Source organism: Malaclemys terrapin, chromosome 1, assembly GCF_027887155.1.
Source record: "Malaclemys terrapin pileata isolate rMalTer1 chromosome 1, rMalTer1.hap1, whole genome shotgun sequence".
Taxonomy (NCBI): domain Eukaryota; kingdom Metazoa; phylum Chordata; order Testudines; family Emydidae; genus Malaclemys; species Malaclemys terrapin.
The window spans coordinates 236,665,735-236,952,784 of NC_071505.1; the positions used below are offsets into that span (position 1 = coordinate 236,665,735).

The window sequence follows — 287,050 nt, forward strand, 5'->3', positions numbered from 1 at the left end:
ACCATGTTGGTGGTGTAACAATGGTGATTTTGAATAATTCCTTTTTTTACAGGGAACAATAAAAACCTAGAAATGTACAGGTAAGGGTGTTAATAGATCATGTTTCCTAGATGCCCCTTTGTCACTTAGTAAAAGTAGCATAACTACACATACAAGAAACATTTTCACAGTCTGAGCAACCCAGCCAACCTTTGTGGTCCCTGAATCAGCGCTGCCGGTGGCACTCAAGGGGTTAATTTCTTTGATCCTTCCATTATGCTGAAGAATATTGAGTTAGACTGATGAAAAGGTATGACTTATAACAAATAATAATGCTTCTCACTTACACAGTGTTTTGCATGTTCAAAGTGCAAATACCGTGATTAATCCTGAGGTGTCCCTTAGTGCTGCAGAATATCGTGAGCCTTTCACCTTTAACTGTGTATTCCTCGGCTTTTCTTCTTCGTCCTCTAGCCTTTGGGATTTGCTCTAGACTATGCTGGACTGTTTCCATATCTAGCTCTGTGCCTAACACGCGCATGGAGCGTGTATTGTTACTAGGGGTGGGGGGTGGGTGTAATGTGTGTCTCCAGCCATCGCCTGGGCACTAAGGCAGGGCAGGGACTTTAGCAGCGCTGAGTGAGGCCGGAGTTAGTTATCTATTGTTCTCTGCCACACCCCTGTTGAATATATTGAGCTCGGCGCTTAGACACACACACGGCGGCTGGGAGAGGAGCGAGGATTTTTTTTCCCAGAAGTGCTTTGGGGTGTTGTGTGTTTCCGCTGGTTTTTCCTGCCGGAGAAGGAAAGGGGGAGCTGTTTTCTCTCTGCCCACAATCTATTTTGTATCCCTTTTCTCCTCCTCCCTGGGTTATCTTTGTCTCACTCCCTCAACTCAGCCCAGCAGCGCTGCAGGTCGGGAGCCCCCCTGCCAGTGCCTTGTGCCCCGGGTGCAGGAGCCCAGCAGCCCCCGGAGAGGAAGAGGAGGGACCCGCGGATCTCTCTCTCATTGTTAGCGCGCTGGGTGGCTGCGAGCCCCCTATGCCGGAGCGGGGCTGCTGGAGTTTGGCTCGCGCTGGGTGTGTAATGCCCGTGCCCGGGCGTGCAGGGGAGAGACCGGCTGGGAGCTGCCGCCGCCGCTGCTGCCACCTCAACATGGTGTAAATCCGCTTCCGACACCGACTCGCAGCACCCGCCGAAGAGAGGCTGGGAGAGCGGGGAGGAAAAACCCACCCAACCCCACTCCTCGCCGGGAAACAAACCAGCGCCCACAGCTGCCTCTTCCCCCCTGGCCAGCCGGCCGCCCCATGCAGCAGAGGTGCACCCCGGCTGAAGCGGGCAGGAGGCGGTAGAGCAGCTCTTGCAATTCCCAGGTTTTGATTATTAAATCCCCCCCCCCCCCCAAAAAAAAGGAAAAAAAAAAAAAGAAAAAAGACGGGAAGATGGCGAACGATTCTCCTGCAAAAAGTCTGGTGGACATCGACCTTTCCTCCCTGCGGGTGAGTGTGTTGGGCTGCCCCCCACCGCCCCCCTCTTCCGCACACAAAGGGGGCAGCGCTCCCCTCGCCTGGCTCCTGGAAGGGCTTTTGTTACTGCGAGCACAGAGAGCGCTGGGCTGGGCTGGGGGTGGGAAGGAGCTGCTGGGTTTGCAATCGGCTTTGGGGGCAGCTGCCGCCCAGGAGGAGCACTTTGTTGGCCAGTCTGGCTGCTCCCTTGCCCCCCTCCCGGAGTGGGAGCTACTTGGGGGTGGTTGAGGTGGGGGGGAGAGTTCAGCCCTGGGCTGCTTTCCTTTGTTTGCATGTATTGGCATGTGCATGGAAAAACAGGGCGCAACAGCTGCACAGCCAACATCCTCTCTAGCTCCAGACCCCGTTTTACAAGACTCTCTGCCATTAGCGAGTGCTTTCAAAATGTAACCCTACTTCTCTCCCCCTCCGCCCCTTTTTTTTCTTTGTAGGACCCAGCTGGGATTTTTGAGCTGGTGGAAGTAGTTGGTAATGGTACATATGGGCAAGTCTATAAGGTTTGTGTCAGAATTTCTCTCCTTTATCTTTTTGCACAGCACCTACTTCCCTGCTTTGTTTACTGCACATCTGATGGCAGGCCACCTTATTCTGCATACAAAAGTTAAGCACAATTTAAAAAAAAAATCTCTTCTTGTTGTTTGTGACCAACTGGCATCTACCTTTCCAGATGACACTACTGGTGTTTAGAAAAGGGGCATAAATTACTTTCTCAGAGTTACCTATCCTGACAGGGTCTAAGATCTTCCTGATTTATTTTATAAGATAAAGAACAAAACAAAAGATCACTCCAAGGTACTGTGGTTACGGGGGTCCATATAAGTAGATGTGTGTGCTAATTGAAAAATCAAATATGTTTTAATGGTAGGTAGTGCTTTTGTGTTTACTTTAAACAAAGCATCGACCTTACTTAAAATTGTGACCAATGTTCTTTGCTGAAAACCTTTCAAAATGCTTAAGATGCAAATTCTAGGCTAAGTGGTGCTGCATCATATGCTACTCTGTTATGCACAATATACAGGGTATGAGTGATAGGGGGCAACCATAGCTGGACAGATTATTTGTCTGAAGATGGTAAAATCAGAATTCCTAGAATAACCTGTTTGACAAGTGTATGATTTAAAAAAAAAAAAAAAGCAAAGGAGGATAGTGAGAAATAAGAGACTGCCCATGTGGGTGTGAAAACAGTGTACTTTTATACAGTGTTCAGTAAGTGGAACAAGCAAATCTGAGATTGCATGACTTTGCAAGGAGTAGCAGTTACCAGTATGATTAATAGTGAGCAACCATGCAGTTATTAAAGAGGTTAAGGTTTGAAGAAGTCAATAATTATTATGTACAGATGTAAGGGAATGGGGGGGTGAGGGAGTAATTGGCTATAACAGAACATGGTTTTCTTTTATTAGGAAGAGAAGTTACCACTATCAAACTACCATTACATGTCTCTAAATAAGCCATTTTGGTATGTCTTCGGCAAACATTTAGGTTTGTTTTAAGAGGGTGAACTTCATCCCTCTTGGATGATGGAGAAATAGCATGCCTCTCCTCGCTATACAAGTCAAATTTTAAAAGTAAAAATGAAGTAATTTGACTGTTTCTGTTTGCAAAAGGTGGAAAACCATATAGCTCAACAGGTCTGAGTAAGATAGGAAGATTGATTAGAGCCTGACCTTTGACACCTCCCTCAGGCTAACCCATTTAATAATTACTTTTCTGTAATCTTTGTGCCTACAAAGTTTGCATCATCTGAGCCCTCCTTAAAAGAAAAAGGGTGTGTGTATGACTTTAAACTCCCCTATTAATTATTGCAGTTGGTACATTGTTAGCTGACTTACCTGATAATACTTTTGAATTAATTAGTGCATTCCTTGTTGGGTTAACTCTCTGACAATAGGAGATGTACATTTCATTTTGGTTAAGTACTTAGAGCAACCTATTTTAAAAACTAAGCTGAACAAATTTGAAACGATAGAAAATCATGCTACGTTTAAGTGGCAATCACTTTACTCTGACTGATAACACACAAGCTAACAGACATTTGTCTATCTGAGCTCTGGTTTCAATATGCATAGTAGCTTTTTTTTTTTTTTTTTCTGTATTAGAAAGTGATAGAATATCTCTCCCTTCCCCCAGTAAATATTTTGAGAAAAGCTGATTGGGTACTGCAGTTCAGAAGTTATTTAAGTGCTGATTTGTTATAGAAAGAAACCCCTCTGACATCAGCTTGGTAAGTGGTGTACCTGTATGTACTAACGTAACCACACCACACTTGCCCAAAGCACGAACATGTCATAAGGTTTTTTTTTATAACCATGGGTGTGATTCTGAGTTTCTTGCCCAGTTGAGTTTTGGGTGTGAAGGGAAACGCAACATTGGGCCGTAAAGCAATATTTAATTTTCCTCCAACTCTACTTTTGTGGGTTTTTTTGCGGGGGGGCGCAGAATCCCGTGTCATCCAAAGATGAGAACTTGATTTTTTTTTTTACAAATAAATTTGACTTCTTGGGGAAATAAGTGATTAACTGAACCGTGTGTGCCCCTGTTTCCCTCAGCCCCATCCTTGTGATGTGGTGATCAAGTATTCTTATCGTTTTTACTTTTTAACTGCAAATGTTTGTAACATATGCCTTAGATGCAGAAAATTTTATTTCTTTTTGACAAACAATGGTTAGAAGTTTTCAAACATGGCTAGTTTGATGTATTTCCTTGTTTGTGTGTTGGCATCACTGAGATGCCACCCAGACTATAGGGATATGGTTGTCTGGCTTCTATACGGCAGTGCATTTTGTTGTCTCTTTGTCTGGCTTCTATACATCAATGTTTATATTGATGGTCATTTGTCTTTCCGGGGATCTTCATTCACCTGTTGAATATAGTGAATATTCGTCTCTTCCCTTCCCAACCCCAGCAGAGCTCTTTGAAAATGTTTCCCTGCATGTAAGAAAAAAAGGACACCTAAAATTAGGCTCCTAAATCACTATGTAGGTGCCTAAATAAAGCTCTAGACCTGCAGTGAGCAGCATGTGGTCAGAGCCTTCACCCACGTGGAGCCACATGGATTTTGCTGGAGCTTTGTGTAGTCACAAGGGCCTGCCAGCATAGAACTCCTTGTGGGATTGGGGCCTAAGTGGCATGATTTTAAGGAATGCTGAGCACCCAGCTGCTCCCATTGGAATCAGTAGCTTCCCCTTTTTTCTTCTTTCCTCCATAGCTTTGCTTATGCCTCTACAGTTCCCTGGGGAGACTTGCTTTGCACTTTAAGAAGAGCATGTGATGCAATGGTGAATCAGGAAAAAAACTGCATGACATTCCCTGGGCTGTATGTGACTGAGATGGAAATTCTTTGGTTATTGTATGTTCAGTAGAGGGTGGATAATTAATTTATTGGTATTTGTCCCAGAGTCTAAAAGATTGTAGCTAACAGTCTCTCAGCAGATGACTTTTCTTTCCTCATGATATGAACTTCAATCCAGCTTGTTTGTTCCTGTGTAGATTGGCTCAGAAATATGAAAAGAATAACAACAAATCCCTGAATTATGCTCTTCTGAGTTGTATTTGTTCTGGTTTAGGAAGAAAAGGGTTAAAGTTTGTGAGATACAGTGAGTGAAGTTAACCTCTGAATCACTATGGATGTAGAGAACTGTTAAAAAGAATAAAAGTTTTAGAGAGCAAAGAATTCTTATTATAATTTTGAGAGGAGTTTCTCTTCAACAGGTTGATATCAACTGATCTTGAGATAAATGGCATGTACAGACTTGCCCACAAGCATATATTTCCTTCTTGCAGAAAAAGGAGTTTCAGTGGTTTGATGGATTGTTGAAAAAATTTACCCTGTGTTTTGCCTTGTTTATATTGTGTAGCCTTCAATTCCTTTTGTAAACAAAGAATAGACAAAAGTAGTTTTTAGAATTATTTAATTTGTTACCCAGGTGTATACCGCCTATTTAACTACTATAGTGCACTCCCGGGGAATTATCTGAATGGCATGGAATTTAGCAGGAAAATGGTGTTATCATGGTTGGTTTGGGGCTATCTTTTGGAACAATGAAGTCTTCATATAGGGTGACCTCGGGTCCTTGACTCAGTCAAACTTTATCAGAGCACTTAAGTGTAACTGGAATTTACAGTCATTGATTGGGCAACATGTGTTTAGAATTTTTGGGATCATTTGCAAATATTGCTGGAGCAGTTTTGCACTTCTATAGTTTTTCCACGCCACAATCTATGTAATGTAATGTAAACCTTACATTAAAGGGTAACTTTGTTCACCCAAAATGAAAATGTTCATCAAGTTTCATTTTAGATAATATTTAAATCTCGTAGCAAATCATTTTTTCTTCATTTGATAAAATGTACAAAAAGGGGGCTATGTAAATTATAGATATTCAATAACCCTTTAAGAAATTTATTGATTTCAGATCTTCTTAAATTCATTATAGATGCATATTCTGTAAAGTAACTTTAATTTGAGATTACGGTATAGTACCATATGGTGATTTTTCTCTTGTACTTTTTAAAAAGATAACTAAGATATCAACATTTTAAAGCTTTTGTTCATGTGGTGTTGCATCTTTTCTTCTTGTGTTATATTTTGAGACCTCATATATCTGTAATGATTGGGGGGGGAAAAGTGTCCATAGTAGGTTTGAGGCATAAAAGGAAAGTGCCAGGAAGCTCAAAATTAGGGATGAAACTTCTAATTACCCTTAACTCATGCTAGTGTTGCTTTCTAAGAATCTTGTGAGAGTTAATTCATAGTGAAGGCTTCTTTTGTTGATTTCTGACACAGCCTTCCAAAACTGAATGTAAATGATTCATATTGTCTAACTTCTGGCTCCTAAAAGGACATGATGTAAGATATGATCATTTAAATGGTGATTTGAAAATAAATTTAAATATAAGAGAGAGATTTTCCCTTCATTAAGGGTACTCTATTTTATCTTAATGCAGTTTATTTTAAAAGGTGGCTTCATTTTTTTTCTGTGCTTGGTATTCCTAACTAATAGCCAATTGATTATTTTTTTTGTTCTCCCCCTAGTAAACAGACAACATTGTGAATTCTAATGATGTTGTTAAATGTGAATACAATTCCAGTCTTATGGCTGTAAAGACAAACTGTATTCAGTATCAATGAGGTCACTTGGTTTCGGGAACTGGCCCAGACCAGCTTATTTAAGGATGAGCTGTCCTCCTTTTAGCTCCTATTTTCTGGGGGAATTCAATTGTGTAGTGGTGGTTTTCTCGAGAGGAAGGAGGGATGCCAAAATCATAGTTCTGACGCAGAAAACTGGTATTCTTGTTCCTAGAGGTAAACGTATTCTCAGTTCATTTTCAAAAGAAAGCTCACTGAACTTTTTGATCATCCTGCTCCCCCCCCCCCCAAATTATTTTAATTAAATATACAAAGGCGAGGCAGGTGGCCAGTGGGGATTACTGATATTTATTTTTATTAAAAAAATGCAACCTGCTAATTGTGGGTAACCACATGGTCCTCTTACTGTTACTCTCCTCCTCCCTCCCCCATTCATCTGTCTGTCTGTCAAACCTGCTTTTTTGTATCTTTTCTTATGTCAGATTGCAAGTGCTTAGGGCAGGGACTGTACTGTCTCTTACCATAGTTTGTACAGTGTCAAGCGCAATGGGGCCCTGATCCTGTGTGAGGCCTGTAGGTGCTACTGTAATGGAAGGAATGAAATACAGTATTAATAGCTTGGTCTAAATCCCCTTAAGTCAGTGGAAAGATTCTGACTGAGGTCAGGAGAAGTTTGATTAAGCCTTTTCTCTGACCGTTCGGCTTGTTTTTTGTACTATATCTATTTTTATTACGTAAACAGCTGTTGCTGGGAGACCTCTCCTCAGCACCCAACTCACTCGGTTGTGCTTGTTTTCTTAACTCTGGGGAGGATTGTGCCCTCAGACTTGTATAGGGAGGAGATCCTTTGTTCATGCAGAAGGGGTGCTCACTCTTCTTCACAGCATTGTTCTCCCTTTTTCACAGGGTCCAGAGAAGTCCCTCCACCAGTCTGGGGGCCTGAGTGGGAGGAGGCTGTATTATTCTTTGTGGAGCCTTCTCCCTAGGGAGGATTGCTGCCAGGGAGCAGAGGGGTGCCATCAGTGCAGAAACAGGGGATACTTCAGGACAGTGGGCTGCCCTCTGCAGCTGTGGTGAGGAAAGTCCTGCTCCCCAATGGGGTAATGTAGGGGAATCTCCAGAAGGAGGTCCTCATGTAGATGTCCTTTTCCTGGACCCCTCTTGTGTATCCTGCATTAGAAGAAGTGACCAGCATTTTATACCATCTTGCTTTTGTTGGTTTAGTGTAAATCTTGAACTCAAAGTGTGGTTGACTTTTCTCTCTTGCAGTCTAGTATTTTTTCCCCCTACGAATGAAGTTTAAGTGAAGTTTGTAGTTTGAATAGCAATTCTAGGTGCTCAACTCTGGCCTGGTCTACACTTAAAAATTAGATAGACCTAGCTACGTAGCTCAGAGCTGTGAAAAATTTTGTGTCCTGAGCACTGTAGTTAGGTTGACCTCACTCCTAGTGTAGATTCTTCTGGTGACCTAGCTGCATTCTTCCTTTGATCTAGCTACTGCGCCATCTCTTGGAGAGATGACGTAATTAGATCGACAGTAACTCCAGAGATGGAGTAACTAAACCGTTGATGTAGGACACGTCTATGCTATTATGCTACAGCGGCACAGTTGCAGTGACTGTAGACGTGGCCTCTATTCTAAGATCTGCCATCCTAGAAAGTAATTAGGGGTTTTCTTCTTTACATTTCTGCCTCTAAACCCCAGCTCTAACAAGATCATTTCTCACTTCCACTTTTGCTCTGAAAGATGTTGACATCCAAGAGTGTGATATTCACTTGCACGATATGGGTTGATGTGGTCAGAAATCCCAGTAGACCATTACCTACAGCGTTAGTTTTGGTCCCAATTCAATTCACATTGGAGTCAATGGAAAGTGGACTGGGAGGCAACTCCTAACTCTACTTAAGATTTTTATTGTGTGTTTTTTTTTTTTTTTTTTTTTTAAATCAAATATTGTCACTTAGAGCAAGGTATTCCCCCTAGTTCAAAAAACAGTTACTCCAGTTTTAAAAGGGACACCATCACTTCAAATGTAATCTGCTCAAAAAAAGAATTAAAAGTAGATTTAGATTCTACACAGGAGCCCTTCTATGAACCATGAGGTTTTACCGTCATTTCTTAATATTTTCTACAAATATTTTTCTCTCCTTTGTTGCTGTGGGAAAGACCTCCCCAAATTGGGAAACTGTGATACAGAACACTACGTATTCAATGCTGCTCAATGAACAACCTATTATTTTTAAGTTGATGATGCCTCTCTAACAAGGGTCAAACAAAATCAGGCCTGACAAATCAACTGTCGTGCAGCAAGTAGGAATTTTTCCTTGCAAAGTTGCATTGGCTTCTGCCGAATCTGAATGTTCATTGTTAACTTGCAACATTAAAAACAATTAACTCTCTGAATGTGAAGTGGGTATTAACTGATAACTTGATGTCATAAGTCTCTTCCCTTCCCTTCCACTGAAAGTGACAGGCCTGGTGTGTGTGTGTGTGGTTGTTTTTTTGTTTAACTGCACTAACCGCTCCTGTTGCCTTTGCAGGAATTTGAGGGTACTCAGCACGTCTAAAAATCAGATCACTTTTATCTTGGTGTCTAAATGTGGATTGGAAATTATTGGCTAATATCTTTTAACTCCTTGTACCAATGCACAACATGGAGCTGTTGGATCTAATTGTGTGCTCAGCTACTTCGCGGTGAGACAGAGGGGACATATCTCCTCCCCGATATGGAAAAGAATGCCATCAGTTTAAAGAATCCTGTTGTAACAGCCATGTGTTTTGCTAACATCTCGGGTGTGCCAAAGCTGCTAAATCACAATTGGTGCAATTTGGGATTGTTTTGCATTTTGATTTGGACATTAAAAGTTGAATTTTTAGAGTATGTTTCACTTTCTCCTTAATATTTGGGGGAGTACAAACGTCTAGAACACCAGTGGTTTAAAAGTTTGTTTAAATCCAGACTAAAATCATGAGTTCAAAATATTTGTGTCTTAACTTTTCTTAATCCTTAAATTATGGGTTCCAACTAACTGACAGTGTTGCTTTAAAAAAAAAAGTTTCCCAGGCACATTAGCCAATTAAGAAGTGTTAGTAGAGTACACCTTATTCTAACCTGAAGATCTGCAAAATACATAAGCTTTTAAAAAGCTGTTCAGGGCCAGAAAAAAAAAGTATCCCAAAGTGTATTTTTTCTGCATTCTTTGAACATAAAAATTGACTGAAAGTTTAACAAATTTATACGCTGCCTGCCAAGAACATCAGTTCAGGCCTCTCGAGAGAAATTTGGGGCTCTGGTACACTGTTTGCTGGAGTCCCACCCCCTCCCATTTCACCCAAGTTACAAATGTTTTGTGGGCTCCCTTAAACTCAGGCCCTCGTACAATTGTCCTCCTCTTTCCCCCTCTCTTGTCAGCTCTGCATCAGCCCATCAAGGCATCAGTAGGGAATATTTGGGGCTGAATGTCCTGAAAATAGGAGTCTATATGCATAATGGAAATGCTGATAGACCTATAACTGTAGCATCACTGATATATACTGCTGTAATATTGTAAAGTACCCCTCTAGAGAGTTGATGCCGTGGTGTCTGAATAAAAAAAAAGGGGGGGTGTATCTACAGAGTGGAAGCCTTAATTGCATTTTTTTTAGTGCTTCTCCAGAAAATGGATAGTGCTGTGTATTATTAGTTTCTTCGCAGTGGGCTGATGTATTGAAAATGGGTTGTAGAGTGAGCTCTGCACACAGACATGCTCACTCATTATTTTGCAACTTTTTCTTAACTGGGTTTACGTTACATTTTTGAAAGTGCACTTAGAAAAACACTAAACCATGCACTTAATTCCTTTCTCCTGCCTTCATTATGTCCTTTATCAAGGAGTAGAAGATGTACTAGGAATGAACACACATCTTCATAATTTAAAAGTGAGGAAGTCTGTACTTGCAAATAGAATAACTATTAGTGAAATGGAAGGTCCCCTGATCCAAGTGTCCTATAAAGGTGACCTATTTTGTGTGAATTTGCTTTTCTTTAGCCGGTATCATCTCTTCACTACTCAGTTGTCATACCTATATTAAGACTTGGTATTTAAATATAGATGGTTTTATTTTTGTAGAACTTCTCAGGAATCTGGCTGAGATGAGCTCTTGGTTTAAAAACAGGCATGTTGTTTACCTCCACTCTTATGTCCACAGCGATAAGCTTTTTGAATCTTTTTCTCCTTGAGAAATTGTGCTTGTACAGAGGCCATATTTATTTATTTATTTATTTACTTTTTTTAGAACAGAGCTATAGGAATACCTAAATTCAACATGACCAAAATAGATGGGTTGAGAATAAATACCTGACATCAAATCTGTTTATCTCATCAAAGATAAGTTTCTCTGCTTGCTTGGTACCCTTCTACCCCTTCTCCCTCCCCCCCTCCCCCCAAAAACTGGCTTTTGATTGTCAGCTCTGTTAGTGCATACTTTCCTTTAGCCCAAAGTCAAACTGTGCAGCTTCCCGCAGCTCCCATTGGCCGGGAACATTGAACTGCGGCCACTGGGAGCTGTGTGTGGCCATGCCAATGTAAACAAGCTGTCTGGTGGCCCCCCAGTGGATTACCCTGACGGGCCGCAGGTTGCCCACCACTGATCTAAAGCCAGTGCTGAATCTAACTGCCCAGATGCAACTGTATTTCTCTCTTCTTCTCCACAGTAATTGACTAAACCATTTTTTAGATAGAGTGGTTTAAAAAAGATCTTGGATAGTTTCTCTTGCCTCTTACTTACCATGGATTAATAGCTTATTGAGACTTCTAAAATTTGGTATACCTGTGCAGTTCAGGCCAGTATTGCTTAAGGGAATTTTATTGTGTGAGATATTGGTGGCTTAAAAAAAAAAAAAAGTTTAAGAATGCATTAAATTAATTGTGCATGTTAAACCAAAAATGCAAGTATTTCTGGATTTTTTTTTTTTTTTTTTGTTGCTGCTATGTGCTTAACTTACCAATTGTACCTAGATATTATGGAGGATTCAGTTAATGGTCCTGTATCACAAGATGTAGACACAAAGGAGTGTGTCAAGAGCTGTAGGGAAGCCTCTACTGTAAAAATCCTTGCTTTATTTAAGCAATGGCATTTAAAAAAGTGTCATATTTTATATATCATATGCACACAGAAATTCAGAGAAACGTTTGTGCATTTGCACAAATACAGTATGTAGGTTCTTTAAATTACACCAAGCAGAGCTGGCATGTTTCCATTATTCTTGTTTAAATTGCCACCTTCCCATGTGTTTCTGGTGTAGTCTTGTGGGGGAGGAAAGAATGGCAGTCTATTAATAGCTACTGTACAGCTTCCCCCCGTCATCTATTACAGATCCCTTGAATGCTTTGAATAACAAATTAATGAAAACCTTATATAATACAAGTGATGGAAAAGGCACATATGCTTTCTCCCACCCCCCAAAAAGAGTAAAAATCTTCTTAATCTTTAGAGACTGCCGAGACTGAAATGTACAACTTCCTAAGCATTGTGTGTGCATTCTATGGGTTAAACTCTAGCGTGATGACAAGTGAATATGGAGGAAAATATTTCCAGTCATTTAAAATAAATTGGGGTTGCTAAATTGCTCGAATGTTTAAAAAGGGGGGTGGGAAAGAATGTCTTGATCTTTTTGAGTATATTATGTGGTAGGGAATAAAACTTTTAATATTAACCTAATTGGATTTATATTTAGGTTCAAAGAGCTCTTGTGAATGAGATAATTGTTTTATGTCACTGGCTTGATGGTTTTCAAATCAAGTGGCTTAAGGCAGAAAGTCAGTAAATCAGTATCTGTGAGTAAAGCTACCTTTGCTTAGATTTCCTGTGAGGTAATGGAAGAGTGCCCTGTTTTCATAATAGAAACAATAGTATGTTAGTTATTGACAAAACTTCTTTCTGGTTAAAGTTATCAAGTTGTGGAGGTGCCGTCTATCTAATGGAATGTAATGGCAGCTCCTGTGCAAGCCGGAGTAGCGCACTGACTCTTCCTAGACGACAGGAATTTCAGTTACAGATCAAGGTGCCTGTTCCTCCCTGCTCCAAGGAAGGTATTCTGATTGTTGTCTTAGGGCTTGGCTACACTTGCGAGTTAGAACGCATTAAAGGAGCCCCGGGTGCACTAGCTCACTACCCGTCCACACTGGCAAAACACGTAGAGCGCTCTGACTCCACGGCTAGAGTGCTGCTGGTACTCCACCTCGGCGAGTAGAACAACGTCTGCTGTTGTTTGAACTTACAAGACAGCATGCTGACATGCTCTCAGCCCCACAAAAACCCACTCTCTCTCCCCCCACATACATACAACACGCTCCACCCCCCCCATTTGAAAAGCACGTTGCAGCCACTTGCATGCTGGGATAGCTACCACAATGCACTGCTCTCTGTGGCCGTTGCAAGAGCTGCTAATGTAGCCACACCAGTGTGCTGGCAGCTGGCAGTGTGGACAGACAACAGCGCTTTCCCTACTGCGCTCTACGAAGGCTTAACTCAAAGCGCTCTACATCTGCAAGCGTAGCCATGCCCTTGGAGTGCCTCCTCTGCTGTTGTGTTTCTCAAAATACTTATTTTATAGCTATAAGGGGAAACTTATGCAGGGAGTAGCATTTTATGGTTCCCATCTGTGGCTTTTTAAATTTTTTTGAATTGCAGAAGGGAGGGTCAGAAGGAAGCAGAAGGTTGCAAATGCTCTCAGTGTTTGTTACTTTGTTTTGCTAGGGCAAGGTGTATTCATTTGGACACATTGTATAGAATTGTGTTAGAAGCACCTGTGTGGGAAGCTCCTTGACTTGTTGGAGAATGCAGTCGTACACTAGCACAATTAAGTGGGTTATAGTCTTACTGTTTGACTTGGGTAAGAGAAGACCAGTTCAATGAAAGAGGTTGTAACTGCACAGATACTTAAAGTGCAGTTCTAGTCAGAAAACTGACTTTAAAAATGGCACCACCTCTCTCAAAATGGATCTGGAGGTGACAGATCTACTGAGTCTGGTCTATTAGCCGTAGTGACTAAAATGATATTTTACTACTTTTTTTTCCCTCTCCCGTTAAGTCTGCAGAGTCAACACAGCTGAGAGAGTATGAGCTGGATTCTATTCCTCTTTGTTTGTCATCATCAAAAGTGTTCACTAAATTCAAATGTATTACACCTGTGCAAACCTTTTGAAGCCATTGGGTTGTACAGATGTTAATGATGAAGGCATGATTTGGCCCACAGAGCCTTTATAACTTGTGATTATGCACAAGAAGTGATTTAAAAAAAAACAAAACCCTCAGAAACAACAATAATAAAACTCAGGCTGAGCTGGCAGCGCTGGCAATTAGGGGGAAAAAACAAATCTTTTTACCTGTAAACTGAGCACATTTGAACTGGAATCCGAGATGCAAGAATCATGGAGCCCTCTAGAAAGCCATTTTCCTCCTAGAACCACCCTAAAACTTGCCATTTGATCAAGGTTAGCTGAAGAAATGGCTTTAAATTTCCTTCAAAGAACTTTTTTATTCAGGTTCCATTAACTGCATTCCAGTTACCAAATGTATTATGTTAACAGCTAATCGTGGAAATTACTAGACTGGTTTTGGTAAATATTTTACCTAGTCAAAGCTTTTTATAGCTGGTCAGCCAAAGAAGACTGTTTTTTGGTTTTCCTTCTTCTACAGACTAAGCACTGTGTAGCCAGCAACAGTACAAACTTCTTCCCATAGAGCCTTGTTTAGAATCTGACCTTGAGACACCATTCTTTCTGTGTAAATGAGAGAGGATTCTGTGTGAATGGCTGTTCAGTCATGGGTTTCTTTAGAAGCGTGCTTGATATATGTACTTTAGTGTGTTGAATTCTTTTATGAATGACTCTGGGCTGCTATGAAGGATGTTGGAGAGAGCACACTAAATTTACTAGTGACTTGCATCTGAATCAGAACAGAGCACCCTATCATTTAAACCAGTGGTTTTCAACCTGGCATCTGTGGTCCATGTGTAAGGGGTTTGCGAAAGACTTAGACTGAAAACTGACTGAACAGAATTCAACTCTCTTCAGAGACGATAGATTTCCAAAGGAGTCCGCACTTCCATTTGAAATTTTGTAGGGGTTGACAAATGAAAATAAGTTGAGAACCACTGAGTTAAACCACCTCACTTCAGTAGGAATTTTGCAATATGTCAACAAGAGTCCTGTGGGGAGAGTATGAAATGAACTACTCCTTTAGCAAATATCTAGTTTCATGGTCTGAATGTTTTTGAATGAAGTTGCCTCTCTTGCTTTGTTGAGCGATGGAAATTATATCTTTAACAGATTTATGCAGACTATGTGAATGTATAATTTATACATGTAAATCTAATTTAATGCAAAAATAAATCCAACAGCATAATAGTGAAATAGAACGAATCCTTCGTATTACAGCACGTGAGTATGTGTTCATTTTATTAATGTATTTTTTTCCCCTCCCCCTGGAAACATATGGGCAGATCCTCGACTGGCGTTACTCTTTGTAGTTCTGTTGAAGTTAAAGGAATTATTATGAATTACATCAGATGAAGATCTGGCTCCTGTGTGAACTATGGAGAAGGAGTTAGCGCATTTTCGTTGAAGGCCGGGCTTTCACATAAAACTTCATATAAAATATATATTTCTCATACCACCATTTAACATATAATGTCTCCCAGGTCTTTGCCTCTCTCCAATATTTCTGTTTTTTACTTTCTTTCATCTTCTCTCTAAGGAAAATGTCATATCTAATTGTCCCTTTCTTCAGATGTCTCCCCCACATCCCCTTTTCTCTCTCTCATCTGTGCACTATTTGCTACATTTTTCTTCTCTTCCCTGGATTAAACGTCTCCTCGTTCCCTCTTTCTCTCAATCTTACTTCTTCTCCTTACAGTACCTTCTCAGGGCTTGGCTATGTCTGTGCAGTTTTTGTACCAATTTAACTGTGTATGTTTGAAAACAGATATGGTTACATTGGTGCAACCCCAAGTATAGATGCAATTCTACCTGTATAAAGGTTCTTATTTCTGTACATTAATTTCTCTCCCCTTCTTGTTTTTACATCCTCTTCAGATCTTTCCCAGGGTCCATTTTTGGGGGGTAGAGGAGGTGGTAACAGTTCTTCTCCTGCATTACCTTTTCTGGGGGGGGGGGGGGGAGGGGTTGACCTTTCTTCTGCCCCCTTTCCTCACTGGAGTGAGGGGGGATGTGGCAGATGGATATTCTTCTGCTTCTAGCGAAAACCCAGGACTATTTTTCTTTTGGGGAGTGAAAGAATCTTCTCCATCTCTTGAAGCTGCGGTGATTTAAGAACATACGAATGGCCATACAGGGTCAGGGCAATGGTCCATCTAGCCCAGTATCCTGTCTTCTGACAATGGCCAGTGCCAAAATGCTTCAGAGGGAATGAACAGAATCGGGTGATTTATCAAGTGATCCATCCCCTGTCATTCAGTACCAGCTTCTGGCAATCAGAGGCTTAGGGACACCCAGAGCATGAGATGGCGTCCCTGACCATCTTGACTAGTAGCCATCGATGGACCTATCCTCCATGAACTTATCTGAATCTTTTTTGATCCCAGTTATACTTTCGGTCTTCCCAGCATCTTCCGGCAATAAGTTCCACAGGTTGACTGTGCGTTGTATGAAGAAATACTTCCTTACATTTGTTTTAAACCTGCTGCCTGTTAATGTTATAGGGTGACCCCTGGTTCTTGTGTTATGTGAAGGGGTAAATAACACTTCCTTATTCACCTTGTCCACCCCAGTCATGATTTTATTAGACCTCTCTCTATATAGAAGCATATTGCCATACGGCAATGGTCCCCAAACTTTTCAGTGTCACGCCCCCTCTTACTCCTGTCTGTGCCCCCCCTTGGAGCTGGGGCCAGGAGTGGGGCCATGGCTTCTGGGGGGTGGAGATGCGGACGGGGTAAGAGGCTGAGGCTGGGGACACAGCTGGGGGGCAGGGCTGGGGCAGGGAGGGGGACCGGGCTGGGAACAGAGCTGCAGCCAGGGGCCAAGGCTGTGGCGGGACCAGGAGCTGGGGCCACAGCTGTGGGCGGGGCTGGAGTAGGGCTGGGGTGGAGTAGGGCTGGGTGGCACTCCCTGTTCACTTTCCCATGGGGGGCCACCTGAACATTACTCCGGGCGTGCCCCCACAGTGTGGGGACCTCTGCCATATGGAGTGATTGCTGTGTAGGGGCAGTATGCAGAGGGAGTTCATAAAGAATCTGTCTCCCAAAGCCTGTCTTAGACTTGGACTTCAGATTTGAGGTTTTCATAGATTCTAGGACTGGAAGGGACCTCGAGAGGTCATCGAGTCCAGTCCCCTGCCCGCATGGCAGGACCAAATACTGTCTAGACCATCCCTGATAGACATTTATCTAACCTACTCTTAAATATCTCCAGAGATGGAGATTCCACAACCTCCCTAGGCAATTTGTTCCAGTGTTTAACAATAGCATAGGGTAACTAACCTTGTTTTAGAAACCTCATCCAGACAGGGCCTTAGGCACTATGCCTTAAAGTGCTAACCTCACATCTTAAACCCTGGACTAGACAAACCCCCTGAGGCTGTGACACTCATCAGAGGTGGGGAGAGTTCTCCTTTGCTGGAACCCAAATACAAAACTACCAACAGTAGTAAAATGTGGAAATCTCTTCTCTCACTAACTCCTGTGTGACTAAGGGTTTTTCATGTGACATTATTTACTCTTTTTTAATTTTTTTTGCATAGTTTTTAACTTCTTTCCTTCTCTTCAACCCCTCCCCCCAGTAACTTAGTGTTCAAAATAATATATAAATTTAATAAAACAAAACAAACTCCCTTCAATCTTGAAATAAAGTGTTGGGGCTAGTGTCTGCTTGTTTTTGAAGCTGGGGGACTGACTTATTCAGTGACTTCATTCTTTCATAAGATAAACTAATCCTCTGACTTGTGGTGAGAAAGGTAGGAACATAGTCGCAACATAGTATTTTGTGAAAAGTTAGATGTGGATGCATGACAGAGACCTTGCTCTTTGGTCCAAGTTTCTCCTTGGTGTAAGTAGGTGCAACTCCCATTGACTTCAGGACTTAATATGTTACACCTCTACCCCAGATATAACACTAATTCGGATATAACGTGGTAAAGCAGCGCTCTGGGGGGCGGATCAGCGCGTCAGCATGTCTGGCTCCGACATGCTGCTCTGAGTGGTGTGTTAAGGGTGGGAGGCGGGTGGGCAAGCAGGGTGAGGAGGTGAATGGGGTGGTGAGCAGCAGGCAGGAGGTGGGTGAGGAGGCAGGTGGGTGGGTGGGAAGACAGTGAGCAGGAGAGCGGCAGTCGGGTGAACATGGGGAGGTGGTGCAACAGACAGACGGTGAGGAGACTAGCGGGGAGGCGGGCAGACGGGCGGGTAGGTGGGGTGAGGAGGCGAGCGGTAGCTGGGCAGGTAGGAGTTCTGGGCGGACGGTGACGAGACTAGCGGGGAGGCTGATTTGTCCCGGGCCCCGCACTCCTCTAGGGACAACTCCGACACGCTGCTCTGAGTGGTGTGTTAAGGGGGCCGAGACCAAGGGGTTGGAAAGGGGCAGAGGGTCTCAGGGCGGTCAGGGGACAAGGAGCCTTCCTTACCCGATAGAACGCGGTCCTCAGGAGCCAAAAAAAATCTTATCGCGTTATAGGCGAAACCACGTTATATCAGGGTAGAGGTGTACTCTGAATTTTAAGTCTGGGTGCAGCCTAGCTGTGTGAAGGGATAGCTTGCTCCATTCTGCACTGTTTGCAACCACTGTATAAATACAGCTTTCCTTTGAATTAACAAGTAGACTGACCACTTTATCCAAGGCTACTTGACGCCAGTGTTGGCACATTCAGAGCGGGTGGGAGGGAAAGTCTTAAACAACTTGTGGATAAATGCTTGGGAAAGGTTTATCTTCTTGGCTTTTTGAAAGCTTTGTTCCCAAGTCTGTAAACAGGGCCTTGCTGTTATCTTCAACTTGCCCCTTCAAGTCTTAAGATCTGCTTCTGCAAATCAGTTGGCTGTTTCAGGCTCATGCTACTTCTCTGCATGGTCTTGAAAATGCGTGCCTGGAGGGAAGTTTCGTTACAAATATTAGGAATAAATTTTAGAAAAACATTCATTTTCTAATCTTTACACTTTTCAAAACATTCTCAGTCATGACTACTCTAGCAGTGAGTTTCAGAAAAAGCATTGGGACATTTCACTATTGATTCTGGTGCAAATGTTTGTTTAGAATCTCTTTTTAAGCAGTTAAAAGCTGTAACGAAAAAGAGTCCTATTCAGTTCCATCACATGAAGGCAGACAGCTAAATATTGACAAATTTTATAAGTGCTTGTACAGAAATTCAAGATGTCTAAATACTAGGATGGATGAGCTTGAGTGCCTGGTATTAAATGAGGATGTTGATATAACAGGCATCATAGATACTTGTTGGAACAATGATAATCTATGGGACACGGTAATACCAGGGTATAAAATATATAGGAATGACAGAGTAGGTCGTGCTGGTTGGGGAGTGGCACTATAAGTGAGAGAAAGCATAGAGTCAAATATATGGTAAAAATCTGAAATGAATCAAACAATACCATAGAATCTCTATGGACAGAAATTCATGTTTGAATAGGAAGAGTATAGCAGTGGGAATCTACTACCAATCACCTGACCAAGATGTTGATTGTGAAATCACTGGGCAATTAGAGAGGCTACAGAAACAGAAAACCCAATAATAATGGGGGATTTCAACTATCCCCATATTGACTGGTACATGTCACCTTAGGATGGGATGCAGAGATAACATTTCTAGATACCATTAATGACTGCTTCTTGGAGCAGCTGGTCCTGGAACCCACAAGGGGAGAGGCAATTCTTGATTTAGTCCTAAGTGGGGCACAGGATCTGGTCCAAGAGGTGAATACAGCTGAACTTTCAGTAATAGCAATCATAATGTACAGACGCTCCCCGACTTACGAAAGCATTCCGTTCTGGAACGCCTTGCGTAACTCAAATTTTGCGTAAGTCGGAAACGTATACCCAACCATTACGCAAAAACAAACAAAAAAAACCCCAACTCCTATTTCTAGCTTACAGAACTTTTTCCGTAAGTGCGGATTTGCGTATGTCGGGTTTGTGTAACCTGGGGGGCATCTGTAATTAAATTTAACATCCATGTGGGGGGTAGGAGAGATGAAGGGGGGTGGAATACCACAGAAACCCATCACGGTAGGATTTAACTTTTAAAAAGGGGAGCTACAGAAAAATGAGGAGGCTCGTTGAATGGAAACTAAAAGGAACACTCACAAGAGTGAAATTCTTGCAAGCTGCACGGAGACTTTTTAAAAATACCACAATAAAGGCTCAAACTATATGTATACTCCTGCTACCTCCCAAATGCCAGCATGACTAAAAAACAGAGTAAGAGAAGTGGTTAGAGACAAAAAGGTATTTAAAAATTGAAAGTCAAATCCTACCGAGGAAAATAGAAAGGAACATAACGTCTGGCAAGTCAAGTGTAAAAAGTATAATTAGGCAGGCCAAAAAAGAATTTGAAGAGCAACTAGCAAAAGAGACAAAAACTACCAGCAACTTTGTTTTAAGTACATCAGAAGCAGGAAGCATGCAAAATAGTCAGTGAGGCCACTGAACAATCAAGCTGCTAAAGGAGCACTCAGGGAAGACAAGGCCATTTGAAGAAGCTAAATTAATTATTTGCATTCTTCTTCACTGCAGAGGATGTGAGGGAGATTCCCACATCTGAGCCACACTTTTTAGGTGCCACATCTGAGAACTGTCCCAGATTGAGATGTCAGTAGAGGAGGTTTTGGAACAAGTTGATAAACAATAATAGGTAAACGGGACCAGAGGAACTCAAGGATCTGAAGGAACTCAAATATGAAATTGCAGAACTACTAACCGTGGTATGTAACCTATTGCTTCTGAGCCTCTGTACCAGATGACTGGTAGCTAATGTAACTCCAATTTTCAAAAAAGGCTCCAGAGGTGATCCTGACAATTACAGGCCAGTAAGTCTAACTTCAGTATCAGGCAAATTGATAATTCTATTCTTTACTATAGTTTCAACCAGACATATAGATGAACATGATATGTTGGGGAAGAGGCAGCTTGTTTTTTTGTAAAGGGAAATCATGCCTCACCAGTCTATTAGTATTCTTTGGGGCCTGTCAACAAATGTGTGGACAAGGGTGATCCAGTGGCTATAGTGAACTTGGACTTTCAGAAAGCCTTTGACAAGGTGCCTCACCAAAGGCTCTTAAGGAAAGTAAGGGTCATGGGGGATAAGAGGGAAGGTCCTTTCATGGATCAGTAACTACTTATAAGATAGGAAACAAAGGGTAGGAATAAATGGTCAGTTTTCACAGTGTAGTAAGGTAGATAGCAGGATCCCCCAAAGATCTGTACTGTGAACAGTGCTGTTCAATGTATTCATAAATGATCTGGAAAAAGAGTAAACAGTGAGATGGTAAAGTTTGCAGAGAATACAAAATTACTTAATAAAGTAAAGTCCAAAGCAGACTGTTAAGAGTTGCAAAGGGGTCTCACAAATCTCTGTGACTGGTAAAGAAAATTGCAGATGAAATTCACTATTGTTAAATGCAAAGTAATATACATCAGAAAACACAATTCCTGCTATACATACAAAATCTTGGTGTCTAAATTAGTTGTTGCCACTCAAGAAAGAGATCTTGGCGTCGTCATGTATAGTTCCTGAAAACATCTGTTCCATGTACAGTGGCAATCAAAAAAGCTACCAATGCTAGAAACCATAAGGAAAGGGATAGAAAATAAGACAGAAAATGTCATCATGCCACTATATAAATCCATGGCATGCCAACAGCTTGAATGCTTCATGCAGTTCTGGTCACCCCATCTCAGAAAAAATATATTAGAATTAGGGAAAAAAATATAGAAAAGTGCAGCAATAATTAGGGGTATGGAACAGCTTCCAGATCAGGAGGGATTTAGAAATACTGGGACTGTTCAGCTTGGAAAAGAGATGAGTAAGGGGGGATATGATAGATGTCTATAAAATCATGAATGATGTGGAGAAAGGGAACAGTGTAGTGTTATTTACCTCTTCACATAACACAAGAACCAGGGGTCATCCAATTTAATAGGCAGCAGATTTAAAACAATCAAAAGGAAGTACTTCTTCACACAATGCATAGTCAACTTGTGGAACTTGCTGCCAAGGGTGAAGGCAGAAAGTATAAGTAGGTTGAAAAAAGAATTAGTTAAGTTCATGGAGCAAAGGTCCATCAACGGCTATCAGCGAAGATGGGCAGGGACGCAAGCCTGTGCTCTTGTTATCCCTACACCTCTGAATGACAGGGGTTGGATCATGCAATAATTGCCTTGTTACTACACCACCAGAATTATTCCTTCTGTTGGCACATGCTGTTCCCACAGTAGGGGGCTACTCCAGCATAAGTTCTGTAGTGTGGACCTGGCATAATAGAACCACAAAAATGATCCATCCTCACATTGTCCCTCCATAGTATTTCCACAGACCACAACTTTTAAAGAAGTTATATTGTAAGAATGGTTATTTAGCATACGTGAAGTCACTACTCATTTGTGTGTGCATAAAGGAGAGGAGGGTGGGGGGAGAAGTCTTATACTCACCCATGCATACATCCATAGCTTACTGTAATGGGCATTTATAACGTGGTGCACTGGGCTCTGGAAATGAAGTTGCTAATATCACCTGGCTTAGAACAGCCATGTGGAGGGAATGGTTGCCAGTTACACCATCAGAAAAAAAGCAAATGCCACAGCTATTTTACAGGCAAAATTTACTTTTTTTTTTTTAAAAAGTCAAAGCTGTAAATATTGGAAACAATCCTCTCTAGCATATATTTGACAGTCATCCCCACTCTGCCATGCCCAAATTCAAAATAAATGTCATCTAACGTATAATTTCTCCAGTCCTGATAGCAAACATTCCTTTCTCCCACAATATAGTTAAGAACACTAGACTGGCCATACTAGGTCAGACATGGTCCATCAGGCCCAGTATCCTGTCTGCTGACAATGGCTGATGCCAGATGCTTCAGAGAGAATATACAGAACACCACCTCCCCAAAAGATGTTAACTCTGCTGCCAGGAGCACTTTTCTGTTTGCATAGTTGCCATCTACACTGAGGGTTCTGTCAACAGAGCTGTGCTGTTAGTTGTGGGGGAAGGGAGGGAGCACCCTCTTGACCTACATAGATATGCCAGTGTAAGTGTAGACCAAACCTGGCTTTTTCCAAGGTTCTGGCTTTACTACAATTTTAGGCCCCAGTCCTGTGAACAAGCTGATCTGTGTGGGTGGGACCCATGTGACTGTAGATAAGCTTGCAAGATCAGGGACTTAGGGAGTAGGTGTAGTAGTTCATCAAATTCATTATAATTAAAACAATATCATTTGGTGAAGGAAACCTAAAATGTTATGGCACTGTCCTTTGAATCTGCCACTTAGTCATTGTTTTCTTTGTTGATTAGAAGTCCTCCACGCAAATGCAAGGGTCTTGCACTCCTTGGGAAGAATTTTAAAATGCATCTTGAGGTTACATGCCCTTATGTTTTGACTCATACCTTATTATCTTATATCTGATGTTTCTTCACTCAGCAGGAAGCGGGTGGGTGTTTAAGGTACAGGAAATCATATGCAGCCACATTTACCAGCTTGCATTCTTTACCTACCCAGGTGAAGCACAGTTAGTCATCTACCCAAATTTTCTCTTAATAGCCCCAGGCAAGTACTTTGGCTCACGTAATGGTGCACTGGAAAACAAGCACTGGGGATAGCATCAGGGTGGATTTGATTTAAATCACTAGTCAGCAAGACTCGATTTAATCATGGATTTTTACATAAAAGTGCATTCTTGTTGGTTGTTACAACCTTAATACATATTAAGGAGGGATAGCTCAGTGGTTTGAGCATTGGCCTGCTAAACCCAGGGTTGTGAGTTCAATCCTTGAGGCGGCCATTTAGGGAACTGGGGTAAAAAATTGTCTGGGGGTTGGTCCTGCTTTGAGCAGCCTGTTGGACTAGATGATCTCCTGAGGTCCCTTCCAACCCTGATATTCTATGATTCTTCACAACTCAGAGATAGATGTCGGTTTCATTTTTAGAAGGTACACACTATACATTATTAGTGATTTATTTTGAACACTTTTCAGATTAGTTTGACAGCTATATCAGAAAATGAATGACTGTTTATTTCATTTATCAAAGATAATTGAAGCAGATATTTATGAAGTCATTGGGAGGTGAACTATCTCCAATTCAACAGGTTAATCATTAATATTTGGAGGATTTTCTTGTCATCCTGTATTAGGAGGAGAACATCACCAGACAGACATTTAAATTGTTTTATTTAACTAAAACAACAACGTTATGTATTCTGGATTTTTTTCAACAGCAAACATATAATATTTTAACAAAACAAAACATATGCATTTTTGAATTTAGTTAAACATTCAAGTTTTTTTAAAATCAGGTTTGTTTTTGTTCAAATTGTTTAACTAAAATAGTTAAATGAAATTTTTTTAAAGAAAAACAAAAATTAAATGGACTGCGTCAGCCAGGTCAACACGAGAAACTTAACATATTGGCTTCTGCAGTTAACTTAGTCGTCTTCACCTTCATTTTCCTGTTTGTTCATAATCTGGAAAAGAACAACAAGCTTTCCTGCTTTTTCAGGTCCCAAACAATTTCTCAAATTGGAATGCATTAGTCCAAAGGAAGAAAATATTCTTTCTACACCTGTAGAAGAAGCTACTGCTGTTAAAAGTGAGATTATCACTTCAAGAGTCTCTGAATCCAAGTGCTTAAGTGACTTCCACCAGTTCACTGGTGTGACTTTCTTTAAAACATCATCAGCAAACCTATTTCTTGAATGGTTCACCCTTAGCTGTGAAATTTATTATCGTTGGCATTATGGAGGGATGATTGCTGGATGCAATTTTATCGAAAAGATCAAAAAAGTCCGTTTTTTTTTTTTTTTTTTTTTTTTTTTAATCATTGATTTTTATCCACCCTGGATAGAATAGAGCAGCAGGGCAACCAGTGATGGTACCTTTATGTACATTTAATCTCCAACCATACATGTAGAAATTATTCCTATATTTTTATTCTACCAAGTCTTGCTAATTGTCCCTCTAAATGGCAGATAAAATAAAATGACCCAAACACTCAAATTTGGGTGCCTACAGTTTTGGCTGAGATATTCACTTTGCTTGGTTTTCATTGAAGATGCAGGTTTTTTTTTTTTTTTTTTTTTAAAGAGATCTCTCCCTTCCTTCCTTCCTTCCTTCCTTCCTCATCTGAAGGAGGTGATGGGGGATTGAGCCAAGACTGTTCTTTAGGTATTAGGAGGTTTAGGTATCAGAGGAGTTTTTGTGAGAATGCCATCTGGTTCATTTGTGGAAGATCCACATTGATTCCATAAGCAAATGGTTTAGAAAGGCGTGTGTGTGCACACGTGCGCCCACGAGCTAAAAGAAGGATGAAATGATAATGTTTAGGTTTGGGAGTTAAGAAAAGCAACCAGCTATATATATCGGTCTGTGTGTTTCCTAGCAGCAGAAAATACTTAGCTGAAAGTCTAGGTAAATGGGCAGATCTGAAAGGCAGTCCTTCTGAAAGGATTTGATACTGACCTGTTTAATGCAATAAGTAGACAAAAGTTTCTAATCATTGTTAATTGCTTCTGTATGGCAAACTCAATAATAAAATGGGTTCTTAAATAGCTGGGAATCGCTTCCTTCTCTCCATTGACTTGGGCATGACTGTAGCAGTGATGGCTGAAATATTTATAACTATCTGGAAATGGTTAAATTCCTGGGAAGCGTTTAAATTACAGCACATGTCCAACTTTACCCTTTTGAGTGTTTGGATTGCTAGTGCAAATCCAAGGGAGACATTCATTTTGCCCTCGGACATAGATCCATGTTTGTCCTGCTCTGCTGAAGTCAACCCTTTCTGTGCCACAGTCTCAGTGCTGGGATTGTTTAAAAGAGCAGGGTGATTATTTTATAGAGTGAAAACGTGCCACACAAAGGCAGTGTGCTGTCCAAGGACTGTTCTTAGGCACCAAAGGGATTAAAGGACATAACATAGAAAGGTATCCTCTTATGTCTGTGATAAGAGGCACTGAACATGCAGAGGGAGAGGAGGTTAGCACCCCTCCTGCCCATCCTCAAAAGTAGTGTTCAAAAAGGACAATAATTTAGCTAACGTACATCCACAGATCAGTTCTCTTTAAACAAAAATCACAGAGTAAAGAAATGCATCCTGGGAACAGATTAAGCCACATGCTTGGAAGAAGGAAATGTCTCTTAAGCTCAGTTGTGATAGTGGCTTGTGTAAGGGTTTTTTGTATTAAATATTTGATAAATCTGTAGTAGACTAGAATTCTGGTTTTGGTTTTAATTATTTAAGATTTTAAGCCTGAAGAGCATTGACATTCCATCCCCCCTTCCCCCCACGACATTGTAACTTAATCCTTTCTTGTAAGTGGCAAGTTGTGCTTTCTAGAAAATTATATTCAAAGAAATTACTTCCAATTAAAATAACGTGTGATGCAATGATCCTATTTCCTAGCAGTCTGAGAATGATTACTTGGTTATAATCATAGTCTTATAATTGGAGATGTACAGAACAATCCCTGCAGAATTAGTGATACATTTCTAACTCTAGGAGGCCTGATGGCAGGAGCAAAGCCGTTTATGACATTTGGTGCATCAGAAGTGTTTGATTTGCCTTATTACTATGGATGTATTCTATGTAAAAATACCCACTTTCTTCTTCTTGCCCCACAGTATTCCGTTCTAGCGTTACTGGCAGCATCTGTGTGTCGGGGGGGGGGGGGAGGGGGGAAGAGTGACATTTCTCCCTCCCTCCCCCTTTTCTTCTCCTACATCTCTGTTTTCCTTGAGATCCGATAGCCTTTTTATTATTTGACACTGATAAAACTTGCCTGTAGTGAGGAAGAGGCTGTTGTCAACCCTAGATTTCAAACATATAGGGAGAGATGCGTGAAATGCATACAACTGTATTTCAGTCTTATAAATGTACTCATGCTGCTCACACTAGTTGGCTTGCTTGTTTGCATTGCTTCTGGTGGGCATCCGTGAGACTCCTCGCCATTAACTGAATAAAGGTTGGAGCTTTCACTTGATTGCTATTTAGTTGCAGTTAATAGGCTTTTTGCCTTTCAGGGATTGTTTATGGAAGGACAAGTTTGCATAGAGTCTTGGACAAAGACCACTTGTATTGAGCAGGTATACCTACTTTTGTCCTTTCTTCTCATTGTAATTTCCTGACCAGCATTCCGCTGTTTTGAAAACATTGACTGGTGGGAGGTTGAAGGAGAAAATATAAACAATTCCTGGTAGCTGTTCAGCACAGCCTAGTACTACTTTGTTGCTAGTTTTCACATCGTTTGCAGTGATCCAGCAGATCCAAGCCTGTGGGGAAAAAATAATTATTTTTTACATTTTCTGGCAGTATAGTTGTCCTTGATGAAGGTGTTTGTGTGTCTGTGTGTGAGGGGGCTGGGCTGGGGGAAGTGGGTGTAAGTTAAAGATAAAATTGCTGATCCTATGTGAACAGCTGTAATACTGACACTTAAATATCTGGTTTTATAGTCTTAACAGAGTTGAGTGTTGGGTTTCTCCCAGTGGATTTATGCTCATCTCTAACCTGAGGGGTTTTCACACATGCCACCACCTGGCCAGACACAAGTGACAATGGAGTTGCAGAACTGGAACATTTGGCTAAGTGAGTGAGCGCCTCCTGTCAGTTCCCTGCTTGCTCTTTGGTAACAAAGGTGGCCAACATGGTTCTGAACTCTGTGTCCTCCAGAATAGTCCCTACCATAGTTTATCCTCAGTCTCACTAGGTCTTTCTTACAAGGGTTGTGTGTGTGAAATGACTCAGACACTGGATGAAGGTAAGAGCAAAAAACTAAACAAATACCTCACTGTGACAAACAGTATAATTTGGCTTGCTTTGTCTTTTGTGCCAAGCCTCCAATCCATCATCTGCCAGTCTCAAGGTCTCAGCAAGGGCTCCCCACTGTTTATTTGCCAAGAGCTCAGTTGCTCATTAACCAGCCCTGCTAAAAAGAGTGCTTATTGTTAGACACTTACCTGTCTTGCCAGTCGGTGGCTAAATGTCTTCCCTGCCCCTCCATCTCCTTAGCACTCTCTGACGATGCCTTGTGTTATGTTTCACGCTTTTTGAAGACTTTAATTGAGAAGGTAGGGCTCAGCCTAAACAACAATTTGGTCATTTCACACTGACATGTTGCCTCTGACAGATCTTGATTTCTCTGAGAATATCAGGAAGGGTCTTCCCAGTCACCCTAAGTGTTCTGGTGTAAAATATGTGCTTGCTGTGAGCCAAAACATTGGCTAAACTATTACTGGATTGCTGTGGCTCGCCCCACTCTTACTTACTTTGAGGCCAGGTCTACAGTAGGAGTGCTTTGTAGGTAAACACTGTTATTACCCTCCCCCCTCCCCCCCATCCGGGGAAATAAGCTATACTAGAAGAAATGCATCTTTGCTGATATAACTGTCTACAGTAGGGGCTCTTGTTTGCATAGCTATATTGGTCACAAATCAAACCCCTGACCAACATACCTATAATGGCAAAAGCTTGTAGCGTAGACTTGGGGTATGTCTATAGTTGTGTTGCTGTACTGGAGACACTACAGCCATGGAAAGGGGGACAGGGTTTTTCTGTCCCTGTAGGGGCTGATCTGTACTACAAAGTTAGGCCAGTTTAGCTAAGTAGCTCAAGGCTGTGAAAAATTTCATGGTGTGTGCAATGTAATTAAGTCGAGCTAAGCCCCAGTGTAGACACTGCTAGGTTGACAGAAGATTCCTCTTCCATTGCTGTAGTAAGTGTTTACACTATAGTGCTGCAGTGCCACTGTAGCTTTTCTGGTGTAGACATGCCCTAGAAAATCTACCTCTCCGAGAGACGGTAGCTAGGTCGATGGAAGAATTCTTCGGTCGATTTATCTGTGTCTACACCATAGTTGAGCTTGGCTCAACTGCATTGCAGAAGATGTGAAATTTTTCACAGCCCTCGGTAGTTAAGCCAATCTGACTTTGTATTGTAGACCCACCCTTGGCCTGAGGTGGTTCAAGCTCATACAGACGAGGTACCATCCTCCATCACCTGGGCTCCTCTACTGTTGATTAACACCTGGGCAATGCCTGATGCCAGTTCATCTCAGTTACACAAGTTACCTGCTGCCAAAAAAAGATCTGGGTCATTGCTCCTAAAATAGATTCAGTGCTGAGCAGATTGCTCAAGCAAGCTTTCCTTTCCTCATAGAGGTTAATGTCTACTCCACTGGGATCCCTAGACAAGTGCATCAGCCTCCTGAAGAGGCCTTGTGTGTTTTGCTACTCTTGCTGAACACTGCCTTAAAGGTATAAAATCTGTTTGCTTATACTTGTGCCTGAAAGGGAGATTGGCTGCTGCAATATATCTGGGGTAAGGAGGGAGCAGAGGGGGAATGAACTTTTTTTTTAAAAGTTGCTGATGGTCACTTACATTTGCTACTCATTCAGGTATTTGTGCCCAGAAACAATGGGGGTGCATTTGACACGTTATAAATACACAAACAAGTGTTTTACTGGTTTCAGAGTAGCAGCCGTGTTAGTCTGTATCTGCAAAAAGAAGAACAGGAGTACTTGTGGAACCTTAGAGACTAACAAATTTATTAGCTGCACAATAGTTTAGTATCTCCCTTGGAGTGTTTTACTGCCACAGAGCTGTGATAGTTTCTCTGCATACGCAGGATATCTGTCCCCTTAGTGTGGATGGCGCATAATATGGTTATAATAGTGACTGTCTAGTTCTGATAATGGTTGTCAAGAAACCATTATAACCCCCAGGATGCCTTGACCACACTGGAGGAAAGCATTCTAGTTGGAATCTTTCATTTAAATCCGTTTTTAAAAAATGGTTTATGGTGACAGGGCTCTGTGAACTCTGTGATCCCAGACTCATGGGACTGCACACACAATTTGCTATTGTGTCCAATTGCTACAGGATTCCATAGCGGAATCTGCCTTTTGGCTGTAGCTGGGTGTCTGACATTGTGGCCATTTTGCCCTTTGGGGAACTTCCACCCCAAAGGAGAGTGCATTAAGCTAGCAGCAGGGTGGGAGAATGTACCGGCTAAAGGAGGAGCCCCAGAAAGCAGGAGGACAGCTATCTGGGCTTGTCAGGAACCCCTTTGTCTATCTCTGAAGGTGTGTGCTGTTTTTTGGGGCATGTGGGGAACATGGTATCCAGGGGCTGAGTTGATGAGTCACTGGTGCCAGGCAGAGCTCTGGGCTGCAAAGTGTGCAGATTGAGGCAATCTGGAGCCGTAAGGTACACCCCAACACAAAGCCCTTTGTGGCCCATCCCTGCACAATAATTTAGTATCTCCCTTGGATTGCCAGTAGTAGGGGGGCCTTTCCCTTCTCAAAGAGGCAGTGGCATGGGGCTTCCCCCACTACTTACACCCCAATAGTTGGGGTATATCTGCTTGGATGGCAAGCAGGCTGGACTGCATTCTTCTCCTCCTACCACACACAGTCCTGTACTACCTGATCCAGGGATGATCTTTCTGCTCAATCATTATTGGATCTCACTGAGAGGTTCCCCATTATGGTACATACAGCTGTAGCACAGCACAAGAATGTGGTCCTTCCTTTCAAGAGGGGAACAGATCCTGTACTAGAGCTTACTGCTGTCTCAAGGCCTAAACTTTAGAAACTCTTTCTTCTATAAACCAGGGAGAAGAAGGTATTAATTCTTCAGAGGCAGGGCCCCAGCAACCTGTGGCAAGGGATATCGGTTCTCTGTGTGAACACGTGAAAATCACATGACATGCTTCAGGATTGCTAAGGTTCCTTTGAGAGGGTGGGGTGGTTAAAAAGGGAGGCCCCCATATTCCTGCAATTTAGGAGCACCTTGCTGCTGACTTCTCACTCTGCCTTAATTCCTGAATCTACCTTCTTGTCCCATCTGTACACTCCCTCTCCCAAAATAAATCAGTGTTGAGTGTTCCACTTTTATTTTGAACATTGACAATGTTTAATATTGCACATTGTACCTTTATGATCGCATATATGTAAAAGTCACTCATAGAACATTTATAAAGTGCCAAAAGAAATCCAGTGGAAAGCTAGCTTCTAAGCTGAGACTCTTTTTTGTAAACTTTTTTTTTTGGAACTGATTTTTATTTTCCTTTCAAAGCTGTAAACCCCTAGGGAAGCTTATGAAAGATTATTGATAAATACCTGACAATAGCTGTTTTATTCAACAATAGTATCAGACAAATTTAGTGTATATATCATTTGAGGCTTTGTTTATAAGTCATATCAGTTTTTCCATACTTAATGTAGACTGTCTAATATTGCATTGAATACATTTGACATTTCTGTGAGATTTTTGTTTTCTTGGGGGTTTTTTTTGGGTCAGGATGTAAAAATCTCCCCTCGGTGTTTTGTCTCTTATCCTGTAGCTGCTGCAGCCTGACAAGGAGCCTGCCTGAAGATAGGAGGCGGCCCTGGTTGAGCAGGGGCTGGTGCAGGTTAATGAACCAGTGCCTCCTCTCACCCCCCAGTAACTGGACTTTTGGTGTCTGATCAATACATCTGATTGGACATTGCCAGGTCTCCTTGGTTGAAACTTGGGTACCTGCAACCCTAAAGTTTAAAAAAATGGATTGTCTGGGTAAAACCCAGGTGGGTGGCAACCCATCATCTCACCATCTAATAAAAGAAAACCCCTTATATAGGGTAATGACACCAGTTACAGGAAAGTAGGAGGAATAGAACAATTATTCACATCATGTAATGCATAGCTCTATCCCTCTCCCATTCTTATCACCTCCTTTTAGCTGGAACCATGGGACACAATTCTGCAATGTGGTGGGTCAGCTCCAGAGTTGTCAGCACAAACTCCAAGTACATGAGTATGGCTCAGAAGCCGAGTGCTCAGCATCTTGCAGAATCGTGGCCCATGGAGTATTTGCTTCAGTCACTCTAATATGTTTGCTTTCTTCACTTTCTTAATTTTAGAGGTGTAATGAAGGAAGGAGTGAAAGACTCTGAACTGGATTGTGTTACCAGTGTGTATGGCTGTGCGCGTTGCTCTGGTGTATGGATCCATTTCCCAACATGCTCCTACCTTCATGCACCACTGTACATGTTCTAAAACTTGCTTGCGCATCTCCCTGTGATGGTCTAACGCTGTCTCTGGTTTCTCCTTGGGTACATGAATGTACCTGAGTGGAGAAGCACCATGCTGTGAGCCTTCCCACCGCTGCCATTGGGTAGGAAGTAAAGAAAGGTGGTGCTATGTTCTATGCCCTTTTGCTGCTACTCGTGATAGATAGGAAGTGAACAGTTACCCCATCTGTGGTTGTTCCCCCCACACTGTCGCCCACTGGTAATGTGAGTGTGGGAGGAGAAGGACCATGCTAAATGTTTCAGTAGCACCTGCTAAAACTGATAAGCAGGTGATAAACAGCCGGCACCTGGTTTCTTTTCCCCCTTTCCTGCTCGAAGTGGGTTAGGAGGTCACACTCCATGACAGTATGATGATGTTGCACCCATTAGGTTTATGGTAGTAGTTACTGAATGAGGGATCTTTTGTGGCACCTATCTTGCTAGAGGGAAGTAGCCAGCCTTGTCATGGAGAAGTGGGGAATGTGTGCACTGAGTGCTGATAGCATCTCCTCAGGTCATATGTCAAGGGTCTTCTATGTTGGCATGTTGCATTTGAAAATGTAATGGAAGAAAAACTATTTATCTTCTGGATATTCAGCTGCTGATGGAATGGGGGTTTTATCCGTCTCTTTCTTCCTTGCGTACATCAGTGGTGAGGGCTTTTATTACCCTTTTATTTATTTATTTTGAAGAAGGAAGCTGTCTTGGCAGGGAAGCAAGCTGAAGAATAAAGGAAGAAATTCAAGCAGAAGGGGAAAAGGATTTTTGTTTCCTGTTAGCAGTGAAAGCATGTACCTTCTCGGGACAGACTTTTGAATCTATTATTTTTCCCATTTATCTGATGTGCCTAACAGTGTTTAGGTGTACTTACAGTAAACATAATAAAAACCTCAGCTAAATGGATGCTAAACCAAATAATTCCCTACCCTGCACCCGCCAGACATCCATAAAAACAAACTCCCTCCGTCAAGCAATCCCTTGAGAAAAAGCTTGCGTAGATAGGTTTTGCAGCGTGCCCCTAAAGGTTAAGAAATGAGGGTTCTGCTGGACCATAAGGAGGCAGAGGGAATGCAAATGGCCTGCCACCAGAGTACGAATCTAGTGACCCAGCTAAACAGCTAGATTAGAATGTTAGAAGAGTGCTCACTAATGTGTGAGGAACCCAACCATAAATGGCTTTATAGTTTAAAATCAATACCTTGTATTGCACCCAGAAAGGAACTGGAAGCTAGTGCAGGCTATGGAAGCACAAGCGTAAGAGGTTCTTCATACAGGGATCACACTGGTGTGTGGGCAGCTGTATTCATAGCTGAGGTCTTTACGGTTTTCACATGGCAATAATAATCCAGTCTGGAGGTGACTGTGAAGACCTGGACAGTATGGTCCGCATCTGAAAGAAAAGATAGCAAATTGCCAGATGCGATTGGACTAAAGTGCACTGCTGCTGCTGCTCCCTGGACACATAGAAACAGATGAGGGTTCAAGACCCCTGACAAGGTGGCAAATTTGAAAAACCCCATTAGCCCCTGAGGTTTGGGAGCTGTGGCTGCTATATATTGAATATTGGGAGCTGTTTGTGGCTGTAAATTCAATTCCAAATATGTGACTGGTATTTACATTGCCGTCTAGGGTCGCTCTCAGAAGCTGTAAGCCTCATACATGCTATTCAAAACAGGCTTTTTGCTGATGCCGTGGCCACGGAGGAAAGTTGCTTTTCTCCAGCGCCACCAGGGAGTGTGGAAAGGTTCTGTTTTCACCACTCACCAGGTTGGATGGGCGGGAGGGGGCAGCCAATGGCTCAATTTCCAGCAGTGCTTAAAAGCTACTAAAGCACTGAAATTTTGACTTGACTTTTGCTGCATCGCTAAGCAGCATGGTTGACGCACAGTCAACTTGTGGAACTCCTTGCCTGAGGAGGTTGTGAAGGCTAGGACTATAACAGAGTTTAAAAGAGAACTGGATAAATTCATGGTGGTTAAGTCCATTAATGGCTATTAGCCAGGATGGGTAAGGAATGGTGTCCCTAGCCTCTGTTTGTCAGAGGGTGGAGATGGATGACAGGAGAGAGATCACTTGATCATTGCCTGTTAGGTTCACTCCCTCTGGGGCACCTGGCATTGGCCACTGTCGGTAGACCGGATACTGGGCTAGATGGACCTTTGGTCTGACCCGGTACGGCCTTTCTTATGTTCTTATGACGAAGCACCTAAGATACCACAGTGATGAACATGTTAGAAATGCTGGGACAGAAAAAGGCTTTGTCTGGTGGGGGGTATCTGACCTTCCCTAACGTGAAGATGGGCTGCAGCCAAAGAAACTACTGAAAAGGATTCCTAGTTGTTGGCTTGTTGCATTTTAATGTCTCAAAAATGGAAAATTACTTTTTGGAGCCACTTAAGAAGTGGGACCTGAGCCTGGTTGATGCTTAAAATTTAGATCAACCTAGATGAAAAATTCACATCCTTGAGTGACATTGTTAAGCTGACCTAGCCCCCCGTTCTAGATGTGGTTAGGTTGATGGAATAATTCTTCCGTCGACTTAATCCACCTCTCAGAGGCAGTAACTAAGTACAGCGATTGAGGGGAAAAAACCCTTCTGTTGCTTTAAGTGTCGTCTACTCTATGGTGCTCTGTGCAAATCCTTCCCCCCTCCCCCAAACAAACAACCCCCCTTTAGGAACTTTTTGGAAAAAGGTCTATTTTGGGGGGCTTACACCTCCAGAACTCTGACTCCAGTGACCCCAAGAGGCATAGCAAATTTTAAGAAAATCCAGTTAAGTATATGTATTTCAGAGCCCTTAAAAGTGCCATCCTTTAACCAGGAAGGAGAGGGACAGTGGAGAGAGAGCTGCAGAATTCAGGCTTTGAAAGGTGTGAAGAGGCCTATGTCCTCAGCTAAATGAGAACGCCCTGTGGAGATGAATACAACCTGACTTTAATAGCTCTGAGAGGTGTGAATTGCTCCATTCTTTTCAGTGGTGTTCCCATCCCCCTCTGGAGAGCTTTAGAGCCCCTGATGGGCATGAAGTACGCCTGTTCACAGCTCCACACCCAAAGAGGCAGGACTTGCCCAGATCCTGGTTCACATGGGGAATAGGGATGGGGACTCAGATGAATGGGGTTTAGGAAAAGGGCCGGTCCAATTCCTGTAGATGGGCACAGGTCCACCCAGATCCTGGCACAAACACGGGGCAGCAAGAGCAACTCAGACAACCCCAGGGGGAACAAGGCTCCTCTGAGGGGCCAGAATGGGGTGCTCAGCAAGAGCCCCTCAGATGTGAACACGCACATGGGAGGGAATAAGATGGGTCTGATTGGTGCTGTTCCTGTTCTCCTCCAGTCCTGCTGCCAATCACCTCCACATCCACCTTCCCAGTGTCATACGCTTCCTTCACCTGAACCCTCACCCTCTCTTCTTTTCTCATAACCTCCTCTTGCTGCAGCCCTGAACTCTATTCCTCTGCCCCCCTAAAGCCCTCCCATCATTCTCCCATCTAATACCCCTCCCCAAAAGACTGATTACATTCCCTCCAAAATAAAACTGCCACCCAGGACTCAAATTGTAGTAACCTCCAACACTCAGTCCAAAAAGCCTTCGGTCTTAGGTGGGGGGGCTTGCAGCTTGTAATGAATTTATCCTTAGTTAAGTTAATTGAAGTGTGAGTTTAGAGCCATCAGTCTGAAGAAAATTTGTGATTCATCCAGTCATTAGTACCTTCCACTTTAGCAGTACAAGGCAGCAGGAGGAAACTGTTCCCCCCACCCCTTAACTTGGGAACCCCCTCAGTCAAGCCCAAATTTGGAATGCTACCCACATTCACATGAGGCACACCAAATTTCAAAGTGATCCGAGTAACTGTACAGATCTCAGAGCGCTTACAAGAGTTGATCTTTAAAGCATATGAAATGGCAGGAAGGGAAACCCTCTAGCTGTTTTTCTGTATTGGTGCACGTGTGCTGTAAAAATGTACCTTTGCTTAAATACTATTCTCCGTTTGGGTCCCCCAAAGATTTAGTGAGCGCCATGCACTGCTTTGGGTGAAACGCAACCGCTTGAGACCATTTTGACACACATCAAATCAATACTTTGACCTCTAGCTCTTTGCAAAAAAAAATCCATCTAGAAACTTTTTGAAAAAAATGTTTGTTTTTTCCCCCAGAGCTTATCTTAGAAATCCCTAGCTCAAAGGACGCCAATTTGGGATCACTAACCCTACCTTGCATCCCCTGGGGCACACCAAATCGCAATGGCATCTGACTAAGCATGTTGATTTTAGGGGCCTTAGAAAGGTCGATCTTTAAACAGAAGTTGTGATGCAACGTTGGCTATAGTCGTGCTGCTGTACCACTATAATGCAGGGTTTTTCTCCCATGACCAACTAGGAAAAAGCAGAAGGAACTGGAGAGAACCTAGAGGTATTGACAGAAGAGCACCCTGGTTTTTGGCAAGATAGGAATTGTGCCGTGTGACTTGCACTGCAAGGTGTGGGGAAAGGCTACTGTTCAAATCTATCACTCCAGTCCAACACCACTTCCAACTATCTGAGCTTACAATGATTTCAATATTTTAGTAACTACTGTCTGTTTTGGGGTTTGGGGTGCAATCGCCACTTGCCCTGCAACCCTGGGTGCTGAACAGTGCTTTGCTGCTGTAGCTCTCTGCTTGGGATGCTCACAACCAGGCTACAAGCATGCAGGTCACATGTCTGTGTGCTGGAGAGCCGAGTTCATTAGCTCTGACCCCAGCAGCCTGTCTCTAGCCCCACCACTACATTCTGGCTTTCACCAGCCTTGATTACAACCAGCAACGTGTTCTGTGGAATGTCCAGCCCTCTCCTGGACAGTTCAGAGAAATCCTGTGGTTGGTTTGTTCTTCTAAGGACACAGAAGCACATCACCACTTATTAACTTAACTGCGATAAATAAATACACTTTTCTCTACAAAAACAGCACTGAGTTGGTTTATAGTAAATAACACATTTATTAATTATTTGACATAGATGATACCAAGTAAAAGGAGTAAGGATAGAAATGGTTACAAGCAAATAAAAATTAAAACATGCATCTAAAACTTAATCTAGCAAGGTATAGGCTTTGTTCAATGTGGTTTCTCTCACCATTTTTCCTTTTTCCCAGCTGTGGCTGACTTTCTCTGTCAGGCCCTTCCAAAGATGGCGTCTGTCTTTGCTTATATCTTCCAAAGTTCAGTGACTTTGTTTCAAGATGCAGGATGACCTCATGCTTTCTTCCCTTCATCCCCCTGTATGTAAATGGGGCTCCCATTGTTTTGATTCCACCATACTTAATTTACATAGGAAACCGATAAATAGCTGCCTTCCCGCCTGTCTGGGTGGGCACCTGTTTCTCTCTGTTTGGCCACAGATTTTAAAACTTAATATAATTAACTATCTATATTTCCTCAGACAGTGGTAATACATACATTTCACAATGATGTTAATCACTGGTGTGTCATTAATTTCCAGAAAAGACTCACCCTTTACACTCTTCTAATACAGTAATATTGTATCAAATCAGCTGATTCAATAGCTTATCACTTGAGGTTCAGCTCCCATCTTTATAGACCAGTAAACCTTTGAAATGGAGTCTTCTGAGGGTTACCCCTCAAAGTAAAGTTTATTCAAGCTATGAGGAAGGCGACATGGAGTCTGGTGGTGAAGGAAGCTCCATGCTCTTTCTTCCCCCATTTGTTGGCTTAATAGTTTGTTACCCAATATGTAAAAATAAACCTTCATTGTCTTTGTGTGAAGATAGGGCTTGCCAGAGAATCAAATACACATTCCTTTGTAAGGCAAACCTTTTTACCAACTCCCCCTGAAATGCCTGGTTTAAGCACACGTTAGTCATAATTCCAGTATATATCCGTTACTCTTAATACACACTGCCTACATACACCACGCAAGAATATTAATGATCAGTGAGGTATTAGTTTACAAATGATACCTCACAAGCATAGGTGCTGGAACTAGGGGTGGTGGGGGTGCTGCTGCATCCCCTGGCTTGAACTGATTTCGATTATATACAAGGTTTACAGTTTGATTCAATGGCTCTCAGCACCCCCACTATACAAATTGTTCCAGCACCCCTCCTCACAAGTCTTTACATTTCAAAAGTTTTAACATGTTCAGGGGATTTCAAGCTTGGTGCTCAGCCTGATGTCTGCTACCTTTGTTTTACCTAGTAAATCATGAGTCTAGAGTTGAGGAGATGTTTGTATGATTGGATGTCACTTTTAATGACTGCAGACAGTTTTAATGAGTTTTAGATTGCCAGAAGCAGCAATCCACCTGCAGCTAACTGTGAAAGCTGGATGTTGAAAACACTTTCCTTCTGGTGTTTTTGCACTCAATCCTGAGCTCTTAAGTGAATGCATTAACTCTTATATACAGGCCTTTTTTTCTTGAAATGGCTCCATAGGACTGATAGGGATATCCTGGATCCTCAAGTCCAGCCCCTTGCTATCGCAGGCAACTACTCATGGTGGTAATGTTAAACATGCACATAAGTGTGTGTTGGATTTTAATCTAAAATTCTATCTAATATTGACAGCACAATCAGTGTCATTGTTTGTAGCATAGCTATTAGTTTTGCTGCCTCATCTGAAGTATACTTTCTTAATTTAAGAATTTTTTTCTTCAAAGAAACATATTTTTTATACCAATATGTAAATCTGCTCCAAAATAATTTTCCTGGAAAATCTGTTTGCAGAGAGGTGAGGCTAAGTCCCCAAATATGTTAAGTTGATATAGCATGATTAAAAGCGGATTAAAGTGTGCTTTAAAAAAAAAAAAAAAAAAAAAAAAGGTTTTGCCCTTCAGTCTGTTTTGTGATGACTTGTGCTTTGTGTTCATCCCTCTCTATGCTGGAGGATCTTGGCAAAATCTTAATAGAAGATCTGAATAGCAGTCATGTGAAGTGCTGATCTCAGCTGCAGCTCTGCCTTCCTGCAAAAGGGGGAAACTTAAAAAAGAAAAGTGTGGGTATGGGTAGGAAGAAGATCCAGAATTGCTGCGCTGAATCAAAGCCACATGCAAGGAGCATTTGAATCAGAGCATTGTACGTCACTTTTGAGCGAAGAGCTGTTGCAGCTGTATTTTTCACTTGGTTCCCCTCCCCCCCCCCCCGTTTAATTTGTTATGAATTTTTCAGTGTACCAGAGCCACTATGTATGCTGCACATCAGAATGGTATAAATCATGCATGTTAACATATTAGAGTTGTAGGGCCAACTGTTCTGGTAGGCTGCTAGCGTCTTTAAGTTCTAAACTGAAACTGTATTCTTAAACCCACAGAATTGTGAGTCTCCCCCCATTTCTTGGCTCAGCACATCAGTCAACATTTGTGTGCTTCATTTTAGTATCGAAAAGGAGAGGTCTCTGTATAGTGCAGCTTTTGGTGATTGTGACAAAATAAACTAATGAACAGTAGTCCCCTAAAGTGTATTGGTGAACACGGATTATACTACAGAAATAACCATCTCTAAACACATTCATGAAACGTGGTTGTGGCATAACGGTGCTACAACATGTTTTCTTTCCTGTGTCAACAGAAATAAGCACACTAATAAGCTCTCTCTTAGGGCTTGTCTATACTTACGCGCTGGTTCGGCGGTAGGCAATCGAACTTCTGGGTTCGATTTATTGCGTCTTGTCTGGACGCGATAAATCAAACCCAGAAGTGCTCCCCGTCGACTCCGGCAATCCTGCTCGGCGCGAGAAGTACGCAGAGTCGACGGGGGAGCCTGCCTGCCGTGTCTGGACCGCGGTAAGTTCGAACTAAGGTACGTCGACTTCAGCTACGTGAATAACTTGCAATAAGTTGCGTACCTTAGTTCGAATTGGGGGATTAGTGTAGACCAGGCCTTAGACTCCACTAGGGTTAAAACATGGGTTACCTACCATAATTATAACACTATCTATCCACACAGGCATGTTATATTGGAACTGAGCCCCATAATGTCACACAATTGTGCCTTAATAATAGGTAAATTTATAGATAGGTATTCCTTGAAGTGAGCCAATATAGAGGTTCAATACTTACAGAGAAACTGGGCAATTTTGCAATTTCTTTAACACAGAGCTTGCACTAAGTGTTGTAAGGAAGGTGAAACAATAACAAATATTAAAGTTCATATTCATTCAGAGAATTTTCATGCCTTTTTAAAAGCAGAGAACCAGTGGTTCTTGCCTGTTTTTCTTCGAAGTTCAGTGGGACCTGGTGCCAAATCCTGCTTGTCTTCGACTATTTCATAGACCTCAGTGAGGCTCCTTGTCTGAGGAAGATGAGAATGATTATTTGGCCCTCCCTCTGAAACTTTCATAGCCAACTGTCAGGTAAGTAACTGATTCTAAAGAAAATTGTGCTTGATGGACATTGCCTTTAGACACTGAGTGCAAGAATGCTGTACAATACCAACATGCAACTGTTATCTTAACATCAGAAATTCTACGTATGATTATTTTAATAGATTGCGTGGTTATTTCTCAGCAACATTCTGTGCCTTCTGCTCTGATTGGCTACTGCATTTAACAATCCACATGCATGTCCACAACAGGCACAGCTATCTCTTGATTCCTGCTTTCTTGCCCCATCTTTTAGGCCCACACATTTCAGTTATTCTCTCTTCCTCCTCCTCCTTCCTTGCAATCCTCTGCTGTCTTCAAACATTTAAAAAAAAAAACCCTATAGGTATACTGTTCATAACATGATTTAGTTGCCAAACATGTTTCTTTACCTGTACTACTAATACATAAATAAGTCTATGCGGATGTAATATGTATGTATATATGATCAAAAGGCTGATGTACTTTTCTACTTCTCTTTTATTTTTGCTTAGACTGCAAAAATAAATGCATTACTTTTATTACGCTAGCTCTAAAAAATGTGCTGGGTGCTTCACATAAATGTAAGAAGACATGTCCTGCCATGAAGAACTTTCAGCCTAAGTAGAATACATAAAACAGGGGGAGGAGGACTGGAATACAATAAATATTTAAATATAATCGTTAAATGAAGTGCATTTCACTTCTGTTAATAGTTTCACTTCAAGGGTCTGCAGTGTTCAGTAGCAAACTCTGCAAATAACATTTACCCTGGAACTCTTTGAAGAAATTCATGGAAAAGTTTCTGTTGGCTTTAGAGTTTGTCAACACTTGCTTTGACCCAGTCTATGCTCTAAATTATGCTTGGTTTAGAACAGGAGTCTCGCCCTCATTTGGTCCTTGTGGTCATTTGAGGTTTAGTTCATTGGCCCGAGGGCCGCATCACTGACCCCCCCCTTCCCCTCGCTGCCCCCAGAGAGTGCATGAGGGGTAGGGCAGGGAGTTGAGGTGCAGCAGGGGGTTGGGATGCAGGCAGGGGGCTCAGGGTGCAGAAGGGGTGTGGGATGCAGCAGCGGGTTGGGGTGCAGGCAGGGGGCTCAGGGCAGGGAGTTAGGGTGCAGAAGGGGTGTGGGATGCAGCAGGGGGCTCAGGGCAGGGGGTTGGGGGGTGGGGTACAGGAGGGCATCGGGCTCCGGGGTGGCAGCGGTGCACGCTGGGGCAGGCTGCCGGCCCCGGCCCGCTTCGCTCCGGGAAGTAGCTGGAACCATGTCCCTGCAGCCCCTGGGGGAGGGGGGACGCAGGGTTCCACACACTTCTTGCTGCTCCTCCAGATATCTCCCCCGAAACTCCCATTGGCCGTGGTTCCCCGTTCCCGGCCAATGGGAGCTGCGGGGGGTGTGTGTGTGTGTGTGTGTGTGTGTGCTTGGAAGCCAGGGCAACACATGGATGGAGCCCTCTGCTCCCCCGGCCACAGGGATGTGATGCCCGCCGGCACGGGGCTCGAGGGGGGCAATCCTATGGGTGTAGTTTGCCCACCCCTGGCCTGGAGGTAGGCCGGGTAGGGGGCTGGGGCCGGCGCGGGCCGCATGTTTGAGACCCCTGGTTTAGCAGTTTCCTTTGCTCCCTTCCTCACAGCTTCCCACTGCCTTAGGGCTGAGGCTTGTGGGCAGGGTGTCCAAGGCCAGGTCTATGCTACCGATTTCTGCCGGGGTAGCTGTGCCAAGCAGAGGTGTGAAGAGGTGTGTGATGATCTCTGCCTGACATAGTTGTGCTGGCAAAAGTCCCAAATGTCGATGCAGTTACACTGGCAAAACTACATGTTTTCTGGTGTAGTTTGTTTTGCTCAAGGGTGGGAAGGATGCTGGAATAAGCTGTACCAGCAGAAGCAGAGTTTTGCCTGTATAGCTGCATCCACACTAAGAATGATTTGCCAGTATAGTATATTGGTATTGCTATGCCAGCAAAGGCTTGTAGTGCAGACGTGGCCCAACGGTCCACTTTCCTGCCTCTCATCTGCCTTCTCAGTACTAAGTTTTAACATTAATCGGGAAGGGAAAATATTTGCTTTTAAGGGCAAGGTTTGAGGGAGAAGAAGGAGCCGTTTATAAATTAAAATGACTCATTTATAGAGGTGGCCAGGCAGCAGGGCACTGAGAGAACAAGGTTTCCAAACTTTTGAAAGCTGAGCCACCCTCCCAATCCCACTTAGGAAGATGAAACTCCCTTCAATCCTGCTATGGTAGCAGGGCAGCATAGGGGAGACTCATCTAAGCCCCTCAGTCCAACTAGTCCTTTGCACCAATTTCTGCCAGCTGGGCACACCACATACTTTTGGGAAAGACCGGCTTAGAGGAAGGGCCAGTGGGGGGAAGTTACTATATGGATGACGGTGAAGTTACAGCTGCATGCTGGACAGATAGACACATAGGCTTCATCCTCAGAATGTCTGCCCAGCCCAGCCCAATATATGGTTATTGCCTTGTTAACCAGGAACGCCTGCAGCTACCTGATCTCTTGTGAGAGTCTTGGTGCCTCTCTCCCCCCATTGCTGTGAGTTCTTGAAAGCTTTCAGTTGTACACATACATATGTGAAAAGTGGGAAAAGGAACATAAATGATGTTGACCATATTGGACCCAAGCAGAACTCTACAATCTGTTTGTTTTTAATTGTTTTTCAAAACATTATTAACAGAAAATCTCTGTCACTGTCTCTTCCCTGCCCCCCTCCCCTTACTCTATCCATGAGGTAGCATATGTGCCAGCGAATGCAATACCAAGTGCCCATTTCTTTCTCTCAATGGGAGAGTAAATTAGTATGTCAAACTTGCCTCAGTAACTGGTGTATAATTTAGCTTTATCCTGGGGCTGTAGTAAGTTTTACAGCCTTTCTTTACAACATTTCCCTGAGTTTGTATTTTTCTTTCATGTTCAACTGGGAACACTCTTTTTTTGTTTGTTTACTGTCTGCCTTTGAGAAGTAAGCATCCCTTAGGTGTGCAGCTGAGAACCAGTCACGTGTGTGTGGCTGAAGGCTGGAGGAGGAATCATAGACAAGCATATGCAGGAAAATACATATTCCAATTCCTTGTACTGTGGTGATGAGTAATCTTTAGGTTAAAGCAGAACAGCATGGTTTAAAATGTAGGACTTTAATATCTATTGCTTCCTCCCACCAAACTGAACTGCAGGGCGGGTTTCTTTCTGTTTGATTTTCACATGCTGTAAGAGTGTTGGAGCAATCTGGGAAATTGTCTTAATATATTTTCTCCTCTAATCCTGATTCTTGGGACCAAGTTGTAATGGTGCATAGAATTTCAGGGAATGGAATACACGAATGGAGAAAAGTAAAGTACTTTCAGGACCAGTATCCCTGTCAAAGGCTGTGTGTGAGAGTGAGAGGGGACCATGATTTGGGCAATCCAAATAATTTGGCATTATCTTTCTTTAGTGTTCGTAGTTAAGTATCTACTGCAATTCTTCATAAGCATAGAATTCAGGCTTTTTCTTCAGCGTTACCCCAGTCTCCTCTGCTGTCCACACATATACACACACAAGGCTCTCACTTGTGCTGGCTGGCCTGTTCTGAGGTAAAGGCTACAGCTCACGTAACCTGCCCACTTTGCAGTGTGGCAGCTAAGCCACTCAAGTGCTGGGAGTCCTGCAGTGCCTTCCCACTATTCCCCTGTGTGCTCAGCAGTTCTCCCACTATTCACTGGGGAAGAATCCTTGAGCCCCTCTGCATACTGCAGTGCTAAGAACCATACGATATGGCCCCAGATGTCTAGTGCCTCACTCAAGTAGTACAGTGCCAGTGTGGGTGCAGTGGAGTGGACACTACACTTGACAGTGGCTTTGCAGTATAGTTGCTCACGCCCGAGCTAGGACAGCCTGGGTGCTTTTATGTGGGTGCAAATCATCTGAGTTCACTCTGATGTGAAGATCCATCTATAGACTGGTGTGGGGAGAAACCAGAGCTAACAACTAACTGTGATGAACCATGTAGTTGAAATAATCAAACCTTAGCTTTATCATTTTGATGTGGCTTTCGTTTTCATCTTTGTGACGTTTGGAGGTGTCCCCTTTTTGTAAAATGCAAGTGCATTGTTTACATTCTCAAAGATTCATCCTATGTGTTCCTCTAAAATAAAGGTTTCTGATCTATATTTAGTTAGCTTTGTGCACCTTCAGCCTGATTTTTGCCTTGTTTAGCTTTGACCAGGCTCTGGTTTCTTCTTTTACGTAAATACAGTAACAGCGGAGAGGAACAACATTTTGACAGCACAATAATAAAAGTAATCAAAGTGTAAAACTTTCAGTTAAGTATTACTGCTCTGATATTTCTGACACTGCATATCTGTAACTTACTCCCAGGGTATCGAATATTCTGGAACCAAATTCTAGAACCAAATGCTGTAATACATCTCTATTAATTTGTGCCTGACGTGATTTAACTTTTGTACATGTTGATTATTCTCTAAACTACATAAATTTGGATTTAGTTAACTTTGCAACCTCCTCTTCTGACTTACTAATTGCTCTTTTGTATGACGTCTCAGAGAATAATGTCAAGTACAGTGTTTGATAGTAATACTTGGAGAAAAGCCAGCACTGCTCCTCTCTGTAGGTGGGGTGACTACCCTTCAGAAACATGATGATTAACTCAGTTCAAACCAAATGAAAAAATCCCTGAAACGCACCCTTTTTCCTTTCCACGTCATCCTCTGTTTGCCTGAGGCGATGATCCTGCACTTTGTCTCAGACAGGTGACTCAGATGGAGGAGATGGAAACAAAAAGTCTGAGTTTCTGGTTACTCTGCAGTATCATCCTTATTGCCTTTTAACTGCATCTCTCACATTTAGTAACACAGACAGCTATAAAGAGTGTCTGTGTAAAATTTTTTACTAATTTTTTTTTACCAGGCAGTCCCCAAAACTCTAATTCTCCACTGTATTATAGTGGACCAGTAGGAATGCACATAGTTGTGATGTTTCTGCTTTCCAGCATGCACCAATGTGGATCTAAATGAACATCATAAAGTTCTCAAAAGTGCATTGCAAAAGAACCTAGAGGCTTGCAGAAAGGCAGTATGGTGAAAATTTTGTCCTTTAAGCTATGAAAGACAAAGGTCGCCTTGGCTGGTTTAAATGGGCTTTTAGGCCAAACTTCAGTTGCAGGCTTGGAGCCTGGAGATTCATTAATGTCCGACCCATCAGGTGCAATATAAGGACGTGAATATAATAAAGTAGAAAATGTTTGCCCTGAATCTCTAGTTCTCTTCTCTGAAATAAGTTATTTTTGGAAGCCAAGCCCTGATCCAGCATTGTTAGTTTCATAATTGCACAAATTTATGCAAATCAAAGTGAAACTAGTGGGCCAACTGTGGCTCATGGGATCCTAAAATCTAGCCTCTAATGGTTCCTTCTGCTCTGCAGTTTTCCTTTAAACATGGAGGTGTCACTTGTGGAGACCAAAAAGTCTAGAACCTTCATTTAAGTTTTTGTAATGGTTCTGTGAACACCTGGGCTTTCTCCCCCTTCTCCCCCCCCCCCACCTTTTTTTTTTTTTTTTTAAAGCTTCATGTTTTCTGTAAAAGTGTCTGCTTAGCTGGAATGTGAAAGACAAACTGATAGACTGTAGGTTTTCATGGCTCATGAACTCTGCCAATCACTTTATCACAGAAAGTTCCAGTAAAAGAAAATACGGGATTGTTTAGCATTTTTTGTTTCTGGGTGCCTTTTGAAAATACAATTACAGCCAATGTAAATTATTATACAAAATAGATGCAGTTCTCAGGATCCTAGAAGGTTGTCATTGTCCTTCCAAGTTGCAAAGTGGATCCCTGCGCTTAAATCATTTGCTGTCTGAGATAATGGTTTAATATAGCATTTGAAATACTTGGAGGCTTGTAAGAAGTCCATCTCATTTATGAATAGGCACATAAGCAATGTACTGAAATTATTGTATTAACAGTCCATATTCTTTAGATGACTTGTTTTCCTTGCAACTGATCAGTCGCAAAATGCTATAGAAAGTCATTCCACTCACCGCCCCTTCTCCTGCAAAGTCTTGAAATAATGGTAATAATTGAGCCCATGTGTGACCCCCAGCATGAAAGAAAATGTAGCTATGAAAAGTACAGCTTAAATAGTTTGGATTTTTTATCATTTCAATACACAAAACTTAAAGAGGGGCAGGCTCTGAAGTCAGGGCATTGCGGGGGTGGGGGTGTCCGAGAACCTTGCTGAACAAATACTAGTGGATCTGTTGGCTGAAATTCTGCTTATTATCTTAACAATTAATCTTTCACCCTTTATAACTTAAAACATGAATAACCTTCCTGACCCCCCTTGCCCCTCTGAATTCTTCAGTCTCCCACTTTATTATGGATCTCAAACCTTGGCCAAATTGGTCCTTTAATATCATCTAGCCAAATGAAACCTTGAAGGGATGTTTTTGACCTTGGTTGTCTGCAGTTACTGAACGTTACCCACTTGTTGTGAAGACAGAAAAAAATGTTGACATTCACAATGTGAAAATAAATATTTGAAGATAGGTTTTGGTCTGCTCAATTTGCACTGTCAGCATAAACAAAATCCTTCCCTTGTTTTCTTTGTAAGGATCCTTATTGTAGCCTTCATAATACTCGACTGTATAATCTGAAAGCCTTTCATAGAGGGCATTTTTACATTGAGTGTTTTTTAAAAAAAATTGTATGTTTATGTTTCTTTCCTCCTCCCAAATTCCAAGACCATTTCTTGTATGTTCCAACAAGGGAGATGGGTTTATACTAGTGAGTGCTGTTGCAACTCCCAAAAGCACAGTACTCTTTTATTAAATAAGATCCTATGGTTTTAAATGAAAGTAATTCTTATTATCTTATAGCACACGTGTAGCAGTACATTACTATGCTCCTGTAGTTGGAAGGATCACTTTTATGATTCCTGGAATCCCCTGCCTGTGTTGGTACCTATATAAAGAAGGAAGACCCTTTTTGCTGACCTAGTTCCCTGCAGTATAGTTAACCTCTCCTGATTCCTCTTCCTCCCTTGAGGGAGGAGTATCTTGAATTCTTCCCAGGGGAATGCGGTAAACAGCTGTAACCCTCCAATCAAGGGACAAATCCCAATTACAGCCACATTTAAACAACCTACTGCTATTTAGAGAAGAAAAAAAATAGGAATAAAGAACAAGTGTTTATTCTTAATCTTGCATGGATGCAGCTACTGGAAACTGCACTGTGCAGGATGGGAAACCTGAGTTACAAAGACCTAGGGCAGGGCAAACTGGGGGTTGGGACCCCTCAGGGAGGTCATGAGGTTATTACATGGGGTTCATGAGCTGTCAGCCTCCACCCCAAACCCCGCTTTGCATCCAGCATTTATAATGGTGTTAAATATATACAAAAGTGTTTTTAATTTATAAGGGGGGTTGCACTCAGAGCCTTGCTATGTGAAAGGGGTCACTAGTACAAAAGTTTGAGAACCACTGACCTAGGATGACCAGATAGCAAGTGTGAAAAATTGGGACAGGGGATTGAGGGTAATAGGCACCTATATAAGACAAAGCCCCAAATATCGGGACTGTCCCTATAAAATCGGGACATCTGATCACCCTACAAAGACCCCAGACTGGTAGTTGCATTCTTCCATGTTGTTAGCTGTGGCTCTGCCTCCCTCTTTTTGCCCACTAGTCTGTGGTTTAAACTTTAGCTCACCACTTCTCCCCATTCCTGGAAGTGTAAGTCCAGCTCTTTGCCCTTTCCAAATATCTTTCCTCACCCTCACCTTCTGGCTGTCATGTGTGGTTCTGATAGCTCTGGCAGACATGAAATCTGGGCATGTCCCTACTTGTTTCACTCAGCTGCCCTGGATGGGCCCCTGCCTGTATGAAAATACAGCATGTTTTACATGGATGGATAAGAAATATAAACAAAATGGCTCAAATAGTCACACTTGTTTGTCACAGCATGGCAGACGTGTGTGTGTGTTGGGGTGGGGGTGGGGGACAGGGGAGCACTTCAGCATTTCCCCACCATTCAGACGCAGCCATCTCTCCTGTGGAATGTGCTTACAGGCATTGATGGGTGTGCTATAACAGGGGTTCTCAAACTTCATTGCACTGCAACCCCCTTTTGACAATAAAAATTACTACACAATCTCAGGACGGGGGGACAGAAGCCTGAGACTCCCTGAGCTCCACTGCCCCGGGGAGGGGGACGGGGAGGCTGGCAAAGCTGAAGGGCTTCAGCCCCAGGCCGGGGGCCTGTAACCCGAGTCTCAACATGCAGGCCTGAAACCCTCAGGCTTCGGGTGGTGGAGCTCGGGCTTTGGCCTTGGGCCCCAGCAAGTCTAAGCCAGCCTTGGCGACCCACTTTGGGGTCCCGACCCACAGTTTGAGAACCACTGTGTTCTAAGTAGCTAAATAGAACAGAATTCTGTGATAGCAATGTGACACTACAGTTTAAAGAGGTGAATAGTTTCTCCAAATGAAACTCCAAGGGACACTTTTTAGGTAAAATGGAATTATTATACAAGTAGTAATTTGGCCAAGACACAGAGATTAAAATTCTCCTATTCTCGCAAAAAGTACAAGGCAAGAGGTCTGGAGCATTTAGTAGACTCTGCTTTAAGGTACTTCCAACACCACAGTGCCCCCTAACACTATGCTGGAGCATAGATTCAGTAGAGCTCAAGTTAGAAGAGTAACTACCACATCACTTCCTACAACATCTGAGTGCTCTGTAGAGGTCTCGGATCCGTGCAGTGACCAGACCTATCTATGCTTCACTTATGAGGTCTGGTTCACTTGTAGACTGAGGTGGTAGGACTGATCACTGGAAACTAACTGTGGGGAAGTAGTGAGTTCCCCTTGGTTCACTAGCTACTTCAAAATGCGACTACCGATTCTTAGACCATTTCTCCCACCTCTCGTTTTCCCTTCCTAAACTGGATAGTCCAGTTTCAGTAATATTTGCAGTGTGCAGTACAATACTCTGATAAATATAATGAAGCCTGTAGAATGTTGGTAACATGCAATAATGTTTTAAAATATTTGTTGTGCGTCTTCCCTTAACCTTCCAGGCTGCTGGCATTGTATAGAGCTGACACATGGGGGCAGGTTTCATGTTTTTGGTTAATTCACAAGTCAAAAAGAGCTAAGAGGCTGCAAACAATGTGTACAACCGAAGGAGCAAGGCAGGTGAAAAAGGGACACATTTCTGACAAAAAAAAAAGGGGGGGGGGGGAACGACGACGACGGACGGACCACTTAAGATTTTCAATTAGCTCTAGAAGTTCAGGGGCATCTGAAATCACTGTCTTGGTAAGTAAAACTGTGCTGAAGAAGACTTTGGTCCAAGGAGTGTGGTACCCAAGTGGATTCTACCATGATGGAAAACTCTTTCTATATGAGTCAAGGTGAAGCTTTATAGTAAAGAATTGCCAGTCATATCCCATTATTTTAAAACCAAAATGAAGATATTGCCCTCAAATGAATAGTCAATTCCTTGAAAGCACAAAAAGTTCTAAATATTTGAAAGGGTTAATAAGGTAGAAGTTGAACCTTCACTAGCAAGCTCAGTAGTTGTAACTTGCCATCTATTCAGTTCCAGCATGGGTAGCAAATTTGGATTCTGTAATAAAGACAGGACTCAGACATCATGGCGGTCTAAAAAACCCAAACAAACCCTGAGCCATGTCTACACTTCAGCTTCCATGGTGGCTCTCGCTGGTTGAAGTGCACCAGTGGTGAATTAGAGCTATGAAGCTGGCTAGTGTAAAAAGGCCAAAGAGAATACCAGGTACTACAGTTCCAGCATTTATTGAGTTCAAAACTACTTGTGTTCTAATGGAAATCAAAGCTGTGAAATCAGCATTCCACTTAGAAAAAACCCAAACCAAAATAAAAAGTTTTCTTTTTGTCTTTTAACAACAGTTTGTATCAAAATGTAAGGGCAAAAAGCACACTAGACACATAGTGTTAGGTTTGCTATTTTCTCTGGTACAGTAATAACCTTGTAATGTTCTTTTGGGTAAACAGGTGTGCGAATACTTAAAAGTCTGCCAAGTCTGATCTCTTTAGCTAAATCCATGGTCAGAAACAATGACAGACTGAAGATTGAGTTAAAGTGTTTGCTAAGCTTCTTTGTTTTCCAACAGACTGATGCACTGGTTAATCTATAACAAGTACAAGGGGCTTGGGGGAAAAACAAGTCTCCCTTTTCTAAGAGAATTCTGAAAAAGTACAATGAGCTGATACCAACCACAAGGACAGCATTGCTAAAAACAGGATACCTCTCAACAAGGAAAATCCTTGCTCATTATTGACATCTCTTTAAACAATTAAATCAGGATATCAGCTGTCTGGTCATAACTGAATCATGATCTACTAATGTGGAATATATTAACTTTTTGTAAAGAAATAAAGGGGAAGTTAACCTGGTAGAGTGCTAGAGGCTGCCATTAGGAAGGAAAGATTTTGTCTCATCTCCTGTTTAGTAGAAAAAGAATTATTGTAGATTTGAGTTTACTCTGGAAAAAAATGTTAATTTACCAAAACCTAGAGAAACTAACCATTCCTAATTATACCCATAGGATGGAACCTGTTTAAGCACAAGCAATTCTGTGTACCCATGGCAGCTGTATGGTGAACTACTGAAGTTTTGTCCTATGTCAACAGCAGTGCCGTTCTAAACACCTTCAATAGTGTTACCCTCTGGGCACCTTTCCCACATCTTCCAGAAGCAGTGGATTCTGGGAGATTTTGAAAAACCACTGGTGCACTATGGGATTATATTGGGGGAGGACTCTATGCTGTGCCAGTCACCTCTGTCTGCATTGACTCTGAAGCAGTGCAGATTGAAATTATGTTGAGACTTGCTAAGCAAGACTAACTTGAGTAGAATTTGGCATGACATGTTTAAGGCACATCTGTGCATGGATGCAAGTTATTTTATAAGAATGCTAAAAGGACAAAACAGTTCTTAGAATGCTAAATTTAGTGTAGAAGATCAGGCTTAAATTTTCCATTGCTAGTGAACTGAAAGGAAACAATGGATGTGTTTGAGAATGTGAAGTCGTCAGGGGCTAAGTAAAATAAGAGCAAAGTCCTTGTTTAGACTTCTTGTTTTGCTTTAGGTTTCTTGTCCATTCCATATGTTTAAGAACGGATTAAAATGTAATATGTCTTTGTCTTTGTTTTGTCAGTCTGTGTGGAGAGGCTAAGGTGGCAGTTAAAATTGTCTTTAATAGGGACATGGTCCACTTAAAATGGCTCCTTGAGAAACAGAGAATCAGGAGATTTTAAATGTATTGCCTACGAATATGTAAAATGCTAGTGGACCAGCCACAGGAAGTTGCATTTCTTCCAAGGCAGAGAAGAAAGGGGTTGCCTCAGCACTCAAACCTTAGCTGAAAGGAAGGAAAAGAATCATAATTCTGAGGGATTTACTGCTCCTTACCTACATTTGGAAAACATTTGTTTTTGGTACATAAAATTATAGCTTTTATAATATACTAAATGTGTCGAGTCTTTGTTGATTAAGAATTTGCCCTTCAGTACCTTTATACAAGTGCAGACAAGAATACTGGAAGTTGAGAGCAGGATATCTGGATTGATTAGTCATATGTAGGTTGAAACTGAAATAATTTCATTCTTGGTTTCAATTATTGATGGGTGTTCCCACTGCCACCTCCCACTTGCTAAAGGCTGCATATGTATATTTCTAGGGAAGTGAAAGAGTAAGAGGGAGAATCAAATGTTCTGGTGCAAAATTGAGAGCTCTTAACGTTTGTTTTTAAATGTAATATGACCTAGTGCTGAATTACCATTAGACTGAACAAGTCTACAAAGTTCCATGGGAGGACAGGGGGGGGAAGAGAAAAGTTTGATGGCATTAGAAGTTAAGAAATAGATTTTCTTTGGATTGATTAGTGGGACATAAATTTGTGGGGTATCCCTCTCCTCTATGCATGCATATATGTGACTATGACACTGTATGAGACAAGGTGGGTGAGGTAATATCTTTTATTGGACCAACTTCAAAAGTGTGTCTTTCTCCCCAACGGAAGTTGGTCCAATAAAAGATATTACCTCACCCACCTTGTCTCTCTGATATCCTTAGACCAACATGGCTGCAACAACACTGCATACAACACTGTTTATAGGTCTGCTAAAAGCTGTTAGAAACAAGCAGGCTTCCGCAACCTTCACCTGTCAGAATGCAAAACTAAGGCTTGTCTATACTAGAAAGCTGTAGTGCTTTAACTATACAAGTATAATTAAAGCGGTCCAACCCAGTTTAGTGTTGATTTAGTTACACCCGGTGCAAGCCCTTCTGTGCTGGTATAGCTTATTCCCGTATTTATACTTTGGGCTGTAAGAAAATTGCAGGCTATGATTTTGTTGCAGAAACCTCAACTATATTAGTGGCTGCAAATTTAAGTGGCATTGCCACCCTGTGCTCCATGTCACAGTGCCACTTGCTCAAAGTTGGAGGGGCAGTCAGGCCAAATTTGAGTGCGTGGCATTGTGACCTGGTGCACAGGGTCTCAATGCTACTAAAATTTGGCCTGGCCTCCCCTCTGTCATGCTTGCCTTCGAGAGCCAAGCGGGGGACGCATAGCGTCTCTTCTGTGATGCTGTCCTAGTAGGCTGCATGCTTTGAACTGCAACTTTAATAAACCATGGCTGAAACTTTTGAACCAGGTGGGGCAGGGATTTGGGGAAGGAGTTGGAATGGGGGCGGGAAGAGGCAGGGCAGGGTCAGGGCCCCATGGAAGGGGTGGAGTGGGGGCGGGGCTGGGGACAGAGATGGGGGTCGAGAACCCACGGGGAAGAGGGGAAGTTGGAGCCTATGGTTGGCACTCAACACTGGGTTGCCAGAATGTTTCAAGGGGTCAGGCGGCGAGTCCTGTGGCTCCTGTCCCACGGAACTCGCTGGGCTGGCTTCCCTGCTCCAGGAGCTGCAACCTCCGGGGTCCCAGCATCACTCAGGTTTGGCCCAGCCGTCATGAAGATGGGAGCCCGGGTAGTTCAAATGTGACTGAGTGGCACTGCAACCCCATGAGCCAGGTCACAACTCCATTCTCACAAACTTGGTCCAATCAGGGGGGCGGGGCCAAACCTGAGTGGTGCTGAAACCTCGGTAGTTACAATGCCCAGAACGAAAAGCCAGGCCCAGAAAGCCCCACAGCATAGGAGCTGCCACTGAGTGGCAAGTGCTGGGTAGGACCCTCCGCTCCCCGGGCGACAGGACCCGACTGAAACCACCTGAGTTGGTCCTGAGCCCTAAAAGGTTGAGAAGTACTGCTCTAGATCATGCTGCGTCTCTGAAACTCTACTCATAATTTACAGTGCTACCAAGTGGTGGTGATGAACACTATGGGGCCTTCTTTTTGATGGGAAATAGGGGACAGAGGACCCTGGATTGTTTCATGGCCTTATTTACTAACACAGCTTTTAAAGTCCTTCCTAAAAGCTCAATGTTGCAGCAACCCTCCCGTGAAGGTGGGCTGATTGCAGCTAACTTAGCGGGTTAGTAGAGAGCAATTCTGGATACTCCTTCACCATCAGGTTTTAGTGCGACTCCTCTACAATACACTCAGCCCTTGTGGACCTGGCATCAAAGTGCCTCCTTTGTCAGTATTCCCTTTTTCAGTTTTCATACGGGGGAGTGGGGGAGAGGGAGGAGAGAAGTATTGAAATATTAGTATTTGAAATGTTCCCCCATTTTTATTTTGTCAGGTATATAATTCTCTCTCTGTAAGTAAACATGCGGTAAGATGGCAATATGTGAACTTAGGGGCTGTTATTACAAGGGTCTGGAACCTCCAAATATGGCATGTCAGCCTTTTCTCGAGTTCTGTAAACTTAACTGGGTAAGGTACGTTAAGCAATCAAACATTTTTGATATAGCAATATATACTATATCTAGGACAATTAACTGCTTTACAGCTGAACCATAAATTGCTGCATGCTGATGCTGAGCATCAGTATACTGTTATTTAGTTCCTATTCTATAGTGTTGAATCTTAACTGTTGTGTTTCCCCCCCTTCTTTTAGTGGTTTGAGTCCAGTTCTACCTCAGTCTAGAAATTTACCTTATTAGACAAAAAAAAGTAAATTGAAATTCTGTGTTGGAAATGACCCAAGTGATCCTAAGAAAAGAGTGCATTTTCTGTGAATGAAACTGCTTACTTGTGCTGGTATCTCTGACAGTTTTTTTTTTTTTTTCAGTGTGTATACCTGGTGTGGATTTTTTCAGAGTTGAAACAGCCAAAAGAATAAAGACTGAAGCTTCTGCAACTCTGGAGATGATGATTTGTGTTCTGGATCTTGCAATTGTTGTGAAATGCAAAAGTGGTCATTGAAGTAGGGGGATGGGAGGTAAAGCAAAGAGGAATTAAAGAGTTCTTTAGGGAACAGATAATCCCCGCTGTGTAATTAAAAAGAGAAAAGTTATTGGTCTGCACTAGGGATGACTGCAAATTGAAACATCCAAACTGGAGTTGAGGAAATAGGAAAACCACACCCTGGTCAATTATTCCTCGTTTCAGAGTCTGCGGGAGAGTAAAAAGGCCAGTCTGGATTAGTTGTGCATGAGAATGTTCAAATCAACCTCTGCATGGGAGTGAATTGGAACCCAAAGCAGTTTATTGTTCTGTTGTCAGCATCTAGGTTCCTAATGTGAGAGTACAGCTTCTATGAAAATCCCTTTGGGGATTTAAAGGAGCCACTATGCTTACATTACTTTTATTTTTTAATAGTTAACTGTTCTTTGAGTTTAGGATTAAACTAAAGTAGCAGAGCACACCTATTTTAAATCCTGTAATTGGTCAATAAGCAAATAATAATGCTTACCTTATGCTTTCCAGTTACTCCATAGAAGAACATGTCAATGTTACACAGAATGAAATGCTGGTGGGGAGGAGGGATGATGTCTCACTTCCATGCTGATTACTACGAATACATTGAGAGAGTTCTTTCTGGGTAGCCCAGCTCAATGCAGCGGGCACAACAGGAGTCCTCAGATGTAGAACAAAGTTCTGTTCTCTGATAATTTGATATTTCATAGGTTTCTCTGGCGAACTCTGATGACATAACTCAAAATCTTATTATAAACTATTAAATAGTAATGGCCACAAGTAACATATTCACATACCTAAATATGAGAGCTTTTAAAAATGATTGCCTTCTTGTTCATGTGTAGTTCAGGAGGCAAGAAGCGCATTTCCTCCTTTATTTCTGCTTCTCCAAATGTATTGGCAAAAGGTAATAGGGTTTCTTCTGCCCCTTTCCCAGTTTGATTTTACTATCTGTTGTAGACAGTCTTCCTTTATGAAGTACACTGAGTTCTAAACCCCAGACTTAGACTGTAAGATCTTTGGGGCAGGAATTGTCTTTTTGTTCTGTGTTTGTACAGCGCCTAGCACTACTGGGGTCTGAATCTATGAGTAGGACTCCTAGGTGGTACAGTAATACAAATAACTAACTAATTACAGGGAATCATCCCTTTTGCTGCTCCCCTTCACTTTAATCATGATGTCATTCCACTTATTGGCCCACTCCAGTTGGCCTGTATTACCCTGAAGCATGAGGGTTTATATCCTTTTTTAAAAAAATGAGTCTAATGTAACTCTGGATATTTTCATCCATGTAAAGGCCTACTCCTTAGCAGGATTCAAAAAAGAAAAAGGATTAGACATCTAAATGGATCTAGCTGAATCTACACCAGAGGTTAGGCCAGCTTTAACTATGGTGCTCAGGTTTGTGGATTTTTCACACCCCAAGTGACATAGCTAGGTTGATCTAAATGTTCAGTGTGGACCAGGCCTGAGACTCTTTCTCTTTGCCAGAGGGAGGGTTATTGAGAAGGCTATGGCAAAGCCAATGTGGCATTATTTGCAGTCCTAAGATTCCCTGGGATCCTTTTAGTCTGGTTCTAGACATGCATGTGGTACAGAGATGGCTCTGATCTCATTGGCAAGTCTCCTCTTCACATGTCCATACTGAGTCTTTTAGAGCATTCTGCTCCCTTTGAGGAGTTCTGTGGAGTGGAAAGTAGTGCCACTCTCTTCTTTGAGAGGCTCTAGAGGATTTCTGTCCTGCTGCAAGGGCTCTCTGGTGGGTCGTTAGCAGAAGTTATTCTGAACCACTCTTCAGCAGGTCTAGATTAACCAATGTGCACTCAGTGAACCTGCGCAGGGCTCCTGATGGGGGGGAAAAAAATCAACTGTGGTATTGTGTCCCTGTATGTCATATTGCAAGGCCACTTGCTCAAACTTGGCCCAGCTTGTCCCTCTGTCATGACAGAAGATAGGGCAGGCCAAACCTGAGTGGCACAGGGCCATGTGATTGTGGGGCGGGTATGGAAGTGAGTGGAACTGGGTGTCTGGGGTAGGGAGGAGCCGCCCCAGGCCCATGACAAGAGTTGAACACTGAGTGGGAAGGTGGGGGAGCTGGAGAGTGGCCAGGAATGGCCTGTGGGCAATTGATGAGGGGCTGGGGCTAGTAGTTGATGGGTTGTGGGTGAGTGGTGAGTGTTGCAGGGGGCTGTATGGTGTGGGGTTGGAGGGTGGCTGAGGGGGTATTGGAGGGAAGCGGGGTTGGGGGCCTGGATGTGGAGGGGTGAGTGGGGGATTTTGGAGACTGGCTGGTGGAGCTGAGGCATTTGGGGCTGCGGTGAGTGGGATGTATGTCAGAGCTGCTGGGATGTGTGTGGGCTGTCAGGATAAGTGGAGACTGGTGGAGGCTTGTTGGGGTATATGTGGGGTGGGAAAGGCATTCAGGGATGGAGGTAGGGCGGGAGATGCTTTGCTATCTAGTTTATGGAAGCTTGGGGGCAATTTCCGTAGTGCCCGGGGCCCCAAAATTCTTTAATCTGGGTCTGCTCTTCAGCGGGTACGTGAGGCTGATGGTGAAGACAGCAAAGCAGTTTTGAGCTGTATTGCCATTAACATGCTGGTGACCCTCAGTCCCCCCATCTCCCTCTTTGTATGTGATCTGGAGAATCCACTGTCTCCGCTGTTCCAATATCCTGCTGAGCTTGGGGCCTGGAAGAGAGCCAGCTGGTTAAAACTCAATTCAGACAAGATGGAAATGATGCTGATCGTTTGCATGCCCTGTAAGATTTGGGTCCTGTCTTCCTTGCAGACCCCTTTTCCTCCCGCATTTGAGTGTAGCGTGTTCTGCGGCAACCTCTATATCAAGTTTTTAGTGGGGTCCTCAGGTTTCTGCCTAGACACCCTGAAAGTTCTGCAGTAGCTTTGTTGAAATTCAAAACTTACTTTGTTCATTGAACTAAAAAGAAAATGAATAATACAGTTGGTATTGTCCCCAATGTATTATCTATTTGGCATTACAGTCAGTTTGTTTTATATTTTCAGCCCGCAGTGCCCTTCAAACTTTTGTCATAAAGCATAGCTGCATTGTAGAAATGGTCCAGCATAAGGGATGCTTGGGGAGGATAAACTGGAGGTCTGGTCCTTTTTAGAGCTGTCGGTCCTTGGTGAGGGAGGCATGAGAGGTGACTTGGGACTGTGGGATAAGCATATTAGCGGAATTTTTCTGCTAAAATAAACAGTGAAATGACCATTTAAATATCAACTTTGTTATCTTTAAGTTCTCAGAGTTAACAACGCCATTGAGGTGAAGGGGGCAGCCAATACCTCCAAGTTAGTGTATCAAGCAGCCTGCAGACTCAGGAAGAAGAAAACACATTGGTTTACGCTTGGTTCCAATCTAAAACTTTTAAATCACAAGGGCTAGAAACATCACCTTGTTTAAAATTAAAACTTAAAATTCGAAGCAAAATTGTTCACTTAAAAGTGGATTATCTGGCAAATTCTGAGCTGCAGAATACAGGCTCTTGAGTTATGATAGAAAGATGTGACCTCCAAAGCACAAAACAAGGTCTGTCTTCTGTAACTATACACACTTCCTCCCCCCCCCCCGGGGGGGGGGGGAGAGGACGGAGAGATTACTTTGGTTTTGGGGAGGGACAGGAGATTTAAATAAACAAGTCCTTTAATTGGAAGTGAGTTAGTCTGATAACTTGTTAGGTAATTTTAACATTTCTTCAACTTGCATATGCACTTATTAAGTGCATTTTATCAGTCAAGGAAACAAAACAGAGCTGTTTTCTCAGGCGCCTAGGCCTTCTCTATCTTCACTTAAGGGAATTTGCGCTGACTCCAGCAATCAATGGCCAGCTACCACTGTAGTTGCACTGGTACAAATGCAAATTGTGGCTTTTCTTGTCTACACTTGCAGTTTGCACTGGTTGCAGCTATACTGGTGTCTGGAATCGGGGCAAATTCCCAATGTAGACAAGGCCTTTTCCGTCCATCTTGCCGATCCTCATCTCCAGGAGTGCACTTAACTTTGGGAACAAGTCTCAGCTGCACCATTGGTGTTTTGGCTATTCAATTGGGAAGGCTGGGGCTCATTCAGTTCTTGTGTCAAACACTTTTATTAATCCATTTACTATTTTAATGGCGTTGACGCTTACCATGAAAAAGGGTCATAATTATTCTGTTTATGGTAACAGCATTTAAAAAACTCTTTAATTTTTAGCCTGAACTATTTAATGTTCTGTTTAGTTATAAGGTTTTTTTAAATAACTTCTAGGCACTTTCAAATTTTGGGTATAAATAAGCTCATGAAATTCCAGTTTTAATGTATAATTGCGATCTAGAACTATAGAATAAGCTGAGTTTCTGGCTATCTGCAACACCAGTGGTAAATGCTGCTTACTTCAGTATTGTGGGGTCTAATTTTACTTTCATTTACATCCGTGTGTAACTCAGTTGAAGTCAATAATTGAGTTACATTGGTGGGACATTCTCCAGTGCTTGCATGGTTTCTTGCCTAGTGTATAATGCACACACCTTCAAAACAAAAATACTTCAAAAGCAAGTTATTAATGTTGCAAAGTCAAGCACTCAAAAGTGAGGAAGTGCCAGGTTTACGGTTGCCCTTTGTGCATCTATCCTATGCACTGAAGGAGGCAGGGGTCCTGTGGAAAATGTAGTATGTGATTATGTAATTAAAGACTGTATTATAATACCTACAAAGAGGTCTGAATTAATGGTGCACAGGCAATGGAATAGTCTCTGTGTAATCAGTTACATAGAAACTTACGTTCAGCTCCTTAGTTTGTGTTAATGGGCATAACTCTTTTGCCTTCTGTCTGCCCCTCACTTTCTAAACCGTATATTGAAAAGGTAGAACAAAAATGTTTACTGTGGTTATATGAATCTCTCTTTAACTTTGGCATTCCTTGGAAACCAACATTTTTGCAAAATATAGCTGTGATTATGTACATGCTCTTCTCTTCTGGCCTTCCAGAAAATTTGCTTTTTCAAGTCAGTCTTGCCCAAACCGATCAGAGGATAGATTCATACTATGAATCTGACTCTATTCTTGGTCACGTTAATGTAAATCCAGAGTACCTCCATTGGCATTAGTAGAGTTACTTTATATGCTCCCCAGTATGACTGACATCACAATCTGACTCCTGTACTCCGTAATGGATTATTAATCATATGGGAAGGGAATGTGCCATACATCTGGCGGAGCTTGAAGTTGTTGTTTCTATTTAAAGAGATTTGTCTGTGGTTTTCCACCCTCTTTCAGTTAGCTAGATTTTTTTTTTTTTTTTTACTAATTGTTTGGGGGATCACTGTGCAGCATAGCTTTCCTTGAGGATTATTTTTAAAGATTTAAGACTTGCTGATTGCTAAAAGTGCAGAAGGATCAGTATATTTTACTTTGGATGCCTAGGTAGCTTTTAAAATAAAATACTAAATCTATTGTGCTTTACGCCATCAGAGCAGATTGCTGCCCCAAGCACCTGCTTGGAATGCTGGTGCCTGGAGCCAGCCCTGGTGGCAACTCAGGTTATGTTTTCACTGAAAAAATTGGGTATGCTTACATCAAGATAGCCATCTTGAAGTAAAATCCTAGTGGAGAGGAGACACAAGTAGTTTTTACTGTGACGTAATTAGTCTAGGTCAACACTATGGGGAAGTGACCAGATTGACCCCTTTCAGCAAGACCAGATCATAGCCAGCCCCAAGGTGCTATTGCAGCCAATCATGGATGGACTTATCCTAGTTCCATTACGTGGTGATGTGACCATTTGTGGTTGTAAGACTGTTACAAGCAGCAACTTTTTTTGAGTAACGCTGGCTGCTCAAGTGTGTGAAATCATAAGAATGGGATTTAAAAAATGTTTTTCACTTGACATTGTCACTTAATTTGAACATGCCTATGAAAAAGTGTGTTCTCTTTCTCTGGATTATGGAGCCTTGGTAGTAGCTCCATTGTTAAGAGTTAAAATTTGCTGGCTGCCATAATCCCAGTTGTAACTCCCATCTAATTCAAGAAAGCTCCTTTCTGCCTAAAACTTTCATTTGTGGTCTCTAGCCAGAGAAGAATACATCTGGTAAGATCTTATAGGAAGCAGGCAGAGCATTTTGGGGATACTGCTCTTAACCTTTTTTTTTTTTTAAAGAGCCCTTTTTTATATGGCACAAGAAAGGCTTGTTCTAGAAACACCAATTGTTTGTTCTGAAGGAGATATAACATACAAGATGTTTTGATAAAGATGGGTGCAAAATGTAGGCATTAATTGCCACACAGCTCTGAACTTCTGAAGGTTAAGGATATGTCTGCACTGGCAGAGTTACAGCACCGGCAGTTACAGCGCTGCTCAGAGAGCGCTGAAGGGGAACCGCTGTTGTGTGTTCACACTGTCAGCTGCCTGTTCAATAGCGTGTTCACACTTGCGGCACTTGCAGCGGTATTCGGAGCAGTGCACTCTGGGCAGCTGTCCCACAGAGCATCTCTTCCTCTTCTGCCGCTAAGAGTTATGGGAAGGCGGAGGGGGTTGCGGGGCATCCTGGGTCCTGTCCCAATGCCCCGTGATGCATTGCTTCGCATCCCAGCAATCCCTGTGCTTCTGTCTGCACTTGGCGTCATCTTTCAACAGTTTGTGTACTGCGTGCTCTGCCTCTTCGGTCTGCGGGAATGGATCCCAAACTGTTGACCAGTATGCTGCTCGCTCTGACTAACATGTCACGAGTGGCAGTGGAGTTATTCCTTAAACTACAAAGGCAAGAGGAGTGTGACATTGATCTCACCACGCGTACTAGCTAAGACATGAGATTGCTTGTGGCATTCACGGAGGGGCTGACCACAGTGGAATGTCGCTTTTGAGCTCGGGAAACAAGCACTGAGTGGTGGGATCACATCGTCGTGCACGTCTGGGATGATGAGCAGTGGCTGCAGAACTTTTGGATGAGGAAAGCCACATTCATGGGACTGTGTGATGAGCTTGCCCCAGCCCTGTGTCTCAAGGACACAAGAATGAGAGCTGCCCTGCTGTTGGAGAAACGTGTGCCAATTGCACTGTAGAAGCTGGCTACTCCAGACTGCTATCGCTCGGTTGCTAACCAGTTTAGAGTGGGGGAGTCAGCCGTTGGACTCGTGTTGACGGAAGTGAGCAGGGCCATTAATCGCATCCTGCTCCAAAAGACCGTAACTCTGGGCAAACGTGCATGACATTGTGGATGGCTTGCACAAATGGGCTTCCCTAACTGCGGAGGGGCAATAGATGGCACGCATATTCCAATTCTGGCACCAGACCACCTAGCCACCGAGTACATTAATTGCAAGGAGTATTTCTCAGTGGTTCTCCAGGCGCTTGTGTATCACTGTGGGCGTTTCACAGACATTAACGCAGGCTGGTCCGGAAAGGTGATTGATGCAGGCATCTTTCGGAACCCTGGCCTGTTCAGGAAGCTGCAAGTAGGGACTTTCTTTCTGGACTAGAAGATCACCATAGGGGAAGTTGAAATGCCCATTGTGATCCTAGGAGACTCCGCCTACCCCTTAATGCTGTGGCTTATGAAGCCATACACGGGACACCTTGACAGCAGCAAGGAACGATTCAACAATAGGCTGAGCAAGTGCAGAATGACTGTTGAGTGTGCTTTTGTCAGTTTAAAGGCCTGCTGGCGTTGCCTATATGGGAAGCTGGACCTGGCCGATGACAGTATTCTTATGCATATAGCTGCGTGCTCTATGCTCCATAATATTTGTGAAGGGAGGGGTGAAAGCTTCACTCAGGGCTGGACCGCTGAGGCTCAGCGCCTGGAGGCTGAATTTGAACAGCTAGAGACAAAGGCTATTAGAGGGGTGCAGCGCAGGACCATAAGGATCAGGGAAGTCTTGAGGCAGCAATTTGAAGCTGAAAGCCACTAATATTTGTTGCTTTGCTTGGGAGTGCAGTGCTTGTAATGCTAGGAGGTGATTGTGATTGGTGCAGACGATTCAATATGACGGTTTAAGATAATTGTCTGTAGCTTTGCAGGGCTCTGTTTGCTTTCAATTACTAGAATAAAGATTGCTTTCAAACCAACACAATTTTTAAATTAAAAAACAACAACTGGAGGAGAGAGTCCCAAAAAAAAAGAAGAAAACACAGCTGAGAGGGAAATGGGAGAAGGGAAGGTCTCAGGAGGAGGTGGGGTCCCAGGACGGTTAAAGCTTTGTGTATGTCCAGGGATCATATCCAACCTTCTCCTTTGGAATACAGTGCAGCGGGTACTGTACTTCAGCAGGGCCAAACTGCAGAGGGATGGGTGTTGAGTGCAGCGGGTACTGGGAATCTGTAGGGCTTGACTGTGACGGGGGAGGAATGGACTGCTGTGGGTACAGACTGGAGCTGGGAGTTTGATAAAAGTGTGTTGGCGGTGTCTTTGGGGTGCATGGGAAAGAGTTTTGCGACAGTGGCTGCAGGGGAGGGTGGGCGCAGAGCTGCTTGGTTTGCAGTGCTAGTATTGCCTGGAGCTTGTCCGCTTGGCACTCCATAACGTTAAAGAGCCACTCTATGGCTTCATTCTGGCGCGCTGTGTTCTCCTTTCAGTCCCTCTTCTCTCTGTCCCGTCACGACAGCCTGTTTCTCAGCCATGGAGTGCATCATAACATCACGAGAAAGTCCTCCTTAGTTCTTTGTGGCTGCTTTCTCATTCTGCGCAGCCGTTCAGCTGGCGATTACAAAGAGGGAGGCTGGGCTCCCAAGGTCATCTCTGTGAGGTCAAAAGGCAACATTTTACAGAAGCAGCATTGTTTGCAACACACAGAACACTGATTCAGTGATTTAATACACAGCCAGTACTTACACACCTGTCACTAACTGGCTGACCCCCGGCAAGCACACATGAGCCACAAGACCTCCAAAAAATGGTGAGTAGCCACAGGGGCAGGGTAGATCGATGTTCCTGGACCCTACAGTACATTGGGCACGTGGCTCTTGGGGAGAGCCAGTACTGTAGAGGGGGGCCTGATAATCATTCCTGTTTCCACATTTTCCACAGGCTGTGTTCATTATGGAAGATATCTCACTGCTGAAGGTGAGCAGGGAGTCAAGGGAGCATCTTCTCCAAGACTGTGGCTTCCGCCCTGGCCCTTATGCGGGTCACCTGTGTGCAGCAATGGTCCCTCCTCCCGTGATGGCAGAGTCGCACGGGAAAGTTACCGTTAATGGGGGAAGAAAAAAAGCAGCTCTGCCAAAGAACCTGCAACAGCAGATTGCCCAGAATCTCCATGAGAGTTTCCTGGAGATCTGAGGGAGATTCCCGTAAAGTGAGGGAGTCAATCGACAGCCTGTTCCACTGCTCAGACTAGGCATGCGGGTATGTGCATCATACACACACACACAGGCCCACTTTCTGCAACCCTCCTGCCCCCAACGACTCACTTCAGTGATTTCCAAAATCATATCCACATACCAGGGGCCTCCTCTCCTGTTTGCACTTTGCCAAGATCCAATAGCTGTGACTGGCTAGCCTCCTCCGGGGTAGAGAGAGAGCTCCTGGCTGCATGCATCTCTGACCGCCGAGTCTTCCTCTGCCTCTGGTACCCCCCCCCCCCCCCATCCTTGTCCAAGATTTTCTCCTCCTGGCTCAGTCCACTCTCGACTGACGCGAGCCACCGAAGTATCCACAGTGGCCTTCGCAGTGGAGGTGGGGTTGCCACCAAGTATTGTGTCCAGCTCTTTGTAGAACCGGCAGCTCATGGGCACAGCACCAGAACAACGGTTTGCCTCCTGCACCGTGTGGTAGTCGTTCCGCAGCTCCTTCACTTTGACCCTACACTGCAGTGTGTCCTGGTCATGGCCCCTTTCTGTCATGCATTGTGAAATCTGTCCGTAGTTGTTATAATTCTATGGCTGGAGTGCAGCTGGGAACTGGACAGTATCCTCTCCCCAAATGCTGATGAGGTCCAGCAGCTCGGCATTGCTCCAAGCGGGGGATCGCCTGGTGTGTGGAGCAGGCCACCTGGAAAGATGCTCTGAGACCACTGCACACATCACCCAGCAGACAGGAAGGGGACTTTCAAAATTCCAAAGGAATTTACAGGGTGGGGATGACGGTTGGTCACCTGAGGGCAGGGCAGTAGAGTTCAAACCAATGACCAGAGAGGCAAGAACAGGCATTATGGGACACCTCCTGGAGGCCAGTCGCCGTGCTGTAATCGACCAGGCTGTCTACACTGGCCTTGCAGCACTGTAGCTCCGGTGCAGAAAGCTCTACGCCTCTCGTTGTGGTGCTTTTTACAGCACTGCAACTGCGCAGTTTCTGCGCACTAAGTAGCTTGGCAGGGTGTACAACTCGGGAGTTACAACGCAAAAAGCTGCTTTACTGTGCAGAAATTTGCCAGTGTAGGCCAGGCCTAAGTCAGGATTTTGGTGCAATTTTTAAACGAGAGAATAGATCTGGTAAAGTTTGCGAACTTGCCTCTATAAAACATTTGTGTCTAAATAGTTTATAAATATCTGCTTTATTTGTACGTCGGCTTTCAAAATTACTCCTAGTTCAAAATTTTGCATGAAACTACTGTAACAATTGTTGGCAACTTTGGCGTTGTGAAGACAAAGGAAGGGGGAAGGGACAGACCAGTATACAAGGGACAGATGCACTTTGTAATGTATGCTCGTGCACACGCCAGATCAGGCAGTGATGGAAATGAGTGGGTGCTTTTGCTAATTATCTTTTTCATATAGAGGAGGTTTGGGAAACTTAAGCAAATAGGGAAACCAGAAACCATGTGACTCATGCAATCAACGACTTTGAACGAGCTTAACTGAAAGAGTGAAAAGTGTTTTTGGCATCCCCTGGAACTGCCCCCCCAAAAAGTTAGTGCAGATTTTTCATATTAAAAGAGCAATAAAAAAGCACCTTAATTCTGTTTATTATGGTAGTGCCTGAAGGCCAGCCAAGAGCGAGTCTCTGTTGTGTTAGGTACTGTATAAACATTTAGTCTGCTAAACATTTTTCAGCCTCAGAAACCAACATTTTGTTTGACATTTTTTTTTGTTAGGAATACTTTGTTCTCCTGATCTTAATAGAGATTTGTCGGTAGTATATTGATATTAACTCTCAACAGATGTTTTTAGAGTGAAATACTCCAAAGTAAAATATGGAATGCAATTTTTAAGTCAAAGAAGTTCGGTAAGATGTAAGTTGTAGTAAATGTATGTATTTAAAAAAATCACTATTGTTAAACTGAATCTTATCGTGTAGCTTTTAAAATATTTTAGGGTCAGGATACTGATTTGATGTCAGGATAAAATTTTCAGGATAGGACTTTATTTCTGTACGAATGACTTTTCAGAGGCAGCTCATGTCATTGTATACACAGGACATTGCAGCATATAAACTCCCCAGAAGAAAGCTTTTTTTTGATGTGTCATTGTCTCAGGCCAGGCCTACACTATAAACTTACATTAGTATAAGTAGGTAGCTCAGGGGTGTGAAAAATCCACATCCCTGAGCGACCCAGTTTTACTTATCTAACACCCCTGTGTAGACAGCGCTATGTTGACAGGGGGCTTCTCCCATTGAGATAGCGTCTGCCTCGTATGGAGGTGGATTGTCTACACCGATTGGAGAAGCTCTCCTGTCGGCATAGTAGCGTCTTCACTTCACGGGTATAGCTGCGCTGCTGCAGTGTTTTAAGTGTAGACGTGCCCTCAGTAGTATGGAAACTGGCAATGTGAATGAATTGACAGGTATTGGGCTGTGCGGAGTTTACCACATGGCTGTCAGTCTAGTAATAAAAAGAATTGATGTGAGGGAATCAGCACAGTTAGCTAATAAAAGGAGTGGATACTCTGTTTTCTACGGCCTGGTCTAGCAAACCCGTACATACTCTTCTGTAGTAGGGTTACCATTTTTTTTTTAAAAATAACAAAAAGAGGACACTCCAAGGGGCCCCGCCCCAACTCCGCCCCTTCCCCGCCCCAGCCCCACCCAACTCTGCCCTTTCCCCAAAGTCCCCGCCCAACTTTGCCCCCTCCCCTGAACGCTCCGCCCCCTGCTCCTCCTCCTCTCCTGCTTCCCGCAAATCAAATTTTTGCGGGAAGCCTGAAACAGGGAGGCAGGCAGCAGGTAAGCTGGGGTGGGGAGCGCGAGAAGGTGCTGCCGCGTCCGGCCCCCTGGCCGAGCGGTTCGGGCCCTGGGGCACTGGCCCCGGCGGTTCCAGCCTGGCTCGGGCCCCGGGGCACTGGCTCGGGCCCTGGGGCACCAGCCCTGGCCCGCGCTGGCGGTTCCAGCTCGGCTCGGGCCCTGGGGCACTGGCCCCGGCCTGCCCCGGCGGCTCCAGTCCAGATCGGATTGGGCCCCGGAGCACCGGCCCTGGTTCCGGCCGAGCACGCTGGGCCCGGCCGAGTGGCTCCAGCCCGCCCCGGTGGCTCCAGCTCGGCTCGGGCCCCAGGGCACGGGCACTGGCCGAGCGGCTCCGGCCCTGGCGACTCCAGCTCGGATCGGCCTCCGGGGCACCGGCCCATCCGGTACTGGCCCCGGCCCCGGTTGAGCAATGCCGGCAGGCAGCCGAGCACTGCCGGCTCCAGCCCCAGCGCGGGTCCAAGCCCCACGACCCCTCCCTATTTTCCTGGACATGTCCGGCTTTTTGGAATTTCCCCCCGGACGGGGATTTGACGACTAAAAAGCCGGACATGTCCGGGAAAATCTGGACATATGGTAACCCCATTTTGTAGTCCTTACTGAAGCGGTTAGTCAAATCACACAAAGGCTATCATGTGAGTGAAGATTGCAGGTTCAGACTCCTGGATGGCCCACAACTTTCTCAGGATGTGGAAGGAGAGAGGGAAGTAATCTCTTTAAAACTTTCTGCAATGCTACTTCATACTGTTCTGCAGAAGAAGTCCTGTGTGAGGCATGTTCTCTTTTGAGAGAGAATAATACAGGTGGTGAATTTATCAATACACAAGAACTCTCTATGCAACACATTGACCTTTCAGTTGTGAAGTTTAGGCGAGAGGGTATGTATGTAGGTTTGTTTTTTCTATAGCATGTTTCTAATTAACATCAAACTAAGTCGAATACATTTGGTTTCTCTGCTGTATTTCCTTTGTAACAGAATTAAAATGTTTAAGGTAATGTGGGGGGAAAAGAGAGATTTTTATCTCTTGCATTACAGTGTGTCAAGTAGGCAAAGTGAATAAAGAATTTTGCATTTGTTACTAGATATGGGATCTAAATTTAGATTCTTTTTTCAGAGGTTGGGGTATGTGTGTTTCAAGCCACTTTGTGTTGAATGGTGAAGGGGTAACATTGTTGCATAGAAGGTTTTTTATTTTGGTGTCACAGTTTAAAGACTAATTGGAAAGATACTTGTATGCTGTGCTGAAATTCTTAAAGGCCTCCTTGTAGACTTCCTAGCAAAGGCCTTTTGTTCTGTATGCAGACTACTTCTCAATTCACGTGACCACAGCTAGGGGATAAATAACTGCTGGACATGTGCAAAGCAAAGGATTTACTTATCTCCCCCTCACCCTCTGTGGGTCCATGACTGATTTCTTTGAGCATGGCCCAATTTTCCCCCTACAGTTAAATTCAGCTAAGAGAAAAATCTACACTGAAATTACTATAACATCCATGATTAGTTACCCTTACAGAAACTAAAGAGCTTTAGTATTTTAACTGGTAGTAACTCTTAGAAGCTTTTTGAACAGACTGTTTTATTGGCCCATGCAGCCTCTTTAATTTTTCTTAAATCTGAAAATCAGTTGTGTGTAATATTTCCCCTCCTGCTTCAAACATGGTCTTCTTGGTTTCTTTTGACTTGTTTGCAGAAGGCAATGTTATTAATTTGGTTGTATCTAAATGCTGCTGATTTAGACATGCTTTTGTGTAGGTCCTGCAGACCACTGGTGATGGTGGCATTGCACAGACTGACATCTCCAACTCTGTTCAGCTTGTACCAACAGGTACTTGAGTAGTGCTCATTCTTCTTTCAAAAGACTTTATGGGGTTGTGGTTGAGGGTAGAGTCACAATGTATAACACGCTTTAATGAGCTCGCTAAAGTTTTTTCCCCCTCTTGCCAGATAGGAAAACTTTCAGTATTGTACCTAATTGTTTTGTATTACAAATCTTCTCATCTGGTGTCCTTCTTTTATTGGCCCCTCCTCTGACCACATTGTACAAGCTTGCATGCAAGATAGTAAAGCCCATCTACAGAGCCAAGATTTCAGACTTCATCCATTGGGCTTTGACTATTCTTTCCTCCTTTCTTTCCTTTTTATCAACAGCTTTTACTCCTACATAGTTTATTTGAGAAAGAAAATTGCTAAACCTAGTAAAACTTGAACTCCCTTTATTATTTTAAACTTAGTATCAGAACTGTATCTAAGGATTTAAAGCTGACTGGTATATCTAAAATAAATCAGGTATTAAATCTCTGAGCTTTGTCATTAATTTTATTGAGGGGGTTAGATCACTGCACATTCTTGACCTACATTCTCTGTCTTATGAGGGAGGAGGAATAAAAGTACAACTCAGAAGTTGATTTTTGGGGGGAAGGGCATGGAAGGGCAGAGGTACTTTATAAACCGCTTAAATCTTTTGGAGGCTTGGAACAATAGGTACATTAAATAAGTGTTAATTCTTGGCAACACTGCGTTAGGATCTGGGCTGAAGATCAACAGAGCTTACAAGCCTTTCATAAAAGCTGTGAGGCTCTGGAGAATAAATGTTATAGAGTGTGTGTGTGTGCGCGCGAGGGGGAGGGGATTATCCCTTTTTCTAAGAAGTGGAACTTTTAGGGTTTTTTTAATAAAGTAAATATATTTGACTGGTAATCAGCTTTTCCAGTGTTGTGTAAGTAGGGATACCTACATGGATGCAACATAAAGCACCTACTTACTGTTATACACATTGAGTGGTTCCGGTACTGTTCCCTAATAGATTTTCTAGAAGTGTTGCAAATATGAAATTTGGGTGTTTTTACATAGTGCAAAGTACAAGGAGAAATAACTGACACTTAACAGAATCTCTTGATTACCCAGTTCAGAATATCAAGCTTGCATCTGGGCTGCTAGGACTTAATGAAGCTTTGAACCCCTGTGGTTCTGGGTACTTTCAGAACTAGTTTAGCCTTTAAAGAATGCAGGATACTTTTTTAGTATTGAAATATGACTCAATAGAAAACAAATCACTGAAAGTTTTCAGACTTTGAAGCATTAAGTTTGGGTCAAATCTACATATTGAGCTTGCACTGCTACTAGTTCATACAGCATTCAGTTACAAGAGTAAATCCTATATATTTATTTTTAGCCTCTGATATTGTCTGTTGTGGAACCCATCATTACAAATGGGATATATCTCTATTTATCTTATTATCATCTTTCCTTTCTTTACTCTATAATTGTTACCAAAACTCCAAGAGTTCTGTAACTGTCTCTGTGGTGGGACTTTAAATAACTACTGGTGGTCTTTCTTTTCTCTGGGCACTATCCACATCCCAAACACTGCACAGTTGAGCAGGCTTTGGTGTGTGGGGTAGTCTGTGTTCAGGGGAGGCCCTAAGCTGGAAAAGAGGGATGTTTACAGGTCAGGTCTGAACTGTGTGAGATAAGTTTGTACAGCATCTGCCTGCACTGTGAGTGTCTCAAGCTGGAGTGATGGCTCCTTTGCTTTTAGTATGGCTAAAATTCACAAAACATTACACACTTGCCACCTAACTACCTCCCCCACACTGTTACTTCCGCGGACTGGAACCACTTCGTGCCAGATAAAATATACCTTGGTTTGGATGAGATAACGTTTGTACTGGGTTGTAAACTTAACCTTTTGTTCTCTCCATTACATTTCTAAGTGCTCATCACCCCACAGTGTTTAGGTGCTCTGATCAAAATTTTCAAATAACCGTAGATTCAGCTTAATAGCAATCCTGATATTAGCAACTGGTTAATTCCAACATATTCCCAGGAACCAGTCCTGTCCCATTAACATCAGTGTTAATGGGATTTAGATACCGACAACGACATGCTTCTTATTAGACTGTGGTGTTTTTTTTTGTTTTTTTTTTAAGGAAGTCCCCAGCTTCAGGCAGGTTTGCGAGGCTGGAGTCAGGGAAGGCACTACCCAGAACTTCCTTCTGGGACTGCAGCCCTGCAAACCTGCTTGTTCAAAGGGACCGCCCAGGAGGCAAGGGGCTGAGAGGGGAGGTTGTGGGCAGGGCAGTAGCAGGAAAGGGGCTGCAGCCTGGATGCAGGAGCTGCATGGTACCTCTCCCTGTACATTTCAGGCTGTGCCTTGCCTGGGGGCTGCACACAGGGAAGGAAATACTGTGATGTGCTGAGCCCCAGCTCTCAGAGCACTCAGGGAGAGATACGGTGCAGTCCCAGCGTCCCCATTCCCTGCCAAAGTCCCGGCATCTGGGCTTTAGTCCCCCTCCCCACTGCTTCCTTCCCTGGTTTCTGCCTCACAAACCTGCCTTCCTGCTTATCAGCAACTACTGGATAAGGGCAACTTTTTTTGCTATCAACAAGGAGGGGTTGCTAATAAGCTGAAACTACTGTATTATTTGTATCTTCAAAGTCCTAGGCCTGGATCAGGACCCTATCGTGCTAGGCTCTGTGCAAAAACAGAACAAAAGGACTGTCCCTGCCCCCAAAGAATTGGCGATCAACATGACTAGTGATTTTGGGTTCCTTAACTTTGGGTATCCAACTTGAGACACTTTAAAGGGGCTTGGCTTTTCAGAGGATGCTTAGTACCTGCCCTCTGAAAATCAAGCTCCCTCAATGTATCTTAATTTGAGTCCCCAGATCAGTTGTTGATGCTGAAAATATTTAGCAAGCAAAATATGTTCTGAGGTTAATCAGCTTTTTCTACAAGTATTTCTCATACTAGTCGTACAAACTAGCTCAGTGAATTAATAAAGTATTGTTCACACCTCCATGTTAAGTAACTGTTCCCATATATGGACTTAAATAAATAAAAAAGGAAAGGAAAAAATAAAAAGCAAAGAAACAACAATAACGACCAAGAAACCCCTGTTGGAATTTCTATACTGTCATTTTGAAATGTTTGAATGATGAAGTACTTCGATTGTAAGCCCCCTGGGGCAGGGATTTTTTGTTTTTTTTTGTGTTTATATAGCACCTAGCACAATGGGGTCCTGCTTCATGAATTGGGCTCCTAGTATGGTAATACAAATAATAATTAATAGAGCAGCTACCATTTATAAGTCTGCACTGTCTTTGATGTAATGTTTTCACTAGTGGAGAAAGCAAATAATTCTGGCTGCATTTAGACAGGACTTCTAGCTGGGGTTAAAAGGCAAACTTTTAAGGCATGGTTTAAACTCTTATTGCTGGACAAAATTATAACATGCTTTTGCTAGCCATTGTGGAAGGAGCCAGCTGATGTCACAAACATCTGAAAAAACATTCTTCAGACAAGAACACCTTGGTTAGCTAAACTGTCTTGTAACCTGAACTGGCCATAACAACATTTCAGTGGTACTTAAGCGTGTTTGTAAAATGCATTAGATAACTACCGTTTCAGTAGTGCTTTTTTTAAGGAAGGAGCAAGTTTTGTAGAGCAGGGTGATAACCTCAAAGAGCTAGAGACTTTGAGGAGAGGCAGGAGCTGAGAGTGAGAAAATGGACATTAGAAAATGGACAACCACTCAAAGTAGTGAGGGCGGACCAGTTTGCCCTAAGTGACTCAAATACCATTTCTTTATTTAACCATGTCATTTTAGCAAGTTTTGGCATTTTCAATTTGTACCACAAGTGTTTTACAATCGCAGATTAACCTTTCTTATGAGATGAAAATTCTCTAGAGATTTAGGGGTGAAAGCCTTGCTATTGTAGAAGAAAAAATATGCTTGTTTCTCTAGTGCAAGTGGGTAATTATCTCCTAGAATTTGGTCATATCTGTGCTCAATTCTCAAATAATCTTTTATGATACCATCTCAGTGGCATTTCCTCAGGAAAGTTTGCAACCCTCTGATCCCTGACACCACCCAGAGTGTTCTGGTAACACAAGGGGGGAGTTGTTGTGACGGGAGACAGGAAGAGAAAAAGGAGAGAAATAGCATAACTTCAAGTGAATACTTTCTTTGCAGCAGGAGATAAGTATCTATTGCATCTTTAGTCTCCTGCCTCATTTCCAGCACCATTAAGTCTTTTAAGTGTAACAGAGACTTAGCTGAGGCATGCACATATCCTAGCTGGGAGAGTATTTACCAGGTTGTCAGAGTCGTGTACATGTAACATGCTGGTCTAGTATGTTTGAGTCTCCCTCTAAGGCTATGTCTGCATGTCAGCCTACGTTGGCATAATTTACGTTGCTCAGGGGTGTGACTAAACCACCCCAAGCGACATAAGTTATACCGACATAAGTGCTTGTGTGCACAGCGCTAGGCCGACAGGAGAGCTCTCTCTAGCAGCATAGAACGTCTTCACCAGATGCGCTGCAGCGGGTAGAGAGGCACCGCTGCAGTGCTGTATGTGCAGACATGCCCTTAATGTCTGGCCCAAGTTACTTTAACAGCTTACAATTTAGCAAAAAGAGGGCTCCTTTTGCTTCACAAGGGAGAAGCCTATTCTCTTGGTGTGGAAAGGTAGGAATTTGATTCCTGGTGTTTGCAGCCAGTGTCCTTATATATAGAACAAAAGGGCTAGCTTGCATTGCAGCTGTTTATATACCTATGCCGTATCATCACAAGTAAAATATAGAGCCCTTTCTGGGTAAGGTTGATCAGCTACAAATTTTAGTAGGGATATAGGGCACCCCCTCTCCAATCAATAAATTCTCTAGTGGGTAGTTAAATCAATACAAGTGCTTACATTGTTCTCAAAAACAAAGAAAGAATATGTTTGAATTGCTTTGTTTAGCCAATTAGGTTGATCTCTTGGGGAAAAAAACTAAATATTTCCTGGTTGCTTGTTGCTGATAAGAATGCAGAGCACAGCAAAGGAGTAGCTTGCAGCACTGCCTCTGAACAGTGTGGTGTGGAGTTGTGACCTGTTAACTTCTCTTCTTTCACCTTTTGCTTCGGCCTTGTCTGCCCTGGGGTTTACCCACTGGGGTATTTGCAGAGTGCCAATCCTGGGTGTAGACACAGTGCAACAGTATAAACAGTGACTTGCACTGGTGCAGGTTACCCTGGGTAGACAAATTCTGACCTATTTTGACACTGGACTCTTTGTGCCTTCATGTACAGAATCTGGATTTCCTATCTCTGATGTATCCCTGACCTTCTCTGTACACATGTTCTCAGATTACGTCTTTTGCCCCTTTCCAGCATGTTCTTTCTCTTCATGCTGTTGTTGCTTCCCTACCTTGCCCCCTTCACCTCCAATCAAGGAGTGGAACATGCTTAGGCAGCTGTGCTGGAGACTAACAAAAGACCCTTCTGCAAATTGTCTTGCTTCTTGTGGGAGGGGCAATAAGTCTCTTATAGGGCTTGTCTACACTGGCACTTCACAGTGCAGCAACTTTCTCATTTAGGGATGTGAAAAAACACCCCGCTGAGCGCAGCAAGTTTCAGTGCTGTAAAGCGCCAGTGTAGACAGTGCACCAGCGCTGGGAGCTACGCCCTTCGTGGAGGTAGTTTTTTTTTTTTTTAAGCTGGGAGAGAGCTCTGCTGTGACCACACAAGCCACATTAGCTTTAGCTTTGCCAGTGTAGACTAGTGCTTAGAAAGGGCTTTTTACCCTTATCACATTCTACTAGGGCAGTGTTTCCCAAACCCAATGGGGGCTGCTGGAAGCGGCGCGGGCCAAGGGATGTACTGGCTGCTGCTTCCAGCAGCTCCCATTGGCCTGGAGCAGCGAACCACGGCCAATGGGAGCCGCAATAGGCCGGACCTGCGGACGGGGCAGGTAAACAAACCGGCCCGGCCCGCCAGGGGCTTTCCCTACACAAGCGGCATCCCAAGTCTGGAAAACACTGCACTAGGGAGATCTCTCCTCCAAGACATTTTTTTCCAAACTAGTTTTTTAAAATTATTCAAAATTGCCAAATTCCTTGTGTGCTCTAGTACATGACCCTGTACATCTCGAGATATGAAAGAGTTGCTCCTTACAAACTGGGGACATTGGCCTTCCACTTGGATTCAACCTGGCAATTTGTTCAGTCACATCAGCAGCACCAACCCCTCTCCCCCCTGCATGATAATTGGACGTTTGTGTTTCAGGAAAGACTCTGAAACTGGCAATATGTTGCCCATATCTGGCTAGGGTAAGAAGGTAAGGCCTCACAGAGGCAGGTTTGGAAAGGACTACATTTGTATTGCTACGGTGTGTCAGAATTGGTTATGCTGATAAGTAGGACTTCTTTTAGCGTGGCAGTTCTTAGAAGTAGTTATGGAAATGTAATAAAAATTAATGGTCTGCACCCCAAATAAGCTATTTTCCTATGTTTATGTAAATAACTAGCATTTAGCACATCAGAGGCACAGTGAAGCCATTTGTTGCCATAGCACATCAGATCTTTTGTGAAACCAATTTTTTTGATTTCTTCTTCTTACTCTGGTGGAAACAGAAACGTAATCACCCAGGTGCAGCTAGTGCTATGTGGCAGCTCTCTGATTTAGGCCTTGGCTCCACTGGTGCTGTACAGCGCTGCAACTTGCTGCACTCAGGGGTGTGAAAACGCCCCCCCCCCCGAGCGCAGTGAGTGCAGCGCTGTAAAGCACCAGTGTAATCGGCGCCTGCAGCGCTGCACGCTCGCTCGCAGCGCTGCAAGCTACTCCCGTCAGAGAGGTGGAGTACTTGCAGTGCTGCGAGCGGTGCGACTACACTTGCGTTTTACAGCGCTGTGAATTCTCAAGTGTAGCCAAGGCCTTAGTTCTTTGTTGCTTCAGTGGTGGCGTTGAGCTCTTGCTCTGTGGCAGCCTCCTGTGCAGCCCATGGTCTAACTGGGTAGCTAGCCTTCCTTGTTCCTAGTGACAGTGATATACCGTGACATGAGCCCAGTCGTGCATGTATCCCAGAATGTCAAGTCAAAGACAAATAACAAATACAAAAATCATGGACTTAGCTCCATCTTAATAAATTGCTTTGCACTTCCATTGTACCATTCAGACCCCGATCTGAATGCACTTTGCATAGATTCTTGTGAAGACAGGTATTTTTCCTCATTTTCCAGAGAGGGGAAAAACTGAAGCAAAGAGAGAGTAGGTCACATACCCCAGTCTCACAGCAGGTCACTGGCAGTGGTTAATTGTGAAGTCCTACTGAAAATGATGTCCTTGGCAATAATATTTTTTCTAGTTGAACTCTCTGTCATGGACGTGGCCTTATAGCAACCCTGTACTCATGATCCTACTTCCTTAATTTATGAATACTGAATTAGAAGAATTAAATGTCTTCTGATTTTAGTCTTTACGATAATGAAAGGGAATAGCGTCATGGTTATGGATGAACTGCTGCTGAAACTCACTGCTGTAAAATATACTGCCAAGCAGGGTGCAAGAGAAAAGGAAGTCCAATAAGCTTAATGTTTAATTGATTCAATTTAAGGCATATATACATATGCTAAGTATGCATTATAAATTTAGCTTCTAGCGAAAGGTTTAATTAAGGTTGTAAAACGGTTTCCGTTATAAGCCCTTGATTGTAGGCCCTCCAACAAAATGAAAAATTTCTTTGGGGGATGGAAGTTTCCATATCTGTTTCAGCCCAGGAGTGGTGAATTTTTAAAGCGGGTCTAGGGAGACTTGCTTAGCCATTTGAATTCAGCATGGTGAAGGGGGGAATAGAGTTTGTCATTTTACAGAATTCCAGCTTCTTTTACTTGTGGCTAAAGCTGAAATTTTAAACTTGATGAGCCCCGTCCCCTATGCACTTGGACCACTCCGATGAGACCCCGCATCCGGACTCCCACTCCATCGAGCCCCAACCAGCTGCACCTGGGACCCCACCCCATCAAGCCCCACTCCACCAGCATCTGGACCCCCACACTGTCCCCAGATCCTCTCCCTGCTGAACTCTATCCCCCTACATCCAGATCCCCCTTGCTGAGCTCTGTACCTCTGCATCTGGACTCCCCTTGCACCAGACTCCCCCAATAAGCACAAACCACCTTCACCTGGACGCCCTTCAGAGTCCCATTGCCCCTGCACCCACAACCCCCACACTCAACCAGCCCCTGTGCATCCAGATCCCCCCTGCACCCATATTGGCCCCCCCACAGCTGGATCTCCCCCCACCAAGCCCTTCCACACTTGGCTCCTGCTGGGCTGAGCCTGCCTGCCCATATTTGGTGCACCTGGAGTGGAGGGGCAGGACCCAAGGGTGTTTCTGGGGCAAGCTCGGCCCCTGCACTGTGTCAGGGTCCGGTGCAGTCTCAACACTGAGTCCGTGTCCTGGGAGGAGTGGGGGCTTCAGGGTGATCTCCCACCTCCATGCAGCCAGTGAGCTGTGCTCCCCACTGCCATGCTGGAGCCTCCACAATTATTAATTGACAAATAAAATTTGCACAATTGTGCAGAATTTTTTTTTTGGCACAGAATTAATAATTTTTTGGTGCAGCATTCCCTCAGGAATAATATCTGTACCCTAATCACCATCAAATGTCTTCTGATCCTAGTTCTTAATCTTCTTGTCCTAACAGAGATGAAAATAGGTTTTAGACCACTGCAGCTTGTTTCAGTGCTGTACTATTAGTCCAGTGAAGGGTTTTATTTGAAATTTGTCTCTGTAGAGAAGGTAATTGAAATGCTTCATCTTTATTGTTCCACTGAATTCATAATATAGTTGTGTATCTTCCCTTTTCATAATTGTGTGCAATAAGCAATGTTTAAACTGCCCTACTAAGTACATTATTATTTTGAATCAGGTCTTAGTAATATTATAATATTCTAATGAGTCTGAGGGACATAAAATCACATTTTATTTACACTTCAGGGCCTAATTAGGAAGGTGCTTAAGCTTCTGTTAGTATGAACCTCATCTGCTTCCGGGGTTGGGGGGAAGGGACTGGCTCACAATAGTTCAGATGAATCATTGGTATTGATTGTATGATACATTCTTTTGAATGGCCATAATTTTATGAGTGAATGGGGAAACACTGAGTGAAATTGACCACTGAAGATGCAAGTGAATGTGCATCCTAAAGTGGTCCGTAATGCTGTACAGTACACTAATGTATTGAATATGTAATGAACAATTTGATTGGGAACAAAAAAAACATTTCACTGCAATTTTGAGATTTCCTCAGCTCTCCCTCCTGGTAATTTTAAGTAAGATCTGTGCAGTCATAATGCTTTGATAAGCTTATTAAAAATTTTATGTCCTTCATCAAACAAGGGAGGCTAGGGGACAACTGTGCTGCCCCAGTGCAGTGCACTGCTGACTTGCTCTTAATGTCCAGGCTCCTTTTCTTTGAAGCACTGCAAATTCTATGGCTGCTTATGGCACCATTAACTGAGAAGTGTGGGAGGATTTGACCAGATTGTGGAGCACCATAGCACATCACTTTCCTTTCTCACCACTTTCAAAACATGGACTCTCAGAGGGATCCAATGCATTTTAAACGTAAAAGCATAAACACTTGTTATTCTAAGACCTTGCCTACACTACAGGGAAAAGTCGATCTAGGCTATGCAATCTGAGTTACACGAATAGCGTTACTCAAATCGACGTAGCTTAGATCTATTTACTGCGGGGTCCACACTACGCGATGTCCCGTCGACTCCCCACTCTTCTTGATCCTGTGGAGAGTGATCTGTGGTCAATTTAGCGTGTCTTCACGAGACCCGCTAAATTGACCACCAGTGCATCGATCACCCCTCGTCGATGCCCCGGTAAGTGTAGACAGGCCCCCAGTATTGTTGCAGTGCCAACTCCAAATAGGACGCGGGATATAAATGGCAGCCATAGGCAGAGAGTAAACTAGCATTTTAGCCTTAAAAGTACAAAATATCTCTATGGAGATGAAGTTTAGAAGTTTTTGCATTCAGGCTTATAGATAAAGATCTGCATTTCCTTCCTGTTACCTTCCTGTCAGCCAACTTCAGATTTGTAATCTCTTTTATAAATTCTTCTAAGCAGCGTTTTAAATCTTTCTTTTAAACAAACATAGATTTTTGTTTTGTAAGGAAGATACATTGAATAATGTTTAAACCCGTTCATTTTCTGTTGCAATATTGAGGAGCAATTAAACAACTAGCACTGACTTTAAAAATAAAGGATGAGTTCTATTGTCTTAATGTGGCTGTTATTGACGTTCTTTGAAGCTAAAAGATGTGCTGAACATATGAGCTCCTTGAGTACCTTCATTCTTTCATGAAGAGCGTTTTCATTCTATTGAAATGGATGCAAAACTCTAGAGAGGTGCAAAGAGCTCTTCTTACAGGCAAGTGGCCCAATGAGGACATTCTAAATGGTAATATCTTTAAATAGAAACTCCTGGTTACTCAGACTAGTCTGCTAAATTAGCATCATTGTTTGCGGCCTGGGTTTTAATGATGGCTGGAAGGTTTGTTGTTAGAAGAGCACAATCTGTTGTGAGTTCATTGTCCTACCTGTATCAAGGCATTTCCTCAAAATAATATGAGCTCTTCTTCCCTGCTTCAAAAGGCCAACAACCCAGTCCATCATCATCCTCACCTCAAACCAATGAACATCTGAAGATATGTGTTATGAGAGGCAAGTGTCTGCCTTGTACTGGTCACTGTTAGGAGTTGCCTATCTCAGTTGGCGGTACTTCTACATTTTTTTTTTTTTTTAAACTTGTCTACCATTGATTCTACTGATTCCAGGGGTCGGCAACTTTCAGAAGTGGTGTGCTGAGTCTTCATTTATTCACTCTAATTTGAGGTTTCATGTGCCAATAATACATATTAATGTTTTTAGAAGGTCTCTTTCTATAAATCTTTAATATATAACTAAACTATTGTTGTATGTAAAGTAAATAAGGTTTTTAAAATGTTTAAGAAGCTTCATTTAAAATTAAACTAAAATGCAGTGGCCAGGACCAATCAGCTCATGTGCCACCTTTGGCACGCGTGCCACCGGTTGCCTTCCCCTGCTATAAGCAAATACTTTTATAGGCTTCAATAAGAGTTCCCTCAGGCCTTTTGGGAAAAGTCATTGACTGTCTGTATCCTCTAGTTTGCCAGCTCAGAGGAAAGGAACTCTGACTCCACTTCCTCTCAGGTCTCCCTCTTCATGCTCGGGATTTTAACTTCAGTTCTGTAATATCATCTGCCTCCCTCCAAAACGTCTAAAAGCTCTGGATATGACACACGTGTTGGAAACATGAAGTCTTCAGCTTCCTGGTTTAAAATGACTATTCACAGCAAATTGTTTTTAAATATAGCTGCTTTCAACTACCTGAGGGGGGGTTCCAAAGAGGATGGAGCTCGGCTGTTCTCAGTGGTGACAGATGACAGAACAAGAAGCAATGGTCTCAAGTTGCAGTGGGGGAGGTCTAGGTTGGATATTAGGAAACACTGTTTCACGAGGAGGGTGGTGAAGCACTGGAATGCGTTACCTAGGGAGGTGGTGGAATCTCCTTCCTTAGAGGTTTTTAAGGCCCGGCTTGACAAAGCCCTGGCTGGGATGATTTAGTTGGGAATTGGTCCTGCTTTGAGCAGGGGGTTGGACTAGATGACCTCCTGAGGTCCCTTCCAACCCTCATGTTCTATGATTCTATGATACTTATAAGGCACCAATTTCTGTAGTATCTAAGCATTCAATAATTAATACTTAATTTTTCTGTAGCAACTGGCATCTGAGGACCTCAGAGTACTTTTTAAACATCAGTGAATTATGCCTCACAACACAGCTATGAAGTTGGTTATTTTTATAGTTGAAGAAGCGGAGAAATAGAGGAAATTGAATGACTTGCTGAAAATTACCGAGGAAGTACATGGCTAGAGATGCAAACAGAACCCAGCTCACCTACTTTCCAAATCCTTTGTCATCAAGAAATACACTGTGATGCTGTAAAAATTCTTGCAAGGGGAAAAATAGTCATCTAGCTAAAGCAAACACCCCAAATTGGTGTGCAAGTCACACAGATGCCCCCAGTGGTAAGTGATCTTCATGCACCTTTCACTTTTGAATCCTGCTGTGGATAGTGATTTACTGTTGAAATAAATGTTTTCTCCTTGAACAAATTTGGAGTTTTGGGGGCTTTTGTGGCAAAAAAAGTTAAACTTTGTGGGGGAGGGGAAGGTGGAGGGGGGGGGGGAGAGATCTGAAGTTACTAGAGCACCATTCGCAATGCTTCGCTTTTAGACCCTGAGAAAATTCCATTTTCCTCTTTGTCTATTGTGCTTGGAGAATCCTTTTTTCTCCTACAAGTAGAGGGTTAATGGTACTTAATTATCTTTCCCTTTTGCAATTAATCATTGCAGTGTTTTGCCTTTGGAGCAAAGGCAAAATGCATGTGCACGCTATTATTGAGCTCATTAATGTGAAGGCTACCTTGCCTTATGAAGAAAAATGCAAGAGATATGTTGTGTTCTGACAAAAGGAAATCATCCATTGTTTTGGTTTTTTTAGTAGTAATAAACTGTAAGGTCTGGCTTGAGAAATGTGGACAGACAGAACTTAGAATTGAGAAACCCCTTCCCCATATAGTTGCCTTAAGAATAGAGTAACAGGCGTGACCTGTGCCTTGCTGTTGCTACTAAATGTTGAGTTCAGCAAAAATCAAGTTCAATATTTTCTCATATTTAGTTGATTAAAAGTAAGCATCTGAGTCCATATTTAAATGCTTACATAAATGATGAGATTTTCAAACTCCTGTTGGCTTCAGTAGTAGGTTAGGAGGTATATAGTTTATTGCTTGTATTAGAATCCTTTTGATACATATAGAAAATACCTTTTGTTTCCCTTATCTTAATCTCTATTTGCCTGTCCATCTGTCCTTGCACTGTGAGTTCCTCAGGGTTAGGGTTAGGGCTAGGGCTAGGTAGGGATAGCTCAGTGGTTTGAGCATTGGCCTGCTAAACCCAGGGTTGTGAGTTCAATCCTTGAGGGGGCCACTTAGGGATCTGGGGAAAAATCAGTACTTGGTCCTGCTAGTGAAGGCAGGGGGCTGGACTCCAATGACCTTTCAAGGTCCCTTCCACCTCTAGGAGACAGGATATCTCCATTAATTTATTTTATTTATTGTTCCTATGTCTGAAAAGTGCCTAGCATGCTGTAGGTGCTGCTGCAAACATATAATAAACAATAGTAGTAAAAATTTGGTTGCTCTGTACCTGTGAAAATTAGGCCATTTTTATGTACTTAACTTGAGATATCTGAGTGCAAAAGTTTTGGCTCATTGGTCTTACCCTGGGGTGCTAGAATCAAAAAGGTAGAGATAAATACCAAAAAATGCCAACTTCTACCTGAATCACAATTGATAAGCCTGAGTTTCGGGCATCATTAATGGAGATTAAGAAATCTTCCTGAACTATTGCTGCTGTTACTGTCCTCTAATGCATTCATTCTTTCTCAATTTTAAAATACAATGTTATTCTGACTTTTTCAAAGCCTAGAATTGAAGGACTAAACTTAATCCCTCTGATCTCTACAAAAAGTCAATGAAGATGTTAGACCTGAAGTTTGATACTCTAAAGAAAGCCCTCTACATGAGTAAAAAAATAAAAAAAGTGATGGTGGTAGCTAGGATTACTAAATGCTGGAATTCCTCATCCTCTTAATCTCTTATATAGACACTTGTTTCCTGAGCCTGTCTGTACAATGGTCTGTTGTCATGTCTTCATTTTCCAGCAGTCACAATGCAGGGTTTCTTTGTGATGGCTCATGGTAATGGAAGCTGTAAATTTTCTTTTTTCTGTGGTTATTCCACCCAGCTTCCTGAAAGGGGTTCCACTTTTCCACCCCATCTGGATATTCATTTGATTCCTTTCTCTGAGGATGGAAAGTTCCACTTGAACTCCTCTCCAATTCAGAGCAAGCAAAATCCTTAGGGGAGATGTTTTTTTTGTCCTGGCTAATTTGGATTGCTCTTCACCAGATGGCAGTATGGTTTGGACAGACAATGCATCCATGTAATCTTGTATTGAGAAACCAGGACAGGAGAAATGAACTCTTTGTTTCCTCATTTAGAGAGACAGTTTCCTGACAATACATGGAAAAATGGACTTATGAGACATTCTCAATCAAAATCACAGTGTCTGAACTGAGTGCGGTCACTGAGGCCAGGTCTATGTTAAAAAGTTAAATTGACCAAGCTATGTCGCAAAGGGATGTGAAAATCCACACCCCTGCCCTGAGTGGTGTATTCAAGCTAACCCCTGGTGTAGGCAGAGCTGGGGCTGGGCTAGGGAATTCTTCCATTGACCTAACTACTGCCTCTTGGGATGGTAGATTTAACTACAGCAATGGAAGAACCTCTCCCGTTGCTGAAGTAAGTGTCTACAGGAAGCGCTACAGAGGTGCAGCTCTAGTGGTTTAAGCGTAGACACCCTGAGAATGTTGAAAGTTGAGTGCGGAGGGTAAACCAGAGGAGACTCGTATGTATGGCTCTGCTTGCTTGTAGAAATAAAATTTCTCAAGTTCTGATGCCATCACACTGTTGCCTGCACCCATAGTAGAAGTATTCTCACTCCCTTGGGATCATGAACCCTCCAGCTTCCATTTCTTAACGAAAGTCATGAGAAAAGTTAGAACAAGGCTGCTTTAATTCTGGTACTAGTATGGCAGTACAGAACCTGACAAGCTGACCTTCTCCACTCCATTTCCTTTGTCATTTAAAGTCTTCATGCATAACAGGTTAGGAAAACTGAATCTAAAGGCTTCACTCCTGAACAGATTTCGTTGAAGGACTAAGGTTTGGTTCCAATCTTAATTGTGTTCATTGCTGTCTACTCAGTGATTTCCTTCGGGATGTGGATTACCTCTTCTCAGAGTATATTGGCCTCAACTTTCCCACGCTTCTGAATTTTGTGTTTTGCAGTATAAGGATTGCAACATCTAGTTAAGTACATACCCATGATCAGATATTTTGTGTGTGCAACTTTATGGCAGGGTCGTATGCAGAACGCATTGCAATTAGGCGGGTGTTAGTATAGTTTGTGGACAAATTCTAGGACAGTCACAAATTTTCTTTTCGTTGTATGGTTTTAAGGCACTATTGAATACCTATCTCTTTTCAGGCTGTGGGAAAGCCCCAAATAGAACCCCTGATGAAAAGCTGTAGCCTGGATAAGAAATTGATCATACAATGGAAAAAATTATTTTAGACACCATTTATGGGTAACCAAAATGAGGAACTTCACCTAGGAAAATTCCCGCAGTGCTCTACAGAAGTACCTAATCAGTTGCTGTCAATGAAATTTAATGTCTGGCAACCCTGGAAAGGTTAATACTTGGACTATGTGGTGACATCACTTTTTGAAGAAATTAGTGGAAGTTCTGTCATGCTAATTTAGCTAGCATCATATTCATGCAAATTAAGTGGGATTATTAATAAGTATATGTTAAATAGTAAAAACAGACTACATCACAACTTTAATATAAATCAGACCGGCAAGGAAATGGAAGTTAAGGCTGATACGTGGCTATTAACACAGGTACACATTTACCCCGATATAACGCGATCCAATATAACACGGATTTGGATATAACGCGGTAAAGCCGTGCTCCAGGGGGGGGGGGGGAGGGGCGGGGGCGGAGTTGCGCACTCTGGCGGATCAAAGCAAGTTCGATATAATGCGGTTTCACCTATAACGCGGTAAGATTTTTTGGCTCACGAGGACAGCGTTATATTGGGGTTGACGTGTAGTTTGTGAGTGTGTGTTGAGGGGGTAGCTTGTGTGAAGGGATGGAAGCAATCTCAGAAGTCATCAGCCTTAACTCGAAATGTTCTTTGTGTTCCTTGTATATTATACATACTGAATATAGAATCAGATCTAGTCAGTTCTTCCGTACCCAGTAAAAGTCAAATTGGGTCATACTGCAAATTGGTTATTACATGCTTAAGACAATAATTTATTGAAGTCATTGCAATTATTCAGTTATTAAAAGGTTTATGAAATTGTAAAATTGTGTACTGTTAAAAATATTCTAAGATGACAACCAAACCAACTTTTTCCTAACTTCTCTGAGGCAACTAACTTTTTATGCTAAATTTCATCCTTCTCACGACTAACTTTCTGTGGCATTTATAATTTTAATGGGAACCCTGATATAACCCCTAGATCTTTTCTGTCATGACTTATTGCTAATGAAATAAATTAATATTTTTTGGCTGTGATAAAGATTAAAATGAAGACTAGAGAGTTGGGATGATCGCAAAAAACTAGTACTTTTAAATGAGATCACTTTTCAAAAGCTTTTGCTGCAGCAAAAGATGGTCCTAGTATACATTAATACAGTAGTCAAGTTGCCTGTTTTACAAATACAATACAAGTTGCCTTTTCTGCTTTTTCTTCTCATATAAACTTTCTTACTAATTTTTTTCTGTTGATAACAAGTTAACTATAAGTGTGAGTAGTAATAGTGTAGTTAGGCAGATCATATGTTCTAGCTATGAGCCTCATTCAGATAATGTGTGTTGTATAGTTTTATTTGGATATTCTCTCCTGAAATTCATAAACTAATGAGCAGATGAAGTTGAAATTGTGTAGTACTAGTCTTCAAATGTGTACATAAAGCGACACATAATCTGATCTACTGAAGTCTTAAGAAAAAAACATGAAATAGCTAGACACTACAATTAATTTAAAATAAAATTAAACAAGTGGACATTTAATGATAATTTTGTTAGAGACCTAAATGTTAGTAGTTGGTGATAATTTGTACTTGACTCTTCCTCCCATGCCCTTGTGTTCTCTTATATAGGATTCTGGGGTATCCCCTCAGAGCACAGGCTATTCCAGCTTCTTGTTAGTAGCATCCTTACAAATAAATCATGGATGAGTTTCCTTCTGACTCAGTGTTGCTTTTTACTTGGCTGGAGGCGGGTAGGTGTTAAGCAAAAAACCGTAGCTTTCCACAGGTGGAAAATGTGCACCTTTCCTCGCTGCTTCAGGAGCAGCACTCAAAGCTACCAGGTTGGAATGTTCATTTTTGTTTTAACTTTAGCCAGGTATAGCAAATGATCCTTTCGGTTTTCCTTGCTGTCCCAGTTGCAAACCCATCTGTGGCTTTAGGATTAGAGTTATTTTTATCGCAGGCACATATGTTTGCAAGACATGCTCCAGCAAATGGGAAAGGAAGTTGGAAGTAGCACAAGGTCTTAATATCCTTGGTTCTTGAATTCCCCTTTGTCAGTTTTGACTGAAGCACCATCGTAGGCACTGTCCCACAGCGAGACATGGGAGGACAGACCCTTGTTCCTTTGTGGAACCCCACAGACTTCTATATGATTCTGTGCAGGTACAGGGGACACCTACCTGGTTCTTGGTGCAGAATCAGGGCCTGAGACAGGAAAGAGCCATATCTAAGAAATCTGTCTTTCAGTCATGTAGCAGGTGCCATGGCCAGGTGGAGTCTTTAAGCAGCCTAAGATGAGCATTGATGGGAATCAGTTTTTGTCCCCTAGTGGAAAACCTGAAGTCCTGTACCTCAGGTGAAACTGCAGTAATTGTCTAGGCACAGGAGAGGTTAGTCAAGGTTGGAAGAAGGATGGAATCATATCCCATGTCCACTCTGCAGTACTACTGCAGCCTCAGAAAGGCAAGTCAATAGTCCCCTCAGCCGCCCACCCCCCCTTATCCTTACCCCGCCCAGGCCCTCTCCAGTAAATTCATGTAGTCACCACCAAACCACCTCTGGGCATAGGTCACCCCAGGGAACACAGCAATGTTACATGCAGAGGGTATGGATTCCTTGCATTTCAATAAAATTCTTTGCACCTGTGTAGGCAATGGAGGGTGGTGGGGGTAGAATTTGCCCTTAAAATATTGAGTTTAAGAGAATGCAGTAGCCATGCCATAATCCACTGTAAAGTTTTCTTAATTTAGCTGTGTTGATAGTGTCCAATAAAACAGGGCCTGCAAGTGGTCCCATTGGTTTCTGTGAGACTACTCACATTTGCAAGTACCACACATGATTGTATTTTGAAAATCAGGCCTGTTGCAAGCCAGTCATGAATTTTACTGTGAAGTTCATAGGTATGCACTGTATAATCGAGCAATCAGTTCCAACATACTGAACTGACTTTTTCAATTTGTTCATATGGTTATTATAAAGCATAACACTCAAACAGTGAGACAAGTGGTGGTAAATTTAAATGCAAGTTTTAAAGGAGTCTAAACTTCTAAGAAATCCCAATTTTATTATAATTGAAAAATAAAGTAATTGCTTCTCATCCAACTTCAGAGCACTGTAACTTAGGAGAGGCCCACATGAGAGCAAACAGGAAAATGATGTCTCAGAAATTTGGTCCAGTTAAAGAGCTACTTCTGAAGACCTAGAAATTCAGGTTAATGAAAGTTCTGAAAAAACAACAAGGAATCCGGTGGCACTTTAAAGACTAACAGATTTATTTGGGCATAAGTTTTCGTGGGTAAAAAACCTACTTCTTCAGATGTTGCATCCCTGCATGTTGCATCTGAAGAAGTGAGGTTTTTTTACCGACAAAAGCTTATGCCCAAATAAATCTTAGTCTTTAAGGTGCCACCGGACTCCTTGTTGTTTCTTTGGATACAGACTAACAAGACCACCCCGAGACAGTTGAAAGTTCTGAAATAGCTCTTAGCATGTTCATTACGTTTTTTTCCCCTGTGTGTGGTGGGGATGTGAGAATGGCAGAAGAAAAAGGGATTCAGTGGTATTATGATTGGCTGATTAGTGCCCCGGCCTCTTGCTCCCCCCCCCCCACACACACACCAGCTCTGTGTGAGAGGATTCATCCAGCACTCACATGCATACCCCTTTTGGGGGATAAACCCAAAATAATACAGTCTTGCACTGTATAGAAAGATCTGCAGAGCACAAGCTTATAAAAATTCGCGCTCTCTCTGTGTGAAGAGAAATATGCAGAACTTCTTGCCCGCCCCCCACCCTCCAGTTAGAAATTGCACAAACTGGGTTTAATAATAAACTAAGCACATTTATTAACTATAAAAGGCAGCTCGAACAATTTGGCATAGTCCAGCCACATGCACACCTATCCCCAAGGGGGCAGGAAAGAGATACTGTGTACCAGCCAAGGAGTCTGAATTTCTTTACTCATACCCCCTACCCAGTTCCCTTGTGGTACAAACAGCAACTGAACAGTACAGAGAGCAACCACTGTGGTCCATCCCTGGCTGTTAAGGACGGAAAATGATTGGACCTTCTGGGATGCAAGGACTTCTTGTCAGCTAGCCTCTAGTTCTGGATTTTGAACTACCAAGACTTGTTGGCCAAATATGACTTCCTAAATATGGCAAACTAGAGGACTTTACTGAAAAGCTGCTGCAACAAGATCAAGCCTGGTTCCAGTCTATTCTGGAGGAAGGGAAATTGGTGGCAAGGAGAGCGTTTCAATTGGCTGTAGATGCAGCAGACAGCTCATTGCGCTTGTTGGCTATGAGCATTGTCATTCGGAGGGAATCTTGGCTTCTTTCATCTGGTTTCCCCAGGGAGATACACAATACCAATGAGGACCTCCCTTTTGATGAATCGCATCTTTTTAACCAGAAAACTGATGATTCTCTCCACATCCTCAAGGATTCAGGAGCCATACTTTGATCACTGGGAGCTACGTGCCTACACCTCGGCAGAAATTCCACCGCCTACCACCTACACAACAGTTCAGGACTTCCCAGTTCTTCCACCAAAGTCAGTACAAACTACCATGCAAGCACCAGAAGACACAATGATCCCACCCTCCAGGTCCGCTTTCACAGCCTTCATCCTGACCCATACAACCTTCTCAAAACAGATATTTCTGAGGAGCAGTAGAGAACTGTCACCACTGTGCCTAATGCCATACAGCCCATGACTTCGTAGGAGCCTTCATCAATTCAATTACAGCATGAGCTTACCTATCCAGGGACAGATTTCAGACTCTGTAAGAACTCATCACCATGTAGTCAACAGTCCATCAGTCCCAGTTAGAACTTATCTATCCCTCCTTGGCCACATGACAGCCTGCAAATACTTCACCGCCTTCACTCACCTCCCCCTCCGCTGCCTCCAGATGTAGCTCCAGAGAGTTTACTTGCCTACGTGGCACGCCATGGACCTTGTGCTGACAGTCTATCCCTGAGTCTTCCTTCCAATGGCGGATGGACCCACAACATGTCTCTGTGGGAATTGCCATCCTCCCCGCATAGGACGATCATCACAGACATGTCCCTCATAGTATGGGGAGCACACATGGGAGACAACATGATGCAAGGCACATGGATCCCTCAGGAATCCTGGATGCACATTAGCATCCTGGGACTCCGGACATTACGGAGAACATGTCAAACATCCATCCACTCCCATCATGTTCTCATCATGTGGGGCAACACCCAGGGGTGGAGGGTGAACTGGTTGTTGGGGGAGGTCAGCCCCCGTCCCTTCTGTCTGAGGCCCCACCCCTGCCCATCCACCCTCCTCCTCTGCCGGAGCCCAGAGCACCCCCACCGTGGCTGCTGGCCCCCCAGACCCAGGCCACCCCCTGGCGTGCTGGACGGGTGGCGCGGCTGCAGCATCCCAGCCCTGGAGCATCGGGTGGGTGGCACTGCCACGGCAACCCTGAACAGAGCACTGGGTGGGCACCAGCCCCAGCCTCCCCAAGTCCAGGCGACAGGCTGTCTGGCTCCAGCCCCAGCCAGGACCAGGAAAGAGGCATGAGAACTCGGGCATTCCTGGGGGCGGAATGTGGGCCCAGGCCACGCCAGCCTGTTCGGGGAGTCTCAGCCTCTTCCGGCCCATGACAACACTTGGTTCCCAGAAGGCCATACTTTCCTTTACTAACAGTGTTCCCCCACCTCCCTTGAGGGCATCCCCAATTTCTCTCCATCTCCACCACCCATATTATGCCCCAGCTCCCTCAGCCACAGAGTAATGGAAGTCTGCTCTGGTTGCCTTTCTCCCTTGCAGTTAGCCTGTGTGCTTCTCCCACCTCTCCTCTGCCTCCACCTTTCTGTTTCTATTATTGTCTGTGCAGTAGTGCAATGTTAATAGGTTTGATGAATGGTTGTGCTGGGATAAGTTCCCCGGCTTTAATCAATACAATCAATTATGAAATGTGGGAATCATTCTCCACAATTGAATGCTGGTTTTCAGTGTTCATTTACGGTATGACTGGCATTTGCAGTCACTTACTGTCAAACTAGCATGGTGCACAATGTTGGTTTTACCCAGAATGCCCACTGCTACTACACTTCATTAGCCATGCTGACTGTTGAGCTGGAAGGGGGAGCTGGTTTTGTTTGTGCTGTTGCAAATAACCAGATCTGTCAAGCCCAGTAAGGAGTCCAAGGCAATGGTGAATCTTCTTATTGCCCTAGCTTACTAAATTATTCATGGCCATAACTTTAAAACTATCTATTTTGCATATCTGATGCCCGTATTTATATGTGACGACTCTCCTCCAAAGTAGTGATTGTGGTCCATAACTGTGTTCAGCATCATGTCAGAAGATGAGTAATATCCTTGTGTACATCAGTAGTGATAGATTTCATTTTTGCTGTAGTGCAATATTAAAAGATCTGAAGTGTACACCAGATGTAGTTATAGAAGGCTTACAAATTTGGGACAGAAATCGCACAAATCCTTTTCAATTGCAATAATTTTTGCTTACTTGAAAAACCAGAGTGTTTTCATTTATGCCATCCCAGAGCAACTATGTAGCTGAAGAGAACAGGGTAATCGGACTTTATAAATTGTTTTCATGTCAACTTTATTTTTACCATGATTTCACACCTAACCCTTGTCACCCATGCCCCTCCTCTCTTTACTATTTACACTTTTACACTAATTTCAGAACATGTAAATCACTCTTAGCACTTGACAATGCATAATGAAAATCCAGTCTAGTTGTTACTCCTCCAGTTTTACAAGATAAACCGAAGAAATAAAGTTAATATGAAAAGCCCAAAGCCAGAAAGCATAAAGGCAGCAAGATGCTTTAAGGTACTTCTTCAGTTTACCTATAAAACGTGAGAGAAATTCACTGCTTCTCAGTCAGTTAGTCCCTATGGGGTAGGCAGCCAATCTGGTTAATGCTGGAACTGAAATGCCTACAGATGCCTGTGTCACACAGCATTCAGGGCATGTGATATGTGGGGAAAAAATATCACAGTCGGATGAGTGCTGTGCTGTGTGTAATGGCTCTTAAGAATTGTCTATCAACTTGACATTGTAGAATACACACTTCACTGAGTAATAGGCGAGAGAGACAAGAAATAGCCCACCTGACAAAGATGAATTGTTAAAGCAATCTGGTCCCTGCACGGTGTTCCATTTTCACATGCAAAAGTTAAACTGCACTGTAGAATCAGCTGAATAATGAATCATAACTGGGATTAGCTTTCTGCAAAAAGGAGTCATTTGGGGTGAAATGTTACGTTGTGCAATGGGCCTCTGCATTTTGTAAGATGAAGGAGTGTCTAACAGCGAACTGTTAAAGGGAGAAGATTTAATATTATGTAAACTTGGTTGTAAAATGCAAAACACACATTTAGCCTAAAGTTGCATATTTTTAATTAAACCACAATTTTCAATATAAAACCGTTCCCAAGTATGTATATTATTTCTTGCCATTATCTCTTGCATCTGAGATTGTGAAACAAAACACCTTGTCCTTGAAAACTTGGCAAATGGACAGTCACCCGTAAACAGCTTTGTGTCCACATGAACTATCTCCAAACACTCCAACAGTATATTTTCAGATCTCAGAAACTCTTTCTGCATTGTCAGCATTAGAATCTGACTCAGAAATCCAGCCTACACAAATAACCCTTTCTTTGCCAAACTTGTAAACAACAAAATCTTACCTTGGAAGACTCCAATTCCGTAATTTACTTAGACAAAAAAGGGGGTGGAAGAAAGGGCTAACTCAACACAATTCTGGTTATGATGCTACTTGACTATCATTTGGGTTGGATCACCAAAGCTTGATTCCACCAAATACTCTACATAAAACGACTGTATAACATGAAAGCTATTGTGCAACATTTTAGCCTGCTGTTTTTTTTCTTGGATTCATTTGTAATCGGTAAGTAAATTACCCCCTGTGTTCTTTGATTACTTTTTGCCATATGCTCAAGAATGTGCTAGGTGCTTCACAAAAACAACACCATACATGCTACGGGCCCCAAAGAACATGTAATCTAAATTACGGTAGATTATGAGGATCATAAGTAATATAGTTAATCTACATTATACTTGAATCATAAGTGATATTTTCCCCCCAAGTACGATTAGGATACCTTGTGTGGGCAACTCTGTTCTTAAAATAGGTCTGTTAGTGTCCCTGCTCCAACTGGTCTGAAGAGGGATTTCCAGCAGCCTGCTTTAATTCTGAATATTGTAGCATGTAAGTCCCCTCTTTGCTGGCTAGACTGAATGACAAAACATGGAGCGTTAGGAGGCTGCTTTACTCCCCTCCCCCTCTTTCCTTCTTTTTGAGGGAGAACTTGGATGGGTTGTGAAGGTTTGTGCTTTTCCAAAATAGCTGTGTGAAAGAACTCCGTCTGTTGGTGGTATTCAGAACTAAAAATGGATAGTCATTTCATTAACCCTTTCAGTGCCTTCATTATTGGTTACAGCTCGGTACTGCAGAACTCTGTTGTGCTTTTTTTTTTTTTCCTTCTTTTTTGTCTTCTAGTCCCAAAGCATTATAGCTGTACATGTACAAGTGTGTCAACAGCAGCAGCTGATGGCATTGAAAGGGTTAGCCCAATAATGGTTAATTGTCAATCTTCAAACTCTTGGACGGTCATGTATGCTTTTGCTGCCTGCCTAATACCAGCCAGTGATGGATAATTTCTCGTGCTATGCTTTTAAGGATCGGTTGCAGCATTCTGATCACAACACTGTTTTGTTTTTCCCCTTTGCTGTTGTACAGGCATGTTGGTGTTATTTAAAGCCATATAGCTGCCATGCTCTCTGATTTGAATTCTCTTCCCTTGTCCAGTGCCAGTCCAGCAGCTGTAACCATTGCCTTCTTGACAGTAGAACAAATGAACCAAGGTTTGTGTGTGAATATGCTCACTTTCCCCCTCTCATCGTTTAAGAAAAGGATTTTTTTCCTTGGGCCAAGGAACTTTGGCACTGAGGTGTCCCAGGAGAACTCAACACTTCTCAAAACAGCCCTGTGTATGTGAACGTAGCAAGTGTGGTGGATTTTTGAAGGAAAACTGCAGTTCTGTTTTGCTTTTTTCTGCACTTTATACTTGTTGCTTAAATCAAATGCTTTTGTCCTAAGCTGGGTTGAGGCTGGCTTGCATGCCATCTGCGCCTATGTATTGGAAACAGTGTGTACATGTCGATACCCCATACCAGCATCAGTTTGAAGCTAGTATCGTGTTCTTCAGAATCTGTTTTTTTTTTTTTTTTAAGGTAAATCTGCAGCTGTTATGGTTGCAAAGAAAACCTCAAAAATATGAATTTAGTGTAACCGCAGCACAAATGTTTGAGTCTGCAGAGAGCCTGAAACAAAGATGTTAACTGCTCCATTTATCTGAGGGAGGAGTGAACTTGCATGTCTGGTGGTGATGATGATGATGTAAATGTCAATGTTATTTCATTCTTTAAAAAAACAAAAACAGAGAGGGTCACAAATTTGCCACAAGTGGACGGTGATTGGGAGATACCACCCTTTACATTTTTCCTGAACCAAGAAGGGGCCAAGTGCAAGGAGTCTGGCAGAGCTCTTGGGTATATTCAAGGCCCACCTCATTCTGGCGAGTCACGTGGGCAGATCTTACTTCCTGGGCAGAGCTTGGAGAAGTGCCCTTCACCCTTTTCTCCCCCAGTCTGAGTGAGGGCATTCTGAACTAGCTGGGTGGATTCAACCTTTCTTTGTTGCGAGGTAGATATATTCAGTACAGCATGACTCTCACTATGTTTTAGAAAAAAACCTTTAAATTTAGTCCTGTCTGCACTGTTTGATCAGTTAAGTTCCCATGTCACTTCTTGTTGGAGTAGCAGTTTGCCCTGGTGTCCTTGGCTATGTTTCCCTGTTCTCCATGACCACACTTTGTCAGACTGGCTACAGCCATCATCCCAGAAGTATCTTCATTTCCATAGTGGTGGTCTACAAAGATTAGTAAAGTGCTTTGGGATGAAAAAGGGCACATAGGCATCAAACACAGTGATACTTACAAGTATCAGAGGGGTAGCCGTGTTAGTCTGGATCTGTAAAAAGCACCAGAGAGTGTTGTGGCACCTTTAAGACTAACAGATGTATTGGAGCATAAGCTTTTGTGGGTGAATGCCCACTTTGTCGGGGCCCTAAATGGCTGGAGCCCATGTTATTCTGAATGTGTAGGCTCGTGTTTTTCATTCTGATCTAAATGCTGCTTCTGTGGTTCTTCATCCTGTTTATAGGCCTGTCTTTAATTACAGTGTGTAAAGAGACTTCTGCAGGGTGCCAGCAGGAATGAATCAGTGTTAGAAGTAGAGGGTTAAATCTTAAAGATACGGTGAAGGACTTATTTGAATATGCGAGCAGGGAGTGGCATGGACGGAGGTGAATTTTCTGCTGGGAGCTGTGGCCAGCGCTCTCTGAGGAAGCTAGTAGGACACTGACCCAAGTGTGCATATGTGGGAGGTGAGAGAATTCCCTTACCATTATTTTATTCCAGTTTTTTCAGTCCTGACCCTATCAGATGATCTAGGTACACTTTTAAAAATGTAAAAGCACAAACAGTAGTAGAATGTATCTAAAGAACAGTTAGGGGTGGGGTAGGGCACCTTCTCTTGAGAGGACAGGAAGGTGGCGGGAGGGGGAGCATGGACCCGCCCCTAGTAAAATCCCAGGAAAGTGGGAGAGACCGTATCTCCTGAAGGTCACTACATCTAGGCTTTAGTGGATAAAGGGAGGAGGTGAAATCCAGATCTGGGGGCTCCTCACTGAGAGTAGTTGCTGCCAGCCTTCCCCATTTAAATCAGTGGGCTGGTTGCTCAAGTGCATCAGTTGATTATGGTGTCATGGGGAGAAGGGGGAAGGAAGAGGAGGTGTTACGGTACATCCTGATCAGAATGCCCCCTTAAGGCATATTATGCAGTGTAGCAGTCACTCAGCCTCAATTTCCCCACTGCTTTTTCCACCCTCCATTGTCTTCTGGGTTACCCTCTGGCTCCATCACTTACAGTTCTGCTCCTTCTGAGGCACTCTGAAAGTCCAGAAGAAGCCTGAAGCAAAGTAAACACAAATGCTGCCCTCTCTTCCAAGAGATCAGCTAGGTACCAGGCTTTCCAGTCCCTGGCCCTAGCCAGCCTTTTCCCTATCAGTGAGAGGTCTGCATCTGCTCTCCTTGGCTGTTCCCTTCCAGCTGAGCAGGGCTCTTCTTTGTAAGCCTCTCCCTGGAAGCCTTCTTCCTGCTCCAGGTGGTTTAAGTTGGGCTACTTGGGCCTTTAGTAGCCCATTAACCCCTTCCTGCCTCATGTAGTGGCTTGTATGCCCCAGTCACATGAGATTTCTAAAGTCGGCAGGATCCCAAACACTTAAATAGAACAAAACCGACATGTTAAACTTCATCCAGAATTCAGCTGGCGGCCAGTGCCGCTCACAGAGTACAGGTGTTCCTTCTGGGAAGGGGCATTCTGATCTAGTTGCACTTTCCAGATGGTTTGAAGGTGTAGGACCATGCAAAATGTGTTGCAGTTTCGCTGCAGATGTTGCGGATGACCCTAATATTCATCAGCCCTTTCTGTTTGGCAGATAGGGATTCTGCAAACTCCACCTGCTAATGGTGTATATTTTTGCTGCTCTCGTGTTGCTGAATATAGAGCCTTACAGCACACATCGCTGCCTGTGTGTTCTCACTCCTCAGCATTTTAGCTTGACAGGGCTGGGGAGTAATGGGCCCACCACTGTCTCAGTGTGCAGCCACTAGATCCCTCATCCCTTTCCCCTCACCACTGTCCTCTTTCCCCAATCCCAGGGTCACCTACCTACGTGCTGCTTTCCCAGTAGAATGAAGTTGACGTCAGTCTCAGTTTTCATTCCTGACTCCTGCTGGGCAAGTCTACTCTGCAGGAACAGCAAAGATGTGGACACACAAGCCGCTGAGGATGAATACAAGAAACAACTTTCTGGGATGGTCCCTCTGCCAGAACCCGGGTTCAGGATTCTGGTTCTCTCCTAGCAGTAGATGACCTCAATAAAGATTCTGTTTGGTGACTTGTGAGAGGCAGTGTGGTCCAGTGGCTAGGGCGCTGCCTTAGGAGTCAGGAGACTGGGCATCTATTCCCAGCTCTGCTACTGATTTACTATGACACCTTTGGAAAGTTGCTTCTTCTGTTTCCCCTCCCACCCTTTTCCTGCCTTGTCTGTTTAGATAATGAGCTCTTCGTGTCAGCTTCTCTCTCTTTCTCTCTCTCTCTCAGTAGAGTGCCTAGCGCAATGGAGATACTAGCGTAATACAAGCAATAGCAGTAAATTGGAGCACAGAGCTGCTTTCCATACTGTGCTTCAGATGGTGAAGGTGTCATAGGAAACATGGGACTATGAGGATAGCTTTATACGGACATCCTGTAGGTCACAAACAGATGAGGCCTGGCACGATACACAGGTACGCTATCATCATGTTTCCCTAATACAGCAGATTGGATCAGTAATTTCTAAAGCAAGGTAAAGAATAGATATACATCGGCCTTCTGTGCTCTGGGGCTTTTAGATGTCAAGAGTTAATGGCACAACACCGAATCCTGCCCTGTCCTTATGCCTATAATTTATTTTTTCATTCCTTTTGTTTATTTAATATTGGCTTTTAAATACAGCTAGTAGAAGAAAACAAATATAGTTCACAAAAGAGAACTTGGTTTAGGCTTTTTTCTTGTTGTTTCTCTGCTTAATTGAATTATTTGTATGGATCTGAAGTAATTTGCTAGGCCTTAGTACTAGCATTGTTTGCTAATTTTTGAGAGAACTTTCATGCTCACTTAATCTGTAAAATGGGGCTAATACTTATCTGCATAGCTGGTGTTAGGAGGGCTAATTAGTTCCTTTGTAAAGTACTGTACAAATCCTTAGCAGTAATACTGCTTTAACTAGAAATGCAACTTCTTCTTCTTGCTCATGACCATTTCATTTTTTCTACGGATGAGGTTTATTTAATTTTTTCCTAATCTCCCTCTCTCCTTGCCAGTTACATTTACTTTGACCTGCCCTTGGCTTTGCTTTTGGTTTTTTTGTATGGGAAGATTCCTTGTTTCTCTGAGATGCGGCTCTTTGGAGGTCTTTGTGTGTTCAGTGAGTAAGGTTTAAGGTACTCGGCATGAGGTTGGCTACCTGAGAGCTATCTGTGGTGGTGAGCGGCAGAGGAGTTGAATTGTAAGCATAAATTGGAATAATACAGTAGCATTGCCTGAAGGCATCAACCATTATAATACTGTAGAGTGATACTCTAGTATTGCAGTACTGCATATTGCCCAAGGCTGTTAGGACTCTGTATATCAGAATCTACTAAATAAGAAACATAATGGAAAAACTAATTGGCACAAGGGCACAGCTTTAGGGAAGCAATCCAGTAAAATGAGACCACAGTGTTCACTTTATAGTGTTTAGATATTGTCTATTGCTTATGCATATCTTGTAGCAGTTAAACGCTGAACTATCAGTACGTTTTCAGTTAAATCTCTTTTCTCCTCACCCTATAGCTATCTCCATAATGGAAGGTAAGTTAGGTCTTCTCAGAAGCTAATGACACCTGGTGCACAAGACAATCCAGCCCTGTGAGTTATGAGCAGTGCGGGCTGCCTTCCACCTGTGATTAGTAGCATCACCTCATATTGCGTGTTCTTGCCACTTGGCTGGGGAGCAGAATTCCAGGAACAGTCTCCCTAAAGGCACAGTAATATGTTGGGTAATGAATGCAGCTTACTTGATGTACATATACTACGTAACTTAGCTGTGTGTGATGAGAGGGGAGAAAAAATTAAATGTACATGTTTTGTCTGACGTGAAGATTTTTGGTAGGGCTGGAATTTATAGCATTATGCATATCCTGGCAACTTATTAACGGTGGCATATTTGATTTTTTTTCTCAAGTATGTATATATTAACTTCACAGAGATGAGAAATAAACTGCAGGCTGCTTTGATGCTCTGTTGGGAACATGCTTAGGCATCATGTGATCCAGTTAAATGTTGCTGTATGCTTCACTTTCCATGAAGCATATGTGATCAGAACACATTTTTTTACCCTGAATCTTGATATGTATACAGACTTTCTGACCACAACATAGGGTGACCAGATGTCCTGATTTTATAGGGACAGTCCCGATTTTTGGATCTTTTTCTTATATAGGCTCCTATTACCCCCCCACCTCCTGTCTCGATTTTTCACACTTGCTGTCTGGTCACCCTACCACAACATAAGAAAAAAATACAGCTAGATTAAGACTTAGGGTGAGTAGGTAAAACTCCATTGACCTGCTCATCCCAGCTCTGCATTAGGCCCTGAATGGATGATTTAAAAATAATAACTGGAGTAGTTCTCGTTTAAAAAAGAAATGCTTGCATTCCTTTTTGGGGAGGAGAAACAAATGCTTTAAAATAAATAAATGAAAGCAAGAAGACAGGAGTAGGTGCATCAAAAACAGCAATCAGTAAGGGGCGTGGAACTGGGAGAGTTCAATCGGTGAACTAAATTGAGTGAAATTATATGTAGGACTTTATCATTACGGTTCACCCACAGTAAACCTACAGCTGTGATTTTTGTAACCTCTTGGAGGCTCTGTTATACTTAGCTTAACTGCTTATAGTTAACATTGTTATGTCCCTATGCCTCAGTTTCTGCCATCTTCACCCTATATTTTGCGTTCATGCTGAGTTCTTGGCTTTAATGTTTTAGTATACTACATTCTGGGCAATTATCCCATATGTGTTGGTGTCTATGGGAATTTTTAAGGAGTCTCTCCCATTTCCACCTAAGAGAGCCAGTAGTAGTTATAGTATTGATAGTGTTTGCACTCTCACAGAGTTATTCAGGTACCTAGACAATAGTAATGATCCCTTTTACTCCTGAGGACATTCTGCACCGAAAAATTAACAGTTCTGCACACAACATTGCAGAATTTTAAAAGTTTTATTTGTCAATAAATAAATGCAGAGACTCCATCATGGCATTGGGGAGCATAGGCCACTGGCTGTATGAAGGTGGGAGATCACCCTGAAGCCTCCCCAGCCCTGGGACATGGACTCAGTGGTGAGGCTGCACCTGACCCTGACACAGCACAGGTTCTGTGTGGAACATTCTGGGTGCAGGCAGCTCAGTGGGGGGTCTAGGTGTGGGGAGAGCTGGATGCACAGAGGCTCGTGTGGGGGTTCCATGTGCAGGGGCAGTGGGACTCTGCAGGAGCTTCCAGGTGAAAGTGGTTGGGGCTAGCGGAGGGGTCTGAGTGTGGGGATCTCATCAGGGAGGTCTGGGGGAGTGGGGATTGGTGGAGTGGGGGTCTGGGTGCAGCTAGTTGGGGGTTAATGGTGTGGGGTCTGGATGTGGGGGCTCAGGCTAATCAAGGTGTGGGTTTGAGTGCAGGGAGCTCAGTGGGGGGTGTTCTGGGTGCAGGGGTGGGGGTCCAGATGCAGGGGTTGAGGTTCAGTGGGGTGTGGTTTGGGTATGGAGGGCTAGGGGGATTCTGGGTGAGGGTGAGGCAGGGGTGTCTGGGCATGAGAGGCCCAGATGCACGGGGGTTGGGTGGATGGAGGAGGAGCTTCCTATACAGTGACCCCTCTCCCTGCAGCGGAGGAGTGATGAGGGCAGGAAGCAGGGGAGGATGCAGAGCTTCCTGCAGCTGGGGGAGGTTTCTGGTTGTGGGTAGGCTGGTCACCCCCCCATACCACCCAACAGACAGAGGGTGTTGGTTACAGTGGCAGTTGTTAAGGGGCTCTTTGGTGCACAGCAAAATAGCCATGTGTCTAACAGGAACCAAATTATGCGTCATTGGGAAGCTTGCAGGGATGGTGCCATGGTGATTTATTGTATCCAGTGTGGAAACAAACCGTGGGTTTTGCCAGCTGTATGTGTAACAGGTTACATGCATGCTAAAGAGCTGCTGTGTGGACGAGGCCTTAATCCAGGGTCATTAAGTGTCTTTGGAATTGGGTACTATCCTGCTCGTCTGAATTTCTTCCATTTTCAGATCTATCATTCTTTGATGATATTAAGTAATTTTATAAAAGAACTTCTTCTATGAGCCTTCCCAAAACCAAACCTGGCAATGGTAATCTGAAGAACACTTTCCAAAACAGTAGTACCTAGATACTTCCTGATGTCGCAGGTAATGTTACACCAGCATTCGAACGCTCTTATGAGTCTACGTTCTGGAAGAGAGCACTTGAGAAGGCAAAGAAGTGAACCAGAAAAGCCAGGCCGATGCCTGTTTTTTGATTTAGCGGTTGCTTTTTCCTTTAAATGTATATTGTAAAGGAAAAGAAATGCAGCTTCAAAATGTGGTTTTGATGCATAAATCTGTTTCATACAGAGAAATCCCCATGGTGTACTTTAAATACAGAGCATCTGAAGTATTCCATACATTATGAACAAGGTATCTGGAATGACTAACAATATTGTGAATATGACTGGGGCTTAAATTTGGCCTGGGATGCTGGGAATCCTGCATTTCCCACAGTCTGCAATTCCCCTGCTTTACAGTCCCTTAGGAGGATTATGGCAAAGCAGTTCCTATCCCTTCCCTAGGATCAGCAGTGAAGTGTTAGTTGTAGCTGCACTTTGCCTCAGCTGCTGTGGCCTCAAGATAATAAGGAGCAACAGAGGGACCAGCAGGATCTTTTGAAACTGTTGTGGAAGGACAGCTTTTCCAAAAGGAAGTGAGCATGATATGTGCTAGTCATCCAGAGCAGACTAACCTCGCCTCTTCTTGCAAAGGCTGGGAATAATTTCAGATCTCTTTTCTGGAAATGGCCAGGCCATCAGTAGCTCATGGATTTAAAGCAGAAAATAAAGAAAACTTTACATGAAAATAATTGACATCCTATGTATCGTTTGTTACTTTCTTTATTCTTTTCCTTTCTAACCACCCAACTTTTTGTGTACCATGTATCTTGGTATATTGTTCCTTCACTTTTCCAGAGTTTGTTTTTTCCTGCAGAGTTAATATTAACTTCTCATTTATTTTTTAAAAATTATTTTCTCCCTTTTCTCCTTTTCAGATCTGGCTTCTGTCCCCTCTGTTTTTAGCTGTAGTGTCTTTTCTCTCTGTACCTTCCATTTCATATTCCCATTCCCCCATGCCTTCCCGGTCTCTTGGTTCTTCAACTCCATCCACAATGAAGAAGAGGGGAGAGTCTGAGAGAGGAAGCACTGTTTATCTGGGTCTAATGCAACATTTCTTCCTTCCCCACAGCAGGCTAAGGGAGGCAGCTGGTTGGTGAGCCTTAGGGACCAGGCCAGTGACTCTTGTCATGATATAGGATGTTTAGGCCCCTCCTGGGCTTACTGAAAGGTTTTGTCTAGATAAGGAAATGAGGTTAAAGTTAGGGCAAGGTTGGCTAACATGTATTAGCCAGCCCTGACTTAACTTAAACACCTCCTTTCTAGACCAACCATGGGCCACAGAAACACACAGCCATTGTCATGTGAATACTGACTCCCTACAGCGCACGTATGTGTCTGTACTTCCGTGAATCCAGATGCTCTACTTTTGTTCTCATACCCAAACCAGTTCAGTGAAAAAGCGATTGTATTACTAATTTAAGGTGACAAAAATATTAAAAGAAATGCATGCAGCAAAGGAACTTCTTGAAACAGACAGTAGCATAAGCACAGTAACTTATTTAAAGAAAGGGGTTGGAATGGTCATTGGGAGAGAAGTGGGTCAGCTCTTCAAAGTTCTGAATGAAAATGGAGACAGAAAATCTTCCTATTTCTAGAACTATTTATTTATGGCACCAACAGCATACTAGGCACTCTGCTGATAGGTAACATCTCTTAGGTGTACATGGCTCAAAAATGGCTAGTGGTTTTGGGGTGCTTCAACTTTGGGGTACCAAGCTTGAGACGGTTACCAGGTCTGTATTTTCAGAAAGTCACTGAGAAAATAAGGCCTCATTCAGGTGTGTCAAAGTTAGTCAAGCAAAGCCACTGGTACTTTTGAAAGTCTTGGCCATGGCTCCTCTCCTGAAAAGTTTACAAATTATGGAAAAGTAATGGTTCTAACGAGGCAGTGTGACTGGTCAGTGTAGTCTAGCATGGGAGACTGGTAACCTCTGTGATTTGTGTTTTTAACTGTATTTATCTGAAGGAGTGGGGGTAAGAAGAAAGTCTGAGGTTGGACAGATGACGAGACTTTGTTGGCTGGTTCAGAGAAATGTATGTTAAGGTGGGCTTGAGGGAAGCGATAAGATTGGGTTGTGAGGGTGGAGTTCTAGGTATAGGGGTCTACATGTAAGAAGTGGAGAATTGGGGGGAGTGGCAAGTGTGTTTTATACCATGGGATGACTAACGCACCTTAGCTACCGCAGTGTAAAAACATAAGTACATCAGGTTTACTGCCATGAAAACAAGGCGAGGTCAACCCCATGTGAAGGTGTAGTGCTGGCCTCGCTGAAGTACCTTGTGGAAAACACTGCTGGAGCCTCTCTCCACTAAAGATTTTACAGTGAGATAATTATTGTGTGTTTGTTTTTTACCCTGTAAACTCCCCCCCCCCTTTTTTTTTAAGCAGTGAAGATAAGGTCTAAGAAAATGTCCTCTTTCAGTGGTGGTCTGGCTCACATGCTTTTACACAGTATTTCTCAGAGTTCACAGCAAAATATAAATGCAAAATACTGATGGAATCTCTGCCTTACCTAAATGTGCTCCGAGGATACCTTTTTAGAATGCACAGTATCTGGAGTCGCTTGCCTTATAAACATGGCTAAAATGTTTGTTGCCTAGCTATGAGAGATTGATGTAGATTGTGTGAATTATGCTAAAGAAAATGGAAAGGAACGGTAAATGCAAATGCATTGCTTTTGTGCTTAATTATAATTTGACAATCTTGCTAATTATCCTTTTAATGAGAAGTGATTTATCTCAACCAATTCTTTAAGTATTTTAAACTAAACTCTTTGGTTAGTTATCTAAAGTATTTATCTCCTGTCTTCAACATGAAATAGTAGGAAAGATAATAGGCAAGCCGGGATGGGGAAAACCCACTGTCTGGAAATTGTGTCTTAATGGTCCTGCTCTGTGTGTGTTTAAATGGAATGCTGGTGCTGACTCTTCTTTCTGTTTTTCAGGGTCGGCATGTCAAAACAGGTCAACTGGCAGCCATCAAAGTCATGGACGTTACTGAGGTAAGCAAAGAAAACATTCTTTTTTTGGCGGGGGGTGGGGGGGGACTGAATAGGAATTGGTAAGTGGTTTATTTTTTTTTATTTTTTTTTTTAAATGGCAGTTCTCATGTGAGAGTGATCACTTTCTGTTTGCAGGAGCTAACCTGCCACACAGTCTGCCCTTCTGTGACTTTCTGTGCTCATGAGGGACATTTACTTAAGTTGCTGCAGGTGGTCCCAAAGTATCTCAGAATCCGGAGCATCTCCTTTTCAGGAAGTTCTCAAAGGACGATGAGGATACTGATTTTTTAAATGTGACTTCAACCTTCTGCTTTATAGAAAAAGAAGGTTATGGGGGACACATGGGGCAGGAACTTGAGGATCAGAGTTCCGCTAGTACTTTTGAATACATTTTATACCCTTTTTAGGCCGAAAAGGAAGTGGGTCCAATAAAGCTCCCAGTGGCCTGAAAGCAGAAACCTCTGCTAGAATGCCGAGCAGATTGCTGGCAGAATTCAGCAGTGTAAAGTAGTAGTTGTAACTGACTCAGGGGGATTCACAGTGGCGCTTTAGATGGGAAAGAGGGGAAATTAACCCAGCCAAAAAAAATAAAAATGTCTGTTTTTAAACCTGTCCATATATAATAACTTTAGTTTACTCTGTTCAAAAGGAGATTAGTTTTAATTAAAAATATTTTAAACCGATCAGAATAAAGAGGATTTTTCCTGTAGATACCACTGGTGTTGTATTGAATTCTATATGCAGTTATCACATAGACTTCAGATTTAGAATTGGACAGAATCTTTGTGTGTGTTTCGGTAGCATTATACCGACTGAGCAGCCTCTGAAGAGCGCATCATCAAACCAAGCATCCTGTTGTTCTCAACCCCATTCGTCTCCTGTGGTTATTTTTAAAAAAAGACATCAAAGCTCAAGGTGTGTTTTGCACAAAGCAGGGTCTTTAATCAGCAGAATGATTATGTTATAAGTAAATGTACACCTTAGACATATTCATCTGTTAAGGAGATCACTACATGTTTTGATGTATGCGCACACACACATCCCAACTGGACATGTTACCTTGGACACAGGATCCCAGGAGGGTGGATTAGAGCCTTATGGGTAAACAATTAATAAAAAATGTATAAACCAGCAGCCAGGGATAGGTTAACTGATAGGACTTCAGTTATGTCTCTGGATCTCTGTGTGATTGTATCAGATGAGACTGCTGATCTTAACTTAAGCTGTTATGTCTGTCAAGAGCTAGACATGCTTTCTTCATAAAAATCAATTTTCAGCTGTAAGATTATCCAGGGCTGCCTTTGTGAAGAGGCATGGTTGTATTCACTATAGTCAGCATGCAGGCAAAGCAGGGAATACTAGGGTGCGTTGACTTAGAGCGAGTGCTCTTTAATGGCAGATGATAGTATCAGTGCAGCAAATACTCACAAATCAGGTTATTACAAAATTAAGGGTTCTTCCACAAGGTGAATTTGATTATGCTACACACCCTAGATCTCTTTTTATGGCATGCATTAATAACTAACAGTTTGGATCAAAAGGTTATGTTAAACAAGGAAAACAGTAGAAAAATATTAGCCATGTACATTGGGACTGAGTTAATGTTAGGGGGAGATGCCTTAGCTATGGAATTTTCTTCTTTTTGAGTGCTTGATTTTGCAACCTTAATACTCTAGAAACACTGTTTTCACTTAACAGCCCTAGATTGTTGTGGGGGCAGGGGAAGAAGGAAGGGAGGAGAAATTTTGAGATACTGGCTTTGTGGAGCTTGTAAGTATCACAGGCTTCCCCAGTAGAATTTGTAAGTTCTTTGTTCCAATGTAATAGGTTTGTGGAGGTTGCAGAGACGCTGTACATTCTTCAATGTTGGGCTAAACGTCTTCCATCACTACTCCTTGCTCTGAAGACATTGGGCTTCTCACGTTTAGAATCTCAGACTTCTTCCAGAGCTGGACTTGTAAATTCCAGAGGTTGCTGGGTTAAAGAACTGTGGGTACATGTGTGAAAATGGGGTTTGAATGGAAGCTGTTTTACGAACGTAACTGTAGTGATTGGGCTCAGTATGATTGCTGCACTACAGCGCTAGCAGTGTTAGTTTCGCTGGTAAAAGCGTTAATATTGAGCTTGTTGCTCTGCTTCAAAACCAGAACTTTTCCAGTCTGACTGGTGGCATGGATGGATATAAGTGATGATTTTGTCTATACTCTAGAGAGAATATGCGACACACAAATTGCCTCCTTTTTAATCACCTTGCTCTAATTAATGCTTTGCTGAAGATTTAAGAAGGTAAAAACGTTCAAGATATCTGACAGCAACACATAACCAAACTCAAACTTGTAAATAATAAAGGCCCAATCCTGCAAACATTCTCTGCTGCTGTCAGTTAATACTGTGTGGAGTTGCTAAGCATTTGTGGGATTGGGTCCATAAGGTTTTGACCAACCAAGTGTCAATAACTTTAAATTGAAAGTGAACTTAACTTTTTGATCAGTGCAACGTAGAGTCATGTAACGCCTGCTAGAGTAAAGGGCAATTATGCGTCTCAAACCTTACACAGCATTGTAAAAATGTTGTTCAGTACTTATATTGCTGTGCCTTGTTTAGATTTATTTTGAAAAAGGAAAACATTGTGGGCTGAAAATCCCATGTCAGATTAAACGCTTAAATTTTTTTTTAGACTAGTTAGTCATAGTATTGAAACATGAGCACTGTTTTATATAGGAATAGCCTGGCTTTTAAAACAAACAAACAAACAAAACTCCCAACTTTTTTTTTTTTTTTAAATCAGTTTTTATAGCTCACGCTTTCACTTTTTCCTGGTGGAGCAGCAGTGGATATAGGATGAGAGAGCTATTACTAGTGCATAGAACATTTCAATAGGAAATAAAAATACAAAACAAACTTAAGCAGTGTTTAGGAACTGAAAGCTACTCTGCAGCTGGAGGGAATTAACTGCCCTAAAAGGTAAAGATGTCTGAACTGTTAGCATATGCATATTTTTAAAATTATTTTCAGGGCTGTATCATATTTTATCTATCTTTTGTGTATCGCAGGCTACGTTTATATTTATGGGCAAATAACTTTTCAAAAAAAAGTCCTCACAGTCAGTCAGTCTTTGCTCATTCCATCGCAGATTCTATGTTCCTTACTGGACACAGGTTTTAGAAATGACTGTACTTGGACAGACGGTACCTCATGCTGGTCACCCCGCTAACTGCACTTACAGGCCCTGGCATCAGATTGTCATGTGTTTTTGACCTGTAGGATATTACTGTAGTATATTCATATAGCATATCAAATTAAGCATGACTGGTATTAATATCAAATATGATTTAATTATGATTAAAGTTTGATTTGAGTCCATTTTCCTTTAAAGCAAGAACTGTTTAAACTTAGTAAAATGTACCTTGCAAACCTGCTTGTATCTGAATTGTTTGTTAGTTGTGTCGGTTGTACACATTTTTGATAGCTGTTTAACTCTTTCGGGGACTTTCTATATTGATCTCTCCAGGAATAAAGCTTATTTTTGAGTAGGAGACACTTTCTTTTATGCTTCCTTTTATGGTTTTGGGTGAAACATACAATCACTATACCAAATTACTTCTCCTGTGTCTGACTGTCATATACCTGACATTGCTCCTCCTCCCCTCCCCCCCCCCCCACTTTGGGGTCCCTGCTGGACTTCACTTGTGAAAGTTTTTTACATTCCTTTTTAACAGCAGCATCTTTGAGATCACATGTCCAGCATTCCCTAATTTGTTCAGTGTAGTCTATACAGTAACTCCTCACTTAAAGTCGTCCCAGTTAACATTATTTTGTTATTAGGTTGGTGATCTATTAAAGTCGCACAATGTTCTGTTATAAGATTGTTTGGTTCACCCCACTCTGCCTGCCCGCTGTTCCAGCTGGTGAGTGGGCAAACCCCCAACCCTGCTCCCCGGCAGGAGCGCCGGGTGGGCAGAGCGGGGCAAGCCCCCGTGCCCTGACCTCGCTACGCCCCTGCCTCAACCAAGCTTCACAATCATCATTGGAGAGTACAGTATTAAATTCTTGGTTTAAAATTATTTAAAACTTGTACTGTATATGTATATAGTGTCTTCTGTCTGGTTGAAAAAAAATTCCCTGGAACCTAATCCCCTCTATTTACATTAATTCTTATGAGGAAATTGGATTCACTTAACATGGTTTCGCTTAAAGTAGCATTTTTCAGAAACATAACTACAACATTAAGCAAGGAGTTACTATATAAAACTGTGCAAGTAAATGAATGGATAAGATACCCTGCTGATTTGTAAAGGAAAATTTGGATTACTTTTATTGCCCCTCTTTTTCTTTCCCTTCCCCATGTAAAAATGTAAGCAGCCAATGGCAGAAACGTATGTCAAATCTCTTGCATTTAGCTAGTGAAAATACAGAACTGGGTAAGGAGATCTAGGTTCTCTCCCCAACTTTGCCACTGCCTTTTTGTACTACTGTAGACAAGCTGCTTATCCTCTTTTTGTGGTCTACACTACACAATTTAACAGTGGCTGACCATAGAATCATAGGCCTGGAAGGGATCTTGAGAGGTCATCTAGTCCAGTCCCCTGCCCCACTAAGTATTATCTAGACCATCCCTGACAGGTGTTTGTCTAACCTGCTCTTAAAAATGATGGAGATTCCACAACCTCCCTAGGCATTTTATTCCAGTGCTTAAACACCCTGACAGTTAGGAAGTTTTTCTTAATGTCCAATCTAAACCTCCCTTGCTGCAATTTAAGCCCATTGCTTCTTGTCCTATCCTCAGAGGTTAAGAAATCCCCCTCCCCTCCTTTGTAACCTTTTACATACTTGAAAGCTGTTATCATGTCCCCACTCAGTCTTCTCTTTTCCAGACTAAACAAACCCATTTTTTTCAATCTTCCCTCATAGGTCATGTTTTCTAGGCCTTAAATCATTTTTGTTGCTCTTCTCTGGACTTTCTCCAATTTGTTCACATCCTTCCTGAAATGTGGCACCCAGAACTGGACACAATATTCCAGTTGAGGCCTAATCAGCGCAGAGTAGAGCAGAAGAATTACTTCTGTTTTTCCTTACAACACTCCTGCTAATACATCCCAGAATGATGTTCACTTTTTTGCAACAGTGTTACACTGTTCGCTTATATTTAGCTTGTGATCCACTATGACCCCCAGATCTCTTTCTACAGTACTCCTTCGTAGGCAGTCATTTTCCATTTTGTATGTGTGCAACTGATTGTTCCTTCCTAAGGCCTGGTCTACACTAGGGGCGGGGGATCGACCTACGATACGCAGCTTCAGCTACGAGAATAGCGTAGCTGAAGTCGACGTATCTCGCGTCCTCATGGCGCAGGGTCGACTGCCGCCGCTCCCCCGTCAACTCCGCTTCCGCCTCTCGCTGCGGTGGAGTACAGGAGTCGACAGCAGAGCGATCGGGGATTGATTTATCGCGTCTACACCCGATTCAGTGGGTAATGTAGACGTACCCTAAGTGGAGTACTTTGCATTTGTCCTTATTGAATTTCATCCTATTTACTTCAGACCATTTCTCAAGTTTGTCCAGATCATTTTGAATTTTAATCCTATCCTCCAAAGGACTTGCAACCCCTTCCAGCTTGGTATCGTCCGCAAACTTTATAAGCGTACTCTATATGCCATTATCTAAATCATTGATGAAAATATTGAACAGAACTGGACCCAGAACTGATCCCTGAGGGACCCCACTCGTTACGTCCTTCCAGTATGACACTAGTATTGATTACATATGGGAGGAATTTCAAAAAGGAAATTGAGTTGTTAAAAGGTCACCAGTTCCCTTCTGTGCATTTGGCTTAGATGAAGCCCTAGAACATGAAAACAGAGTGGTGAAAGCCATTGGGGGGAATTGGTGGGGATAACACAGCATCCAAATGCTCTTTTCCTGACATACCCAGAGCTTCATCGTCATTCGAACAAAACATTAAGCATGGATGGGATGACTTCCCCAAAAATAACCAAGCACCATCTAGACTCATAAGCTGCTGTCCAAGAAGGGGCAAATTTAAAGCTACAGGATGTGCTTGCTTGCACTGGCAACCCATTCGTGAATGACAGACTGGAGATCATTGATGGGCGATCACTCATTACTGAGTATGATCATCTTCCATGGGAGTTATGGGTCCTCAGGTGGCTAATAAGGCCAATCCTTGAACCACAAGTTCTATTACAATGAGGGCAGAGGTTTTCAGGCTCAGCAGGAGGCTGTTGACCATAACTGGAGACCAGTCTCTCCTTCCTCCTGTGCCTCTTGTCCTCTTTGGCTTGCCGGCGAGCAAGTTCAAAATGCAGGGGACCATCACGTAGGACTTCACTCCATTTTAAGCGATCCTGGGCAAGTGTCTCTTAGGTATCAATGTCAATATTACATTTTTTTAGGTTGTCCTTCAGCAAGTCCTTATAACGCTTCCATTGCCCACCCACATTACGGTACCCTTCTTTCAGTTGAGAGATCATGATCTGTTTTGGGAGGTGATAGTCTGGCATCCGGACAACATGACCAGTCCAGCAGAATTGCTGACGGATGATCATTGCCTCATACTGGTGCTCTTTGCCTCTTCCAGAACACTAATATTGGTGTGCCTGTCTTCCCATTTGATCTTCAGAATCTTACGAAGGCAGCGTTGATGGTGCCTCTCAAGGACTTTCAAGTGGTGTCTATAGGTTGTCCAAGTTTCGGACCCATACAACAGTGTTGGAAGAATAACGACTTGCTAAACAAGAAGTTTGGTGTCTGTTCGAATGTCGTGATCTTCAAAGACCCTGTGCCGTAAACGAGAAAAAGCTACACTGGCACAGCTGAGGCGATGTTGAATTTCTGCATCAATATCTGCCTTGGATGAAAGATGACTTCCAAGGTAGAGGAAATGATTGACATTCTCCAGTGCAACTCTATTGCTTTTGATAGATGGGCATGTAATACCTCATTTGGAGAGGGCTGATAGAGCACTTTAGTCTTCTTGATATTAAGAGTGAGACCAAGACATGCGTAAGCATCAGCAAACACATTCAAGATAGTTTGAAGAGCTTTCTCAGAGTGGGCAAAGATTGCGTTGTCATCAGCTTACTGAAGTTCCACAATAGATGTTGTGAACATCTTACTCTTGGCTTTCAGCCTGCTAAGCCTGAACTGCTTTCTGTCCATTCTGTAAATGATTTCAACGCCAACTGTAAACTTCCCAGCAACTAGGTAAAGAATGACGGCGATAAAATCCGCAAACATGGTTGGAGCGATGATACAGCCCCGTTTGACTCCTGTTTGTACTTTTGAAAGGTTCACTCTGGGAGCCAGTGCTGCTCAGAACAGTCACTTTCATGTTATCATGAAGTAATTTTAGTACATTGATGTATTTATCAGGACATCCAATCTTAGAAAGTACAGTCCAGAGGGCATAGCGATCCATTGAGTCAAAGGCTTTAGTTAGATCAATAAAAGTCATGTACAGTGGTTGGTTTTGCTCCCGACACTTTTCTTGCAGCTGCAGTGCTGTGACGGTCATATCCACAGTTCCACAACGTGGTCGGAAACTGCTCTGTGACTCCAGTAAAATTTCTTCTGACAGGGGCAGAAGGCGGGTTGCAAGGATCTGTGCCAGAACTTTGCAGTGGCTAGGAGGGAGATAACACGATAATTTCCACAATCCACTTTATCCCCTTTCTTGAAGAGGGTGACAATCAAGACATCCCTCATTTCACTGGGTATTTCTTCACCAGGTAAAGCTGCCAAATTAACTCTGATCCACCATTTTTGAAGGTTTCAGCGGGGATCCCATCTAGACCTGCTGCCTTGCTGTTCTTCATCTGCATGGTGGCATTGTGTACCTCATACAAATTGGGAGGGTCTCCGAGCTTGTCCCTAAATGGAGCTCATTAATATCATCTTTATGAAAGCAGCCTTCAATGATGAGATCACTAAAGATGTCAGTTGAATGAATATTTTGGGTCGTGATGTGTATGAAGCCTTCAAAACCCAAAGAATTATCCAAGGCTCCATTGATCTCTATGAGCTCCAAACAAGAAGAACAGACTAAAGCTGTGCTCGAATGCAAAGAAGAAAGTCAGAGTGAAGGTGGCAGGGACTATTAAAGAGCTAAACATAGAGAGGTCATTGTTTGCTCATCTCCTGGTTGAGTCCAGATCGCAGCATGATGTTGATCTATGTGAGACTTTGGGAAATTACGAGTTATTCATGGTATGACAATTGATGTTTGAGTGTGACTGAACAATGCACATGTGCCTGGCGAAAAACAAACTAATGCACATTTCATATGGTCTTCCTAAACCAGCACCTACTGACAATGTGACCAAGTACCTTAGGCCAACAGAGGCTTTTCAGCATAGCAATCATTAATAGTCTTGTCAAGCTCTCAGCAAACCAGAAACTGTTAACACCTGCCGAGATTTGGCTGAACACTTCATTGTAAGGCTACAGATAAAATACTAGACATATGACCAAATCCACCTCATGTTTGACTCGTATGCAGAGGAATCAATTAAAAAATACTAGAAAGAAAAGACTGTTATTGCACCTGTCCAACACAAAACCATGGACTCCACGAACATCTCTGGTGTCACAGTGAAGAAGCTGCTGTCTCAGACTCATACAAAGGATGAGTTAACTGCACACCTTGCAGGAAAAATGCTCCAGCATGCAAAGAATTTCATCGTCACATAGCATAATGAAGCAGCTGCCTTGCAGTGTTCAGCGGAGGCTGCCACTAAAATTTATGTTGCATGCCATCAGTGCCTCATAGAGAAGAACCACTAAATTCCATTTTTGCACAAGAAACAGATGTTCTAGTGGACTCTGTGAGATGCTACTCAAGACTTCCTGTGACAGGGAGGACTAGGTCTGGAGTCCCTCTGCTGGAGGCCTCGTGGCCCTGCCTCACCCCACCCCAGAAAAGAGTAGAGAAGTCCTCCGGTCAGCCTAGAGAGGCTACAGGGGAGCAGCCAATCAGGGTTCAGAAGAGCCATATAAAAGGAAGCAGCAGAAGCAGAGCAGTCAGTTGCTCCCTGGAGCTTGAAGAGCGAGGACTGGGTGCCTGTCTGGCTGGAAGAGCAACAGGACCATGGACAGGTCGGTGCAGGCAGGCTGCCCCGCAGGCTGAGCCCAGGGGACTGAGCCCAGAACCTAACCAGAGAGTGCAAGTACCATGCTGGCGCCCTGCTGGTCTGGTTGAAGACTGAGCTCCAGGCGAGTGTTGCTGAAAGGACACCAACTGAGGGTGCCTAGATGGCTCCTGTTGGGCTGTTAAGGAAGGCGATGCCTCCAGGGGGAAGCCTTAGTGCTATCGCCCTATACCATGGCCATAAGAAAGAACTAGAGACTGTGTACCCTGGCAAGGGGGACAGTATGTGTGACTCGGTCGGAGGGCTGAGCCACTGAAGAAACCATCAGCTGGGGAGGTGCCCTTGAGAAGTGTGTGTCACTCCTGTTCCAAACAGAAAAAACAGCAGGCTCACACCTGACCAAAAGGGGGCACTTGTGAGAGGTGGCATGTGAGAGGTGGGTGCCACTCCATTCCAAGATTCTGTTTTTTCTGTTAGCTTCCAGGAAGCTGAATTGCTGCACATCCCTCAGATGTGTTCCTACCACTCGGACCACTGAAAGCTGCTGCACTACCAGGCTTCCACACCTTTTCAGGATGTCATGCTACTGGGAGGTTGGCTGGAAAGAATATTTGATTCAACTTCCTTGCTCTGAAGGTCCTTGGAATGGCCAAGAGAGTCACTGATAAGTTCATAAATGCAGGGGAAGTGTTCATATGCTGAGTTTACCATTTGAAGACCAGCGTTACCACACTTGCAGAGCTACATTGGTGAATGTTTTCCTCAGAAACAGACAAATGGAGAAGAATTGCCCCTGACAAGGGGTGAATTTATACGTGCTACTAAGAGGACAAATTGTTAAGCAGCGGAATAGCTTTGGGATGGTCGAGCACATCCAAAACTACTCTCTCCTGGATGGGTCTTGGAGGATGGACTATCTCACCAGTTTTGTGTGAAATACTATGTGCTCCCAAATCAATCGTTCAGCTAATCATAGAAGTGTAAGACTGGAAGGGACCTCAATAGGTCATCTAGTCCAGTCCCCTGCACTCAAATCATGAGTACTTAACAACCAGGCCATTCCTGACAGTTGTTTGTCTAAGTTGTTCTTAAAAACCTTCAATGGTGGAGATCCACAACCTCCCTAAGCAGTTTGTTCCGGTACCTAACCACCCTGGCAGGAAGTTTGTCCCAATGTCCAACCTAAGCCTCCCTTGCTGAAATTTAAGCCCATTGCTTCTTGTCCTAACCTCATAGGTTAATGGGAACAATTTTTCACTCTCCTACTTGTGACAGCCTTTTATGAACTTGAAAACTGTATGTTCCCCTCCCCCGCCCCCGTCTTCTCTTCTCCAGACTAAACAAATCCATTTTTTTCAGTCTTTCCTCATAGGTCACGTTTTCTAGATCGTTGATCATTTTTGTTGCTCTGCTCTGGATGTTCTCCAATTTGTCCACATCTGTCCTGAAATGTAGTGCCCAGAAATGGACACAATATTCTTGCTGAGGCCTTATCAGTGTGGAATAGAGTAGAAATGTCTTCCTTACAATACTCCTGCTAATATTTCCCAGAATGGTGGTTGTGGTTGTGGTCTCTTCCCCCCCCCCCCCCCCCCCCCACACACACACAGCATGACACTGTTGACTCGTATTTAGCTTGTGATCCATGATAACCTCCACATCCCTTTCTGCAGTACTCCTTCCTAGGCAGTCATTTCCCATTTTGTATATGTGTGACTGATTGTTCCTCCCTAAGTGGAGTCCTTTGTATTTGTTCTTACTGAATTTCATCTTATTTACTTAAGACCATTTCTCCAGTTTGTCCAGATCATTTTGAATTTTAATCATATCCTCCAAAGCACTTGCAACCCCTCTCAGCTTGGTATCGTCCCCAAACTTTATAAGTGTACTCTCTATGCCATTATCTAAATCATTTATGAAGATATTGAATTGAACTGAACCCAGGGCTGATCCCTTCAGGACCCCACTCAGTATGCTCTTCCAGCTTGACTATGAACAACTGATAACTACTCTCTGGGAATGGTTTTCCAACCAGTTATGTACCCACCTTTTAGTAGTGCCATCGAGGCTGTATTTACCTAGTTAGTTTACGAGAAGGTCATGCAAGACAGTATCAGAAACCTTACTAAAATTAAGATACACTACATCTACTACTTCCCCCCATCCACAAGGCTTGTTACCCTATTGAAGAAAGCTATTAAGTTGGTTTGACATGATTTGTTCTTGACAAATCCATGCTGACTGTTACTTATCACCTTATTATCTTCTAGGTGTTTGCAAATTGATTGCTCTATTACTTGCTCCATTGTGTGTCTGGGTACTAAAGTTAAGCTGATTCGTCTGTAATTCCCCGGGTTGGCCTTATTCCACTTTCTATAGATTGCTACTATGTTTGCCCTTTTCCAGTCCTCTAGAATCTCTTCCGTCTTCCAGGAGTTTTCGATGATAATTGCTAATGCTCATGGCCAAAGACTAGATGCTCACCATCCTGCAAATTTTTGGCCAGCAGTATGGAGATATGTGAGTGTGGCATGGACGAGGATTAGTGTGAGAACATGTCTAGCAATGGCGCCCTAGATGGAGATGACATGATGATTTTGAATAAATGTTTTCAGTCCTACTTACTTTCTTAAGGTTTCCAAAGATCAATATATTTTTTAGGTAAGCAGTGCATCCCTGTGTTAAAATCAACTTTTTTAAATTATACTTTAAGCATTTTCACACACACACACACACACACACACACACACACACACACACACACACACACACACACACACACACACACACGTTCTAGGTTTGTCAGGTCCAAATATATATACACATAATTGTTCTAGGTTTGTCATGTTTAATACCATTGTGTTCGTGGGAGAGGGCTTTTGAATTATACCCAACTGGACCCATTTCCAGTGACATTGTATTATCAAACTTTTCCACTAACCAGAGGACCTGGCGCTGGGAGCCAGGAGGGCAGCGCCCTTGCCATGCCACACCACAGTGGGTGACACCATTGAAATTATGATTCTGTAAATTTCTATGACTCAAATGACACCTCCCCGCTTTTCTATCACTAACTTGCTCATGGAATGAGATTTTAATACATTGTGCTGCCAGATTGTCTGTGCTTTACAGGTAAATTTGCCATAAAGTTTCTGACAACCATACTGACATGTTCCTACTTCCTAATGTGGATCAGGTCTGAGTTTGCCCATCTGTAATGCTTATGTATCCAGGTGTTTGTTGCAGTCGTATCTGATTGCTTACCTCCGAAGGGTGAGAGGCTTGCTTGTTGTTTGTAGAGGGTTGTACAATTCTTGGATGGGCAACTTCAGCTTGAAGAATTATGATATGGAAGAGGATAGGGAGAGCACTCACAGTCTGCATCCTTTCTAAACTACTCTCTCCTGAAGTCTGCACATCCCTCTCTTCTAGTCTAATTTGTTCCAAAGTTACTTTCAGACTGAGTCCAAAGACATTTCTGAAAACTTCCCTTAAGTTGGGAGGAAGTTTGGAAAGCTGGGCAGTATGGTTCATCCAGCCATAATGTATCATTTTGGAGAAGGGGTTACAAAGAGTAACATGGCTCTGCTGCCAATTGGACAGCTCTGAAAAGCGTATTCGTATAATTAATTGTTACCATTAGCCAATTCAGATCCAACACCTCTTCTACACCAGTCCTGAGCAATATAGCTCTTTTTCCCCCCCTCCACTGCTCACCATGACAATTGATCTCTTTGCAGCTGTGTCAGAGGCTCAGCCAATTAACAGAGCAATGCTTGCACAATCTGCCATGTTGACATCTGTATGGGGCTTTCTTTGCTGGAGCCCTGAACGGCCCTGGAACAACTTACTGGATCCCTCTGGTTAGCTCTGCTCCACAAATTGTGTGTGATACTTCTGTTCAAACAAGGGCATCCATTGTCACAAAAAGACTTGTCTGCATATTGGATCCTGCAGTGAAGCTCATAACACTGAAGTTATAGCACAATCCTTTTGTGGCAGATGGATGTTAATCTGTCATTTCATAGTTGATACACAGTAGAATTAAGTTAATTCAAAACAGATTTTTCCCTGAAAGTGAAAAGAACCCAACTAGTGGAAACAATGATTTTATTCCTCAACAAAGAGAACCAATTTAACAACTGAATCTAGTCAGTTATTTGGATCTTGGACATATTCCAAATAACTTTCCCATCGCAATACTGGAGCCAGTTGGTAGAGAGGACATGTTTTCAGTATCTGTTCAGAGTTCTGGGATGGATAGCAACGCTGTCATGCTAAAGAAGTCTGAACTGGGAGCAAGAAGACTAGTCAGCAGCTGGAAAGGTGTCCGTAGCAATGGTGGGGTATAAGTGAAAATGGAGAGAGGGTGCCACTGGTGAAGAGAGGGTGCCGGGGCTATGAACTGCCCCTCCTAGAGATGCTGGGGCTCTGGCCTGGCACAAATTAAGCACGGTTTGGGTGACTGACGAAGAATCATTTGGGAAGCTATAGACAATGCAAAGCACAACATTGGCGAAGGGAATTGTCCAGTGAGAAGGTCCACGGGGCTGTCCGGGTTCCAGCAGAGAGCAGCTTTACAAAGATGTCAGCTAACATGGCAGAAGGGGGGACAGTAGAGAAAAATGGTCGAAAACATCTGACCTATAAAGGAGAACTTGTTTAACTTCTACCTGCTTGTTCCTCTTTTGTGCAAAAGCTTTAATCTTCACAAAAGACTGATTACATGCACTGTCTCTTGTGAGACTCTACTGAAAATAATTGATTTTTGTTTTTTAAACATTCCTTATCTGAGAACCTGATTGTTTCAAGGCTGGAAGAAACAAAGGTTATCTGACTTTTATAAAGATCCTTAATAGCAGCATTACTTCATATCCTGTGTGTGTTTGTTTTAAAGGATTTTTGACCAGGAAGTATCAATATGGCTCATTTGGTAACACTCCCTTTTCGGAGCCCAAGAACTGTGGTGTCTATACCTCTGCCACACACCCTTAATTATGCCAGTTGTAATCTCTAAGGCTTTGGTCCCATCTGCCAGAGCAGCCTTGTTGAGAGTCCCAGTTTCCATTTGGGTGTCCCATAAAATACTATAACATGGTTTGTGTTATACCTGTGTAGCTGGGGCCAAACTGGGTTTATAACCCTGTTGAGGGAACTGTGCTGTAACTCTGAGTGGAACATAATTCCCTTAACACGGACACTGTTTAATTATTTCTTCCTAGGAACCAGGAGCGGCGCTAGGGTTTTTGCCGCCCTAGGCGGCAGTGTTCCTCCTCAGAGCATTTGGTGGCGGGGGTCCTTCCATTCCGTGTCTTTGGGGTGCTTTGGCGGCGGGTCCCGGAGCAAGTGAAGGACCCGCCACCGAAGTGCCCCGAAGACGCAGAGCGGAAGGAGCCCCGCCGCCGAATAGCCGCTGAGGACGGCAAAATGCCGCCCCCCAAATCCTGCCGTCCTAGGCGACCGCCTAGGGTTGCCTAGTGGAAGCACCGGCCCTGCTAGGAACCATGTTATAGCATGTTGTGGAGCACCAGATAAGAAGTGGGTACCCCATCGTGGCAGTAACTGTGCTATTGCTGGAAGCTTTGTATGAGTTGTTATTCTGTGTATGATACTCAGACTGCTTTGATGTACTTGGAGTAGAACATGAAATAAATCATGCCATGAAATGAAATTAATTTTACATTTACTCTTGTTGTGAGTAAAGAGAAACTTTTTGAAAGTTTTTTTTTATCTTGTGGAGAAGTTTAGGATCTACCTTGTCTGCATTGCCCCTTTTCTTAAAATATCCGTCTGTTACCCTGGCCCCAATGCAGCTATATGGTCATCAACCGCAATGTAGTGCCACTAGTGTAGACCAGCTACTGCTGTTTTTACACTGGTATATAGACCTATTATGAGCAGGATAAGTGATACAGGTCCCGAACATGCAAACACACTAATGCTTAAGTTTCAGCTTGTGAGTAGTTCTGATACATAGTCCCCAACAAAGTTAATTTCTGCAGGACCTGGGCCTTAGTACTTGGTTACACCTACAGTGGGAAAGTTGAGACTCTTCACTGCTGGGTGCTACAGTTTAGAAAGGAGTTAGATGCTTTCACAGTCAGGCCATCTAACTCAGCTTAAGGGCTATGCCTACACTAACATTATTTTGTGAAATCTCCTGCCATTGTTCTAATAATGGTGCATCTCTACCAGGAGTAGCAGTAATGTGAGGGTTGGTACTATTGTGTTGTCAAACTCAGAGCTCTATCTACAGAGCTAGTAGAAAAAATGTCAAACGTTGAAATGTTGTTGACTAAAGCCAGAAAGTTCTTGTGTGAATATTTGTGAAAAACTCTTCCCCCTGCTCTCCCTCCTTTTAAACAAAACAAACAAACAAACAAAAAAACCTGGCTGTACTGTCTACTCTACATTGCAGCTTCTCCATGGGTGGTGAATTTGATATCTCATTTTCCTAGTCAAGACAAGGGGGCCATTAAATGCTACATGTGTTTTCTTTCCCAAATAAAAACCCATTATAACCACGTTAGAGAACCATGATTGAATTCTGGTAGGTACCTAGGCTAAAACACAGTTTTATAACATGTTTATTTTGTCCATGCGGGCAAGAATAAATAGTAAACTAATTATTGTAGCCCAAACTCTTTAAATGTGGTTATTTTTGTGTAGATGGGGTCTTAGTCTTGGGGCGTGGAATGAGGGTTCAGGATTGGGGATTCATTTGCTTATATTAATGTGAAATCTAGTCAGTCTTAAACTTTTTGTGTGTGTTAATTGTAGTTCCTGAACTATACCTGCCCCAGAGTCCCTCCAGCCAAAGGTTTATGATTTTTATAATCACATTTCTTATTTCTGAAAAATTCCCCTTTTGCTGTGTGAAAGACCTACACAGTGAAAACTGGCTAACTGTAGAGGGGAAACAGTGAAACTTGCTGTATCCAAAGTATCGCTAAATGCACAAAGTAAGCAAACTTAGGGGGGAGGGAGGGGATGAAAGAAAAATAAGCTTTAGCCTCTTTGTTACAGTAATCTTAAATTTTCCTTGTTACAGTAGTTTAAAAATATTCAGACGGATTTTTTTTTTTTGTTTAAGTTGATGCCTCTTTAAATGGGACACTTTCACCATACATCATGATTACCGTAGACACCTCTACCCTGATAGAACGCGGTCCTCAGGAGCCAAAAAATCTCACCGTGTTATAGGTGAGACCGCGTTCTATCGGGGTAGGGAGAGGAACCACTCCCCGCCCCAAATCACCTCCGCTCTGCCTCCATCTCCTCCCTGAGCGCGCCGCTGCCGCTCCGCTTCTCCCTCCCTCCCTCCCTTCCAGGCTTGCCGTGCCAATCAGCTGTTTGGCGCGGCAAGCCTGGGAGGGAGGAGAAGTGGAGCTGGGCGGTGTGCTCGTGGGGGGAGGAGGAGGAGGAGGCAGAGCAGAGGTGAGCTGGGACGGGGAGCATTCCTCTGCGTCCTCCCCCCCCTTTACTTGCTGCAGCCCCAGCTCACCTTCGCTCCACCTCTGCCTCCTCCCATGAGCGCGCCGCAGCTCTGCTTCTCCTCCAAACAGCTGATTGGCACAGCAAGCCTGGGAGGGAGGAGAAGTGGAGCTGCGGCGCGCTTGTGGGAGGAGGCGGAGCGGAAGTGAGCTGGGGCGGGGGGGGGGGGGGGAGGTCCACAGCAAGTAACGGGGGGCGCAGAGGAACCACTTGCAGTAACACGAATTCGGATATAACGAGGTAAAGCAGCCCCGTCCCCTGGAGCACTGCTTTACCGCATTATATCCGAATTCGTGTTATATCGGACTGCATTATATCGGGGTAGAGGTGTATCGCATAGCATTTCATTGTGGAATCACTCTCCGTTCTCTCACCCTCTCCTTTTCAGTTGTGTTTCTCCCCCTTCTCCATATAAGTAACATAAGAATGGCCATACTGGGTCAGACCAATGGTCCAGCTAGCCCAGTATCCTGTCTTCTGTCCCAGATGCAAAGATGTTTTCCAGCATTGTCGTAAAACAAGAAGAAGAAGTAGATAATTTTAAAAGAAACAAGCTTAGTATCTTTATTTTATGTGGAGAAGACGTAGCTATGGGAACCCAGCCAGGATGGAACAAAGAAACAACTTTTAGGCATTTAAAAACCTACTGTTGGCGCTATTCTTCGGTTATGGGCCTACAAAAGTTGTAGTGTACATCTCAGATTATCTGGTGTGATTTGTTTTTTTTCCCCCAAAGGTGTGTGTGCAGCTCTATGTATATACATGTAAAATGGCATTGTAATTGTTAATGAGAGAGAAGTATCTAGTCTGATCCCTTGATGGCGTTCCTTTACAAAACAGAACATATGAGAGGTTGCATATGAAAGTTGCTGGCTAACCTGCAGTCTTAAAACCAAGCCCTAGACATAGATTTTTGTGACCGGAAGTGCTGATACGCAAGAATAAGGTAATTTTCCATGGTCCAAGCTAACTTGTAACCAAGGTTAACATTCTCTTCTGTACCTCACAGGACAATAGTCTCCTTTTGGTTTTGCCTAATTCCTCAGTATCCAAAAGAAGCAGCATATGATGCATGCTAGGTGTGAGAAGAGCTGTGAAGATGCTGTGCAGACTTATCTTAGTGCAAATGATCCATTCAGGAAAACATTCTTGTTTCTTTTCACCTGAATAGTTTGGGCCTGAAAGTGTCCAAATCCTCCATAGCTAAGTGGTTTAAGTGTATGACTGACACACATTCAGCTGTACGTAAGATCTTCCTATATATTCTCCTGGGCAGAGAGGTCATCAGCCACCACAGAAGAAATCTGCAAAGATATCGTCACCTTCTCTTACCTTGCAAAGATCATCAGTACCGTCTTTATAAAAGCACTACAGGCTTAATCTCCAGTTCTCAGCACTGGCATTTTTCAGCAGGAAGTTGCTCCAAGGGGCTATCCCCAAAATAGATCAATAGGGCTATGGTTAGGGAAGAGGTTCCAGCATCTTTTGGTCATGTTTATCTATCATTCATGACTAATTTTGTGGCCATACCTGGAGCCCCATGAACTGGTCTATATTTCTGGTATTTGCAGGAAAAGAGGGGCACCATGGATATCTGCGTGTGTAGTGAAGAGGTCAGTCCCAGAAATGAAATGGTCAGGCAACAAAACTTCCATTTGCCAGTAGGATATCAGAGGTGTTTCTGCAGCTTTTCATCACTACATGGATAGTTTCCACTTCAGCCAGTTTTTCCCCCCCTCTGAATTGAATTCCAATGGCTGTTTCTAGTTTTACATGTGTTGGTAGGAACTGAGTGGAAATCCCAGTATAAATTCAACAGCCCATATAACTTAAATTAACTGTAACTAGCTTGTCAAAGCAACTTGGATGCAAGTACAGGAGCAGGCAATGAGAACACACACATGATCCCTGAAAATCTGTCACTTAATGAGAGTTGTTTTTAGCAACCAGAAATTTAGCTGGAAAAACATACCACAAGCAAAAGGGAAATCCCTGTGAATGAAGCTTCCACTCCCCTATCCACTAGCCTGTCACCATGAATGCCACTGCAGAGGGTTGCCTGCAGTGAGGCATTGCACTGGAAATAGTGATGCTAAAATATGATTTAGGAATGTTTAACTGAGTGTTGCATATTTATACTCGGTAGCTTTTTCACTGTCATTTTTCTCTTTGTTCTTACTGTGCAACCGACCCACTTCTAAACTGTAATGAGATGCATTTTGTTTATTTTTTGATTGGCAAATTTCCCTTGCTCCCACCTCAACTGCTGTAGAAATTTAGCTATTGCACTTTGAAACAATTATGGTATTTAATTAAAAAGGTTTTACAAAGCCCTAGTTGAACTATAAAATTATATGGAGTTGTGTGGACTGATTTATAGACCAGTGAGAGTTGTGGGTAAAGCATCATGAAATAGGTCTCCATTTAACCCAAGGCACTGAGGGAATAGCCTGTTTCCATGCCAGGATATAGCCCCCGCTCCCCAGTTCTGGTTAAAATCTGGGGGTGAATTTGAGTAGATAGCCTAAATAGTTGAGACACAACCTTTTTTCTAAACCTACTTTGCTAATCCTTCATTTGCAATACAAATTAGTTGTGTTGTCATTGGCAGTGCTATGGCAAAAAGGACAATCAGCATTTAAATCCTAAACCCATTCTCTCTCCTGTACAAACACAATAAAGCAAACAAATTAATCAAGGGATTTCTCCTACACACTGGGAAGAGAGGAAGAGGAATTGCACTTGCTTTTTTCTGTGTTTAAATACGAGGGATGTGCAGTGTTGTTGTAGCCCTTGTGTTGGTTCCAGGATATTAGCGAGACAAGTGGGTGAGGTAATATCTTTTAGTAGACCAACTTCTGTTGGTGAGAGAGACAAGCTTTTTAGTTGTGTTTCTCACCAACAGAAATTGGTCCACTAAACGATATTACCTCACCCACCTTGTCTCTTTAAATAGTTGGGAGGCTGTTAAAACGACGGGGCCATATGAGTACCTAGAGAGTCTCCCCATGCCTCCCCCCTGCAAGGACCTGATTTTGGAATATCTTTTTCCCTAGGCCTTGAAGAAGCTTTGGCTGTGACTCCTTTCGGAGATAGTCATGGTAGCATCTCCATTCATTTGGAGAGGTTGCTAGAGGGGTATTCCCTCCCTGGTAGGTGCTAAGCAGGGAGGCTCTGCAGTGCTCAAACACGTTGTAGACTTGGGAACAAAGAACCAGATAAGGCTCTTGAGATGGGATTCCCCCACCCATTCTCTCTACACCTTCTACTTCTAGGCCATTTGCCTGGCTCAGAAATTACTTTACTTGTCGCATTGGCCCACTGCCATAGAATGTATTGTGATACCAAAGTCAAGATCAAGACTGTGCTGCACAAGAACATAGGGGGCAGAGTCAGCTGAGTACATGGCTTCAAAATTAGAGCAAAGCGTGTCAAGACAAGTGCAGCGGGAAAAGAGTGCAATGGAAACTGACTTTATGAACTGGGCACCTGAAGGAGGCTGGCTTAGAAAGGCCACATTTACGTACTGTGACCTGTATTTACAGACTGAGCCTTGCTAATCTGGGAAGTATTTTTCTGGCGTTTAATAGTGCTTTCAGTAGTGACAGGTGGTGAACCTCAGATGGGTTGGTTCAGATAATCACTGGAAGTAGGTATGTTTATGCAAAGCATTGACTGGCTCAGAGTATGTTCCAGATGAAAACATAGTTGTCCAAACTCTGCCCTCATTTATACCTCTATAATTCCACTGAACCCAGTTAATTCACTGGGTATTTCATTCTTTTTGTGAAGATTTTCATCAGGTTGACGATTGGTTTAGCTTGACTTAATGATGTGATGTAAAGCAGAGCTTCCTAAACTTTCTTTTGCTGAGGCTCCCCCTCCCTCCTCCTTTCAGAGGCTCATGATTCATGTATGACACCCTCAACCCCCATGGGGGCTGCAGGAAAGGAATGCCCTGTACTTATGATGGCAGGGGGAAGAGAACCTGGTACCCACAGGGGTTGGGGGTGTGTGCTCACCATGTGGCCATCAAGGAAGACTTCCACTCCCTGAGTGATCAGGTGATCTTGGTGAGACCTAGGTCAGGAGAGGAGCAGAAGGCTGAACCCATGAGTACTGACCCCCATGCCAGACGCAGCCCCCTCCTTACCCCTGCCTTTCAGCGTGGCTCTGTCCTCTTCCCGTGTGCAGTCAGGCTCTCTCTGGCAGGAGAATCAGATGGGGGTAGTGCTGATGGGCTAGGGTCAGGAGGGGGCTCTTTCCGGCAGGGGAGTCAGCACGCACAGGATGCAGCGTTTGCCTCCTCACTCGCAAAGTCCCGCTGCATCCCCAGCAGAGGAGGGTGACTGACAGTTGGTAGCTGTGCCACTGGGAGAGTGAGATGGGCAGAGAACAGGTCCTGGCAGCTGAGACGGCCTGCACAGAGCTCCCTCCTGACTCCAGCCTTTCAGTGCGGCCACATCATAATCTCATCATTTTCCCCCCCATGTCCCACCATTTGGAAACCTCTGCTTTAAAGGTTTCCTTGGCAGCAGCTGTTTAAAAGGTTCCAAGATTTGAATATTGGAACACGGTTTATTGGTCAGGGTGGAGAACGGTGTCCACTTGGATGTGATTCCATGCGCTGTGTTTAATGACTGCTGCTTTCTGGTTCAGCCACGTAATAGGTAAAATTCTATTTGAGCAAACAGGCTGTTGGAGCAGAAGGGTTTAAAGTAGGTGGATTTGGGCAAAGGTATTGCAAGCTTGCATGGAAAAGACCTCCCTATCTAACATACTCGCAATAGTGACCCTCCAGGATTTAATTGTCCTGGAAGTGAGACTGAGAGTAGCTGGTATGTCTGGGGGGAGCAGAGAGGTTATTTCAAAGCTGAATGAAGAGACCACTTTCGGCCTTTTCAGTGTCAGTGTAGTGGTGAGAACTCCAAAAACTGCAGCTCTAGTCAATGGCAAATGAAGATTGTGCCTAGTGGAAAGGATGAAGATAGACCAGAAGACTGGACTTGGCAGTATAGGACCAGTAGCATTAGTGTCCTGCTTAACCCACTGTGCGGTTTCCACAATTGTCTTGAAGTATATTGGTTTGTTGTTAAGGCTTTAGATAAGAGCCATTCATGGTGGATTGATGACTCTCAGACTTGGTGCCAAATCCCAGATCGTTCATAGAACACCATATGGTGCTTTTTCCCCTGGGGACAACTTGCTAGCTAGAGTCACTTATGTGACGACCACCATCTTGGCTGACACCAAGAGAACGGGGACCTCAGGGCTCTCTTCTGGGGAGCTGTAAGAAACCCATATCCTCTGTGGACCAAGTACAGAGGGAGGGAGGACCTGTAACACATATTGACCAATAGCTTACACTACTTCCAGCTTTTACTGTTTGTTGGCGGTTTTCTCAGCTACTTTCTTGGTGGAGAATTTGGTTTAATGTTTTTTATTGCTTTGCCTTGTAGTTGTCTTTATACTGAGAATGTAAAATAGGGTGAGGTTTTTCTTCCAGATATGATGCATGCAAGAGTACATGGTAGGCAGTGACTGATTGTTTTTTGAAAGCTCCCATACTTACTCCCCTGTAGGAAAAAACTACATTATATAGTTCACCAGTGCACATGTGTCTAACAGGCATGCATGCTCCTGCTGCTGTGGTCAGAGTTGAAGTTTTGTGTTCTAGTGTAGACATGAGGAATCTGGTGTATGTATTGCATTACTCTGTACTGGAGGTGTATGAGACATTTATAGAGGGACAGAGTCTGTCAGTGAAAGTGGGCAATGTGTTGAATGGGGGTTAAATTAAAGGCTACCTTTACTAGACATCGTACTTTTAAAAGGCTTTGTCTGGGGGATGGGTCTTGCTCTCAGCCAACCTTACTTGTTCTTAATTTTTCTTGGGAAGCATTTATATATTGCCCGTTTACATTATACCTTTTACCCCACAGTGCTTTGTAGTTTAGATATATATATACACCATAATCATTTGATTGGGTTTGTGTAGGAAGCTCAGCATTTAGTCCTAAGAGTTCTGGACTTCTTCCATTTATCTCTGTAGTCATTATATGTTTCAAAGTCAGCACACCACAATTAAAAGACAACATTAACTCGTTAGCTTTTGATCGTTTTGGCAGAAATGTCCAGCTACTCTGGGACTCTACTTGGAACTGATTATGAAAGCTTCTATCCATTTATCCCAAAGAGGACCATAACTTCTGTCTCCTTTATTAGGTTTTGCTGCCTTTATAAAACCCTGCCTTGTCTTCCTTTCCCTTTTTATCTTCTCTTGTTCTAATGGGTTGGCATTGGTTAGCGTGAAGGCAAATGCTCATAAACTGAACCCAGAACCTCCCAGAAAACAATTTAGGGTTTTCTTCTTCCATTGCTTGGGAGTGGGACGCCAGTAGTGATTGGAATTGTTCGGATGTTTCAAAGCTCGCAGAAGCTGACCTTCAGCATGCATGGACTTTCACTTCGCTTCCTCTCTCCAGCTAAAAGAGATCTTATTCCTGCATGAGGGACTTGCACAAAACTTCTGGGGACGTCTGCGTTTGGCATGCTGCTTGACAACCTTTCCAAGCCAACCGGAAGGTTCTTACCCTCTTTGTGTGACTGGCATGCTTGCTTCAGTCGGCCCCTTCGTGATATGGCTCATTTTTAAATACGTGAAATGTATTCTCCTTTAATGAATCCCACTCCCCAAAGCATGAGGTCTCTATGGAGTCCTGAATTTAGCCATCTGTTCAGATCCACTGGGCTTGGTTGTCCTTTCAGTTCCACTGGTGTAAATGGCGTTTCTCTCCATCTTAGTCAATGGAGCTAGTTTAGTGCTATCTGGTATAAGTGAGAGCTGAATTGGGTCCACTCCGTGTGTTTCTTTCAAAACAATTACAGGTTTTCCAGTCTGTGACTTTGTCATATTATTGGACTAGGACAGTATAAGTAGTAATAGTTGTTAGGTTGAGTAGGCTGAGCATGCAGTTCTAGTGCTTTTCCTGCTTATGAATCATCTTCCCATGAGACCCTGGGGTGATAGTATTACTTCTGTAAACGGCTTGAGAGAGAAACTGTTTATGCAGAAGAGAATGGCTGCCCATTTTGCACATGTAACATTTGAATAGTCCTTAAATGAAGCCATACTCAGACGTTAGATTTAACTGCTGTTATTCTGCAGATGCTGGCTGATTGGCTTGGCTAAACGGGCTGGAGCTGTGATTGGCACAGAAGATGCTGTAGCCACTGGAGACTCGGAAACTGAAATGCTCTTCTTTCCAAGAGAGATCAGATTATTTCTGTCTAGGAGGATTTCAGTAAAACACATTACATGTGCATTTATTTTACAGTCAAGCTGCTGAGTGTAATTTTTAACTGAGAAAATGGGAAGGAGATCTATTTTGTGACTTCATTTGAAAAACAATAATGCTGCCGTTGAAAGCATATAAAGCAATCTGCTTGGGCAGTGACTGTGCAAATATGTGCATATGTTTTCAGTCAGATGGGGAACAGGAGGCAGCTGAGCTATAAATGATCATGTTCTGACACTTACAGGCTAGGACAGTGTCTGTGGGTGTGGTATATAACAGCAGGCTGCTGGGACTCCTTTTAGCCTGAACTATCTTTCTTAGGCCTTGGCTACACTTGCAGCTGTACAGCGCTGTGAGAGAAACCTGACTTCGTGCAGCTGAGTAGGGAGAGCGCTGCAGTCTGTCCACACTGACAGCTGCCCAGCGCACTATCTTGGCCACATTTGCGGCAATTGCAGCGCTATTGGGAGCGGTGCATTATGGGCAGCTATCCCACCGAGCACCTTTTCCCATTCTGGCGCCGTGGGTTGTGGGAAGGGGGCGTGGGTGCAGGGGATTTTGGGTCCTGTCCCAATGCCCCGTGATGCATCGCTTCGCATCCCAGAAATCCCTTTGTTTCCGCCCACCTTTGGCGCCATCTTTCAACGGTTTCTGTGCAGCGCAATCTGTCTGCGGGAAATGGAGTCCGAACTGCTGAGGCGTATGCTGACGAGTCTCGCCAACACGTCACGTTTGGCTGTCAAACTATTCCTTAAGATCCAAAGTGACAGTGAGAGTGAGGGTGAGGATTCCGATGATGCTATCGAGACGCGTAACGTGTACGACACAAAATTGCTTGTGGAATTCACGGACATGCTTAGCACCGTGGAACACTGCTTTTGGGTTCGGGAAACAAGCACCGAGTGGTGGGATCACATCGACATGGAAGTCTGGGATGACGAGCAGTGGCTGCAGAACTTTCGGATGAGAAAAGCCACTTTCATGGGACTGTGTGAGGAGCTTGCCCCCACCCTGTGGCGCAAGAACACGAGATTGAGAGCTTCTCCACCTGCCAGTGGAGAAGCGGGTGGCTATTGCAATCTGGAAGCTGGCAACTCCAGACAGCTACCAGTCAGTCGCAAACCAGTTTGGAGTGGGAAAGTCGACCGTTGGAATCGTGTTGATACAAGTTTGCAAGGCCATTAATCGCATCCTACTCAGAAGAACCGTGACTCTGGGTAACGTGCAGGAAATAGTGGATGGCTTTGCACAAATGGGGTTCCCTAACTGTGGAGGGGCGATAGATGGGACACACATTCCTATTCTGGCACCACCCCACCTAGGATTCGAGTACGTTAATCGGAAGGGGTATTTCTCCATGGTTCTTCAGGTGCTTGTGGATCACCGTGGGCATTTCATTGACATTAACACAGGCTGGCCTGGAAAGGTGCATGACGCACGCATCTTTCCGAACACTTGGCTGTTCAGGAAGATGCAGGCCGGGACTTTTTTCCCAGAGCGGAAGATCACGGTAGGGGAAGTTGAAATGCCCATTGTGATCCTTGGAGATCCTGCTTACCCATTAATGCTGTGGCTCATGAAACCCTACACAGGGAGCCTTGACAGCAGCAAGGAACGGTTCAACTACAGGCTGAGCCGGTGCTGAATGACTGTGGAGTGTGCCTTTGGCCGTTTAGAGACCCGCTGGCGATCTCTGTATGGGAAGCTGGACTTGGCCGAAAGCAGCATCCCCGCGGTTATATCCGCGTGCTGTGCCCTCCATAATATTTGTGAAGAGAGGGGTGAAAGCTTCACTCAGGCATGGACCTCCGAGGTTCAACACCTGGAGGCTGAATTTGCACAGCCAGAGAGCAGGGCTATTACAGGGGCCCAGCATGGGGTTGCAAGGATTAGGGATGCCTTGAGGGAGCAATTTGAGGCTGAAAACCAGCAGTGATATCTGGTGCCCTGCACGGGCGTAAAGTGCAGTAGTTCCAATCTTTAGGAATCAGTGTCTGCTTAGCAGACAAGCAGACTTGCAGTGCCTGTTTATTTCCTGGGCTAAGGAGTCTTTTACTTTATGCAATAATAAAGAATGTTTTCAAAGCCAAAGAATCCATTTATTGAAAAGAAAAAAGGGGGTGGAGTGGGGAACAGTGCAATCACAGATTTGTGTATGTCCTGTCTGGTGTGCTGTGCAGTGAGTGCTGCACTTCAGGATGGCTATACTGCATGGTGATGGGGGTTGAGTGCAGAGGGTAAGGGTCATGGTCTTCAGGGTTGGGTGGTGAAGATACTGGTGTTGGAGGCAGCGGGTGGTGTGATGAACATGGACGTTGGGGAAAGTGGGTTGGAGGTGACAGTGGGGCACAACAGAAAGAGTTTTGGGACAAGGGCTGTGGGGGGAGGGGCATTTGCGTTTTCGGTACTGCTCCTCTTTCTGCATGGCTACCAGCTCCTGGATAGCATCTGCTTGGCGCTCCAGGATGCTTATGAGCCTATCAGTGCTTTGCTGCCGGTGCGCGGTGCTTTGCCGCCGGTGCGCTGCGTTTTCCTGGCGGATCCCGCTTTCTCTCTCCCTCCAGTCCTGTGCCTTCTCGTTCTCTTTAATAGATTGCCGCATCACTTCTTGCAGCATGTCTTCTTTGCTTTTTCGCGGTCTCTTCCTGAGTCTTTGCAGTCTCTGAGCAGGCGATAAGAGGGACGACTGAGGTCTCAAGGTTGATGCAGCTGTATAGGCAAAACATAACATTTAACAGAGGCGGCATTGTTTATACCAGACAGAGTAATGATTCCCCCCGCACTTGAGTAGAAAACACACAGGGTCTACACAATTGCATAATTTTCCCATCCGAAACAGAGCACGCATATCCACGGGAGCCTCAAAATGGTGAGTAAGGGGGACTGATTGTTTCAGGGCTGCACTGTCTTCTGGGTTTCTGTGCCTTGGGGAGAGCCAACAGCTTCAGGGGGCACCTACACTGAACACTGTCCCAACATTTTCCACAGGAGTTCGTCCTGGACGATATCTCGCTGCTGAGGGTTACCTGGGAAGCAAGGGAGGGTCTTCTATTGCAATGCGGCTTCCGCCCTGGCCCATATGCAGCTTGCCTGTGTTCAGCAATGGTCCCCCCACCCCTCGCGGCACAGTGGCGCGGACACTTTAGCCTGGCTGGGACAAGGACCACGGTGGCTCTCCCTATAAACCTGCGCAAGCGCATTGCACACGTTCTGGATGAGACATTCGAAGAGATTACCGAGGCTGATTACCACGATGTGATAAACCACATCAATGCACTATACCGCATCTACGCATGCATGCTTAACCCTCCTCTCCCAAAGAGCCCGCACCGAAAAAATTCCTTCCCGAAAAAAAAAATGCTTACCGGGAACCTGCTCTTCTATTTGTCCTCCACCAAGTACCGGCCGCTGCGACTGGTTACCATCCTCCTGGCTTGAGAAGAGCTCCTGGCTGCATGGCTCCAGGGATTCCGGGGTGTCTCCATCTGGCCCACCACCATCACTCCCGTTTTCCTCCTCCTCCTCTTCCTCCTCCCCCCCCCCCCCCCCCACCGGCTCTGAAGTGTCCATGGTGGTGCTCGGAGTGGAGGTGGGGTTAACCCCAAGTATGGCAACCAGCTCCTTGCAGAATCTGCAGGTCGCAGGGGGAGTACCCGAGCGGTCATTTGCGTTGCGGGCTTTGCGGTAGGCACTCCGCAGTTCCTTGACTTTAATCCTGCACTGCAGGGCGTCCCGGTCATGGCCCCTTTCCATCATGTCCTTTGATACCTTCCCAAAGGTATCGTAATTCCTACAGCTGGAGCGCAGCTGGGACTGGACAGCTTCCTCCCCCCAAACACTGATGAGGTCCAGCAACTCACCATTGCTCCATGCTGGGGCTCGCTTGGCGTGTGGAGGCATGGTCACCTGGAAAGATTTGCTGATAGCACTCCACGCCACGCCGGGCTGAGCAAACAGGAAGGGGATTTTTAAAATTCCTGGGGAATGTAAAGGGTCAGTCACATGGTTGGTTACCTGAGGCCAGGGCAGTAGAGTTTGAACTGATGACCAGAGTGGCTAGAACAGGCATTGTGGGATACTGTCGAATAATTCTGGAGGCCAGTCACAGCGCATTGGGTGGCCACACTGGCACCGCAGCGCTGCAGCGGCAGCGCAATACTCGCTATTCCTCTCGGAGAGGTGGAGTACATGCAGCGCTGCAACCACGGAGATACAGCGCTGCAAATACCTTGCCAGTGTGGATGGGGAGTGAGTTACAGCGCTGGGGGCGGCTTTACAGCGCTGCAACTCGCAAGTGTAGCCAAGGCCTTAGAGAAGAAGGGAAAGACCAAAACAGTTTCTAGTAGACTCAACATTTCCTCCCTCTTTTGCTGTCAGAAGCAGCACCCAAACATACAGGAATCATGACATGGATCAAGTTTTATGTCTTGGGCTTTTTTTTCCCTTTTTTTCTTTTGACAGTGTAGGATAGTCTGGTCCTTCAACATTCTGTCATAATTTTCATCATTTGTTTAGAGCGGGATGAGTCAATGATTTCTTTACTGGTGGGCTGGGTAAACCTAATTTCAATTCTATTGCGTGTATTTCCACCCCCACCCCCATTCTTGTTATGTCACTTTGACGCTAACTGGCTATAAAACTGAGTCCACCATCGCAAAGAGCAGTGTTATAATTTTTTTATATTACAGTATCACCTAGAGGCCTCAATGCATTAGATGCTGTACAAACATATCATAAAAGACCGTCCCCATTCTGAATTGCTTACAATCTAGAGAGACAAGGTGGAAGGAAGTTACAATCCCGTTTTACGGAACTGAGTTAGAGAGATGAAGTGACTTGCCAGGAGTCTCACAGGAAGTCTGTGAGCAGAGCTGGGAATTGAACCTAAATCTCCCAAGCCCTGGGCCAGCATCTTCACCACAAAGCCTTTCTTTCTCAGGCTCCATCTTTTCTGTTCATCAGGATGTGGATTGAGGAGCAATTTGCCCTGGCAGCTCTGGTTTTTACTTCTGTTGTTTTTAGTGGGGGAACTGAAATGCCACAGCAGCTCTGGTTTTCAACTGGAACACATTGTTTTATAAATGTAAGCCTGTTCACAGCCCCGTGATGAAAACAAACTTGTGTTTTGATATAGGGTCTGTTTATATGTTTTCCAGACTTATTTGCTTAGCTGTTAATCACAGCCTCCTTGTCAACTGCTCAGCTAGAGCTATAAAAAGCCATTGAGGTATAATGTTTCTGGAAATATTTGCTGCCTTTATTTCTATTCACTGGCGGGGGAAGAGTAATTGTTCTCAAACAGGTACAGTAATTAGTTGGCTGTCATCAGCTCTCTTGCCTCTAACAGGGCTGTGATGTCATGTCTGATAGATGGACACTAGCATTTTGTGACTCTGTTCATTGTTAATTCACTCTCCCAGAACAGCTCAGCTGTGAGGTTTCCATGCATGCTTGGCAGCACTGATACCAAAAACATCTGGTCCAAGAATATAGTTCTTTTGCTGGCAGCTGTATGAAAATGATTTTGTACATAATGGAGAAATGCCAAACACATTTACTTGTACACTAAAGTACACAGCCTGAATACCTCTCTAGCAACACAGTATAGATGTACCGAATGAAAGCAAAACCTCAACAACCAATTTATATTCTTAGCAGGCAGGAACATGCGAACAATCTCATGTACCTACCTTACCAGCTGTTCTCAGTCTGGTACAGGATAAAAACCTCTTCAGCACTGTTCTTGTCGTCCACTGTGCTGATGGGTTTGCACAAACATAAGGTTAAACTTAACATGGACTGCCATCCCTGAATACGTTTCTCTGATGGCCACGTTTATTGTCACTGACTGGGATAATGTGTGTCTTGTCTGCATCAGCAGCACCTAGTATATGCTGAAGAAAATGTTAGCAGTGAATCAAGTGACTTGATTGTCTGAGGATAAATTATAACTTGAGTGATTAGGTCTAATATTTATACTAGACTGATGTAATAATCATCTTGTCACTCAGTTGTAAATCATTCTATTATGGTTTTCCCTTTTAATGGTTAATTTTCCAAGTACAAACAGACTGTAAAGATAAAATATAGTCTGCTGAGTTAGAAGATGTGTTCCTTCCTGCTTCTGTAACCTTCAGGGTTACGTACATGGATCCTTTTCTTATGAGAACAAGCAATTCGAGCAGAAATCTTTGCTCCAGCGGAGCTGCTCTGAGCCTGTCTTTTTTTTTCTAATTGCTTCCGTTATGCCACATAGTTCATTCACACAGACTAGTTCAGCTCTTTAACTTTTTTCTCGAAGGTGTCTCTTGACAGAAAGCTTCAGCCAGGCTACAGAAGAAGACAAAAGGGCACCAATGGTGGATCTGTTCTGACATCAGTTGCAGGCTCATTTTTACCCTTTGCAATGAGAGACACTCCTCCCAAGGAAAAGTGTCAGGGGCTTCTGCACAGCCACAGTATCCCTTCTTGCAGTCCTGTGTGAGAGCACACAGAAAGTTAAAAGGCAGAGCAGTCAACTATTACACAACACCACAGCCACTAACCCATTTTTTGGATGGTAGCCTCTTGGGGGCAAGGATGGCATCTTCCCATGTGTTTGTATAGTGCTTATTATACAGTGTCCCCACCCCAGCCTGACCTTGTCGTATAGATGCTATTGCAACATAAGCCGGGAGGAATTGTTCTTACTAAATGCTGCTTGTGGTCAAAAAAGATAAAAGAATGTAATTGAAATTTTAAAGACTGTTAGTAATTGCTGTGGGGTTTTGGGTTTTTTTTTTGGGGGGTGGGGGGGATGTTGATGAAATGTTATAGACATTTCCAGGGGCTATTGAAAATTGAATTTTTAATCAAAAACTCAAAATTTGGCATGATATTGACCAGAGCATCCAAAAAGGGGCTGAGATTACTTTTAAGTTAAGACTCTTGGTAAGTGCACTTACTCACTGTGTCCCTTAATTATGTTTGTAGAGAGGTGTGCAGATTTTGAGGTGCATTTTATTATTAATTTACATATCCTGGCTACTTCATTAAAGAAATCCTATGTTGAATGAGGCTACTTATGGTCTCAAGCTAGACCTTGGCTATGGAGCCTGTGGTGGTTACAGCTTGGCTCCGTATGTGAAACTTTCCTCTTTGGGTATAAACCAGGGTGTGTGTGCAGGTCACACACAGTCAGTATTAAACATGGCTGTTAGCGACACCAACCTGTTACCTAGATGTTTGGAGACTTGCTAGCAGAGTATTAGACGTTGTTTTGTCTGGCAGTTTACCTCAATAGAACTTCTTTTTTTTTTTTTTTTTTAAAGTGTTAAATTTGTTTCTTCATAGTGTGTGTTAAGTGAAGTGTTACTCTTTAAGTGGTTTGCCAGACGGGAGACAAAATGTTTTAAGTGTGTTTTTATTTTTTAAAGCCATTTTTCTAACACGACACCCCTGACAGCGTTACCTTTGCACTTTGAGGCACTTAAAGGAGAAACAGAGCCGTCACAATGTTTTAGGCTATGTCTGCATTGGAGACCTTACAGCGGAACGGCTGCAGCTGTACGGTCTCCTGTGTAGCTGCTTTATGCCGACGGGAGAGCTCTCCTGCTGGCATAATTAAACCACTGCAAATGAGCAGTGGTAGCTATGGTGGCAGGAGAGCATCTCCTGCTGACATAGCGCTGTCTGCACCGGCACGTCTGTTGGTGTAACTTATGTCGGTCAGGGGCGTGGGTTTTTTACACCCCTGAACAACAAAAGTTTTTCCAAAAAAAGTGCCAGTGTAGACATATTAGTGAGGAGTATTTGCTTAATTAAAGCCCGATCAGACTTTTTGGAGCTGGATGGCCCAAGGGATTAGCAATCTGATACAAAGCTATTTCGCCCCCAATCTGTGGTTTTGAAGTCATCTTAGGTTATTAGTAATCAACCTCTCAGTGAGTCCGCCAATGGCTATTTGGTGGCCTTTGAGAAAAGGGTTGGTATTTCAATCCACTTGTTAGTGGCTGAGTGTCAGCATTGCACCAACCATCATGGTTGGCACCCAAAGGATACTGAAGTCTGCAAAGAGAGAGCATGGGTTGATTAGGTATGGACACTGAATGGACTTGTAAGCCCTAAATGTGGCCAACCAAGAACACAGCAGACACTCATGTTAGTGGATTGTCATTGGGAAGATGACATTTTCTAAAGATGGACGATATCCGTGCCATGGCTGTCAGCCCCTTACCACTCACTGTTCTGCTGAAACTAACATGTACAGGACTGTGTTGGCATAGTCAATGAGCAGTCATGCTGCCAGCGGGGAAAGAGAAGTGTGTTTCACATTTCACATGGCTCCATGAATTGCAGTACAGAGCCCCTTCATTGCTGTCTAACAAATAATTACACGTGGTGGACTATAATTTTTCTTTAAAAACTTCCATACCATTTCAGCCCCTCCCCTCCAACCTCACCTCCTCCAAAATAAGGCTACTAAATAAAGCACAGAAAATGGCAACGTTAGTTTGCCCACACAGCCTTAACTCTGCCTTTTTGATGGTGTGCATTCTGATACCATCTTTGATTGCATGATCATATACTTTTTTTGGTTTTCATAGTTTCTGCCTCATTCATGGCAGATGCTGGATGGTGAATGAGGCAAGACTGTAGTGAGTAAAGCCGGAATGTGCCAAACCATTGCTTCATTCACTGGATGAGTTGGATGGCTATAGCATATGATACATGGGGCCGTACTTTGAACAGTAAGGAGAAAAATATCTATTTAACCTTGTTCCCTGAGCTCTGTGTGACTTGTTCGCTGAGTGTATCCTGTACACTGAATGAGTAGGCTGTCTTGTGGAAATGATTTTTAATGTACTTGTTTAGTTATAGACTATCATAATGCATGCACAAGGCCAGAGCTAGGGATGCCAGGCGTCTGGTTTTTGACCGGAACGCCCGGTCGAAAAGGGACCCTGGCGGCTCCGGTCAGCACCGCTGACCGGGCCATTAAAAGTCTGGTTGGTGGTGCTGCGGGTCTAAGGCAGGCTAGTTCCTACCTGTCCTAGCACCGCGCTGCGCCCCGGAAGCGGCCAGCAGCAGGTCCAGCTCCTAGTGAACAGGGGGCGGGGACTCGGGGAAGGGGTGTTCAGTTTTGTGTGATTAAAAGTTGGCAACCCTAGCCAGAGCTAAGGTTACACCAACTTTTTCATTTCCTGACATGGGTGCTTCACTTTTCCACATGAACTTTGCTTTAATATATTTTTGTGTGTGACATAAAACAACAATGTACACTAACATGTTTAGTCTTCCCAGCTTACTTCTGCGTCAAAGCTGGCCTTCCTCCGAGGACAGAAACACTGCCTCACTTTTTTGTTTTTGCACAAGAAAATCTTTCTTTATGGCAACCACATCTTTTTTTTGTCAGTGGTCCCCCATATAGGAAAATCAGTTCTTTATTTCATTTGTGTTGCAGTCTCGTTTTTTACATCCCGTAGCTAGAATTTTCCTTTAATCGTGTAGGTTTGAAGATCTGAAATATGATTCTAGAGCAAGAGCAAATATTTTTAATACAAGTAATGGGGATGCAAAGTAATGGTAATGTAAGAAGAGTACCGTACACTCCACATTTTGAGGGAGCTCAAGAAAGTTAAAGGCTAGTTTGTTATCAAATGTGTAAATAATACAGATGTGATGAAGATGGACAATGAAATTCTACAGATGAGATAAATATGCATTTGAGAAGTAAAACATTAAGTAACCATGACCAAGAGTCAGGACACCAACCTAGGAAATATTTTGAAGGGGTTTGCCCTGAGGGGTTGCTTTCGTGGTTGCCCTCAGCAAATACTGTAGTGTCTTTGTCTTAATAAAGTCAGTTGCAATGCACCCCTAACATTACATAGCTTCTTTCAGTTGTGACCTTAATGCAAGTCATGCAGTGAGTAATAAAGGTGCCAGAGGCAGAATGAGATGAAAGAGGGAATGTCCTAGACATAGAGATTAGGGGAGGAAGTCCTTTTAGGGAGACAACAAATGAGTATTGTCTTTAAGTGGTTTTGGCTCCTATTTTCAGGCAAACGCTTCCAGCCTGTGTTCACACAGTGCTGCTTGCACAGGCTGCTTCAGGCGTTGCTGAAAATCCTTTTAAAACCATAACCATCTGTCATACTCCCTTGTGCAGTTACCTTTCACTTGCAATGCTATCAGTGGGGCTGTGGATGTAAAGCAGGAGTTTTCAACTCATGTGCTCTGCAATGGCTGCCTCGAACTGTACCCTCAGCACACAGTAAAGAGAACACTGTCCCAATGGTAGAAAAGCCCCGCTCTGTTTTGAATGCAGCTGTGTATTTTTAACCCATTTGGTAGAAACTTGAAGCAAAAAGGTGCCCAGGTATATGGTTGTGAAGGATGGTCCTGGTGTCCTGGCCAGTTCCAGTGAAGCGCGGGTTTTGCAATAGCAAGAATATTCTTGTTTTCTGCAGTCCATTCAGGACACTGGGCCAGTGCGTTGCCATTCTCCTGCTGTGACGATGATATCAAGTGATACACGTTGAAGCAGTTTTGGTTTGTGGGCAAGATTGCATGGATATGGTTTATCATTCACTTCATGGATCAGGTATTGCCATAACATGCAGGGTGTTTTGAAAATATTTTAGTTTTTTCCCTGTCTTAGGAGTATAGACTCAAAACACAGGACAGCTCAACGGGTGGTTTTTGAGGCAACTGTAATTGCTGTGCAGCTCTCCCTTGTAGGTCAGCTGCACAATGCTGGGCCTTAGCAAGACGCTCAGGAAGTCACATACTGCAGTCAAGGTTTTTGGAAGACAGTGTCCACTAAATGCTTATTACTCCTGGTGGTTTCTTCACCTTTTATTTTTATTTATTTAAAAAGTGAAGCAGACATTTTGTATTGATTCTGAAAATACCTCTAGAAAAGATCTTTGAAGCTGCAGAGTTTAGCTGTCCAGCGTAGTAGTTCTTCATGTTGATCTGTTCTAGCTACTTGCATTTGGTGGGTTTTATTCTAGTTGCATTGTGTTCAGATATGCCATATCTTAAAAATAGCTAATTTAAATAATTACTGTGATGTTGTGCAGTCCATATGGTTTTATAAGAATATGATAATAAGTGAATATAAGGCAACTGGGATATGCTTCATGCAAAAGGTCTCTTGTAAGGTATCATTACAAAAGCTTATAATCTACTGAGTGTGATCATCCGATTTTGTATAAATGTACCACTCTTGTATCTAAAACTAGAAATATGAAATATAACTCTGAGGGCCTATTGTAATTATGCAAAGTGTGGGCCATTAATAGTGGTTTGGAATCTTGATGATTCACATTAACCAGGACCATATTCTGCAGATGGCTATGTTTACCTGTAAGTTTTCCTGTGTATGTGTGTACTGGCAAGTGGGTAAGGAAGTCTTGCAGTGACATGTGATCATGTCACCTGAACTGGAATCCATCTTTAACCTGGTGCTTTTCCAATGGGGGGGGGGAGGGGTGGAAACCCAGAGGGACAAAGGGTTCCCGCCTTATGCAAAAGATATATATATATATATATATATATATAAGGGGTGGAACAGAACAAAGAGGGAGAGGAGCCATCATGAAGAATCCCCTAGCTATCACCTGAGCTGGAACAAGAGCTGTACCAGGGGAAATAATTGTGCCCAGGCCTGGAAGGTATCCAGTCTGAGGAAAAAACGTCCTAAAGCATCTCTGAGGGTGAGATGATCTGTATTCAGTTTGATTAGACATAGATTTGTGCATTTTATTTTATTTTGCTTGGTGACCTTACTTTGTTCTGTCTGTTACTACATGGAACCACTTAAATCCTACTTTCTGTATTTAATAAAATCACTTTTTACTTATTAACTCAGAGTATGTATTAATACCGGAGGGAACAAACAACTGTGCATATCTTTCTATCAGTGTCATAGAGGGCGAACTTCTGTGAGCTGTTTTCAGGTAAACCTGCAGCTTTGGGGCAAGTAATTCAGACCCTGGGTCTTTGTTGGAGCAGACAGGAATGTCTGGCTCAGCAAGACAGAGTACTGGAGTTCTGAGCTGGCAGGGAAAACAGGAGCAGAGGTAGTCTTGGCACGTTAGGTGGCAGCTCCCAAGGGGGTTTCTGTGATCCAACCCATTACAATTACATTAGCTGATTATCGCATTGCTCTGTGTCTAGTGAGAAGTACTGTTACATAGCTATTGGGTGTGCTAATAATGCATTTAACACACAGAATATCTGTTGGGAAGGGAACAAAAACTTTTGTAATTTCCAAGTGCAAGGTATACGGTGGCCGCCAGATGGCACTATTCCAGGCAAGAGTCTGAATTCTGTTTATTTGTGATGTATATGAGTTTAAATCTTGAGAAATGGTATTACTGTATTGTGTTGGATCTCAGCATAACTACTGTTGTAACCACTAGTCAATTTACAGGCAAGGTCCTTTGTTAGAATGACTATATTTAGAAATTCCTAGAGATACTAAATGGCCTTAAAATATTAAAGTAATATCTGTAGTTAAATAATGAAAACTGGAGAGGAATCCACTTGATTTAATCATGCAGCCCTTACAAAAATATAGCTTACTGCAAAAATTACTAGTAATCAGACATTCTGTCACAAACAGCTGGTGAATATATAAGTGAAAACACTTAGAACAGTGGTATCGCAGGCAGAGACAAAGAACGTTTCTATGGGAGTTTGTATCACTGATAATGGCCTACAGTGGTAATTGGTGCCAGCTGCATAAAATCACTAAGTGGGGCTTACCAGCTGCCTCTGCCTTCCAAGGAATAGGATGTAGCCTTGTATTTCTTCCTGAGAGGGAGACTTTCTCTCCGCAATCATTTAAAACTTACTCTTTGTCTTTGTGACCAGTGGTCTCTGGAAATTGACAGAATAGTAGTAACTGTGCATGGAAGATAGTGTAGGCTGGAGTGCCAGCTTTCAATGCACCTTAATCCTAACATACAACAACCTTTCTGTTCCAGCCCCAGGTCTTTTCTGGGCAGATGTTGCCAGTCATGTTACAAAATATCCTTTCAGTGAAGCGTGCGTTAATGAGTAGTGCTGGGTGGGAAATAGTTTTCCTGTCGTGTGAAAGCTTTCAAGACTTCCAAGTTTTTCCCCATCTAATAGTGACAATCAATCTCAAAAAATTTCATGAATTGATTAAACCAAAAAAATATTTTTGGATTGGGTCAATCAAAACATTTCATTTAGATTTTGGCATTTTCTTATTTTTAACCTTGTTTAATATAAATAAACTAAAATTTTAAAATGAAAAGTCATTGTGCACTGGAAAATGGAACTTTTCATTTAAAAAATGTCAAAGTGGAAAGTTTTATAATCGGGAGATTGCTCAAAAGTGATCCTTTCCCGTGGGCAATTTCACTTGTGACAAATCAGCATTTTCTGATGAAACATTTAGTCAGAAAATTAGCAACCAGCTCTGCTAATGAGACCACCCCATTTTCGTACTATTATTTGTATTGCCATAACGCCTAGAAACCTTAGTCCCATTTTTCTGCTAGGCATTGTTCAAACATTCGCTGTCCCTGCCTTGTAGAGTTTACAGTCTAAGGTCCCAATCTAGCAAACGCTTACGCATTGTAACAACTTGCAGTATTGGGGTCTAAGTACGTACTACAGTAAAACCTGCCAAGAGCGACCACTCATGGAAGTTAGCACACCAGCGAGCGGAGGTGTTCTGTGGCCTCTGCAAGTAGGTGCTCGTGACAGTGGTCTCTCTTTACAAGTGGTCTCTAAGGGCAGGTTTTACTGTACTTGCAGCCAAAGAATGATTTCAACCTAAAGGCTGACACATTAATCCTTGGGTTCAAAAAATTGTAATGCTCAGAATTAAGATTCAAGTAAGCAAATATAGTTAAATGGTTATGTATTTTTTGCCTTAAATGGTACTTGATTGTTTTTAATGATATTCTACTCCTGAGGGCATTCTGCACAAAAAAAATTTAAAAAAATTGTGCACAGTGTTTTAAAATTCTGCAAATTTTATTTGTCAAATAAATGTGGAGGCTCCAGCATGGCACTGGGGAGCACAGGTCACTGGCTGCACAGAAGTGGGAGATCACTGTACAGCTCCCCCCAACCCAGACATGGAGTCAGTGGTGAGGCTGCACCCAGTGCATGGACTGGGCCTGCAGCAGAAACACCGCCAGGGCCCTGCCCTTCCGTGCCAGGTGCACCAACTGTGGCCAGGCAGGCTCAGCAAGGCAGGATCCAAGTGTGGAAGGTCTCAGTGTGTGGGGATCCAGGTGTGGGTTGAGAGGGTTCTGTGTGGGGCAATCTGGGTGTGGGCGGGATCTGGATGCACAGGGGCTTGTTAGGGGGTTCTGGATCCAACGGTAATGGGACTCTGCAGTGGGGTCCAGGTGAAGGTGGTTGGGGCTCAGCTGCAGCGGGGAAGGTCTGGATGGGGGGGGGAGATAGCGCTCAGCAGGGGGGTTTGGGTGTGGACGGCTCGAGGGATGTGTGTGTCCAGATGCTGGGGGAGTGGGGTTCTGAGTGCGGGGGGGGGGGGGGGGGTTTGAGGATCGGCAGGAGGGTCTGGGTAGGAGGGGGTCTGGATGCACGGGGGTTAGGTGGATGGGGGAGCAGATCTCTGTACAGGGATCCCTCCCCCTGCAGCTGAGGAACAATGGGTACAGGAAGGGGTGTGTGTGTGTGTGTGTGTGTGTGTGTGTGTGAAAGAGAGAGAGAGAGTTTGCAGAGCTTCCTGCAGCTGGGGGAGAAATCAGAGGGTGGGTCTGACCCAACCCCAGATGCCATGCACAGGGGAAAAGGAAGTCCCGTTCTCCCCAGCCCAGCTAGGACTAGCAGCTGAACCCAGCTCAGGGTAGGTAGCCGCATTTTCCGCAGTCCTGCCTCCTGCCCCACAGTGATTTACCTCTCTGCTGGCTGCCCTGGGCACCCAAAACGTACTGCTGGGGAGGGGCGCATGACAGCTCTTGTGGCTTCCCCTTTCTTCCCTGTCAGAAAGTCATTTTTCTGCGGGGAAGCAAAGAAATCTGTGGGGGACATAAATTCTGCACATGCGCAGTGGCACAGAATTCCCCCAGGAGCAAAGTGTAGTACCTGTCCTTATCTGTTTAATTGCTGTATGATACCCCATTTTAATTGTTTGTACCTTCAGGCCAATGGAAGAAAAGCTTTTTATTTTTATTCCAACGTATTTTAAATATTCAACAAACAGAAAAATATAGGTTTATTAGCAGGTAGAATTGGTCTTATTATTTCTGGACAGATTTTGGAAGGCCTTTGTCACATTTAAAAAAAGCAAAACCTGTGATATTGCTAGGCAAGTCAATATCTTTCAGACTTATGCTTGCTGAACTACTTTACCATAAATTAGTGACTCCATACATTTTTGTTATCTTTCATTGTTATTGTGTCTTTCTCTTTTGTGTGCGTAATTAGTTAATATAAATTAATATTAATATAATAGACAAAAAATTATGAAATATAATGGAAGATTAGAGTAACTTGGTTGTCAGCTTTAAAGACCGAAGTCACAAATTCCTAAGTTGCTAGGTTGAGCTGCCTACCGCTTCCCGGCTCTCCGAGCTCTGGTCAAGTGAAAAAATATCTCAAGTGGTTAGGGGGCACTAGTCTGAGTATAAAGAATGAGTTCCAACAGTGAACTCACCAAAAAATAAATAATTTAATGACATACTAGGTTATTGATTTTAAGTGGGCGGAAAAATTGAGTCCTCTTTGAAGATTTGGTGACGCTAAGAGCACCAGAGTCGTTCACCTCTGTAATCCAGAGTTCAAATTTGATGGAAACCATATGGTATGGTCTTTCTTTTGGGATGTGGACAAATGTCCCTTAGAAACTAGTCTAACAGTTTGTCGTATTGAATTATGATTGGTGGTTATTATTAAGAAAGAGGCCCAGACGTGGAAAAGCAGGGCTGCTGCTAGTCAGGGACTGAGGTACATTGACACAACTTCATGGGAATGGGATAACTGACAGTGCATTGTGTGCTGCACTCTGCTAGATTTATCCAGTTCTATCTGCCTTCCTTTTGTCATTCTAAAATTCACTAGATTTACTCCTAAAAGCTACTAGACGGAACGGAAACCCCGACCATAGCTTTGTGGGTCCAGTCGTGTTCCTGTTATGGTCGTTGTGAGCAGGACTGAGACCTGCACTACTTAGGAGTATTTTTAAATACTATTTTTGAGAAATATATCCTTTGTAAGCAATGTCTTTTTGCCTAAGACCATAAATATGTGTGACCAGCCTTCAGCATGGCCTGTCCATTATAGTTCAAGGTTTGTTGTGTTTTTGTGGATTTGACAAAAGAATACAAAAGAACTTTTGATGCATCAGAAGTCACGCCAAATAGCAGATGAGTCCAGTTACTTCAAACATCATGCCTCATAGTTAGAAATGATGAAATGTTTGTTTTTTCTCAGGAACAATGTTTATAGAGGACTCTGATTCACCATGTCATTTTAATATTTTATACAATGTTCTAAACATACCCAGCACTTACAAAACATCTTTAAAAAAGAAAACTTAAAGAAAAGATAAAAACAGGTTAATTGTGGTGCATTTGGGGTTCTTCCAGATTAATAATTAAAATAGATTAATATGGAGGACACAGTTTACGTGTAAAGTAATTACTTTTTGTTTAGAGCAGTGGGTGTTTCTTTTATGCTAAGAAAAAAGCTAAAGCAATGTGGTTAATATTTAGCTAGTGTTCTGTTACCTGACACCTGCACGTGTTGTGAATAGTATACTTTACGATTAGGCATTTTACAGATTGCAAAGAAATTTACTGTTTTTAGAATTTCCCCCATATCAGTTGCCGATACTGTGGAAGAATCAACAGTTTTGCTGGGATGTTGATGAGCTTGCCCTCCGGTCGAACTGAGGCTTTAGTTTCTCATTGCATGTGTCTTTCCCCTGTACATTTGAGGTGCAATAGAATGCAAAGTGATTGAGACCAACAAAGCTAGGCCACCCATTGTCTTGTTCTATTACAAGGTGGCCAAACTTACTGACCCTCCCAGCCACATGCAACTATCTTCAGAAGTTCAAGAGCCAGGGCATGCCTGCTGGGGCTCAGGGCTTCAGCTCCACTGCGGGGTGGTGGGGCTAGGGGTTTCAGCCCTTCAGGGAGGGGAGTCTTGGGGCTTCAGCCCTACGAGAGGTGCCTGCCCAGGCTTGGGGCTTCAGCCCCACTCCTGCGAAGCCCTGAGCCCCGGCAGGTGCATCCTGTGGAGCTGAAGCCCCGAGACCCCCCTCCCCGCTGGGCAGAAGCCAGAGGCAGTGTGTGTGGGGCGGGCGGGGGGGGGGGGGGCATGTAACCCCATGTGCTCCCTCAGATTTTTGCTAAGGTTTGCTGGCCACGCTAGGTCTTTTGGTGCCACCAGGCCTCCTCTGCACAACAATTGCTGGCGCCAGCAAGCTGGGAGCTGCGGCTGTGGAGAGAGTCAGTGGCAAACAGCTGGGAGCAGCAGGGAGAGCCCTGCTCGAGGTGCTAAAGCAGCAGCAGCAGCACCTCCTTGCAGCTCCCAGCTGTTTGCTGCTGCCTCTCCATGTGGAACTAACACCTGTGAGCTGCAGGGAGGGGCCGCTGAGGGTAAGAGGGGGGAGGGGGGATGATTCAAGCTGTTGGGTGGGAGCCTTTAAATTGTGCCCACCCTCCCCCCGGTAGGCACCAGTCGTCTCTGGCAGAAGCCCCTAGTCCCACCCCGCCGGACAGAAGTCTCCCCCACTCCCCGCACCCCCCAATCTGGGCAGGGAATGGTGGGGGCAATGGGGAGGCTCCGCGAGCTGCACTTGAACTGTAAAAGAGCTGCATGTGGCTCGAGAGCTGCAGTTTGGCCACCCCCAGTCTATTAAAGGGACTCCAGGGTTATTGTTGGTTGGGATATTGTTGGCTGGTGTTTCTCCTCACTAGTAGGTTTTGAGCCCTCTTCCTTCCTAACATTCCCTCCATAGACAGGCATACTGCCTCCAGCCATGTGTTCAGAGGTGAAAGTAAGCCGGTCCGGTACAGCGTACTGGTAAGAGCCGGTACATAGCCAACTGTACCGGCTGGGCTGCTGCTGATGGGGGCCAAAAGCTGGAGCCCCCGGCCCTTTAAATTGTTGCCAGAGTCCCAGGGCTCCCGGCCTTCGCTAACACTACCATGGGGCTCTGGCAGTGATTTAAAGGGCCTGGAGCTCCCGACCACTGCTACTGCACCAGCAGCTGGAGCCCCGGGTCCTTTAAATCGCTGCTGGAGCCCCAGCCACAGCGCTTCCGCCCGAGGCCCTGCCCCTTCCGGTCTCCCCCACTCCCAGCTCAGGACCCTCGGGAGCCAAAAAAATCTTACCGCATTATAAGTGAAACCGCATTATATTGGACTTGCTTTGATCCACCGGAGTGCACAGCACTCCACCCCGCCCCCCCACCCCCCGGCGCACTGCTTTACCGCGTTCTATCCGAATTCGTGTTATATTGGGTCGCGTTATATTGAGATAGAGGTGTACTTTCACCCCTGCATGTGTTCTGCTTCTCACCTCCAAAGCCACTCTACTCCTCCCAGATCACGCACCCCACCTGTACTTTAAACCCTTTCCAGCCCCCAGGTTTTAGCTGCCTCTAAGGCATTTTGTGTAGAGCTGGATTACATTTGGGTTGGAATTTTGCCTGGAAATGCATTTTTGGAGTTCCAAACTATTTGTAAATTTGGGTTGAATTCAGTTTGACTACGTTTTGTGTGAGGAAAAACCTTGAAAACAAATTTTGGAAATGTCAAAATGAGCCAGTTTGATACTTGGTTTCAAATCAGATTTTTTTAAATGTCACTTTGAAACAGTATTCAAAATATTCATTCACCCCAAGCAAATGTTTTTAGTGTTTTTTGCTTCGCAAAAAATGAAAAACATTTAGTTTTGGTTTCAAACAAAACAATTTTTTTTTTGGGGTTCAGCTACCGAATCAAAAAATCAATGATTTGCTAAATGTACTGTTATCTGTTGCAGAAAACCTCTTATTCTGCTCAGTTTGGGTCTGGAGAAAACCAGATGCCTTTCTTCGCCTGGGCAGGAATGCTTGACCAAGGGAGTGAAGCCCCTTCCTCTGTCTTTGTGTACAGTATCCTGTTTACATGCTGGACTCCCAGCCATGCTCTTCCTCTAGGGCCATATGGAGCAGGAGCGAACTCTAACAAGCAGTGCAAATGACTCATTCACATAAGTGAGACAACTTCCTCAGTTCCCAAGTTGTCTTCCTGATGCAGACTCACTTTGTCTGCTGCTCTTTGCAAAAGATGGGCTCCCATCCAACCCACTCCTGAAAGCACACTTCAACTGTGAAAACCTGCTCAGTGAGATTTAAATATAACTGGTCAATTTTTTTTTTCAACTTTAAAAATGTTTCAAGAAGGGGAAAATCCCCCCATAACCCTCCCAATTCAGGGTGGGTTTTTTATCCATTCTAGTTTTGAGTTGCCTTCTGCGGGTCACATTGGAAGGCTTGTCAGCAAGTTTTATTTTTTTAAAAAAATTCTATGCTTATAATAACTTTGAAGAGAGATACTGTCCTACTTACTATTACTTTTGTTAAGTGAACCCTTCTGGTCTTTCCAAAACACTCTTGTTTCAAAACACTACTTGTAGGAATCTTTCATGGAATTGAAATCAGTTACGTGTATATCTTTTCAGTCATTTATTTCTTTTCAGCATTACTGAAGTTCTGGAGAATAAATGTTTGTTTCAGATAATCTTCCCAATAAGCACTGAAGTTCTGTGGCATGAAGCCAGATTGTGTTTACTGATCATGCTGCTGATATAAATGGAACTTTCCCTTATATCTATCCATGCGTGTGAGAGAGGAGATAAATAATGTATTTGTCATAAAATATGTGCTTTTTGTTTTGTTCGAAAGGATGAAGAAGAAGAAATCAAACTGGAGATAAATATGCTAAAGAAATATTCGCATCATAGAAACATTGCAACTTATTACGGTGCTTTCATTAAGAAAAGTCCCCCAGGACATGATGACCAATTGTGGGTAAGCTGACGTTTCCCCAGCATGCTCGTAGGCTTTTTCCCTTTGGTTGTAATTTGAGGACAACAGAAAGATCATATTGGGAAAACAACATTAATGAAATGTGGTGTTTTATGAAGGTTGTTTTATTATAAATCACCCAGGCTGATTGTGCAGCCTTAACAAGAAAATCAAGCTAAAATTTGCTATTAATGTTTAATTCGCTATGTAATGTTTAATTCACCATGAAAATCTTAGATGTCTCTACACAAGGAGTATGCAGAATATACAGGAAGACCTGAAAGTATTAGAATGTAAGCTAAATTATGACTTATTTGGTGTATCAGAGACTTGATGGGATAAGTCTCATGACTGGATAATTGGTATAGAAGGGTATGGCTTGTTCAGCAAGGACAGACATGATAAAAAGGGGAAGTGTTGCATTGAACACGAAGTGTATATACACACTTGTGCTGAGGTCCAGAAGGAGGTGAGAAGTAGACCAGTTGAAAGTATCTTGGTAAAGATAAAGGGGTAAAAAATAAATAGGGCTGACGTCCTGGTAGGTATGTACTTAGACCACCAAATCAGGAAGAGGAGGTGAATGAGGCATTCTTAGAACAAACAGAAATATTTAAAACATAAGACCTGGTAGTAATGGGGAACTTAAACTATCCAGACAACTGTTGGAAAAGTAATATAGCAAAACACAAAATTTTCCGGTAGGTTCTTGAAATATATAGGGGACAACCTTTTGTTTCAGAAAGTGGGAGGAAGTAACCAGGGGGACAGCTGTTTTTGACTCGATTCTGGTCAACAGGGAGGAACTGGTAATGAATATGAAGGTGGAAGGCAATTTGGGTGAAAGTGATTGTGGAATAGTAGATTTCATTTTCCTAAGGAAAGGAGGGACTGAGAGCAGCAGAATAAGGACAATGGACTTAAAAAAAGCAGACTTCAACAAACTCCGAGAACTGATAGGTAAAGACGTATGGGAAGCAAATGGATAAAGAAGTTCAGGATAACTGCCCGTTTGTCAAGGAGACAATATTAAAGGCACAACTGCAAACTATGCAGTTGCAAAGGAAAAATGGGAAGAATAGTAAGGCCAATATGGCTCCATCAGCAGATCTTTAATGACCTGAAAGTCAAAAAGGAATCCTATTTAAAAAAAAAAAAAAAAATGGAAACATGGACGAATTGCTAAGGAGTACAAAAGGATATAACTAGCATGTAGGGAGAAAATCAGAAGGGCTTGAAGAAGGAGAAGGAGAAGAAGAAGAAGTAGTAATAATAATAATAATAATAATAATAATGAGTTACGCCTAGTAAGGGACCTAAAAGATTCTTTAAATACATTAGGAGCAAGAGAAAGATGAAGTAAAGTATAGGTCCTGTAGCCTGATCAATTATTGCTAGTGTGTATACTAGGATTGTTAATTCTTTAGCACAGGTTCTTCCCTTTCAGGCGGCTACACAGAAGTTTGTTGTTCGTTCCTGGATTGATGTGACCGACAACAGAGATGATAAACGTAAAAATAAGCTTTACTTAACATCCAAATAAGTCAGCTCATTAATATAACCAAACAGCATAACACATACAGAGAAATAGGTTTTAGGATTGATAGCAAACTCACATATCCTTAAACATTATGTAAAACAAAGCTGGAAGAATTCAGTCAGTGGAGTACATCAAAAGAAAGCAGGTCATGAACCAGTTGCTACTGTTTCAGGAACCTGATGCACCCAAAATTTAGGGAACAAAGTCAGATCTTTTTATACCCATCCTTTATGTGATCTTTCAGATACATGCCCATATCTGACCCTTTCCTAGATCATCATAACCTTTATTTCTGCCCATTATTTATGTGGTATTCCAGATAACCATAATTATAATTCTGATCACTGACCTCAGCAATTTGTGTCAATCAGTTTCTTACTAAATCATATATATCAGAGCAGTCTAGATGCCTAGTTACTATGTTACAAAATATTGCAAAAGCCCCCAACTGTCCTGTTATTTCAAGGTAAGTTTGCAGGCATGCAGTGTATCTGTTTTTCTGCTATCAACTTGTTTGTTTGCAGAATGAGAAGGTACAACTTATGACTTGTGGTTAAGTCCTGAAGCCTACTTTGGATAACTAAAAATCAAGTGTATCACACTAGGCCTTACACTCCATAAATGCCTAATATCCTTCATATTTGTGTTTTCTAATTTTCCCCAGCATGTTTCAAGTTAATAGCATTTCAAACCTATCAACACTATACCCCTGTAGTGTTGTTACAAAGGCAGAACAGGGCATAACAGAGGAGGAGAGTTAATAACTGATCATATCAAGAAGCCTGTTTTGCTTCAGTCCTCACTAAAAAGGTTAATGATGACTAGATACTCAACACAATATTAACAACAAGGGGGGAAGTGACGCAAGCTAAAATAGGGAAATAACAGGTTAAACAATATTTAGATAAGTTAGATGTATTCAAGTCGGCAGGGCCTGATGAAATTTATCCAAGGATACTTTAGGAGTGGCTAAAGCAGTCTCAGGACCGTTATTTTTGAGAACTCACAGAGGAAGGCAGAAGGGCAAACATAGTATCTATCTTTAAAGAGAGGAACCAAGAGGACCCAGGGAATTATAGAGGAGTCAGCCTAACTTTGATACCTCAGAAGATACTGGAACAAATTATTAAACAATCAGTTGGTGAACACTTAAAGGATAATGGGGTTTTAAGGAATAGCCAGCATGGATCTGTCAAAAACAAATCATGACAAACCACCTTTACTGGATATTTTGGGCGGGGAGAGGGGGATGTGGAAGAGCAGTAGCTGTGATATATATTGGTTATTGTAAGGCCTTTGACACAGTCCCACAGATATTCTTATAAGCAAACTAGGGAAATGCTGTCTAGATCAGTGGTTCTCAAGCTGTGGGTCGGGACCCCAAAGTGAGTTGCGACCGCATTTTAACAGGGGTTGCCAGGGCTGGCTTAGGTTTGCTGGGGCTCAGGGCTGAAGTCCGAGTCCTGCCGCCGGGGGCCAAAGCTGAAGCCTGAGGGTTACAGGCTTGGGCTTCAGCTTTGACCCCTTCCCCGCCCAGGGCAATGGGGCTCAGGCTTTGGCTCCGTCTTCCCCTCACAGGACTGTGAGAATCAGGCGGACTCAGGCTTCGGTCCCCCCTCCTGGAGTCGTGTAGTAATTTTTGTTGTCGGAAGGGGGTCGTGGTGCAATGAAGTTTGAGAATCCCTGGTCTAGATGAAATTACTACAAGGTTGGTGCCCAACTGTTTGAAAGACCATACTCAGAGTAGTTATCAGTAAGGCTAAGATTTAGTCACGTGTATTTTTAGTAAAAGTCATGGACAGGTCATGGGCAATAAACAAAAATTCACAGCCTGTGACCTGTCCATGACTTTTAATATAAACACCCCTGACTAAATATTTGCTGCTCCAGGGCCCCGCTGCTCTGGGGGGATCCCTGCTGCTGAGGTGGTCCCCGGAGCCAGCTCTGGGGGGGCCGTGGGATCAGCTACAGTGGCCACTGCAGCTGCGGAATTTCACGGAGGTCGCAGAAAGTCACAGAATCTGTGACTTCCGTGACCGGCTCGCAGCCTTAGTTATCGATGGTTTTCTGTCAGGCTGGGAGGGCGTATCTAATTGGGCCCACGGGTCAGTCCAGGTTGCTACTATTCAATGTTTTCATTAGTTAGTGACTTGGAAGATGGAGGGGAGAGTGTACTTATTAAATTTGCAGATGACACATAGCTGGGAGGCGTTGCAGGCACTTTTGAGGACAGGATTAGACTTCAAAACAACCTTGACAAATTGGAGACTAGATCTGAAATTCAATAAAGACAAGTGCAAAGTACTTCACTTAGGAAGGAAAAATCAAATGCATAATTACAAAATGGAGAATAACTGGCTAGGTGGTAGGACTGCTGAAAAGGGTCTGGGGTTCATAGTGGATCACCAATTGAATATGAGTCAACAATATGAAGCTGTTGCAAAAAAAGACTAAAATAATTTTGGGTGTGTTTTAATAGAAGTGTTGTATGTAGGACACGGGAGGTAATTGTCCCACTCTATTCAGTGCTAGTAAGGCCTCAGCTGTAGTAGTGTCCAATTCTCAGCACCACACTTTAGGAAAGATGTGGATAAATTGGAGAGTCCAGAGGAGAGCAACAAAAATGACGAAAGGTTTAGAAAAGCTGACCTATGAGGAAAGGTTAAAAAAACTGGACATGTTTAGTCTTGAGAAAAGAAAACTGATGGGGGCCATGATAACAGTCTTCAAATATATTCTGGGCTGCTGAAAGAGGACTGTGATCAGTTGTTTTCCATGTGCTCTGAAGGTAGGACAAGAAGTAATGGGCTTAATCTGGAGCAAGGGATATTAAGGTTAGGTGTTAGGGAAAACTTCGTAACTATAAGGATAGTTGAGGTCTGGAATAGGCTTCAAAGGGATGTTGTGGAATCCCCATCATTGGAGGTTTTTAAAAACAGGTTAGACAAATGTGTGTCAGGAATGGTCTACATAAACATGGTCCTACCTCAGTGCAGGGGGCTGGACTTGATGACTTCTAAAGGTCCTTTCAAGCCCTATTTCTATGATTCTGTGATAAGTAACTTTTTCCTTTCCCAGCTGGATAGTAACACATTTCCTGCTAATGAAGCAGAGATAATGAGCAGCAAGAGAATGTTGCCTTAAAAATAAACCAGCACCTATGATTTCTCTTTTCTTTAATGCTTATGGGATGTCCACAGCATCACCCATCTGCATTATCAGCACCATCTACATTGCATTATTCTCCCCTTAACGGTAACATTTTCATTCTGTGCCCTGAGAACTGACAAGTATTTAAAATACAGTTATTTACTGTACAGCGTACAGTAAATTGAGCCTTGTAAGATACTTTTAATGTGCGTACAGTTATGTTTAGTTAAAACATGCAGTGCCTAGGAATGAATCTAGCTTTCAGTAGTGCGAGAGATGTAAGACAGGCATGCACATGTTTTAGAATCAGCATACCTTAAATCTGTTAGTTTCTAAATCAAATATTGGAAGTCTCTAAGGGTGCTCTGAACAGAGGGAAGTTGGTTATTAGTGCTTGGACAAGTAGAAAATATTTTAAGGTTAAATGTTTTCATTTGAGTTTGCTTTGGGTAACAGTATCCAGGCCCTCAGGAAGCTGAGGTACAAATGTGCATGCAAAACCAATAGCTGTTCCTGACCCTTGTAAATACATGGAAACTGCGGAGAGAGACGGATGTGATGGTGTGATCAGTTTAACTCTTTAGCACTAGGCTTGTTGAGCAATGCTGTTAATTGAGAAAATCCAGATGCCCAGTATCAAATTACAGTGAATAAATCAGCCATTGAAGATGAGCTAACTAATATGAGACATATTCCATATACAGTAGGCACTTGCTAGAACACCCTTCGCAGTAGTGAACCTTGGGCTATAGCAAACATGGTCCCTGGATTCCATCTCCAGCCCTGCCCGCTGTGGTGGCAGGGCTGAGAGCTCCTCCTGCCTCAGGGCTGCAGGGGGAGGGGAGGGCCTGACACTCCTCCAGCCCAGGGTTACGGTGGGGTCCTGCAGTGCACTCCTCCCTGAGGCTGAAGGAGCGCTCTCTCCCCACTGCAGCCCCATGCCGGAGGAGCCGTTTCTCCTCCTTTCACTATAACCAACCCCTGGCTATACTGAAAAAATGACTTGGATCCCCAGGGGTTCATTATAGCAAGGGGGTACGATATGTCATAATAGAGACATTTGGTTTGGCTCCACTCTCTATGTGGAGACATTAAATGTGACCGTTGTCTTTGTGTGACATGAGCATTGTACCGAACATGACTGCGCCCATACCCTTAGCTCTTTTGCTGCTGTACGCAGGTGTGAGTTTTTTGCTTAATACTGGCTTTGTCCTTATGTTTCTTTTGCAGCTTGTTATGGAATTTTGTGGAGCAGGCTCTATCACGGACCTTGTGAAGAACACAAAAGGGAACACTCTAAAAGAAGACTGGATAGCGTATATCTCCAGAGAGATTCTCAGGGTGAGGAGGATACTCTATTGTGTCAGGAAAAAATACAATCCTATTTCTGTACTAACACAGGTGCAACCTAAGAACAATGTCTAGGTTGAGCTTCTACGAATAAAAGCCTCAAATTGCTGCTGTGTAGTATAATGGCAATCTTGCTGAAAAGTGGAGAACTGTGTCATAGGAAACCATTTTCCATATCGCTGTAGCACACTGACTAATATAACACCTCAATACCAACAATAACTGAATAAAAAATGAGATTTAGGCTGACACTTTCAGAAGTGCTCAGTACTGGCATTACCTCCGTTCCTCTTGAAGCCAGTGGGAGTTGAGTGAGGCCAATACTGCATGCCTTTGAAAATCCTACTCTTAATGTTTACACATGAATCTGTTCCGAAATCACACATAAGACCGAATGCAAACCGGTGTGTTCAATTAGGCACCTCTATTACTGGAGTACAGTACTAAGTATTTGTACTTTTTTGAAAGATGGCTGCCATCTATAGTAGTTTGAAAAATGGAGGTTTTTGGTTCGTTACTTTTCAAGTTTAATTTCCAGCTGGTACAAGTGAATAGTGTCTCTTGATTTGGCATTTGATTGCTACGCTGAGTAAAACTGGTCCAGCTTTCCATGGTTAATTTAAAAAGCAAAAACCTCACAACCTTACCCTCAGTACGGTATGTGAATAGAATTGCTCCAGTAATAATCCCTGTAGTTAAGGGAATTATGTTAAAGAAAAGCATAAGTGGTCCTTATGTAAATCATTGCTTCTGGAATCCACATTTGTCTACTGTGCATTTGTACACTTCTAGCAGAGTGATTTTGGGGGAGATGAGGGAGCAAAAGAAGAATCTTGGCTTCCTGCCCGAACTCTGAGCGATGGTGCAAAGTGCTGCTGTTGGGCATTTGGGCACATTTTTTATTCTTGTTTACTAGCAAATAGGAATGTGGGTGACATGAATACCCGATGGCAGCTGTATTTTAGTCACGTGGATAACTGACTTCAGTATTGTAACATTTAGCTTGACCAATGTTAAAGTTATATTTGCTCTGCAACACTTATAAGACTGTATGTAAATTCTTTCTGAAGTGCAGCATACAATGTTGTGCACATTCTAGGTCCCCATCGGGTAAAGATGTGAAGCCACATTCAGTGTATAATAAAGAGAATGAAAGTTAGATGGGCTAGTGGGCTAAAGATTTGTGCAAGTGAAAATCTAGGGGAGCGTTTGCCAAGTGGTGGTGGGGCAACTGTTCAAAATTTGAATTGAAAGAAGTAACTAGTCTTTGACCTTTCTCTGTCCTCTTATTCCATCCCGAACACACATGGACTTTTTCATATGATTGGCTGTAAAGAGGTGAGAACACATGACTATCTCCCTGGCTGGTGCAGTGTGGCATGAGGCTTTGCAGATTGTTGTGCCAAGCCAGTGCAACCAGAAGCCTTAATTTTCACAGGAAACAAATTTAACCTTAGTGTTAATGCCCAGCAGATGATGTCAAGGACATTAAACGTTCATAGCATTAGCTCGTAACCTCTGCAAGGAGGAGTTCCAAACTGTATTGTTTGTCATACTTACTAACAGTTTAAAAAAAGACTAGCCAAACTGGTCAATGAGTATTTAATGAAGAACATGTGTTAGAAAATACTGTTTTACAGCAACTTACTGCTCTTTTAACCTTCTGTAACTGTAAAGTTAAAAAAAAAAAATTAAAAATATGTGAGGGGAGCATGAGCAAGCAAGATGATGCCACTAGAGAGTATAATTTTCCAAACTGATTGCTGGAGAGAAACCAAAATCAAGTCAGTTGCTGAGACATTTGTTTGTTGCTTCACAAATTGCAGTAGACAGTAAAATACCACATACATCTTACTCCTCCCCCCCTCCACAGGACTTGTGCAGTGTGATGCTTTGGGGCATGCATCCAGGTGCTATATCCACAAAAAGCACCATCTGCCAGTAGGTTTTGTTTCCTTTGGACAGTATAAAATGCTCTTTTTTTTAATGTGGTCTGTTTTGAAGGAGAATGATCAGAGATCAAATGTATGGAGGCTAAACAACAGAACTGTAACTTAACACGTGTGCTGTTGTCTGTTGCCAGTATCCTTTTATCCCCAAACATAAATTGTGTACCCCCATTTCTTCTTGTGAGCTATCTCACATTAAAATATAGGTGGGTTGGTTCATTTCCCACGCTACATTCCTGTTCTTCTAAGGGTGACTCTATGTGACTGAACTCCAATTTCATTGCATTGAAACTTCATGTAATCTAAAATTCCCTAAAAGCTACAGCTAAAAAGCATTTGTTGGACTTTAATTGTGTACAGTATGTGCACAACCTGTGGCCTTCCTCCCTGCTAGCTTATGAAAATGTAGGCGGGTGGCACATTGCTAGAAGTCTACTGTGGATCATGTTTCATGCATTCAGGACAGGACCCCAAGAGCCACAGGAGAACGGTGTGGGCTCTTTTTAAAACATCTCTCAGGGTAACTAATTAAGTATGTTGTCTGTGTCAACTCAGACTTTTTATGAGATTGTTGCTGCAAAGCTAAGAGCCTAAACCTAGTTGTCTTCCTTTTTTAAATGAAGGGATTGGCACATCTTCATGCCCACCATGTGATTCACCGGGACATCAAAGGGCAGAATGTATTGTTAACAGAAAATGCAGAGGTAAAGCTTGGTAAGTAGGCAAGCATGTTCACTTCCTGGTTCGTTTGTTTTTTGCATGTTCCCTAACTTTATTTGATCTCTTAGGAGTGTGGCATGCTCTTTAGTACAGTAATATATCCTGTGTCATTGCTGCAGTCTGAGTCAGGACACTGGCCTTATTCCCTCCCCGTCTCTCAAGGAATGCAGGGATTCTTGCGGTTGTTGCTGGAGATTGTTGGCTCTCATGCCAAAGTCAGTGGATGGATCACTCCATGTCCTTCACTTATTCTTTGTATGACTCTACAGGTCAGCTTAGGGCCAGAATTGGTTCCGCTTCCATTGAATTTGGGCTTAGAAGCCAATGGCACAAAATTAGGACGTGGTGGATATCTTTTTGTATCTGCGTTCAGTTAAAGAAGTGTTGGCAGCTCAGGTGACAGACCCAAACATCTACGTAATGTGTACAGCACTCACAATTCGTCTGAGGCAGAAAGTCTAAGTTGGGTCCAGCCCTAGAATGCCCGTTTGGAACATTTGAAGCTATCATCATTCCTGGCCACTTCTGTTCTAGACAGAGGAGTTCACATGAGATCTGTTCTTTTATCCCTATCCCCAACCACTTACAAATTTAATTTCTCAGACATGTACTGTGTAGTTAGTGGTTTATACATATTGAGGTTTAACTACATGTTTGTTTTGATACTCGTCCGCCAGGCTCCACATCGGGGGGATGCTTCCATGCGGATTTATTTTGCCTCTTTAAGTTACTACACATTTTAATGTTGTGTGTTTGTTGTACAGTAAGGTTGCCACCTTTCTTTTGGTGAAATATAGACCCAAGTTCAGGACCTCCCGCCCAGCCCACACCTTCCTTTTAGGTGGAACTCTGAAAGATGCCTTGTCTGCTGGGATGGAAGTGCTCCGGGGAGCTACCCATTCCTTGGGTCTTCTAAGCAGGACACAGCAGCTCCTATACTGTTGGTTCAATGGGGCTTGTCTACACAGGTTTTGCACTGATTTAGCTAAATTGGTAGAAAAACAGATTTAGTTAAATGAGTGCACACCTAATACCAGTGTTTCTCAAACTGGGGCTGCCGCTTATGTAGGGAAAGCCCCTGGCAGGCCGGGCCAGTTTGTTTACCTGCCCCGTCCGCAGGTCCGGCCCATCGCGGCTCCCACTGGCGAACCACGGCCCGTGGGAGCCGCGATCGGTCAGACCTGTGGACGGGGCAGGTAAACAAACTGGCCCAGCCTGCCAGGGGCTTTCCCTACACAAGCGGTGGCCCCAGTTTGAGAAACACTGCCTAATATGGATGCAGTCACACCATATGAAGGGGTTTGTATCTATATAGTTTGGTGCATTACATTTACATCTACCAAAACAGTTAAACCAGTATATGTCTGTGCAAGGGCAGTTGCATCAATTTAATAACATTGTTTTTCTACCAATTTAATTAATCAGTAACTGCAAAAGCTGTGTGTGGATGAGCCCCGAATTAGTACCTTTTGAACTGCGCTCCGCATTTGCTTCCCACTGTGCCTCATTCACATGTGTTAGGACAGGAAGCAGTCCCTGTGAGCAGTGCTTGATTTTCTCTCCTGAATTTTGGGCAGAGAGAGTGGAGGACCAAATGGTGGCCCAGCTGACCTGGTGGTGCTGCCACACCATGAGAGCATCTGTGGAAAGCAGGGTCGCTCTGGATAAGCCAAGACACCCTGTCTTATGATTAATGGAGATGGCAAGTCTCCCTCTGCCCCCAAGACAATATGTTTTTTCTGCTATGGGAAGGGAGCTCCACAGATAATGGGAAGACTGCACTGACAGCCTAGTGAGAGGTCCTGAAGAGCTAGTTGTGTTTTGCTCTTTCTCCTGACTTTTGTGGTCTGATGCCTGAGGACACTGGCAAGTCTGAGTATTAACATTAATGGTTTCTCCTGAACATGGCTCTCCCACGTGGATCTTCCACATGGGTTTATTTTCCAAATTATCTTAGAGAAGTAATCGCAGCACGTTTTTTCCCCCTCTTATTTTATTTTAATCTTTTTTCCACCCACAGTGGATTTTGGTGTTAGTGCTCAGCTGGACAGGACGGTTGGCAGGAGAAACACATTTATTGGAACCCCATACTGGATGGCTCCAGAAGTTATTGCCTGTGATGAAAATCCAGATGCTACTTATGATTACAGAGTAAGAAAGTTCTGTTCACACAGTAATAATATAGTGATATCTAATGTCTAATAACCATGAGTGAAGGCAGCTCTCATATTTGTCTCTGTGTATGGTTGTGAGAGTGATTTCTTGTAAAGGTAAATCTGTATAGCGTGAGTACAAAGAACAGATCATTACTAGATGATCATAATTAATAACACTGTAGAATCATAGAATGTCAGGGTTGGAAGGGACCTCAAGAGGTCATCTAGTCCAACCCCCTGCTCAAAGCAGGGCTAATCCCCAGACAGATTTTTGCCCCAGGTCCCTAAATGGCCCCCTCAAGGATTGAACTCACAACCCTGGGTTTAGCAGGCCAATGCTCAAACCACACAGGTTTCCCTGTATTTGTAACTTGTACTGCAGTAGCTCCTAAGAGCTTCAGTCAGGGACAGGGATCCCCTTGTGCTAGGCACAGTAAAAAATGGTATAGAAAGAGTCTAACAAGAAATTTTGTTGTTTTTGATTTCTGTGAATATCTTAGCAATGTAATTTGTTTAATATATCCTGCTTATTGTGGTAAGGTCAAAACAATACATTTTAACATTTGCCTTAAATAGAGTCCCCAGCTGAAATGCATCTTTTTGCCAGAATAGAAGAGTTAAGTTACAATGTAATACAGAAGGAGCTGGTTAAAGCATGTGCTGTTCTGATTTGAGAGATCATCTGAATGTTAATCACTGTGGCTGGGCACAGCTCTCCACTTTTGTCTTCCTGCACAAATGGCTTTACCACCTCTGGTTTGTAACCCACATCATGTGTTTTATTTTTGTTATATCAGCCAGCCAACACCCCTTTACGGTCCCATGCAGCAATTCTATTTAAAGGGACATACAATCATCATCCCCTTTTGCCAGAGAGAAGAGAGCTTTCTCCACACAGAGATCTCCCATTACGTTAGTCTTGCTGGGCTTTCTCTCTCCCTCTCTTGCACTTCCTTCCTGTGCTTCTTTTCTACACTTACAGTTAATGGGCTAATTATCTCCTTAGTTCTCCCCAGCTGAGGCTGACCTAGTAACTAGTCACTCCTTCCCTCAATCAAGCCCCCTCCTGGAGTGGGGGGAACTAATTGGATTTACAGTGACCAGAGTGCTGGTTCAGCTGCTTGTTCTCAGCGCTCTGTCACAATCACATAGAAGATTTATCCATCAAACACTATATTTCTCCAAAAATTAATTGGACACAACTGCTCCTGCACTGAGCTGCAAGCATCAAATCTAACCTCCCTAAAAGTTAAATTGGCTTGATGGTATTTACACCAAAAGTTTTTTTTGTTTTGTTTTTGCTACATCTTCTAAAGCTAAATTCCTTTATAGAAGCTTTCTGGAAATCTCTCAAGTACATTTTAGCTTGTTTCAGGGAGCCACAAGAGAAGGAATAAAATATGAAATGTGTTTTTAATCTTTACTTAGACTAATGCATCTCTTCAAACATTAAAACTAGGAGAGGTAGCTAGGAAATGTGAAAGTCTGCGATTATAGTTACATCAAGAGCATTGGAGCTAGTGCATAGGGGTTGATAACTCAGGTTAGATATATGAATGTCCATGGTTGATGATACGCACACCTGAACATCTAGCTAGGATTGAGCCCGTTTGTCTTGACTAATAACTTTACATATTCCTTGCCCTGATAGAGATCTGTGAAAAAATGTAATCCCTTTCAGGGTGGAGTTGATAAGACATAAGGGTGAAGGTTAAAGTAAGATAACAGACCTCAATAGATAGAAATTATTCTGAGGGGGAGAAAACCCCCAAACTAATCTACATGTTTAATAATTAAAGGGGATCAAATGTAAAGGAATTCCATGAGGCATTTATGCTCATGTCTCTTAAAACACTCCCTTATTGCTCCTGATGTGAAGTGGAGGTACTTCACATAGAGACATCTCAATATCCTCTACTACATATTCTATTTCTTAGAAAATTAGTGTTTTACAAGCTTACTTTAATCATTGGTACTGATGGGTTGAGCCAGAACAAACTGGTGCCTGGTTGGGAAGCTTCTGGGGCCTGAAAATGCAGTTGTTCCATTGCTTGGTGAGCACAGAGAAGAGTTTGTTCACCCATTCCAGTATGTCTTCCCATATTCTAAAAGGATTATCAATCTGGAAGCTCTGAGCACTATTTTCCTCAACGGTAGTTCTCTTCCCCACATCCCGAATGGAGGTGATATTGTCTCCTGTCAGGACCTACTGTAGCTCCTTGAGCTCAGTCCATTCCAGGACTCTTAAGCAGTTACTTATTTTTGGTGTTCCTCTGGTGGAAGAGAATCTCTAAACCATAGTTCTGATTCAGCAGGGAATGCAGTTATCCTCTGGTCCTAGTGGCTATCCAGTGCTAATATCCTGAAAGATTTCCATTCCAGGATCCCCCTTGTGTAATGACACAAATAATACGAGATTGCTGGGATGAGGCGCTCACTCTGGCCACCAGTGGTTCATGGAACAGTAACTTCTTACTTTTCTTGGGCACATGGGCGGTTGCCTGTGTCTCCTGACATTAGGAATTCATGCTGCTGAGACATGTTCTAATTTTATTGGGCAATGTAAAGGTAGAGGTTTGGCTGAACTGCCAATAAGCAACGATGGGCTCATTTAAAAAAAAAAATCCCTACATAAAAATACTGTTAGATTATCAACAGAAGAAAAGAATTTTTTAAAATCTAATTTTTAGAACTATTTTATTTAAGGTTTTGTATTTCTGATAATTAACACATCTGAAAACTGACTTCTTGGTTTCACTTTTGTTCCTAGTCTATGCATTTTCAGGATCTCATATGCTAGGAGAGGGCTGCAATGTTTGGATTGCAAATACTACCGGGGAATGTTCACCTCTTACAATAACTGTATCCAGGGAAATATAATTATTTTTTACAGAACTTAACTTTTGGTTAATTATGACCTAATTATGTCTTGAAATGTCCTAATATGAAAGTGTTTGTATACTATTAAGAAATTAAGTGTGCATAATTGTATGTGTGTGTATATAACACAAATGCTGTATGGCATCATATTTAGCATTTTATATTAGGGCTAAAAGAAGAAAAGCCATTTTAAAAACTGTTGTTTAAATAACCTTGGTAGCTGGTTTTAGTTTCTTACCTGCAGTGCACTAGTAGATGCCATTACGTAGTATGACAATGAGAAAGTGTACGTACTAACATATGGTCTCTTTCTTTGCAGAGTGACCTTTGGTCATGTGGCATTACGGCCATTGAAATGGCAGAAGGAGCTCCCCGTAAGTGATATGTGTGCTTTTTCCTAAGGGGCTCATTAAGACAGAAACGTATACTTATGAGTTGCTGGTTGTAATTCAAACCCAGTTTTGAGGTTTCTGAAAATGCACTGATGGTGTATCTATACTCCTTGGTTTTTCCTGCACCATAAATATAAAATTCTACAAATGGCAACTCTCTTGATAAAGCTACTACTACAGTGTGAAAGCATTACTGTGCAGAGATTGTAATTGTAGTGGTGTAATAGCAATGACAGGACTATTTGGAAACCAATGGGTCTGTAAACTTCCTGACCATGAGCTATATTAAGCTTCGGAATTGTGTCCATAGGGAAGTGGTGGAAGCCCTATTGCTTGGGATATTTAAAACCAGACTGGGAGAAAAAAATACTAAAAGTGTACTGGCTTAAAAAATCTTGCTCTGTCAGGGAGATGGACTGCATGGCTTAGTAGGTCCTTTCTATCTCTGATTTACATGAGTCTGTGTAATGGTAACATTCTTCTTGAACTCTGAGACTTATCTATTTAAATCTCCTCTTATGAATGTTTTCGTTTTCATTGGACAGAGTAGAAGACTCTTGGAAGACTGTGGTTTAAATTATAGACTTAGCTTTAACACTGACAGTGAAGAACTTTTAAAAGCAGACTATTTGAGTATATTCAGCTGCCAAGTCTGATGATTTTTGAGGGGTAAAATTAAAAACTTAAAATGCCTAACTTTTCCATGGTGCTTTTTTCTCTCACACGTCCTCTGTGAAGATTAACAAAGCATAAAGCTGACAGCAGCAAGGGGAGCAAAAAACAAGAACTTAGTTACAAAAAAAGAAAAATTGCTATCAGTTTTTTTTTTAAGTAACTATTTTACTTGTAAAACTGCAAATTGGCTTTTTTCCTACCACCCCATTCAGACATTCAGGGGTGTGGACTTTTGTCTAGACTCAAAATGGTAGCTTCATTGTAGCCCATGCTTACAACTCAGATTTTTAAATCTAACGTACAGCTGAGTGTGCTTATTCACATTCATGTTTTAAGAGATCTGATGGGTTTTTCTCATAATTATATTTGCATGGGTCCAAATCTACAGAGGCTTCTCCCAGGATGAATCAACTAGCACAAAGCTAACCACATTAGAACCACTATTTGGCTACTAGTCTGCATGTAACCGTAGTTCTTTAGGTTTCTTAAACCACTTTTTGGTTCAGATCATGTGCATATTTTTTGCTCTTCATCCAGTGCTAGTCCCTATTGTATTCCACTGAGGGTTTACACATGTTCACTGTGTCTGTAGCCAGAGATTTTGGAAGTAGTAGCTTCTGTTGGTCCGTGCATGCGTCCTTGGCTCACCTCATGGTTTTGTCTGAGGTGACAAAGGGAGGGGCAGACTGATCACATCCCCAGTTTCTTCTTACTGCTGCGTGGTCTGGGTTGGAATTATTAGTGTCCTCTTGCATGTGACGCACCTTAAAAATATACAATTGAACATAGTTAGTTTTTAGAGTAGTTTACTGTTTCTATTGTTTTTATAGTAGTTTTTAGAAGTTTGCTAGTTTTAGGAGTAGAATTAGGGTTCTTTCCGGAAAGTTTCGTTCCGCATGGACCCTCCCACCGATGCCCACATGTGGGTACTGGACTATGCTGAAAACCTCAGTCTTTAAAATCTGTGCCTCCTGCCCGCATTCCTTCTCGGTCTGTGACAAACATCAATGCTGCCTCTACTGCTTGGGAGAAGTCCACATTGCATTCAGGTGCAGTATCTGCCAGTGCTTCCCCAGCCATACCTGAGAAGGTCGGGCTCTCTGCCTCTGGAAGCCCCTCATGGAAGTCGCCATGAGACCTCATTCAGAGTCTGTCTGGATAGCCTCCACTGTACATCGGCCTGGGGCTGCCAGGAGTGCGCCTCCAGCTATGGAGTCTGAAGTCAGCACTGGTGGTACCACCGCTATGGACCATGCGCCAGGATCTAGCTGAGAGGTAAGGAAGCATGTGGTACTCTCTTCCCTCCAGTGTCGGATGGACCCGCGTCAGGTTTGTGTGGGGGTCCCCTTTCTCCCATCTTCCCTGGACAGGGTGATCATCACCAATGCCATCCCTCGTAGGATGGGGAGCGCACACAGATCACATGACACAGGGAACATGGACCCCTTGGGAATCCAGGATGCACATCAACATTCCAGAATGCCAGGTTGTACGGAAGGCATGCCGAGTATTTCTTCCATCCATCCATCCCCATCGTATTCTTGTCTTGTCGGACACCACTACCACTTTTTACCACATCAACAAACAAGGGGGCACAAAATCAACTGGTCTCTATATGGAGGTGATCAACCTCTGGAATTGGTGCATCACCCACCAGATCCTGTTATCTGCAGCCTATCTCCCAGGGATTCAGAATGTGATTGCAGACTCTCTCTCGGCAGACGATTTGTTATCGATCATGAGTGGGAACTCCACAACACCGTAGTATGAAATATCTTCGACCAATGGGGGATTCTGACCAGGAACCTCTTCAACTCTGCAGTCAACAACAACAAATGCAGCACTTACTGCTCCAGAGGGTAGTGGTCCCTTCCCTCAGGGTGATGCGCTCATACTCTGCTGGTCGGACCAAATTAACTATACCTTCTCCCCTCTACAACTCCTGCCACGAATACTCCAAAAGATCAGGTAGGTCAGAGCAATGGTCATCTTGATTTTCCCATGCTGGCCCAGACAGTTCTGGTTTCCCAACCTACTCCACATGTCAGCCCGTCCCCGCTTTCTCCAAGCTACTGAGGCAACACCACAACAGGATCAGATGTGCAGATGCTTCACCTCAGGGTGTGGTATTTGGATGGGCATCTTCTTTAGAATGGGTGTGCTCATGAGAGGTGCAAAATATCCCCTTGAGCAGCAGGACAGAGTCCACTAAGCATTCCTACCAGGCCAAGTGGAACCACTTCACCCCCTGGGCCCAACAGAAGGGGCTTTTCCCAGAAGAGGTTCTGATTCCCCTATTTTTGGATTACCTCCTGCCCTTGAAGGCTTTGCATCTCTCCCTCAAGATATATCTAGCGGTAGTTAGTGCCTTCCACTGCGCCATGGAGGGACACTTTGTATTTACAGACCCATTGACTGCTAGGTTTCAGAAAGGCCTCATCGGAACCATCGCACCCTACAGCCTATTGCTCCCTAGTGGGACCTTAACCTCGTTCTGTTGGCACTAATGAAACAGCCCTTCAAGCTGCTGGCTTCATGTTCTATGTCCCTCCTTTCCATGAGAGTTGCCTTCCTTGCAGCTGTCTCTTCGGCGAGAAGGGTAGGAGAGCATGGGGCCATGATGGCAGACCCTCCTTTCACCACTTTCCATTAGGATAAAGTCTCTCTGAACCTACACCCCAAATTTCTGTCAAAGGTCGTATCCAAGTTTCATTTCAACCAGCCCATCCACTTACCTGCTTTCTTTCCGAAGCCTTACACCTCAGAAGAGGAGCGACAACTTCATATCTTCGGCATCCATCGGACCTTTGCCTTCTACCTGCAGAGGACAAGACAGATCAGGAAATCTTCTAGATTGTTTATCGCTATAGTTGACAGAGTTAAGGAACAGGCAATCTCCACACAGAGAATATCTAAATTAATTTCGGGGTGCATTCCACTGTGCTATCAGCTGTCAGGATTGCCTCCTTCCCCCCAGGGTGAGGACCCCTTCCATGAGAGCCCAGGTTTTGACCACAGCCACCCTCTAAGATGTGCTGGTTCAGGACATATGTAGGGTGGCCATGTGGAGTTCAGTACATACCTTCTCTACGCATTACTGGGTGCAGGACTCTGCTATGGATGCCTTATTTGGCATGACTGTCCTCTACTCAGCTGTTCCTCATCCTCGCACCCTCCTCTGATGTCGATACTGCTTGTTAATCACCCTCAGTGGAATACAAATAGGGACTATCATGCAAAGAAGAGGAGGAGATTACTTACCTGTAATTGGAATCTCTTCAAGATGTGTGGTCCCTATCTCTATTCCACTTCCTGGCCTCCTTCCCTTCTGCTGCGGATCCATTGGATTTGTGGGGGAGAAGGAACTGAAGGCATGGTCGGTCCACCCCACCTTTTATCACCTTGGATGAAACCATGAGGTGAGCCAAGGGCACATGGATGGACCAACGGACACTACTACTTTCAAAATCTCTGGGTCTGGATGCATGATGGAATACAGTGGAATACAGATAGGGACCATATATCTCCAGTTACAGGTAAGTAACCTCCTCTTGTTTTAATTAAATCTCTGTCACTGGGCTCCGTAAGCCTGTGTGTGCATTTCACCTGATTGGACTCGGTAATTGATATTACTTCATGCTAAACTGTTGGGTTCAGATTGGCCCCTCTTACAGAAGAACCCACAACGGGGTCTGTTGCGGGAGGAAATGAGTTATAATGAACCCCTCACCGGTATCCTCTATGATCATTCCTTTAGGTTTGCTCTCCCTGCAGGGTAGTTTGAGAGATCCACTGCCAAGCATGGGAGATTAGGGCCATCTGCACAGAGTCCTTTGCCCCCTACCATCTCCAGCCTTCAGCACCTCCTTTTCCCCTTCACTCATTGGTAGTGGTGTTCAGCTGAAGTTGAGATACCAGGATGTCGTCCTTTGCCACAGGGGACCTTGCTCCTGGCCTCATTTTGGCCCCCAACCTGCTATGTCTCTACCCCCACCGCCTTTATGGATCCTGACACTACAGAGTGCCCTTGTGTTTGGAGAACGGTGTTTGGAGAACGGGGACAGTGCTGCAGAGGAGGCTGACTCTCCCTTCCATGAGGTCCCCGGAGATCTCTGCACAGAGGTCCCCTCCATGTTTGGATCTGAGGGGATAATCTAGGCCTTTATTTTTGTCCGCATTAAACTCAGAGTTAGGGGCAGAACTTTTGTCTTAACTTTTGCATTTCAGTTTAATTCTGCTTAATGTCATTCCCGTGTCCATCACGTGTAGGGGTTGGTGATGGGGAAATGTCTATGAAAATGAAATAATCCTGAAGTGAAGACAGTGAAAATGCAGAATCATGAGAACTGGAAAAACAACTGAACAAAAAATTTTTTTTTTCCAGCCCTCTGTGACATGCATCCAATGAGGGCGCTGTTTCTTATACCCAGAAACCCTCCTCCACGGCTAAAATCCAAGAAATGGTATGTAGAGGCTACTGTGTTTTCTGTAGTCTGTTTCATTATGTCCTTTACAACATAGCACTTTTTTATCTTTTATTTCATGGCATGCTTTTTTGTTACCATTTCCATGAACTGTAAAATAATTTAGGCTGGCTAAAATCAATCTTTTATTATCTTCTACACTATTAAATCAAAGCACAAAATGAGATGTGCATTGATTATTTTTTAGCTCTATTTTTTTTTCAGTGAAATTTTGTCTTTTGTATCATGAGACAAAAATGAGCTGTTCTGTTGACAGAGCAGCATCATATTAAGGTGACAAATTATACCACAGCTCAAAGCCTAGACTTCTGCTGCATTCCTAATATGCAATATCTTTTCTAAGATACAGTATTATAAAGAAACAGGACAGTGCCATTGACTTCTAGATGCTGAGTTGAAAGGAACTATTAAAATTAATGAAGGCTTTTACTATAATTATTGCAAGCGATTGAAATTGTTCTTCTTGCCAGCTGGGAATAATCCCTTAACAATACAGGATTTTCTTCCCCATTATTAGATACAAATGATTTGTATGAAGCAATAATTTTCACTAGAATGAGGGTTTATGTAGGTTGAACATGATAACCTTAAAATTGTCAATGAAAGCCTCAACGTTAACAAAAGTAATGCTTTACTGTGCTTTCTTCTTAAGTTAAGGAAAAGTGTGTGTGTGTGTGTGTTTGTTACATACAAGAAATATGCCCTCTGTGAATAGAAATTGTATGACTATGAGGTTGAATGCTAGAGTCCTATCAAAAAAGAAATTAGTAAAGTGATGTGACCAGTTACACCGATCTATAAATAACATAATTAACTCTATTGACTTGGTGCACTGGATCACTGTTTGGAATGCTGGAATGACTTTCTCATACAGTAATTACTATTGGAGCATCTGTGTGAGTGTGTTTATTTTAAATAATTTTTTATAAAACATCGAGTTTATGAATTCATACCTATTCATAGAGTTTTGAAAAAGGATGAAAAAATGTTTGTTTTAGATGTAAGCTTTATCTGTAGTGTTTATAACCCCAACATTGCAGCATTTTGCTAGTGCATAAGAATCAGAAAGTTAAATTGGCTAAAAACAACATTGGTACTGATAGTGTTTTTACTCAGAAAGGTGAATGAAGGGCAAAAAGTAAACAGGATAAGTGATGAAAAATACAATTTTAAGCATTATTTTCACTCTGTTTCTAAAGTTTTGTTAGAAACAGAGGTAAGGGGGAAAAATAATTATTTTTATCCTGAAAGTGTCTCTTTAAGAATGCCTCGTGTACTCCTGGGGGCATTCTGCAGCAAAAAATTAAAAATTCTGTGCACAATATTTTAAAATTCTGCAAATTTCATTTGTCAAAATAACACTGCATAATTGCCAGTTTCAATTATTTTGGTAATTTATTTCAAAATACCTATCAGCAAGTATGTCTGTAACAATACAGACACACACAAAAATTCCCCCAGGAGTAGAGAGTTAAAGAAGCCCCTATGACAACCTAGTTCCTGCTTCTCTGCCCCTTCTCTCTTTCCTCCCCCCATCCCCCGAGCCCGAGCTGGGGGGCCAGACACCCAAATCCCTCCCCCCCCCGAACCCAGCTGCGGGCCCCCCCTTGCCCCAACATCTGTCCCCCTCAGCCTCCTGAGTCCAGGGATCCAGAGGGCGAAACAGCCTGATGCTTGGTCCCGGGTTTGCATGGAGTTTCCTATGTGCCCCCCTATCCTTTCCTCAGGGCATGCTGTGAACTGCAGCTGCCAGGAACCCTCTAGTTCCCTCTCCCTCCTCCCAGCAGTGTCTTCTATATCAGTGGTTCCCAAACTGGGGTTCGCAAAATGTTACAGGGGGTTCTCAGGAAAAAATTCCCTAATGGCGGACAGAGTTGTCCATAGGGACCCCGGGCAGCCCGGAGCCAGCAGCCCGGAGCCCCTGGACTTCCAAGAGCTAGGCAGATCAAAGCAAGCACATCTATCACACTGAGGAGATTTAAACTTCAAGACTCCTTATAAGAAATGGAAAGGGAGGTGGATATTTTTTGCTGTTTTTAAAATTAAGTAGGCATCTAGTATTGTTTTTAAAATTATTATGAAGAACAAGTTTAAGCTTTGTTGTAACGTGTGTTGTTTGCTTGAACTGCTCAAGACCTGAATGCTTGTATAAGAGGAACTCTTTGAGTTGGCTTCTTAGATACTTTCATGCTTTTTCACATCTGATACTTCTTGATGAAACATAGGAGCCTTGTCTTATAACAGACTTATTCAAAGTGATACAAGCTATGAAAGTGAGATCTTGGAAGAGTGTTGCCATTTTCATAATGTAATAAAAATACTGTAATGATAAATAATAATAATAAATAATGTGTAATAAGCATGTAATAAAAACACATTTTATATTTCCAAGATCACTGCTCTTATAATTTATACTCAGGTAAAGGAGAAAATCCCTGGAAATATTCATTTTTAGGAGGGGGTTCTCGAGACTTGACATTTTAGTGAAAGGGGTTCACAGGTTGTTAAAGTTTGGGAACCACTGTTCTATATGTAAGCTGGGATCTGTCAAGTCCAGTGGCCTCTAGTGATGGCTAGCAGTACTGCAGCCCATTTTTGTGGGGGGGAAAGGAAATTCTGCATGCACAACGTTAATTTCTGCAAAACTCTGCATTGCGCAGTAGCACAGAATTCCTCCAGGAGTACCATGGAGTAGTTACTACTTTAGCAATATAATGTTCTGATTTACCAAACGTATTCCTCATCTCCATATCCATTAGACAGAGGTGAATTGAATTCCATCACGAACTTCAGTAGTTAAATCAGGGATTAATTTGGTCCTGTGTGTCCTGATTGAACAAATTATAAGGCATTAAGTATTGAGAAAATGTTATTTTAAAAAATGCATACTTATTCAGTTAAAAAACCAAAATGTTCTTCAATTCCTACAGACCTATCCCACTAAGCCAGGTGCATATAAAAACAGGTCGGTATTACTTGCAATAATGGAAGAGTCCCCAAATTGTCTTGGTAGCATTTTTGTGGCTCTTTTGAGGACATCTATCTAAGATACCATTTATACTGCTAGACAGAAGCATGCTGTTTTGGGGGAGAGCACTTAAATTTTTTGGACTAATGAGGAAAAACTGAAAAATGGATTATTTGAGTCTTAGCTTTACACTTCTTTTTTTCCTCAGGTCAAAAAAGTTCTTTAGTTTTATAGAAGGTTGTTTAGTGAAGAACTATATGCAGAGACCCTCCACCGAGCAGCTTTTAAAACATCCTTTTATACGCGATCAGCCAAATGAACGGCAAGTCCGAATCCAGCTTAAGGACCACATAGACAGGACCAGGAAGAAGAGAGGAGAGAAAGGTATGCAGACTTTTAAAATTAAGCCTGTGTTTACTTGTATATATTTTTAAAAACTGATTATTTGATATTCTACCAACTTCTGAGTTTACAAAAAAAATCTAAGACCATATAGTTATCATTGTAGATAAAGCCTGTGGATTAAACTGAAGCTCACATCCAAATGAAGGTGGTCTTGTGTCTCTGGGATGAGGTGACATTTGAATGGTTCCAAAATGTTGTATATAAATCTGATCATTTAAGCTGGTCAGAACTGGATTGCTGAGGCCCTGTAGCAGGAGCTAAGTATTTTAAGATAAAAATATTGAAAGAGACACCTGGAATATTGTTTCCTCTTTCTTGCTAGATGAGACAGAATATGAATATAGCGGAAGTGAGGAAGAGGAGGAGGAAGTGCCTGAACAAGAAGGAGAGCCAAGGTAATAGTCGCTGATGGGAGGCCATTAAAACGTCTAGACAAATAATTTTATAACCCGTCTTGACAAATCTGGAGTATACTTTTATTTCATAAGCCTTTACACCGGTTACTAAATCTAATTAATCACATACATTAATGAGACATGAACCTCAAAAGGTTTGAACATTTGCTCAGACCTCTGAACTTTTTTGAGGTCCCCAGCCCGTCCACTCTAAACTTGGATACACCACAGAGGGACTTGATACCCTGTAGACCAGTGGCTCTCAACCTTTCCAGGCTACTGTATCCATTTCAGCAGTCTGATTTGTCTTGCGTACCCCCAAGGTTCACCTCACTTAAAAACTACTTGCTTCCAAAATCAGACATAAAAATACAAAAGTGCCATAGCACACGGTTACTGACAAATTGCTTACTTTCTCATTTTTACCACATAAATACAAAATAAATTAATTGGAATATAAATATTGCGCTTACATTTCAGTATATAGTATATAGAGCATTATAAAGAAGCGATTGTATGAAATTTTAGTTTGTACTGACTTTGCTAGTGCTTTTTATGTAGCCTGTTGTAAAACTAGGCAAATATCTAGGTAAGTTGATGTATCCCCTGGAAGGCCTCTGGGTCCCCCCTCAGGGGTACGCGTACCCCCGGTTGAGAACCACTACTGTAGAGGTGGTGGGTGTGTGAGACTTACAGTGGGTGTGTCTGGGGCAAAGTACACAGGTATCCGGGGCTCTAATCAGACCTCTCTGATAGTTTAAAGAGAGGATGTAGGCTCGGTTCAAGGACTGGGAAAAAGTTTGGGTTGGCTCTTACTTTGCCTGACCTGGTTTGACATCTTCCAGAGAGAGTACCTATTTGATATGCATCCAGTATCTTTATTTTGAAAGACAAGAGATTAAAATTTAAACTACGTGTGTGTGTGTGTGTGTGTGTGTGTGTGTGTGTGTGTGTGTATGATGTATAAGCTTTGGAGAAGGTATTTAATGGCTCTTTAGGCTCTGTGGCATGGGAGGCTTAACTTTCTGCTTTTGCAGTTCGATTGTCAATGTGCCTGGAGAATCTACCCTCCGACGTGATTTCCTGAGACTGCAGCAGGAAAACAAGGAACGTTCGGAGGCCCTTCGGAGACAGCAGCTGCTACAGGAACAGCAGCTCCGAGAGCAGGAGGAGTACAAGAGGCAGCTGTTGGCAGAGAGACAGAAACGCATAGAGCAGCAGAAAGAGCAAAGGAGGCGGCTAGAAGAGGTAGAAATAGAAGTCTGGAGCTAAGGTGGCAGAGCTCCTGTTATGCTTATTGTCCCAAGAGCTTAAGAAATATTCCCTGTATATTGTGCAAGAACAATATATATCCATTAGCTAAGATTTTCAAAACCAGGATCCTAAAGTAAGGCTCTTACATTCATGTGTAGACGTGGTGGTCTGATTTCCAAAAGTACTGAACACCCTGCAGCTCCCAGGAGGTAATTGATTCCAAAAGCCTAAATGCATTGCCTTGTATTTTGAATGGAGATAATTGTGTATGTCTATATCTATTGCTATTCAAAATACGAGGTAATTGGCCTAGAGACTTTTTGTGTAGCTGTACAGAAGGGAAGACTTTTATGTTTAGATATCAGTGTACAGCTTTCTTAAACCAGATCAGGCCACTAAGATGGCTTTTAGAAATATCTGTCCATGGTATGTATCAGAGTTCTTTTAGAGCTTTCTTGCACATCTGCATTTGGCACTAATGCATGGTGGATGGCAACCTATATTTGATGCAGGGCAGACTCGTGCAAGATATGGGAAGTAATTGTCCTGCTCTAGTTGGTACTGGTGAGCCCCTCTGTTGGGAGTAGTGTGTCCAGTTCTGGACAAATTGTGAAGAGAGTCCAGAGGAGAGCAACAAAAATGATGAAAGATTTTGAAAATCTACGTATGAAGAAAGGTTAAACAAAATAGGGCATGTTTAGTCGTGAGAGGGAGGGCACCTTTTTAACAGTCTTGTATGTTAAGGGCTGTTTTGCAGAGGACTGTGATCAGTTGTTCTCCATGTTCACTGAAGATAAAACAAGGAGTAATGAGCTTAATCTGCAGCAAGGGAGATTTAGGTTAGGTACTAGGAAAAACTTTGACTACACCTCTACCCCGATATAAAGCTGTCTTCGGGAGCCAAAAATCTTACTAAGTTATAGGTGAAACCGCATTATATCGAACTTGCTTTGATCTGCCGGAGTGCGCAGCCCCGCACCCCGGGAGCACTGCTTTACCATGTTCTATCCGAATTCGTGTTATATCGGGTCATGTTATATTGGGGTAGAGGTGTATAAGAATAGTTAAACTCTGGAATAGGTTTCCAAGAGAGGTTGTGGAATCACTGTCATTGGCGGTTTTTAGAACAGGTTGCACAAATACCTGTCAGCGATGGTGTAGGTTCACTTGGTCCTGCCTCAGTGCGGGAGGCTGGACTTGAGGCTTCTTGAGGTCCCTTCCAGGCTTACAATTCTATGTGTGGTAGCATAAAGGTATATGGTATAGAATACCCATTATTCATTTTATAAATGTCATAGGTAGCAAATCATACATATATACTGGATTTTTTTCCATTTGTCCTGTAGGAGACATGCCATTTTCATACATTTTTGTATCTATATCCATCTGAATTTCTTAACAAAACTCCAGGTAAATTTTTGCATATTTACTCTTTGGGATATACTGACTGTTTGCTTACATAGTTTGTTTGGATTTTCTTTCTCAAAAGTTTTTTGTACATCACCTTGTCCCTTGTGAGTCTATCTTCATTATTTTGTTTCTAAACATTCTTTATTTAAATGGTCACGCACGACAGCTAGTAAGTAAATAAAAGGTTCTTTAGGACCTGACAGATGGAAAGTTTTCTAAAAAATTTTGCAGACCAAAACTGAGTCTGGGAGATGAAGTGAAACCAATCATTTGGCTCTTCAGGAAGTACAGGGTCAAATTCCAATTGTCCTCAAATGACCCTTGTTTGATTTGCTGTTACAGCTGTTCATTTGGCGTGTAGTTCTTCATCAAAGCTATCTAGTTTTCCAAGCACTGATAATGTTTAACAGTGCAACGAGGACCAGATTAGCTCCACATAGTATATCAAGTTTACATATACATTTACGATTCATAACTTTAAGATTTGCATTATGTATTAACCCGATAAATAATGTAACATAAAATTAAAAAAAGCTTTGCAGGTTACCTTAAGATGTTTTTCTCAACCCCCTTCAAATGTGTGAGTGAATTTACTGCTTTTTTAAGGAGGAACTGTTGGCAAGGACCCAGCCATACACATGCAGTAGGAAGGGGCCATGCAAGCTTCTTTTCTCTTCTGTCTCTCCCCCACCACCCTCAAACTGCCAAGATAAATATCATTGTCATTCAGGTCTTGGCCTGTCTTAAAGAGACTGGCAGTTGTGCAGCAATTATATTATTTGGTCATAAAGGAGACTGGGGAAAGCTAAAATGAGATGCTTATTTTTTACTTGAGTCAGGATTTGAATTAAAACCTTTGGGGTGACCCTAATCTGATGACTAGCTAGTCCCCTGCATGATGTTGTTAATCTGAAATCCCACTTAATACAAAAGTAAAACTTTTTTTTTTCTTTTAAACATCTGAAAACTCTAGTTCCAGGCATTTTTTTTTAATAACTAAGTGGCGTAACCCATTTAATCTGCCATGATCAGTATGACCTTTTTAATCTGAAATTGCTCTCAATACAAAAGGAAAAATGCTGCAAATAACAGAAACAGAACAATGTGTCTGTTTGCTAGAAAGAGTCTTAAAGTTTAGTTGAAGGGATTATTTAGGTGTTAGAGGGTATGTGTAAATACACGTCTACCCCAACATAACACAACCCAATATAACACGAATTTGGATATAACGCGGTAAAGCAGCGCTGGCGGGGAGGGACTGCACGCTCCGGAGGATCAAAGCAAGTTCGATATAACACGGTTTCACCTATAACGCGGTAAGATTTTTTGGCTCCCGAGGACAGTGTTATATCGGGGTAGAAGTGTATGTGCAAAACTTAAAAAATGAAAATGCTAAATCAGGTGGAAATTGCATTTAGGTCAGTCTCACTCTCTTCAAAAAGACCCTGTAAGTGAATGTTCTTGTGTTTTGTTTTTTTTTTTAATACATAATATTTGATGTGTATAAACCTACCTCCTTCAAGGATGTATCTGTGTGGAGATATGATTAGTTTTCAGTCTTTAGATAGTCTGTCCTTCACTTGACTCTTCAGTTTATTTCAGCATAAGCATGTTGGATAGCTTTTCTTTTAGATTATAAAATCATGTTTTCTTTTGCTTAAATATATTCTTTCACCCTTTTTAAAAAAATCAGAGCAATTTTTAATAATTTGCTACTGCAAAAAAGACTTCAGACTGATCGATTACAATGTTAGCAACATAGTGACGCTGCATATTGTGGATTGATGCATTTGTGACTAGAGTTCCACAATAGGCCATGAAGAGTTCGAGGAGAAAAACCTCTGCATCTGCCAAATCTATAACTGCTGCCATACTCCCTCACTTTTTATGGTGAAATTGCCATACAAGCTTTTTTAGAAAAAAAGCATTGTCATCAATAGGAAATTAGTTTAAACTAGAAAATGGCCTCCACCAAAATGCTTACAAGCATATGTAGTTCTTCTGAACTTTTTTTGTTTGGATCTTCTATTCTTGGAGAAGCATCTATCCATCTGAGAGATTCTTAAGAAAACTTTAGCCAGAACAAACCTTCTTTAAGAGGGTGAGGGGAAGAAACATTCTTAGATAACATTAATATTGTGGCACAGAGTGATGAAAGCCAAGAAACCAAAAGGATGAACCTTTGTTCTTAACTTACTCTGTGTTATGAAGAAAGAAAAGCTTAATAACGTGAGTTAAGAATAGTGTTGCTTTCAAATCCCCTGGCTTTTGTTGGTTTGGGTTTCTGGTGCTGCTTTTGGTTGGAGTGGTGGAAGTTGCATTTTTTTGCATTTGTGTTTGACATTCACTTGTGAGAATTAGAAGAACTTTTTAGACCATAGGTAGTCTTCCTGGACATGTTGCCGACATGTCTTTTTTTTTTTTTTTTTTTTTTCTTTTTCCTTTCTTAAATTAAATTAAAATTGAGCGCTTGTTCTTACAATTCTGGCTCAGATCCTAGACAGTTTTGACTGAGACTGTGTTTAGGACATGTGCCAAAAGTGCATTATTCTTAGCAGTATTAGAGAGAAGATTGCTTTTAAAAGGCATATAAGTGACTACTGAAAACAATTGTTTCAGAGACCTTATAATTTTTGCATTACTTAGAAGGAGGAAATTATACATTGCTGAAGTGTAGAAGATTATATGAAGCTTTGCAAGTTTTTGGTTAGACATATGCTTTTATATAACGATCACTTGTGTGACACTTAAGACTTAGGTGGTTTAAAAAAAGAAATCTGAGCTGTCCTAGACCTTTTTTTTTTTTATTATTATTATTATTATTTTTAATGTGCCTGCATCTGAGCTGTCCTCTTCAACAAAATGGAAAAAAGCAATCCTGAGCTTGAAGGGAATGAAGTAGCATCAGAATTAGTGCTTGGCAAAACTGAGTCTAGTTTTGATTTTGCAAAATGAGAACTAGTTGCGATGCAAGTCCTATTGTACCTGAGCCTCCATGACTAGATCTCCTAAGTGCTACGATAATACAAATAATAAAAATAACCTCCACAGTTCAGAGGGTTCTGATATAATTGGTTCCAATTAAGCTGGGCACAACTGAGGTGGAGGGGTTGATTTTGCCAGGGCTTTGTTTTACAACACTGAAAGAGGAATAGTTTCCATCCAGGCTCCACTTTATTTGAATTGCCCACATTTTGGGTTGGTTACACTCTGGACTCATGTCTAATATGATAATTTTATCGTCCTCACCCCACCTTCAAGTACTCAGTCACCAACATGAATGCATGTATATATCTACCTTTATGTGGATATAAGACAGCAATATAGAGCTGTTTTCTTGTGTGAGCTAGGGTACTGTGTTGTTTTATATGCAAACTAGCAGTTTGCATGTGTAGCTGTATTGCCCCCTTCTGGTAAATCACGATACACAGCATAGTATGTGAGCTCAGACCTATAAAATCATGAACCATTATGACACCTGAGTTGGAATGCGTTATGGGTAACATTAGGAGGACAGTTGTCAGGATCCTAGCAGTTTTATCATTGCTCTATCTGCACCTCTTAGAAATTTCCTTTCAGCACTCCGTAGCTTGCCTTTTCTTTAGTGGCTAGTTGTCTGAAAATAATCTGCTCATCTGACATACAGCATCACGAGAGGTTGGTACTAGACTACCACATCTCTCGTCCAGCTAAAGAAGATCTGAAAGACTGTCTTTAGCCACAGTGCAACAGCCTATGCCCCCTAGCTAGCTCAGTATGTACAGGAACCCGGCTATATACCATATTTTGTGTATTTTTTGTGACTTCTAAGTGGAGGTATAGTAACTAATGTACTTATTTTTAAAATCAAGAAGGAAATTATATAAGCAGCACTTACAGTTTATATCTTAGACCAAAAAAATCTATCATGAGTGAACCTTCCTAGGGCAAGCCACTGTGAACATACCCTGTCAGTATTCACTCCTCAAAAAAAGTTTTTTAAAACCAGCCAGCGAGGTGATCTTAGGTTAAAAAGCACAAGTGCACAGTGGGAGGTCAGGTGGATCGTCTTGCTTTAAAAGTAAGGAAATCTATAGCTTGCTAGTAGGATCGTTACTCATGTCGAAAACCTCTCTCAGAGCCTACTCTATTTTTATCACAATACATCTCTCCTCTCTGGTTGAAAATAATTCTGTGTATTTAGTGTTTGCTGCTTCAGTGGCTTGGTTTTCACAGGCCATATTCAAAGAAAAGGAAGTCTTTTATAAGGTGGGCTCTGCATACTCGGTGGACCTTGGGAAGGTGGTGTTTTTGGTAAGCAGTGCCAGGTGCCTAGACTTCCATTCATTTAGCAAGTCAACTAAAGTGGTGCTAACAGGAAGGTAGAACTGGAGTAGAGAAACTCCATCCCTTTGTGTGCTTTGGCACCCGGACAACAGCATGGTTGTGCTTCAGAGATTTGCTTTAAGTGCAGACTGGTGGCAGAGTTTGTATTTCTTTATCTTCTAGTGGGTGGTAAACATGCACTGTGGATGTTGAAACTCAAGATTTTTTTTTAAATAGAATTTTATTCTTTTATTTACATCATGGTATGGGAAACTGGCATGTTCCTTGTGATGGGACCCCCCGGGGTGCAACCTGGACTGTGGGACCACTGAACCCTCTGTCCCACCAACTTTGGGGGATCCCTCCCACCCCGTGATGCTGTTGCCACTCTACAAACCTCTGACAGGTACTGCACTTACATAGACCTCCACAGGCAAGGGCACATCCAATTGAGTTACATGAATGCTTTGCCAGCCACTCACGAACCAACAAGAGAGAGGCTCCAGTCAATTCCCCCCCAGCCTTGCACCCGAGAACTGTACCATCTTGCCCTTGTCAGAAGCCTGACCAGTGTAAGTTCATTACCCAGTCCGCCCCTCCCTCGATGTGGAAAGGACACACACTAGCCTTTGTAAAGTGAGCTGAGATTTCCCAAACACTTCAACCAAAGCACAGTGTTTTAGGTAAAATATAAAACAGATTTTTTAACTACAGAAAGATCACTTTTAAGTGATTATAAGTAGTAAGTGTAGAGATCAAAGTTGGTTACCTAAGAAATAAAAGTAAATTCACAATCTGAGTTCTATAAACTAAACTGGATTTGAATCAAGTGCTGTCTCACCCCGACAGATGGTACAAACAGTTCGCAGAGCTTTAAAACACAAGCTGGAACGGTCTTCCAGCCCAGGACCACACTCTCCAGTTCAACGTCTTTGTCCTCCAGACCTGTTATCAGGTGTTGAGTTGTGGAGGGAGTGAGGCCAGGTCATGATGTCACTTCCTGTGCTTTTATTGTTTCTTCCAGCTTGCTGGAAAGATCTTTAGCTATGATGTGTCTCCATTGTATTTATGTTGTTTCTGAGATGGTTAGTTATTGGGAGAGTGGATTCCCTTCAATGGACCATCAGTGCATCTGGCTACTCCACTGTTGTACCTGAAAGGTTGGCTGTGGGCGTCTCCCAACCTCTCAACGTATTTCAGTTACACACATGTAGGAAAACTTCCATAACTTCACATACAATGATAGCACATACAATCCAAGAGGATATTAATGCTCAACAGATCAAGACTTTTAAAATGATACCTCACAAGGAATATTTTGTACAAAACGTATTATATGACAGTGGTGAATATGGGGGTTCCAGGCTGCTGTTCTGAGGTACAGAGTGCCACACTCTTCCAGTCAACTTTGAACTCCTTTGTTGTTGTTCGTTTGTTTGTTGCTATCTTATCAGGCGTTTCTATTTATAGTCACTGCTGAAAACCTCTCCATAGCTTCAAGAAATGATAGATTCATCTCATTAAAATGACCCAAACTGTGCCCATCTTCCAAGGAATGAAAGACACTGGTCCATGATTTGCAATATATCCTGTATCTTGTCAATAAATACTGTTCGACAGAGAGACTGTGTCAGATTGAAAGGGCAATATCTTGTGAACCATGAAGATGAGAAACACATGATGGGATTCTCGTCTTCCCAATGGTATACCAATTCCATTTCTAGCTCTGGTATGTCATGAAGATGGATCTTAGAACTGCATTATTCTCATTATCTATCTTTCTTTCTCCAAGCTTATTAGTGACACTAACCAAGCAGCTGAGTGTCTCGTGAGCCAATAAATTGCATATTAAGGATTTATATAATTTGATAGCTGGTATAAAGTATTTCTTTTAGGTAGAGCAAGCATTGTCTCTATCTCTGACTTGATTTTTAGCTGTCAGTATTTTGAGAATAGCTCGAATTGAAATGCGGGAGGAGGCTAGCAAAAAAGTAATCTGAATAATATAATTTTAAGATCTGTTGTTATGACCCGACAGGGCTATAGATACTGCAACAAACCAGCGTAGTTTATTTATTGCTGGCCCCGCAGCAATAACTAGAAAGAAATGTTGATCTATGATGACTATTTGTGTCCAGAAAGTATTTTTCTTTGCTTTTTGGGGGTCAAGAAATTTTCTTAAGCCTAGAATTAATTTCTTAGAAAAAATTATGTTTAAGAAGTGTTAGAGCAATTGTGTATAAGAAGAGTTAGAGCTAATAAACATGCATCTTAACTAATCACAGTTTGTTGCCTCTTGCATTCTCTGGACAACCAAATTGTTCTGCTTCATAACTTAGAGCCCTTGAGACTTGATTAGCCAAGAAGCACCTGAATGTTTTCACTTAAATACAGAATTTGTTTGACAAGAGATTTGTAGATTCTGAAACAAAAGAGCCCACTTAACCCTTTTTAATATGGTTTAAAAAACAAGTAGTAAAACCTAAGAACTCCACTGTTTTCCTGAGCTGCCTTTACTATTTTTGTATCTCTACTCGTTGAAGAGAAGTTGTTTAAATCAGAGAAATTTGGGTGCCTACTGAGAGGGAAAAATGCAAAGATTTTGTGTGTAGAGACATCTAGAATATGTACTGGAGGAAAGAGCATAATTATGTCTAATGAAATTGGAAGAGAAGGAAGGTGGTGGTGAATCCCAGGTGACTCTAAAGAAAAGCAGGAATGCTGCCAATAGATGTGGTGTGGGTGTATATGAATAAATATCTCTAAGAAAGCCGCGTAGCTTTCAAAAGCGCTACTAGTCAAGAAGCACTGGAAGCGTAGAGCATTAGCGATGTATTTCTGAGCCTTAAACTGCATTAGTCACCTTCCTCTCAACCACTCTCCTCTACACCCGGGGCAAAGTGTTGATCCCAGTGGGAAGAAAAAAGCAGTTGCATTTTTACTTACTGTACAATGAGCAGTCAAGTTGTGTGTGTACTTAGTAAAGCAAGCAGCAGGTGCAGGAAGAGAGAGGAGTGAAGCATGGCCTTTAGTGCTTCAGTATGCACAATTGCAGAGAGAGCACCTATAGCCATGGCCATGTGAACTCCATCACAGGTTTGACTAAATTCTCTGGCAAGGCCCCTGCTCACTGTGGCACTCTTGCTCAGCAGACTGATGATTCTGTGGCAGCTTCAGATAAACTAAAAACTTTGAATTTTTATTCAATTAAATGTGAAAAAGAATAATCATTATAGTTATCTCCTGTTACAGGCCTTCTAAATTTTATTCTCAACAAGTTGTAGAATTCTGTATTAGAAGCACGTAAGCACATTGTAGAAATTGTCAGGGGAGATAGGTTTTGGCAGCTAAGCAGGAGACAGCTGGGTCTCTTGGCACTCGAGGACGCGTGGGAGGCAGTTTGAGATTTTGAGGTAGGCTCATTAGCTGGACGGTTCCGCTACAATTATCAGCAGTTAGACTGAAGCATAAATATCAGTCTTGCTTACTAAGTTTGTGCTGTATGGACATGAATCTATCAGTTCACACCTCTCAGAGCTATTGTTCAGGGTTGTCTGCAGACTCATGCAGACATCACTGCACCAGCTTATATTTGATTCATGTTTGGAAGCTTATCTCTGCGACCATAAAGATGTAAACCCTGTGTTTCTTGATTTTCAGAGGTTTAAAAATAGGTGCATTTTATATTGTGGAAAGGTGAGGCACTTCTGGGCAGCCTCAGTTCTTCATTAACACATTAATTCACTGGCAAAAAAATTTATGGCGCCTTTTCATCAGTTAGGTTGTTGCACCAGCAGTTAAATTCTTAGCATACAACATATCATGTTGACTAAAAAGCTTATCAAATATTCATAGGATTGTTATTTTTGCTGCAAGTGATCCAGAAAGGGATTATTTAATTTCATTTTCTTTTTTTGGCAAAATTTGGATAATGGGAAAGGCTGATGGAATTCAGAAGGTGACTGATTGTATATTACTACCTCACTGCATTCTTTCTTCAAAGATGCTTGAGTTTGAACTTTACATCTGGTCTTGGGGCAGCAGCAGCAGTGAACCCCTTAGTGTTTGGGAAAATGTTATATGCAGCCTTGTGAAGAAGCTCAAGAGTATAACTGATGATGTCAGGATATTTGCCTTTTATGTATGGAATAGTTTACTGCACATTAAAGAACACTCTTTTGTTAGTTGCTGGGGCCTACAAACGTTACTTACCAGCCTTCCAGTAGAAATCAAGCCCAACTTTCTCTCTTTGGTAACCATAAAAGTAACGTTTTATTTTTCCCCCCTGCTCTAGCAACAAAGAAGAGAACGGGAAGCTCGAAGGCAACAAGAGCGTGAGCAGAGGCGAAGAGAACAGGAGGAGAAAAGACGGCTAGAAGAAATGGAGAGGAGGCGTAAGGAAGAGGAAGAGAGGAGGAGAGCAGAGGAAGAGAAGAGGAGAGTGGAGAGAGAGCAGGTGAGTCCATGGTACAAGTGCATTAGGTTTATTGTTCTATTTTTTGAAAAATTAGTTAAATATAAAAGAACTAACACCGAGGAGTCCAGCCGACCTCTCTGTTGTCCTTGACAAAAAACACAGAAAAGTAGAACATAAAGCTCTACGGGGAAATAAAGTGACCTTCATGTTGCTTGCAAAGTGAAGTCTTAAATGTCACCCACAGAAGGCTCTGAGCTAAATTTGCACCCAGCATTTGACTAAAATCCTCTGAAGATGGAATCTGCAAATACTGAAAATGGGTTCTTGATTCTCCTTGTTGAACAGTAGCTCTCACAGGATCAGCCAGGTCCAGAAGACCTCAGAGGAAGATAGACATATTATTTGTAATGCTTTGGCATGCTGGATGAGTTAAGTCAAAGGCTTAGTTATAACTCTGAATATGCGGAGTTGAAAAATGAACCCTTAACACTATATTAATTTGAGTTGTACAGTATTTTCCTTTTCTATGTGGTGTGTGTGGGGGGGGGGATCCACAGTCATGTATGCCAATTCAGACAACATTTAGAATATCTTATGTACTGTAAATGTGCTCTTAATGTTTAAAGTACAAGTGAGGTCTTTCAAACTGTGTCACTGAGCTGTGGAACTTATGCATGAAACCTGCACACTTAAAAACCCGTTATAAACTTTAATCAGGGTAATTACTTTGTGTGCTCTGTAAATATTCATTCCAAATGAAGGGCCCAATCCTGCTTTCACAGATGTCAATACCAAAATTCCCAGTAATTTCGGTGGGAGCAGGATTTGGCCAGAAATATCTCACATCTACTTAAAGGTGTGGTACCTTATATTATGGACTGTTGCCCTTCTGAATGCAATGGACTTTTTGTTTTTGTTTTAAGACATTTTGGAGTGACAGGGCACAAAATAAAAGTTTCAGCCTACCGGGATGAATCAATGAAGCGTAATTTGCTTTTAGGCAGATGCTTTTTATCCCAAATAGCACCTTAAAATGTATAGATGCTAATTATGAAATCACAGAAATGCAGTGGCAATGATGGCAAACATTAACTGAAACAGTCAAATTGTGCCGCTACATGTTTTAAAGAAATGTAACACATTTCTTCTTTATTTTTCTTAACCTGACCTGTGGACTTGCCAGGGTTCCTGTGATAAACTGGTGTACATCATTGATCTATCATTAGACTTTTCTGTAGCTCCCGTCTCCATAGCACTGACCCATTAATTTCTTTATGCATACACTGTACGTGTGTGTGTATACATGTTGCACGCATGCATATATTACATACTTCCATTATTTGCATGATAGGATGTTATCTGCTTGGATAGGGTGCTTCATAGTTAGAGTTGTATGGGGGCCTGGTGACATAGTGGGTAAACGTATTAGCTTTTGACCTCTCGATGTAGGCTAGGTCACAAGAGAAAATGAGTTTGTTTGGTCTAAAATCTGTTTCCTAGTGGATGTTTGTTTGTGTCATAACCATCGCATAATTCAGCAAGATTGGCAGTGTCTGCTTAGGAGAGGCTTCTGATTGGGCTAGTAGGGGAGATGGCAGGTCAGGTGTGAGATTTGGCAGAGCCCCCGTGGGGAAGCTTGCACAAGGTCTGCCTATACTAAGCCTGGCTCTTGCTGTTGCTAACTGTTCATCACACAAGTGCGAAACACTAATTTTTAATCAAACTTGCATGTGATTTGTGTTGGCTGTATTGAGTAAGACTTGCTGTGTTTAACTCTCAAACTTTTAAGTGCATTTGCTTCTTTTGAAACCACTTTCAAAATACATAAACAAGCTATGGCCCATGCCCTGAATATTACAGTAGTCCAAACCAGGATACATCAGCCAACTAAGAATTTTAGATTATAGGGTTTTCTAAATTGTTCTCTAGGCATTAATCCAGCACTAAGGGAATTTATTACTAAAGATGACTGGGAAAGTAGCTTGTGGTGTTCCACTCAGGTGGTTCTGATGCATTCCTTTTGAATAAATTTATTGCTGGGTAATTTCTATGTGACAGGAGTATATCAGGCGACAGCTAGAAGAGGAGCAGCGGCACTTGGAAATTCTTCAGCAGCAGCTGCTCCAGGAGCAGGCCATGTTACTGGTAACGCACTGTATCTGTTTTGTTCAGTAGCTATAGGATTCATTCATCTGGCCAGTCCTAGGCTTCCCTTAGTCGGACACAGCTGCACCTACTGTATGAACAATGGAGCTTGATTAAAAGGCCATTTATGCTAGTGTAGTGGGCTGACAGGCACACATGAGAAGTACTATGTGGTCATACTGCTTTCTGTGCAGTAAGAGGAGGATTTATGTTAAAGTTGAACAGTTTTGGTTTGGTGGTCAAGTTTTTGAACAGACCTTGGCATTCAGTGAAGAACTAGAGTGCCTATGCTGCAGATCAAAAGCACATGATATGTAAATCAACCCAAGGATACAATGGCCTAGTGTTGTTCCAAATCATTGTTTCTTGAACATTACAGTGGATTTACTTTAAATAATTTTGTATTAAAATACATTTTGCTGTAGCTCTCCAGTTCCGTCAAGGATAGCAAAACACTCTCAACTTTCCCAACAGGAAACATATATGCCATTTTGGTCCAAGTTAGTTCTCTATACCTTACACTTAAGGGAAAAAAAATGCATTTTTGTTAATGGGATGGAAAGGGAAATACCTTCCATAAGTTCTGTGTCACATCTTGAATTACTCACACGTTTTCTCAAAGGAATACAGATGGCGAGAGATGGAGGAGCATCGACAAGCAGAGAGACTCCAGCGCCAGTTGCAACAGGAGCAAGCGTATCTCCTGTCACTGCAGCATGATCATAGGCGGCATCAGCAGCAGCAGCAGCAAGAAAGGAATAAACAAAGCTATCATATCCCTGAGCCTAAATCCCATTATGAACCTTCTGAAAGAGCACGTGAGGTAACTTTTGCTCTCTGATATTATTCCCATTATGTGCTCCTCTGACCTCAGTGATCAAACATCATCTTGCCAGCTATGATTCTGTTATAACGGGGCTCAAAAGTACCAAAATGAGATGTTGGGTAGTCATTTCAAAAGTGACGTAGGCTCTTATGAGGCTCACTGTGGAACTTAAAAGCCTAAATCACTTTTGAGAATTGGAATTAGGTTTTTAAGTCATTTAAGGTACATCTGCACAGAACAAAACAAAACAAAAAAAACCCCATGGCAGCGAGTCTCAGAGCCCAGGTCAACTGACCCAGGCTCACGCTGCAGAGCTAAAATTAGCAGAGCAGATGTTCTGGCTCAGGCTAGATCCCTAGGCTCTGAGGCCCAGGGAGGCTTACATATAAAGGATGGAAAGAAAAGTTCTCAACGAGGGCAGTAGTGAGAACTGGTTTCAAGTTTGTTAAATCACAGTAGTTTCACCTACTTCATAGTGGACATGTATTTTTATCATGAACAGCTGTACTTCAAGTGCTGGTCCATCTGTGTATGTCACTGTGGGTGCGCATGTGCTCCATGCAGCTGAAGTTATAGAATTCTTGCAAGTAGTGTCTGCTGGTCTGCGCATGTGGCCTGGTCTTCCTTGTGCTTCCAAATGAAAGAATAAAGAATGGAGCAGACCGACTGTCTCTCCGGTTCCTTCTTACCACTGCATGACCTTGGTTGGAACCACCCATGTCTGCAGCTCTCCTTTGGATTTCTTCAATCTGTAAATATTTCAAAGATTGCCTTAGTGCCTTTTGTGTATAGTTCCTTACAATTAGTAAGTTTTTAATAGTTTTTATAGATTTTACCAGAGTTTTTTTTCCTAGTTAGATAGATTCCCCGCCTCCCACATTGGATTATGCCATGGAGTAAGCCGTGAGGCCACAGTTGGATTCAGGCTGAAGGATTCCAGGTACATTGGCTTGAATCAACATGGAATGTGCCTCCCGTCATGAGGTCTGACTCTGTTGCAGAGCAATCCATACCCACAGACGCCCTGTTGTGGTCTGATTGGGAAGGCAAAGAATGCTTGTAGAAGCATAAGAACAGGTCTTCCTCTATGTCTGCTTCAAAGACGTCCGACACAGCTCTGCCTAAATCGAGCAAATCTGCTTGTTCAACCCCTAAGGGCTACTGCTGGCGGTACCATCACTGTCTTTTACTCTGGCCACATGGAGCCTCCCTCCTCTGCCCCCTTTGGCACGAGTGGATCCTACCCCTTGCTCTTGGGAGGTCAGAGACCTATAACTATACCAGAACATGTCTTTGCTCTTCCTGAGCTTCAGTTTCTCCCAGCATCAGGACCTTTATCAGGAGATGTTACTGTTGACAGAAGCCTATCCCCTCTTCCATCTGCCAGCTGGGTCTTTCTTCTGTCGGAACCATTGGTATCTCCATTGGATCCAGAGCCTTTCTTCTCTTCTTTGGGAAAATCTGAACCACCAGAGGAGCTATCATCTTCTCCTCTGAAACATGTTAGTTCAGATAGGAGATCCAGAGCCTCCTTTGTACCAACCTCTATCTTGACATTTGCCCCATGCTATGGGGACCCCCACAACCTCCTCCTGACCCAGTGTACTGGCCATACTGGGGAACCTGGGACCCATATGCCAGATATACAGAGCCCATGCTTTCTGCCATTGAGTCACTCCACCATTCCACTCCAAGGGAAAAGTCAGAATTTCCTCCTGACCCCATGGAAGAGGAGGACTAAGAACCATTTCCGCCAGTACCAACAAGGTTGTCATCTTCAACTCCTGATGAAGCATCTCCATCCCTTCCAGATGACCATAAATAGCTCAGGATTTATTGCAAAGGGTGGTAGAGGAACTCCTGATCTCCCTCAAGGAGGTTCAGGACCCTCAACACAAACTCTGGGATATCCTGCAAACCACTAGATCCAGTCAAATAGCAGGTCCAGTTAATGAAGCTAGTCTGGAAGCTGCTAGAGCAGTCTGGCATACATCAGCCACATACGCCGCAACCCGCAAGAAGGCAGAGAAACATTATTTCATTCCAGCTAAAGGAGTGGAATTTCTCTTTACCCAGCCTGCACTGAGCTCTCTGGTTGTATAGGCTGCTACAGAGATATCTAGACAACATCATCTTAAAACAAGGAGGCTAAATATCTTGTTGGGAAGAAACCAGCCTTTTTCTAGTCTTCAGTTTCATATAGCGAGCAATCAGTCTAAGACTAAGAACAACTATCTGAATGATTCCAAATTCACAGGCTTAGTAGACAAATTACCACAGCAAGACAGAGCTTACTTCCAGGCTCTTATTGAAGAATATAAGATGGTGGCCAGAACCACACTTTATTCAGCGATTGATGCAGCAGATACGTCGTCTGGGTCAATGACAATGACAGTTATTGTGGATATTTCTCTGAAAACATCCACTCAGTGTGCAGCAGCAGTCAAAAAAGCGAACAGAATGTTGGAACTCATTAAGAAAAGGATAGATAAGAAAGAAAATATCATATTGCCTCTATATAAATCCATGGTACGTCCACATCTTGAATACTGTGTGCAGATGTGGTCGCCCCATCTCAAAAAAGATATATTGGAAAAGGTTCAGAAAAGGGCAACAAAAATTATTAGGGCCATGGAGCATCTGCCATATGAGAAGAGATTAATAAGACTGGGACTTTTCAGCTTGGAAAAAAGATGCCTAAGGGAGGGATATGATAGAGGTCTATATGATCATGACTGGTGTGGAGAAAGTAAATAAGGAAGTGTTGTTATTTACTCCTCCTCATAACCCAAGAACTAGGGATCACCAGATGAAATTAATAGACAGCAGGTTTAAAGCAAACAAAAGGAAATAGTTTTTCACACAACGCACAGTCAACCTGTGGAACTCCTTGCCAGAGGATGTTGTGAAGGCCAAGACTATAACAGGCTTCAAAAAAGAACTAAATAAATTCATGGAGGATAGGTCCATCAATGGCTATTAGCCAGGATGGGCAACGATAGTGTCCCTAGCCTGTTTGCCAGAAGCTGGGAATGGGTGACCAGGGATGGATCACTTGATGATTACCTGATCTGTTCATTCCCTCTGGGGCACCTGGCATTGGCCACTGTTGGAAGACCAGATACTGGGCTAGATGGACCTTTGGTCTGACCCAGTATATATTTGTGTGTGTGTGTGTGTGTGTGTGTGTGTGTGTGTGTGTGTGGTAGAGGGGCCCACTGACTCTCCAGCCTATGCGGGAGCTGTGGCAATTAACTCTGGTGACCAGTCAGTAACTCTCGGGCTGAAGCGTTGACAAGAAGTGATTATTCAAAGTAAATCCTCTGTGCCTTAAAATCCTCAGGAGGAATCCTGTTTGGGGAGGAGCACAGCCAGTTGAGGTGGTGGCTGATAGCATGATCAAGCCAAAGTGGGTTTGCTCCCCACTCCAGTGAAGTCCAAGGAGAATTACAATCCCTCCTACGAGGGCTCTTCAAATTCCAAACAACAACAAAAATATCAGAAAAAAGATTCATCTTACCCCTGGAGTTGGACCTGGAACACTGGAGGAAAGCTCAGCTTGGAAAACAGGACTAACCCTTCCATTGTCCAGACTGAAACAGAGCCTGTCTCTGTCTGAAAATGTATAGACCATCTCACTTTCAAACACTGTTGTTTCCAATCAAATTCAGATAGTGCAGCCTGTATACATTCTGAAAGAGACATCACACCTCCTACAGCTAGAGGCAGTAGAGCCTGTCACTCAAGACAAAAGGTGCTCAGGGCTTTATCTTATTTTCTTCATATCTAAAGAAAAGCTTATAGTGGAGTCGGGTCTATTTAGACTTCAGGAGGCTGAACTGGGCAATGGAAATGACAAAATTTAGGATGGAGGCTCCAGGTTCCACTATTGTTGCAATCAATCCAGGAAACATTTTACTTATCAGTGCACCTGGCAGAAGCTTAACTACATATACCCAGTCACTATTACTGTTTGTCATCTGAGGTTGTCATAAAAAAAAATCTCACCAGAGCATTATTGCCAGGGAACCATTTTCCTACTCCAGGCACATAGGTTCATATTAAACTTATAGGCTCCCCTGGATCTTCGATGAGGATCATCCACTTAGAAGTTGAAATAGACACAAGGAGAGCTAGAATTTCCCAATGCAGGAAAGCTTGGACAGGAACCAGACAATTGTCTCCGAGCTGTCACCCCTCACTTGTGCTACTAGAACCGGGTTTCTCAAACTTTTCTTTGCTGGGACTCTCTTTGAAAATATTTCAGACCGCGATGACCCCTGCCAAAAGTGATCACCCCTAGCATACCATGCCACTCTTACTTCTGCACTGCTGATGGGGGCGGCGCTGCCTTCAGAGCTGGGCGCCTGGCCAGCAGCCGCTGCTCTCCAGCCACCCAGCTTTGAAGGGCTTGGGCTGTCAGCCCCGTGCATGGCTGACAGCCAGCGCCTCGGCATGCGCAAAGGCTGATAGCTCGCGACCCCCTGGTAATAACCTTGCGACCCCCAGTTTGAGAACCACTGTACTAGAAAGAATGATCCATAATATCAAAAAGAAGGAGGTCCAGTCATTCTTATCACTCCAAAATGGCCAACAGCACCATGGTACTTGGATGTAGTGGAGATATCTCAGAAGGCTCCATTCCATCTTCACAGCAGGGCAGGAACTCCTGTTCTAGCGTCCCGCTTCAGGCTACCTGAGTCCAACAGCTGGACTATTGAGCAGCAAGTCCTAAACATGTTGGGATGATATGCCAAAACAGTAGAGACTCTTCTAGCCTCACACAGGCATTCCTTTTTCTTGGCCTACAAAGGGGATCAGACGGATTTCTCCTTCTGATATCAAGATAGAAGATCAAGTCTAGAAAACACAGCCTTCCAGCATTATGGATTTGGGCCTAACACCTTCACCAGGGCATGTCATGATTCATCACTAAACATTAACATAAAGGGATGAGATTCTTTACATCTGATTATTGGTTTGAGATAATGTGCTGCTTTGTCTTTCCTACCCGAGATCTACTCATAATGCTACAAGCTCTAACAAACCAATCCCTGTATATTTTTTTTCTTGAGCCTCCTTGCATTTTCCAAGAGGATACAGTAGCTCATGGTATTCCAGGGTCATTGGTAGCCAAAGTAAACTCTGTTCCAAACCTCACAGGAAATCATTCTTCCTTAATTTCTCCCCCAACTTCACCACTTTAAAGAAAAAGCATTAATGATATTGGATGTGAGGAGAACAGTTTAAAAAACATAGAACTGTCCAGTTCAGGGAAACATAGTTATTCACTTACTACTACCCTAAATGCTCCGGCCTGAAATCATGCAAATGCTCCACAGTAACATGGAACAATTCCTTCATTGCAGAAGCATATTCAGATAAAGCAGTGTCCAAAGGGGATCCATAGTGGCCTCTTGAGCAAAAATCCACAAAAAGAAATCAATCCACCTGCCACCAGGTCACCTCTCAACACTTTCATGGAGTAGTGCAGGATTGATCTCTGTTCCTCTGCAGCAGATCCTTTGGCAGGACGGTGCGCCAGGCAGTGATTCCAAAACAGATTAATGCTTCTAATTTTAGGGAAGTGGAAGAACATTTCATAGACTCAGACTTTAAGGTCAGAAGGGACCATTATGATCATCTAGTATGACCTCCCGCATGATGCAGGCCACAAAAGCTGACCCACCCACTCTTGGAATAATTCTCTCCCTTGACTCAGCTGTTGAAGTCCCCAAATCATGATTTAAAGACTTCAAGTCGCAGAGAATCCTCCAGCAAGCGACCCCTGCCCAGCAAGCAACCCCTGCCCCATGCTGCGGAGGAAGGCGAAAAACCTCCAGGGCCTCTGCCAATCTACCCTGGAGGAAAATTCCTTCATGACCCCAAATATGGCGATAAGCTGAACCCCGAGCATGCGGGCAAGATTCTCCAGCCAGACCCGCCGGAAAAAGTTCTCTGTAGTAACTTTTAATATCCCATCATTGACCATTGTTACTAATTACCAGCGATGGCATGTTATTGACCTATTGACTAAAATCACGTTATTCCATCAAACCATCCCCTCCATAAACTTATCAAGCTTAATCTTAAAGCCAGAGAGGTCTTTCGCCCCCACTGTTTCCCTCGGAAGGCTGTTCCAGAACTTCACCCCTCTGATGGTTAGAAACCTTCATCTAATTTCAAGCCTAAACTTCCTGACGGCCAGTTTATATCCATTTGTTCTCGTGTCCACGTTAGTACTGAGCTGAAATAATTCCTCTCCCTCTCTGATGTTTATCCCTCTGATATATTTAAAGAGAGCAATCATATCCCCCCTCAGCCTTCTTTTGGTTAAGGTAAACAAACCGAGCTCCTCGAGTCTCCTTTCATACGACAAGTTTTCCATTCCTCGGATCATCCTAGTGGCCCTTCTCTGTACCCGTTCCAGTTTGAATTCATCCTTTTTAAACATGGGAGACCAGAACTGCACACAGTACTCCAAATGAGGTCTCACCAGTATAATGGAACCAGCACCTCCTTATTCCTACTAGAAATACCTCGCCTAATGCATCCCAAGACCGCATTAGCTTTTTTTCACGGCCACGTCACATTGCCAACTCATAGTCATCCTGTGATCAACCAGGACTCCGAGGTCCTTCTCCTCTTCCGTTACTTCCAATTGATGCGTCCCCAGCTTATAACTAAAATTCTTGTTAGTCATCCCTAAATGCATAACCTTACACTTCTCACTATTAAATTTCATCCCATTACTATTACTCCAGTTTACAAGGTCATCCAAATCTCCCTGCAGGATATCCCGATCCTTCTCCGAATTGGCAATACCTCCCAACTTTGTGTCATCCGCAAACTTTATCAGCACACTCCTACATTCGGTTCTGAGGTCAGTAATAAATAGATTAAATAAAATCTGACCCAAAACCGAACCTTGAGGAACTCCACTGGTAACCTCTCTCCAACCTGACAGTTCACCTTTCAGTACGACCCGCTGCAGTCTCCTCTTTAACCAGTTCTTTATCCACCTCTGGATTTTCATATCGATACCCATCTTTTCCAATTTAACCAATAATTCCTCATGCGGTACCATATCAAACGCTTTGCTGAAATCGAGGTATATTAGATCCACCGCATTTCCTTTATCTAAAAAATCTGTTACTTTCTCAAAGGAGGAGATCAGGTTGGTTTGGCACGATCTACCTTTCGTAAAACCGTGTTGTAATTTGTCCCAATTGCCATTGACCTCAAGGTCCTTAACTACTTTCTCCTTCAAAATTTTTTCCAAGACCTTGCATATTACAGATGTTAAACTAACAGGCCTGTAGTTACCTGGGTCACTTTTTTTCCTTCTTGAAAAGAGGAACCACATTAGCTATTCTCCAGTCAAACGTTACCACCCCCGAGTTTACCGATTCATTAAAAATTATCGCTAACGGGCTTGCAATTTCTCGTGCCAGTTCCTTTAATATTCTCGGATGAAGATCATCCGGTCCGCCCGATTTAGTCCCATTAAGCTGTTCGAGTTTGGCTTCTACCTCGGATATAGTAATGTCAGCCCCCCCTCCTTTATTCCCATCCGTCACGCTGCCATTATTCCTAAGCCCTTCATTAGCCTCATTAAAGACCGATGCAAAATATTCGTTTAGACATTGTGCCATGCCTAGATTATCCTTAATCTCCACTCCATTTACAGTCTTAAGCGGTCCCACTTCTTCTTTCTTTGTTTTCTTCCTAGTTATATGGCTATAAAACCTCTTACTATTGGTTTTAATTCCCCTCGCAAGGTCCAACTCTACACGGCTATTGGCCTTTCTCACTCCATCTCTACATGCTCTGACCTCAATAAGGTAGGTTTCTTTGCTGATCCCTCCCATCTTCCACTCCTTGTACACTTTCTGTTTTTTCTTAATCACCCCTCTGAGACGCTCGCTCATCCAGCTCGGTCTAAATCTCCTGCCCACGAACCGTTTTCCCTTTTTCGGGATACAGGCCTCCGACAGCTCCTGCAACTTCAACTTTCCCATCTATCTGTCTTCCCTCTCTCTCCTTACTAACTTTTCCTTAGTACACACTTTGTTCCAGTTGTCGCAGACTGGGAGAGGTAAAGATCCAGAATGGAAACTTGGTCACCTGATTTCCTTTCTGGGACTAACCCCTCTTCAAGTTGGTGTCACCCAAAATAAGTTCTCCAGGTTACTATGCAATAGCCTCTATCTGTAGGGCCCATCTGTACAGTTAACACAGATAAGATGGTAGTGCAATTCTGTTTGTTCTACTAAATCAGACTGTTATGCTGCGATAGAGCTTTGGAAATACTCACCTGACATGAGGGCAGAAAATCTGTCATCAAATACTGCAGCCTTATGCACAAATCTGACCTGTATTTGCAGGAAGAGAGGTGCAGTCCAAATATTTTGGTTTGTGGAAGAAGTAAGTTCTATGAAATAAATCTATCTGTTAAAAAATCTTCCATAGATTCTTTCTTTTAGTTAGAACTAATATCACAGAGTATTATATGGAAAATATTTTTTTAAGTTATAAAGATAATGGCTTTGTTTTCATTTATCTTCCTGTCTTACAAGCTGAGAAGAAAACACTGTTGATCAGTAAATTTCTCTAGTAAATTGGAGTATTATAACCTGTATTGCCAACTTTTGCGATTGTATCATGACTCTAGCAATTTGGGTGTGTTCTTGGAAACATGATGAAAGGCTGCCCACTCATGAATTTTCATGTACTCAAAATGGCCACCATCTCCTATTTCTGTCAATGGGTCAGTAGCTAGCAAGATGGCCACCATTTCCCTACAGTCTATCTGCATGTGAAAGTGAGGCTGCCCTTAATAAAGATGGCTGCCATTTCCCCTCTTTTTAGTGAGATTGAAGCCATGTCCATGGGCAAAATGATGGTTTGCATGGTTCAGGGAGCTGGCCAGGATACAGAGACTATGATGAACAGCAAAGACACTGTAAAAGAGGAGAGCGAGGGGGAGGAAGATTTAGGGTTTTTGGGGAAGGGGGGGCTAGAAGTGGGTCCACAGCAGGTGGAGGCATGGCAGGAGTTGGCAGGGGAGGGAAAGCAAGGGTGGAGAAACAGGAGAGGGAAGGGAAGAGACAGGGGAGAGGGAAAGTGATGGCAAGTCTCTGACAGCAATGGCATAGCCAGAATCTAAGAACAGGGAGAGCAAACATAAAAAAGGCACCCCCCCCCCCCCCCCCCACCACCCATGGCTCCTCCTCCTCTTGGCTGCTCCATGCCGCCCCCTCCCCCCAGCTGGCTCCTCCGGCTGTGCTGCGCCCCCCCCCCCCCCATTGGCTGCTGGCTGCCCTGCTACACTCCCCTTGCTCCTCCGGCCGCGGCTGTGGGCCGCCCTGCTGCGCCCCCTCTCGCTCCTCCACCCCACCCCCCCGCTCTGCCTCCTCCGGCCGCGCCCGCCACCCCCCCATTGGCTGCGGGCTGCCCTGTTGCGCGCCCCCCCCACACACACACACCTCTCCAGTCGTGCTGCCCCCTCCCCATGGCTCCTCCGGCCGTGCTGACCCCCCTTGTCTGCAGGAGTTCAGCACTGGCCGGCAAGCGTGCCGCTTTTTGAAAATGTGCTGTGGGGAAACGGCTGCTTCCCCTGAACCCCACTTGCTACGCTACTGTCTGGCAGAGAAGTCGGATAGAGAGGAGTGTCAGGGAAGGTTTGCTTCTTGCAGAAGGCTAAAACAATCACATATTGTGGCATTAACAGTTATACAAACTGATATAAGTTTAAAGTTCTTTAATACATATATCTATAACTCATCTACCCTAAAAAGTTTGCAAGTTCTATGTGCAGGTGTGAATGGTGATGCATTAATTAGGTCAGCGATTCTCAAACTATGTACCATCCATTCCTCCTTTTATCAAAGGAAATAAACCAGGAGAGGAGAGACTAGAGACAGCACCAGGAAATGGATGGCAGTTTCCCTGTATTAAGGGTGAGGAGAGGATAAGGGCAGTCTCCATCCAGGGAGAGGCATTTTTGTGTGCACTAAAGGCTGATGTTCCAACCTAAAATTCTCACTCACACTAGTTGAGGGGTAGAGAAGACAGACTAAACAATGTGATTTGATGGGGTTTTTTACACCTGAAAAATTATGATCTCTTGAGGTTGACAAGACTGTATAAGTTTTTTATTGTCAAGGCATGTCTCACTGCCTCCACCCTTTATCCGGGTACGTATTCCAATCTAGACTTACCTGCTATTTTGCTCCTGCTCATTCAGCATTTCACGTACCTGGGGAAAGTTTTTCTTCAAACATAAAATGTGTTTGTAAAGAAAGAGAGGTGGTTGCTCTCTTATTCCTACATACTCCACTTCATTGACAACTGCTTCTAACGTTCTGTAACTTTGGTTTAGGTGGATGATAGATTTAGAAAAACTAATCAGGGGTCCCCTGAAGCACAGTCCAAACAGACGGGCAAAGTGTTGGAGCCACCAGTGCCTTCAAGATCAGAGTCCTTTTCCAATGGAAACTCAGAGCCTGTTCAGCCTGCACTGCAAAGACCAGTGGAACCCCAGGTAAAAGCAGAAAATCTTGGAATGGATGGAAGAAAACTAGAGGCCCCAATTCACTTAACTTTAGGTTTGAAGATCTTGGCATATAAAAATACATATTTAAAGTGTATTACTACTTTTCAATGTGACTTATTCAACAGATTGGCTCTCTGATTGTATTCAGAGTCATGCCTGCTTATTTTAGTGATAAGCATGTGGGTTTAATTGCTTTTTACTTCTGAGCAGAGTCAGCCTACCTAAGAGAGCTAGCTGCGTTCTGTCGCTACCTGTGCATCAGCAGAATGGTTGGCTTCATTCCAGTCAAAGCTACAGTGAGGTTAGACTGGTCATAATGTGGTCCAAACAGCATTTTATTACTGGAGATGATGTCCAAGAACAAAATAACCAGGCTTGACTTTTACATCCCTGTAGGAAAACTAACTAGATGCAAGAACAATTGATTGTCATGGTTGTCCTGTTTCCTAATGAATCTCTAAATTTTGGGACCTTGTAGTTTATCGAGTTTAGAGTATGAATGTACAAATAAATACAAGCTAAGATTTACAAAAAGGCTAGATATAAAATTTAAATAAATTAGTTTAATTAAACTTGGCATGCAACTTATGTATCCATGCAGAACATAAAATGTTGCCTTTTTTTTTTGATAAGTCTATACATAATTGACAGTGATGACTAAAACTGTCCCTGCTTACCTTGTTGTGACGAACTATTGCAAATGTTTGGGACAACTGCAAAATCTGATCAGAAGGGAGAGTGGGAGGAATCGTGACCAAATTTAATCCTCAACTCAGATTTTCCTGGCTTTCAGAGAGACTTGTAGCAGTATTTGATAATCTTGGGCTTGTGTGTGTTACTTTATGCTAACCATGTCAGCTATTTCTGAAGTCCTGCCTTTGACTTGTACTCAAATGAATCTGTCTCTTGCACAGCTTTGTGTAATAAAACAATTCAATAATACATTTATAAAGCCAAATAGAGACACCCTCATAAAACTAAGGTTAAATGCTAACTGTTGATTGAATGGGTGAAAACAATGTATCCTAGAGTTATATGATCTTATCTGGAAAGGGTTTTCCTCCTAATCTGTTTCAGAAAGCATTTTTCAAACAAATGGCTTACTGAGCTCGCAATTGAGAAGGGAATAGGGTGGAGGGTCAATTTGAGGCTTACAAATAGAACTGCTAATGGAGCTTTAATTATGGAGCTGCTGCTGTGCCTCCATCGTGTGTGTGTGTGTGTGTGTGTGTGTGTACAGTATATGATATATATGGTGAATGTATAATATGCATTATATATAATATGTAACATAGCATATAATATACATATAACACACATAATATATAAATATATATTATATATGTAATATATATAGAAAAATACTGTAAAGGAATAAAGGCTTTCGTTTTATGATCTTCCTTCAAAAGTTTTGTGTTGTCTTGTAAATTTAAGATTTTAGTTATAATATAAATCAGAACATACTTAGGTTTGCACATTTGGCAGTATTCCTAACTTATGGATTTCTTCACTTTGATATCTGCTTCAAATTGTCTATCCAACAGGTGCTGCTATCTAAGACCTGCTCAGAGTCCAGTGAAGCCAGAGGAAAAGCTCCTGTTGATTTCATTGGGCTCTGGATCAGGCCCATAGTGCAGATCTTATGTTTATTTTTTTCCTGGTTACTAGTGTATGTGTATTTGGAGAGCGCACCTCACCAAAATGCATACATCCTGTGTTCCAAGTCTGTTATGTTCTCTGGGCACCTTCCTTGCTTTTTGATTCCACCTCACGCTTGCCTTATGCCATAACCAATTTGTCTCTCCCTACCCACTCGCCTTTATTCTGTTAAAAAAGCCAGTTGTACAGAGCGCATTGAATGTTTTATGTTTTGTTTTCTTGTAAGGTACAGTGGTCCCATCTGGCATCTCTCAAGAACAATGTTTCCCCTGTCTCGCGATCCCATTCCTTCAGTGACCCTTCTCCCAAATTTGCACATCACCATCTTCGTTCTCAGGACCCATATCCACCTTCACGCAGTGAAGTGCTAAATCAGAGTTCTGACTCTAAGTCGGAGGTACCTGACCCCACTCAAAAGGCTTGGGCTAGATCAGACAGTGACGAGGTGCCTCCAAGGGTAAGGAGTAGAAAGACAGAAGTGTGCTTTTTTTTTCTTTTTTAATTTGAAGAGTGTGATCGTTTACGCACTGGAAAAAACGGGTCCACAGAGTAGTGCCATGATTGGGGAGTATTTTTGAAGGGCGTTTATACTGTAGATATCTAGTCAATTGGCCCATGATAACATGTTAAAAAAAGGAATTGCAATCTCTGGTGAAAATGACAAATATTTACACACTATGGCTCTTGTAGAGAAGTGGTTTATTATGCAAAGTTAACAAATCATTACAATATTCAGGAAAGAATTTAAAACATCCTTGACATGATAGCTTAAAGTTTATTTTCTTCTATTTCTGGTTGGAAAACCAAGCTGTAAACCATGAACTTATTTAAAGTTTAGATGGAAATGAACAAAAAAGAAACATTCAATATTTTTTTCCCTTCCGCTTGGGATTTGCTTCTTCTGAATATGTTCTTGCTTCCCACCAGTCTCTGTCTCCTGCTGATCCATTACTGGGCATTCGTTTGGTTCCTTTGAGTTTATTTTCCTAATCCTCATGCTATTTCAGCAAATTGCTTTGTGTCTCCTTTGCTTCAGTCAAAATGCCATATTCTTTTAAAATGTCTCAGTAGTCTGGGGTAAGGGGCATGTATGTTTGTGTGGTAGCTATTTAGGTATGTTAGTCTAAACTTTCAGTTCTTTTCAGTATCCAAACAGCAGCCCAGCTAAAGATTCTTCATTTTTTCTTTTCTTTTTTGTTTTGTTTTTTCTTTCATTTTGTTCAATTATATTGACTTTGACTTAGAATAATGTTATTCAAAATGTATTTGCTGTGGCAGGAGAATCTTAATTTTTCCCCTTTCTCCCTTCTACATTAACTTTTACTGTTTCTTTTTTCACCCAAGGTACCTGTGAGAACAACGTCCAGGTCTCCCGTCCTATCACGTCGAGATTCTCCACTGCAGAGCAGTGGGCAGCAAAATAATCAAGCAGGGCAAAGAAACTCCACAAGGTTCGTAAGCCCAGATCTCCGTCTCTCTGCTGTTTTGTAAGGGAATGTTAGTTGGAAGCCAGGGAAAGGCATTATCTCTCAGATGTGAAGGAAGGAGGAAAGTGGACCCATTCTCTCTTAGCAGTCAATGTTGAGTTTCTTTGGCACTAAATAGTTCAACAAACTTTAATGAATTTTCTTCTTGCCTCTGCATCTTTGAAGGGGCTGTTTGAGTAAATCTTGCAATATTTTCAGAGTAGTCTTAACATTTAGAAAAAAGGGCCCAGTCATACAAGTGCTTGCTATCAGGTATTGTACTTATTGCTGCAAATGGTCCCTTTGTGTTGCAGCGGGGGCTTTTTCCAGGAGCGAGCATGGTGCCCAGTAGTAAGTATCTATGGGATCTAGGGCTAAGGGAACCCAGAGGCTTTTCAGCCCTCAAAAGTTGTAGTGTTGTATAGCCAGTTCTCAAACAAAAAGTAGCACAAAAAGCAATTAAGCATTGTTTTAATTTATTTTTGTGTGTGAGAAAGTTTCGTTCCTCAGATATTAAGATGGCTAGTGTGGCTGCTGCGTAGGATGTGAATTGCTGTGAAAGTCCTAAGCACAAGGATTAGTACACTCCTTCTGATCAGTCATTAACGAAATGTTGATGAGTAACCAAGCTTGATTTTAAGTTTAAAATGCGATATCTGAAATTAAAGTTGACAAATGCACTTTTCTTGAGACAGCAATATAGAGCCTCGTCTGCTATGGGAGAGGGTGGAGAAACTTGTGCCGAGACCAGGCAGCGGCAGTTCCTCGGGCTCAAGTAACTCCAGCTCACAGCCGGGGTCCCATCCTGGATCTCAGAGTGGCTCTGGTGAACGGTTCCGAATGAGATGTAAGTCCTCTTTTTTTCCCCTTCTTCCCCCTTCCCCCTTCCTTTAGGATTTCTAGATGAATCTGTAATGTTTGGATTGTGCAGCAGCTAATAATAATAGTAATACGAATGAAGGACAATGAATCTTCACGTAAAAGGAATTTTTAATGTAAAGTATCAGGCTGGGAAGTTTTGATCCTCTGTATATGCCGTTCCTTTTCATAGCCGCTGTTTTGAGCGGGGTTGTATGTGTAGAAATCTTCAATAGTGGGTTTTAGCCCCTTTCTCCAATTCAGACTCAATTACAGGTTTATTCACCCATGTACAAAATACATGACCGAGTCCATTCCTTTTCATATACGATCTTTGAACTAACTTCCTTCATTTGTATGAGCATCTCGAATATTTCTTGATCATTCATTGCACATCAACTCTTTCCATGAGTACAAGGATAGACACTTTTTTCCAGAGCCAGATTCATTAGCATTTTAATTATTTTCTCATTTGGGTTTCTTTTTTCCTAATGTCAAGATGTCATGTTTCCTTTTGACCCAAGATCAAATCCTCTATAGTTTGTTTTTTTTTAAATATTAGAGGGGGTGTCAATGAAAACCTACAAAAATCATATCTGAAAAGCAGTTCCAATCCCCCTCTTTAAACATACAGCAAAAATAGAAAAGGTTCATTATAGCTTTTTGAATTGAGCAGGACACTGCTGCTGTGTAATGTTAGAGCACATTCAGCTGTACGGTGTAAGACACACTATAGAGGTAACTAAAGGGAAAGGAGCTTGGAATGAAATAAGTCTGTGGAATCCCCAGAATGCTCAATGTTGAGTGCTGTTAACTCCCTAGTATAGATGGACAAAGCTGCTGTATGTCATGTGCCTCTTTCCATGTTTTCAGTCACTGGTAAGCTGCAGTGCAAATCGCAGCTGCTTGTGATTTTTCCTGTCAGCACTAGAGGTTTGCACTGGTGCAGGTAAACTTGTGGCTGGCCACCTATGGCTGAAATACCCAGTGTAGACAAGGCCTTGTGCTCCTTTTGCTGCATAAATAAAAAAAATCCTAACTTAACAATGACCCCCCTTTTTTGTGTTTTTTTGTTGGGGGGGGGTCTTGACACATGTAGCATCATCCAAATCTGAAGGTTCACCGTCTCAACGTCATGAAAATGCAGCCAAAAAACCTGAAGAGAAGAAAGAAGTCTTCAGACCCAACAAGCCTGCTGTAAGCTAAACCTAACTGTGCTGCTTATCTGATGTTTTTTACTTGATGTTAGATAGGTCTATTACAAATACTTACACGGTGAATCCAAGCATTAAGAGTGAATTAGAGATTCAGTTTGGCAGTTGCATACTATGAAGTGTTAAACATTTAAATGTACTTTATTTGCTTCTTGAATTTTTGTGTTTTCTCATTTTCTTCCTTTCAAACCTCTCCTTACATCCTGTATACTCTTCATGTGGCTGGACCAATGATGATTCATCTGACCCAACCGTACCATTGTTGTGCTGAATGGTGCAGGGAGAAGTGGTAAGCACTTAGCTATTACAATCAAATATATTTTTTATTTTTTGAAGTTATTATCATTACATTTTGTGCCTTTGGTATCCAAGAGGTCAGAGTAGATGATTCCAATGGTTCCATCTGAATCAAAATCTATGAATATGTTGTTTATTCTTATATTGCCCTAGCACTCAAATGCCCAAATCAAATGAAGTCCTTTAAAGGAAGATGGTGGCTCCCATCCCATCAGTTTATAAACTACAGAGGCTCCCCGACTTGCATAAGTCGGAAACGTATCTCCAACCATTACGTGCAAAAAACAACAACAACCACTTTTTCCGTAAGTGCGGATTTGTGTAAGTCGGGTCTTGCGTAACCCGCAAACTGTGTTCAGCTGAACAGACAGCTCAGTAAATTTAGGCTGTCTTACAACTTTGCTGCCCAAATTTCCATGCACTGTAGCTTGTCAATATGCAGAACAGTTGGGGAGGGAAAATGTTGGACTCCTTAAAACAACATATTCTAGTGTGTTCATTGCTCTAGCAGCTCTGGTAGGAGTAAGAGGGGGTAAAGACCTACATAGTCTTAAATTTCTAGGGTTTATTTGTTTTTTAATTTGCCAGTAAAGCACAAAGAAATCAGTAAACCAACAACAACAAAACACCTGTTGCTGGGAACTATGGAAGTGCAGCAGCAAACTGAACAAACTCAGTCCCCACAGCTGTGTTGCTGATACGTTGCCTCTACTCCTCTCCAATCTGCAACCTCACTCTTCTTTTTCCCCTTTGTCTCATTCTTGCTAGGATTTAACTGCCTTGGCAAAGGAATTGCGAGCTGTAGAGGATGTACGACCTCCGCACAAGGTGACAGACTATTCATCGTCCAGTGAAGAGTCGGGGACGACAGATGAGGAGGATGACGATATGGAACAAGAAGGAGCAGATGAATCTACATCTGGGCCGGAGGATGCCAGAGCTGTGTTAGTTGTTCTGTGTTTTTTCTGTTTTGTGTGGATATGGGGAAAAGACCACAACATATGTTTCGTTCATTAGCCCTCTTTTATCAAGACCGTATTCAGGAGTCCATGAAAAGTACTTAGCAGTCAGTTAATGTTCACGTTTCCGAAACATGTAGGGTAACATCTTTAAAATGGTCCGTTTTCAAAAGTGACTTTAGCATTTAGTCTAAATGCCTTTGAAAGTCAATGAGCAAGTGCCTAAATCGCTTTTTAAAAATAGGACTTAAGCTCCTAAGTCACTTTGGCACCATTTGAAATTTTGATTCTTTAAATCTTAATGTTTGTCTTGTGTTACTAGAAGCCAAATTATAGTGTTGTGTGTTGTTTCCTTCCCTCATTTGCATTTTATAAAAGGTGAAGGATTGTTTTTAGCAATTTTAGACTCATTTGTTTCTTGAGGAAGCTCTTCCTTGATGATTTATGTCAATATTCCACTTTGAATGCAGCTGTAAACGATCTATGACATGCACTTGATACGAATACATGAAGACAGAGCTAAAACTGAAATACTATAGGGTTATTTTATCCAAATTATTTCTTGCTTGATGCATAGATCAACTCTGAATCTGAGCAATGGTGAAACAGAGTCAGTGAAAACCATGATTGTCCATGATGATGTGGAGAGTGAACCTGCCATGACGCCTTCCAAGGAGGGTACTTTAATCGTCCGACAGGTATTGTATTTCCTTCCCTGCACAGTGCTGTGCCTTTACTGTGATCATTAACCTGCTTGTTCATTCACCCATGCTGTTTCTACATTATATTTGTTGTCCATGTTATCAAGACACAGATGTAGCATATTTTGGATGTGCAGACACTTGATGCATGCAGAGAAAAGAGTAGCCTCCATCCCTTGCTGCTACTGTTTTGCATGCTTTGCAATGACATCCATTTATAGCACCACGCAGAGCACCTCAAAGTCTGTGTCAAAAAAGTGATAGAAAAGCTGCAGGTGTGTGAAGAAAGCTCTCAGCACAGAAGAACTTAACCTGGTTTTATGGTAGAACCAGACGCTGGATCTCAGAATTAGAAAGGGTTGGGGGAAAAGTGCTCAATTCTTTTAACTACTTTAAGCCTAAAGTCAAGAACAAACTAACAAAAAAGCAAGGTAGCAGACAATTGGTGCTGGGGGCTGGGAGGGAATGTTACAAGGGGCAGGGCAGTGACTGTGGATGGATCTAGGCGTGTTGTTTGGTTTCCTTCTGTTTTGAAATGTTCTATCTTTGATTGTGAAGAAGCTGCTTCTTTGTGTATTAAACTAGCTCATCTGTTAATGAGTCTGTCAGCTCCTAGGGGACTTCCTCAGTAATCACATTCTTGAGTTTTGCAACTGAATGTAATTTTTTAGTTGAACCCTACAGTTTGCTAATTAAAATTTCATGGTGACTGTTTAAATAGCTAGATTAGGGAATTCACCAGATATTTCAAGTTCTTGTCAGAACATGACTCAAGCTAGAATTAAATAAAATGATGGCAAACAACAAATACAGATGTAGTAGGAGCAGCATAGACTTACTGGCACAATTACTCTTTTGGTAAAGGAGCTGGCCTTGCAAGTGAATCAGATTAAGTGAGAGGCTCAATTCTGCTTGCCAGAGGTGCAGTATTTACTGAGTTCTGGAAGCTCAGCACACTTCTAACCCAGGCATCAAGGCATAGGATATCGGTACATTTAAAAAAAAAAAAAAAAGTAGATAAAGCTGATAGGGATGAAAGCCTTAAGCAGCACTTGAGCAAGACAAGTGTGCCTGTTTTTTCTACAGAGTACAGTTGACACAAAGCGTGCCAGCCATCATGAGAGCAATGGCTTTGCCGGTCGCATTCACCTCTTGCCAGATCTCTTACAGCAAAGCCATTCCTCCTCCACTTCTTCCACCTCCTCCTCCCCATCCTCCAGCCAGCCGACACCCATCATGTCCCCACAGACACCCCAGGACAAGCTAACTACTAATGAGGTATGTCTTGCACCACAGCTGGCTGCTTTCTTAGGGTTATTCCAGTATTGCCTAATAGCTAGTTTGCAGAGGAACTCCAGCCAATCTTCCCCTGCTTTTTTCTGTCACTTTTCTCCCACCCCCAAAATAACACATTTCAGTTCTGTATGAAAAGCCCTTAACTCTAGATCAGTTTTACCCCAAACTTGCTAGTTTACTATTTTTGCTTTCTACAGTGAGTCATTAATTGCATGGCTTTTGTTTAAACTAAACTTGATTACCATATATTCAGACAAGGGGTTTTTTTTGTTTGTTTTTTTAATTTCTGTATTTCGGGAACAGGCTAGTTGCAAGGAATCTGCTGGGGTTTTAAAAAATAATTAAATCAAACCTGGTAATTTTGTCTTGATTTTACCATAAAAAAGGAGCAAACAACTAGGCACGTGCAAGTAACTCACTTGTGCAAACTACCAACACAGGATAGGAAGCTGGTTTCAGCCTTATTGAAGGATTTTACTCTTTGAAATTGCCACATGGGGTTGGTGACCATTTCAGGAAAGCTAGGTTGTTTGGGGTATTCATTGTTTGGAGTAGTGTACTACAGGAGCTCTTCAGGTTTTTATGGAATAGTTGTGCTATGAAAAATGACCATGGAAAAATGACTCCTGCTTATTCTCCAAGTCTGCTCTCTTATCTCTAGTTGGAGTCCTATCTGGGGACTTCACTGTTCCAGAATTTTACTCCTGTTACCTTTGGCTCTGCAGTGCTAAGAGGGACTGTGTTTCATTCTTATAAACCAACAACAGAATTGTTCATTAAATCCTGGTTATATAGTGAATCCTTGTACTTTTGCGACTTTTTGAAGGTAATTGGGATGCACAGGTGTGAATGAATTTGTCCTGCACATCCTGTAATGCTGGTGGAGAGGAATGAGAAGGAAGGCACCCAGCATGACTTTCAGTTTCCAGGTTGAACAGGCAGGCCTGGCATTTAGAGAAAACATCTTTAGACTTGTAAACAAGTATGATGTAGACCAGCCACTATAAATGTGCAACAACCTGCTGCTGCTTTTCAGAATAGAACTGAACAGGTGCTTTGACATCAGTGCCAGGCTGAGATATTCTGTGTACCGTTACAAAAGAACCTGAGGTAATGGTGGTGCACGATTTTCACAATAGGATGAAAAGCGCTTGTGAAACGTATTGAACCATGTGACAGCAAGCATTCATTTTGTCACAGAAGTTTAGTCCGTGTAATGCTTGTCATCCTTCATTTTCAGCTGTGCTTCACTAGTCTTTAACTTTGTAAAAATATACTCTTGACAGGTTATGTAGACCAGTTCAGTGATTCAAGGATATACCTGTTCATTACTTTGTTCTACGCAACAAATAAGCAGGGTTCAATCAATTTAGCTCAAACTGAGTTTTGAGAAGGAGACTATGGCAGTTGTTTGTGGTGGCATTGAAGTTATTAGTAATGTGGTTGAAAATATTTTGCTTTGCAGAAAAGTTCAGTATGGTTAAGCCCAATAATTATATTTGGTGAGGAAGGTGGAGGTTTAGAGGGGACAGAGGCTTTAGATTGGTTAACAGTGAGGAAGCTCCTCCAGTCTTGTTTGCAAAAGCATAAAACAAGCTGAGCAGACACACATTCCTTTTGTCCACAGTAACTCTACACATACAGAGAAACACACTCACACTTTTGGATTGTTTTTTATTTGTGCCATTCTGCTTTGATGTGCAATGTTGTCACTATAACACTTAACTCACTAAACTGGCAAGGATTTTTCAGTCATTCCATCTCCACTTTTAACAGTTCATTGTTTCACTTGTCTTTCTCCCTTTTTTGTGTTTAGAATACAAAACTAAATAAAGCACCAGTGCTTTTATCAACTACATATTCATAGCTTCATATCACTGTTTATTGCACCTTTCACATTAATGAGCCCCTTGTTTGATACAGGTGTAATATTTGCTATGTGAAATGATGGTGGAAGAAACTGCTGGAGCTTTCTGGCAAGAGGCTCAGTTTAAAAAAAACAAAAGTAGAGAATTAACACGAAGTACCAGACGTTGAAATTTCATTAATCATAGAAGTGAATGCCTGATCCCAGAGTATTTAGATTTTGTTGCCCAAATTAAGAGATCAAATTTAATAACATATTAAACAAGCTCATTTCAGGAGATGCGTAACAAATAGAAGTATGTAGTGGGCAGTTCACAAATAGAAAATTAAAATTATGTAATGAAGTAGTGCTAGCTTCTAATAACTTCATAAGTACCGTACATATTTTAACCAATGATAAGGTGACATTCCCTTACTTTTTGCCTGTTGTTGTGACCATTCCTCAAACATCTCCTTTAAAATCTGAGCTAATAGGGGTGAAGAACACACTGACTACATTTAGTGGTAATGTGTGAAACCTGCATCTATGGTGCCTGCCGTATGAATATAGGAAGTATAGAAGGTTGGGGATGGGTGGGAAAGGGCTTCAGAAAAAATGGTAAAATTCTGTAGTGACTTAGAAATGTTCATTGTTATCATCACTTTTTGTTGTCACTTATATTAATAAAGTTGAAATTTACATTGCAGACTCAGTCCGCTAGTAACACACTCCAGAAACACAAATCTTCCTCCTCCTTTACACCTTTTATAGACCCCAGATTACTACAGATTTCTCCATCTAGTGGGACAACTGTGACTTCTGTGGGTAAGTAATGTAGATGCAAGAAGACAACTGAAAAAAAAAAAAAAGAAAAAAAAAAAGCGTTCAATGACTTGAGTTGCTCTTTAAAGTAGTTTAGAATGTTTCCATCATGCTTGTTACTTGATTTGCATTGGATTGCATATTATTTCCTTTTTCCATTTACATTTCTTACAAAAAGAAAGACTTGCTTAATATTATCAGTTACTGTCTGGGTTATTTAATAAAAAGTATATGGTAAATATTTGGCACTTAGAAGATAGTATTACATGTACTTTTCTTTTCTTTTTTCTTTTTTTTTTTTTCCCCCAGTGGGATTTTCTAGTGAAGCCATGAGGTCAGAGGCAATAAGGCAAGATCCCACCAGGAAGGGATCAGTTGTCAATGTGAATCCTACTAATACACGACCACAAAGTGACACTCCAGAGATTCGCAAATACAAGAAGAGATTCAATTCTGAGATTTTGTGTGCTGCCTTATGGGGTAATGTATATCTGTGTCCCTCCTTTCCTCCCCTTATTTCCTTGTTTTTCTTTTCATTTACTTGATTGATTTTATGAACTCTCTCTAAGTGCATGAAGAGTGAGAGCGATTTGTACCTCAGCAATTATCCAGTGTCCAAATAAGCCATAGATTACAACACAGGGAGGGATGGAAGGTTGTCTCTTACAACTTCTTGGTGTATATGAAAATAATTTTGCAGCTCAGAGCACACCAGTATAAGCTTAATGACCTAAACTGTTCATAAATTCATTTAAGGAGCAAGGACAAATAAGTGTCTGATATTTTGGAATATCTACATAGTAATAAAAGCTCAGTCTCATGTCATCATAGTGAGATCTGGTTACTATTGTGCTTACGATGTGGCTATTCTGAGGTCTGGCTTGATGCAAGTTCTGACTGGTATATTCTCAGGGTTGAATAATAATCATTCAAAATTTTGTCAGCCAATTGACAGTCTTTTCAACTTTTTAAACCTCTTTTTAGTATATGTCTGCAGCTTTTGTGGATTATGGTAATCTTGCTGTGCATTTTGTGTCAGTACAAGGTTGTTGGGTTAATGATAGATTCAAAAAGGGTATTGTATTTGATTTTGCTTCTCAGAATTCTTGCTGAGAAATCAAAGGGCTTGATTAGAAAGTATTTCATGTTATAACTTTTATATTAGTGATCTCACATCAAATCACATAATTACCTGGAGAGAATAGGGCAAGTAACTAGGCAACTTCTTCTGTTTGAGACTATGGGCCACATTCTCTTCCAAGCTCTGCTCAGTGCATTTGGGGCTAGGATCATGGGGTGCCAATGTGCCATTTACAGTTATGGCTCTTAGTTATCTTATGCCAGAGAAGGATTGGTCTGATGGCCATTTCCTATCTTGATATGCCCCCTATACCCAGGGTGGTTTTGTAGAGGAGTCATCTCCACTGGCTTTACAGTAGCAGAAAAATCGCCTGTGCCATGAGACTTCAACACTGGCCACACTAATTGCCAGAATCCTGCCCCTTTTGATACTGATATCTGTTTTAATGCTTTAAAACAAAAACACTAAACAGTTATGAATGTTGAAAAAGCTGGAGGAGAAAGAGTTGGTCCTTCCCCAAAGTCACATGATTAGTAGATTAAGCATGGGGCTGCTGTGATAGTTTCATTTACATAGCACTTTACAAGTTATGGTGTGTAGGTAAATATTGTTTGCTATTTTACAGGAGGCGCTCAGAGAAGTGAAGTGACTTGCTCAAAGTTTTTTATATATATAAAAAACAAAAACAAAAAACCTAGGCTCAAAATCTAGGTCTCCTGGTTCTCTACTTGCTTCACTAAATTCCAGTTGCCCATTTGTAAAATAGGGGATAATGATATGTACTACACAGGAGGTCTGAAAACATGCATGATTTAAGATGCTGGTAGGTAGGTAGATATGTTGTTCTCATTCTGTGTATTAGGAAACTGGCTCAGCAAAGCTGTCTTACTGCAATTTTTCAAACCTGGGTGTCTGAACTTAGTGAAAGTCCTGCAGATACACAGAACACTTGAAAATTTAGACATTTAGGTACCTAAAGATGGGTGGTTTAGGTGTGATAGTTTGAAGTAGTTGGTCTAAACAATTTGCCTGGAAAGCACAATTGTCTAGATAGACATAAAAACAACGAGGAGTCCGGTGGCACCTAAAGACTAACAGATTTATTTGGGCATAAGCTTTCATGGGTAAAATACCCACTTCTTTAGATGAATGGAGTGAAAATTATAGATGCAGGCATAAATATACTGACACATGAAGAGAAGGGCTAGATAGATATAAGAGACCTGGATTTTAATCTAGACTCTGACACCACTTAGCTTCATCTGTTTCACTTTACATCTCTAGACTAGTTTTGCTATCTATAAAGCAAGGATAATTATATTTACTTTCTTCATGAGTACATGTTCATAAAGTGCTATATTCAAAAATAGAAATATGGCCAGTTGTGACGGGGGGAAGAAGGGAGGGACAGGAATAGGAATGGGGGTAGAAGCAGTTCCCACCCAGTATTCATTCTATGAGTCTGTGTGTTTTTGGGGGGCTGTCCAAAAACATTCCAGCACCTCTTTATCAATCAGCTTTATCAAAGTTCACCAGTGTCAGTTTTTGCCCAAATGTAGGCTTAATATTTTTACATGCTTTGGTGTGAATAATTTTCAGTGCAAATGTATAACTTTGTGCAAATGGAAGATGTCAGAGTGAGAGGGGGGTAAAGAGAGAAAGGAGAATGAAATCACATGAAATAAATTGGAAACAAGTGTCACAAACTTCCATGCCAAACCAAATTGCCCTGCCAGTAGGGGCTGGGCCATCACTCGTGTTTAGTACTTTCATGTTTCTTTGATCTTCATATTTCATTCTTCTGTTGATTTGAAATAAAATCCTGGAGGTATTTTACAGCTATAACAAACACTTTCTTGTTAAACATTTAGGCCAAATTCATTCTGGTGTATGCAGGCACATCTTTATTCTCAACGGATTTGTGCCTAATTACCCCTGCTAGGAGTTTGGTCCTTGCCATGCTAAGTGTGATAGTTCCTGTAAAGAGAGAGGGGTTTTTTATTGCCTTTATTAATTGTAATGAAATAATGTTTAAGGCTGTAATTTTTATAAGATTCTCTCAGGAAGTTATCTAAATAGTTCAGTTCAATGCTAATAATATAGATGGAATATCAGAGAAGTAGATGCCCAGTCCCCAAATACAAAAGAAAGGCACTTTTGTAATGTACTTGTGGTAGCAGGCACACTTTGAAAAATTAGAACTGCTGAGCTGCAGGGGAAAAAAATTTAGAGGTTTTCATAGGTCTGAATGCTGCAAATACAAAGACATTTTAAAGTTTAGGCATTAGTTACTGCTGGCTCACTGCCCATATCAGTTTATTTAAATGGAGAAGGGAAGGAACAACTGACTGTATATAATGGGATGTGAAATACCTGTCAGAAATACATGAAGAGTTAAAGACACCACAGAAGGATATGGGCAAGAGTTATAGGGTCCTGACACCCAAAAGGGATGGAAAAGACCTTGAGTGAACAAATTTACATGTGCGTTTACTTTTAAGCATATAGCATAACCTATACTAAGAAGCCTAAATGAATTAAGGCTCTGTTCAGAGTTCTAATGACAAGAACAAATCAGTCAATATCTGCTCTACTAATTAGTGCCGTCCCTGTGCTATTGCTACAGTATGATTAGGTACTTTTCCTCACAGCTTAGACATAATGATCTGTGAGATGTAGGGAAGAATGTACCTTTTGAAATTACAAGACAGTAATCAATAAAAGCAAGGAGCCTGCTGATTTAAGGCTGTCATAGCATCTTAAAATGCTGTCCTGTTGTGTTTAGATATTGCCATAAATGTAGTTTGCAAGGCTACCCACTGTTTAATTTCTGTGTAGCTGAATCAGATCTGCTGTATTAGTAGTGCTCAGTTTAGGATACAAGGCCAAATTAGTCCCTGTTGTAATTTTGTTATCACCAGTACACTTAAACCGGGGATTAATTTGGCCTACTGTGACAGCTTCTAACTCACAATAGCCATAATTGTATAGCTTTGTGAATTTACCTGTTTTTCAACCTGTTTTATTGCATTTAAAAATAAAAGCTTTGTTGTGATGTCTAATAAATGTTTGAGGAGGTCTAATAAAGTGAGTCACAAAATTGGTTTGACTCTCATCCCTTGTGCTGTAGTTCAACTGTCCTTTTGCTCTCTTCACATAACTTGTGGCAATAGCTGTCTGTTATGGTTACAAGGATTGAAAAATTTAATAGACATCTACTAACCAGATGAGTGTGGTGTATGTAAAGGGGGAACTATTGAGATCAAGGACAATTCCCCACTGAAAACCCTCTTTGTAATAAAGTCCTATAGAACTAGATAGGGATGAAACCAATACGGTTCTATAAAAATGAAATAGGGTTCTATAAAAAATTATTCTAAAACCCTATAGTGTTTAATGGTGATAAAGCTGTAGGTTTTTAAAACCACTCTGTAGAATTCACTCATAGAAAGAGCATTCTATTAAGTTCTATAGAATGGTTTTAAGCTGTCTTTCTCTATTAAATTCTGCATGACTTTTTTCATAAGACCCTTGCTATCTTCAGCTCTTGGGAAGTGGAGGATGGACCCTGCTCTGGAATGCTTCCTCTTGCGTATCAGCCTCTTGCTAGTGTATGTGTGATAAATTTCATGTTCCACCTACCTATCCCAGTGAGCGGGGGGGTCTCTGCTACTCCACCCCTCTGCCAGGTGTGCAGATGGAATCAGTGTTGGGTTTGAATACCTAAAGCAATGTAAGTTGTTCTGTAAAGCATGACTTAATCAAAATACCTGGAAAACATGCATTATAAGTTGGGTGTTTTGTTTTTTTAACCTAGGAGTGAATTTGTTAGTGGGAACTGAGAGTGGTCTGATGCTGCTAGACAGAAGTGGTCAGGGGAAGGTTTATCCTCTAATAAACCGAAGACGGTTCCAGCAGATGGATGTACTCGAAGGCCTGAATGTCTTGGTGACGATATCTGGTAATGCCCATTTTTCAATATGTTATTTCTCTGAAATCCGGACTTCGCTGAAGTCAATAGGAGTTTTTGCCATTGACATCTCTGGGCCCAGGATTTTTCAGTCTTAATGCTTTCACGTTTTTTAATGCTATGAACCAACTTCCATGCAAAACACCCCAAACTGCCTGCTTTGAAGGAAATTTTTTTCACAAGTTTGGAAGATAAAATGATAAAATATTCTATTTTATTTATTTGTATTGTGTTTGGGAGAGAATGGGTGCAGGAAGTTATAAGTCCTCTTTTGAGTCTAGGTCACTAGAATAGAAAATCCGTTGCAGAGTGCAGATGTAGGCAGCATGGAAGGACGGGGAGGAAGGGCAGCAAAGATGGGCATGGTTAAGTTACTGATACGATGGAGTAGATGGATGTCGCATCTGGATGTGTCTTTACTTAGTGAGACTGTAGCCCATTGATCGAACAGGGAGAGATACAGCCATTCTTTAAATAGTTCACACTTTAACATGTCCTAATGAATAATGGTTTCTTACTAAAGCTGGGAACCCCAAACACTTTGGGCTCCAAGGGGCTATTTAAAAGGGCTACTTCATTTATTACACAATTTCACTGAGTTTACAGCAAATGGTTCTTACAGATCTGTTTTTAGCCGTCTAGCTTTCTCCTGTATTTTAACTTTTGCCATGCTCTGTTGTATGAAACCCCGGGGTCATTTAGGGCTTCACACAGTGGTCACTATGTTGCACTCCACAGGCACTCAGAACTGGTGGCAGCAGGGATAGAACTTTGATCCTTCTGCTCCAAGAACATAGACCCCTAACATTGGAGCTAAAGGAGACTCTCCATTATGTATTAACTGTCTAGGTTCTGCAATACACAGTGGAGCAGTTTCTGGTACCATTGGCTAGAAGATAGTGGTACACATAGACCCTAGCCAGCTCAGTGCAGTATGTGAGTGTACATGTTTGTTATCTAAAGTACCACCTTTGTGCCAGTGTAGTAAAGCCCGTTGCTGCATTTCCTTTTTAACACACCTGTAATATTTTCATCGGCCATAACTCATTTACATTTCACTTATGGCTGACGACTGAATTACAAAAATAGATTAAACCAGGCACTTAAAAAACCCTATACCTTTATAATGTACAATATTTCATGATAGCTCCCAACATGCTCCCTGGGTATCTATTTGAATGACACCATTAAATCGTCTGATGCAGTGTATAGTTCAATAGACTTGTAAACAAAGATACCGCCTAACCCCGCTTATGTAATGTCCATTAGTTAATGTATCCCACGTTGGTGACGAAAATTTGTGGCTAAGTCTCATGTGAAATTCTTTTAGCTTTGTTTACAGTTGCGTGAGTCACGATTCAAACACCCTGACACGTCCAGTTTGTTTCCTTCAAGAATATTGCTTCCTCTATTCAGACACGTTACATTAACCCTGAAGAAATTGGTTGAGCTGTAGCTGGCTTATGCCTTAAGCACTGTCCTCTATCCTGGGTTTTACAGGAGGTCACCAGAGTACAGTGAAGAGGGAGGGTTTCTACCCACAGAGGCTGCATCTACATTTGGAGCTGGTTGATGCCCAGCTTGAGTAGACGTACTTGTGCTAGTTCTCACGGAGTTAACATACTACAAATAGTAATGTAGCTACAGTATCTCAGGTAGCAGCAATGGCGGCATGGGCTGGCCACCCTGAATACATACCATGGGGTCCAGATGGGTTTGTACTCAGGGCATTTGTTGCCCATGCATTTGCTGCCCATGCTACCACAGCTACCCTACTATTTTTAGCATGGGAGCTCGATGAGAGCTAGCAGAGATTCTGGCCCATGAGATGACTTTGTGGGGGAAGCCTACTGCCCTTTCTCTCCCAGGTCTCCTGCCTGCTATGCTCTCCATCCCATTCTTCCGCCCCTCCTCCCACTCCATCACCAGTTCCTGGCTATTCTGAGCCTGAGCTTTTCCTTGGGTATCTTTCCATTCCCTATTTAAGATGTTCTCTTTGCCTACATCACTCTGAGCAAATGGAAATGTTTAATTTTAACCAAACTTCTCCCAACAGTTGGCTTAATGGGCTTAGTCATGTAATTGTGTCTCTGGGGTTTGATTTGGATTTGTTTAAAAGAACTTCACTTTAAGCAATGTAAGTACATAAGTAACTGGTCCACAATATGTTTAAACACCTTTTTCAGGAAATAAATATTTGAATGTATGTGATGGTAAAGTTTGAAAAGCATCTCCGCCATGTTTGAATGAATTGCCTTGCAGGAGGATTTTAGGAGGAAAATTTAATAAAATTACATCAACATAAAATGTAATTTGTTTCTATTTTTCAAAACTGTAAATCTTTAGCTGATGTGTTTACTACTTTCATGAAAAGCTGAAAAATGAATTGCTTAGATGCTTTTATTTTGTTATTGTGACACTCAAAAGAGTTTTATGCAAGTTGACAAAAGCAAGTTGCAGGTCCTTAATCTGTTAGAAGGCAAAGATGTATCAGATGCTCAGATACTACAGTGATGAACATCTAAAAATGGCTGAAAACAAAGTAAATAATTCAGCAGTAATAAAAGCAATCACTTGTCCATACCGAGCACTTTCCTAGGGATTTTACAAATGTTAATGAACGGTTGCAGCACCCCAGGGAGATAAGCCAGAATCACAAATAAGTGGAGCTAGTTGAAACTTTCCTGTATTACAAATAAGGAAAATGTTGCATATTAAGTGATTTGAGTTTAATCTCGCAGCAAGCCTGTGACAGAGCCAGAAATAGAAATCAAATCTCCTGACTTCCAGTCGTACACTTCAACTGCTAATCCATGGTGGTGCTCACAAGAAATTTATGTTTATATTCAAGGGCCAAAATAGAGTTTTTGCAATTGGCAAAACCCCCAGATTTTTAGAACAATTTACAACTTTAAACCTAAAAGACTCTTCCTAATTTTCTCTTTATTCTTGGTGCTCCATTTCTGTGAATGCTTCATAGGGAATACACCAATTATAATTGAATCTGTCTGTGACAACAGTGTCAGATCAGTTTACTTTGTTTAGCAGTTGTGTAAATACATGCATAGGCACATTTATGTAACTAACCTTGTATGTCAGAGTGGATGCATACTGGAAGGCAGAGGAGTTTCCTGCCTGTCGTGTGATTCTTTCTTTTGTCTAGACTGCAAAGATTTAAAAAAAAAAAATCATTTTGAAAGCTATTTCTGGTTTTGAGAAACTCCCTGTGCTTGCTTATCTTGTGGCCAGATATGAATAAAGAATCACATACTGGGAAAATCCATCTGTATCACTTATTACTGGTCTTTGGTGAATTTTAGTAAATGATGGGGAAAGAAAACCAAACCATGTACTCTGGGAGTAGGTGTGTTTTTCACTGGTTTTCTTTAGGAGACTGTTGAATATTACCCACTTTAGCCAGATTCCATTTAATCCTCTAAGAGATCTTGCAGCCTGGGGGTTCAGGCTGTTACAGTGGTTTTAAACCACTTGTTGCACTGTCCTGGTCTGGGCTGCTCCCAGGACTGGAGAGGACTCCAGTGTGACTTAGACAGGTCCCCAGAGCCATCTAAGTTACAGCAGCCTCCCTGGGCTGCCCATTGGGCTATGACAGTGCCCAGGATCTCTGCAGTACTTTGTGCCTTGGCTCCAGTCTCTACTCCAGGGCTTCTGAAAGGATTCTCTAGAAGCAGCCTCACAGTGCATGTGCCAGAGATAATCTTCCCTCAGTCAGATTTAGGGCCCCTAGGGCTACTTTACACCACTCTAGCCCTTTTATTTGGTGTTCAGGGTCTGGCGCAGAGGTGAGGGGGCCGCACCCTTAATATTTAAAGAGCCAAGCTTAGTAAAGCCTGCCATTAAGTATTCCCTCTCCTCTCCCCCCAAAATGGTTAATCCCCAATGTAGTCTAACCCAACTGAAGCATCTGTCCTTTACTCAATTAGTTCAAATAGATGTGAAAAAGTAATACGTTATGAGCCATATCCACAAGTGGCTGTTCACAATCAACTCTATTAATGTAGCTATTTGGGACCTTTTGCTGATTCATACATACATTTATATGACTACACTTTTTAATGGGATTTAGAGAGAAAGCTCTAATGGCAATTTTCCACTTGATGGATTTTTAACAATCAGAAATCCCAGTTATTGTAACTGAACTATTTGCTGCAACTCTAACCAGTAAACTTCAAACAGGGAGACTGTATCATGCATACATATGAAGTGGCAGTGAATTTCCTAATCCTGAATACTTAATTTTGCATCCTTAATAATAGTTTTATAGCTTAGGGCTTTTAAAATTAATTTATAGATATTGTAGTGGAAGGACTCATAATGTACTAGATACTTCTCAAGCACAGAGGGCACAGATCCTGTGCCAAAGAGCTGTGTTGTCGGGATGGTCTATACCAGGGGTCTCAAACTCAAATGACCATGAGGGCCACATGAGGAATAATACATTGGCCCAAGGGCCGCATTACTGACACCTCCCTCTCCGCCGCCACTCCACCCCTTCCATGAGGCCACAACCCTGCCCCCTCTCTTCCCACCCCTTCCCTGCCCCCATTCCAACCCCTTCCCCGAAATCCCCACCCCAACTCTGCCCCCTCCCTGCCCCCAGGGGGTGCAGGAGGAGTGGGGTGTGGTGGGGGCTCAGGGCAGGGAGTTGGTGTGTGGGGTGCAGGAAGGGTGAGGGATACAGCAAGGGGTCAGGGTGCAGAGTGTGGCAGGGGGCTCAGGGAAGTGGGTTGGGGTGCAAGAGGAGTGTGGGGTGCAGCAGGGGGTTCAGGGCAGGGGGTCGGGGTGCAGGGTGCGGCAGGGAGATCAGAGCAGGGGTCAGGGTGCAGGAGGGGTGCAGGGTACGGCAGGGGGTTGGGGTGCAGCATGGGGCTCAGGGCAGTGGGTTGGGATGCAGGAAGGGTGCAGGGTGAGGCAGGGGGTCGGGATGCTGGGGGTCGGGGTGCAGGGTGCAGCAGGGAGCTCAGGGTAGGGGGTTCGGCTGCAGGAGGGGTTCGGGGAGCAGGATCTGGCCCAGCGCGTACCGGGGGCAGGGCAGGCTCCCTGCCTGCCTGTCTGCCCTGCCCCCACAAGAGGCTGGAATGTGGGGAAGGGGCGTGGAGGGGCTGTGTGTTTCTGTTGCTTGAGGCACCGCCACCAGCAGCTCCCATTGGCCGCGGTTCCCTGTTCCCGGCCAATTGGAGCTGCTGGGGGTGCTGCCTGAAGCAACAGCCACACACAGCCCCTCCGCCCCCCTTCCCCATGTTCCAGCCTCTTCCCGGAGCTGCGCAGGGCAGGGCAGGCAGGCAGGGAGCCGCTCTGGTAAACACTGGGGGAGGGCACGGGGAGTGTGAGGGGCTCGCAGCCGTGGGCCGCGTGTTTGAGACCCCTGGTCTATACCAGTAACCTGAATGGTACATGACCGCCTTCTGTAGACCCTGCTGTACCGAAGCATAGTAGGGATAAATTAAGGACATTACCCGTAATTTCATTACTTTTTTCAGTATGTTTTGGTTCGATCAAAGCAGAAAGACCTTTTAAAAATGAATATCGGTTCTAAGTTATGGTATTTTAGATGAAATTCCTCTTCATATGCTTCAACTCAGTGAAGTTAATTGGTCATCTCATCACATACTCTCCCTCAACATCCTCAAAAAATCATTTTAAAAGCTTGTTCCTGGGATATCTTGTTTGCCCAAAGCAAATTTTCATGGCCAACAATATAAATTTATGAAAAAAAGATTAAACTTAATGTTGATTAATGTATAGAATGATAGTGACCCACACTATGGCACTGTAGTGTGTGATCTGTCTGTGCATATATGGTTGCTTTTGGACCAAGAATCTTCATGTTTTTTATACTTTGCAGCATGTTTCTCCTGCGGAACCTATGGTAGACGATATAGTTCATGGGTTCTCCTTTTTTCCCACAATATGGACCCACATCATAATAGAGAGAGTGCCTTAGGAACCAATTCCATTGACTATAATAGAGACCCACTAGGACTACTCTCTCTATTCCAAGTCCTGTCAACCCCGTCTCATCACAATCACACAACTTCCCTCTCTCAAATGCCTATGTGAAGTAGTGGTATTAATGGGAAAACATTTAATTGTGTGTAACTGTTCTTCTGGTAGGTGTGGTCCATGAGAACTCCCTAGTGGAAGCAGAGAGCCTACCTCCTCTTTGTTTCTAGCTGTATTTATGGGCCTGCACTTACCTCTTTACAATGAAACAGCTGGAAGCAAGGAGAAGAAGCCAGGACTAGAAGAAGCAGTAACTTGCCAGCTCTTCACAGATAATATAGCAAATGCTGTATAGCCTCGCAGTGGTTCATTGAACATTGTGCAAGAACCATTGATGAGCTTGACTATGGTGCTACCATTTCCATATTTGGCAACATGTCCTATTTAAAATTAGTTTCAGTATTTTTATTTTAGTTCCTTCCCATCACATGCATGGTTTCTTCTTCTATCATTCTAGTCTGAAGCTTGGGCTAGATGTGACCATTACGAGTGTCCCTATAATATAAGTGTCCAAGCTGCCCTTTCTCCCAAAATCTAGATGATCACATCTCTGGTAATAAGCATCTCCTGCTTCCTGTCCTGCTTGCAGTGTTGCACCATTTGGGACACAAGTAATCTGCCAACCAAGCTTGTGTCAACACTTAGCAAGAGGGAGAATGTGTTTTAGCAGCACATGATACTCTCAGTATAAGTCACCGCAGCTCGGTCTTAGCATTGTTGTTAAAAACATTTTTACATTATACATGTTGTAAGTAAATGTCACTCAATGAGACTCTGTTTAAGACTGTTCTGTGGTACAGCTTCTTCCTTGTTTGAATAATTTAAAAATAAAACCTGTTCCGTTCGGGTACTGAGGGATGATTAGAGTGGTCGAAAAGTGCTGGTCACTAGGTATTGAAACTCATAGATGCTAATTTCATAGCCTGCTTTGCTTTTACCTTCTTTCAGACCTGGTCCCATTAATGACTGTTGTTTTCTGGTATGTGTGTAAATGATTTTCAGCCACAAAACTCTTTCTCCCCATTCTCTTCTGGTGTCACACAAATAAGAGCTGCTGTAAATCATAGCTGTTTTCAGTCTCCACACACAAAGGATTGCTGCTTACTATTGTGGAATTATAATCTTACTATTAAAAAGTGTGTGGGGGGGGGGTTAAACATCAAAACCAAAACAGCCCCAGAACTATTTCTTTAAGTTTGTCATTTTATGTTCATGCAATATTATCAGGAGGTTATTATAAAATAATGTTTGGAAGGATTCTGGAATAGTGCTGGTGGTGCTATAATCTTGTAGACTCAGTATTGATCACAAATGTAAATTTAGTCAAACACAGATTAGTCAGAGACAAGTTATTGGGGTGAATATAGGAGTAACTGGTTGAAAGTTAATGGCTTGTGATACCCAGGAGGTCAGACTAGATGATTGAATGATCCTTCTGGCTTCACAACTCTTGAGTGTGACTGCGAAATGCTTAGCAGAATCACTTTGCTTTCACAGCAGTTTCTCATCTCATGGTGGGCTTTTGGTTTTTCTCTTTGTTGTAATTAGCATGACATTCTTGTTAAAACAAATGTTGCATTTTGTGACTAGGTAAGAAGAACAAGTTGCGAGTTTACTACTTGTCCTGGTTAAGAAATAAAATCCTACATAATGATCCTGAAGTAGAAAAGAAACAGGGTTGGACAACTGTGGGCGACTTGGAAGGCTGTGTGCACTATAAAGTTGGTAAGTAGCAAATAAATTGTGACAATCTGTCAGGATAAAATTAGGTAACAGAGACGTCTTACTAAGATAGTTGCTGTTTATATTAACTGATTCCTCTTAACTTTTGTTTTGCCATGTTCTTCTTCGAGTGATTGTCCCTATCTGTATTCTGCACGTGGGAAACACATGCACCCCATGTGTCTGAATCTGGAATTTCTTGCAAGCAATGTTAGTTGAAGAGCACGTGTGCTGTAGCTCTCCGCGTGCTCCCAACTGAGAGCATAAAGGGTGGTGCAAGCCGATGCCTCTCCAGTTCCTTCTTACTGCTCATGGTCTGAGTTAAAATCTTCTGTGTCCTCAGATCCTTTATACTGCCTTATTCCTATAAATATGTATCTAGATAGGTTTTTTAGTAGTTTTTATAGTGTGGTATAGCATATATAGTTAGCATTTTTTCCCCCCGTCTCAAGATTTCTCTTCTCCCCATCCCCACCCAAAGAAGTCTGGGATTATGCCCAGGGTCCTGGCATTCAAAACTGTGTTTCCTGCCCTCACTCCTTTTCTGTGAGCAATGAACATCAACGCTGCCTTTTATTCCTGGGTGAGGTTCGCATTTCTGCAAAGTGCAGCATCTGCTGCTCTTTCCCCCTGAACTTGTGAGGGTCGGGACCTGAGATTCAGAAAACACCTCATGGAGAAGACAATGAAACCCTAATCAGATCTGGGCTGAGTCCCCAGCCGCCACCACCACATTTCCCCCCTCTCCCACCTCCCCCCCCCATAGATCAGCCTCAACAAGTGGGCAGTGACCCTCCAAGCTTGGGAATGGAGAGTAAGTCTGTTAAACCTAAAGGAAGGCTTCACAGGAGAGTAAGGTGCACTCTCATAGACATAAGGACAAATCATCAAAGTCTAAGACTGTCCCAAAAAGATGGGATCCCTCCCTGACCCCATCAAAGTCAGAAAAGCCAGTTCACACAGGTGCTAAGATCTTAGGCACAATTAAATCTTCTCAACAAGAGAAGGAGGCTTGCCAGGGTACAGGTCCGACGGTTCAGACACCAGCTCTGATGGTGAAGATGTGGGATAGACAGCTCCTGGTGCTTCTGTCCACTTTGGGAACTGAGGGGTACTGGTAGTGATGTGGCCCTGGAGGGAGCCGACAGCCACATTGACCGGAGAGGCTCTGGCTCTGCCAGCTCCACCAATTGACTCTCTTCGTACCCTGGGGTGGTCAGAGACATGTCTCCCCAGAAGACATCTTTGCTCTCCCCCATCTGCATTCACCTCTCCTATTGCAGAGCTGCACATCCAGCTGGTGGAAATTCAGGAGCCTCAGCACAGCTTACTACACATTCCGCAGCCTTCCAGTCCCAGTAGTGTGGCCCTCTCTTATCAACGAGCCCATTATAGATCCAGAAAAAGTGGTTTGGTGCACCCCTGCTTCGTGTGCTACCACACCTACAAGAGCTGAGAAGCGCTACTTTATCCCATCCAAGTGGGGAGAGCTCTTCTTCTTTCACTCTCATTCAAACTCCCTGGTGTTGCAGGTGGCTACAGAGCGGTCGAAGCAATAGCACCCACAGGCGACTCCCTCTGATAAGGCACACAAGAGACTCAACCTTATGGGAAGAAAGGTCTTCTCTTCCTCCTCTCTCCAGTTCAGGATCTCTAATTATCAGGCTCTTTTGGCCAAATACAATTTTATCAATTATGCTAAATTTCTAGAGTTTAAGGACAAGCTTCCTGAGGAGGATAGAGAACGCTTCCAGGCCTTAGTGGGTGAGGGCACATTTGTGGCCAGAACTTCACTCCAAGCCATGGTGGACGTGGCAGATACTGCATCAAGGGGGATGGCTACAGCCAGTGTCATGAGGAGAGACTTGTAGTTGCAATCCTTGGGTTTTGCTGTAGAGATGCAGAGTACATTCAAGATCTACCCGTTGATACTATCAATCTATTCCACTAGAAAATGGATGGGTCTCTCCAAGCCCTCAAAGAGTCAGGAACAATTCTTTGCTCGATGATCATTTATACTCCTGCCCCTCAAGAGGAACCATCATAGACAAGGTTATAAGGCAAGACCATCTCCTCAGCCCTTTTATCATCAGTGTCCTCAGGAGCCATCACACAAAATAGACCAGTGAACCCAGCCTCTGCAACATCCACTGCCACTTTGTATGCTAACCCCAGACAAAGTGTTTCTTTTGACAGGACTGTTGAGACTCGAGCCCCTTTTATGATAACTCTTCATTCCCCTCTTCAAATGTTTGAAGGCTGCCTTCCCCAGTTTGTCAAAAACCAGTGGGCGCTAACTAAAGACAAATGGCTATCAGAGGTTGTCCATGGCGGCTATCTAATTGAGTTTCTGAAAACTCCTTCCCACTTCCTCTTCAGGAACCACTCTCACGAGGAGATTTTACAACAGGAGGCGAACACCCTGCTCCTCAGGGGAGCCATAGAAAAGGTTCCAGCCCGACACCATGGGATTCTATTCTCCTTGATCCCCAAGAAGAGTGGAGGATGGAGGCTGATTCTCGATCTATGTCAGTTAAACAAGTTTATCCAAAAACTAAAATTCCACACGATATCGTGAGCATCAATAACGTCCTCATTAGAAGAGGGCACGTTGTTTTTGGTTCTGAATGGCCTACAAGAGATTTCTCAGGTTTCTCTTCGACCAAAACCACTACCAATTCAGAGTCCTCCCCTTCAGTCTGGCCACAGCACCCAGGGTATTTACAAATGTTTTTTCAGTGGTGGCTGCTTGGATGAGAAGACAAGGATTTACAGTCTTCCCAGACTTCAATGACTGGCTTCTCACAAGCAGTTCCCATGAGGCAGTCCACAGGGCAACCCATCATCTGCTCAGCCTTTTACCTTCCCTACGTGTCTGCATCATTCATGAAAAATCCATGTTGACCTCCACAAGGTGTATAGACTTCATAGGGACATCATTAGACTCAACTACAGCAAGAACATATCTACCTCTCAAAAGGTTTCAGGCCACGAGCACACTTATAGAGCAGGTTGTTATCAGACCCAGGGCATCAGTCAGAACTTGCCTTCCCTCTTTGACCACATGGCTTCATGCACACATGTGACACGGTTTACCAGGCTACATCTACATTACCTACAACCCTCGCTTCTCTCTGTGCGCTCACCAGAGGAAGGCACCATGAACGACACGGTCACAATTCCACCCAAGGTGTATTAGGCTCTCTTGTGTGGCGGTCAAAACTGGAGAAGATTTGGGCAGGGATCCCTTTCCTCACACCGACAGCCGAGTCAAACTATTGTTACTGATGCCTCCTACTTGGGCGGGGGTGCGTGTATGGACCCCACAGGAGTCCAGAATGCACATCAACTTACTAGAACCCAGGGCAGTCTGTCCAGCTTCAACGCCTTCCTCCTACTCATCCAATGCAAACATGTAGACTCATAGACTTTAAGTTCAGAAGGGACCATTATGATCATCTAGTCTGACCTCCTGCACAATGCAGGCCACAGAATCTCACCCACCCACTCCTATAACAAACCCCTAACCTATGTCTGAGTTATTGAAGTCCTCAAATTGTGGTTTAAAGACCTCAAGGTGCAGAGAATCCCCAGCAAGTGACCCGTGCCCCACGCTGCAGAGGAAGGTGAAAAACTCCAGGGCCTCTGCCAATCTTCCCTGGAGGAAAATTCCTTTCTGACCCCAAATATGGCGATCAGTTAAACCCTGAGCATGTGGGCAAGACTCACCAGCCAGCACGCAGGAAAGAATTCTCTGTAGTAACTCAGATCCCACCTCATCTAACATTCCATCACAGACCATTGGGCATATTTACCTACTAATAATCAAAGATCAATTAATTGCCAAAATTAGGCTATCCCATCATAGTATCCCCACCATAAACTTACCAAGCTTAGTCTTGAAGCCAGATATGTCTTTTGCCCCCACTACTCCTCTGGGAAGGCTATTCCAGAACTTCACTCCTCTAATGATTAGAAACCTTCGTCTAATTTCAAGTCTAAATTTCCTAGTGTCCAGTTTATATCCATTTGTTCTTGTGTCCACATTGGTACTAAGCTTAAATAATTCCTCTCTCCCCCTGATATTTATCCCTCTGATATATTTATAAAGAGTAATCATATCTCCCCTCAGCCTTCTTTTGGTTAGGCTAAACAAGCCAAGCTCTTTGAGTCTCCTTTCATAAGACAGGTTTTCCATTCCTTGGATCATCCTAGTAGCCCTTCTCTGTACCTGTTCCAGTTTGAATTCATCCTTCTTAAACATGGGAGACCAGAACTGCACACAATATTCCAGATGAGGTCTCACCAGTGCCTTGTATAATGGTGCTAACACCTTATCTTTACTGGAAATACCTCACCTGATGCATCCCAAGACTGCATTATTTTTTTTAATGGCCATATCACATTGGCAGCTCATAGTCATCCTGTGATCAACCAATACTCTGAGGTCCTTCTCCTCCTGTTACTTCCAACTGATGTGTCCCCAATTTATAACCAAAATTCTTGTTGTTAATCCCTAAATGCATGATCTTGCACTTTTCACTATTAAATTTCATCCTATTACTATTACTCCAGTTTACAAGGTCATCCAGATCTTCCTGTATGATATCCCGGTGTTAGCAATACCTCCCAGCTTTGTGTCATCCGCAAACTTTATTAGCACATTCCCAGTGGGAACCGCGATCGGCCAGACCTGCGGACGGGGGAGGTAAACAAACCGGCCTGGCCCACTAGGGGCTTTCCCTACATAAGTGGCGACCCCAGTTTGAGAAACACTGCAGTACATGGATCTGTTGAAGCTTTCAGTGCACCCATCCAGGAACATAAAACAGGGACAATGTCACACACCCCAATCCAGGGCCGTTGCAACTCAGAGCCTGGTATTTGGATGGGCATTGGAGATAGAATGCTCATGTTTCAAGAAGATGCAAACCATCCTTATCCAAAATAGAAAATATTCTATGAGATGCTGTTACTCAGCTAACTGGAAACGTTTCTCCGCTTGGGCTCATCAGTACAATTTGTCTCTGGACTCTGCTGAAATCCCTGGTATCTTAGAGTATCTACTTATTTTTAAGTCTTCTGGTCATGCATTCAGTTTCCTATGGCTGCATTTAGCGGCAGTCAGCGCTTTCCATCCTCCAATGCATAACCATACAATCTTCACACACCCTGTCACAACTAGAGTTTTAAAGGGAATTCTCACATCCTTTCCACCAGCAGTGAAGTTTGCACCTCAGTGGGGCCTGAATTTTGTTCTGTTCTCTCACTAAGGCTCCCTTTAAGCCACCGGCCATATGCTCTATGGCCACCCATGAAGGCGGCTTTTCTCATAGCTATAACATTGGCCAAAAGAGTTGGTAAGCTGGAAACATTTAGAGCGGGCCCACCATATACTACCTTCTATAAAGAAAAGGTCTCGCCATGCCCCCACCCCAGACTCATACCCAGGGTAGTTTCTGCATTTGATATGAGTCCACTTACATGTATTTTTCCCTAAAGCATGTGCCTTGGAAGAGGCAAGAAGGCTACATTCTCTGGATGTCCGGAAGGCTTTGGCCTTTTATCTGCCAAGAACAAAGGAGGTTAGAAAGACACCTATTTTTTTCCATAGCAGAGCAATAAAAAGGTCAACTTATATCAGCGCAGAGATTTTCAAAATGAACCTTGTTCACGGTTACCAATTAGCTGGCATCCTCCTTCTTGCCCCTCCCCACTATCCTGGAAGGGGAAAAGGCTCATTCCACCAGCTGCATCTCTGAGAGACATACCCATACTAGAGATCTGTAGGTCAGCTACTTGGAGTTCTTTGCATACCTTTATCAGACATTACACCTTGGTATAGTCCTCAACTGCAGATATGGCTGTGGGGACAGCAGTACTACAGTCAGCTATCACTTCTGTGTCCACCACCACCTATTTGACTACTACTTGTTAATCTCCCACGTGTGGAATATACATAGGAACCATCACTCGAAGAAGAAATAGAGGTTACTTACCGTATATGGAAGTTCTTCAAGATGTGTGGTCCTTATCTGTATTCCACCACCCATCCTCCGTCCCCTCGGCCACAGATTGGTTACACTGTGGTAAGAATGGGGAAATTGGAGTGGTGGCGGCCCACACTGCCATTTATGCCCTCTGTTGGGAGCACAAGGAGCGCTACTGAGCATATGTGGGCCAATGGATACTGCTTACAAGAAATTCCAGACTCAGGCACGTGGTGGACCGGTGTACCCGTGTGTGGAACGTAGAGCGGGACCACACATCTCGAAGAACCTCCGTTTACAGATCAGTAACCTCCAGTTACACTGGAATGAAAAAGAATGCATTTTTTTATTTTTCTCTTATAGGCTGATTGTTGTAAAAACAACAACAACAAAAAAGCATGCCAGCTTTGTAGGGGTTTATGGTAACAGGAACATATGTTTAAGTTAATGATGATTCATTGATTTCCCTTACCTCATTGCATTTCCTAATGCACTCTCAGACTGAGCTGAGTGCAATTGTGGGGTGAAGTGCCTTTCCATTAAATAGATAGTTTTTAGTGCTTCTTAAATTGCTGAGATTAATTGGGTTATAGACCCCCTCTGAACCAAAGCCTGTGATGGATGGCAGACAGTACATATAAGCCTGTTAACCTGCTGTGGGTTACTATCCAGAAAACATCAGTAAGTTAGTACTGTTTCTGCTGGCTCTGCTTCAAAATGAGATCTTGCCATCATGATGCACCACTATTGCCCTGGAATGATTTTGCTTTGTTTTCACTTTAAGATATATTTATTACTGCAACTAATCTATCTTTCAAACTCATGTCTTTTTGCTTCAAAGCTTTACCTTTTGTCAGACTCCGCTGGTCAGTGTATAGTAGCAGTTTGAGCAATTTGACTGTAATCAATCAGTCTGTCTCGTGCACACATTTGAAAAATCTACTAGTAGTGAGTAGTCAATAAATATCTCAGTAAGAAACTGCTGAACCAAAAATTTGATCCAAAAAGCAATTTATAACTTACTTCTCCTGTGTCACACCCAAAGGTTTCAGCAACCTAATGAAGCAACCTGTTTAACAATACTTTAACAGCTATATAGAAGGGACTCTCCAACAGAGAAGACATGAAACTGAGAGCATTCTTTTCCAGATGAAGAGTGATTTGTTATACTCATCTATAGTTTAGCACCGAACTATACTGTGAACCATAAATATACAGTAGATCTTCTCAGGTAGTAGGGAGGCCTCTTTAACAAGTACGTTTTAGTTCCCAAGAATGATGAGCTCTGGAAATAGTTGTGTTTGCAGATCTAATAACGGTGCGATCTTGGAGCTGACACTATGGCTTTGTGCAGTGAAACAGTTGGCATTGATGTCTTCCTTGTCTCTTTGATGCAGTGGGTTCAGACTTAAGGGTGAAGTGGTATGTAGGGATCTCAGAGATGCTTGAGGCAGTTTATGGTTCTCCCAGATGATAAATTACTCTTTGGTAGCTAAGACTGCATATGTTCCAGAAAGCACCCCAGGCAGACACGGAAGGGCATCAAAAGTTCCTTTTCACAGATAAGATGACGTTCATGCACAAAAACCCTAAGAATTCTTTCAAGATAGACAAGATTGGACAAAAACTGTATTTTGCAGAGAGGCAGACTCAATACAATGGGAGACTTGAAACATCTTTTTGTAGATGAAAATGTGTCAGGTCTTCAGCACTTAAAATTCACCGCTTTTACTTCCCTGTTAAGTAAACGGAGCAAAGTTCCTTCTGAAGAACAGCTCCATCTCCCTACCGTATTCCTGGAGAAAACAAATATAGACCCGTATGGCAATAAAGAGAGTAGTTAGAAGGCATGAAAATAGTATGTATTAAAACAGCGGGGTTGTTTTCTGCAGTACAGTCGCTTTGCATCAAGGCTGGATGCGAAATGTAAGGGGAAAGGATTTCTCACTACTTCAGGAAACTTTCAAATCCTCTGTTACCTGGGCTAGCTGGAAAGTAGAAACATGTACAAGCCGATTGTGCATCACCCATCCACAACTGGTATCACAAAAGAGGCTAGCGGAAATAGAAATTGAGGAAGACCATGATACTATCCTTCAAAAACTCAGATGGAAGTGGAAAATGGAGAGCCTGCAGCTCTAGTTGAATGGCCACTTCCTATTTCTGGTCCTCCCCAATCCCATATAGCTTAAACAGTCTGAACAGTAGTTGCCAGCAGAGCTCTATCAAAGGACCAGTTTTTATCATGTATCTGAATGCAGAAGAGGTTTGAGAATTCACAGATTTGCTACATGATGAAAATATTACCTTTTCTGACACACGCAGCTTTTTTTCCTCCCGAAGAATGTAATGAGACTTTGCTCGTGATGCAGCAAAATGTTGTTTGTTTGTTTTTTTTGTGTGGCTGCTTTGCAACTTCTTGTTTTGGGGGAAAAAAACCACCGCTCAAAAATTTGAGGTGAACCTGGAAAAATGTTCCATGTTTGCCTAGAAATCTTTTTTTCTAACTCCTTACCAGTTTGGAGAATTTTTCCATTTTGCCCTAGTGGGGGGAGTCTAAACTATAAGGGAAGAAGAGCAGATGTTGGCCAGTACTTGAAATGTTAGCCTCTTTTTGTGACTTCTAGGGAACAGGTTTTTTTCACACCTCTTCCTACCTTTCCATTAGGATGATTATTCACCACCCAACTTTAATGTGTCCCTTACTAATGCAGCCATTTTAGATCTTGGAGGTAAAGGAAAGTGCTCCATTAGCAAACTTGCTGTTACTTTTGCTTTGAAAACTGGCTTTATCTTCCTTCATTTGAGTTCCTTGTCTTCTTCCTCTAGTACGTTATGCTTCAGCTTAATCACAATACATTAATAACAGCAGTGTTGTGAAAGCAAGTCTGCCCATTAACTCTTCACCAGGTTTTTAGGTGAAAAAGGACCCCGACCCAAAAGTTAACTTTCCGTTTTATTATGTAAACAGCATCTATGTTTTGTTTGTAGCGTACTGGCAAGGCTATTCCAGACATGGGTATTCATTGAATCACTGACAAGATTAAAGATTCTTGTGAAGCAGATGACTAAAAATGTGTGTTACTTTTTAAACCCTACTTTAAAATACTTAGAAATAGGAATGTTATTGCAATATTAATTGGAACCTTCAAATGTTTAAAATTATTTGGCAACTTTATAGTTTTCTTGTTTCCTAAAGTTAGTTAAAAGTTTGGAGTTGCTGCTGAGTTTATTTTCTTGTTTGATTTCAGTAAAATACGAAAGAATCAAATTCTTGGTAATCGCTTTGAAGAGTTCGGTGGAAGTCTATGCATGGGCACCAAAGCCATACCACAAATTTATGGCCTTTAAGGTAACAGTCTATTTTAACCGTCTTTGGGCTTTCTAATGTATATTTGCAGTTATAGAACTGCTTTTATAAAAACGTTTGAACAACCCACAATGTTGATATATAGTTACATGTTCTCTAGTAAATCTGTCACTAATTCTGGATTACATTACAATGCCATTATTGATGTTTATTAGATGAAAGAGTCTGTGTATGTAACTAAATTAACATTCTGAATTGAAACTCTGAACATAAACCATAAATGGAAAACCTAACAAGGAGATTGCTCAGGGTGACAGCATCATGTGGCAGCTGCAGAAAAGCAGACAGTTGTGCAGCTGTGGGAGTGACTCCTGCTTAAGGAGAGTGAAAATTTAAGGCCTTGCTGGACTTCTCTCCTCTCTGCGGGTAATTTATTTTAAGTGGTCACATAAAACATGCAGAAGAAACTCACTAAGGTTGTGAACCTCCAGACCAAGCTTCAATTCTAGGCAGATTAATTTTTGAGTACTACACAGGTGTGTGTTTTGTCCTCTACGTATACAAATCAAGAGACAGATAATTGAGCCAAATCCCAATCTTGCTGCAAGTGAATAAATCACTAAATTATATTAGTCTCACTTGTTTTTACAAGTGCTGTAAGAATATCGTTGGTCACATGGTATCATTACCAAACTAGTCGTGGAGTGGTAGTCCCTCCCCCTCTGGGCAGAGGGAGGCCACACCGCCTGACTACGCCGTTGGGACCGCTGCCTAGTATCAGGGGAATTAGCATTAGGCATTAGTGTTCTGACCGGTCTAACAGGGCTGAGCCCCCAGATAGTCAATTGGTCCCGGCCCTTAGGCAGAAGCAGGGATCCCAGGGCCAGTAGGCTCTGGCCCTTAGGCTGGGGCTGAGCAGCTAACCATCTATTCCTCTGGGCCCTTTAAGCAGGGGCCGGGCAAATGCCTTAGTCTGTGGTCTCGGGGCCCTTTTAGCAGGGGCCAGAGTAGACACCGTAGTCTGCAGGTTCTGGGCTCATTAAGCGGGGCCAGAGTAAACCCAGCCATCTATAATCTCTGGGCCCTTTAGTCAGGGGCAGAGCAAACACAATAGTCAATTAGCTCTGGGCCCATGGTCCAGGGGCAGAGCAAAAACCCAGGAGTCAGTTCTGGAAAAAGAACAGGGAGTACTTGTGGGACCTTAGGCAAATAAATTTGTTAGTCTCTAAGGCAGTGCTTCTCAAAGCCGGTCCGCCGCTTGTTCAGGGAAAGCCCCTGGTGGGCCGGGCCAGTTTGTTTACCTGCTGCGTCCGCAGGTTCAGCCGATCCAGGCCAATGGGGGCTGCGGGAAGCAGCGCGGGCTGAGGGATGTGCTGGCTGCCCTTCCCACAGCCCCCATTGGCCTGGGATGGCGAACCGCGGCCAGTGGGAGCCGCGATTGGCCGAACCAGCCGATGCGGCAGATAAACAAACCAACCCGGCCCGCCAGGGGCTTTCCCTGAACAAGCGGCGGCCCGACTTTGAGAAGCACTGCTCTAAGGTGCCACAAGTACTCCTCGTTTTTTGCTGTTACAGACTAACACGGCTACCATCTGAAATCAGTTAGTTCTGGACCTTTGATGCAGGGGCAGAGCGAAAACCCAGGGGTCAGGTGTCCTAGCTCCAGTGGACAACTGACAAATGCAGTCCTTTTGACCTGGCAAGGGGAGGCTGCCACCCCAGGGATCCACCCTACTCCACCAGGCCCTGACCCAGGGCCTTAACGGGGGCAGAGTGATCCACCACTGGGTCAGCGGGGAATCCAGCTACAACACGCCTACCATGCTTCAGGCAGCATTACAGCCAGACTGAAGTCTGCTGTTGCTGGGCCACTTCGTCCCCTCCCCTCGGGGTGTACCAGAAACCATGAGATATCTTTGTCTCCTCCAGGTAGGTGGCCAGTGGTAGTCCTGGCAGGTCCACGGCAGACACTGGTTCCCCAGCGGGCAGGGGGTCGCATGGCTCAGCTGCCGCGTCAGCAGGCTGGAGCAAGCAGGACATGTCTGGCTCCCTCAGTGGCCTGGCTCCAACTGAGCCAGAGGCTCTGCCTTTTATACTTCCTGTTCCGGTTACCCACCTCTGGTGGGAGGGGCGAGGCAAGTCTGGCTCCGCCCACATGAGCACAGAGGGTGGTTCTTCCCCCTCTGGGTCAGCGGGAGGCCACACTGCACACTACACAAACTGTTGTGCAGCAGTTGAGATGGTCACTTACAAATTAAAAACATACTAAAGCAGTTTAACATGTCTTGATGATTAGTTTTTATTTTTGCTTCTTTAGTCCAGGGAAGTTGTTTTAGTTCATAATGTAATATGGCTGAATCCTGCACAGATATGATTATTCTGACCGCAATTCAGCAAAGCACATAAGCAGGGGCTTAACCTCAGTGGAATGCCTCACATCTGCAAAGGCGTGTGCTTAACCACGTTGCTGGATCAAGTGTGATGACTTTGCAGGAGCAAGCTGCCTGTGTGTGTGTGTGTGTGTGTGTGTGTGTGTGTGTGTGTGTGTTATAAGCAGACTCCCATCTTAGTGTTGTGTGCTAAGCAGAGATGTACATCTGACGACTCCTTTTAATTACTGTCTTGCAGTCATTTGGAGAATTGGTACATAAGCCATTGCTGGTGGACCTAACTGTAGAGGAAGGTCAGAGGCTGAAGGTGATCTATGGTTCCTGTGCTGGTTTCCATGCTGTTGATGTGGACTCAGGATCAGTCTATGATATTTATCTGCCAACACATGTAAGAATTGTGGCTCAGTATGGGATTTTTATTTCTTAGGGTTTTTTCCACTTACTTCACATTGAAAAGATATACAGGTGTTCAAATGCTGTGGTATGATCATACCGAGAGCAACCATGCAGAAAAGTCATCTATTCCCTTCACTATGCTTTTCTAACTTCTGAAATTGTGATTATCACTTGTGGGTTAGTTAAAAGATAAGAGCATCTTGCACTTAAAAAAAAAAAAAAAAAAAATCTCCAAACCCACAAATAAAAAAATCCTCAACGTTTTTTTCTTCATAGAACGTTACACCTCCTCTAAGTACTAGGTACAAAACGTATTTTGTTAATGCCAGTCCTAATGCATACTCAGAATAATACAGTTAACAGGCCTGTTCAAGATCTTGAGGGCTTGCTAGTTCAGGCCTTGTGGTGGCTAGTGTGTCTTACAGCAAGAATGAAAATAACATAATTTTGTTAAAACAGATGTTGTGTAAAACAGTGGCTCTCAACCTTTCCAGACTACTGTACCCCTTTCAGGAGTCTGATTTGTCTTGCACACACCAAGTTTCACCTCACTTAAAAACTACTTGCTTATAAAATCAGACATAAAAATACAAAAGTGTCACAGCATACCTATTAGTGATAAATTGCTTACTTTCTCATCTTTACCATATAATTGTAAAATAAATTGATTGGAATATAAGTATTGTACTTACATTTCAATGGGATGCTTGAGCCAGTTTTTCACTTGTGAGCCTTGTCTGAAGCCTGAGCCCCAGGCAGTAGGGCTGAAACATGTAACTTAGTTTTTTGGGGCCTCCTATGGCATGGAACCCCAGCATTTGCCCTGCTTGTCATACCTTAATGCTGGCCCTGCACTTGCAACCCTCCTAAACCTATTCCATGATCCCCCAGGGGCTGCAACCCCCAGGTTGGGAAACACTGATCTAGTTGAGTTGATGTACCCCTTGGAAGACCTCTGAATATCCCCAGGGGTACATGTACCCCTGTTTAAGAACCGCTGGTGTAAAAGATATAAAACTATCCTATATCCGAACGTATACGGGATCTTACATTTAAAAAACAACAAACCGAAAAGGGTTGGTGAAGTATAAATATGTGAACATATTGACAAAAAAATCGTTGGAAGCAGATGACTGCAAGAGGAGCGACCTTTGACATGCAGTGAAAGCGCAGGGACTGAAACAATGGTGAGATCACCACCAGGTGGGAGAAGAGATGAGGCAGAGCAGGGCAACAGTTCCCTGAGGCCACTCACACAGCCTAGGCAGGACAAGGCTAAACGAGGAGGCGTCCGTTACAGTCATTGATAGTTTTTAAGGGCAGTTCTGTGTGGGAGTGGAATTCTGGTGTGGGTTTTGTTGTGTGCTCTTGGTTTTCTTTGCAAGACAAACTTCTTTTTAACTTAAAAAGAAAGAAAAAAAAGTAAAGCCGTTCAATACATTTCTGCCTTAGAAGGTTACTATTGGTAAGAGTTCAAGACTTGCAAACAGGAAGCCCTCCAAAATTTATAGAGAGAACAAAAATAGGATAATAGACTATATAGCTATAGCTAGTCTTGTATCACTTTGAAAAAAATAGTAAATTGCATAATTCCTTCATATGTATACTCTAGAATTATTAATCAAGTCCACTTCCAAGCCATTAGTAGAAACATTACTGATTTTCATTTTTCTTTTCTACCTTTAAAATGAATTGACCAGAATTATTAAAAAATAAAATGAATTATCATTTTATTGCAGTAGACACAGGCAATTACAAAGCAGCTGGTGCACTGAGAAAATTAAATTTCAGAAATGAAATAAAATGACATCAGGAATTAAATATAAACTGGGTAATAGCTTGAAGAATAAGTATTTTATGGGTCTTAAAGATCACCTGAATATATTACCTTTATTTGCACCTAGAGGCCCCAACCAAGACCAGGCCCTCCCTGTGCTAGGCGCTCTACAAACACACCATCAGAGATCATCCCTGCCCCAAAGTGCTTACAATCTAACCAGATAAATGGTGGGAGTGGACACAGAAGGACGGGGAGGTGAAGTGACTTGCTCCAGGTCACACAGCAAGTGAAAGGCAGAACTGGGAATACAATCCAGGCTCTGGAGTCCCAGTCCAGTGCTCTGCGCTCTGGCTCGCATTGCCATATTACCGTCTAGCTCAGTCAGCACTGAAAATCTCAACCGCAGACTAATGAAGGCGTCACTGCAGGTCATACAATAGAACTGGTCAGTCAAATATTCTGGAGATGACAGTTCGATAGGACTTAGATATTGATATATGTCTCCTAAGGGCCCTTACCTCATCATGGCCTGCTTTAAAACAAAAGGTAGCCAGCCCTGTATACTGGAGTAGCTCATGTAAAAAATAGTGTCTTTGCTTTTGTTTTGCTTCTGTAGATCCAGAGCAGCATCCAACCACACGCAATCATTATTCTCCCAAACACCGATGGAATGGAGCTGCTGGTTTGCTATGAGGATGAAGGGGTTTATGTTAATACCTATGGGAGGATCACCAAAGATGTGGTTCTGCAGTGGGGAGAGATGCCCACATCAGTTGGTATGTATCCTGTGAGAATCAAACGTAACCTGTAAAGTGGGTTGGCAACCTTTGGGACATGGCCCATCAGGGTAATCCACTGGTGGGCTGCGAGACATTTTGTTTATGTTGACTATCCACAGGCACGGCCCGCCACAGCTCCCAGCGGCCGCGGTTTGCCGTTCCCAGCCAATGGGAGCTGTGGGAAGCGGCGGCCAGCACATCCCTGCGGTCCACATGCATGTTTATAGAGTACTGGGGTAAACAAAATAGCTTATTGAGCATAAGGTTCCTAGTAGTCTGCTGAAAATAGATATATTTTTGCTAAGTTGTGATAACCTGCATTTCTAAAGGGATTTGGGCTGGTATTATTTTGAGAGATTTCTTAATTGATAATAGGCTTATATGTGATTTGATAGTCTTATTGTGATCACATTTCTTTCTATGACAGTTAACTCCAGACTAATTCCCATTAAAGTAAATGGAAAGACTTAAACTAACTTCAGTGAGAATTGGATTGGGCCCCTACTGTTTGTTCTTGTAAACGTTAGGGGCCAGATTCTCAACTTGTATAAACGGTCATAGCTCCAATTGAAGTCAATGGAGCTATGAGAATTTACACCAACTGAAGATCTTGTTTAGTGATTTTAAGATGATGTGTTAGTGGTCAAATTGCCCTCCTCTTCTGCCCCTCCCCCCCCAAAACCCTAAACAAATAAAAAGCTCATTATTATGGTAAATATTCTTATACCATAGCAAGTTATGTAATTTAATTCCCCTGTAAATTAACAGTCAAAGATGTTCTTGTATGAAATAGGAGTGCTATTAAATATTTGAGACTTAACATTTTAGAACATCCTTGCTAAGATCTGCTAAATCGCAATTTTATTTTTCTATTGAAAATACACCCACAAACCAGAGGCAGCTCCTTTTTGGCTTGTTAAATCCTTGTTAAATCCCACATCTTCGTGTGATGAACCCTATGTGTATTCCACACGTGGGTATGCATGCAAGTCATGCGCCCAAGTCCAGAAATTCTTCAAAGCAATGCCAACCACTTCTCCTCCTGTCAGCTTTAGGGGCCGTCTCACGCTCTTTGCCCACAGCTGGATCACCAGTTGGATCCTGGAGATTATCTATCAGGGAGACTCCATAGAGTTTGTCTCCTTCCCTCCTCACAAACCCCCTTCGGGGACAGCTCTCTCCAATTGATTCTTCATCATAAGGCGGAATCCCTTTTATACAAGGGGACGATACATGTCCTACCTCAGTACCAAGGGAGAGGGTTCTACCTCCCCATATTTCCTAATCCCCAGGAAAGAGGGTGGGAGTGGAAACCTACCATGGATCTTCAGCAACTAAACATCATTATCCGAAAGCTGAAATTCAGGATGATTACTCCGGCATACAGAAGCCCCTCCCTTCAGGAAGGGATGTACTTTGCAGCTCTTCACATGAAGGAGGCATATTTCCACATGGACATTCACCCATCCCACAAGAATTTCCTGCGTTTCATGGTGGGAGAAGAACAGTATCCGTTTCAGGTCCTCAGTCCTTTGGACTCACTACTGCACCCAGGATATTCATGAAAGTTTTCTATGTGGTAGTAGCCCAGATGAGGCACCAGGGCTATACAATGTTCCCATATCTGGACAACTGACTCCTGGCAGGCCGATCTTATCAGGAAGTCATGTCAATCACAGGATCTCTTGAACAACATCTTGTTAGACTAGGCATTTATATAAATGAAGAAAAGTCTGGTTTGTCACCCACAAGGACCATAAACTTTATCGGAGCACTACTGGACTCAGTCTCTGCGAGAGCATTCTTCCTCGCAGGCAGATTTCACATGATGAACAACCTGATTTACCGCCTCACCCGCAAACAGCGTACTACAGTGCACCAGTGTCTCTCGCTGTTGGGCCACATGTATCTATGTGATGCTGTTCCCCAGATTCCACATGCGGAGTCTGCAAGCTTGACTTACTGGCTAAACAGGATCTGCATCAACTCCAAGGTGACTGTTCTCGCCCTCCCTCGCTTGATGGTCAAACCAACCAAAGTCATGGTGGGAACTCCTTTCAGCCATCCCATACCAAGAGCCACCATTTTGACAGAGACCTCTCTTATAGGGTGGGGCGCTCATCTGGACTGCCACACTGTTCAGGTTACTTGGACTCCACAAGGGATCAGTCTGCATATAAATTTACTGGAACTGAGGCTGGTCCACCTTGCATGCAAGGACTTCCTTCCCCTCATATGCTTGTTCCATGTATAGATAATGCCAAGCAATATCACCAGGGTGTTGTATGTAAACAAACAGGGAGGAGAGAGATCTCATTTCTGCCTAGAAGCAGACAGATGTTGGAACTGGTGCATCAGAAACCACGTCACAATACAAGCTGCATACTTCCCAGGTGTTCACCACTCCCTAGCTGACAAACTTAAGCAGAAGTTTCTCTGCAGACCACTAATGGGAGATCCACGACACAGTCTAACCAAGATATTTATGCAATGGAGTACTCCATTATGGGACAAATTATTTGCCTCCTGGACAAACAGAAAACTTCCCCTGTATTGTTCCAGGGAGGCCATGGTTCGTGATTCCAAGGGCGATGCTCTCCTGGACAGATTGCCTCAGATATGCCTTTCCGCCCATCCCGCTACTGCTCAAGGTCATAGGGAAGAGCCATCGCGACAGAGCCACCATCATCCTCCTAGCACCCTCCTGGCCAGACAGTTCTGGTTCACGGAACTTGTAACAATGTCTGTACACATGCCTATCAGGATCTGCCCATTTCTGGATTTCCTAACCCAGGACACGGGGGGAAAATCAAGCACCTCAACCTGAACTCACTCCACCTCATGGCCTGGTATTTAGATAGGCATCAGAAATAGAACAGTCATGCTCTGCCCCCGTTCAGGAAATCCTTAACCCAAGTAGAAAGGATCCTATTAGAGCAGGGGTGAGCAAACAATGGCCCGCAGGCCACATCCGGCCCGCGGGACCGTCCTGCCCGGCCCCTGAGGACCTGGCCTGGGAGGCTACCCCCCGGCCCCTCCCCTGGTGTCCTCCCTCCCCCACAGCCTCAGCTCACTCGGTTCGCTGGGCAGCAGGACTGTGAGCTCCTGGGGCGGCGCAGCTGCAGAGCCCAGCCTGACCCAGTCTCTGTGCTGTGTGGTGGTGGTGGTGGGGGCAGCATGGCCCGGCTCCAGCCGGGTGGCGCGGCTGTAGCGCCGCCAGCCACCGGTGCTCCAGGCAGCGCGGTAAGGGGGCAAGGATCGGGGTGGGGGGGTTGGATAGAGGGCAGGGGTGTTCGGGGTAGTGGTCGGGGGCGAGGGTGTGGATAGGGGTCAGGGGGGAAATGGGGTTGAATGGGGGCAGGGGTACCAGAGGGGCAGTCAGGAAGGATGGGGAGTTGGATGGGGCAGCAGGGGGCAGTCAGGGACAGGGGTTCCGGGCGCAGTCAGGGGACAGGGAGGAGGGGTGGTTGGATGAGGTAGGGGTCCCAGGGGGGCCATCAGGAATGAGAGGAGGGGTTGGATGGGGCGGCGGGGGTCCGGGGGCAGCCAGGGGACAAGGAGCAGGTGTGTGTGGATGGGGAGGGGTCCCAGAGGGACCGTCAGGGAACAGGGGGGGTTGGATGGGGCAGGAGTCTGGGGGGGGGGGGCAGATAGGAGGTGGGGGCCAGTCCACGACCCCCTCCCCTAACCGGCCCCCCATACAATTTACAAAACCCGATGCGGCCCTCAGGCCAAAAAGTTTGCCCACCCCTGTACTAGAGCCTCCTACCTAGCTAAATGGAAGGGCTATTTGGCCTGGGCACACCTCTGCCAATATTCACTAGATACTGCGAGCACCCCTAGGCTAACTCCTCTCCTTTAAGACTGCAGGCCTAACCCTTCCTCCCTCTGTCTTTACTCACCCGGCGACTGTGCAATTTATGAAGGGCTTGATCAGAACCTTCCCACTGGTCTTTAAACTTGTGCTTCAATGGGACCTTAACCTTGTCCTGTTAACACTCACAGGTCTGCCCTTTGAACCTATGGCAACATGTGCCATGACCTTCTTAGTGGCCATCACTTCAGCCAGAAGGGTCATTGAACTAGGAGCCATTTTGGCAGACCCTCCCTATACAGTGTTTCACAAAGGGAAGGTTTCCTTTAGGTTATGCCCAAAATTTCTTCCCAAGATTGTTTCTGAGTTTCACATCAGTCAGTCAATAGTTACCTGTATTTTTCCCCAAACCCCATGCTTCTTCTGAAGATAAGAGACTTCACTCACTTGATGTCAGGCATTCCCAGGCATTCTACCAGCAGAGAACCAAACCCATTAGAAGTTCTCCAGTATTCTTTATTGCTATAGCACAGTGGTTTTCAACCTTTTTTCATTTGCGGACTCCTAAAAAATGTTGAATGGAGGTGCAGGTCCCTTTGGAAATCTTAGACATAGTCTGCAGACCCCCAGGGGTCTATGGACCAGAGGTTAAAAATCACGGCCATAGCAGAAAGATCGTGTGGACAAGCCATATGCTCTCAGAGGATTTCCAAGTGGGTTTCGGGATGCATCTTAGAATGATACAAAATAGCAAAAATTTCCCCTCCTGGGGGTATAACAGCTCACGCCCTATGAGCACAAGCTGCTTCCTCAGCATCCTTATGGTATGTTCCACTGCAGGACATTGCAGAGCAGCAACTTGGAGTTCTGTCCACGTGTTCTCGAGGTGGTACGCTCTAGTACAAGCAGCGACTGCAGATGCAGCTGTAGGAATGGCAGTACTACAAGCATCTCTGCTGCCACCGTCCTCACACCCTCCCCTAGTTTGAACACTGTTTGCCAGTTACCCATGTGACACCCAGGGACCATCACTCGAAGAAGAAATGGAGGTTACTTTACTGTAACTGGAGGTTCTTTGAGATGTGTGGTCCCTATCTGTATTCCACTACCTGCCCTCCATCCCTTCTGCTTGGGATCCAGTTGGGTTGTGGAAAGAAGAACTGGAGAGGTGTCAACCCGCACTGCCTTTTATGCCCTTGGATGGGGGTGCAAGGGGCACTACTGTACGTTTGTGGGTCAATGGACACAGCTTTGAAGAATTTCCAGACTCAGGCGTATGACACACAAGCGTACCCATGTGTGGAATACAGATAGGGACTACGCATCTCAAAGAACCTCCAGTTACAGTAAGTAACCTCCATTTATCTTTGTTAGAGCTCATCAGAATAACACCTGGATTATCTGTTGACTATACATTTTTATAATGGCAGCTTTTTCTTTTTGAGATTTTACTGCATCCTTGTAGTAATTACTGAACTACTACAAGAATTCTTTTCCTTCTGCTGGTACCAAGCTCTTTAGCTAATGGAGATTAGAGGTGACATTCAAAGAAAAAGTGTCTTGTTTTGCTTTTTTATAATGATGGAAAGGAGACCTACAGTCGCACTTTGAAAGCTACAGGAAAAGTTGTGTTATCTGGCACTTTACAAACCGGAAAGCTCTATGGGCATTTCGGGAGCGGGTGTGGGGCGTGGGCTCTGTGAGGGAGTTTGGATGTGGGAGGGGGCCCAGGGCAGGGGTTTGGGGCACAGGAGGGGTTTCAGGGTGCTGGATCCAGGTGGCGCTCACCTCAGATGGCTCCCCGCAAGCAGCGATATGTCTGGGGAGGCGCGGCCAGGCGGCTTTCTGCACTGCATCTGCCCGCAGGCGCCACCCCCCACAATTCCCATTGGCTGTGGTCAGTGCTCCTTGGTGGAGGAATGGCCATGGGGGTTCTGTGCGCTGCTCCCGCCCCACCCCGAGAGCTAGCTCTGCAGCTCCCATTGGCCGGGGACCGTGGCCAATAGGAGTTGCAGGGATGGTGCCTGTGGGCAGAAGCAGCACACAGAGCCGCCTGGGTGGGCCCCTCCAGACATGTCACTGCTTGCAGGGAACCACCTGAGGTGAGTGCCGCTTGGATCCAGCATACTGAAACCCCTCCCAAACCCCAACTCCCTACCCTGAGCCCACTTCCATTCCCAAACTCCCTCCCACACCCCTACCTTGCCCCAACCCCCAGCCCTGAGCCCCCTCCCACACCCAAACTCCCTCCCTCTTAGCTAACCGGAATTTTTGATTTACTGGTGTGTGTGCGTGCACGCGCGCACACATACACACACTCACGCACTCACTCCCCCAACATGCCGGATAACAAAGCTTTTACTATATCGTGGTCCTATATAAAATACAGAGAATATCTTTCAAACTAGTAGAATTTTTCAGAATGGAAGAAACTTTTTAAAAAATATGCCAACTGTAAAAGACTTTTGTTTTTTTACATGAGCAATTTTCCCCCTTGTATCAATTTCTGTTTTTGCTGGCGGACTCCTTGGAGAAGAATTATAATTAGTGGATTTATAACACCACAAGAGACATAACTGAAACCTGGGTAGTTAAGACGGGAAAGGATTTTACTCCATTTAAATCTCGAGTTCTGTTTTTTCATTATTGCCTACATCTAATTAACCCTATCTGCTGGCAACACTTAGGAGAAAAGCTCTGTGTAAAACTGAACGCTCAAACCATTTAATTGAGAGTTGTGAAAGCTCTCATTTTCACTTTAGCCTTCCAATGAATACTCCAGCAAAAAGGATACTTTTGGTAAAAACAAACAAACAAACAAAAACAACCAAACCCCCCCCCCCTTAAAAAAAATTAAACTGTTCTCGCCTTATGCATCATAAAGAATTTTTTTTTTTTTTAAATAAAAAGGTAATTTTTTTTTCTTTGCAGGCCACCTTTAAGAGAGAGAGTTTTACAATTGCTGTATGTTGCTCTTTAATACGTGGTGGTTTTTTTTGTTTGTTTCTATAGCATACATTCGATCCAATCAGATTATGGGCTGGGGAGAAAAGGCTATTGAGATACGATCAGTGGAAACTGGGCACTTGGACGGCGTGTTCATGCACAAAAGGGCACAAAGACTCAAGTTCTTATGTGAGCGGAATGACAAGGTAGTTGCAATTTCTTGCCTTCAGTTACGCCATGTTCTTTAATTGCCTTATAAATATCTTGAACATTAAAGCTTAACACAAATCTCTGCTGTCTTTCTTACTCATCAGACTTTGGTGAGCAAGCAGATAATCTGAACGCTTGGCTACCATTGTAAATAGTTTTTGTCTCTTTCTTCACAGGTTTTCTTTGCTTCTGTACGGTCTGGTGGAAGCAGTCAAGTTTATTTCATGACCCTAGGCAGGACTTCTCTTCTGAGCTGGTAGAAGCCATGTGATTTGACAAGGGATTGCTGACATCCAGAGTCTTCAAGATTCTCATAACTTGGAATTATTAGTAACTGGAGTACAGACCTGCGCTGATGCAAGCACTCCATCTGAATGTGTGTGCGGGCATCACTAGTGTTAGGTTTCTTTTTGTTTTTAAACTGAGGCTGCAATGCAGCTGGTGCTGTAAAGATATTACCATCAGGTGCTATAAGTCTTTGAGATTTGGGATCACACTAGAAAGCATCAGGTCTTTTCCCCGTCCCCCCGTTCAGCTCCAGAATACCTAGGCTTTGAATGACTCCGTTTGTTAGTGTGAAAAGAGAGAGGCTCATCATGAACATGTTGTTGATTTGGCAGGTGGCAGGCAAGAGAAGGTGACAAGTGGTGGTGAGAGTCAGTCTTGCTGAAGCAGAGGGCAGATCTAATCTAGTAATGTTAACAATGTATTTAATTGACATTTCTTTTTTGTAATGTGACAATATGTGGACAAAGAGGAAGGTGCAGGTTTTAAGAAGTTAATATTTATAAAATGTGAACGACACAGTGGCTAGGATAACTTCTTTTTTGGGGACAGGGTGGGAGGGCGGGGGGTGGAATTCTTGGTTTTGTTTGGTTGGTTTTATTTTGGCCTGGCCAAGAGCTTAGTCATTTTTCTGTGTACCAGGTTTTGCCTGAAACGTGCAGATGATAAAAAGTTTGTTCATTTTCTATAATGATTCTGTGTTAGGACAGAACTTGGTGATGTCACAGTATTAGCACTGCCTCAGTTAAAGGTTTAATTTTTGTTTAAACCTAGAAGTGCAACAACAGTTTTACCACAGTCTGCACTTGCAGAATGGAAAAAAAAAATTCCAAACAACATATGTTTATTTTTTTGTGCCTACCTCATTGTTTTTAATGCATAGAAGAGGTGGTTTAGTTTATACGTTTTTAGAGGAAAAACCATTAATGTCTAATTTAATCTTAATACCAAAACTACCAGATGAAAGGTTTGACTGTTATTCTGTAGCAAGTTTCAGCAGAAAAGGAGAGTAGTCCATTGAGATGGTTGAAATAGCCTTATGGCAATGAGACACTGACTAATGTAATTGCTTACTAAGTTTGGAAATCAAATATTTTTAGCAACTTCATCAGTAATGGAAGATTGATGAATTTAGCCTAAAACCAGAGGTTTCACTCTTCTAACATGTGGGCTTAGTAACAGGCAGGTAACAATAACTAGTCTAGTTCTATAAACTGTTAAATGTTGTAGGAAACATTTTGGGGAGGTGATGTTTTTCTTTTCTAAGAATGCAATGCACTAAAACTATTTTAAGAATGTAGTTAATACTGCTTATTCATAAAACAGCATATACTTGTGTTTAGGTGTAAGATCCCAGCTCTGGCTCTTCCCCCCCCCCCCCTTTTTTTTTTTTTTAAAGTCAGTTTTATTTTATGAATAAGTTTCTGACATTTGTAATAAATGTCGCAGAGTAATAATTTGTTTAATGGCTACATGTTCATTACTTGAGAAATCTTGAGTGTATAATAATCTGTTGGTGATGTAATAATGCACAGTGTCATGATTCAACCATTTTTATTTTATTTTATTTTTTTTGTTTTGGTGGGGTACTTTGTTGACAGCTGCCTTAAGCTGTTCATTCAGTGAACAGGCTCTCAGTGTTTCACGGGCTTTGTCTTCTGCTGTGCTTAATTTACTTTCATGGCATGACAGGTAGGGCTTTTTAAACATTCATGACTCAAACAGATTGATTGTTCAAGTGACTGGTCACTTGATTGCTTTAATAGTAACAGCACCAACTGGGCAAGTGTTTTGCTCGACGAACCCCTCTTTTGGCATCAACCCTGACTGCTGTAAATTCTTCTAATCTAATCAGCGTTTTTGCTGAAAGTTCTCCTTTGAACATCAGAAACAGTTTAAAAGGGAGCTGGTGTGTACACACACACACACACACACACACATCAAGAAAGCCTTACATTTGCTGGCAGAAGAGTACTTAGAAATATTTTTTTAAATTGTTTGACTTTTGGATAGCACCGAAGGTTAAGGGTGGGGACACATTTCTTCAGTATCTGTTACAATCAGCCAGAAGAGCTATCAGTTCTCTGTACTATGAACTAAAGGGACTCAGAAGTCCAACATAATCATAGACATGGATGTAATCACAAGATGGCCCTGTAGCATAATTAGCTGACACTGATCAATTCAATGTCATTCTGCATGGTTTTAATTCTTACAGCGCTGTGTGGTTAAATGGATTTAGTTCTTGTCCCCACCTCACACACTACCTTGGAAATCAATATGATTTGTGTACATGAGAATGTTCCAGGGATTCCCCAGGGTAAGGATATGTGCTTTTGAAGTTCCTATACTTCCGGAGGGAAACTCATTCACTGGAACTGCTGGATGGCAGCTTCTGCCTCCACGGAAGTCCCAAGGTGGCCAAACTACAAGTAAAAACAGTGTTACAAAACCACTACATCTAGAACGTTGAACTCTTTAAACAGTGCTTTTGTAAGAGCAGAAACAAAGCTCCTAGGTTTAGTTTTAAGCTTTAATAAGTAATACTTTCTGTATCTTTGTCAAAGTAACCCTAACTGTATGACTGCAGTGTTTTATTTTTATCTTATGCACATGTTATGTTGGAGAAAATGTTTACAAAAATGGTTTTGTTACACTAATGTGCATCACATATTTATGGTTTATTTGAAAGTGATTTTTGTGGGTTTTTTTAGTTTTTCATATTAGTAATAGTACACTTTTTGTGACTTATAACCCCAAACTCTGCTGATTATAAAGATGCTAAACAATAATACAAATGACAAACTGCATTAAAATTACTAATTATAGAGCTGCAAAGCAGACTGGTGACAAGTAAACACTCAGCCTTTTTTTTGCAGTGCTATCTAACTTGTCTTCTGTGTATTATGGATATTACTGTTTTTTTCCCCATTTTTCCTTAAATAAAGTCAAAATGACACCTACTGGATGTGGAAAGTATTTTAAACATTTTTCTGCTCCTGGAGAACCAAGGTGTTTACTACCTTATTCCACTGAAGGTGATAAAAAGCAACATTACCAAATCTCATGATTTTACTGCAAGTTCAGCAATATTTGGTATTTTTATTTAAGCCCCAACTCCTGGAGCCAAAATAATTTCATGAGAATCTCAGCTTTATTGTTTGTGGTTTTAATTTTTGGTCCTCATAGTTGTGTTGAAAAGCTTTAAAATGTAAATCAGTTGCACCCAAAGGTTCAGAAGACACTCAAAGGTAGGGTTACCATTCGTCCGTATTTACCCGGACACGTCCTCCTTTTTGTGCTAAAAATAGCGTCGGGGGGGAATTTGTAAATCACTCAGAATGTCCGGGATTCCCCCCCTCCCCCGGCAGGGCAGAGCAGAGCGAGCGGCTGGGAGGGGTGCAGGGAAGTCCCGGGCTGGACTCCGGAGCAGCTGTAGAGGAGCCGGATCCGCCCTGCATTCTGAGCCGGCAGCTCTCCCCTGCAGCCCGGCTCCAGCAGCACTGTGCAGGGCCAGGGACCGGGTTTTGTTGTGCTGGGGAGCGCAGCCACGTGTCCGGCTCGGCTCGCACAGAGCCCAGCACCCTGTTCTGAGCAGCAGGGTAAGGGGGCCAGGGGGCAGGCGAAGGGGCAGGGAGGTTCTGGAGGGGGCAGTCAAGAAACGGGGGGGGGGTCGGGAGTTCATGGGGGGCTTTTTGGGGGGAGTGGAGAAAGTTTTGGGCAGTCAGGGTACAGGTAGGGGGTAGGGTCCTGGGGGGCAGTTGGGGGGGTCTTAGGAGGGGGGCAGTTAGGGGACAATGCACAGGGAGTCTTAGGTAGGGGGTGGGGTTCTGGAGGGCAGTTAGGAGCAGGGGTCCCAGGAGGGGGCAGTCAGGGGACAAGGAGCGGGGGATGGGGTGGGGGGCTGAGAGTTCTGGGGGGGAGCTGTCAGGGGGCAGGAGTGGGGAGAGGGATCGGAGCAGTCAGGGGACAGGGAGCAGAGGGGCTTAGATGGGTTGGGAGTTCTGGGGGGGGGGGCTGTCAGGGGGTGGGGAGTGGTTGGATGGGGCATGGGAGTCCCAGGGGTCTGTCTGGGGGTGGGGGTGTGGATAAGGGTTGGGGCAGTCAGGGGACAAGAGGCAGGGAGGCTTAGATAGGGGGTGGAGTCTTGGGGGGCAGTTAGGGGCAGGGGTCCCAGGAGGGGGCAGTCAGGGGACAAGGAACGGGGGGAGGGTTGGGGGTTCTGGGGGGGCGGGAAGTGAGAGCGGCAGGGGCGGGGCTAGGGTGGGGCTCCTCCCGTCCTCTTTTTTGCTTGCTGAAATATGGTAACCCTACTCAAAGGGAACCTAAAATGGTGGTGGTTTTTAAAATCTCATGATTTTTGGGGGTGGTATTACTAAGCAAGTGTGGTGAACTGAAATCTAGGGGCAGATCTCAGCAGGTGTAAAGGATGTAGCTCCATTGAAGTCCAGGCCTACCAAGTGTAAGTAAGGGAGGAGTGGACAAAACTGTTACAGAGCTCCCACTTGCACTGCCTAGTCCTGGCCGTACCCTGTACATGCTTTCCACCATGCACTGTTTGCTTTCTGTAGTGGGGATTAAAGAAAATGCTGTTCTAAACAAGTTGACTTGTTGTGTAGGCTGCTGCCGAAACAGGAAGTCTGCTCACACAGCAGGCACGCGTTCAAGATTCCCTCTCCTTTTGAGCTGTAGAAGCTAGCCATAGGTTGTAAGTTAATAAAAAATATTTCTGTGCTTCTTTCATTTTATGTAGACGAGCAAGGCTTCTGCAAATTGTTCAGGTCCACAGATACCCCGTTCTCTTGACTTTAGAGTCCAACTGCTGTTCAAGAACAACAAAAAGTAGCAGAAGACATTAGTTGCTAGCTAAACTCAACCTGACTCTTGCCTAATGCCTGATCCAGAGCTGCAGGATTTCCTCAGTGAAACTGGCAAGCAGTCAAAGAAGAAAACAAGCATATTCGCCTTGAGGGCTTGTCTACATTAGAAAATCATATAATTTTAGAATGTTAGCTAAAATGATGCTAATCACAAGTTAGCATTCATCATGGGCAAAGACTGTCATATTTAATATTGGGGCAGCTGATTGTGGTTAATGCTAGTGATCAAATTTGATGTCCACTTACTGGGTGTTAGCAAAGGCAATGAAAAACATGGAAAGGTATCATACTCCACAGGAAAAAAATTACACAATTGCAGTGGGGAAGAGACTGGAAGAAGCCAACAAATCTTAAGAGCTGGGAGCCAAATATCATCCTTCTGTGTGGCTTGTGGGCTTGTCTATATGCAAATGGGCAAGCTGATGAGGCCGAAGGAAAATTATTTTTTTCGGGGGGGACATGCAAAATAAGGGAGGAAAACCAGTGTATTGAATAATAACAATAATAAATTGCAGTTAGCCAGATAAAGTAAAAGCTAAAAACCAAAAAAGCCATTGCAAAAATAAAACCATGCAAGCTTTAAACATTTACATTCAAGTTGAAAATAAATATGAAAGATATAAAAGTGAAGACCAGTTGGTAAACAGAAGATTCAAGTTAAAACTATGTAAATATAAAAACAAAATAAAAGGAGGTACTCCTACTGGGGTGGCAGATCTGGAGAAGGATGCTTGCTGTGGAATTAGGATTTTATGGGAGCTGAGATGGAGCAAACTTCAGTTTTGTGGACAGCTTCCTTTGTGGAGAGAGGCTGTTGGTATGCAGAGTTTCTTTGTTGGACTGCATTTTTGATAATTTGTAATGGATGCCTAGAGTCTGGGATGAGGACTCTGATGTTGGAATTTGAAGTGGAAAATTGAAATAGTAATAAAAAAGATGCAGCAGAAATGGCACAAATGCAAAAGAAAGAAGCATACCTATGGCAGGTAGAAGGTTTCTGCAGCGCCGTAAATTTAACACTGGATTCTGCAGTGACAAAATTGCAGAAACCACGAGACCTTGCTTATAATGATAGATGTTCCATTTCCACTATTAGCATTTAACACAACACCAGCCCATTTTACTGTCAACTGTAGCGTCCATCTCTCTGTTACTGTGAATAACTCTACTACCAGTGCAGAACTTCCACATCTCCTTGGCAAGCTGCCTCAAAGTCACCTGGGCACATTGCCATGCAGCATTGTGAAGAAGAAACCAGTTTAATTCCAAATGGCTCATTCAGTATTAGTTTTGAAGAATATCATAAGGGAAATGTCTGTCAATACTAATCTTGTCTACTTATGGGTGGCTGATTTTTTTTCCCCGTTCATTCAGATTTTTAGTCCCAGAAGTTAAATAGTGAGAATATTTGTTTGACAACTTGAGAAGAATATCTCATTTGCCAGAATGTACTCTCCCTGCCGATCTAAAGAAAACACTACAGTACATGTCAGGGATGAAAGTTCAAAGAGCAGCTTTTGCAGAGTGGCTGTGAGAACTGGGGGAGCAAGGATGGATCCCAGGACACACACATCTTCGGTGGAGCTCTGGCATCAAGATGATGATGATAATTTTCATCCCAGGATCACACGTTAGATCTTAAAATGTAGAACCCCTTTTGATTTTAAAAACATCAATGCAACATTCTGAGGTGATATAAAAGGAGGATTTAAAACTGAGTGTCTTGCTATTGCTGTGAATGGGGATAGTTGATATTGTTGTAGAGGCCACATATCACGGAATTAGGAGAGAGGAGAAGAGTAGCTTCAATCTCAGTTTTCTTGGTGGTCATGTCACTTAGCAATGACACGAAGAATGCTACTCTGTGAGAGTCACTTTCTGTGTGAAGTGCTGCCTTGGCTCACAATTCCTGAAGAGGTTTCAGATTGGTAGCTGTGTTAGTCTGTATCAGCAAAAACAACGAGGAGTCCTTGTGGCACCTTAGAGACTGACCAATTTATTTGGGCATAAGCTTTTGTGGGCTAAAACCCACTTCATCGGATGCATGGAGTGGAAAATACAGTAGGAAGATTTATATAATAGTATATGAAAAGATGGGAGTTGCCTTACACAGTGGGGGGTCAAGACAATTCAATTAAAGTGGGCTATTATCAACAGGATGAAAAATCACTTTTGTAGTGGTAATCAGGGTGGCTCATTTCAAACAGTTAACAAGAAGATGTGAGTAATTAGCATGGGGAAATTCAGGTTTTTTTAGTTCTTGTAGTGACCCATCCACTCCCAGTCTATATTCAGGCCTAATTTGATGGTGTCCAGTTTGCAAATTAATTCCAGTTATGCAGAATTTCCCCATGCTAATTTCCCCCTACTGTTACTCACACCTTGAAACTAGCCCACTTTAATTGATTTGTCTCGACCCCCCACTGGATAAGGCAGCTTCCATCTTTTCATGTACTGCTCTCTCTCTCTCTCTCTCTCTATATATATATATATATGTATATAATCTTCCTACTGTATTTTCCACTCCATGCATCTGATGAAGTGGGTTTTAGTCCACAAAAGCTTATGCCCAAATACATTTAATTCCTGAAGAAAGTTCCTTTTAAAATACACCAACCCTCTTATTCTCCCCCAGTGTCTTGCTCTAATTCATCCCAATCTCAAGTCTAAAATTAAAAATGGGGAGAAGTGTGTTCTGTTATTTAAAAGAGCAAACTGTTAATTTAATGCAAATGTACCATTCCAGTGGGAAGCTAAAGCCACATGGCAGGGGGTTTTCCTGCGTTGAACTAAAAAAAGGAAATTGGGTTTAACATTCACACGGAGGCTATTGTGATTTTACAGGGTAAATAGTATATGACATGGGAAAGCTATTCAAATCTTCCAACTGTGCTTTATGCCACTCACACTTTACTTATTCTCTCTGTGAAGTGCTGTTTCACAACTTCATGCTTGTCATTCGGCATAATTTGTCAGTTAAAAAGGGATTTTGGCACATTCAGTTTCAATTTAATTTCATATTTGTATATATTAAATAACCTTTGCCTACACCGGGTTACCCATGTTCAAGTGTTTTCAGTACTCTGAAACAAATATAGAAAAGTATGGGTATTTTACACTTAGCCTTTTATCTCAAAGTGCTTATAACAATTCTCAGGAGAACCTTGTGAGAGATGATTGATAAGATTCCAGTTTTTGAAATAGGGGACGTTGAAGCACAGATGAGGGTAAGTGATTTGCCCCAGGTCGCAATAAAACAGAATTCTAGATAGTCCGGCGCTCTAACCACTAAATGAAACTACCTCCTCAGGATGGCAGACTAGCCATTACACGAAACACTGAGTCTTTCCACTAACAAGAAATTCACTAATCACTAGCATTTTGGCTTATTCAGACTAAAAATTATTTGCAAATTTAGATGTGGTCAGAAATGGAAGCAGAAGTGGGAATTCATCATTGTTGTAAAGGTAATTTTTAATATTTTGTTGAAATTTGATTTTTCCAGTAATTTGACCAGCCCTTAGTAAAATGCAAATATTTTCATTTTATTAATGTAATTCTCATGTCAGTCCCTTGCTGACTCAGCTGCCATGTGCTGGAATCAATCTGACTCATTAACTCTGTGTGTGGATAGCATCCAGGGTTTGAGTACTTGCGTGTATTTATGGTGAGGACTATCTCAATTTGACACAACCTACAAACTGCTTAAGCGGCTTGCTAAAGATGGTAGTCAAATACTGGCAGAGTTGTGAACAGAACACCCCCAGGTTCTGATTCAGAGTTGCCTGATCTGAGCTCCTCCTTATCCTCGGCAGGGCTCATAACCTGTTAGGGTTGCTTGACTTCCCATGCCTGACTTCAGGTAGGGTTGCCAACTTTCTGATTGCAGAAAACGAAACACCCCTGTTCCACTCCTCCTCTGAGGCCCTGCTCCCACTCACTCCAACTCCCCTCCCTCCGTCACGTGCTCTCCCCCACCCTCGCTCACTCATTTTCACCAGGCTGGGGCAGGGGGTTTGGGTGTGGGAGGGGTTGAGAGCTCCGGCTGGGGGTACGGGCTCTGGGGTTGGGCCAGGGATGATGGGTTTGGGTGCAGGAGGGGGCTCAGGGCTGGGGCAGGGAGTTTGGGTTGCAGGAGGGGGTGTGGTGTGAGCTCTGGGTGGCACTTACCTGTGGTGGCTCCTGGAAGCAGCGACGTCCTCTGGCTCCTAGGCAGAGGTGTGGCCAATGGGAGCTGCGGAGTCAGCGCTTGAGGCGGGGGCAGCGCGTGGAGCCTCCCTGGCTGCCCATGCACCTATGCCAGCCGTTTCTGGGAGCCACATGGAGCCAGGGCGGGCAGGGAGCCTGCCTTAGCCCCGAGCACCCTCTGTGCCACCAATCAGACTTTTTACGGTGCTGACTGGAGCCGCCAGGGTTCCTTTTTGACCCAGCATTCCGGTTGAAAACCAGATGCCTCAGGCTGTGTTTTTTTGGGAAAATTTCAGCCAAAGTGGTGCAGCTGTTTCAGAGAATAAAGCTAGGGGGAAATACATTATTTTGTCCATATTAAATTCCTGAAACCATGTCTTTAAAATGATCTAGTGCTCCCCCTACTTGGAGCAGGGACTTGAAATTTGGCCATGGGCAGGGAGGATTGGCCTTTGCATTAGGGATGTACCTTTTGCTATCCCTGTGGTAATCTGCCCATATTGGCCAAGTTACAGGCCTTTGAAATATCCCTGTTCACATATAGAATCATAGAACTGGAAGGGACCTCGAGAGGTCATCTAGTCCAGGCTCCTGCACTCATGGCAGGTCTAAGTATTGTTCTCGACCATCCCTGACAGGTGTTTGTCTAACCTGCTCCTAAAAATTTCCAATGATGGAGATTCCATAACCTCCGTAGGCAATTTATTCCAGTGCTTAACCACCTTGACAATTCGGAAGTTTTCCTAATGTCCAACCTAAACCTCCCTTTCTGCAATTTAGGCCCATTGCGTCTTGTCCTATCCTCAGAGGTTAAGAAGAACAATTCTTCTCCCTCCTCCTCATAACAACCTTTTATATATTTGGAAACTGTTAAAGCAGCAAAGAGTCCTGCGGCACCTTATAGACTAACAGACGTATTGGAGCATGAGCTTTCATGGGTGAATACCCACTTCTTCGGATGCATCCGAAATGTGGCACCCAGAACTGGACACAGTACTCCAGTTGAGGCCTAATCAGTGCAGAGTAGAGCGGAAGGATTACTTCTCATGTCTTGCTTACAACACTCCTGCAACAGTGTTACGCTGTTGACTCATATTTAGCTTGTGGTCAACTATGACACCCAGATCCCTTTCTGCAGAACTCTTTCCTAGGCAATCATTTCCCATTTTGTATGTGTGCAACTGGTGGTTCCTTCGTAAGTGGAGTACTTTGCATTTGTCCTTATTGAATTTCATCCTATTTACTTCAGACCATTTCTCCAGTTTGTCCAGATCATTTTGAATTTTAATCCTATCCTCCAAAGCACTTGCAACCTCTCCCAGCTTGGTATCATCCACAGGCTTTATAAGTGTACTCTCTGCCATTATCTAAATCATCAATGAAGATATTGAACAGAACCGGACCAAGGACTAATTCTTTCACGACCCCACTCAATATGCCTTTCCAGCATAACTGTGAACCACTGGTAACTACTCTCTGGGAATGGTTTTCCAACCAGTTTTGCACCCACTTTATAGTAGCTCCATCTAGATTGCATTTCCCTAGTTTGTTTATGAGACGGTCATGCGAGACAGTATCAAAAGCTTTACTAAAGACAAGATATACTATGTCTACCACTTCCCCCCTATCCACAAGGCTTGTTACCCTGCCAAAGAAAGCTATCAGGTTGGTTTGACATGATTTGTTCTTTACAAATCCATGCTGACTGTTACTTATCACCTTATTATCTTCTAGATGTTTGCAAATTGACTGATTAGTTATTTGTGCCATTATCTTTCTGGGTACAGAAGTTAAGCTCACTGGTCTGTAATTCCCTGGGTTGTTTAGTCTTCTGGAATCTCTCCTGTCTTCCATGACTGACTTTTCAAAGATAATCGCTAATGGCTCAGATATCGCCTCAGTCAGCTCCTTGAGTATTCTAGGATGCATTTCACGAGGCTCTGGTGACTTGAAGACATCTAATTTGTCTAAGTAATTTTTAACTTGTTCTTTCCCTATTTTACCCTCTGATCGTACCTCATTTTCACTGGCATTCACTATGTTAGACGTAGAATCACCACCAACCTTGGTGAAAATCGAAATGAAGTCATTAAGCACCTCTGCTATTTCAACATTTTTCTGTTTTTCCCCCTTCATTGAGTAACTGGCCTACCCTCTCCTTGGTCTTCCTCTTGCTTCTAATGTATTTGTAGAATGTTTACTTGTTACCCTTTATGTCTCAAGCTAGTTTGATCTCATTTTGTGCCTTGGCCTTTCAAATTTTGTCGCTACATACTTGTGTGATTTGTTTATATTCATCCTTTGTAATTTCCACTTTTTGTAGGACTTTTTTTTTTTTTAAATAATTGAAGATCTTCTGATTAAGCCAGAGTGGTCTCTTGCCATACTTTCTATCTTTCCTATGCAGTGGGATAGTTTGCTCTTGTGCCCTTAATAATGTCTCTTTGAAAAACTGCCAACTGTCTTCAATTGTTTTTCCCCTTAAACTTGCTTCCCATGGGATCTTACCTACCAACTCCCTGAGTTTGCTAACATCTACCTTCATTGTCTTTAGTTGCTGTTCTCCCTCCTACCATTCCTTAGATTCATGAACTCTACCATTTCATGATCACTTTCACCCAAGCTGCCTTCCACTTTCAAAATGTCAACCAGTTCTTCCCTATTTGTCAAAATCAAATCTAGAACAGAATCTCCCCTAGTAGCTTTCTCCACCTTCTGAAATAAAAATAGTCTCCAATACATTCCAAGAACTTGCTGGATAATCTGTGCCCTGCTGTGTTATTTTCCCAATGGATGTCTGAGTAGCTGAAGTCCCCCATCACCATCAAGTCCTACTTTGGACGATTTTGTTAGTTGTTTAAAAAAAGCCTCATTCACGTCTTCTTCCTGATTAAGTGGCCTATAGTAGACTCTACCGTGACATCACCCTTGTTTTTTTACCTCTTTTATCTTCCCCAGCGACTTTCAACAAGTCTGTCTCCTATTTCCATCTCAACCTCAGTCCAAGTGCATACATTTTTAATATATAAGGCAACACCTCCTCCCTTTTTTCCCCTGCCTGTCCTTCCTGAGCATGCTGTATACTTCTATACCAATATTCCAGTCATGCGTATTATCCCACCAAGTCATACTGTGTTGCCAACTATGTCATAGTTGTGTTTATTTACTAGCATTTTGAGTTCTTCTTGCTTATTCCCTATACTTCTCCCTAGTATAGAGACATCTAAGATACTGATTTGATTCCCCCCACCACCAGTTCTGTCTTGTCTCTCCTTTATCCCTGCTATAACAGCCCAAGCTCCCCACAAATTCCGACCCTTCTCCTAGGTCTCCATGTTTTCGATTTACCTGTGGGCTTTGGTCACCTGCCCCCTTCTAACCTAGTTTAAAGCCCTCCTCAGTAGGTTAGCCAGTCTGTATCCAAATATACTCTTCCTCGATAGGTGGACCCCATCTCTGCTTAGCAGTCCTTCCTGGAACAGCATCCCATGGTCAAGGAAGCCACAAGCCTCCAGGCAACACCGTTCTTGCAGCCAGGCATTCACCTCCAGGATGCCTCTGTCTCTGCCTGGGCCTCTACCCTTGACCAGAAGGATCGAAGAGAACACCACCCGCACTCCCAACTCCTTCACCCTTACTCCCAGAGCCCTGTTGTCACTTCTGATCTGCGGAGGGTCATACCTTGCAGTATCATTAGTGCCCACATGGATGAGTAGCATGGGTAGTAAGCAGAGGCCAGATGTTCATTAACAATCCCTCTGTAGCATCTCGGATACAGGCCCCTGGCAGGCAGCATACCTACATCTGCAGTAGAGACTTGCTAGATCTTAGCAACTAAAAACTTCCAGGATTCTGTCCTCACACTTGAGCCTTTCAGCTCCTATTGCTGACCAGACTGCGCATGCACCATTCACGCAGCACAGCTCAAGATGCTCCATCCCCTCACAGCTCCTATGTGTGACCTATGCGAGCGCCATCCCCACAGAGTGACTGAGCATGCTCCACCCATGTCTACAGGGGCTCAGAAAGATTTCCCCTGTAATGGCAGCTCCCAGTTGCTCTCTTTTGTGGTGGGAGCTGGCACCAGAACTAAAAGCAGGGAGCCTATCTCTTCCGTACTCTGTGACCCCCTGCTGGTGTCCAGGCAGTATGGAGGAGGAAGCTGTCTGCTTCGAGTGCAGACAGCACGAAAGATGGACCTGGGGAAAGGAGTAGATCAGGATGAGAAGTCTGGTGAGACTGGAACTGAAGTGGAGGAGAGAAGAGAAACCATGACTGGCAATTGAAGGGGGAGACTGGAACTGGGAGTCTGTAAGGGAAATGGAGAGGAGGAACGGGAGCCAGTTGGTTGGGAGAGTGGGGTGGACAGTGAATCAGACAAGGAGCTAGAGGGGACTGCGGCTGCACAAGGAGATAGCCCAGGAAGCAGTGGGGTGGGGAAGGCAGGGGGAGGAGAGAGAGAACTGACGAGCAAGGATGCAGAGGGGGAACTGGGAATGACAGGGGGAAGGCTGATATTGGTGAGAAACCCAGGAAGGGAGACTGGGACTCAGACATCAAGCCCAGAACAGGAAACTAGGACTGGCTGGGCAAGGAGACTGGGATGAGAAGCCTCAGGAATGGAGATTGGGATAGGCAAGTAGAATGGGACTAAGACAAGGAGCATGGGGGTGGGATAGAGATAGGACTGGAACAGGGAAAGGTTGGAAGAGACAGGGCAGAAGGGGTCAAATTTGGAGGGGAACAGGCATAAGAGTTTTCCCACCAGTGTAAAGACTCCTTCAGAGCCTTGAATGGAACTCAAGATTCCTGAGTTTCATCATTGCTTTGCTGTCATCAAATATCTGTGAAACCTTTTGGCAAAGCGTGTGTCTCCCTCCCACCCCCGGGCTGGTCCATATATTGGAAGCCAACCTACTATTGCTGTCAGTTATTCTATTAGCTCCATTGGCAGAGGGTCTGATGATGACCCTAGTGGGTGTCAATATGATGCTCCCTGATGGAATTTGGGGTTTTTATGTTTCCTTTTTTGAAAAGTCTAGAAAATTACACATCAACAAAAACTATGTTAAAAGAACATCAAGGTTGCAAAGTTAAGCACTTAAAAATTCAGAAATGCCTGTGCAATTTAAGTCTGCCCTCTTGTGCATGTGTATTATGGTAACAGTCTTTAATGACATGATCAGATACTATTTTTTTCCCCACAGGACCACTGCCTCCAGTGCACAGGATGGACCTGCTTTGGGGATGGATGAGAGTTGTGTAGCAAAGGAGGCTGTTGTCCTTTGAACTCCTGCCTCATTTGTTGCAGAAGTTGCAAGGGGTATAGTAAATGCAGGGGATTGCAAGAAAAGAAAGAAGGATCTCATGGTCAAGACAGCTGAATTCTGACCTGGATCCTATTCCTACCTCTGACAGAGTTTCTGTGTGATTCTAAGCAAGTCACTTAAAGCAACTTTTCACAGATGGTCACAAATTGTGTCTCCTTCATTTTCTGGTGCCCGACGTGAGGCTCTGGAGTCTGATCTCCAAAGTGCTGAGCGCTCACAACTGTGACTGAAGTCAGTGGGAGTTGTGCTTGAATATATAAAGTGCTGCAGGGGCTAAGTACTCTGAAAAAACTGGTCTTAGGTGTCCCCAGTGGGGCATCCCAAATTAGTGGATACTTAATCCCTCTGCCCCAGTTTTCCACCTCTAGAATGGGGATAATATCATCCCCTCATCTCACAGGGGTGTTATGAGAGAAATTAATGTTTGTGAAGCACTCCGATATAGTGGTGAGGAACGCCATAGAAAACCCCATGGATACATGAATAATTCTTCAGACCATGGTATGAATAGTGTGCAATAAATAAGGCCTAGGGCCACGTACTGAGCAATGAGGATAAAACAAAATATTGAATAGCTGCTTACTAAGTGAACATCCTCTATTATGTGCACTGAAGGAGATGGGGACCTGTGGGAAAAATAGTCTGGGATCATGTAGATTATCATAATGCACATGCACAAAGGGAGTTGAATTAAGGTTGCACAGGCAACCTGAATTCTGGCATTTCCTAATTTGAGTGTTTGACTTTGCAACCTTAACAATGTTCTTTTAACATAGTTTTGTGGGTGCGCGTTCATGCCTGCAGTATGTAAAAAAAAATCTTATACCTGGTTTCTGGATTTTAGTTATTTGGCATTTATTAATTTTAAATTAAGGAATCACTTCCCAGTTGTAGATGTGGATTCAGCAACACACTTAGGCATGTATTTAACTTCAAACACATGTACAATTCCATCCCTATTCAGCTAAATACTTAATTATGTTTTTAAATCCAAATGATCTCAATGGGACTTCAGCATGTGCTTAAATTTAAATTTAAGCACATGCTGAAGTGCTGTGCTGAATCTAGACCTTAAAGAGGAAACATGTTGACAACTGTGGTATGTACAGTTTGTATTTGTTTGGAAGGGATAAAGATGTTGGCATTTGCAAAAATTGCACAGAAGTATAAAAGCTTATATCCTACTTAAAGACACAAAAACAAATTCTACAAGATCTAAAACTCCCTTTCTAGACTTCCTGCAGATATTCATAAGAACTTTCCCTCATGTTCCTGTAATGAAATCAACTGACTCTGAAAGATAAAAGGAAAGAGAGCAACGTGGAATGTTAAAATGTTAAGTACATAATTATAGATTCACATTTGTGATGAATCTACCAGATATCAGCAACCAGACTAAGAGGAGAAAAAATTATTTTAGGGCATAAAGAATCAGTTATGGATAATTAAGCTGTAATTATAATTGCTGTAGTTTGCTGATACTTTTTTTACTCTCTTCTTATTGTTTTAAGTTGTAGTAATAATGGGTTATCTATTGTATTTGGATAAAACAACAAAATGACCTAGCACTTATACAACACTTTGCAAGTTCTCAAAGCGGGAATGATTCCCGCTCTGCAGACGTAGAAACTGCACAGAGTTTTGAAGTGACTTGCCCAAGATCATCTTAGTATATTCCCAACGTGCCGCAGGTGGCACGTGACCAGGATTCATCACCGGATTTGGTCTGCTGGTTGGATCATTAGCTTCACTGGCCTGGCCTGGGTACTGACAGGGAGTGTGCCATGAACTCTGATCCATGCCCTCCCTTGTCCAAGATCACACAGCTGATCACTGGCACATAATTGAAACCCCAATTCAGCAAGGTACTTAAGTCCATGTCTAACTTTAATGAGGTGAGCAGAAGCATTTACTTCAATAGGATTACTTACATGCTTGAACGTAGCCACTTGCTTACAAACCTTGTTGAACTGGAGCCTTATTTATAATATGCCAAGTGCTAGTTAAGGCATTAGGCCTGATTTGCTATGCCGTGCATACTTTCAGTAGTGCCAAGGGTGTATAAAATACTGTAAAAGCTGTTTTATCCAGCACTTCACCAGCCAGAGAGCTTTATAAACCAGAATTTCAATGAAGATCAAAAATGCCAGTTTATAGTCCGGTTGGCGTGGGGCCAGCGGGTGGGAGGGGGTGTGAAGCACGGGCTCTGGGAAGGAGTTTGGGTGCGGGAGGAGGCTCAGGGCTGCAGGTTGGGGAGTAGGGTGCTGGATCCAGGGGGGAGGCTTATCTTGGGCAGCTGCCCGCAAGCAGCAACCTGTCCCAGTTGTTCCTAGGTGGAGACGTGGCAGGCGGCTCTGGGTGCTGCCTCTGCCTGCAGGCACCACCCCTGCAGCTCCCATTGGCCGTGGTTCCGAACCAATGAGAGCTACTGAGTTAGCGCTCGGGGGAGGGTGGGAGCAGCATGCAGAGCCCCCTCCTGCACCCAAACTCCCTCCCTCTTAGTTAACTGGCATTTTTCATGTACTGACACCCCCCATTCCCCCAACATGCCAGCTAAAACAACTTTTACTGTAATAACTTTGTCATTTGGTAGCAATTTACTTCCTCTTTTCCCAAGTGTAAGTGCCCACATGAGGGGCAAAGCAGTGGAAAACTAGGCCTGGGATATGCAGTGGCTAGAGCAAAGGACTGGGGAAATTGTGTTCTAGTCCCTATTTGACTTAATGGCCCATGGATTATAATACAGTAGTTTCCGCTTATTTGCAACTCCTCAGTTGCCAGCAAAAAGTTGCCTTTATCCAGCAGTTGCCAATAAATGGAAGGCAGGTTTGTGGGGCTGCAGCCAGGGAAGGAGGCCCTGGGATGTGACTTCCCTGGCTTCAGCCCTGCAAACCTGCCTGTGGGCAGGGCAGCAGTGGGGGGAGGTACCATGCAGCTCCACAAGGCCCAGCATGCCCCTTCCCTACTGCTGTCATGCCCATAACCTCCCCTCTCAGCCTGCAGCACAGGACTCTGGCAGGGGCTCCCCACTCGGGGATGTGGGTCCCTCCGTCCTTACCTTCTGTGTGGTCCCTGGATGCAGCCAGAGGAGGAAGCTCTGGGACATGTCAGCATCAGCTGCAGGTGGGTTTGCGGGACTGCAGCTAGGGAAAGCATGCCCCAGAGCTTCCTCCCCTGATTGCAGCCTTGCAAATCTGCCTGTGGCCGGGGCCTTTCTTCCAAAAAGAGTTCTCAATAAGCGGCGTGCCGGTGCCATTATCTGACATTAAAATCAATAAGACACGATTGGTTCCCAGCAAAATGTTCCTATTAACCAGAAGTTGTTCATATCAGGGCTGCTATGAAGCTGCGTCCACTGTATGAATTTTTAGTGTCTCAAGACACTTGTCAATACTGTACGCGCTTTAGTGCAGGGGCTGTCATTTATTATGTTTGCATGACATCTGCTCAGTGGTTCTCAACCAGGGAAACACGTACCTCTGGGGGTAGGCAGAGGTCTTCTGCGGGGGGTACATCAACTCATCTAGATATTTGCCTAGTTTTACAGTAGGCTACATAAAATGCACTAGCAAAGTCAGTACAAACTAAAATTTCATACATACGACTTGTTTATACTGCTCTATATACTGTACACTGAAATGTAAGTACAATATTTATATTCCAATTGATTTATTTTATGATTATATGGTATAAATGAGAAAGTAAGCAATTTATCACTAATAGCGTGCTGTGCCACTTGTATTTTTATGTCTGATTTTTTGTAAGCAAGTAGATTTTAAGTGAGATGAAATTTGGGAGTACACAAGCAAATTAGACGTCTGTAAAGGTTGAGAGCCACTGATCTAGCACAATGGGGCTCAACTTATGGGAGACAAAGTTGAAATTTTTCACTGAATGGTGCTTCTGAAAAAAAAAATCTATTTGGAATTGTTTCAGCATTTGCAATGGCAATAAAAATTTCAACATTTCCAAAATCCAAATGTTTGTTTGACATGACCCTAACTGACCCTTCTTTCAAGTCACTTCAACAGTAAACTGCGTTTTCCCATCGTGCCATATTGCATCATAGTAGTAGTAATTCAGGAACATGCTACCCCCAGACCCTTATGGGCCAGGCTCTCTGACTGGACTACATGTCCCATCATGCACCCAGAGTCATGTGACTCCCATGATGTACTACTCAGGAGCTTGGTCAGAAGAAGACTTTTTGGGAGATGTAGTCCTCCAGGGAGCTTGGGCCCAGAGGAGAGAATGGGGGCCCAAACTACAACTTCCATTAGGCAATGAGCTGAAATTGGAATGTATAAACATTTTATTGAACTGATTTGAAATTAAATTATCAGATCAGTACAACAAAACAAAATATTCCCATGTGGGTCAAGCTGACCTGAAACTAAATATTTCCATTCAATTTTCGAAATGTTTTGGCAAAATTGAGATTTTCCCACAGAAAAATTAAATTTGGCAGACACTGTATTTTCTGTGGGAAAATCATGTTCTAGATTTTTCCAGGCCAACTGTCATTATCGTCCCCATTTTACACATGGAAAACTGAGGCACAGAGATTAAAGCCAAAATTATCTGAAGTATCCACTAATTTTGAGTGCCCAATCTGAAACGCCTAGGATGGAATTTTTCAGAGTAATTAGCATTTTTTAGCACTTTATATATTTACAACAGAGCTCCCAGTTGCAGTTATGAGTGCTTAGCACTTCTGCAAATCAGACACTGGGTGTCTCAAGTTGAGTTCCCAGAAAATGAGAAGTACAAAGTGACAAACCTATGAAAATTTTAATTTGTGACTTGCCCAACATCACAGTGGAATTCTGTGGCAGAAGCGGGGATAAAATCCAATTCTCCAGGGTCATTCAACTGGTTTAACCATGAGATCATCTTTTCCTTTCCTGTAATGCCCAGCCTCTGTCACCATATGTGCCTTCCAGCTTCGCAACTTCTGCGGTCTACAGACAACAGCCTCATTCACTACACAAACAGGGCAGGCTTCAATCTTTCTTAATAACTTATTACTGACATTATACATTTAAAATCTCAGCCATCATTTGGCATGAATGTAGTTTGCATTGAGTAAGGCATTCTAATGCCAGGCTTCACGAGGTATAAAAAAGAGAAATCTCTTTTCTCAGAAGCCTTTTTTGTAGGGACTAAATGGCAAAACTCTGAGAACTTTAAGAAGAATAACCCTTGGCATTACAACTCTAAGGAGAGTTATGGCAGTCAAGTAATCACAGCATCTGTCTTTCCTGCCACAACTGTGACTCCCTCCCTCCCCCTACCCCCACCATCTAGAATGGAATCTCAACCATCTCCTAAGTCTTCCCAGGCCATGCACATACACTACCCCCGCCCCTCAGAGTCCCAAAAGTCTCCATAGGTGGCATGGACCACTAACAGCTCCATGGACCACAGTCAGGGATCCACCATACTAAAGCATTCAGTCTAAACACAGTCATAGATGCTGCGAGAACTGGAAATGAATGTCCTAATTTTCAGCATTTACATCCTCAACATTGTCATTTAATTGTATCAACTTGGCACAGAACTGTACATTTTTTTAACATTACAGTGGCTTGGATGGATGGAAGAATTTGGTCTTGCTGCCCCAGCAAGACCCACAGTCATGAGAGAGCCACTCACAGCCTGTAATTCTTTATTGCACAAAATTCATACAAGGCTTTTGCTCTGCATCCTGGGAAAGCATATCCTGCTGACAGATGTTAGACAAATAACGACTTTATTGGAAGCGGCATACTCTTCATTGTTTGTCACCTCCTCATGGAAGTCATTCTTTTTGTAGTTTGATTAGACCTTGCAACATGTGCTTGCTTAATAGTATTTCAAATCCAAAAGGAACTTATGCGGGCCTTTATGCACGCAGTGGTTGAGGAATAAGAGTTAACACAGCAAGCTGAGTTCAGAGTTAGTGGTTCAGAATTCTCTTACACAATTGCATTAGTCAGGACTCAAATTGCCAGTCAGCTCAGAAGATTTGGATGTGCAAGTGAAAACTAGAACTGGTCATATAATGTAAATATTGGTTTGCAAACAGTTCAACAATTTAGAAACAGGTTTTCAATTCAACCTGTTCAAATTATCATCATTTGCAGTATACACACATTCATGCAGCTAAAATATTATTTGCATGAATTTCCAGATCAGCCAGAATTGGTTTAATCTTAAAACTAAGGGTGTCTCCATATTGGGGATATTTGTATAAACTGCAGTGTAGAACTGCTACACCGGTACAATACAGTGCTTGCACTGGTGTGGTACCCCAGCCTGAAATACTGGTAGCTACACACTAATAAAAAAATCCCCAGTATCAACACTGCTCTATAGGGTACAACTCCAAGCTCTGATAACAGAAAGGGGCTCCTGCTGCAGTCAGGGCAAAGGGCGCATTATGTCTCCGAGGTGGCAATACCATCCTCTACCACCATCATACTGCCTTTTGGGGAAATGAACATTTGTTACCAGATGATTGTCTTTCTGGGACTGACCTCTCCCCGCAATCTGAGACAACTGGATGTTGGCAAGAAGGGTATTCAGAACCTCTTCTCTTACAAAACATGAGCCACACAGCATCTCTCTAAGGAAAAGGTAGCTCTTCCTACTGGACCTTAACACATTCTTCCTTCCTTCAAATTTGGCCAGGTTATAAGGCTGAAAAATTGCCATTCGCGCATGCTCAGTGGAGACTTGTTAGCGTTTGGCAGCTAAATTCCTCAAAAGTGACTTCTGCACTGAGCATGTTCCATCCCTGCCCATCTCCTGTGAACCCCTTAGAGTGACTGAGCATGCTCCAGCTGTGGGCTGCAGGAGTGGAGCAGGACTTCCCCTTTAGTTACTCCCTCCTGATGATCCAAGCGGGGGTCTTGGTCGCCAGGTCCGGTTCTAGGGGCACGCAAGCAGGGCAGTCACCCCAGTGTTACCATTTTCCTGCGTATTTTTCTGTTTAACTCAGCTGCTTGGAGGAGGCACTGAAAACATTTTCTGCCCTGGCTGCCAAAGCCAACAGCAGGGAGTTAGTCTCCTGTGCTCTCAATGCTCCCCCTGCTGGCACCCAGGCAGCAAGGAATTGGAGGAAGAAGCCTGACTTGAATACAGTGGGGTGAGGAACAAGGTATGGAGCGAAGGAGGAGAGGGAGATAGAAACCTGGAAGGGGGGTTATGAGCAGGTCCTGGGAGGGACAGACACAGGGGAGCAGATGACCAGGGGAGGAAGAATAGGTACAATGGGAAGAAGAAAGGTGGGAGCCATGGCGTGGGGAAGATGGAGTCAGAGATGGAGGGAAGATTGAGGCAGGAACCAGGGAAGCAGACAGCAGAGGTGGGGGACAAAACAGGGGCAGGAGCTAGAGAAGGGAGGATAGAAACAGAAGTGAGCAGGGAGAGGTTGGGGAAGGAGAGGGGCAGAAAGGTCTGTAAGCACTAGAGGAGGACACTCCCCTCCAGAGCCCAGACTAGAACCCATTATTTCTGAGTCTCAACATTCCTCTACTGTCTAGGAAGAGCTGTGAAATGTCCTGGCAAAGTACATCTCTCTGTCCTTCTATAGTGGAAATGCCATATAGCCTTTTACTGGCTACAGTTACTCTGTCAAGCGGTAGAGGACTGGGCTGTGGATCTAGCAATTCCAACCCTGCTGTTGACCCACATGGGGGTCAGTATGGTTCTACCAGGATGAATTTTTTCAGTTTAAGTTTTAAAAAAAACTTAGGAAAATACATTGTCCCTACAGCAGTTGTAACTCCTTGTGCAGCTACAGTATTTCTATACTTTCTCATATGCATATGGAGGCAAACATATAAATAATATATGCAATATTCTGAGGAAACCAGAACTGTGAATCACAACTTCTGCTATATTAAACTCATCTGCAATTCATGGACAAGATCCAAATCTTCTCCTTCTGACCTGTGGGGTGAGGAGAATCTTTCAAGCTACCACATTGACAGGTGAGCAAGGAAGAGGACTTGGGATTTGCTGCAGGAGGCAAGTCCTCAAGAATACATTTAAGAGGGACATGAGAAGAAGCCACCTTGCTTCTTTTGGTCTATAGCCCCCTCCAAAATACTAAGGGATGTATAATGCCCTATCAGCAGTGCTTAATTTGTAATGAAAGAGGTGCTGGGGCTCAAGAAATTTTTTTACATTCATAATTGATGCAGCAAGCCCGGCTCTAGGATTTTTGTCGCCCCAAGCGAAAACAATTTTGGCTGCCCCCCCCCTGTTTTTTTCTTACCCCACCCCCGGCCCCGCCTCAACTCCGTCCCTTTCCCAAATCCCCAGCCCTGCCTCCTCCCCCCCACGCTCTCAAGCCTAGGCGGGAGGGAGGGAGAGGGAGAAGCAGCGCGTGCACCGCGGCCACTCAGGGTCTCCCCCTCCCTCCCAGGCTCTCAAACCCGGGAGGGAGGGGGAGATCCCGAGCAGCCACGGCGTGCAAATCAGCTCCCTCCCAGGTTTGAGAGCCTGGGAGGGAGGGTGAGCAGCGGCGCTGGAGCGGCAGCAGCGGAGGTGAGTTAGGGCGGCCGGGGCACATTTTTAGGGGCGGCATGGCCCGCGCCAGAATGCTACCCCTAAAAATGTGCCGCCCCAAGCACCAGCTTGTTTTGCTGGTGCCTAGAGCTGGCCCTGGCAAGCCCAGAGGTGCCAGGGCTAGGAACTGCCAAACCCAGAGGTGCCGGGGCTCAGCCCCGGTACAAATTAAGCACTGCCTATCAGCTTAGTATCTAGGAAGGACTTGATGGGCTCTTTGTGAGGACTGTGTTCCAAAAATATGACCATGCTATGCACAAGCACCCTAACCTACTTCAGCTAGACCAGAGGTCAGCAACCTTTCAGAAGTGGGGTGCCGAGTCTTCATTTATTCACTCTAATTTAAGGTTTCGCGTGCCAGTAATACATCTTAACGTTTTTAGAAGGTCTCTTTCTATACGTCTATAATATATAAATAAACTATTGTATGTAAAGTAAATAAGGTTTTTAAAATGTTTAAGAAGCTTAATTTAAAATTAAATTAAAATGCAGAGCCCCCTGGACTGGTGGCCAGGACCCGGGCAGTGTGAGTGCCACTGAAAATCAGCTTGTGTGCCGCCTTTGGCACACGTGCCATAGGTTGCCCACCCCTGAGCTAGATGATACATAATGTCAGGTCAACAGCTTGTTTGATCTACCTCAGCAGCAGCAGTTATTCTAGAACTTTCCCAGATTTGATGCATCTGTCTGCTGGCAGGACATCGTTTCACACTACAGTGCCTGTTTTAAAAACTTGCTTATCCCTCTTCTGATAGGGAGAATGTTTGGAGTTCAGAGTGGTAGTCGTTGTATCCCTTCATCACTTGGCCTGGAAGTTTGATAGTCTAGTCTATTTTATTATGCTCAAGTGGCTAGGGCTTCTTGAACAAATGTTTTCTACTCTGATTAAGATGGTTGGCGGCACTACCATTGTATCTCTCCACTGAGCTTCTGTCCATCAAGTATAATACCTGCATGTTAGTTAATTCTTTAATATTTTACAAATGCATGTTTGTGTTACTCTTAAAATAATGTGAATTTCTATTTGAATAACTCAGCCCAAATGCACTTTGTATCTTTTTTAGTTCTGTGATTGCTTTATTGGAAGGTAATTACAGCTACTTATCTCTGGTTCACGTCTGTTTCTTTTTGTTATATCTTAGCAACAATGTAAATATCCTAGGTAGTGATATCCATGCCTTTTATAAATCACTGCTGGTAACTTAGGCACATCCTCACCAAAATAGTATATGTGAATTCTTTAAACATCAGTACTAGAGATGTGTTTGAACTGTAAACTTTGGATCTGGGTGTGGAAAGGGCTAGTTTTGGGATGCTCTGCTCTCAGGTTTCACTTTGACGAGAGAGAGTACCAAACTATGTCATTCAGTTTCAAGAATAGATTCCGGCACCTCTTAAATTTGGGGTGATTCAGGCCTGGTATTTTGGTTTGAGCTCATGCCTATACTTATTTTTTTGTAATAGTTACACAGTTAATGCATTAAAGATTGTGCTATTGTATTAATTCACAAATTGTTGTGCTGATGGTGTGAGACTTGACTAAAATAATGAACTGTAACTTATTTGCATTGATTGCAATGAGCTGCTTTGTTAGCTGAAATTATTTTCATCTGGGGATGTATTTGAGACACATTTCAAGAAAGTCTGGCATTACTGAAGGGAAAGTATCTGATGTGGGAGATAAGAGAGAGGAAGCCTGAGGACACCTCTAAAAATAGAGCTAACTAGCCAAAGAACATCATTAGTAGCATTTTGCCCAAACAGATAGGTACCAGCTGTTGTCCCGCTGAGACACAAAGATACAGTGTATAAACTAGGAAAGAGAAATGCACTTTATCTGGTCAGTGATAAACTTGTAGACTGAAGAATAAGAATTTACAAAACACCAAAAACCAGAATGTTTTTTTCAAAATGAACATGGCCATATTTGATGCAAAATGTCCATTTTTCCAGAGTACAAGAACAGAAACAACACAGTGAGTTCAAAGTTACCTTTGTGTGGTGCTGCTGGGTGACAGGGGAATAAAGTGAATGTTGAAAGTGTACAGTACATAACATATATATTATGGATCAGAGATGGGGAGAGGACTTATTTTTAGCACTAGTTAACAAATGGTACATTTCCCCTTTCTTATTGAAAATTAAAATAGTGATTGAATTTTTTGAAACTTTAAACCAGCTATACAGCTGGTACGAAACGAGACAAAGTTTTTCACAAAGTAAAATTCTCGTGGAAACCGTGAATTTTTTCATCAAAATTTTCAAATTTTGAAAAATGTTGATTAGCTTTAATTTTTTAATCATTGCCGCGGAGTTCATTGAAAGAGAGGTGGGGATGGGGCTGAATCGAGAGGTATATCAACCTGTGAATCAACAAACTTCACTGAACGGCCAATTTAACTCTAATGGCAGCTAAGATGTAGGTACTTGTCACTTATTTGATATTCAGTATGTGTACCAGTACAGCTCAGTGTCACCAACTCTCATTTTACCATGCATCTTGTGATACTTTGTGTTTTCCTCCAAAACCTGGAGCTTTAAGTAAAGTGATTATGTGAGGATCTCAGTTTTCATTAAATAAGAATGTTTTTAGCTTTCACAGCTGCAGAGAAAAGCTTGAAAATGTGACCTGAGTGCTCAAAAACCAGATGGCAAATCAATACCCCAAATTAAAAAAAATCATGAATTCTGAAGCTAATTTTGAGGGGGAGGGACTTGGGGGAGCTGACTCATGAGTTTTGAATGTTTAGAGTTGCCAACACTGAAAACTATTTGCATTAACCAAACATTCTGCATAGATATCCTCTAATATTCTGACATGAGTGTGCTAACTGTAAATCTGGATAATGATATTTCATAACACTGGTCTTTCCTACTCCTTATAAACCACAGCTGCTAACAAGGACCTGTATTTCTCAAGCCGGCACATGCGCAGGTTTGCCTTTGTTCCTTTTGAACCTGAAATACTATTAGGCAACCCTGCATGTTGTAATATGCACAGAGTCCTGAAACAAAATGCTTTCAAGCTTGTTTGATTTACCCCCCTCCCCCACATAGCCTGAAATATGTTGCGCTTCCAGCAGATTTTTATCTTGCTAACATCTGCATCCTGGGAATGGTTTGACACAGTGTTTGCCACGCAGCCCTGCTGCACTAGTGCAAACACCAGTGTTCTGGATGATATTTTCTGACGTAAACTTTAGGTTTTCTCCATCCACATCAAATGTTGCCTCAGATTGGTCTTAAAATGGCACTTTACTTTTGTAACTGATTTTCACAGGAATTGTGCAATCAGGGAAAACACTTCAGAAGTACACCACAATTGTGTAAATATAACTCCGTGTTCTTCTAGTTCTTGATCATGTTTGTAAAGCAAAAATATATACGTATTGCCCTTTTAAGACTGAACATAATACAAAATCTGGTATGATGAAATATTATGTAATTCGAACCCAGTCCTTTTAGTTACTGAATCTTATAGAATGCAAAGGGACTTGATAGCAAATTACAGGATTACCTGCACCACCCTGGCATTGGAGGCTGTCCTGCACTGGGGCGGTAGGGTTTTGCATGAGCCCAGTGACCTTTGCACACCCACGACTCCAGATCACCGCTTTGGGGCTGCTAGTCATTGCACAATGGCACCTCAAGGGCACTGCATGGAGGGGAGTGACCCTGACTCACTTGTACACCAGCACAGATGTCCGTTGCACACCCACCTCTCCATGTCACTGAAGCAGGGTTAGTGATCCTTGTGCTTAGTACACTGGTGTTAGTGACCTTTGCACATTCACATGACAGTTCTCTTCTTGTCAGTGAGTCAGGAAAAGGCACTGTCTTGACCGCAGACTATTTTAATCTTTAAAACTTGAGTCTTAAAGATTCGTGCCTCATGTACACCACACGTGAGGAAAATACCTCTTACAACAACCTCAAAGTTGGCAAAATAACAGGATCCTGCAAAGTGTCGTTTCTTCATCTTCTGAGAAGCAGCAATTCCAAAGAACAATTCTGCAAAGCTTCTTTCATGTTTGCAACAGTATAGGATTCTGAAACACTTGTTTAAGTTACATTTGTTAAGGCTGAAATCTTTATTACTGGCTACTTGAGTTGTAAAGAGACAACACTGCAATTTTTCTTGGGCAAACATACCTTGCCAGAAAATTTCAGAGGACATCACTTCTACCCCATCAGAAAGCCAGGCAGAGATAAGACCTGTGAGAATTTTGAGGCTGAAAAACTTTTGTTTTTATATTGTCCGGAATAATAGCACTTGAATCTGTAAATAGAAAAAGTAAAGTTTGAATCTGGAAAGAGAAAAGGCAAATTTTATTAAGAGTAAGAGATTAAACTGCATGATCAAGCTGAAGAAAATGAAATTCAAACTCTGGTTGTTCCACAAACATTTAGTTACCATAACTCCCCAGGGGGGTGTCAAGTTACAAGTATTTCATCGTTAGAATAAACTCATCACACCATGAAAATACAAAACTGTTGCTAGTGATTTGTTTTCTAAATTGTAGCTTTATACCTAAACCTGTTACTTTGCCTATCACACCAGATTTTCCATGCTAGAAACTAGTAGTGGCTATCTGTCAACATATCAGATGGGTTTCAATAAGCATATGAAAGTTTGGATGCTTGGTGAAGTTTATCCAAGCCAATTGACTTTTTGCAAAATGAGGATGAAAATCTCCCAAGAGCAGGATTTCACAAAGTATTTTGCGACTTCTAGTTCCAATTTCATTTTTGGGCTGTTCTATGCGAGGGGGAGAACAGAGACAGGGCCGGAGTTACCATTATGGTGAACTAGGCGGTTGCCTAGGGCACCAAGATTTGGGGGCACCAAAAAATGGTGCCCCCAATTTTTTTTTACAGTGTTCCTCCCTGAGTGTGCGGTCGCCGCTCCACTTCTCCCGCCTCCCAGGCTTGCGGCGCCAAACAGCTGATTGGAGCTGCAAGCCTGGAAGGAGAATTAGAGTGGGGGTGGCGTGCTCGGGGAGGAGGCGGAGCAGAGGTGAGCTGGGGTGGGGAGCTGCCACGGGGGGCCTCAGGGCAGGGGGAGAGCTGCCACGGGGAGGGGGGGCGCAAGTGGAAGTTTCGCCTAGGGCATGAAACATCCTTGCATCGGTCCTGAACAGAGAGACAAGATGGATGTGGCAATAGCTTTCATTGGACCAACTTCTGTTGGTGAGAGAGACAAGCTTTTGAGCCACACAAACTTTTTTGAATCACAGTTAGAGGTTGTGGTTGTAAGCAAAGGTTTTGGATGGATCTTATTCTATCTCAACTGGTTTGCTGATCCCGAACAAACTATGTGGGATAAAATCTATGACGGTTATCCCTTTGACCAAAACTTTTAGAGATCAACAGCTCCACTGAACTACCTACCTGCTTTCTTCAAAGACAGGAATGAGATGTTTGGTCTCCAGGTGTTCTAGCTGAAAGATACAAAACCAAAACACTTGCTTGAAGCTGTCGACAACACCTATAACTGATGGGAGTTGTAGTTCACTGCACTTAACTGCATTAGAAACAGCAGTAGCTGGAACACTGAAGGTCACACCCCTGGCTCATAATGGACTAGGAATCATCCAGAAGGGGGCAGTGGTACATGACTGCAATAGCACATGGTACAAGAGAACAGAGTATTTTTAAGTGCTCATTAAGCTAGATATATTTTCACCAAAGGGACAAGGCCTTTTTCCTTTTGTAAAATGTCACAAAACCCTGCTAATTCTGCTAAAATGAGATTCTAAAAGTGGTGAATGCTACGCAGTCCCCTTGGCAATATTTTCCACAAGCCAGGTTTGTTTTCCTTGTATTCTCTGTCAATGAACTTCAGTTAACACTGAAATTTTTTCAAGTGATTCTTTCAAATCTCTCTATAGAGAGATATTATACTAGTGGAGCAAGTACTCTGACTTTTCCTGTTGCTTTCTAAGTGTTCTAGCATCAAAGCAGAACAAAGGGCATGGGAAGGTGTCTCTCTTCATCTCAGAACTTAAAAAGGAAAAAAGAAGGGAAGAAGTGCATCTGAAGATGCATCTTGCATCTGAAGAAGTGAGGTTCTTACCCACGAAAGCTTATGCTCCCAATACTTCTGTTAGTCTTAAAGGTGCCACAGGACCCTCTATTCTCATGGGTGTAATTCCCACAGGACAAAATGTGGCCTATATAGCCAAAGTGAGCTATATAGCCAAATCTTCTCAGTCTTGGATAAAATGGGACCCCAAAGTCAAGTCACTGTTGCTTTTGGTTTTGGAAACAAAGTCTTTCCATGTTCGCAGAGCCATTTTCTGTTAATCTCCTCTAGCACTGCCTGTTTTCACCACCTCCTTTCTCTGACATTTGTCTCTTTGTAACCAACATCTCTCACCTATTTGAAGTAAATGTTCTTTGCTAACATTAGATGGCAGCATCTCCCTCTCTCCCTTCTAATTAGACTAGAGTGTGCCATCACAAACTTTTTGCCAAGGATTATGTATTTGCTTACTGGTCTCCCTCTCACTTTTCCTATGTTATCTGCAGTTATATGGATGGCTTCTGGCAGAACAGATCCAGATCTCTCTTAGGAAGCTTTAGAGATCATATTTTTCAGGATACCCGGGAACTGTTACATCTCTGGGATTTGCTCAACAGTCATGGCAACTTGAGAAATGGGGAACTGAGCTGAACCCTGCAATATTATTCAACCTGGAGCAGTATATAGGAACTTGACATTATTATATGTTTCTGTAGATGAAGAGCAACCATGTAGTTTTGGTCTGGATGCTGGTTGGTTCATGTTAAAGAAAAGAAACTAACAATACAGTTTCCATGTGAGAGCACAGTGTATGTGACTCAATTTTGAACAGCAGCCATCCTGAACTAACTCTCTGTGAGTGCTCTTGTGACAGGCTTGGGGAAGCAATTAAGGCTACTACATAGATAATAGCCTTACAATTGCATAGCACACAGTCAGTATCACTTGTTTAGTGTGAGCCAGGAGATATCTACATCATAAAACCTTGATGTTGGCAGTGGACTTCTGGCTCACTTATTCAAAATAGAATAGGTAGAAAACTGATCAGGGTCATGTATATATTAACCAATGTCGTGATCTGCAGAGACGCTAAATGTGACACACTACATCTTCATGCAGTGACTTAGGGGGAAACATATTAATTTTAAAATTATTAAAAAAAGGCTGGGTTACCACAGTTCCTCGAGGCATTTAACAGTGCGGGATGATTAAGAATAATTGCTGAAATTGTAAGCAACTCCAGAGAAGTTCCCCCCCCGGCGGTGGGTTACATATACTGGTTCAGAGACCAGAACACACTGAAGAGTGTTCAGTTTAAAAAAGCTGAGTTTAACTGACGCAGGCCCTTCTTTTGATTCAGCAAACGGGCAGGACCTTCTGTCAAGCAGGCCTCAGTTCTTGAGGAAGGGTTGGAAAGACTTTGGCTTCCTAGGGCTCCATCAGACTAATGGGTGATTGCTGGTAAGCTTTTAGCATGCATTTAGGAACCTCTGGGTTTTTTAATGTTTTATCTGTAATGCTTTTACCTGAGACTAAATGTATTTTGCTTTGTGAAGTCTGGTTGGCAACTGGCATACACTGTCATAGCCCCTAGAGAAAGTTTAACCACAGGTGCTGGATGCTGATCAGCCTTGCTAGGGAAATCACAGTGAGGTACAGAGAGATTGCAAGCAGGGCCGGATTAACTTTTTGTGGCCCTGGCGCCAAACATATTTGTGGGCCCCCATTGGGGAAATAGGGCATGTGATGAGGGGTGGTCTGCAGAGCGAGGGGCTGGTTGGGGGCAATGAGGCGCAGTGCAGCGGAAGTGGCCCCACCCAGCCCAGCACAAGAGCACTGTTTACAAACCCAAAACTGCTAGACACACACTGGTCCACCCAGCCCTGTGCTGCCAGCGTGCCCCTTCCACACTGTTCCCCTGCCCTTATGCCAGTGCCCCCTCACCCAGAGACTTCTCCCACAGATCCCTATGCCCAGCACCCCCTGCCTAGAGACCCCTCCCGTTGACATCCCACCACAACTGCACAGCACCCTGCCCACCATACCCCCTGCCCAGCTCCCCCACCCACAGATCTCCCACCATCCAGCACCCCCTTCACAGTCCCACCATCACAGCTGTACAGCGCCCCATATTCCTAAGGGAATTCTGCATCAAATTCTATGCATAATATTTTAAAATTCTGCATTTTTTTTTATAATAAATAAATGTGGAAGCTCCACCATGGCAGGGGGAGCACAGGCCACTGGCTGCATGGAGGTGGGAGAATACCCTGCAGCCTCCCCCACCCCCCTGGGACAGGGACTTGGCAGTGAGACTGAACCTGACCCTGACACAGCACAAGGGCCAGGCCTGCCACAGAAACACCCTGGGGCCCTTTTGCGCCAGGCGCACCAGATGTGGGCAGGGAGGCTCAGCCCAGCAGCAGGATCCAAGTGCAGAGGGACTTAGTGTGGGGGAATCCAGATGGGGGTAAGAAGGTTCTGTGTGTGGGGGAGGTAAGAGGGTTCTGTGGGGGGCAGTTGGTGCAGTCAGCTCAGTGGGGGATCTGGATGCACAGGGACATGCAGGGGCAATGGGAGTCTGCAGGGGGGGACCAAGTGAAAGTGGTTGGAGCTCGGGGCGGGGAGGGGAGTCTGGGTGCAGGGGAGGTGGGGTTGTTGTACTTAAAGTACTGCATAGGATCTTTTCAGAGAGAATAAGGCAAACACCACATTCACTGGTAATACATGCATCAATCAACACTGTATCATATGCATATGATCTATAGTGCACTCATGCACTCACATACACACACAGAAACACACACTGTCTTGTTGTTGTTACCAACTAGTTGCTCCCCTTAACATCACTGGCCAGGTGAGTTAGATAGGGGAGGAGTGGAGCCGCGCTTCTGCCGCTCCGGATCAATGCTCTGATGTTGACAAGATGAGACCTGGGGTCCTCTGCAAGACAACTCACATTTATAGCAGCTTCCCTCTCATGCAAATCTGTACCAGATTCAAAATCTGTGTCTGTGTCCGTTGGTCCTTTGTGCTGCTTCCTTCTGGGTGTTGTCCCAATGCTGTTCAAAGAGGGTGTTTCCAAAAGAAGGTGCTTGCTTCTAACCCCCCCCCCCCTCCACCCCGAGGCCATCAATATGTCTGCTCTTCTTTAGTGAGCCCACTTGACAAGTTTTATTGTCCTTGGGTCTGGCTTCCATCCCCTCTCCAACTAGCTGTCTGGAGGTGCCTGCCTTCTATGCCTTGCTCATTCACACCTCATTCATTCAACATGGCAATTGATTGGGGTGTGGGGGAGAGATCTTATTCTACTCCTAGCAAAAAGACATTTTTCTTCTACTTTAACTATCCTTAGGGGCTATAACATTATACCAAGGCTTAACACAAAGTTTTCTATAAAGTTTTTCTACATAGGGATCTGATACAAAGTTCCTATATCAAAAGACTTGATACAAATTTGTATGAAAATAGCTTAATACAGGGTTATATGAAGAGGCATAATACAAAGTCATATGAAAGTTATGTGAAGATGCTTAATACAGAGATTTATCTACAAGGTTCATTTGAGTGGGGGTCTAGGTGTAGGTGGTTGGGGCTCAGTGGGGAGGGTGTCTGGGGGGGCTCAGTGGGGAGGGTACAGATGCAGGGGAGGCGGGGCTTGTCAGGGTGAGGGTTTGATGGGCCTGATTAACAGGGGAGCCCCAGCTGCTGCCAAGGGGATCCACATGCAGGGCCCCCGTTTCTCCTATCCCAGGGATCGGGAATCTTTGGCACGCAGCCCCCCCAGGGTAAGCCCCCTGGTGGGCCGGGCTGGTTTGTTTACTTGCCGCGTCAGCAGGTTTGGCCGATCGCGGCTCCCACTGGCCATGGTTTGCCGCTCCAGGCCAATGGGGGCTGCGAGAAGCTGTGGCCAGCACATCCCCCATCGGCCAGCACATCCCCCATCGGCCTGGAGCGGTGAACCGCGGCCAGTGGGAGCGCGATCGGCCGAGCCTGCGGACGCAGCAGGTAAACAAATTGGCCCGGCCCTCCAGGGGGCTTACCCTGGTGTGCCCCGTGCCGAAGGTTGCCGATCCCTGCCCTATCCCCTTCTTTTCCCCATCCCATGCCCCTTCCCCACCACTCCATCTCCTCCCCATCCCACCCCCTTCCTTCCCCACTGCCTCTGTCCCCCTGCCCTGCCTGCCCCACCATGGGCACTCACTGTTGTACAAGATGAAGGATGGCTCCCAGCAGACAGAAGGGAGCTCAACCAGCACTAGGACCCAGAAGGGGGTGTCCAGCTGCAAAGTCCCCAGAGCTGAGCAGCACCTTCTTTTTTCAGCCTGGCTGTGCAGCTCTGCAGTCACAGAGTAGGTCTGCTCATTCCACCCCCTTCCCCAAGGTCCCACCCCCGCCTCTTCTCTGCCTCCTCTCCCCAGGTGAGCATGCTGTGGCCCGCCCTCCTGCCCGCAAATAGCTGATCGAAACAGCTGATCGGCGGCAGGGAGGGGGAGGGCGGGATGGAGCAAGCTGTGAGAGGAGGCAGGGGAGGGGGAGTTTGGCTGCCCTACTGCAGCAGGAGCCTCAGTGCAAAGAGCACCAAGCTTCTGCCCCCCGCAGGAGAGAGTGGGGGATGGAGAAGAGTGGCCCTGGCCGGGGCTCCCCTAGAGTGTGGGCCTGGTGCCATGGCACCAGTGGCTCCATGGCAAATCCACTACTGATTGCAAGTTTAAATCTTCAGTCAGGAGGAAGAGAGAGAGGGTCTCGGCTCAAGAGAGGTAGTAACTAGGAAGCCTGAAACTTTTAAATTGGTGCCTTGGAGGAAGAATGGGGGTGGGAGGTGCAGTTAGCCCTGAAACTGTGACACTGAGCACCTTCAATTCCCTTTGAAGCCAACTGATTTGTTTTCTGAGAAGGCTCTGTCCTAGTATCCTCCACAATCTGAAATTGTTTGGCCTGGCAAGAATGCAGAGCCACTTGGGGAATCAGTTTGCCAAAATCTGGCTTCAGTTTTAAAAAGACATTTCCCTCCCTGGTGTCTGTTTGTTTAGTCAGAGGTCATGAAATTAACATAACCCTGCACGGCGGTGTTATAATATGCAGTCCCCACCAGCGTGCCTTGTCATGTCAGGATGCGGCATTGCAGGAACTCTTCCTCTCTAGTGCCTCCCATGTCCTGATTCTGCAATGGTCTGCTGTCTTTGAGGCCTGCCCCCTACCCAGGTTAACTGTCAGGCCAGCCCCTTCCAGGGGGAACAAAGTACATCTCAACTCAAAATACCTCATAATGCCCTACTTGGGCATTAAAGACCATAATATAAACACTGTTCCTTCACAGAGACCCAAGGCCAATGTTGTCAATGTTGATAATTTCCTAATTAAAAAAAAAATGTTGCAACCAACATGGGGGAATTCTTGATTAGACCTTGTCTTAACAGATAAAGAGGAACTGCACACAGAGCTAAAAATTAGTGGTAGCTTAGGTACAAGTGATCATGTATTGATCAGAATTATAACATAGAAACGGAATAGAGTACAGACCAGTACTCTCTATATATATTCTGTTGGTGTTTTGATAGAGCTAATTTCACAAAGCAGAAAACAATTATGAGCCAAATCATTTGGGAGGAAGAATTTAATCAGAAAAGCATGAATGATAATTGGGAATCATTTGAGAACACCTTACTAGAGGCCCCAAAAGCCACAATTGAGGAAGAAGGCCATGCTGATTAAGAAACTGACCTAATTTAGAAGGGAAGTAAAGGCAGCTATAAAAAAATAAAATAAAATATATAAGAAATGGAAGAAAGGGAAAGGTGATGATAATAAATCAGAAGTTAGGTATTATAGAAAATTGATAAGGAAAGCAAGGAGACACAAGGAGTACTCTATGGCCAGCAGAGTTGTGTTAATTTTGTTCCCAATATTTAAAAGAGAAAAACAATCCTGACAATAGTATTGATCCATTGCTACATGGGAATAGTAGAATTATCCATAATAATGCAAAAAAGGCAGAAGTATTCAATAAATATTGCAATTCTGTATTTGGGGAAAACCAAAACAATAGGCTCAGCATATGGTGATGATAATATTCTATTTCACTAGTATTTCAGGAGCACGTTAAACAGAAGCTACTAAAGTTAGACACTCTTAAATCAGCAGGTCCAGGTATTTTGCATCCAAGAGTTTTTAAAAAGTTGCCTGAGGAGCTTGTTGGACCATTTATGCTGATTTTCACTAAGTCTTGGAGCACTGGGGAAGTTCCAGAAGTCTGGAATAAAGCTAGTGTTGTGCCAATTTTTACAAAGGGTAAATGGGATGACCTGGGTAATTATAGGCCTGTCAGCCTGACACTGATCCCAGGCAAGATAAAGGAGTGGCTGAAATGGGACTATTAATAAAGAATTAAAGAAGGGTAATGTAATTAATAGTTCCTGTCAAAATAACTTATCTTTTTATGATGAGATTACAGATTTGGTTGATAATAGTAATAGTGGTGACAAAATATACTTAGATTTCAGTAAGGCATTTGATTTGGTACTGCATGACATTTTGGTTCAAAAACTAGAATAATATAAAATTAACATGACACACATTAAATGGATTAAAAACTGGCTAACTGATAGGTCCCAAAATGTAACTGTAATCAGGGAATTATCATTGGGTAGGTGTGTTTCCTGTGGGGTCCAGCAGGATTTGCTTTTTGGTCCTACACTATTTAATATTTTTATCAATAACCAGGAAAAAAACAAAATCACTGAAAGTTTGTAGATGACACAAAATTGGGGGAGTCATAAGAAATGAAGAGGCTAGGTCATTGATTCACAGTGATCTGGATGGCTTGGTAAACTGGGGTGCAAGCAAGCCACATTAAAATACATGTTAAGTGTAAATGTATATATCTAGGAACAAAGAATATCAGCCATATTTACACAATGGGAGACTCTATTCTGGGAAGTTGTGACTTTGTAAAAGATGTGGGTGTGGATAATCAGCTGAACATGAGCTCCCAGTGTGACACATAGCCAGAAGAGCTAGTACAATCCTGGGATGCATAAATGGGAATCTGGTGTAGGAGTACAGAGATTTTTTACATCTGTATTTGGCACTGGTTCAACCACTACTGGAATGCTGCGTCCAGTTCTGGTGCCCAAAGTTCAAGAAATATGTTGATAAATTGGTGATGATTCAGAGAAGAGACATGGGAATGATTGAAGGATTAAAAAAACATGCCTTATAATGATATACTCAAAGAGCTCCAACTATTTAGCTTAACAAAGAGAAGTTTAAGGGATGAGTGGATTACAATCTATAAGTATCTATATGGGGAACAAATATTTAATAATGGGCTCTTCATTTGAGCAGGGAAAAAAGATGTAGCATGAAGCTAGACAATTTCAGACTGGAAATATGGTGTACATTTTTACTGGGGAGAGTCATTTAACCCTGGGAACAATTTACCAAGGGTCATGGTAGATTTTCCATAACTGACATTTTTTAAATCAAGAGTGGATGTTTTTTCTTATTTTTTCTTGGAATTATTTTGGAGAAGTTCTGTGGCCCAAGTTATGCAGGAGGACAGATTGGATGGTCACAATGATCCCTTCTGGCCTTGGAACATATGAAAGTTAGGCCCCTGACTGGGCCAGGTTACTTGATTAGGGCAGGAAGAGCCTTCCTTCCCTACCCTAGCTGTACCCAGAATTGGCCCCCAGTAAAAGCAGCCAGCCCCTTTTATCTGGCTTGCTGGTCTCTGATTGGCCTCTGCCTGGTCCTGGCTCTTCTAGGTGCCAGAGGACCAACTCTTGCTGGTTCTGCTTGCCAACAGATCATGGGAGGCCTCTCTAGGCAAACCCAAGTGGTCTGAACTTGCTGCTCTTTCCTTCCATGAGGATATCATCTTAGGGTGGACTGTGCCAATATGATGGGGCTTCTGGTAGGGAGCATCGAATACCTGGTATGCACCATCACAGGTGTCTTAACAACACTAGCTGTCCTTATTAAAACAAATTGCTTCCCTATGCTACGATAATGATTCCCAAATCCTCTTCACTTTAATGAGTTTATTTTTATTCATTTTTAAAAAATGTGCTCATCAAAATAGCTCAGAGTGCACAAACACACTGAAATTAATACAGCAGAAAATCAAAGAATAAACATACGTAGCCTTCATTGCAAGCAAACATGGGATCTTGCACATTTGTCATTATTATTGCAGCATTTTGGATCCTTATTTTAGAATGTTATGGCATTTCTTTCCTAGGGTGTAATGGAAGATATTAGAATTTATCCTTTTCATTCACAGCTGATTCAGTTTCTTCTGCTTTCTACTTTCTTATGTGCAAAAGCTAATCTTCTTCCCTCTAGAAATGATCCATATGTGATACTGCTCCTTCTCTGACTCACCTCACGTCGCTCTGATGTTGCCTCCCCCACGTTTGACTTAAGTCCATTGTTCTAAATCCCTCCTGTGGTGCTCAGGGAAGTGAAAGTTCTCATGGAAACTGTCGACTCAGCCCTAATAGGTTCTGTATTTGGCTAAAACTTTTGTCAGCTGGACTGGAACAGACTTTTGAGGAAAACCAAAAGATTGAGGAATCTACCACATGTGACTACTGGGACCCTGGCATGTAAAACACCAGAGAATAACAAATAAATAAAACTGTAAGCATCTAGCCTGGGCTCTAGTCCTTCCACTGCTCCCACTTTAAGGCCTTGGTCCTTAACTTCAAAGCAATCAATGGATCAAGTCCAATAGACGTTAGATACTTCATTTCAATCTATGAACCATCATGGCGGATGTGCTGCTCTGGGCCAATGCAGGTCAGAAAGTTCAGACAGAATGATATTAAAGACAGAGACAAAGCTCTGTCAGGGGAAGGACTCCTGCTGTGGAACAAATTTCCAGAGAGATTAGACAAATCTAGAGTCTGATCATGGTTAGGAAGTGTTTCCTCTTTGATAAAGTTTTTCCACCAAAACCGGAATGACATTTATAACACCAACCAGGTCTCATTCTCCTCTCCTCACAAAATAAAAAAACAAAGATTTTCAAGCAGAGTTTCTATAACTGGAAAAGGGGCACAGGCAGACAGACTCAATGCTGTCAATTAGGAACTGCACTATCGCCTACTTTGTGTGGAAAGGTTTCAAATACTCTGGTGATGGGCAGCAGTGCAAAACCCTTAGATAGACCAAGTGTGCATCCAGTCTGGTCTCTGTTTTTTAGCAATGACCTATATACGAAATACAAATATGTCTTATAATACACCTGGCTAATTGTGGCATATTTTATCATGGACTTGGGGAGATTTCTCCTTGACTCCAGCTGCTGTTCCATGGGCATAGCAATATGTTTAATAATGGTAGCATACAAGGGAGTAATTATTTCATCATTTTGTTTGACTATATAAAAAGTAAATATTACTAAAGCTGTAAATCCTGCAAACTAGTAGGGCTATAATTCCAATAAGAAAATATGTTCCTATAGTGATGCTTACTTTCATAGAAATCTGTCATAGATTCATAGAGTTTAAGGCCAGAAGGGACTATTAGACTATCTAGTCTCTCCTGTATAACATAGGTCACATAATTTCACCCAGTTATCCCTATACTGATTGTGTTTGACTAAAGCATATCTTCCAGAAAGGCATCAAATTTTGATTTGAAGACATCAAGAGATGGAGAATCTATCACTTCCCTTGATAGTTTGTTCCAATTGTTAATCACCGCCATGGTTAAAAATTTTGTACCTGATTTCAAATTTGAAGTTGTCTGGCTTCAGTTACTAATCCTTGATTCTTATTTTGCTTTTCTTCACCAGATAAAGAGCCCTTTGGTACCCAGTATATTCTCCCTATAAAGGATATACTGTAATCAAGTTACCGCTCAATCTTCTTTTCTCTCACTGTAAGGTATTTTCTCCAGCACTCAAATAATTTTTCTGGCTCTTTTCTGCACCCTCTCTAGTTTTTCAACATCCTTTTTAAAATGTGAGCTCTAGAACTGGACTCAGTATTCTAGTATCAGTCTCACCAATGCCATTAACAGAAGTAAAATCACCACCCTACTTCTGTTTACTGCACCCATTTATACATCCAAGGATTTCTTTAGTCCTTTTTGCCACAGTGTCACACTGGTACTTCATGTTCAGTTGCCTGTCTGCTATAATCCCTACATCCTTTTGAGAGGCACTGCTTTCCAGCATTCAGTCCCCCATTCTGTAGGCACAGCCTGCCTTCCCTTTTTCTAGATGTAGAACTTGCATTTAGCTGCATTTAAAAAAGCATTTTGTATGAATGGGATCATCTTAGCAAACAATCCAGATTGCTCTGTGTGACTGCCCTGTCCTCATTATTATTACTATTTCATGTCTTTGTGTCATCCGCAAATTCTCAGCAGTGATTTTATATTTACTTACAGATCACTAATTAAAATGTAGAATAGCCTCAGGTCCTCGTACCAATCCTTGCAGAACCCCACTAGACACCCCCCCAGTTCAGTGATGATTCCCCATTGAAAAGTACTCTGAAATGTCAGTTAGCCAGTCCTTAATCAATTTAATATGGGCATTTTTGATATTGTATAGTGCTAATTTGTAATCAAAATATTGTGCATTACTAATTCAAACACCTTGCAGAATATTACATTTATCAACCAGACTTGGAATCCGGGATGCTGGAACAATTTGTGTAGTGGGGGAGCCATTGAACAAAACTGTAAACCCTGTATATGACGGAAACAACTTCAAGCCAGGGGGTGTGGCAGCACCCCAGTACCCGTAGTTATAGCACCTATGTTTGGAATCTCCTCAAAGAATGAAAGCAGGTTTGTTTGACAAGACCTATTTTCCATAAAACCATGTTGACAGCCATTTAATTATATTCCTATCCTTTAGTTCTTTATTGATTGAATCCCTTATCAGCTTTTCCATTATTTTGCCTGGGATAAATGTCAGGTTAATTGGCCTATAATTTCCCAGGTCATCCTGCTTGCCCTTTCTGAATATTAGCATAACATTAGGACTCTTCAAGTCTTCTGGAATTTCCCTGGTATTCTAGGATTTGTTAAAAAAGGAATATCAGCAGGCCAGCAATATCCTCAGCCAGCTCTTTAAGAACATTCAGGTACAAATTATCCAGGCTGTTGATTTAAAAATCTTTATCACTACTAAAAGTTGTTTAACATTGCCTTTGGTTACTAATGGACTGGAAAATATTTCATCATCCTCATGTGACATGAGAACTAATAGACTTTAAGGTCGGAAGGGACAATCTTGGTAGGCTAGTCTGACCTTCTGCATATTGCAGGCCACAGAACCTCACCCACTCACTCCAGCATTAGGCACATAACCTCTGGCTCAGTTACTGAAGTCCTCAAGTCTTGATGTAAAAAAATTCAAGTTACAGAGAATCCACCATTTACACTAGTTCAGACCCCAAGTAACCCAATGCCTCATGCTGCAGAGGAGGGTGAAAAACGTTCATGGTCTCTGCCAATTTGACCTGGGGGAAAATTCCTTCCTGACCCCAAATACGGCTATCAGTAAGACCCTGAGCATGTGAGTGAGACCCGCCAGCCAGACACCCAGGAAAGAATTCTCTGTGATAACTCAGAGGCCTCCACATCTAGTGTTTCATCTCTGTCTGTTGGAGATATTTGCTATAGCAGACATACACATGGGCTATATGCCATTGTAGGCAACCTTATTGTACCATCCTTTCCATAAACTTATCATGCTCAGTCTTGAAACAAGTTAGGTTTTTTTTGCCACCACTGCTCCCCTGGGAAGGCTATTCCAGAACTTCACTCTTCTGATGGTTAGAAACCTTTGCCTAATTTCAAGCCTAAAGTTATTGAGGGCCAGTTTATAGCCATTTGTTCTTGTGCCAAAATTGGCCCTTGCCTTAAATAACTCCGCTTCCTCCCTGGTATTTATCCCACTGATGTATTGTTATAGACAGCAATCATGTCTCTCCTCAGTCTTCATTTGGTTAGGCTAAATAAGCCATGCTCTTTGAGTCTCTTCTTGTAAGTCACATTCTCTATTCTTCTGATCATCCTTTTACCCCTTCTCTGCACCTATTCAGGTTTAAATTAATATTTCTTAAACATGGGAGACCAGAACTTCACACAGTATTCCATGCCTTGTACAATGGTACTAACACTTCTGTCTCTACTGGAAATACCTTGCCTGATGCCTCTTAGGACTGCATCAGCCTTTTTTTTACAGCTGCATCATATTAGTAGTGGCTCATAGTCATCCTGTGTTGGACCAATACAGCCAAGTCTTTCTCCTCCTTTGTCACATCTGTCGTTTCCTTAAGTGCATGACCTTGCACTTTGCATTATTTAATTTCATCCCATTTCTATTACTCCAGTTTTTAAGGTTGTCCAATTCCGGTTCTCCTTTGTATTGGCAGAACCTCCCAACTTTGTGTCATCCACAAATTTTATTAGCCCACTCACACTTTTTGTCCCCTTCGTTATTTAAAATGTTAAATAAGATTGGCCCCAAGATGGATCCTTGAGGAACTCCACTAGTAAACTCCCTCCAGCCTGACAGTTCATCTTTCAGTATGACCTGTTGTAGTCTCCCCTTTAATCAGTTGCTTACCCACCTTTAAATTCTCATATTATTCCGTGTCTTGTCCAATTTAACTAATTATTTCCCATGAGGAACTGTATCAAATATTTCATTGAAATCCAGGTAGATTAGGTCAACTGCATTTCCTTTGTCTAGAAAAATCAGTTAGCTTCTTAAAGAAAGATCAGGTTGGTCTGGCACAAGCTACCTTTTGTAAATGCATGTTGTATTTTATCCCAATTACTGTTTACCTTTATGTCTTTAATTACACACTCTCTCTCTCTCTCTCTCTCTCAAAATTTCTTTTAAGATCTTGCATACAACTGAGGGCAAACTAACAGGACTGTAGTTTCTTGGATTACTTTTTTCCTTTCTTAAAAATAGGTACTGTATTAGTAATTCTCTAGTCATAGGGTACAAACCCTGAGTTATTGGATTCATTAAAAATCCTGTCTATTTTCAATTTCATGTGCCAGTTCCTTTAATATTCTTGGATGGAGATTGTCTGGGCCCCTGACGTGATTCTCATTAAGATGTTAAGTTTGGCTTCCAGCTTGGATGTGGTAATTTCTATTTCCATATCCTTGTTCTCATTAGCCACTGTGCCACCGCCCTCAAGTTCCTCATTACCCTTATTAAAAACAGAGGCAAAATATTTGTTTAGGTGTTGGGACATATCTAGATTATCTTTAAGATCCACCCCATCCTCAGTGTTTAGTGGTCCCACTTTTTCTTTCCTTGTTTTCTTCTTCTTCTTTTTTTTTAATATGGCTAACGACCCATTTACTATTGGTTTTAATTTGTTCCGCAAGATCCAACTCTGGATGGTTTCTGGTAGGTCTCACTTTATCCCTGCACTTTCTGACCTCCAAGAGGTAGCTTTCCTGGATGAGCCATCCCTTCTTCCATTCCTTGTAGGCTTTCTGCTTTCTCTTAATAACCTATTTAAGATGCTTGTTCATCCAGTTTGGTCTGCAACTCATCCCTATGATTTTTCCCCCTTCCTTGGGATGCAGGCTCCGGATAGTTTCTGCAACTTTGACAAAGTAATTCCAAGCCTCCTCCACATTCAAATAATTGAGTTCTTCAGTACAGTCAGTGTCCCTAACTAATTCCCTTAATGTTATCAAAAGTTTGTCCTGTTGAAATCAAGGACCCTAGTTGCAGACCTATTTTTGTTTATCCTTTCTTTTAGTTTAAATGGAATTAAACTTATCATTAAGTTTTAACTTATGATTAAACTTATCATTATTAGTAGCATTTGTCCTCCAATCTATAGCTGGGAAATTAAAGTCTCCTATAATCACATAATTCTCAGTAGCATTTATTTCATTAAAAATATTAGCGAACTCTATCCATATGTAAATCAGGCCCTGGGGGGGGGGGGGGGTCTGTAACAGGCCCCAAGCACTATTCTTGTGGAGTCTCTGTTAGCTTTCTTCCCCAAGGTGATTTTGACCAAACAGATTCTGTTTTATCCATTCCATCACTTCTTATTTCTTTACTGTCTACCTCATCATTAATATGCAATGCTACTCCACCATGTTTCCCTTTATTTCTGTCTTTCCTGAACAGCACATACCCTTCAACCTGTATGCCAGTCATGACTAATATTCCTCCATATTTCCATTATCCCTATAATATCTGGTTTCACTTCCTGCACCAGTAGTTCCACTTCCTCCATTTTGTTACCCAGGTTCCTTGCATGGTGTACAGACTTTTTAGTTGTTTTCACTTGGCCTCACCCAGATTCTGTGCCAGACAAGGTACAGTCATTTTACTGCCGTATTGCCTACCTGGCTATTACTGGTATTTTTTCCTACCCACTGTTGTTCCTTTCCCCAGTATCGTCTTTTACTTGATTTATCTCCTGCTCAGTATTAGAATCAGGCATGGAGATTGCATGAGCAGCTCCCAGCTGTCTTCCCTGAATTCCTAGGTAAAAGCTGCATCATTATTAACAGTTTTATCATCTCCTTATAGTAATGGGACTATACCATTGCTAGGATTTCCCTTGTTGCTAATATAATAATAATAAAAAAAACCTCCTCCATCAATGTCCATAGCCAGGATGGTCAGGGATGCAACCCTATGCTGTAAGTATCCCTAGCCTCTGTTTGCAAGAAGCTGGGAATGGGCAACAGGGGATGGATCACTTGATGATTGCTTGTTCTGTTCATTCCCTCTGGAGCACCTGGCATTGGCCACTGTCAGAAGACAGGATATTGGGCTAGATGGACCATTGGTCTGGGCCACTATCGCCACTCTTATGATCTCCTTATTGTAATTTGCTATGCCTGCCCAGGATTTTTTCTTGTCTTTAGCTTCCCTTATCAAATTTCTATACTTCATAACTTCTAATGTCTACAGATTGATATTTCCCCTTTTCCCATTCATTATATATCATTTTTTATTTCTAATTGCTGCCTTCACTTTGCCACTGAACCAGGATGGGCTTTTAGCCAAATTTGTTCTCTTTCTTGATCATGGAATCATGGCTTTTTGGCCATCTAATAAACTCTTCTTAAAGAACTCCCAAATTTTATTCACATTTTTCCACCTAAATTTTTCCCCTCAATGAGTTTCACTCATAATTTTCCTCAGCTTTGGTAAATAAGCCCTTTTGAAGCACCAGATATGTACATTACTGGTTTAACTGTCCTCTGTTTGCCGATATTGAATGTAATCAAAGCATGATCACTGCTCCCTAGGTAACCACTAATGTCTAGTCCTGTGATTAATTCATCTTTATCCATCATAACGAGTTTCAAAGTAGTGTTACTTCATGTTGGGTGCAATACCTTTGCTGGTAGAAATTTTTTAGAAATTCTAATGATGTTTTGCTACTGGCTGCATAAGGACTTTAGCATAAGTACCCCAAATTAACATTCCCTATAGCACAATTGTTCTTTCCACATGTTCCAGACAGGTGCTTAAGGAGTCAGTCCTGTGATTGTTGTATTTATCTGACTTTTCCTTTACACAGTGGAGGGAAAAACTACAGCCCTGATAGAGGGGGAAACAAAACAAAACAACCCACACATTTTAGTAAATGAGAACATAAGAATGGCCATACTGGATCAGAGCAATGGCCCATCTATCCTAGCATCTTGTCTTCTGACAGTAGCCAATGCCAGATGCTTCAGAGGGAGTGAACAGAACATGGCAATTGTTGAGTGATCCATCTCCTGTCTTCCAGTGCCAGCTTCTGGAAGTCAGAGGTTTAGGGACACCCAGAGCATGGGGTTGTATCCCTGACCATCTTGGCTAATAGCTTTTGATGGACCTATCCTCCAGAACTTAATTAGTTCTTTTTTCAACCCACTTATACTTTTAGCCTTCACATGATCCCCTGGCAACAAGTTCTACAGGTTAACTGTATTGTGTAAAGAAGTACTTCCTCATATTTGTTTTAAATTTGCTGCCTATTAATTTCCTTTGGTTCTTGTGTTATGAGAAGGGGAAAACAACACTTCCTTATTTACTTTTTCCACACAATTCATGATTGTATAGACCTGTAATATATCCCCCTTTTGTCATCTTTTTTTTCAAACTGAACAGCCCAAGTCTTTTTAACCTCTCCTCACATGGAAGCTGTTCCATACCCTAATAATTTTTGTCTCCCTTCTCTGTACTTTTTCCAATTCCAAAGTATCTTTTTTTGAGATAGGATGACTGGAACTGCACACAGTATTCAAGGTGTGGGCGTACCATGGATTTATATAGTGGCATTATGATAAGACAGAAATTATCGATCCCTTTCCTACTAGTTCCTAGTTTTTTTTTTTAACTGCTGATGCACACAGAGCAGATGCTTTCTCAGACTCCGTCTCTTTCTTGAATGGTAAAAACTAATTTTTACCATTATTTTGTATGTATAGTTGGGATTAAGTCTTCCAGTGTGCATTATTTTGCATTTATCAACACTGAATTTCATCTTTCATTTTGTTGCCCGGTCACCTGTTTTGTAACTCTTCATTCAGCTTTGGACTTAACAGTCTTGAATAATGTAGTATTGTCTACAAATTTTTCCACCTCAGCTTTCACCCCCTTTTCCAGATTATTTATGAATTTATTGAATAGCACTCATCCCGGTATAGATCCTTAGAGGACCCCACTATTTACCACTTTCCATTGTGAAAACTGACCATTTATTCCCATACTTTTTTTCCTATCTTTTAACCAGTTACTGATCTATGAGAGAACCTACCCTCTTATCCCATGGCTGCTTACTTTCCTTAATAGCCTTTGGTGAGGCACCCTTTCTGAAAGTCCAAGTACACTATATCCACTGACTCACCCTTGTCCACATGCTTGTTGACACCCTCAGAGAATTCCAATAGATTGGCAAGGCTTGATTTCCCTTTACAAAAGTTGTGTTGTCTCTCCCCCAACACATAGTGTTAATCTATGTCCGATAATTCTGTTCTTTACTATAGTTTCAACCATTTTGCCTGGTACTCAAGTTAGATTTACCAGGCTATAATTGCCAGGACTGCCTCTGGAGCCATTTAAAAGAAAACAGTGTTACATTAGCTTCCTCCAGTCATCTGGTACAGAGTACGAAAAGTATACCACAGTTAGTAGTTCTGCATTTTCACATTCACTTGGGTGCATAGCGTCAGGTCCTGGTGACTTATTGCTGTTTAATTTAGCAGTTTGTTCCAAAACCTCCTCTATTGACACCTCAATCTGGGACAGTTCCTCAGATTGTCACCTAAAGAGAATAGCTCAGGTGTGGGAATCTCCTCTGCAGTGAAGACTGATGCAAGGATTGTAAGAATGGAGGAAATATTAGCAGATTTAGAGGTGGGTTGTTGTTTTTTTTTTTTATTTTTTTACCAGGATGAACCCATTAAATAATTAGGAATCAATTTAATTGATTCCCACAGTTCTTGTAAA

At 43.0% G+C, this 287,050-nt stretch overlaps 1 protein-coding gene across 4 annotated transcripts; it reads left to right on the forward strand.

Annotated features, from left to right (window-relative positions):
• The first annotated feature begins 726 nt into the window (after positions 1-726).
• Positions 727-241,145, forward strand: MAP4K4 (mitogen-activated protein kinase kinase kinase kinase 4). 4 transcript variants are annotated; one of them, XM_054009944.1, is made up of 33 exons: positions 727-1,478; positions 1,937-2,002; positions 102,832-102,888; positions 146,685-146,810; positions 152,728-152,838; positions 155,420-155,510; positions 157,537-157,667; positions 160,872-160,926; positions 166,004-166,082; positions 169,280-169,455; positions 169,799-169,871; positions 170,909-171,119; positions 181,135-181,296; positions 183,316-183,402; positions 184,025-184,225; positions 194,613-194,774; positions 196,672-196,902; positions 197,790-197,896; positions 198,607-198,758; positions 199,869-199,966; positions 200,264-200,272; positions 201,049-201,224; positions 201,817-201,937; positions 203,027-203,218; positions 205,790-205,907; positions 206,214-206,384; positions 210,803-210,946; positions 218,570-218,704; positions 227,943-228,043; positions 230,630-230,779; positions 233,184-233,343; positions 240,173-240,312; positions 240,493-241,145. In XM_054009944.1, the coding sequence occupies exons 1-33, from the start codon at positions 1,422-1,424 to the stop codon at positions 240,574-240,576; spliced, it is 4,134 nt and encodes a 1,377-aa protein (XP_053865919.1). In that variant the 5' UTR covers positions 727-1,421; the 3' UTR covers positions 240,577-241,145. The 4 variants fall into 4 exon arrangements, with proteins under 4 accessions (XP_053865919.1, XP_053865928.1, XP_053865937.1 ...); XM_054009953.1 differs by lacking the exon at positions 203,027-203,218; XM_054009962.1 differs by lacking the exon at positions 196,672-196,902.
• Positions 241,146-287,050: the final 45,905 nt, after the last annotated feature.

Bases quoted from the DNA above. Each gene is read 5' to 3' on its own strand.
- MAP4K4 (XM_054009944.1), top strand. From the start codon at position 1,422: ATGGCGAACGATTCTCCTGCAAAAAGTCTGGTGGACATCGACCTTTCC. The intron at 169,872-170,908 runs GTAATAGTCGCT...CTGCTTTTGCAG, and splicing joins GAACAAGAAGGAGAGCCAAG to TTCGATTGTCAATGTGCCTG. The intron at 228,044-230,629 runs GTAACAGTCTAT...ACTGTCTTGCAG, and splicing joins ACAAATTTATGGCCTTTAAG to TCATTTGGAGAATTGGTACA.